Source organism: Sebastes fasciatus, chromosome 24 (assembly GCF_043250625.1).
Source record: "Sebastes fasciatus isolate fSebFas1 chromosome 24, fSebFas1.pri, whole genome shotgun sequence".
Classification (NCBI taxonomy): domain Eukaryota; kingdom Metazoa; phylum Chordata; class Actinopteri; order Perciformes; family Sebastidae; genus Sebastes; species Sebastes fasciatus.
The window spans coordinates 2058304-2267473 of NC_133818.1; the positions used below are offsets into that span (position 1 = coordinate 2058304).

The 209170-nt window shown below is 40.7% G+C and overlaps 8 protein-coding genes and 1 non-coding gene across 36 annotated transcripts; 4 read left to right on the forward strand and 5 right to left on the reverse strand.

Annotated features, from left to right (window-relative positions):
• The first annotated feature begins 4334 nt into the window (after positions 1-4334).
• LOC141762810 (zinc finger protein GLI2-like) lies at positions 4335-65185 on the forward strand. Its single transcript, XM_074626887.1, has 13 exons — positions 4335-4433; positions 32505-32610; positions 38240-38442; positions 41109-41291; positions 47829-48005; positions 48744-48982; positions 49077-49187; positions 51880-52023; positions 53115-53264; positions 56766-56930; positions 57461-57739; positions 60412-60760; positions 60892-65185. Exons 1-13 carry the CDS (start codon positions 4343-4345, stop codon positions 63021-63023), a joined length of 4329 nt encoding a protein of 1442 aa, XP_074482988.1. The 5' UTR covers positions 4335-4342; the 3' UTR covers positions 63024-65185.
• An 18464-nt stretch (positions 65186-83649) lies between these two features.
• Positions 83650-133519, reverse strand: LOC141763243 (CLIP-associating protein 1-B-like). 26 transcript variants are annotated; one of them, XM_074627780.1, is made up of 42 exons: positions 133333-133519; positions 129948-130316; positions 124956-125034; positions 124705-124808; positions 124467-124558; positions 123592-123667; positions 122715-122812; positions 121743-121813; positions 111021-111161; positions 110011-110117; positions 109838-109930; positions 109613-109758; positions 109374-109509; positions 109225-109295; positions 108381-108440; positions 107872-107949; positions 107580-107747; positions 107162-107211; positions 106849-107058; positions 105932-105958; positions 105004-105099; positions 104740-104922; positions 103468-103572; positions 102498-102554; positions 101715-101812; positions 101286-101309; positions 100727-100974; positions 99727-99790; positions 99223-99386; positions 98398-98620; positions 98167-98262; positions 96661-96813; positions 96379-96485; positions 95267-95392; positions 93275-93422; positions 92957-93176; positions 92809-92862; positions 92191-92393; positions 91968-92096; positions 91533-91739; positions 91324-91440; positions 83650-88502 (listed from the first exon to the last, which is right to left on the reverse strand). In XM_074627780.1, exons 2-42 carry the CDS (start codon positions 130128-130130, stop codon positions 88419-88421), a joined length of 4896 nt encoding a protein of 1631 aa, XP_074483881.1. In that variant the 5' UTR covers positions 130131-130316; positions 133333-133519; the 3' UTR covers positions 83650-88418. The 26 variants fall into 26 exon arrangements, with proteins under 26 accessions (XP_074483881.1, XP_074483876.1, XP_074483880.1 ...); XM_074627775.1 differs by having other exon boundaries at positions 92191-92438; XM_074627779.1 differs by having other exon boundaries at positions 92191-92438; positions 110011-110081; positions 111015-111161.
• On the forward strand, positions 126289-126417 carry LOC141763340 (U4atac minor spliceosomal RNA). The gene has a single exon (XR_012593074.1). It is a non-coding gene; the product is annotated as a U4atac minor spliceosomal RNA (small nuclear RNA).
• Positions 133520-134791: 1272 nt separating the features above from the next.
• Positions 134792-143367, forward strand: LOC141763205 (high affinity cGMP-specific 3',5'-cyclic phosphodiesterase 9A-like). The gene is made up of 14 exons (XM_074627683.1): positions 134792-134942; positions 135386-135535; positions 136447-136486; positions 136569-136671; positions 137038-137180; positions 137284-137343; positions 137431-137608; positions 138556-138678; positions 138769-138861; positions 139250-139317; positions 139402-139504; positions 140778-140882; positions 141168-141314; positions 142961-143367. The coding sequence occupies exons 1-14, from the start codon at positions 134792-134794 to the stop codon at positions 143051-143053; spliced, it is 1557 nt and encodes a 518-aa protein (XP_074483784.1). The 3' UTR covers positions 143054-143367.
• Positions 143368-144306: 939 nt separating this feature from the next.
• On the reverse strand, positions 144307-156917 carry LOC141763204 (H(+)/Cl(-) exchange transporter 4). The gene is made up of 12 exons (XM_074627682.1): positions 156651-156917; positions 154063-154217; positions 153836-153935; positions 152847-153034; positions 152645-152767; positions 152362-152568; positions 151356-151436; positions 150635-151180; positions 150354-150540; positions 149466-149864; positions 149051-149267; positions 144307-148281 (listed from the first exon to the last, which is right to left on the reverse strand). Exons 1-12 carry the CDS (start codon positions 156667-156669, stop codon positions 148191-148193), a joined length of 2313 nt encoding a protein of 770 aa, XP_074483783.1. The 5' UTR covers positions 156670-156917; the 3' UTR covers positions 144307-148190.
• Positions 156918-158034: 1117 nt separating this feature from the next.
• On the reverse strand, positions 158035-178992 carry LOC141763203 (uncharacterized). 2 transcript variants are annotated; one of them, XM_074627681.1, is made up of 18 exons: positions 178839-178992; positions 176298-176732; positions 174536-176141; positions 174006-174269; positions 172276-172707; positions 169356-169799; positions 167798-168247; positions 166117-166572; positions 164556-164999; positions 162875-163330; positions 162267-162530; positions 161925-162179; positions 161583-161828; positions 161192-161449; positions 160048-160341; positions 159685-159954; positions 159170-159253; positions 158035-159054 (listed from the first exon to the last, which is right to left on the reverse strand). In XM_074627681.1, the coding sequence occupies exons 2-18, from the start codon at positions 176683-176685 to the stop codon at positions 158988-158990; spliced, it is 6678 nt and encodes a 2225-aa protein (XP_074483782.1). In that variant the 5' UTR covers positions 176686-176732; positions 178839-178992; the 3' UTR covers positions 158035-158987. The 2 variants fall into 2 exon arrangements, with proteins under 2 accessions (XP_074483782.1, XP_074483781.1); XM_074627680.1 differs by lacking the exon at positions 164556-164999 and adding an exon at positions 170908-171354.
• Positions 178993-180037: 1045 nt separating this feature from the next.
• LOC141762811 (bifunctional epoxide hydrolase 2-like) lies at positions 180038-186834 on the forward strand. Of its 2 annotated transcripts, none has more exons than XM_074626888.1 (18): positions 180038-180254; positions 181102-181180; positions 181352-181514; positions 181715-181905; positions 182035-182157; positions 182431-182502; positions 182692-182787; positions 182878-182956; positions 183419-183453; positions 183721-183747; positions 183933-184018; positions 184161-184272; positions 184939-185013; positions 185100-185142; positions 185222-185324; positions 186213-186282; positions 186402-186482; positions 186592-186834. In XM_074626888.1, the coding sequence occupies exons 1-18, from the start codon at positions 180064-180066 to the stop codon at positions 186736-186738; spliced, it is 1773 nt and encodes a 590-aa protein (XP_074482989.1). In that variant the 5' UTR covers positions 180038-180063; the 3' UTR covers positions 186739-186834. The 2 variants fall into 2 exon arrangements, with proteins under 2 accessions (XP_074482989.1, XP_074482990.1); XM_074626889.1 differs by having other exon boundaries at positions 180039-180254; positions 186433-186482.
• A 1505-nt stretch (positions 186835-188339) lies between these two features.
• On the reverse strand, positions 188340-191560 carry LOC141763298 (uncharacterized). Its single transcript, XM_074627867.1, has 2 exons — positions 190759-191560; positions 188340-190654 (listed from the first exon to the last, which is right to left on the reverse strand). The coding sequence occupies exons 1-2, from the start codon at positions 191558-191560 to the stop codon at positions 188340-188342; spliced, it is 3117 nt and encodes a 1038-aa protein (XP_074483968.1).
• Positions 191561-196623: 5063 nt separating this feature from the next.
• LOC141762948 (uncharacterized) lies at positions 196624-200699 on the reverse strand. The gene is made up of 6 exons (XM_074627133.1): positions 200274-200699; positions 199883-200140; positions 198637-198930; positions 198274-198543; positions 197759-197842; positions 196624-197643 (listed from the first exon to the last, which is right to left on the reverse strand). Exons 1-6 carry the CDS (start codon positions 200579-200581, stop codon positions 197577-197579), a joined length of 1281 nt encoding a protein of 426 aa, XP_074483234.1. The 5' UTR covers positions 200582-200699; the 3' UTR covers positions 196624-197576.
• Positions 200700-209170: the final 8471 nt, after the last annotated feature.

The window sequence follows — 209170 nt, forward strand, 5'->3', positions numbered from 1 at the left end:
CAGTCTGAGTTAAAGAGTCTGAAGACGGAGTCGTGTTGTTCTAACAGGTGTAGATAAATGTTTTAAAGGAACAGTCTGAGTAAAGAGTCTGAAGACGGAGTCGTGTTGTTCTAACAGGTGTAGTTAAATGTTTTAAAGGAACAGTCTGAGTAAAGAGTCTGAAGACGGAGTCGTGTTGTTCTAACAGGTGTAGTTAAATGTTTTAAAGGAACAGTCTGAGTAAAGAGTCTGAAGACGGAGTCGTGTTGTTCTAACAGGTGTAGTTAAATGTTTTAAAGGAACAGTCTGAGTAAAGAGTCTGAAGACGGAGTCGTGTTGTTCTAACAGGTGTAGTTAAATGTTTTAAAGGAACAGTCTGAGTAAAGAGTCTGAAGACGGAGTCGTGTTGTTCTAACAGGTGTAGTTAAATGTTTTAAAGGAACAGTCTGAGTAAAGAGTCTGAAGACGGAGTCGTGTTGTTCTAACAGGTGTAGTTAAATGTTTTAAAGGAACAGTCTGAGTAAAGAGTCTGAAGACGGAGTCGTGTTGTTAGAACAGGTGTAGTTAAATGTTTTAAAGGAACAGTCTGAGTAAAGAGTCTGAAGACGGAGTCGTGTTGTTCTAACAGGTGTAGTTAAATGTTTTAAAGGAACAGTCTGAGTAAAGAGTCTGAAGACGGAGTCGTGTTGTTAGAACAGGTGTAGTTAAATGTTTTAAAGGAACAGTCTGAGTAAAGAGTCTGAAGACGGAGTCGTGTTGTTAGAACAGGTGTAGTTAAATGATTTAAAGGAACAGTCTGAGTAAAGAGTCTGAAGACGGAGTCGTGTTGTTAGAACAGGTGTAGTTAAATGTTTTAAAGGAACAGTCTGAGTAAAGAGTCTGAAGACGGAGTCGTGTTGTTAGAACAGGTGTAGTTAAATGATTTAAAGGAACAGTCTGAGTAAAGAGTCTGAAGACGGAGTCGTGTTGTTAGAACAGGTGTAGTTAAATGTTTTAAAGGAACAGTCTGAGTAAAGAGTCTGAAGACGGAGTCGTGTTGTTAGAACATGTGAAGTTAAATGTTTTAAAGGAACAGTCTGAGTAAAGAGTCTGAAGACGGAGTCGTGTTGTTCTAACAGGTGTAGTTAAATGTTTTAAAGGAACAGTCTGAGTAAAGAGTCTGAAGACGGAGTCGTGTTGTTCTAACAGGTGTAGTTAAATGTTTTAAAGGAACAGTCTGAGTAAAGAGTCTGAAGACGGAGTCGTGTTGTTAGAACAGGTGTAGTTAAATGTTTTAAAGGAACAGTCTGAGTAAAGAGTCTGAAGACGGAGTCGTGTTGTTAGAACATGTGTAGTTAAATGTTTTAAAGGAACAGTCTGAGTAAAGAGTCTGAAGACGGAGTCGTGTTGTTCTAACAGGTGAAGTTAAATGTTTTAAAGGAACAGTCTGAGTAAAGAGTCTGAAGACGGAGTCGTGTTGTTCTAACAGGTGTAGTTAAATGTTTTAAAGGAACAGTCTGAGTAAAGAGTCTGAAGACGGAGTCGTGTTGTTCTAACAGGTGAAGTTAAATGTTTTAAAGGAACAGTCTGAGTAAAGAGTCTGAAGACGGAGTCGTGTTGTTAGAACAGGTGTAGTTAAATGTTTTAAAGGAACAGTCTGAGTAAAGAGTCTGAAGACGGAGTCGTGTTGTTCTAACAGGTGTAGTTAAATGTTTTAAAGGAACAGTCTGAGTAAAGAGTCTGAAGACGGAGTCGTGTTGTTCTAACAGGTGAAGTTAAATGTTTTAAAGGAACAGTCTGAGTAAAGAGTCTGAAGACGGAGTCGTGTTGTTCTAACAGGTGTAGTTAAATGTTTTAAAGGAACAGTCTGAGTAAAGAGTCTGAAGACGGAGTCGTGTTGTTAGAACAGGTGTAGTTAAATGTTTTAAAGGAACAGTCTGAGTAAAGAGTCTGAAGACGGAGTCGTGTTGTTAGAACATGTGTAGTTAAATGTTTTAAAGGAACAGTCTGAGTAAAGAGTCTGAAGACGGAGTCGTGTTGTTCTAACAGGTGAAGTTAAATGTTTTAAAGGAACAGTCTGAGTAAAGAGTCTGAAGACGGAGTCGTGTTGTTCTAACAGGTGTAGTTAAATGTTTTAAAGGAACAGTCTGAGTAAAGAGTCTGAAGACGGAGTCGTGTTGTTCTAACAGGTGAAGTTAAATGTTTTAAAGGAACAGTCTGAGTAAAGAGTCTGAAGACGGAGTCGTGTTGTTAGAACAGGTGTAGTTAAATGTTTTAAAGGAACAGTCTGAGTAAAGAGTCTGAAGACGGAGTCGTGTTGTTCTAACAGGTGTAGTTAAATGTTTTAAAGGAACAGTCTGAGTAAAGAGTCTGAAGACGGAGTCGTGTTGTTCTAACAGGTGAAGTTAAATGTTTTAAAGGAACAGTCTGAGTAAAGAGTCTGAAGACGGAGTCGTGTTGTTAGAACAGGTGTAGTTAAATGTTTTAAAGGAACAGTCTGAGTAAAGAGTCTGAAGACGGAGTCGTGTTGTTCTAACAGGTGAAGTTAAATGTTTTAAAGGAACAGTCTGAGTAAAGAGTCTGAAGACGGAGTCGTGTTGTTCTAACAGGTGAAGTTAAATGTTTTAAAGGAACAGTCTGAGTAAAGAGTCTGAAGACGGAGTCGTGTTGTTAGAACAGGTGTAGTTAAATGTTTTAAAGGAACAGTCTGAGTAAAGAGTCTGAAGACGGAGTCGTGTTGTTAGAACAGGTGTAGTTAAATGTTTTAAAGGAACAGTCTGAGTAAAGAGTCTGAAGACGGAGTCGTGTTGTTCTAACAGGTGAAGTTAAATGTTTTAAAGGAACAGTCTGAGTAAAGAGTCTGAAGACGGAGTCGTGTTGTTAGAACAGGTGTAGTTAAATGTTTTAAAGGAACAGTCTGAGTAAAGAGTCTGAAGACGGAGTCGTGTTGTTCTAACAGGTGAAGTTAAATGATTTAAAGGAACAGTCTGAGTAAAGAGTCTGAAGACGGAGTCGTGTTGTTCTAACATGTGTAGTTAAATGTTTTAAAGGAACAGTCTGAGTAAAGAGTCTGAAGACGGAGTCGTGTTGTTCTAACAGGTGTAGTTAAATGTTTTAAAGGAACAGTCTGAGTAAAGAGTCTGAAGACGGAGTCGTGTTGTTCTAACAGGTGTAGTTAAATGTTTTAAAGGAACAGTCTGAGTAAAGAGTCTGAAGACGGAGTCGTGTTGTTCTAACAGGTGTAGTTAAATGTTTTAAAGGAACAGTCTGAGTAAAGAGTCTGAAGACGGAGTCGTGTTGTTCTAACAGGTGAAGTTAAATGATTTAAAGGAACAGTCTGAGTAAAGAGTCTGAAGACAGAGTCGTGTTGTTAGAACATGTGAAGTTAAATGATTTAAAGGAACAGTCTGAGTAAAGAGTCTGAAGACGGCGTTGTGTTGTTCTAAAGAGTCTTTGAACAGTTGAAGTCCGTCTGAATAGCGCTGGCTGAAAAGGTCAATAGTCAAATAAACTTTGGTGACATGCGAGCTCAGAGCCCCACCGTGACCTTTGACCCCCAGAAACCCTCCCCGTCGACCCCCACGTCCACTGATTGAGTCGTGAAGCGCTGGGTGGAGGGAGGGGGAGGGGGGGTGTGGTGAGAAAAGATCCCTGGACATGTTTGCTGGAGGATTATCTGATTGGTTGAGTAAAGAGAAACTAGTAGCAGAGTGCTGTGAGGAGAGTCGGGCGCCACGTGGAGACGCATCAGTAGTTCTGAACGGATGAACATTTATTGTGTTCATTTGTCAAGCATTCTCTTCGGACATTTTTCAGACTTTTTGGGAATTTTTTGGGAATTTTTTCAGACATTATTCAAATTTTCCGGACATTTTTTGGAAATTTTTCAGACTTTTTTTGGGACAAAAAACCTCACACATTCAAATATCTGGAGGTCAGAGGTCAAGGGACCTCTTTGAAAATGGACATGACAGTTTTTCCTCGCCAAAATGTAGTGTAACTTCGGAGCGTTATTCAACCTCCTTCCTGACCAGCTGGTATGACCTGGTTGGTACCGATGGATTCATCAGGTTCTATAGTTTCAGATGATACCAGTATCTTCAGTCTATCTTTAAAACTGAGCCGCTACAACCTAAAAATCACAAGTTGTGTTAAAGAAGTTAGTGGCGTTAAAACTGAACTTCCACAGCTTTTGTGCACACGTATTGTTTCTGATTCCTTAAACTCTGTTAGTGTTTATCTCACTGCTGTCGAGCCTTTTCATGAGCGCTCTCAGCAGGAAGTCCTCTCAGTGAGTCCCGAGTGTCCTCGTCTCATCCCGAGTGTCCTCGCAGCATTAACAGCTCCTTTTGTGTCTCCTCGTCCGTCCAGAGTTCCTTCGGCGATGGAGACGTCCACATCGAGGGCCTCGGAGAAAAAAGACAGAATGGACGGGAGCGGATTCTCCGACCTGAAGAAACCCTCAGAGACGAGAGGTAAGGCGCTGTTTAAAGGCGAGGGATGTGAGCGTGGTGTCCGACCCGCCGAGGTCTCAGCGGCGCTCAGCCAGGGGGCAGAGGAGGGGCGGGGGGGGGGGCGATGAAATATACATTTCAAAGATAAAGTGCCATCCTGGGAGCTGATAAGCAGTCAGAGGTGACTTACAGTAGATGTCTGATAGGAATCCTAATAGACTTAAAAGAGCATCATTAATGTGGAGGCCCGGCGAGCGGCGGCGAGGAGTGTGGCGCCATTTGAGGCCGTAAACACTGATGAACAGATAACATGACAGCGGTAGAGGTGGTGGTGGTGTGGGGGGGGGCAGGTGAGAACTACTGGTGGTGTTGTTGAACTAAATGGAGAGTAGCAGCGAGCCTCTCTCACCGCCACAAAGAGAGCGTACATGTTTTAAAGATGTCAGCCGGCGTGTGATGAAAGCGCCGCATAATAAGGCTCAAAGACCTCGTTCTTACCTCCAGAGGATAAAGGCTGGCTGCCGGAGACCGCGACACGGGTTGACAGAGATGCACGGTGACGGGCCGCCTTTGAAATGTAGATTAAACGCCTGATTTAGTGACATTTGGACTCGTTAATGGAGGACTTGGTGGCCCGCCATCACAAAGAGACACTCATTAACGGGTAACGAAGGAACAAAGATGGAGACGGTTTCTGTTTTAGTACAACTAGGAACCCAAAGAATTAATATTAGACAAGTGTTCTGCACATTAATTACATGTTAACAGTTAATGTTAACTCACCTTTACCTGTCTTTACCTTTATCTGTCTTAAGTATCGCCTTTTTCTAACAAAAAACACAGTTCAGAAGATATTAACTTGGTTGTCTTGGTTTTTTACTGTCACCATCTTGGTTTTTGGCCGTCAACATCTTTTTAGTCGTCGCCATATTTACCATTGCAATCTTGGTCGTCTGCATCTTGTTTTTTTTACCGTCGCCATCTTGGTTTTTACCGTCGCCATCTTGGTTTTTACCGTCTCCATCTTGGTTTTTACCGTCGCCATCTTGGTTTTTACCGTCTGCATCTTGTTTTTTTTACCATCACCATCTTGGTTTTTACCGTCTCCATCTTGGTTTTTACTGTCACCATCTTGGTTTTTACCGTCTCCATCTTGGTTTTTACCGTCGCCATCTTGGTTTTTACCGTCTCCATCTTGGTTTTTACCGTCTCCATCTTGGTTTTTACCGTCGCCATCTTGGTTTTTACCGTCGCCATCTTGGTTTTTACCGTCTCCATCTTGGTTTTTACCGTCGCCATCTTGGTTTTTACCGTCTGCATCTTGTTTTTTTTACCATCACCATCTTGGTTTTTACCGTCTCCATCTTGGTTTTTACTGTCACCATCTTGGTTTTTACCGTCTCCATCTTGGTTTTTACCGTCGCCATCTTGGTTTTTACCGTCTCCATCTTGGTTTTTACCGTCGCCATCTTGGTTTTTACCGTCGCCATCTTGGTTTTTACCGTCTCCATCTTGGTTTTTACCGTCACCATCTTGGTTTTTACCGTCTCCATCTTGGTTTTTACCATCGCCATCTTGGTTTTTAGTCGTCACCATGTTGGTTTTTTAATGTCAACATCTTTTTAGTCGTTGCCATATTTACCGTTGCAATCATGTTTTTTTTACTGTCACCATCTTGCTGTTAGAGCTCACCTCTGTTTTCTCAGATGGTCTGACTTCTCTTTCTCTTAGTGAGTTAACTGTTACTGATAGAAATGAGAAACCAGTTGTGATAAACCAGGTTACGTCTGTGAAAGACGTCGAGGTCTCTGAGGAACGAGGAGGACAGATTTGAATGGAAAGCTTCTCCTTGATGTCACAGAAGCAGATCTTTCTGTAGCGTCTCAGCTTGAATCAGAGAAAGCAGTTGAACCTGCGGAGGTACGTTGGGGGTGAAAGTCCCAGGAAGTAGAGGTGAGAGCCATGTTTTAGAGATGTCAGTGAGCGCCTGATGAAAGCCGGCTATAATGAGGTTAAAAGAGCTTGTTCGTACCTCCAGAGGATAAAAGAGATGAGTTAGTGGCGCTGACTGACGGGGATGCAGAGTGACGGGCCACTTTTGAAATGGAAATACAGCCGCTGATTTAGTGACGTTCCTTCTCTTTAATGAAGAACCCGGTGGCCTGCCATGATGAAGAACTCCAACATTAATGGTTCATAAGAGAATATCAATGTCGGGCAGTTTTACATGTTCCTTCACATGTTCTTCTTCAATATTTGAACAAAGCTGGAGCCAACTCAGAGACGTTCTACAGGGACGGGTTCTTCAGTAGAACGTAGCTCCAATGAGCTGTTAACTTCCAGGATTAACGGGTTCTTCAGTAGAACGTAGCTCCAATGAGCTGTTAACTTCCAGGATTAACGGGTTCTTCAGTAGAACGTAGCTCCAATGAGCTGTTAACTTCCAGGATTAACGGGTTCTTCAGTAGAACGTAGCTCCAATGAGCTGTTAACTTCCAGGATTAACGGGTTCTTCAGTAGAACGTAGCTCCAATGAGCTGTTAACTTCCAGGATAAACGGGTTCTCCAGTAGAACGTAGCTCCAGTGAGCTGATAACTTCCAGGATTAACGGGTTCTTCAGTAGAACGTAGTTCCAATGAGCTGTTAATTTCCAGGATTAACGGGTTTTTGGACGATTTTCAAAATAAAATTGAGTTTCAAGAATAGTTTCAAGTTTTCCTGTAATATTAGGATTTTTTCTTTAAATCAAAATGAAAACTTTATTGTCATAATGTTGAGAGTTAGTTTGGAGTTCAAGCTGCAGGAGTAAGACTCTTAATCTGAACCTCGACCATGCTGTTGTATATTTGTATATTTATATATTTGACCACTTCCTGTATCAGCTGCTGACTTTTTAATCTCGTCTCACCTAAACTAAAAGTCCCTCCATAACTCTTCCTCCCTATCAGCTCGGTGTAAGAGCCTCGTATTTTAATCTGAAATAAACAAGAAGCTCCGATTCGCAGCCGCCGTCCCGACCAATCAGATATCAGCGAAGAGCCTCAGCGCTAAAAAACCACAAGCGTCTGCCACAGCGTGGAGACAGAGCAATTACTTACGGGGCGTAATATGCATTATTATTCCTGTTGCCAGCTCCTGATAAGTGCGAGGGAGGCAGGTTGAACCTCAGCTCTTCTAATATAGTGCAGCTGCTCTCAGTGTCGCCGGGTTGTTTACTGTTGGCTGTAGAATTCCTGTCAGCTAAGTCATGCCCACCTCTGAGGCGCTGTAACACCCCCCCCCCTCTTTTATATTCCCGTCCCGCGTTATTTATTTACAACAATTTCCTCTCTATCAAAGGACACGGCTAATGCCGACTTTTAATACGTTATTTACACATAAAAAGCGTCTATTTACGGCGCTGTGTGCAGAAGGGAGGAGAATGAATGGGCCCCCGCGCCCCTCTCCGATCTGTTATATCACACTTTAACAATCTGGATTGCTAATAGAACCATTTATCACGGAGCGGTCATTTGTTTTGTGCGAGCGGCTCCGGGTCCCGGTCCCAGAGGCCTATATGGAAATGGGGGTGCGCGTATAATGAAGCTCAAGTGCGAGTCACTTTGTTTAGAAAGTGGATCCGCCGCGCGACGAGTCAATTAGGACGGACCCAGGTGCTCCTATCTGCTCCCCCTTCCTCGCCGCCCTGCTCCTCTGGCACGCTGACTTCCTGGACCCGTGCTCGCCATCATTTGGCCTCTGGCAGCGCCGATGTTTTTGGGGCCCGGGTCTCTGTTAATAGATTCAAATGAGCGTTTGTATTTCCTGTGACAGCACGCATCTGTCTGCTCGTACGCGCAGCGCCGCAGCCAGCACCTTCACGCCGGCCGTGATTTCAGAGCCATTCGTATAACTAAAGGTATTTAGAGTGGAAATATTGGTTATTGATGTGTGTGTCAATGTGTGGACCGGCGCCGTGGAGGATTAGACACGTACAGGACGTTTCTTTAAATTTAGACTTATTGCCTTTTCAGAAAAATCCATCCTTCTTCTTCAGGAAACACGTCCAGACTAAACTTGATCCTGATTGGCTCCCACGTGAACCCAGTCAGACCAGTGTGGCAGAACCAGAACTGGAAATCCTCCATTTGGATCAGAGGAAGCCAATCAGAGTCCAGTTTGGAGGAAAATACTCATATATGTGAAGAAAAAAGGTCCATTTAATAGATTTTTGTATCACATAAATAAATAAATACTCACTTTGAAGTATATTTTATTTTTACTACAGTTGATATTTTTTATTTTAAAATACATTTTATTTTATATTATTTAGTTTTTAACTGGATTTTACCAATTTATTTAATACATTTTTTATTAATTAGTTATTTTATTTTATTTTACTACAATTTTTATTTATATTTATATTTAATTTGACCATATTTATTTAAATTTAGTTTTACTTTATTTAAATATTGTTTATTCTATTTTGTCTTTTAATTTACTTTATTTCTTTACATTTTTTTAAGTTAATTTAATATTTTAGTTATATTGTTATTTAATTTTAGCATATTTATTTAAATTTATTTTACTTTATTATTTATAAATTTTTCATTTTATTTTGTCTTTTAATTTACTTTTAATTACATTTTTTTAAATGTTATATTTTATATATTTTATCTAATTTTACTTTATTATTTATATATTTTCTTTTATATTTTTTTCATTTTGTTTAAATGTTTTATTTTACATTTTAGTTATGTTTTTAATTAATTTGACTTTATATTATTATTATTATTATTATTATTATTATACAGTATAATTATTTTCTCTATTTTTTTATTGTTCATTTTATTTTGTCTTTATTTTCTTTATTTTTTACTTGTATTATTTTTGCAGGAATACAATAGATAAACAGGAATACTAGTTCTACTAGTACTACTAGTAGTACTTTCCTAGCAGTGATGGGGGGGTGACATCAGATCTGTGGCAACGTTGCCCTGAAAGTTGCTCAGTTGATGAACTTTGTGACTTTCTGGAGCTTTCAGTCGTATCCCATGCTCTTCATCAGCAGGATGGTGTTACCAGAGCTGCTGGTGAGGTTACTTTCTTTATTCGGAGGTATTTTAATAACTAAATTATGACCTTTAAATCCTTCAGGATGCAGCTTTGTGTATCGTAGAAGAAGAATGTTCTCCGCTGGTTCCTCGCTGCTCTCCGTCAGCGTCTCTAAACTAGGCCACAGGAAACGACCGGCGCCGCTAATCATTTGATTAACTGGCGTTGGAGGCTGATGACATACATCATGCTGAGAGTGAGTTTGTCATTGGAGAGGGAGATTGATGTGCCGCGCTCAGCGCCTCCCTCCCTCCCTTCCTACCTTCCTCCATCCTCCCTCCCTCCATCCTTCCTCCTCCCTCCATCCTCCCTCCCTTCCTAACTTCCTCCCTCCTCCCTCCCTCCCTTCCTCCTCCCTCCATCCTTCCTTCTATCCCTCCCAGGTCTTTCTTCTGAGTCTGTCTGGTTGTCTCCATCTTGGTTTCTTGGTTGTCTCCATCTTGGTTTCTTAACTGACTCCAGCCTCTTCAGAGTGATGATTTGCTGCTTCATATCGTTATAGATTGAATATCTTTGCTCAGACGACAGAAGAACAGGTGGAGGTTATTTGTCTGTCTGTTGAAGACGTCTGTCTCTCAGGTGTCAAGCTGGATGTGTCCATTAGAGACGCTGGGATCAGACGTCTGTATAAATACTACTTTAAGTAGAGGTGTGATTTCTTTATCTCAGTCAGTGAGTAATGGATGCTCAGGCCGCCGCCGCCGGCTAGCGAGAGCACTCAGGAGGTCAGGCCCGCTGGCAGAGAGAAATGGGGCTGAAAAGACTCAGCAGCATCCTCCTCCTCTTCCTCCTCTTCCACCTCTTCCTCCTCCTCCTCCTCTTCCTCTTCCTCTTCCTCTTCCTCCTCCTCCTCCTCCTCCTCCTCCTCTTCCTCCTCCTCCTCTTCCTCTTCCTCCTCCTCTAGTCTAAACTAATAATTTGAGCCCTCAGTAATAACAGTGATGAAGGATAACGGAGGATAACGGAGGATAACAGGATAATGGAGGATAACGAAGGATAACGGAGGATAACAGGATAATGGCGGATAACGGAGGATAACGGAGGATAACGGCGGATAACGGAGGATAACGGCGGATAATGAAAGATAACGGAGGAGGATAACGGAGGTTAACGGAGGATAACGGAGAAGGATAATGGAGGTTAATGGAGGATCACGGCGGATAACGGCGGATAACGGAGGTTAACGGAGGTTAACAGAGGCTAATGAAGGATAACGGAGGATAACGGAGGATAATAAAGGATAACGGAGGAGGATAACGGAGGTTAACGGAGGATAACGGAAGTCAACGGAGGATAACGGATGTTAACGGAGGTTAACGGAGGATAACGGAGGTTAACGGAAGATAACGGAGGATAACGGAGGATAACGGAGGTTAACGGAGGATCACGGAGGTTAACAGAGGATAATGAAGGATAACGAAGGATAATGGAGGTTAACGGAGGAAAACGGAGGATAACTGAGGATAACGGAGGTTAACGGAGGAGGAGAATGGAGGATAACGGAGGATAACAGAGGATAACAGGATAATGGCGGATAACGGAGGATAACGGAGGATAACAGCGGATAACGGAGGATAACGGCGGATAACGGAGGATAATGAAAGATAACGGAGGAGGATAACGGAGGTTAACGGAGGAGGATAATGGAGGTTAATGGAGGATCACGGCGGATAACGGAGGTTAACGGAGGTTAACAGAGGCTAATGAAGGATAACGGAGGATAACGGAGGATAACGGGGGAGGATAATGGAGGTTAACGGAGGAAAACGGAGGATAACGGCGGATAACGGAGGATAACGGCGGATAACGGCGGATAATGAAAGATAACGGAGGAGGATAACGGAGGTTAACGGAGGATAACGGAGGAGGATAATGGAGGTTAATGGAGGATCACGGTGGATAACGGAGGTTAACGGAGGTTAACAGAGGCTAATGAAGGATAACGGAGGATAACGGAGGATAATGAAGGATAACGGAGGAGGATAACGGAGGTTAACGGAGGATAACGGAAGTCAACGGAGGATAACGGATGTTAACGGAGGTTAACGGAGGATAACGGAGGTTAACGGAGGTTAACAGAGGCTAATGAAGGATAACGGAGGATAACGGAGGATAACGGAGGATAATGAAGGATAACGGAGGAGGATAACGGAGGTTAACGGAGGATAACGGAAGTCAACGGAGGATAACGGATGTTAACGGAGGTTAACGGAGGATAACGGAGGTTAACGGAAGATAACGGAGGATCACGGAGGTTAACAGAGGATAATGAAGGATAACGAAGGATAACGGAGGAGGATAATGGAGGTTAATGGAGGATCACGGCGGATAACGGAGGTTAACGGAGGTTAACAGAGGCTAATGAAGGATAACGGAGGATAACGGAGGATAATGAAGGATAACGGAGGAGGATAACGGAGGTTAACGGAGGATAACGGAAGTCAACGGAGGATAACGGATGTTAACGGAGGTTAACGGAGGATAACGGAGGTTAACGGAAGATAACGGAGGATAACGGAGGATAACGGAGGTTAACGGAGGATCACGGAGGTTAACAGAGGATAATGAAGAATAACGAAGGATAACGGGGGAGGATAATGGAGGTTAACGGAGGAAAACGGAGGATAACTGAGGTTAACGGAGGAGGAGAATGGAGGATAACTGAGGATAACGGAGGATAACAGAGGATAACAGGATAATGGCGGATAACGGAGGATAACGGAGGATAACAGCGGATAACGGCGGATAACGGAGGATAACGGCGGATAACGGCGGATAATGAAAGATAACGGAGGAGGATAACGGAGGTTAACGGAGGATAACGGAGGATAACGGAGGAGGATAATGGAGGTTAATGGAGGATCACGGCGGATAACGGAGGTTAACGGAGGTTAACAGAGGCTAATGAAGGATAACGGAGGATAACGGAGGATAACGGAGGTTAACGGAGGATAACGGAGGTTAACGGAAGATAACGGAGGATAACGGAGGTTAACGGAGGATCACGGAGGTTAACAGAGGATAATGAAGGATAACGAAGGATAACGAAGGATAACGGGGGAGGATAATGGAGGTTAACGGAGGAAAACGGAGGATAACTGAGGATAACGGAGGTTAACGGAGGAGGAGAATGGAGGATAACTGAGGATAACGGAGGATAACAGAGGATAACAGGATAATGGAGGATAACGGAGGATAACGGAGGATAACAGCGGATAACGGCGGATAACGGAGGATAATGAAAGATAACGGAGGAGGATAACGGAGGTTAACGGAGGATAACGGAGGAGGATAATGGAGGTTAATGGAGGATCACGGCGGATAACGGAGGTTAACGGAGGTTAACAGAGGCTAATGAAGGATAACGGAGGATAACGGAGGATAACGGGGGAGGATAATGGAGGTTAACGGAGGAAAACGGAGGATAACTGAGGATAACGGAGGTTAACGGAGGAGGAGAATGGAGGATAACTGAGGATAACGGAGGTCAACGGAGGATAACGGGAGTTTCTACACATTTCTGAGGCTCTTTGTGAACGTTTAGCGGGATGACTTTGATGACTTTCCGAGATGCCCTCCTCCTCGTCCTGTTTGATCTGAACTTCTTCGCTCAGCGGAGCGCCACATCACATCTTAAATGTTGTGTTCTTTATATATTTAGTGTATTTATAGAGCAGGGTCAGATTACTGGATAGAAAATACCACTGGCTCCGTATTTGTTAGTTGTTTTCAGGCTTCAGAAGAAAAACATGGCCTAGATATTCCACATGAATCCAACATGAAGCTGCAAATATACTCACACTGCACACTTTAATTACAAATCACCTCACAAGTGATAATAAATAAATGCATTTTTAGTCAATATTTGGCAGTTTTAATACTTTGTTTTTCACGTTAATTCACATTTTTACTTTTACATTTCTTTATGAGCTATATATTATTTATTTCCTTTATTCCAACACTTTCCTCCTCCAAGAGACAATATAAGCGACCTTAAAGCTTAAACTTAGAGGTCTGAAAACAAACTTTTGGGCATCTTTTGACGTGCAAACATCATTAAATCGCTGCTTCCTGAGCCGTAAAGTGAGTGTGTTTCCAGTAGTTTGACCTCTGGTCTGTGATCTGGTCTGAGAGGAGACGGACGCCCAGGAAACGGCGAGGCTCGAGTGTTAGCGTTAGTGAGCGCTGGGATCTCCTGGAACATATAGGAGCTGTGATTTTATGATTTTATTCCCTCTATTTGTCGTGACTCAGACTCTGAAACATTCAGACTAATTAAAGTCTTTAGTGGTTTTAGCAGCTCGTTATGGTTCTGACCGGTCCCACCACAGTCTGGAGGGCCACCCTCAGCACAGGGACTGTAAGTCCGGGTTTCAGATCCAGGCGTGTCCCCCTTCCTGATGGAAATCCCCCGACGTCTGGCCCTCCAACACAAACACCAAACCACAGAGAGTAAACCTCCACATCAGCTGCTGTCACGGTAACACTCACTGCTGCCATGGAAACGCATTAATGCCTTCAGTCGTACAGTAAAGAAGAGAGACGATCAGCTTTAAAAGTGAGATTAACAACTCGTAAAGAAGCGTGAAGTGACGGCACCCTGACGGTAATACTGAGAATGAGCATCACTGTAGGACGGGACTACTTTCAGCGGCGGATTAATCCACACGTGGTGCTCTAGTGAGTGTTTGGTGCAGCAGGACGAAGGCAAAATAATCAGCATATTTTATAAACTCTTCATATCTTTTGTGTGTAAAATTATCAATGTGTATATTGTGTGTACGTAATGTTACGTAACAATGTAACGTAACCAACGTAACAATGTAGCTAGTGTAAATAAATAACTGTAACAAGTGTAACAACATAACGAAACAATGTAACATAACTAGCGTAAATAAATAACAAGCGCACTTAGCAGACTTTCTTATGCAATGTAACAACCGTATCAACCGTTACAATGTAACGTAACAACATAACGTAACCACCATAATAATTTAACTAGCATAAATAAATAACAACTGCCGTTAGCGGACTTTCTTGCGTAATGTTACGTAACAAGCGTTAAGTCAATGTTGACTTGGGTCTTCTGAGTGAAAGTCCTGTTTGTTTGACCCGTCTATCCGTCTTTAGTGGACTTTGTCGCTTGTTATACTCGTTATTTTACCACATAACTTTCAATAGGATGTTTTCCTGGCGACGGGGCCGTTTGTAGACGTTGACTGATGACCTCAGTGTCTTTAAAAGCAAACATTAAATGATGCCATGTTGCTGCACGCTGAAACTATACATGTTTAGTGTATCGGTGACGGGCCTGAAGCCCACAGCTGCACCGCTCCGTACACTCTTTACAGTGAAATGAGAAGAGGCTCACTAATTGCCTTGTAAGTGTTGCAGAAAGCAGCTGGAGATTAGCAATAACAGCTAATTATCCTGCTACAGTGGAAATCAAAGAGGATAAACACACAGTCTGGTGTTTGTCTGGCGGTTATAAATCTTTATGAAGCACCAGGTTGTCACGTCGGTGGATTTTAAAGCTCCGGTCTGAGAGTGTTGGGTTTCAAACTTTCCCCCTAAACACCAAACCCACGCCTGCATCGGCGGCGGCCCGCAGCGCCCGTTAAAACGCTGTAAATGTGACGCTTCGCTCTCCGCTCGGTGCTTTACTCAGGAATATTTCCCCTCATAAACACTCTGAAGTAAGTCGGCCTCGTGCTCCTCACTCAGAGTCAATGAAACCGATTACAGCCTGAATAAAAGCCTTTAACGCACGAGACCATCAATGATCAGTGAAGAGGTGTCTACGTCATACGGCTGGAGGTTGATGCTGAGATGTTTTAAGACAAAATAAATTCATTAATAAGTCAAAGTGAAGTAAAATAAATAGATTTCTCCCCCAGAAGGCGATGAAATCACATTCAAACCATCATGTTGGAAGAGAACATTTACAGTAAAGACTATTGATCCATCCAATGAATAATAGAGTTGATTAAAAGGTATATTTAGGTGCCATGCACAAGTTGCGTCTAAAAATGCACCATTGGTTTGTGGACTACGGTTTTGAAGCCTTGGGTTCGTCATTTTGGTCGTCTCCATCTTGGTTTTTGGTTGTCTCCATCTTGGTTAATCGATAGGTGCTTGGGACATTTGCGCGTCGCGGCGGCGGCGGCGTTGCTCTCGCTTTTGAGCGCGCCTTCTTGTCTACATTGACAACAATGGATTTGTGGGTGCCAAAACGCAGCATGTTTTTGGTTGGAAGTCAATATTTCTATATTATAGTGATGTTTCTCTGCATTTTTTAAATTTTATTTGTTTAACATTTTTTTCGAGGCTGAGTTGCTCTGGCATCAAAAATCTTTATCATGTTTCTTTCATGCTAAATAATCAAGGAATTATAGAATATTTACAGAACACCTTATTTTAGATTTATGGTATATTTCTTCCTTTTCCAAAAGGACATTGGGCTGTACATTAATTGATTAAATTGACTTCACTCACCTATTTTAATGGTTAACCAAAGCTTTATTTGCTGAACGTGAACCATAATATCGTTGTGACAGTGATGTTTAAGGGTTTTTCTGCAGTTATCTAGTCGTCTGAACCCTTCAGTCTTTAAATATCAGTGATGTTTAAGGGTTTTTCTGCAGTTATCCAGTCGTCTGAACCCTTCAGTGTTTTGTCCCGGTTAATTTTTCTGAATTGAAACTCCCGGCCGCCCTTTGTTGCCGTGACGACTCCCCCCAGCCAGCCCTCGGTGAACCCACACAGGGTCACGGACGGCGTTGAATCCACTCCTCCTCCCTCACCGCCTGACTGACGATCCCCGTCTTTGTGCTTTTACAATGGGGGCGGGGGGGAAGTCACGCTCCACCTTCCTCACAGTGTTCCCATCGTCTCTTCATCAAACACAGAGGATTCTGGGAAATGACGTAAAACTTACAGAAGAACTTGCAGCTTTAGGTATCATTCTGAATTATACCGTTACTTTTCACCATGCTCTCCATACAGGAACTTAAGTCACATTAATTATATCTGATCTTAACGATGAGTTTTAAACAGTTTGGCAAAAAGCTAATTATTCATTGACACAAAAAATTAGTGCTAATTGCTAATCGACTGAGGGAGATGATTACACTTCTATCAACAGGTATCAACATCATGGAATCATCCGTTATATCAGGATAAGGTCACTCTTTTCTGGCTGTTCTCATCCTCCGCTCGTAGCAATACCGACTAAAAGTATAATGCACTGTAATTCGTAAATATCCCACAAAATCAATTATTATGTGATCCACATAATGGTGAACCAGGGAGTATAAAGTGCGACGAACGCCGCGTACGGAGGAGGTTGGGGTGGATGGATCGGTCTAAAAACCGGGAGACCGATGTTGGAGCCCCGTGTGAGGCAAGAAGTCTACGTTGATTTAGTTGTCACGTAACTTCCGTAGTTAAGGTACGACACTTCCGGGGTCGCGTAACTTAACTACGATTTTTCCTAAAGTTGTTTTCTGTGAAGACGGAAGTTTATTTTGAAAAAAACTGGAGCGGAAATTGGACCTTCGCAGGAAAACGTACAAAAAATGAGGAATAACCTTTATTTTCAGTCACTTGGATATCAGTTTGGAGTATTTCGTTCATGTTTATGTGAACATCCGATTTATAAACCGACGGAGAATACAGGACGGTAAAACGCCCCGACATGTTGAACCACTTCATGGTACTTTGGATTAATCCACTACTAGAACGGAGAGCAACCAGACAGTGATTGATGATGAAGAACGATCCAGACTAAAGTTAAATCCAGTCCCAACACTCAGGAATCAATCTGCCTCCTCCTCCAGCTCCTGCAGCGGCGGGCTGCAGGATAAAGCGTGTAAAGCGTCAGGGACGTGGGTGTAACACCAGTAACACCAGTAACACCAGTAACACCATTAACACGAGCCCTGAGAGACGGCGAGGGCCGACATGACGCCTCAGCAGGCGGCGTCCGGCCCCCGCTCGCTCGCTCGCAGCGAGGAGGCCTCCTCTCTCAACAGCCCCCTCAGCCCAGCTCTCCTTTCCTAATCAAGGGCCTCCCTGAGCTTTCTACTGCCGGGAGGACCCGTCAGTGGGATGTGATGAAGGATTAACTCCACTGAGGGAGACAACAGTAGTAGCTGAAGTACATCTACTCTGAAAACAGACAGATGGATGGATGGATGGATGGATGGATGGATGGATGGATGGATGGATGTACGTTATTGATCCAAAATGGGTAAATGATTGTGTTACAGCAGCAGTAGGAACAATAAATATACATATCAACACTAGAGATATATATCTTTAGAATATCTATAGAATACACAATATAAAGAATATATTAAAATACACTATAAATATACAAAACTACTAATGTAATGGCAATATAAACATAGGATAACAATACTATATATGCATTAGCAAAGTGTGCAAATGCATTTTATTTATTTTTTATTATTATTATTTTTATTTCATTTGATGTATTTATTTTTATAATCGTTTCATTTAATTATTTGTATTCATTATTATTTTGTTTTATTACTTATTGTTTTATTTATTTATTTTATTTTTTATATTATTGTTATTATTTAAATGTTATTGTTAATATTAAATTTTTTTTTTAATTTTGTAAATAAAATTAAATAATTAAATGAGGTAGAGTGAAATAAAGTAGTTAAGCGATACACTATAATTATACCAAACTACTAATGTAATGCAAATATAAACATTTATATATATATTATTTTATCATTTCTAATTTTATTAAAATAATTTTCTCATTTTATTTATTTATTTAAATGTATTTTAATCATTTATTTTATTACTATATTATTATTTATTGTTTTAATTATTTTGATTATTATTGTTATAATTATAATGTTATTGTTAATATTATTAAAACATTTTTTTTAATTTTTGTAAATAAAATTAAATAAGTAAATGAGGTAGAGTGAAATAAAGTAGTTATAATTATACCAAACTACTAATGTAATGCAAATATAAACATTTATAGATTTTCTTTTTAATTTGTAATTTGTAATTTATTTAATTTTTAATAATTTTTAATAATTTTAAGTAAAATTGTGACGTAGTATCTCAGCACGATTTTATAAATAAGAGATATTTATCTTCTGTGTTACTGGTCGTTTGCACATAAACAAAGTGCTAAAAATGACGTGATAGCTGCAGATGTGAAACTGTGCATCGTTTGCTGTGCAGCGTTTGCTGTGCATCGTTTGCTGTGCAGCGTTTGCTGTGCAGCGTTTGCTGTGCATCGTTTGCTGTGCATCGTTTGCTGTGCAGCGTTTGCTGTGCAGCGTTTGCTGTGCATCGTTTGCTGTGCATCGTTTGCTGTGCATCGTTTGCTGTGCAGCGTTTGCTGTGCAGCGTTTGCTGTGCAGGGCCGGTTCGGGGAGGAAGCTAACAGCTCTTTTAGACTAATTGTTGTGCTGATGTGCTTTGTCTTGTAGCCATTGGTGGCGTTTGCACGAGCTAATTATCCAGCGAACCAGGCCAAGCACGGACTGGAATAAGGTCAGGAAATATTATGCACATCTCTTTGTTAATAAGTCCACAGCCGAGTCAGAGGAAGTCGTTAGACGGGACTTTACAGATGAATCACCGTAATGATGCTTCACGGACACACGGGGGGTTCTTCTGGTCAGCGTTACGGCGTTGAAAACGCTTCATATTTAATGTTTGTTCTATTTCAAGAGGACCATTTCTCCTTTAAAAAGAAGTTCCTAAAGCATCTTCTCTTCCTGTCCTGCTCTGATTGGCCGAGACGAGACGAGTCAGCGTTTAATGGTGCTCTCATTGTGTGAGGCGGGAAGCACTTTATCATGACACACTGCGGCTTTGTGGCCCTCGCCGGCCCCTATTCACAGGCTGGGGTGTGGGGGTCAGAGGTCGCCCACTTGGGCTGAGAGGCAGGAGGACGGGCGGTTGAGGACGACTCCTCCAGGACGACTCCTCCAGGCCTTAAGAGCCATATCAATGCCAGCTACTTGTATACTTGGTTTTGTAGTATTTATTATATATTAAACAGCAGAGTAAATCACGTTCTGTCCTTAAAGCATCTTGCGTTAAGTCTGGCCAACACTAACAGATGTTACCAGATGTGTAAAATGTGAGAGAGCCCAGACGTAACGACATGTTACACGTTAAATTGAACAGTTTAGTTCCTGTAGTGTGTCGGAGAGCAACGACTAGAGCTGCACAATTAATCTGAGTTTCATTCAAATCACAATGTGGCCTCCTGAAATCTTCAAATCGCAGGGTGAGGTTCCAAAAAAGCGTTTTAAATTAAATATCGTCATGCTGCAGAGATCATCCTATTTTTTCATTTTATTTATTTATTATTATTAATATATTTTTTATGTATTATTATTTTCTGCTTTGTTCTTTTATTTTAATTTTTTCTATTTATTTATTATTAATATATTTGTATTTATTTATTATTATTTTTTGCTTTGTTCATTTATTTTCATTTAATATTATTTTGATTATTGTCATCATTATTATTATTAAAAAAATATTATTTTTTGTAAATGAAATTAAATAATTAAAAAAGTGAGAAAAAGTTAAGAGATCCATATCTCGTATTTGAGACATAGCATTTCATTAAGATTTTATAAATAAGAGAGTAGTATTAGCAGTATCTAGTAGTATTTCTAGTAGTATTAGCAGTATCTAGTAGTATTTCTAGTAGTATTAGTAGTATCTAGTAGTATTTCTAGTAGTATTAGCAGTATCTAGTAGTATTTCTAGTAGTATTAGTAGTATCTAGTAGTATTTCTAGTAGTATTAGTAGTATCTTGTAGTATTTCTAGTAGTATTTCTAGTAGTATTAGTAGTATCTAGTAGTATTTCTAGTAGTTTTAGCAGTATCTTGTAGTATTTCTAGTAGTTTTAGCAGTATCTAGTAGTATTAGCAGTATCTAGTAGTATTTCTAGTAGTATTAGCAGTATCTAGTAGTATTAGCAGTATCTAGTAGTATTTCTAGTAGTATTAGCAGTATCTAGTAGTATTAGCAGTATCTTGTAGTATTTCTAGTAGTTTTAGCAGTATCTTGTAGTATTTCTAGTAGTTTTAGCAGTATCTTGTAGTATTTCTAGTAGTATTAGCAGTATCTTGTAGTATTTCTAGTAGTTTTAGCAGTATCTTGTAGTATTTCTAGTAGTTTTAGCAGTATCTTGTAGTATTTCTAGTAGTATTAGCAGTATCTTGTAGTATTTCTAGTAGTTTTAGCAGTATCTTGTAGTATTTCTAGTAGTTTTAGCAGTATCTTGTAGTATTTCTAGTAGTATTAGCAGTATCTTGTAGTATTTCTAGTAGTTTTAGCAGTATCTAGTAGTATTTCTAGTAGTATTAGCAGTATCTTGTAGTATTTCTAGTAGTATTAGCAGTATCTTGTAGTATTTCTAGTAGTATTAGCAGTATCTTGTAGTATTTCTAGTAGTATTAGCAGTATCTAGTAGTATTTCTAGTAGTATTAGCAGTATCTTGTAGTATTAGCAGTATCTAGTAGTATTTCTAGTAGTATTAGCAGTATCTTGTAGTATTTCTAGTAGTTTTAGCAGTATCTTGTAGTATTTCTAGTAGTTTTAGCAGTATCTTGTAGTATTTCTAGTAGTATTAGTAGTATCTTGTAGTATTTCTAGTAGTATTAGCAGTATCTTGTAGTATTTCTAGTAGTTTTAGCAGTATCTTGTAGTATTTCTAGTAGTTTTAGCAGTATCTTGTAGTATTTCTAGTAGTATTAGTAGTATCTTGTAGTATTTCTAGTAGTATTAGCAGTATCTTGTAGTATTTCTAGTAGTTTTAGCAGTATCTTGTAGTATTTCTAGTAGTTTTAGCAGTATCTTGTAGTATTTCTAGTAGTATTAGTAGTATCTTGTAGTATTTCTAGTAGTATTAGCAGTATCTTGTAGTATTTCTAGTAGTATTAGCAGTATCTTGTAGTATTTCTAGTAGTTTTAGCAGTATCTAGTAGTATTTCTAGTAGTATTAGCAGTATCTTGTAGTATTTCTAGTAGTATTAGCAGTATCTTGTAGTATTTCTAGTAGTATTAGCAGTATCTTGTAGTATTTCTAGTAGTATTAGCAGTATCTTGTAGTATTTCTAGTAGTATTAGCAGTATCTTGTAGTATTTCTAGTAGTATTAGCAGTATCTAGTAGTATTTCTAGTAGTATTAGCAGTATCTTGTAGTATTAGCAGTATCTAGTAGTATTTCTAGTAGTATTAGCAGTATCTTGTAGTATTTCTAGTAGTTTTAGCAGTATCTTGTAGTATTTCTAGTAGTTTTAGCAGTATCTTGTAGTATTTCTAGTAGTATTAGTAGTATCTTGTAGTATTTCTAGTAGTATTTCTAGTAGTATTAGCAGTATCTAGTAGTATTAGCAGTATCTAGTAGTATTTCTAGTAGTATTAGCAGTATCTTGTAGTATTTCTAGTAGTATTAGCAGTATCTAGTAGTATTTCTAGTAGTATTAGCAGTATCTAGTAGTATTTCTAGTAGTATTAGCAGTATCTAGTAGTATTAGCAGTATCTAGTAGTATTTCTAGTAGTATTAGCAGTATCTTGTAGTATTTCTAGTAGTATTAGCAGTATCTTGTAGTATTTCTAGTAGTTTTAGCAGTATCTAGTAGTATTTCTAGTAGTATTAGCAGTATCTAGTAGTATATCTAGTAGTATTAGCAGTATCTTGTAGTATTTCTAGTAGTATTAGCAGTATCTTGTAGTATTTCTAGTAGTATTAGCAGTATCTTGTAGTATTTCTAGTAGTTTTAGCAGTATCTTGTAGTATTTCTAGTAGTATTAGCAGTATCTTGTAGTATTTCTAGTAGTTTTAGCAGTATCTAGTAGTATTTCTAGTAGTATTAGCAGTATCTTGTAGTATTTCTAGTAGTTTTAGCAGTATCTTGTAGTATTTCTAGTAGTATTAGCAGTATCTTGTAGTATTTCTAGTAGTATTAGCAGTATCTTGTAGTATTTCTAGTAGTATTAGCAGTATCTTGTAGTATTTCTAGTAGTATTAGCAGTATCTTGTAGTATTTCTAGTAGTATTAGCAGTATCTAGTAGTATTTCTAGTAGTATTAGCAGTATCTTGTAGTATTAGTAGTATCTAGTAGTATTTCTAGTAGTATTAGTAGTATCTTGTAGTATTTCTAGTAGTATTTCTAGTAGTATTAGTAGTATCTAGTAGTATTTCTAGTAGTTTTAGCAGTATCTTGTAGTATTTCTAGTAGTTTTAGCAGTATCTAGTAGTATTTCTAGTAGTATTAGCAGTATCTTGTAGTATTTCTAGTAGTATTAGCAGTATCTAGTAGTATTTCTAGTAGTTTTAGCAGTATCTTGTAGTATTAGCAGTATCTAGTAGTATATCTAGTAGTATTAGCAGTATCTTGTAGTATTTCTAGTAGTTTTAGCAGTATCTTGTAGTATTTCTAGTAGTTTTAGCAGTATCTTGTAGTATTTCTAGTAGTATTAGCAGTATCTTGTAGTATTTCTAGTAGTTTTAGCAGTATCTTGTAGTATTTCTAGTAGTATTAGCAGTATCTTGTAGTATTTCTAGTAGTTTTAGCAGTATCTTGTAGTATTTCTAGTAGTATTAGCAGTATCTTGTAGTATTTCTAGTAGTATTAGCAGTATCTTGTAGTATTTCTAGTAGTTTTAGCAGTATCTAGTAGTATTTCTAGTAGTATTAGCAGTATCTTGTAGTATTTCTAGTAGTATTAGCAGTATCTTGTAGTATTTCTAGTAGTTTTAGCAGTATCTTGTAGTATTTCTAGTAGTATTAGCAGTATCTTGTAGTATTTCTAGTAGTTTTAGCAGTATCTAGTAGTATTTCTAGTAGTATTAGCAGTATCTTGTAGTATTTCTAGTAGTTTTAGCAGTATCTTGTAGTATTTCTAGTAGTTTTAGCAGTATCTTGTAGTATTTCTAGTAGTATTAGCAGTATCTTGTAGTATTTCTAGTAGTATTAGCAGTATCTTGTAGTATTTCTAGTAGTTTTAGCAGTATCTTGTAGTATTTCTAGTAGTATTAGCAGTATCTTGTAGTATTTCTAGTAGTTTTAGCAGTATCTAGTAGTATTTCTAGTAGTATTAGCAGTATCTTGTAGTATTTCTAGTAGTTTTAGCAGTATCTAGTAGTATTTCTAGTAGTATTAGCAGTATCTTGTAGTATTTCTAGTAGTTTTAGCAGTATCTTGTAGTATTTCTAGTAGTTTTAGCAGTATCTTGTAGTATTTCTAGTAGTATTAGCAGTATCTTGTAGTATTTCTAGTAGTTTTAGCAGTATCTTGTAGTATTTCTAGTAGTATTAGCAGTATCTTGTAGTATTTCTAGTAGTTTTAGCAGTATCTAGTAGTATTTCTAGTAGTATTAGCAGTATCTTGTAGTATTTCTAGTAGTTTTAGCAGTATCTTGTAGTATTTCTAGTAGTATTAGCAGTATCTTGTAGTATTTCTAGTAGTTTTAGCAGTATCTAGTAGTATTTCTAGTAGTATTAGCAGTATCTTGTAGTATTTCTAGTAGTTTTAGCAGTATCTTGTAGTATTTCTAGTAGTATTAGCAGTATCTTGTAGTATTTCTAGTAGTTTTAGCAGTATCTTGTAGTATTTCTAGTAGTTTTAGCAGTATCTTGTAGTATTTCTAGTAGTATTAGCAGTATCTTGTAGTATTTCTAGTAGTTTTAGCAGTATCTTGTAGTATTTCTAGTAGTTTTAGCAGTATCTTGTAGTATTTCTAGTAGTATTAGCAGTATCTTGTAGTATTTCTAGTAGTTTTAGCAGTATCTTGTAGTATTTCTAGTAGTATTAGCAGTATCTTGTAGTATTTCTAGTAGTTTTAGCAGTATCTTGTAGTATTTCTAGTAGTTTTAGCAGTATCTTGTAGTATTTCTAGTAGTATTAGCAGTATCTTGTAGTATTTCTAGTAGTATTAGCAGTATCTTGTAGTATTTCTAGTAGTTTTAGCAGTATCTTGTAGTATTTCTAGTAGTATTAGCAGTATCTTGTAGTATTTCTAGTAGTTTTAGCAGTATCTAGTAGTATTTCTAGTAGTATTAGCAGTATCTTGTAGTATTTCTAGTAGTTTTAGCAGTATCTTGTAGTATTTCTAGTAGTTTTAGCAGTATCTTGTAGTATTTCTAGTAGTATTAGCAGTATCTTGTAGTATTTCTAGTAGTATTAGCAGTATCTTGTAGTATTTCTAGTAGTATTAGCAGTATCTTGTAGTATTTCTAGTAGTTTTAGCAGTATCTTGTAGTATTTCTAGTAGTTTTAGCAGTATCTTGTAGTATTTCTAGTAGTATTAGCAGTATCTTGTAGTATTTCTAGTAGTATTAGCAGTATCTTGTAGTATTTCTAGTAGTTTTAGCAGTATCTTGTAGTATTTCTAGTAGTATTAGCAGTATCTTGTAGTATTTCTAGTAGTTTTAGCAGTATCTTGTAGTATTTCTAGTAGTTTTAGCAGTATCTTGTAGTATTTCTAGTAGTATTAGCAGTATCTTGTAGTATTTCTAGTAGTATTAGCAGTATCTTGTAGTATTTCTAGTAGTTTTAGCAGTATCTTGTAGTATTTCTAGTAGTATTAGCAGTATCTTGTAGTATTTCTAGTAGTTTTAGCAGTATCTTGTAGTATTTCTAGTAGTATTAGCAGTATCTAGTAGTATTTCTAGTAGTTTTAGCAGTATCTTGTAGTATTTCTAGTAGTATTAGCAGTATCTTGTAGTATTTCTAGTAGTTTTAGCAGTATCTAGTAGTATTTCTAGTAGTATTAGCAGTATCTTGTAGTATTTCTAGTAGTATTAGCAGTATCTAGTAGTATTTCTAGTAGTTTTAGCAGTATCTTGTAGTATTTCTAGTAGTATTAGCAGTATCTTGTAGTATTTCTAGTAGTTTTAGCAGTATCTAGTAGTATTTCTAGTAGTTTTAGCAGTATCTTGTAGTATTTCTAGTAGTTTTAGCAGTATCTTGTAGTATTTCTAGTAGTATTAGCAGTATCTAGTAGTATTTCTAGTAGTTTTAGCAGTATCTTGTAGTATTTCTAGTAGTATTAGCAGTATCTTGTAGTATTTCTAGTAGTTTTAGCAGTATCTAGTAGTATTTCTAGTAGTATTAGCAGTATCTTGTAGTATTTCTAGTAGTTTTAGCAGTATCTTGTAGTATTTCTAGTAGTATTAGCAGTATCTTGTAGTATTTCTAGTAGTATTAGCAGTATCTTGTAGTATTTCTAGTAGTTTTAGCAGTATCTTGTAGTATTTCTAGTAGTATTAGCAGTATCTTGTAGTATTTCTAGTAGTTTTAGCAGTATCTTGTAGTATTTCTAGTAGTATTAGCAGTATCTTGTAGTATTTCTAGTAGTTTTAGCAGTATCTAGTAGTATTTCTAGTAGTATTAGCAGTATCTTGTAGTATTTCTAGTAGTTTTAGCAGTATCTTGTAGTATTTCTAGTAGTATTAGCAGTATCTTGTAGTATTTCTAGTAGTTTTAGCAGTTTTAAATCCCTAAAAACGGATTTAACGTCTAGTTACGGCGTATTTCTGTCCCAGTGTGGACACGTTGTACCAGGAGGAGTCCCGTCAGGTATCCAGCCCATCCTCCAGCCCGTCCCCCATCCCGTCCTCCGGGTGTCCTCGGCGGCGCTGCCGTCCTGGCCGGGGGGGGATTGACCAGGCAGCCTCATTCCATCACCCTGACAGCTCCATTGTTCCGCCGCCACAGGAAGAACAAAAGGCGAGCGCTCGTGAGAGTTCAACAGGCACATTTACCTGATTCGCCGGGCCGCCCCGATCCCCCCTGGGTCGTATACGCAGCGTCGGGCGCCGCCACCACCGCGGCGGCCCTCGCTTCAGGCTCCAGCCATCTATTAGTCTTTGCTTGATAACATTTGTTTTAGCGTCTGCAGCGGGCCGGCGCCACTTCTTCATAGTCAGCCCTCCGCTTATACGCCAGGAACACGACAACCAGACGCCAGGAACAAGGGTTCCTGTTTTATCTTAAAGTTTAGTATCATAGTAGGTTAGCACGGTAACAAGACGCAAGGAACACGGGTTCCTGTTTTATCTTAAAGTTTAGTATTGTAGTAGTTTAGCACGGTAACCAGACGCCAGGAACACGGGTTCCTGTTTTATCTTAACTTTTAGTATTGTAGTAGTTTAGCACGGTAACCAGACGCCAGGAACACGGGTTCCTGTTTTATCTTAAAGTTTAGTATTGTAGTAGTTTAGCACGGTAACCAGACGCCAGGAACACGGGTTCCTGTTTTATCTTAAAGTTTAGTATTGTAGTAGTTTAGCACGGTAACCAGACGCCAGGAACACAGGTTCCTGTTTTATCTTAAAGTTTAGTATTGTAGTAGTTTAGCAAGGTAACCAGACGCCAGGAACACAGGTTCCTGTTTTATCTTAAAGTTTAGTATTGTAGTAGTTTAGCACGGTAACCAGACGCCAGGAACACGGGTTCCTGTTTTATCTTAAAGTTTAGTATTGTAGTAGTTTAGCAAGGTAACCAGACGCCAGGAACACGGGTTCCTGTTTTATCTTAAAGTTTAGTATTGTAGTAGTTTAGCACGGTAACCAGACGCCAGGAACACGGGTTCCTGTTTTATCTTAAAGTTTAGTATTGTAGTAGTTTAGCAAGGTAACCAGACGCCAGGAACACGGGTTCCTGTTTTATCTTAAAGTTTAGTATTGTAGTAGTTTAGCACGGTAACCAGACGCCAGGAACACGGGTTCCTGTTTTATCTTAAAGTTTAGTATTGTAGTAGTTTAGCACGGTAACCAGACGCCAGGAACACGGGTTCCTATTTTATCTTAGTTTAGTATTGTAGTAGTTTAGCACGGTAACCAGACGCCAGGAACACAGGTTCCTGTTTTATCTTAAAGTTTAGTATTGTAGTAGTTTAGCAAGGTAACCAGACGCCAGGAACACAGGTTCCTGTTTTATCTTAAAGTTTAGTATTGTAGTAGTTTAGCACGGTAACCAGACGCCAGGAACACAGGTTCCTGTTTTATCTTAGTTTAGTATTGTAGTAGTTTAGCACGGTAACCAGACGCCAGGAACACGGGTTCCTGTTTTATCTTAGTTTAGTATTGTAGTAGTTTAGCACGGTAACCAGACGCCAGGAACACAGGTTCCTGTTTTATCTTAAAGTTTAGTATTGTAGTAGTTTAGCAAGGTAACCAGACGCCAGGAACACAGGTTCCTGTTTTATCTTAAAGTTTAGTATTGTAGTAGTTTAGCACGGTAACCAGACGCCAGGAACACGGGTTCCTGTTTTATCTTAGTTTAGTATTGTAGTAGTTTAGCACGGTAACCAGACGCCAGGAACACAGGTTCCTGTTTTATCTTAAAGTTTAGTATTGTAGTAGTTTAGCAAGGTAACCAGACGCCAGGAACACAGGTTCCCGTTTTATCTTAAAGTTTAGTATTGTAGTAGTTTAGCACGGTAACCAGACGTGGTCACAACCTTCTGCTTCTTCTAAAAGAGGTACGATGCTAACGACTCACGAGTCAAGAGTACATTTATGAGACAACCATTGATTCCTCAATCCATCCATCCATCGAGGCTAAATTGCTGTGAGTCTGTAGTGAGGTGGCCCTGGTGGCCTCAGTGGCCCTTTGGTGGCCTAAGTGGCCCTTTGGTGGCCTCAGTGGCCCTTGTGGTCTCAGTGGCCCTCGGTGGCCTCGGTGGCCTCGTTGGTTGTGGTGGCCCTGGTGGCCTTGGTGGCCTCGGTGGTTGTGGTGGCCCTGGTGGCCCTGGTGGCCCTGGTGGCCCTAGTAGACCTCAGTGGCCCTGGTGGCCCTGGTGGCCTCAGTGGTGAACCACCACGAGGGCGAGTCACTTATCAGCCTTCGACAGCTGGGCTCAGGCCACGTGCTAATAACCTCCATGCATCACCGGGCTGAAGGTGAGCGCAGCGGCGGCGGCGGTTGGCATTAACAAAACGAGGCAGGCGAGCGCCGCCGCCACCTCGCACGCCGTGACATGAGCGGCATGTTGTTAGCATGCTGTTTGTGCAATTTAGGTACTTAAAAGACTGCGAGGGTCTCAAAGACTGATTGCACCGTGGAGTAATCACCGCCCTCCGAAGCGCCGCTGATTTATCGCCCCCTCGCTTTAATAGCGCTGCTTAACACACACGTTTGTCCAGATTAAGTAATTACCTTAAAGCTAAAGTTTATTATCTTCCTGGCCGGGGCCGTGATAAAGGCTCGCTGTCGAGAGGAGAGCGATAATTAAAATACAATGAATTAAATCGGCGCTGTCAGCGTGCTCCCCGGCTAACATCCATATTACCCCGCCGGCGCCCTCGCTAGGGGGGCGCCTGGGAGTACGCCGGGCCCCCGGACTGATGGGTGAATTAAAGGGAGACCTAGTTCTGAGGGGAGAGGGGAACCTGGAGAATGAGCTCCACACATTAACGCTGATGTCTTAATGAGGTGAGCGAGGGAACACGGGGGGACTCTTTTGACTGATGCACCTCTTCCTCTCGGCGGTGATGAATGCGTCGCAGGTGTCTTTTCCCGCTTCGCTCCTCGCCAATCCCCCCCGATCGCCAGCCGAGGATACCTCCGGTTCGATTCTCCTAAAATAGATGGAGGTTGGACGCTGTGGCGTCAGCACTCGGCGGCAGCCTCCCGTGTCGATAAACGCTCCGCTGCACGCCGCTCACAATCTGCTGAAGCAGGAGGGTCTGTGTTCTCTGACCCCCTGGCTCTGCTGGCCTCACCGCTGCTTGTTTGACATGATGGAGAGCACGCCGCTCTGCCGCACGGCCGCTCGGCCGGGAAAAAACACAAAGTCTTACCACATATATTTTATTAGGGCTGTCAGAGTTAACGTGATAATAACGCTAATTCATTTAACGCCACTCATTTCTTTAACACTACTTGTGATTTTTAGTTGGTAGTGGCTCCATTTTAAAGCCAGAGGGAAGAAACTGGGATCATATGGGACTAGAAAAACCTGATGAATCCATCGGGACTTGGAACGGACTTGGGACTTGATTTGGGACTGGACTTGGGACTGGACTTGGGACTGGACTTGGGACTGGACTTGACTTGGGACTTGATTTGGAACTTGAATTGGGACTGGACTTGGGGCTGGACTTGGGACTAGACTTGGGACTGGACTTAGGACAAGTCCAGACTGACGATACTAACGACTCCCGGGTTGGCTTAATAATAATAATCCTAATAATAAATCCCTGATTTCAGAAGTGAATTTGCTTCAGAGTGATGAGAACAGAGTTTAAATGTTGTGAAGTGAAATACTACTTGAAGTATTCCACTCTAGACGAGACGTTTCTAAGCTGAAGAACTGCAGAGGGATCAGTAAAAGAGCTCACTGTCGGTATTGGGCGACAGGAAACCGACTAAACGCGGCTCAGACGGCGGCGTGACGAGACGCAGCTGAGAGAATCCAGCCCGGTCGTCCCGTCAGGCCTCGGTGGCGCTGAGCAGACCCAAAGTGAAGTCAAGAGGTCTATTTCTGTGGTTCCTTCTGGGACCGGGTCTGTCCCGTCAGCCTGTCAGGGTGCAGAGTGAGAGGAATGGACCTGGAATGCTGACTCACCCAGGTCCCGGGCTCCCCGGGGAGCGCCGGGAGGCCCCCGTTAACCCCCCCCCCCCTCCCAACGCCGGGCCCAGAGCAGATAATGATCCGTGACCCTGACCCCGACGCTCCCAAATCCCAGGTCACCCTGAGAGATTCCCGCTAGAGAGAGAGCGAGTGTGACACGGGAGGAATTTTAATGCGATCCAGAGATCAGCTGGCTCACCTCTCCCTCCTCGCCGCGTCCTTTTTTCTTCTTCTTCTGGTCCTCTCCGATCCGGCACACCAGACACACCGGGTTACAATTAACAGGAAACTGTAGCGAGGGAGGAGGAGGAGGAGGAGATGATGAGAAAGAGAGTCGGAGCTTTTCCAAAATAAAAACCTGAGAAAAATGTTAACAAGAACCATGAAGAGAAAGAGAGGCCCTGAAGGTAAAATAAAGACACGACATGGTCTGCGGTTTCCTGTTATCCCAACAGCTAATTAGTCCTCAACTTCCCAGATCAGAGAGGAATCCAGCAGGATAACAAACAGGCCTTTTAATGGAAAATCAAAAGGGCCATTAAAGGGATGACTCTTAAAACCAGACCGCTCTTAAACGTCTTCAGGTTCGTCTCACTCATTCACCCTCCGGACGAATAAATCATCTCGTGTTGCTGACAAATAAAACTAAACATGTCTTATAGTTAAATAGTTAAATGTGAGATACACAACAATGCGTAAAGTCTTCATGTCGTACAGTACGTTCCGATAAGGCTAGAACTTTAATTTAACGTCAGATAAATCCATTTTATTTGGTATCAAAACAAGATTTTCCATCCGTCAGTTTGATACTTGATGTAAAATAACATCCTGTTTGGACTCTTTTCAAAATAATTTTACTTATTCGTGGAGTCATTTTATTATAATTTAGAGAAAATTTGAACCCAAATGTTAACCTATTTGTCACGTAACTTCCATACTTACGACTCATGTGACTCACGGGACTGAGGATACTAACGACTCACGGGACTAACGATACTAACGACTCACGGGACTGACGATACTAACGACTCGCGGGACTGACGATACTAACGACTCGCGGGACTGACGATACTAACGATGCGCGGGAATGATACTAACGACTCACGTGACTAGCGACTCATGGGACTGACGATACTAACGACTCATGTGACTGACGATACTAACGACTCATGTGACTGACGACACTAACGACTCATGTGACTGACGACACTAACGACTCATGTGACTGACGATACTAACGACTCACGTGACTGACGATACTAACGATTCAAGTGACTAGCGACTCGTATGACTCGCGGGACTAATGATACTAACGACTCCCGGGACTGACGATACTAACGACTCACGGGACTGATGATACTAACGACTCACGGGACTGATGATACTAACGACTCACGGGACTGATGATACTAACGACTCACGGGACTGATGATACTAACGACTCACAGGACTGATGATACTAACGACTCACGTGACTTACAAACGTTGACTTATTTGTCACGTTACTTCTGCACTTCAGTAACGGCACTTCTGTAGTTACTTCAATCCAAACCTTCATCTTTTCCTGACTCCAAGTTGTTTCTTGTGAAGACGGAAGTTTATTTTGAAAAAACTGCATGTATGTAACGTACGGAAATTTAGACTTTGTAGGAAAACTGGAATAACTTTTCGTAAGATATCATTGGAACGGTTGTGTGAGGATACGTTGATACTGGAGGTGTGGATGTTTAACAAGCAGGAAGAGTCTATTAAAAAGCTCTTATCACGTTGCATTATGGGAAATGTAGGATCCAGTGTTTTCGGACTCTTCTGCTTCGATTTTGACCATTTTATTGGAATATTTTATGGAAGTTTCTGGCACTCCTTAGGAGCCAATTTACCGCCATGGTTTTCTCACCTGGTGGCGCCGAAGGTCACGAACGTTTCTCTCCAACCCTAGAAAACACAAAGCAACACCAGACGGTCACTTTAGGAACACTTAAATCCTGGAAACAAGCAGAAGAAGTCCCCGAACAGACGGCGGCCGTCATGTTTACAGCTGGCCCAGGAGTGTGTGTTCAGTGCTCGTGGGTTCAGGGCTTCAGAGACTCCGTTTGGTAAAGCAGAAGAAAGCTTTTTCCCAGCGCGGTCTGTCAGCTTCCCCCCCACACAGTCCATCATCCCGTCTAGTTCAAAGACCCCTCTAGCTGCAGGTCTTTGTCAAAAGCCCGGTTGGATATCTTTTATGTTCAAGATGTAGGATTTCTTAGGACGACTTTGATTATTTATTTATCCCACTTCTCTTGTGTGATAGCGCCGATATTTTACAGGAAAGTGCTCAACGTGCTGTGAAGTTCATTGAAGTCTCCTCTCACTTCCTCATCTCTTTGCTTTTCTGTTCTCGCAGCCCCCCACCACATCTTCCCCACCTTCCACACACCGATCCCCATCGACATGCGCCATCACGAAGGACGCTACCACTACGAGCCTCACGCGCTGCACGCCATGCACGGGTAAGTGGCCTTTTCTTCTTTACATGTTCTCTGAAGGGATTTCTACACGTCGGATTCTGAAGGATTTCTGATCTTCTTGATGCAGATGGTGATTTCCTATTCAGTTACTACTGCACCGCTTGTTTTTCTGTTTTAACTCCGGAGGGGTTTGAGTGTGTGTGTGTGTGTGTGTGTGTGTGTGTTAGCAGGCGCTGACGAGAGCGGAGCGCTCGCCAAGTTCAATACCAGAAGCAGATGATGCTGACTTCCAAAGTGAATAATCAACGCTGGTTCTTGTTTCCGATAGTTTGATTATGTGGGCGAGCTTTGCTGTTCTGGCTCCAAATGTCTGAGGATGAAACACTCCGATGATTTGAGGAGTCGGAAGTTTGGTTACTGGAATCCAAACTGGGAACAATCAGTGAGAAGATCTCCCGTCTTTCAAGAGCTGAGGAGCCGCTGAGCCGCTGAGCCGCTGAGCAAGGCATCAACGTCTGGCTGAGAATGTGTGAACATGAGAAAGAAATAAGAGTTGACGTATTGTAACCATAGTGTGAATAGAAGAAGTGGACGTAGTCACCGTGACGTCGCCTATTGGTTTGTGGACTGACGTTTTGAAGCCTCTTGGTTTTTGCCCGTCTCCATCGTGGTTTTTGGTCGTCACCGTGAAAACAGCGTGGTAGTGAAAGGTTGGAAACCACTGGTTTAATCTATAACAATCCATCATTAATGATTAACTGATGAGATGTTTTGTTTTTAAAATCTTATCCTGCAATGGAACTTGTAATTCCAGCTGTGAAATGAATGGTAAATAATTATAATATTTCCTCCTGAGATGTCGTAGAAGTAGAAGCATAATATACTAAATACTAAATGAAATGTACTTTGTTACGTTCCGCTTCTCTTACTGGATAATAAAAAGGTCAAAAACAGAAATAAATCTCTGCCAGTTGGCTCGTATCAATCTGCAGCTCGCTCCATTAGCGGCGATCGGCAGGGCCGGATCCATCACTGATGACATAATACAGCCAACCTGCGTCCAGCACCTCTTTATATTCATTAATGGCTTGTTGTGGAGCTAATCTGTGCGGTGCAGACCGTGTTGCCCCCGAGCTAGCGCCATAATTAAACTCCCAGAGTGTAGAGGTCACTGCATGTGCTGCAGCAGCGCTGGCGGTGAGTCCGACTGCAGGAACAGGTCCCATTTATTCAGCTCAGGGATATTCACACAGCACTGGACACAATTACACTTCACACATTCTGGACTTCTATCTGGAAGCATCTGGACGCGTTGTTGTTGTGTTTCTTGCAATGTTGAAGGCTGAGTTTATCTCAGGATGAGATGAATTCAACTTGAAGAGACTTATCTTGTTTAAAAGTGCATTCTTAATGTTGGAAACAAGTTGAGATAATGTCATCACGAGGCTCTTTGTGGCTGTGCTCAGACGATATCTTATTCTGTTTCGGTTGAAGTTGTCTTTTTGTTGGAGGATAATGCGTCTCAAAGTAAAGACTCATTAGGAAAGAGCATTGCTGTGCGTTCATGTGTCATGAGGGTTAGAACTCTTTAGATTGGTTTCACAAAACAAGGAAGTAGAGACGGTCCATTTGATTCAAAAAAGATCATTGTTGTTACGTTTGTTTTAATTACTGATTCTAGAATGTTGACTTTATGAATCAATATGGCAACAACTGGAGCGTAAACAACAACCAAAACCACGTCTTTCTGGGTCCAAACAAATACACCTAAACCAAGATGGACACGGACAAAAAGCGTCTTTCATTACATGTGTAAGTTGTGCAGCATCGAGTCCGGAGCAGCCCGTGAGTGGAGCTGAGTCGGTGGCACACTTTCAGCAGAACAACGAGGCTCCTTCTGGAGTTTAAAGTTACTTTATCACAAAAGGAAAACTGGTGCCGGGACAAAAAAAGTCAATAGAATTCTCCAAATAGTGCTCTTACATTTAGATTCACAGATTTGATGGTGATGCATACTTCGCGCCTGGCGGAAGCAGGGCTATTCATCACGCCGGCTGGGAGAGCGGAGGGCGGGGGGGGGAGGAGGGGAGGCTGTCCGCGGACTCGGCCACCTTGATTAATGTGATTTGATCTTGACAGTGGACCCCTAATTCATCAAGACCTTGATCTAGCTGTCGCTCCCCCCTGCCTGTGCCAAATTCACCTAATTACAGGAACATTGCGCAGCAAATTAAGTGCGGTGTCATTTGTCGCCTGGTGCGGCACTTTATTATCCAGTCGTGGCGGCGTGTCAGAGGTCCCCTCCTTGATTGTCTAACATGACATCCCGGCGCCGTCCCCTTTATCATTGTTTGCATATAGCGTAATGAGAGGGCTGGTTATTTTGTCAAGCCTGTCATAAGACTTTTTTTTCTTCCTCCACCGGATACAGAGGAGGCTTTTCTTCCCTCGCCAGCAAATGACAGCGAGGCGAGGAGGAGGAGGAGCGCGGACGGAGCGAGACTGGGAACCAGCAACATGTAAGAAGCTGAGATCAAACCGTCAGCCTGCAGCTCCTCACAGTGAAGTGAACAGTTCAGACACATCTTCTGTTAATGCTACAAAGCAGCCTGCCGAGTGGACGCTCAACACAGAGACACAACGTCTTCACGTTAGAGACAACTCTACGGCTGGCTGCAGGGTCCCATAAACCTGCTCCGAGGTCCCCCTTCGTCCTCTGAGACAGTTCTCAGCTGGACCGCAGAGGGCCAGCCCTACAAACGCAACAGTCTGTCACTGACGCATCTTGCTTTTTGTCCGTCTCCATCTTGGTTTTTGGCCGTCGCCATCTTGGTTTTTGGCTTTTTGGCCATCGCCATCTTGGTTTGTTCTCCGTTTGGCCGACTCCATCATGGTTTTTGGATGTCAATATCTTGGTTTTTGGCTTTTGGGCCATCGCCATCTTGTTTTTTGTTTTTTTAGCCATCACCATCTTGGGTTTTTTGGTTCTTGATTAATTGATCTTTTTTTTTTAATTTTGCAACTTCCTGCAGACGTCTTCTAACTGCTTATTTAATTTGAAGAAATAATAAAACCCCAGTTTGAGTTTGTAACTATTGAAAGCAGAGAAAAGCTGCAGATCATCACAGTGGAGAAGCTTTAAAATGATGAATGGTTCAGTAACACTTCTATCTGATGTGTGTTATAGTGTGTGTGTGTGTGTGTGTGTGTGTACGGCATTCCTCTACATGCATCTAAAGTGTGTTTGTACCTGAAGTGTTTTTTTTATCATGTGAGTGTGCGCCGGCGACACCAGAGATGAATTACAGTGTGACAGTGAGTCTCGTCTCCGGTGTCGGGCTCAGGGAGCGCTCTGATTTAGATAAATCACGCCGTCCGGCGAGCGGCTGAATAAACTCCCACTGTAGGTTTATGAGTCTGCTGCTGCTGCTGCTGCTGCGTGAAGCGGACGCCTCAAACTTAACAGGCAACAAAAACCCCCGAACGCCAAAACCCCCGAACGCCTTCCTCCTCATGCAGAGGGAGAAATGACCTACATACAAACAAACAGATCACGCTGCTGCAAATCATGGCCTCCTTAAGAAGTCATTTCATCATCTCATCCTGCACGTCGTTCCGTCCTCACAGCCGGACCGACACCTTTTTAGATGCATGTTTGACAAATGGTTATCAGAAAACTGAAATGGGTGCTTTTCTTAATGCTTTACAAAATATGTCAGCCTGGAATACAAATGCAGCGTTGATGCATGTGTTGATAATAAAGTACGAAGAGCAGAGAGAGTTGCATCTGCAGAATGACTTCAGCATGTCTATACTGTAGGTCTATAATGTTGAATCCAGCGCTACATGTCCACCAGGTGGACCAAAAACTGATATTGACGGCCAAAAGACCAAAAAACACAGATGGCGACGGACAAAAGGCCGAACTCCAGGCTTCAAGACCGTAGTCCATAAACGAATGGGTGACGTCACGGTGACTACGTCCACTTCTTAGTCTCACAAGTTTAAAGTGCCACACTTGATTATCTGCTGGTCCAGTAGATGGAGAACGTAACGGGTAACGCTCTCAGCTCGCAGTGTGAATGATTATTTTATGAAAAGTTGTGCTGCAGACTCTCGCTGGTTTCCTGACTGTATTAAATGAGTTAATGAACAAATATTTAACACTGAATTCCAGGTTAAAAGATGACTAAAAAGCTGTCACAGAAACAATTCCTATGTGTTAATCCCTCTGGTTGAGAGATTAATGTTATAAACAGTGTTTAAAGTGCCACACTTGATCATCTGCTGGTCCAGTAGACGGAGAACGTAACGCTCTCAGCTCGCAGTGTGAATGATTATTAATGTTATAAACAGTGTTTAAAGTGACGACAGCAGTCAGTCAGGATAGACTGAGTGTTTTAACGAGTCACACACCTCGTTAGAGTTATTAATATCATGTCAGCAGCTGCTCCGGTCGCTGCCATTACAAACTAAACTACACAGCAGAGAGTAAGGTAATGTCTGACGGGAGGTGTGAGAGGTGTCCACTTCCTCTACGGCAGTAAATAGGTGTTGCTGTTTCACTGAAGTGAGAATACGTTTACATATTAGCAGACCCAGACGGCCGGAGCCAGACTGAATATCACAGGACTCGCTCTGTAAAGGAGAGAAATGAGAGGATTGAGGCTGATTGTTGGAGCGGCAGTTCGTTATCACAGTAAACAAACTGGATTCAAAGACAGAGAGAGCTCACCTGCTGGCTGTTTCATGATGAGAGCATTAATATTTCACGCAGACTGTGGGGCTGATTATGTTATCAGATCTTCATCTTTCTGCACAAAGAGAAAGAAAACGCTCCGCTCGTGATGCAACGATCTGGCTGCGAGGTGATGAAGCCTTTGTTGGACGGGGGGATGATGGAGAAGAAGAAGTTGTATTTTTAATGAAGACCTGGAGATTTATGGCCTGAAACACCAGCTGACTCTGACACGATAATAAAGTTTGATTTTATGGATGTATTAGAATAGCCTGATTAAATATATACCAAAGACAGACAGAAAGAAGGTGTCAGCTCTACGCCCTTCTATCAGCCAGTGAGCTAACGCGACGGCCAGAAAAACAAGATGAAGATGGTCAAACGGCGAAAAAAACAAGATGGTGGCGGCCAAACTGCAAAAAAAACAAGATGACGATGGTCAAACGGCAAAAAAAACAAGATGGTGGCGTCCAAACAGCGAAAAAACTAAGATGGTGGCGTCCAAACGGCGAAAAAAACAAGATGGTGGCGGCCAAACTGGTGGAAAAAACAGGATGGCGACGGCGAAAAAGCCATAAACAAAGATGATAACGGCCAAAAGGTCGAAAACCAAGATGGCGACGGGCAAAAAGCCCAAAACAAAGATGGTTGCGTCCAAAAGGCCAAAAACTCAGATATTGCTCTGCAGCTATAAACAGCTCTTCGTTCTTCTATCAGCCGGTGAGCTAACGGGATAAACGACACCGACTAACGCCCCGTGGGTAGAAACAGAACCTGGAGAGGTGGGTTTCCCGCCATTCAAAGCTTCCTCAGATCAAAAGCTCGATAGAGGACTGGCGTTAGACGTGATGTCACCCTCCACGCCGTCTGTGGAGGATCAGGTTTGCCATCTTGTGTCTTAGTCACGTGTTTCCTTCCCTTCCTCTCGTCCAGCCCTGCAGGTTTGGCCGGCAGCCCCGTCATCTCCGATATCTCCCTGATCCGCCTCTCACCCGCCGCCATGGCGACCGGCGACTCTCCCTTCAGCCCGCCTCACCCGTACGTCAACCCCCACATGGAGCACTACCTGAGGTCCGTGCACGGCAGCCCCACCCTGTCCATGATCTCAGCCGCCAGAGGACTCAGCCCAGCCGACCGTAAGTCTTCTCTCTGATTGATTATTCATGCTGATCAATACTGATACAGGTCACACAGATTTCATGACGTTAGACTTGATCAAAGATCAAATTAGACTTGTAACTTGACTTGGACTTTAACAACACTGACTCGTGACTTCCCTTGGACTTTAATACTTCATACCTTCCCCCCAAGACCAAAGATTAAAAAGTAAGTTATTTTTTTACTGTGTTGTTAAAAACTGAATTACATTTGAAGAGCACATTATGACTTGTTTAGGACTCGAAACTCAAAGTTAAGGACTTGGGACTGGACTTGGGACTTTAATTGGGATTTGTCAGCCCTGAATTGGGACTTGACTTGGGACTGGACTTTGGAGTTGAATTGAGACTTGATTTGGGACTGGACTTGGGACTTGAATTAGGACTTGTCATCCATGAATTGGGACTTGAACTAGGACTTGTCAGCTTTGAATTGGGACTTTAATTAGGACTTGTCAGTCTTAAATTGGGACTTGAATTAGGACTTTTCAGTCTTGAATTGGGACTAGAATTGGGACTTGAACTAGGACTTTTCAGTCTTGAATTGGGACTAGAATTGGGACTAGAATTGGGACTTGAACTAGGACTTTTCAGTCTTGAATTGGGACTTGAATTAGGACTTGTCAGTCTTAAATTGGGACAAGAATTGGGACTTGTCAGCTTCGAATTGGGACTAGAATTGGGACTTGTCAGGTTTGAATTGGGACTAGAATTGGGACTTGTCAGCCTTGAATTGGGACAAGAATTGGGACTTGTCAGCTTCGAATTGGGACTAGAATTGGGACTTGTCAGCTTCGAATTGGGACTAGAATTGGGACTTGTCAGGTTTGAATTGGGACTAGAATTGGGACTTGTCAGCCTTGAATTGGGACAAGAATTGGGACTTGTCAGCTTCGAATTGGGACTAGAATTGGGACTTGTCAGCCTTGAATTGGGACTAGAATTGGGACTTGTCAGCTTTGAATTGGGACTTGAGTGCAAAGACTTGAGACTTATATATCTGTTTAAAATGTTACTGTATTATATACTTTTATTATATTTATTTTATTTATTATATATATTATATTATTATTATATTATATTTTATTGATTATTATTTAAATTAGAACTTATCGAGTTGATTTTTGAATCACCATTCAGCTGGAAACATATCTGATCTGATCCTCAGTTGAATCACCGTCTCCGTCATAAAATGTTTTATTTCTAATAATAATTATTGGATAAAGCTAAAGTACTATGAAAGTATTATTGGATGTGTTCAGGGAGCTGAATAAATACAAACGCTATAACATGACTAGTCGTTGCAGTGGAGGAAACCTTGACCTGAGCTCTCTGAGGTGCTTTGAGGATCCTTTAAAATGATCTGGAGGACGTGACGACGACTCTTTCCTCAGCGCTGAATTACAATAACAGATCGGAGCGCGGCGGCGGGACGGCGTATAAATCTTCTTTTACAGTCTGTCAGAGGTAATGTGGCGACGCTTTTAAAGTTAAATAAGCCGCCGCGCCGGAGATCTGGCCGTGATGAAGCCGGGCGGGAGGGAACAGAACGGAGGGGGGGGGGGGGGGGGGGGGGGTAATAACTGGGTGAAAGACGAGGACTCGGGTTTGGGAACGGAGGCTGGTATGTGGTCCTGGTGACCATGGACTTGAATTAGGACTTGAATTGGGACTGGACTTGGGACTTGACTTAGGATTGGACATGGGACTGGAATTAGGACTTGATTTGGGACTTGTCAGCATTGAATTAGGACTTGACTTGGGATTTGATTTAGGAGGGACTTGACTTGAGACTTCATTTGGGACTTGACTTGAGACTGGACTTGGGACTTGATTTGGGACTTGTCAGCCCTGACTTGGGACTGGACTTGAGACTTGAATTAGGACTTATCAGCCTTGAATTGGAACTTGATTTGGGACATATTTTTGGCCTTGAATTGGGACTTATCAGCCTTGAATTGGGTCTTGACTTGGGACTTGAATTGGAACTTGATTTGGGACGTGAATTGGAACTTGATTTGGGACTTGACTTGGAACTTGAATTGGGACTTGAATTGGGACCTGTCAGCCTTGAATTGGGACTTGACTTGGGACTTGAATTGGAACTTGATTTGGGACTTGAATTGGGACTTGTATTGGAACTTGAATCGGGACTGGAATTGGGACACGATTTGGGACCTGTCAGCCTTGAATTGGGACTTGACTTTGGACTTGATTTGGGACTGGACTTGGGACTGGAATTGGAACAGCAGAGGAAAGTTAGAACAAGAGGGGACGTTTGGTTTGCAGACCGGCGTCTTCAGGAGCAGAGGAAAGGTAGACAAGAGGGGGGCGTTTGATTTGCAGACCGGCGTCTTCACGAGCATAGGAAAGGGGGACTGATTCTGATGATTGTCCCTGACTCTTTTAAGGAAAGACGAACCTCACAGAGACTCCGTCGGCAGCGTCTCTGGTGAACAGATATTTCCTCCCTGAGGCCTCGAGGTGGGGGTGGGGTGGGAGCACCTCCACGGGCCGCTGCACATCAGTGACCCCGCCCCGCCGGCCCCTCGCTCCATTCAGGGATCTCCTCAGCGTGAGGCGGGACACGCCAGGAATTCAGCCCTCCAGTCATTAACCCCTTCCCTCCTCTGTCTCCTCCACAGTGGCCCATGAGCATCTGAAGGAGCGCGGGCTGTTCGGCCTGCCCCCCCCCCATCCCGGGGCGAGCCCCGCCGAGTACTACCACCTGATGGCGAGCCACCGGAGCCCCTACGGCGAGCTGCTCATGCAGGGGGCCGGGGCCACCGCCGGGGCCCACCTGTCCGACTACATCACCCCCATCGACGGTGAGTAACTCTGGGAACAAACTCTCAAAGATCACGGGGGCTTTTCAGCCTCTTTTAGCTCCTTGTTTTCGTTTTACAGCACACTTCCTGTCTGGTTTTCCAACACCTCCAGAAACATTCATCTCAGACTGCAACTAAAAATGACTTTAATTATTGTTTAATCAGCTGATTATTTCTCAGATTGAGCAATGAATCGTTTTGTCTATAGAAGTGTCCATTATGATTACGCACATTACAATACGACATCTTCTAATCGCTTATTTTGTCCGACCAGCCGTCTAAAACCAAAATCATATTCAGTTTCCTGTCGTAGAAAACTGAGAGAAGCAGAAAATCTGCAAATTTGAGAAGCTAAAAGAACATTTTTACAAAATGGTTGCAGAATAATTCTCTGTCAATTGACTAATCAATTACTGGACTTGGGACTGGACTTGGGACTTGAATTGGGACTTGTAAGTCTTGAATTGGGACTTTAGTGCAAAGACTTGAGACTTACTTGTGACTTGCAGAACAATGACTGGGTGCCACTGGACTTGGGACCTGACTTGGGACTGGTCATGAGACTGGACTCGGAACGTGGCTTGGGACTGGAATTGGGAAATTACTTTTAAATTGACTTGGGACTTGATATGGGACTAGACATGTGCCTTTACTTGAGACTGGGCTTGGGACTTGACTTGATATGGGACTGGACATGGGACTGGTCTTGGGCCTAGTCCTGGGACTGGACTTGAAATGGGACTTGTCAGCCTTGAATTGTGACTAGACTTGGGACAGTAATTGGGACTTGTCAGCCTTGAATTGGGACTTGAGACTGGACTTGAGACTTTACCTGGGACTGTAATTGGGACTTGTCAGCCTTGAATTGGGACTAGACTTGGGACTTGTCAGCCTTGAATTGGGACTAGACTTGGGACTTGTCAGCCTTGAATTGGAACTAGACTTGGGACTTTAATTGGGACTTGTCAGCCTTGAATTGGGACTTTAATTGGGACTTGTCAGCCTTGAATTGGGACTTTAATTGGGACTTGTCAACCTTGAATTGGGACTTTAATTGGGACTTGTCAGCCTTGAATTGGGACTTGAGTTCAAAGACTTGAGACTTACTTGTGACTTGCAGAACACTTTTTAAACAACAGTCTAATTCTAACACAGTTGATGCGTTTTAAACAGCTTCTTTCTCTTTTAGACAGTTTCATTATTTTGTGTTTGTTTACCAGATAAATCAGAGATGTCACAACATGAATAAAACGATAAAAAAATTAAATAAAACAAATATATAGAATTTTTTTTCGGACTGAAACCAAAATTATATTCAGTTTACTGTCGCAGAAAACTGAAAGAGAACATCAGCTTTTGTTTTTTTTAAAACGTGATTTGCTTTCAGTGACATTGTGCAGGTGTTGCAGGCCAGAGAAACTGCAAATACGGCTCTTTAAGTACCGTAATTCATCAAAAGACGACGTCCAAACTGTGTGTAGGCTTTCCTGCTACAACCACGGACACTTCTCTCAACACTACAGGAAACTGAAGATAACACTCGGCGTGCTTCGTTAAGCGTTTCGTTAGGAGGGAGGTTGAATGGCAGCTCGTGGCGAGGTGGCCACCGTGCTCCGTCTCTGGTTCAGCAGAATGAGATTCCTCTCAGGTGCGTCGGGGTCCAGGTGGATGATGAAACAAAGATCACAGGAGAGGCGTATGAATAAAAAAAAGCCTTGGATACATTTTTCATGTCCAACGACTTCAAACGGCCTTCAGGTAGCACCGCATTCCTCCCTGAGCCAGCACTTCTCCATAAACACCCAGGACTTATTGTGGCGCCGTGACATTTCCAGTGAACGCCGTCGACGGGCGCTTCTTTTAGTCTACTCGTTGTAATAAACGCCTGCTTTTGATCCGGCGCTCTCCGCTCTGCACCTTAAAAGGGGTCGCCATGTCTGATGATGAACGCCAGAGAGTCAACAGCTTAACGTCCTCTCTCTCTCTGCTCACTGTCACTTCCTGTTCATGGTTATATTTCTGGACGCCACGTATCGGTACCACATAGAAGGAAATGAAGGAAATGTCTGCACAAAGAAAAGATAGAAAACAAGGTCTGGACTGAAACTAAATAAAAGTTCAAACCCTGAAAGTCAGAGAGAGGAAGTCCGGCAGCGAGAGGAAGTCCTGAAGAGAGAGAGGAAGTCCGGCAGAGAGAGGAAGTCCGGCAGAGAGAGAGGAAGTCCGGCAGAGAGAGGAAGTCCGGCAGCGAGAGGAAGTCCTGAAGAGAGAGAGGAAGTCCGGCAGAGAGAGGAAGTCCGGCAGAGAGAGAGGAAGTCCGGCAGAGAGAGGAAGTCCGGCAGCGAGAGGAAGTCCTGAAGAGAGAGAGGAAGTCCGGCAGAGAGAGGAAGTCCGGCAGAGAGAGGAAGTCCGGCAGCGAGAGGAAGTCCGGCAGAGAGAGGAAGTCCGGCAGCGAGAGGAAGTCCGGCAGAGAGAGGAAGTCCGGCAGAGAGAGGAAGTCCTGCAGAGAGAGGAAGTCCGGCAGAAAGAGGAAGTCCTGCAGAGAGAGTCCGTCCGGCAGCGAGACGCCGTCCGGCAGCGACACGCCGTCCGGCAGCGACACGCCGTCCAGCAGCGTGAAGCCGTCCAGCAGCGAGACGCCGTCCAGCAGCGAGACGCCGTCCAGCAGTGACACGCCGTCCAGCCCCGGCGCACTAAAGCTGTCATAACTTTGTCTCCAGCCGTCCCCGACGCTGTGCAGACGCTGAGGCCAAAACAAACGCTTGGCTCCGTCTCTACCATGTCATCGTTCAGTTATTCACTGAGACTGTGAGAGGAAACATCGCTTCAGCTGCCAAGTGGACAAACGCTTTACTCCTCTACACCTCGAGAGGAGAGGAAGTGACCTCGAGAGGAGAGGAAGTGACCTCTAGAGGAGAGGAAGTGACCTCTGGTTTCCTTTCACTTCCTTTATGTCACTTCATCACTACAGGTTATAACAGTTTGACAGGTTATAACAGTTTGACGGGTTATAGGGCCGTAAATTGAAGTATTCAAAAACGAGAAAAAAATGATAATCATAATAATAATAATAATAATAAATAAAATAATAGATAATAAAATAAAATACAAAAACAATTAAATAAAGGTTGCAAATAAAGCTGTCATAATAATAATACAAATTAATTAAAAAAATATATAATAATAAATAAAATAATAATAAAATAAAATAATAATAATTAATAAAATAAATACAAAAACAAAGTGGATCAAATAATGCCGGCTGTAGTTCTTTTAACCCAAACCACCATCTTTTCCTAAACCTAACTAAGTAGTTTTATTTTGAAAAGACTTGAGCAGAACGCACGTATAACACGTTGTTAAAAGGGAAATTCGTGTCTATTTACACGTTGAATCTATGGCGTCGTTCTGAAGCGCTCCTGCTTCCTCCGTGTGCTGCTTTGGGAAAAGGTTTCCCAGTCGTGCACGGTATTTGTGCGTGCATGCACAGCAGATAAAAGCAGCGGTACGGCCCTTTAGGCTGCCGGTCGGAGGAGGACGGAGTACTTCTTCTTCTTCTCCTCCCAGCAGCAGCTGTGGCGTCGTTTGAACCCGCCGCCTTCTGCTCTCCAACAGTTCAGTTACGTACAGACCACAGTGGCACCGAGGGCCTCGGGGGGGGCGGGGGGGCTGCAGCACACACCAGTCCAAACCCTCTCAGCGGCGGCCGCTCATATAAATCACAACGGAGGAGGCGGCGGCGGGGAGGAGGCGAGCGAGTGGAGCCGGGCTCTTCCATTGGTCCATTTATCAGGGGAAGTGGCACATTAATAAACACATCTCCCCAGAGGTCAGAGGAAGTAACAGAGATGAATACGGCTGCTGGTCCTGAGCCGCCGCCGCCATCGCCATCGCCATCGCCATCGCCATCGCCATCGCCATCGCCGCTAACTAAAAAACACACCTGATCCGCCACACCCCCCCTCCTCCCTCCCTAACGCCACCATCACCGTCAACCGCAGCTCAACTTTAGCTGCTTAAATGTCCAAATTAGCGTCCCCTGACAGCAGCCTCCTGAACGGTAATGTCTCTGGTAATAAAGCTGGCGAGCTGAGACGTCCCAGGAGAAGCAGCGCTGATGTTCTTCCTCTTCTGTGGATTTGTTTTATCATCATTCAAATTCCATATGTCCCAGGACAGAGACGCCACCGCCGCCCGCCGAAAGTCTCTCAACAGATGACATATGTTAGAGATTTGTACCGGAGGATATACTTAGAAACAACCTTTTAGTCCCCCGTCATTAAGGACGCCAGTGAAAGCAAACAAAGCAGAATGAGTCGGTGGGGACGATCAGACGGCGAGGAAGAACTGTGACAGGAAGTTTGATCCACGCCAGATGTGCTTCGGCTCCCGAACACGTTCTTTATAACGGTTGTCATAATGTCCAGGGTGGCAGAGTTTACAGACACTCACTGGCTGTATACAGCATGTTTAGATCTTAAAGGTATACCATTGGACCGTTACCATTGGACCGTTACCGTTGGACCGTTACCGTTGGACCGTTACCGTTGGACCGTTACCATTGGACCGTTACCATTGGACCGTTACCGTTGGACCGTTACCGTTGGACCGTTACCATTGGACCGTTACCATTGGACCGTTACCGTTGGACCGTTACCGTTGGACTGTTACCATTAGACCGTTACCGTTGGACCGTTACCATTGGACCATTAGCATTGGACCGTTACCGTTGGACTGTTACCGTTGGACCGTTACCGTTGGGCCGTTACCGTTGGGCCGTTACCATTGGACCGTTGATCAACAGAGTAACTGATTAGAAAGAACTCCAGTAAACAAACAGGAAGTCGTCTCTGCTTGAATCTCATTTCATCGCTCTGATCGATCCGATCGCTCCGGTCGCTCTGCATACGTTTCCCTCGCCGTTGAGATCAATTCTCTGTAAATCGCCCTCATTTACCATCCGACTGGCTGATGTTAATCTGAACTCATTACTGAGGGGAGATTGATTAGTTATGTCTGAATGTTAATGGGGTCGCCACATGTGGGCAGATGTCAGAGCCGCACTGGTTTCCATACAGACAAGAAGGAGAGATATTTTACTGATATTTTATAGATTTTTTTCCGTATTTTAGATCATTTACAGATATTTTCTGTACTTTTAGATATTCTACAGATTTTTTTTCTGTATTTTTAGATATTTTATAGAATTTTTTTTCTGTATTTTTTTATATTTATAGATATTTTTCCATATTTTTGGATATTTTAGAGATATTTTTTTTATTTTTAAATATTTTGCAAATATTTTTTTCTGTATTTTTAAATATTTAACAGATATTTCTTTCTATAGTTTTAGATATTTAAAAGTTCATCTTTAAAAATACAAATAATTTAAGATTAAATGAAAGAAGAAATATGAGATTGCAGAAATCAGTCGTCACTCTATGTGTTTTTTGTTATTAAGCATGTGGTTAAATGTTTTTAAGAGTAATTAATAATATTTGTAGAGACACAAAAGTAACTTACAGTAAATTATTGCAGAAAGACATTTAACTAAATATGATTTTGCATAAAGTGCCATATTATTTTTCAGAGTTCTTTCTGTGAAGCAGCGCGGGATCATGGGAGTTGTTGATGTTTCTAAAGAAAGTTCGTTTTGGTGGATTTTGTGCCGCGTGGGGACTCCGTGATCTCTCCTCCGTCAGGCTCAGTCTCCGTCACCGTGAACAGATTGTTTTGTGGATCAGCTGTGAGTCGACGTGGAGCTCGTTGATACGGTTGTTCTGCGTCCGTCGGGGGTTCAGGGTGTCGCGGGGAGGCTGCGGCGGCATCCATCACGCCTCCTCCATCCTGAAATAACGGCGGCGTGTGACACGAGGAGGCGACTGTTTGGATCTCAGGAGTCGTTCTTTTAGATGGAGAGTGTTTAGAGAGTCAGAGGGGAGGAAGAGGAGCAGCATTCATCACCTCTGTCACATTAACACCAGCTCTCTGTGGACACCTTTAAAATCATACAGGAGCTTTAAAACAAATAAACTTTGATGTTTTTATGGCTTAAAAAGAGCTCATGAATATGTAGTTTAATATTTACAAACTCTGATCATTACCTGAAACAGATGGAGGAATAATTAGGGCGTTTGTGAGGGACTATTTTCAGCGGCGGATGAATCCACATGTGGTGCTGGATTTGTGGCAGCAGATATTAGATATTTTACAGATATTTCTTTCCATATTTTTAGATATTTTTTTCCTTATTTTAGATATTTTATAGATTTGTTTCCGTATTTTAGATATTTGACAGAATTTTTTCCATATTTTAGATATTTTACAGAATTTTTCTGTATTTTCAGATTTTTTACAGAATTTTTCTGTATTTTCAGATTTTTTACAGCTCATGTTTTCCATATTTGACAGATATTTTTCAGGGTTAGAGTTCGAGGGACTATTTTCAGCGGCGGATGAATCCACATGTTCTGTATTTGAGGCAGCAGGAGCAAAGCTCTCTGGGTAATGGAGTTCTCACCTTTGCATCGTCCACAGTGTCGCGGTTCTCCGGCCCCAGACTGACGCCGCGGCTCGGCAGGAAGAGGGCGCTGTCCATCTCGCCGCTGTCGGACGCCAGCATCGACCTCCAGACGATGATCCGCACGTCGCCCAACTCGCTGGTCGCCTACATCAACAACTCGCGCTCCAGCTCGGCCGCCAGCAGCTCCTACGGTCACCTGTCGGTGGGCGGGCTCAGGTGAGTCACCTGGAGAGACACACCTTGTTTCTGACCTTTAATATTTGTTTCCTCCTTCCTTTCCTTACTTCGTTCATTTGTTTTTCCTTTTCTACCTCCTTGGTTTCCTTCCTACATCCTCATTTCCTTCCCTTCCCTGTCCTTTCCTTCTCTACCTCCTTGTATTTCTCCTTACGTCCTTATTTCCCTCCCTTTCGTTTCCTTCCTTACTGCCTTGTTTTCCTCCCTACATCCTCATTTCCTTCCCTAGCCTCTCCCTTTCCTCCATACCTCCTACACCCTTGTTTCTTTCTCTCCTTTCCTTCTCTGCCTCCTTGTATTTCCTCCGTTGCTTCCTCCTCAAATAATCCCAGTTAATCCCAATCTGAAGGTCACATTAGCGTCCCGGTGTTTGTCTCCTCGCTCCCTGCAGCCCGTCCTTTCCTCTCCTTTCCTTCTCCACCTCCTTGTTTTCCTTCCTACATCCTTATTTCCTTCCCTTGCCCTTCTTTCCCTTCTCTACCTCCTTATTTCCTTCCTACATCCTTATTTCCTTCCCTCTGGTCTGATGTGAATCTGAAGGTCACGTTAGCGTCCCGGTGTTTGTGTCCTCGCTCCCTGCAGCCCGTCCTTCCCTCTACCTCATGTCCTTGCCCTCTCCTTTCCTTCTCTACCTCCTTGTTTCCCTTCCTACATCCTTATTTCCTTCCCTCCGGTCCGATGTGAATCTGAAGGTCACCTTTTGAAGGTCACCTTGGCGTTTTGTGTCCTCGCTCCCCGCAGCCCGTCCTTCCCGTTCCATCACCCCATCAACCCCGTGGCGTACCAGCAGCTGCTCTCCCATCAGCGAGGGCTCGGCGCCTTCGGCCACACGCCGCCGCTCATCCAGGCTCCGCCTTCCTTCTGCGGCCGCCAGCCGGGCCTCGGCCTCTCCTCGCTGCCCGCCGCCGCCCACAACAGCGACCTGGCGAAGGTAAAAACACACGTCATGATGTTTACTGTTCTCTAAAGGAAGTCCTCTGATTGTGTTTGATGCGGAGCGGTTCTGATTCATCTCCTCTCCTCAGAACCACGGCGGCGACTCGGCAGTCAGCAGCTCGGTCGACCCCATGATCACCAAGAGGTCAAAGGTCAAGATCGAAGTAGACGGACTGAGGCCGTTGTCTCCTTGTTCACCGGTATGAAAGACGATAATAAATGTCTTTATTGTCCTGTATGTAGTGAGGACAGACTTCAGATCCTCGTCGACTAAATGTTGATTTGAATTCTTTTGTTTCCGAAATGAAAAGACGGTCGTACGTTACAGTAATAACAACGGTCTCTGGCTGATGAAGACATTGAGACATTTGAGGACACTTTTGGCATGTGAGGACATTTTATAAAGTGAGGACATTGTTGGACGGTCAAAACATTTTGGGCAGTGTTTGGAACGTCAGGATGATTTGTAAAGTTTGGACATTATTTGGAAAGAGAGGACATCTTTTGTAAATTGTGGACATTTCTAGAAAGACATTTGAAAGCAGTTGGAAAGTGAAAACATTGTCTAAGGAAAGGACAGTTTTGATATGTGAGGACATGTCTGTAAAGTTGTGATCATGCCCTGCGGTTACTGCTGATCCACGGCGTGACTTGTGGCCCCCAGGGGCCCCACGCAGCCTCTCGTGACCCGCTTGTAAAACAGAAAAAGTCCCCCTGATAAGAGCTTAGCATCCATTCGTTGGCTGTCCCCTCTCCGTCCCCCCCGTCCACTGTAAACTGTGCCACGGCACTTCATTTTCATGAGTTATCGGCCGGGCTTTATTGTCATCTGAGGAGCTTTTTCTCTCCTCTTGACAAATCTGCGGCTCCTCTCCGGCAGCGAGCGGCGAGCAGCAAGCAGCGAGCAGCGAGCAGCGAGCAGCGAGGTGTTGATGCATGAGGACGGAGGAGCGCGGCGGCGTCTGGGGGCCGCCACAATTAATGAAGACAGCGTGCACGGGGCAGAGACAAACATGCTGCCGTCAGCACGTTGGGTGTGTAGCTGTGTGCACAGTAGGTGTGTAGGTGTGTGTAGGTGTGTGTGTAGGTGTGTGTAGGTGTGTGTGTAGGTCTGTGTGTAGGTGTGTGTAGGTGTGTGTTGGTGTGTGTAGGTGTGTGTAGGTGTGTGTAGGTGTGTGTAGGTGTGTGTGTAGGTGTGTGTAGGTGTGTGTAGGTGTGTGTGTAGGTGTGTGTGTAGGTCTGTGTGTAGGTGTGTGTAGGTGTGTGTTGGTGTGTGTAGGTGTGTGTAGGTGTGTGTAGGTGTGTGTTGGTGTGTGTAGGTGTGTGTTGGTGTGTGTAGGTGTGTGTAGGTGTGTGTTGGTGTGTGTAGGTGTGTGTAGGTGTGTGTAGGTGTGTGTTGGTGTGCGTGTAGGTGTGCAGGAAGCCGGGGACGAGCTGTGTGTCAGTTCATGTCTCACATGTGTGCTCTCATACAACTGTCTCTGTGAGGACAACTTTAGACGTTTTTAAAGTGAGGACATTTCTGTCAAAGTGAAAAGGACTTTATGGACAGTGAGGACATGCTAATAAGGGACATTTAAGGAAAGTTTGAACATTTTGGAAAGTAAGGACACTTTTGGGACGCTGAGGACATCTCGGAAAATTAGGACATTTTTGAAAACGTAGGACTTTTTTATAAAGTTAGGACATTCTTAGAAAGTGAGGACTTTTTTAGAAAATTAGGACTGACTGACAGTGAAACGTGTCCCGACCCCTGCAGACCGACTCTGAAACGTGTCCCGACCCCTGCAGACCGACTCTGAAACGTGTCCCGACCCCTGCAGACCGACTCTGAAACGTGTCCCGACCCTGCAGACCGACTCTGAAACGTGTCTCGACCCTGCAGACCGACTCTGAAACGTGTCTCGACCCTGCAGACCGACTCTGAAACGTGTCCCGACCCCTGCAGACCGACTCTGAAACGTGTCCCGACCCCTGCAGACCGACTCTGAAACGTGTCTCGACCCTGCAGACCGACTCTGAAACGTGTCTCGACCCTGCAGACCGACTCTGAAACGTGTCTCGACCCTGCAGACCGACTCTGAAACGTGTCCCGACGCTGCAGACCGACTCTGAAACGTGTCCCGACCCCTGCAGACCGACTCTGAAACGTATCCCGACCCCTGCAGACCGATTCTGAAACGTGTCCCGACCCTGCAGACCGACTCTGAAACGTGTCCCGACCCTGCAGACCGACTCTGAAACGTGTCCCGACGCTGCAGACCGACTCTGAAACGTGTCCCGACCCCTGCAGACCGACTCTGAAACGTGTCCCGACCCTGCAGACCGACTCTGAAACGTGTCCCGACGCTGCAGACCGACTCTGAAACGTGTCCCGACGCTGCAGACCGACTCTGAAACGTGTCCCGACCCCTGCAGACCGACTCTGAAACGTGTCCCGACCCTGCAGACCGACTCTGAAACGTGTCCCGACCCTGCAGACCGACTCTGAAACGTGTCCCGACCCTGCAGACCGACTCTGAAACGTGTCCCGACCCTGCAGACCGACTCTGAAACGTGTCCCGACCCTGCTGACCGACTCTGAAACGTGTCCCGACCCTGCTGACTGAAACACAGCGATGACGTGGTGGGTTTCTCTGTGTTTGGTTCTGGTTGTGTGATTACAAGGAGAGAAGCAGGAGCTGTAAACACGAGTCACATGTGTGTTCTTAGTGGTTCCAGGTTGTCAAAACAAATGTTCGGCGACCTCTTTAACTGCAGTGAAGCGGGACGGATGATGAATCTGTAATTTCATATCAGCTCAAACAGACTGTATGAATCTAACTCCTATAACGACAGTAAACGGTTCCAGATGTTCTCGGTAAACACTGACGCCGTTTGATCCGTCCACAGAACCATCATCGCGGCGGCTCGTTGGACCTGAAGGACGACGTGGACCGTGACGACTGTAAGCAGGAGCCCGAGGCCGTCTACGAGACCAACTGTCACTGGGAGGCCTGCAGCAAAGAGTACGACACGCAAGAGCAGCTGGTCCATGTAAGGCTCTGGTCGTGTTTGACCTTCATCATCATCATCATCAGTTCAGATCCTCCTCCTCCTCCTCCAGCATCAAAATATACTTAAAAGTATCAAAAGTACTCATTATGCAGAATAATCTATATTATATTATTGAATTATATTTATTAATTCATTAACTTAAACTGATAATACATCACAATGTATAATGTAATTTCTATTAATAATCTGAATACGCAAAGTAACTAGTAACTGAAGCTGTCAAATCAAATAGTGGAGTAAAAATATAAAATGTAAATATTAGGGTTGTGAATTGATTAAAATAGTTAATCGTGATTAATCACACATTTTTTTTATCTGTTCAAAATGTACCTTAAAGGAAGTATTTAATAAGGGGGCAAATATGCAGCTTTATGTAAATATATGTATATATTTATTATTGGAAATCAATTTAATAAATTAAATGTAGCCATTAATTAATTGATCAAATGTGACATTAATTGATATTTCTATTTTAAAGTGCTTCTTTATTTATTTATCTTTTTTTTCATTCCATTATTTATTTACTCCTTGGTATAATTTTCCAATGTATTTATTTTGTATTATTTTATTAATTTTGAGATTTATTTTTGCATTTATTTATTTATTTTTATTTATTTTTTATTATTTCTGCACGACTAAAAAATAATATAAATTAAAAATAAATAAATAAAATATGTTGATTATGCAATTAACTGTTTTAATCGATTGACAGCTCTAATAATAATAATAATAATATAATAATATAAGACAAGTCGCTTCAATAGCATCAAGACAAATTGACTTAACTCTGCAGATTGTTTTAAGAAAATAAAACTTTAAATGTGAGTATTTGAATTTCAGCTAATTAGTGTGAGAGCCGTCTGCAGCCTCCCTCTGAGAGTTACACTGATAAGATGGATTTCTATAGTAAAAAGCCGGCCGAGAACAACATGAGAGCCTCTTAGTGGACAACTCCCTCACTTCCTATCTGTGTGTCTGTGTGTGTGTGTGTGTGTGTGTGTGTGTGTGTGTGTGTGTGTGTGTGCGTGTGTGTGTGTGTGTGTGTGTGTGTGTGTGCGTGCGTCCCACAGCACATCAATAACGACCACATCCACGGCGAGAAGAAGGAGTTTGTGTGCCGCTGGGACGAGTGTTCGCGGGAGCAGAAGCCCTTCAAAGCTCAGTACATGCTGGTGGTTCACATGCGCCGGCACACGGGGGAGAAACCACACAAGTGCACGGTGGGTAACGGATGGCCTCGCCCCCCCGGGAGGGCGCCGGGCTCGCACGCTCTAAACACCCAACATGTTTATCTGCACACATACGTGTAGTTTTACTCACAGAAACACCCCCCCTCCCCCGCCCCCCGGGGACGGCAGGACGGAAGATGTCTTTCGTCTTCTACTCATTGCACTTAGGGATGCACCGATACTACTGTTATTCAGACCGAGTACAAGTACTTACATTTGGGTACAACAAAATAAGAAGTAATGCTGATTATTGTCAATATCGATCCATCTGCAGATTATGTTTCTGGGTTAATTGATTGATTGAAATTGTTAAAAATGTTGATCGACAGGAGACAAACCCAGAGTGTATTTAATAGAAACCTAGAGTGTATTTAATAGAAACCCAGAGTGTATTTAATAGAAACCCAGAGTGTATTTAATAGAAACCTAGAGTGTATTTAATAGAAACCTAGAGTGTATTTAATAGAAACCTAGAGTGTATTTAATAGAAACCCAGAGTGTATTTAATAGAAACCTAGAGTGTATTTAATAGAAACCCAGAGTGTATTTAATAGAAAGACAGAGTGTATTTAATAGAAACCTAGAGTGTATTTAATAGAAACCTAGAGTGTATTTAATAGAAACCTAGAGTGTATTTAATAGAAACCCAGAGTGTATTTAATAGAAACCTAGAGTGTATTTAATAGAAACCCAGAGTGTATTTAATAGAAACCTAGAGTGTATTTAATAGAAACCTAGAGTGTATTTAATAGAAACCCAGAGTGTATTTAATAGAAACCCAGAGTGTATTTAATAGAAACCTAGAGTGTATTTAATAGAAACCCAGAGTGTATTTAATAGAAACCCAGAGTGTATTTAATAGAAAGACAGAGTGTATTTAATAGAAACCCAGAGTGTATTTAATAGAAACCCAGAGTGTATTTAATAGAAACCCAGAGTGTATTTAATAGAAACCCAGAGTGTATTTAATAGAAACCTAGAGTGTATTTAATAGAAACCTAGAGTGTATTTAATAGAAACCTAGAGTGTATTTAATAGAAACCTAGAGTGTATTTAATAGAAACCCAGAGTGTATTTAATAGAAACCCAGAGTGTATTTAATAGAAACCTAGAGTGTATTTAATAGAAACCTAGAGTGTATTTAATAGAAACCCAGAGTGTATTTAATAGAAACCTAGAGTGTATTTAATAGAAACCCAGAGTGTATTTAATAGAAACCTAGAGTGTATTTAATAGAAACCTAGAGTGTATTTAATAGAAACCCAGAGTGTATTTAATAGAAACCCAGAGTGTATTTAATAGAAACCCAGAGTGTATTTAATAGAAACCTAGAGTGTATTTAATAGAAACCCAGAGTGTATTTAATAGAAACCTAGAGTGTATTTAATAGAAAGACAGAGTGTATTTAATAGAAACCTAGAGTGTATTTAATAGAAACCCAGAGTGTATTTAATAGAAAGACAGAGTGTATTTAATAGAAACCCAGAGTGTATTTAATAGAAACCCAGAGTGTATTTAATAGAAACCCAGAGTGTATTTAATAGAAAGACAGAGTGTATTTAATAGAAACCCAGAGTGTATTTAATAGAAACCCAGAGTGTATTTAATAGAAAGACAGAGTGTATTTAATAGAAACCCAGAGTGTATTTAATAGAAAGACAGAGTGTATTTAATAGAAACCCAGAGTGTATTTAATAGAAAGACAGAGTGTATTTAATAGAAACCCAGAGTGTATTTAATAGAAACCCAGAGTGTATTTAATAGAAACCCAGAGTGTATTTAATAGAAACCCAGAGTGTATTTAATAGAAACCCAGAGTGTATTTAATAGAAACCCAGAGTGTATTTAATAGAAAGACAGAGTGTATTTAATAGAAACCTAGAGTGTATTTAATAGAAACCCAGAGTGTATTTAATAGAAAGACAGAGTGTATTTAATAGAAACCCAGAGTGTATTTAATAGAAAGACAGAGTGTATTTAATAGAAACCCAGAGTGTATTTAATAGAAAGACAGAGTGTATTTAATAGAAACCTAGAGTGTATTTAATAGAAACCCAGAGTGTATTTAATAGAAAGACAGAGTGTATTTAATAGAAACCCAGAGTGTATTTAATAGAAAGACAGAGTGTATTTAATAGAAACCCAGAGTGTATTTAATAGAAAGACAGAGTGTATTTAATAGAAACCTAGAGTGTATTTAATAGAAACCCAGAGTGTATTTAATAGAAAGACAGAGTGTATTTAATAGAAACCCAGAGTGTATTTAATAGAAACCCAGAGTGTATTTAATAGAAACCTAGAGTGTATTTAATAGAAACCCAGAGTGTATTTAATAGAAACCTAGAGTGTATTTAATAGAAACCTAGAGTGTATTTAATAGAAACCCAGAGTGTATTTAATAGAAACCCAGAGTGTATTTAATAGAAAGACAGAGTGTATTTAATAGAAAGACAGAGTGTATTTAATAGAAAGACAGAGTGTATTTAATAGAAACCTAGAGTGTATTTAATAGAAACCCAGAGTGTATTTAATAGAAAGACAGAGTGTATTTAATAGAAAGACAGAGTGTATTTAATAGAAACCCAGAGTGTATTTAATAGAAAGACAGAGTGTATTTAATAGAAAGACAGAGTGTATTTAATAGAAACCCAGAGTGTATTTAATAGAAACCCAGAGTGTATTTAATAGAAACCCAGAGTGTATTTAATAGAAAGACAGAGTGTATTTAATAGAAACCCAGAGTGTATTTAATAGAAACCCAGAGTGTATTTAATAGAAAGACAGAGTGTATTTAATAGAAAGACAGAGTGTATTTAATAGAAACCCAGAGTGTATTTAATAGAAAGACAGAGTGTATTTAATAGAAACCCAGAGTGTATTTAATAGAAAGACAGAGTGTATTTAATAGAAACCTAGAGTGTATTTAATAGAAACCCAGAGTGTATTTAATAGAAAGACAGAGTGTATTTAATAGAAACCCAGAGTGTATTTAATAGAAACCCAGAGTGTATTTAATAGAAACCTAGAGTGTATTTAATAGAAACCCAGAGTGTATTTAATAGAAACCTAGAGTGTATTTAATAGAAACCTAGAGTGTATTTAATAGAAAGACAGAGTGTATTTAATAGAAACCCAGAGTGTATTTAATAGAAACCTAGAGTGTATTTAATAGAAACCTAGAGTGTATTTAATAGAAACCCAGAGTGTATTTAATAGAAACCTAGAGTGTATTTAATAGAAACCCAGAGTGTATTTAATAGAAAGACAGAGTGTATTTAATAGAAACCCAGAGTGTATTTAATAGAAAGACAGAGTGTATTTAATAGAAACCCAGAGTGTATTTAATAGAGCATAATGTAAAGTAAATGTGCTGTTTTGTCCGTCACTTTAAGGTGCGTTCTCTACATGATTTAAAAATATAATAGTAATAAAAACAAGCTTTTTGGTGGTAAAAATGATAACTGAATGCGTTTCTTTGGTGTCCGTCTGCAGTTCGAGGGCTGCTCTAAGGCCTACTCCCGTCTGGAGAACCTCAAAACACACCTGCGCTCGCACACCGGAGAGAAACCGTACGTCTGCGAGCACGAAGGATGCAACAAAGCCTTCTCCAACGCCTCGGACCGGGCCAAACACCAGAACCGGACGCACTCCAACGAGGTGCGTTTTCACCACCAACACTGTCCTCCCCTCACGCAGAGAGACGAACCGCTGCAGACAGGAAGTGACCGGAGTTCACATCCTGTCTGTGGCCTTAATATCTGTATTAAGACGCTGCCTCCGTACAGGTGTGGATGTTTGTGGTCTGTCTGCACACGTTTGTGAGTAAGTAATGAGGTGTAGACAGAATGAGCGCCACGGCCCACAATGCATTAGGGCGAATCATGCACACCCTCCCCCTCCTCCGACCACCTGCAGACGGCGCAGCTCGCTGCTTATCCATCACCGTCACTGCACCAACACACACATACACAGAAACCTGGACGCCAACGTTTACTGTGTGCAGACCAAAGAATAATAAAGAGACGACCGGCGATTAGAAATGAGGACAAAAACTGGTCATCTCCATCTTACTTTTTGACCGTCTCCATGTTGGTTTTTGGTTTTTAAATTGACACAGGAAACTCTCTGTTTGTTATTTAAGAAGCATCAACGTGAATCAATATCTGTGCATGTCTTTGTGTCTGTAGAAACCCTACGTATGTAAGATCCCCGGCTGTACCAAGCGCTACACCGACCCCAGCTCTCTCAGGAAGCACGTGAAGACGGTCCACGGCCCGGAGGCCCACGTCACCAAGAAGCAGCGCAACGACATGCCGCCGAGGCCGCCGGCGCCCAGGGAGAACGGCGAGAACGAGGCGGGTCACAGAGACCGAATCCAGAGGGAGGACAAGATGTCCGACAACAGCTCCCCCAGAGGCGTGGAGGACTACCTGCACGTCAAATCCATCAAGACGGAAACCTCTGTGGTGAGATGGCGTTACCTTTCTCCGTACTAACTTCACTATTCTGCCTTTTATTGTGACAACAGCACGCCGTTCTTCTGCTCGCTGCTTGATTGTCTTCATTTCTCTCCCTGTTCTGACTTTCCTTGTGGACAGACCTTGCTAAGGTGAGCTCACCTATAGCTTATTATCATATCTCTCACCATCTTTCGCCATTTGACTCCATCAAAGTAAACAGTTCCATTCCCAAACGACATAATGACCAGTAAAACATAAGGAAGGACTTGGTGCTACTTGGATCTGGCAGCTCCTGATACACGAGTAGACGAATACTGTCCAGAAAAAAGATGGATAGATTTACTTTCTTGTGTTCATCATAAGATAATGACCATAAGAAAATAAAGCTGACAGAAAATTAACACTGAAGCTCTCCATGGGAAACTACAGTAGCTATTTTTGTATTTTCTTACGCCATTAAATGTACCAAAAATAATATAAAAAATAAAAGTTTGCATTAATTAAAAGATCTAAAATATTTATATTTTAATTTGCTTCTTTATATATTTACCTTTGTATTATTTCCCCTATTTATTTACGGTCCTATTTCATTTTCCCTATTATGTATTTTTCATTCATTTTAAATATATAATTATTTATTTATTTAAATGTATTTACAATTTAATTTTAAATATATTCATTCGTTTTTAAATAAATGCATTTATTTTATTCAATTTTAATATTATTTTTGGTACATTTAATAGCAAATTTATTTTATTTATTTTTAATTTTTGCAGCTTCCGTCCTCATTTCATCATCAGCTGCAATTCTTTTTACAGATTAATTTAAAAAACAATACGTAATCATGTTCATCTTATTATGACTGTATTTATTTGTTGGCCTTTATTTACTTTTGTATTAATTCCTCTATTTATTTACTTTCCTATTTAGTTTTGCCTTTAATAAAAATAAATAAATAAAAGGCAAAAATAAATAGTAAAGTAAATAAATAGAGGAATTAACAAAAGATTAATTCCTCTATTTATTTACTTTCCTATTTATTTTGCCTTTTATTTATTTATTTTATTAATTTTTAAATATTTTTTTTTATTTAAAAAGTATTTATTATATTATTTAAATGTATTAATACATTTCTTTCTATATTTTTTTCCCTTTGCTGAAACAATTTTAATATTATTTTCTTGGTATATTTAATAGCAAATTCTATTTATTTTTAATTTTACCAGCTTTTATCCTCCGTATGTGTGAATGCAGCTTATTCATCATCAGCTGCAGCAGGATTGTTAAATTTGTTTTTGTACAGATTACTTTTTAAAGGGTACTTAATCATGTTTTTTTTTAATCATATTATCATTATAATTGTATTTATTTGCTGGTCTTTATTTATTTAATTTCCTATTTAATTTCCACTTTTATTTATTTATTTGTTTGTTTTTCATTAATTGAAAAAAATATTTATTAATTTAAAATATATTCAAAATTAAAATGTAAAAGTATTCATTCATGTTTAAATGTACGTATTTATTTATTTCTGTAAAAGAATACGTACTCATGTCTTCATCATCTTATCCTTATAATAGTATTTATTTGTTGGCCTTTCTTTAATAACTTCATCATGGGTTTATCTTTACATGAAGTCGTTAACCTATAATACACTCACACTGCATGTCATCTATGACACACGGGCAGTTTAAACCTCCAGTAGAGACCTATCAAACACCTGTCAGAGAGCCTGAACGGGATAAAAGACACTCCTCAATTAATATTCAAACACGGGGAATTGGTTTCGGCGCTCTGTGAAAACAGAGCCGACCATCACGCCGTGATCAAGACCGCTTTTTAGCTGTGAATATATTAGAGACGGAGAGGAAGCCGAGGCTTCAGGGAGATACATGTAACCGTTATTGTCCTAAGTTAGCGGTCAGCAACCTGCGTCTCTTCAGCTCCTCTCCAGTGGCTCCCTGGGGATTTTATTTATCATTGTTGTAGGTCTATGGTGCGACGGAGTATTAGGACCACATTGAGGAAAAAAAAATAAATCTGAGATTTAGAGAATAAAGATGTTTTGCGGCTCCGGACAGATTATTATTTATTTTATAAAATGTCTCTTTTGATAGTAAAGGTTGCTGAGCCCTGCTCTAAGGTAAGAGCTAAGGGGGATTATTCATAATGTTTACACTATTGTGAGTAAATATTAATAAAATGTCAAAATATGAGCCTGATATCTTTGAGAATATTAGTGTAATCTGACCTTTTATCTTCGTTTATGCGTAAAGTAGGTGGTTTTTACTGTAAATCTAACTGTCAACGTGGTGCCAAAGCTTCACCTAAATGCTCCTCCGTTTTTGGAAAGAAAGAAACGTGATCACATGTCGTGATGATTGGCCTAGCTCTCTGGCTCTCTGGCTCTCTGGCTCAAGCAGCCTTTCATCCTGCACATTTCTAATTCACAGACAGACTAAGATAGTCTGTAATCTGCGGTGCACCCCCCACCTCTTCACCCCATCCCCCCAAAAAACACTCATTATTTACAATTAAGCTGTTCTTCATGTTCACCACTGCTCCACTTCTGCTCTGTTAGGACAAACTGTTTTTAGGGCGATCTGCTTCTCTCATGCTCTTTTTATCTTTCCCCCACTCCCTTTCTTGTGTTTTCCATCCATCCTTCTCTTTTCTAGATGTATCAGTCCAGCCCTGGCGGTCAGTCATCATGTAGCAGCGAGCCATCACCACTTGGCAGTGCCACCAACAATGACAGTGGAGTAGAAATGGCGGCGCACAGCGGGGGAAGCCTGGGGGACCTCAGCACCCTGGACGACCTGCCCTTCGTGGAGTCCTTGGGCTGTGAGGGTTCCACCGGCGGGGTCGCGGTGGTGGGTCTCCACCTCCGAAAGCAGTTCGGCACCAGCCAGTGCCTGGAGCATCTGAAGAAGGAGAAGCTGAAGACAGTGAGGGACTCGTGTCGGTGGGCCAGCAACCCAACACCCCAGGTCCTCGGCACCAAGCTCCCACCCATACCAGCAAGCGGTGAGTGGGAAAAGCTGAACAAGCTGGTTTGGTCTCCACCAACTCCTGAGAAAAACTTTTTAGCTGCTAGATGTTCCCCTTTGTCCACCAGCTAGTTGCTAAATTTGTCTGTCTACTGTCTTCATTCACAGGGTCCCTCCTGGAGAGTCCAAGTATGGGTGGTGGTCCGGTGTCCTTCCCTGGTTCCGGCTTTGGTGATCTGTGCTCTGGTAAAACGACTCTGCTGGAAAACCTTTCAGAGCGCCGTGACAGCACCTCCAGCACCCTGAGCTCAGTTTACACCCTCAGCCGCCGCTCCTCAGGCATCTCCCCTTGCTACTCTAGTCGGCGCTCAAGCCTCGAGGCCTCGCAGTTCGGTGCCAACCGCCCCAGCAACCTTAGCTCTGCCGACTCCTATGACCCCATCTCCGCAGACATGTCCCGGCGCTCCAGTCAGGCCAGCCAGTGTGGGGGATGCAGCGGAGGAGCAGGAGGGTGCGGAGGAAGGGGTTTACCCAGCCCTCTCAGCCTGACCCCAGCCCAGCACTACCGCCTCAAGGCGAAATACGCCGCTGCCACTGGAGGTGCACCGCCTACGCCTCTTCCATACATGGACCGAATTTGTCTGAAGACCCAAACAGCACTGTACGGGTACCCCCAGGAATCCTCCACCACCAACAAAGGCCTGCCTTCCAGGCAGTACAGCAGCTATACCACGCGGAGCCTGATGCCCCATGAGGTCCCGTCCAGCATCTCCCGCCGAGCCAGCGACCCTGTGAGACGCGTGGCCATAGATTATTCTAGCCAGCCACAAATGCAGCGCTACAACAGCATGGGCACGCTGAGTGGAGGGGTGACCATGCAGCCCCATCCGCCTCTTGCAGCAGATAGCCTACATTTATCCCAGCAAGGCTGCATGCGACCGGATGGTAGTCCCCACCGCTACCCTTACAGCCTGCGACCGCCCAGCCTTTCGGAGAACGTCACCATGGGGATGATAACAGATGACATCCCTGAAGAAGACCTACCTGACGTCAGCACTGACAACAACAGAGTGTCAACAAATCAAGATTTCAAAGGAAACCCCAGTCTCCAGGAGCAGTTGTACTATCAGAGAAGGATGGCCAGTATGGGTCCAGTGCAGCATCGACAGATGTGTCCATCTTCACCGAGGGACAGTAAATCCAACTTACTTGCCCAGTGGAACAAAGTCTCTTTGGGACCCATGGATGCCAGCCAGCACTACTCCAAACTACAGGTCCGGGGGAACCTGGCTGTCCTCCAGCAAAACCAGAACTTTGGATCTTTGCACAACAATCTCAGCTCCAACCAGCAGATGATTCAGAACCTTGTTAACACAACGCAGCAGAGATGCAAACAGCTGAATACTGAACCAGGAGCAAACTGCTTCCAGCAGCTGAGATTCCAGCAGTCATCAAATCTCAATGAAGCACTTAGCTCTCAGTACAGGTTCAACAAAGGCATCAGTCCTTATGATAAGAACGGTAACACCACTTATCCACCGTGTAATAACACTACAGCACTCAACGGGAGCATGCTAAGCTTCACATGCAAACAGGAACCAGTTGACATGGAGACTGCGGACATGCACTTCGCTGATGCTGGATTTCAGCCTGTGCAAGTTAAAATTGAGGATTGTGATGGATTAATGATTTCAGAGCAGCAGAACTGTAACGTGACCTCCCAGAATCCCTTGCAAACTGGGAGCCATCTCCAGCCAATGCCACCAACAGAACCTAAATCTCTAAACCTGCACCTTTCAGGGCCAAAAGTGATGCAGCAAACAAGGCACCCAAGTAACGTTACCCCGGATGTTGCTTCCAAATTACCCAGTGGAGTTTTAACACTTCATTGCAGCGACAACTCTGATGACAATGCCTTGTACTACACAGGGCAGATTCAAGTATTTGAGCCCAATGGGAACTTGGACCATTATGTTTCTCCTGTGGTGACTGTACCTCCTCCCAGTCCAGGCAACAACCAGGCCTCCGGGACTGTAGACTGTAACGCAGCACTGGAGCAGGGGCAGATAGACTTTGATAGCATGCTGGACGATGGGGATCACTCCAGCCTCATGTCGGGAACCCTGAGTCCAGGTCTGCTCCAGAGCTTGTCCCAGAGTTCCTCTCGCCTGACAACGCCCAGGAACTCGGTGACGTTGCCCTCGGTGCCGGTGGGGACGGGGAACATGGCCGTTGGGGACATGAGCTCGTTGATGACTGCTCTGGCAGAAGAGAGCAAGTTCCTTGATTCAATGTCGTAGCGAACTATTTTCTCCGGCAGAACTTTTCAGTGCACAATAGACTTAAAATTGATGTGACTGTGTGCCAAAACAACCCGTTCTCACTCCAAACTCGTCAAATACCGCCGCTTGGTTGGTGTCCCTCGGCATCGGAGACAGATGCAAGGGGTACACAGGTTTAGGCAATCTGACTAGCGACTGCCTAAGGAATCACGTGACTAGCCACTGCCTAACGACGCACATGACTACTGACTGCCTAAGAACTCACCTTACTAGTGATTAAGAACTCACCTTACTAGTGACTGCCTAAGAACTCACGTGACTACCGACTGCCTAAGAACTCATGCGATTGGCAACTGCCTAAGAACTCACGTGACTACCGACTGCCTAAGAACTCACCTTACTAGTGACTGCTTAAGAACTCATGTGACTAGCGACTGCCTAAGAACTCACGTGACTAGCGACTGCCTAAGAACTCACGTGACTAGCGACTGCCTAAGAACTCACGTGACTACCGACTGCCTAAGAACTCATGCGATTGGCAACTGCCTAAGAACTCACGTGACTACCGACTGCCTAAGAACTCACCTTACTAGTGACTGCTTAAGAACTCATGTGACTAGCGACTGCCTAAGAACTCACGTGACTAGCGACTGCCTAAGAACTCACGTGACTAGCGACTGCCTAAGAACTCACGTGACTAGCAACTGCCTAAGGACTCACATGACTACCGACTGCCTAAAAACTCACCTTACTAGCGACTGCTTAAGAACTCATGTGACTAGCAACTGCCTAAGAACTCACGTGACTAGCGACTGCCTAAGAACTCACGTGACTAGCGACTGCCTAAGAACTCACGTGACTAGCAACTGCCTAAGGACTCACGTGACTACCGACTGCCTAAGAACTCACCTTACTAGTGACTGCTTAAGAACTCACGTGACTAGCGACTGCCTAAGAACTCACGTGACTAGCGACTGCCTAAGAACTCACGTGACTAGCGACTGCCTAAGAACTCACGTGACTAGCGACTGCCTAAGAACTCACGTGACTAGCGACTGCCTAAGAACTCACGTGACTAGCGACTGCCTAAGAACTCACGTGACTAGCAACTGCCTAAGGACTCATATGACTACCGACTGCCTAAAAACTCACCTTACTAGTGACTGCTTAAGAACTCGTGTGACTAGCGACTGCCTAAGGACTCACGTGACTAGTGACTACCTAAGAACTCACGTGACTAGCGACTACCTAAGAACTCATGTGACTACCGACTGCCTAAGAACTCACGTGACTGGCGACTGCCTAAGGACTCATGTAACTACCGACTGCCTAAGGACTCACGTGACTACGACTGCCTAAGAAGTAAAGTGACTAGCGACTGCCTAAGAAGTAAAGTGACTAGCGACTGCCTAAGGACTCACGTGACTAAAACAAGTCAACGTTACTTTTAGTTTCACACGGGCCACTAACAGCGGTCTCTTGGTTGAAAGTCCTGTTTGTTTGACCCGTCCACCGGCCCCTCCTGTCCGCCCTTATCGGACTCTCACGCTATTAATCCTACGTCAGTTGCTCTGCGTTGGGAATGAGAACGGGTTGGCTGCAGTGTGTGACGCTTGTTTCCTTGTACAGTCTCTTCATTATTTAAAATGGCAGTTTTCTATCTTTTTGAAAAGCCATATTTCTGGGGTATTTTTTTGTTTTGCCTTAGGTAGTAAATATGACGTAAACAACAGTTCAGTTGTACAAGGCAGCGGTAAGATCAGTTTACTAAGTGCCTGGCTCAGCCAAAACATATGCATCCCGTGCATATGATTACATTTAAAATGTGTAAATGCATATCTGCATATTTGGAATGTACCATCACACAACAACTTGTTTTACACTGTCAATTACTTGATCTGAACTTTGGTCATTTCTGCTCGAGGAGAGTTTATTTCCTCCATCATCATTTCAACTTTACAGTCCTCAGTGAGCCATTATTTGATTGCTGCGTTGCTGCTGAGATTAACGGTGACGTCTCAGTGTCGGCCATCAGAGACTTGATCTGTGACTGGATTATATGAACCCATGCATAAATCGGAGGAGAGGATCGACCTTTGTTTTCTTTTGTACATTGTTGTACCAGTTCGTTGTGCTGGTTGAATGTAAATATAATTTGTACATTTTTAAGAAATACAATATTGACATTGATTTTTTTAAACAAACATGGTTCGTGTTGTCCTTCATGAAGATGCTTCTGAGGTGTTTTCCAAGTGAACGATAAAATATGTTGTTTGGTTAGCTTTAGACAACTAAACTACTTGGTTAGGGTTCAGGAAAGGTCACAGTTTGGGTTACAACTCAACTACGTCGTCATCATTGTGGTTAAAAGAAGAACTCGGTTAAGCTTCGGGAACGATCCTGGTTCAATAAAGACGGCACTGGTAGGATATGAGAAACAAAACGGTCGTCTGTTGTGTCAAAATCACAGTTTATATTCAGCAAAACCTCCTTCCAAGGTTGTAAAGCACTATAACAAAGCTACATCATGCTACTTCCTCCTAGAACAAGTCAAGACTGACATGTCCCGAGTTACGACTGACAAGTCCCGAGTCAAGACTGCAGCACTATAACAAGGCTACATAATGCTAATTCCTCCCACAGTGGGACCAAGTAATTGTTTTCATGTCTTTGCAATCAAGTCCCAAGTCAAGTCCCAAGTCAAGTCAAGAGTCAAGACTGTCAAGTCTCAAGTCAAGTCCCAAGTCAAGACCGACAGTCCCGAGTCAAGTCTCAATTTAAGACTGACAAGTACTAGGGTCAAGACTGCAAATCTCAAGTCAAGTCCCAAGTCAATACTGACAGTCCCGATTCAAGTCCCAAGTCAGGACTGACAAAGTCTCAAGTCAGTATTGAAATCCCAAGTCCCAAGTCAAGATTGACAAGTCCCAGGTCACGACTGACAAGTCCCATGTCAGGAGTGACAAGTCCGAAGTCAAGACTGACAAGTTCCAAGTAAATATTGACAAGTCCCAAATTTTGTCAAGTCCCAAATAAAGACCAACAAGTCCTGAGCCAAGTCCCAAGTCAAAACTGACAAGTCCTGAGTCAAGTCCCTAGTCAAGACTAACAAGTCCCTAGTCAAGACTGACAAGTCCCAATATAAGTCTCATGTTAGAACTGACAAGTCCCAAGTCAAGGCTGACAAGTCCCAAGTCAGTATTGACAAGTCCCAAATTTTGTCAAGTTCTAAATCAAGAATGACAAGTCCTGAGCCAAGTCCCAAGTCAAAACTGACAAGTCCCGAGTCAAGTCCCAAGTCAAGACTGACAAGTCCCAAGTCAAGTCTCAAGTCAAGACTGACAAGTCCCAAGTCAAGACTGACAAGTCCCAAGTCAGTATTGACAAGTCCCAAATTTAGTCAAGTCCCAAATCAAGACTGACAAGTCCTGAGTCAAGTCCCAAGTCAAGACTGACAAGTGCCAAGTCAGTATTGACAAGTCCCAAATTTAGTCAAGTCCCAAGTCAAAACTGACAAGTCCCGAGTCAAGTTCCAAGTCAAGACTGACAAGTCCCAAGTCAAGAATGAAAAGTCCCAAAAAAGTCCCAAGTCAAGACTGATAAGTCCAAATCTAAGTCCCAAGTCAGTATCGACAAGGCCCATATTTTGTCGAGTCCCAAATCAAGACTGACAACCAAGACAGACAAGTCCCAAGTCAAGTCCCAAGTCAGTATTGACAAGTCCCAGACTGTGTCCCTATGGTCCCTCTTGAACAAACGAGTCCTGTATTGAGTCCTGTATTGAGTCCTGTATTCAGTCCTGTATTCAGTATTCAGTCCTGTATTCAGTATCCAGTCCTGTATTCAGTATTCAGTCCTGTATTCAGTCCTGTATTGAGTCCAGTATTCGGTCCAGTATTGAGTCCAGTATTCAGTCCAGTATTCGGGACCTTTATGTCAGCAGAACATCGGGCTGTGGAAACGAGCCCAGAACATGAACCTGCAGTTGTAAACTTATCCGCGGTCTCCGCCGTCATCGCTCAGTAAACATTATTCTTCATCAGTCCGTCCCTTGATTGCCTCCCGTAGAACGAGGAAGGAGGAGTGTTGATCGCTTCAATAATTCAACAACACAACTTTAGTCTTTGAAGCCACGTTCCTGCTCCCGCTGCCGACAACGCACTTTCCTTCAATCCTTTCTTGTTGAGGCGCCACACATTCTTAAAGACGACCTCTTTGAAATAACTTCCTCTGACCTCGTCCTACCTCGCCGGCGAGAGCGGGCTTGACATAATGTAAATCCTCACTCGAGGGCTGATGAAAAAGGACGCTAACAGGAGGGGAAAAGGCGAGACTGCGCCGCCGCTGCTGCCGCTGTTAGCCTGTGTGTACTTCAATATTAGCTCTGACAGAGCGGCCCAGAGGACGCAGCTGCTGAAACCACATAAAACAAAGCAGCCGAGAGGAGCGAGAGGTTCCGGGGACGCGGCGCTGGGAGGAACAAATGATTTTAGTCTGTCAGGGAATTCAGCCGAGGATACGTTTGATCTGGAGTTTGTGATTGCTTTTGCCACTGGAATTCCTTATTCTGTCAGAGATGTGAAGTGGGAGAGAAAATAGCCGCGGGCTGTGAAACCCAACCGGGCCCCGAACAAGAGGTGGAGACACGACTGGCAAAGATCAGGCATTAGCAGCACCTTCACTTATTGATGGAGATAACGCAGCGAGAAGGATGAGAGGACGGTTTTACACACAATGCATTTTAGATATTACAGTATCCCATACCGATACTGCCCCAAATACCATCGTTTATTAACCCAGAAACCAAAGACACGAAACTCGCGTGTTTTTTTGACAACAGATGCCATTTTGGAGTGAAAACTCTTATTATATTTATAATATTTTATTGTTCAACATTTCAGCAGAATATGACAATAGAATAGAAATAATTTAGTTTTACTTTTTACGGCACTTTTTTGGCGGACGCTTTACTGGCGTCCGGTAGTCGCTTTCAGTCCAAAATGGCGGTAATATTTAAAGGTTTTTAAAATATTTAATTTAGAATATATTTTTAAACGATTTTACATCCTTAATTTTTTTATTTATTTATTTTTAAAGGTTTTTAAGTTATTTAATTTAGTATATATTTTTAAAAGATTTGATGTCCTTAATTCTTTAATTTATTTATTCATTTTTAAATTCTTTAAGTTAATATAGATTTTTAAAAGATTTTATTTATTTTAAAGCTTTATTTATTTAAATATTTTAAAAGATTTTATGTCCTAAATTATTACCCTACACGGCACAATTTTGTGGATTACATACGAATTGATTTGGTATTACAGTGCATTACTATTCGTAGGCGTAGCTACGAACGGTGAATGAGAACAGCCTGAAACAAAGTCAAGTGTTCAAGGTGTCAACAACACAATTAGTGCAAAGAAGAGTCCTATTATTAAGTGTTAAAGCAGCTGGAAAGTGCCGACTGGCCTCAGGTCCTCCTCACATGTCAGAGCTTTCTCCCCGTTAACCTTCAGTAATGTCTATCACATGTTAGGAACCTCTTGGATCAACAGTTGTTTCAGCTGATGTTTAAAGAGACTCCCTGTTAAAGTTATTATTTCCTACAGTTGGACTCAGGTTTTACAGCGACGACTCACGGCTGCTCTGCTGACAGTTTAAAGGGCTGCGGAGGAATGTGTGTTACAGCGAGCGCTGCATTCTCCGCCGTCTCTCGGGCCTCCTCGGTTACAGACTCTTTATGAGCGACGAGCTTCTCCAAACACTCGGACCAACCTTCAACACTCACACTGTAAAGAATCAGCTTCATTTAATCTTTTAAAACTGAATCAAAGACGACTTGTTAAGGTGGACTTTCTTTAAGTCTGGGTCCATTTCCCACTTCAGGCCACCTTAACGCGCCTGAAGCTGATTGGTTGAGCAGCAGCAGAAAGGCAGGAAGCAGCTGAAGCTGAGAAATCCATCAATAGGAGGAGAAACATGAGGCGGTTCTCCTGCAGCACCGATCGTCCCTAAAGGCCCGTTACTAACAAGACGCCCAGAGTCCTGACCAAACATTTATTTCTGTTTCAAAGCTGCTCTCTCTCTTATCTTACTGAGCAACGTCAGGTAGAAAATAAACACTAAACTCCAAAAGTCAGAAGAAGTATTGATCTTTAAATGCTCTGTTGAAGGACACTATTGTCCCACAATGCATTGCACAAAATGAACTACTCACAGCTGTTTATAACTGCAAATAAATGTTGTAAAAGGCTCCAGAAATATGTCAGAGAACAAAACGTAAATAGAAAATCTATGATACTTTAATAACTGGAAAAAACAGTATTCACTCAAGGCCCACTTGCTTGCTTTTATTCTGAACACATCTCATGTTTTTGGTCTTGAATTTATTTAAATATACTTTTGAAATGATTATTTATTTATTTATAATAAATTATGTTATTTTTTTGTTTAAAGGATTTTTAGGTCCTCAAGTTTTTATTTATTTATTATTTTTTAAAGGTTTTTAGGTCCTTTATTTATTTATTATTTTTGTTTAAATATAATTTATTCATTTATAAATAACGTTTTTTTATGTCTTTACAGTTACATTATATTTTTAAAAGATGTTTACGTGCTTAATTTTCTATTTATTTATATATATGTTTAAAAAAGTTTTAGCGCTTCAAGTTTTTTTATTAATTTTAATCTTTTAAAGGTTTTTAGATCCTTAATTTATTTATTTATTTAAAAAAAATAGTATTTATTTATTTATAAATAAAGGTTGTTTTTTTTAGGTCTTTAATTTAGTTATATATTTTTTAACGATTTTACGTCCTGAATTTTTGTTTTATTTTTTATAATTTTTTTCTTCTGTGGTTGCTCGTTCATCAGGAGCCACCAGCGCCACCACCCGCCACCACAAGAGTCAGCGAGGCTCTGCGTTCTGTGCGGTCAGACGCCAAAGACACGATCAGCGTGACGATATGGAAAGTGACGAGCGGGCCAACATGGACGCCGCCGGCTCAATTACAGTAGTGACAACGGGACGCAGTGTGACGTGAAGGAGACTGTCAGCTCTCCGCTCTGACCTCCACCACCCTCCGATGACACCGCATCACATTACGGCGTTATTATCACACATGTGACAGTCCGACAGCCCGACAGCCCGTCCTCAGCTCGCGTGTCAGTGCAGATGATGGATAGTACTCTGCACTCATTCATTTCTATTAGACGAATATGGAAATCCCCTCCAGAGCTCGGCCTCTGCCTCCTGAAGCTGGAGATTCATTTAGGAATCAATTTCAGAAGCTTCTGGTCCGACCGGCAGTTAGAGAGTCTGTCTGTCTCCATTTGGATCTGCCTAAAGATGATCCACACAAAGTTAACTGGAAATAAACTTAAAGCATCTCCTTGAAGCCGCGAGGCTCAGGATACACAAAGAACTGAACGGATGTTGAGATGTCTGTGTTGGATGGACGTCGTCATCCTGAGGCCTCACTGCGAACAACGCAGCACATTCATCAACGGCCCGACTTCACTATGGCGCTCTACGTACCCCTCTAACGTCAGTTTTAGACGTGTCAGGGACGGCGTTACAGTTTCCTCTCGTTACATGCATAGTGTCTTTTCAAAATAAACTTCCAGCGTAGGTTTAGGGTCCTACAGTTTTTATTTATTATTTTATCACATTATATTATATACATACATGGTTTTAGGTTCTTTAATTTATTTATATATATTTTTAAAAGTTTTTATGGTATTTAATTTTGTTAAGATTTTAGAAGAAGATTTTATTTCCTTAATATAATAATAATAATTTATTAAATTACTAAAATTTATTTTAGGTATTTAATTTTGTTAAGATTTTAGAAGATTTTATTTCTTTAATATAATAATTTTAATTTATTAAATTACTAAAATTTATTTTAGGTATTTAATTTAGTTATATTACATTTTAAAAAGGTTTTAAATCCTTAATATTTTATTTATTTTTAAAGGTTTTAAGGTTCTTTGATTTATTTATATATTTTTTAAAGATTGTTTTGGGACGTGTCAGAGACGGCGTGGCAGTTTCCTCTCGCTACATGCTGAGTGTCTTTTCAAAATAAACTTACAACGTAGGTTAGGACCTCAACTAGCATCAAACCAGACCTGATCACCAGCATCACTGATGCTCTGGAGTTAAACTTGTAAAACAACATTTTCTCAGCAGGAATCAACGGTACCTCTCTCAGAATGGAGGATTTGTATGATCCGAAGCAGCTCCAGAGAAGCAGACTTTTTTTGCATGGGTGGCCCCTGAGGGACTAATGCATTATTAAGTCTCATTTCAATAGGGCCACCTCCCTGCCGAGAGCCGGCGCCGGGCCTCCGTGTCACCGGCTGCTTAATATTAACTCTGAATAATCTCCATCCTCAGAACCAGGAGGTCAGCGCTGCTCTAAAGTCTCCGGTTCGGTCCTTTAACAAGACATCTGGCGCTGAGCTTTAAATGTTTAATAGAGAGAGGGAGCCGCTCTGCAGCAGTGTGAGGTAATGTCACTGGTTTCACGCTGACCTGCACAACTAAATGATGTCTGCCAATGTTGGTCTCTACGCTCAGGTGAGGAGTTGTTTAAAGAGCAGAAACATTACAGCTCTTAGAGAGAAAATCCAGCATGAATTCATTCTGGTCACTTATGGAGCAGTTCTGCAGTTTGCAGATGAGTTTCATTTTGTCTAAAACGACGAGGTTTACAACGATTTACAACGACTTTTTCTTTGATTGTTTTTAGTCCGAACACTAACAAAGTGTTTTAGATTATTTCACCTCACCGTCAGAAAGCCCTTTCCTTCTTCCTTTCTTTTGTTACGTTGTTGTGTTACGTTGTTACAATGTTACAATGTTACAATGTTACAATGTTACGTTGTTACAATGTTACATTGTTAAGTTACACGTAGTTACGTTATGTTGTTAAGTTACATTGTAACAATGTTATGTTTTTTCAATGTTACGTTTTTTTCAATGTTACGTTGTTAAGTTACAGTTACGTTACGTTGTTACGTTACGTTGTTGCATTACATTCTTACAATGTTAGGGTTTTACAATGTTACGTTGTTACAGTTACGTTCCGTTGTTACGTTCCGTTGTTACGTTCCGTTGTTGCATTACATTCTTACAATGTTAGGGTTTTACAATGTTACGTTGTTACGTTACGTTGTTAAAATGTTCCATTTTTACAATGTTCCATTGTTAAGTTACAGCTAAGTTACGTTGTTACGGTACGTTGTTACGTTGCGTTGTTACATTGCGTTGTTACGTTACTTTTGGACAGACACTGCTCCGCTGTTGAGGTATTAATAATTTGATATAGTCCAAGTGGAACATCATGTTCTTCAGGGAATAAAGAGGCCTAAGTCAAGTAAGTGAAGCGTTTCTGTTTACGTCAATGATCTCCACAAACAACATTAAAGAAACTAGAGTGAAGCGTTTCTGTTTACGTCAACGATCTCCACAAACAACATTAAAGAAACTATGTCGACGTCCTCTGCTGCAGTTGGAGGGTTCAGTTCAGTGTTGTTGAGGAGGGAGCGCTGGCCTTCAGTGTCATGAACTAATACAGCATTAATATTCATGATATGTTCTTATGCTAAATAACATCTGGTTTCCAACAACATGCCATCTGTTGGAGGGACTTTGTGATATTAACGGTTTCAAACAACAACAACAACAACGCTCAGAGCTTTTGAAACACCGTTGTGGTGGTCATTACGGCTCATATGTCTCTAACGGCATTTACATGGAATCACACACACACACACACACATTCAGTTACATGTAATCACACACACATTCAGTTACATGTAATCACACACACACACACACACACATTCATTTACATGTAATCACACACACACACCTCAGTGAGGAGATATTCATTCATATTCCAGACGTTTTGAATCAGGATAAACGGTTTTAATCTTTATCCATACACTGTTTTCCTTCCTAGTTACATGATTATGAACATATAATATAAGTAATAATAGATTAGACTCTTCTTTTTGTCATTTTCAAAACAAACATCTTGTTGTAAACAGAAACGCTGCCTTCTAATCATAAATTAAACTCTTTATACCTGAAGATGTTTTATTATAACTTTTACTTTTGGTGCTTTAACAAAAGATTGTCATTATTTTATAATTATTATTATTATTATTATTATTATGCCTGCTGTTTTTGTTTGCTAAACTAATTCTCAGTGGTAAACTTTTGACTCGACAGGAAGTAGCAGCGGACTATCAAACTAAATGCTTGAATGAGGACCAGAAGGGGAGGAAGAGCAGCGAGGTGAAGGGGCGTCGGGGTTTCAGCTGAGGGAGGTCAGCGCCGCCACCTCGCTGCTCGCCGGGTCCTCCAGGTCTCGGCTCTCCGGAGGTTTGGAGGATGGAGGTCCTCATTAAAGCCCCTCCTCGTCACCCGGTCCTCCTTCTCTGAGGACTCACACCACTAAACGTATGCCGAGACGGTCCAGGTGTCACGCAGCAGCAGGTGTCTGCTCACGGACGGCTGGCGGGTTCTGATTACGACGCACAGAGAGACTGAAACTGGGAAACTCATCCATCACATCCATTCAAACAGACACAGGACTGTCACCCAGGAAAGCGCTGATCGTGTCCCGAGTGAAACCAGAAGTCAACGCTGACTTTACACTTTGTTACGTAATGTTACGTAAGAAAGTCGGCTAATGGTGGTTGCTGTTAATTTACACTAGTTGCGTTGTTACGATACATTGCGTGACGTTAGATTATTTCACCGCTTTACCTCACCGTCAGACAGCCCTTTCCTTCTTCCTTTCTTTTGTTACGTTGTTATGTTACATTGTTGCGTTACGTTGTTACAATGTTACGTTGTTAAGTTACACTTAGTTAAGTTAGTTACGTTACGTTGTTAATTTACGTTGTTAAGTTACGTTGTAACAATGTTATGTGTTTTCAATGTTACATTGTTGCATTACGTTCTTACAATGTTAGGGTGTTACAATGTCACGTTGTTACGTTACGTCATGACGTTACGTTGTTACAGTCTTTTCAAAATAAACATCCGTCTGACAGGAAACTACTTTAGGACAAGATGGTGGTTTGGGTTCAAATAACTACATGTGTGCTATAACTTAGGTACGGAAGTTACGTGACAAATAAAACGTTGACTTCTGTTTCACACGGGACATGAATCATGACATGAACAGCGATGTGTGCATTACTTTTCGTAGGTTTAGCTACCAACGGTGGATGAGTAAAGCCTGTTTGTAGCCAACATTTGTTCCTGGCGTCTGGGTTGAAACACTCTTTGCAGAAAGTTACACTAAACATTGTAGTTTTTTTCTGTTGCATGAATTCAAACTGATTTGATAATGTGATTAAGACGTATGACTTCTCGTATTTTCGGTGATTTCAAACAGCGAGAAGCAGTAAAAGCTCCGGTGAGAAGGTGAGATGTGGATTTTCCCCTCGTATAACCCCCCCGCTCAGGAACACCTGAACCTGAGGAGCAGCCATCTTTGATCTGGCTCAAAAGGTCGGCGGTGTAGCGGCGGCGTGCGTGCGTTTTGAACATTTTCTTTTTAAAAAACCTCTTGACAAGAAGTGGTTTTGAGGATGGTATTCCGTCGTGGTGGAGGCAGAGAAAAACACGTTCCCCTGGAGGGAGAGTTCATCTTTCAAAGCCCGAGCAGAGAACAAAGCAGCCCTGTGTAAAGGCCGGCTGCTCGCCGAGTGTTTGTGTCTCAATTTTTAACTCCCTCCTCCTTCATCACTGGCAAAGACGAGGAGCGAGCGCTATTATTTCATAGCCTGTGAAAACAGAGACTTTAACCGTGAATCATAAATACCTGATTTCTCTCCTCTCAGACTTGTCAGAAGTGTAATCAGAAGAAAGTTCAGTGCTTGAGGGCTTTGAGTACACAACGAGCAGGCATGAAACATTCAGCACCTGATGCAACGCTCATTCCTTAATGGAGGATAACGGCGCCAAAAAGCCTCAAAGCCTGATTATTCTTAACTTTATAAATCGGGATGGGGGGGGCTTTACAAGCTGCTTCAACAGGCGGGAAATGCAGCATCATTTTCCACCGCAATTAAGAGGGAGGCCCCGATGCTGAGGCGGCGCCAGTGCCAGCTCTGGGTACGACTCTGGCACCTTCCAGCTCTGTTCTGGAAAGACTTGACAGAACCTGGCTGCATGTCTTGGCTCAGAGTTGTGAGCTTGAGTCCCCCTGACGTAATCCTTTAAGATGTGGCTGCGAAGCCGCGAAGCCACGCCGCCGCCGCCGCCACTCGCTCCAGAACATAAAGGGAGCCTTGCTGTGATTATCAGCACGGTTAATAACCCCCCGACGCCGAGCCAAAGTTTACAGAGAAACATCCAACCCGCTCTGCTCTCCATCTCTCCATCTCTCCATCTCTCCAGCTCTCCAGCTCTCCATCTCTCCATCTCTCCATCTCTCCATCTCTCCAGCTCTACATCTCTCCATCTCTCCATCTCTCCATCTCTCCAGCTCTCCATCTCTCCATCTCTCCATCTCTCCAGCTCTCCAGCTCTCCATCTCTCCAGCTCCGCATTACGGAAGCTGTTATGCAGCGCGTAGCTCGGCCTGTCAGCGGCTAATCGTCCCAAGGATGATCGATGGTGTTTATTTTCTGATGATGGAACGCAACCCCCCGCCTGATGATAATTGTAATAAAAAGGACAGATCAAGCCGGCAAACTTATTAAATTATCAGACCATAATTTGCATTAATGGCTGCAGAGACGGAGGTGGTGGTGGTGGGGGGGAGGTTTGACAGGGGGCCCAGCGCCGGCTTGTTAGAGGGAGCGTCCACCTTGAAAAAGCTCCCGCTGCCCTTGGCCCCCCGCAGATACGCCAACGCCATCATGACATGCCGGAGGAGACGGACAGCTCGGGGCTTTAAGAGGGTCCATCTCTCTCCTCTCAGACGCAATAGAACACGAAGGAAATTAAAATACATTTTAGGATTCAAATTAAAAACACGTTGTTGAGATTCGTGTTTCTGTTCACGAATGGAATGAGATTAAATTTGGTGACGAGCCGCCGTGAGACTGTGTCGCAGCTGAAAGCTCTGGAACATGCTGCAGTAGTAAGTGGATCTGGAGGTGGAGTAGATGAATCAACAGACTGCATGCATATCGGTCTGGATTCAACCGATAGGAGAAGACCTGAATGGACCCTCTCAGACCTGAATGGATCCTCTCAGACCTGAAGTCCAGCCCAGATGGACCCTTGAACCATCAGAGCCTCGTGATGTTCATTAGGAGAGCTAAAGTTAAATCAGCGTTTGAAGGCGTCTCACAGGGGATGTGGGAGCTTCTGGACAGGAAGATCCAGCAGATCCATAAAGAGCGTAGAATAAAAAAAGAGGGCAGCAGCTGCAGAAGGCAAACACTGTTCAAACAGTCCTCTTAAATTCTGGTGGAGATCACAAAGAGACGGCCTGTCAGTGTACGTTATATCCATTACATCTGACGACACTAACGACTCACGTAACTAGCGACTCTCGTGACTAAAGGGAATCACGGGCCTGACGATACTAACGAGTCAAATGACTAATGACTCAAATGACTAACGACTCACTGGACTGATGATACTAACGACTCACGTACTGCTGTTCAAGAATGAAATGTCAGTAAGTGGACCTTTAATCCATATTCCAAAGCAAACTTTCCTCATGTGAAGGAAGTGTTTTGAGTAAACAGAAGAAGAAGAAGAAGAAGAACTGGGTCGTAAGAATGCCTCAACGAAGAGACGACACGTTCACCAACAACAACCAACCAGTAACCAGCCTCACTAAGACCAGTTCATCAACCAGTAAGCAGCTTTAAACCAGTGTCTCCTCCACGTGGACTTCCTGTTTAAGAGTAGTAGAAGAAGAACGCTCTGTCTCAGTGTTGCTGTCAGCAGCTCTGAAGCTCCCTCTACTGGCAACAGGTGGAACAACGACTCGAGAAAGAAGAACGACAGCAAGAAATCTGCATATATATATATATATATATATATATACACACATATATACCTCCTCCCATTATAGTCATTTTACAAGTACTACTGTATTAATGGAGTATATTTCAGAGATTCAGATTCAGGATTCAGATTTTACATTAAAAACATGATTTTTTAATTTTTTAAAATGTATTTATTAATTATTTCTTTTTTATTTTTATCTATTTTGAATTCTTTATTTACTTTGATTTAATTTTATTTTGAATTCTTTATTTACTTATTTATTTTAATTTTAAATTCTTAATTTACTTAATTTATTTTCTGTGTATGTTGTATGTGTTGTATTATTTCATGTGCGTAGTGTTTCACTAATGTTGGTGTCACCGCTGCTTTTAGTCATGTTGTAACTGTTGCCATTAGTGAGATATTGGTTATTTCCTTTTTTAATTATTATATATTATTATATACACTATTAAAATGTGACTATTTTTATATTTATTTATTTAAGATGTTGTTACTAGAATTATAATGATTATTATTTCATCCCTTTTTTGGTTTGGTTTTGTTTGTTATGTATCATGTCGTTATGTTGTTATCATTATTTTACCACCTGTAAAGTCACTGTTGTTTTGTTTTTTGCACCAATAAAAAAATATCTTTCAGGGTTCCACAATTAATTAAAATTGTACTGTAAAAAAACTATAATTTGTTAATCTCAGGAGAAGCAACATTTATTAAATATGCGTCAAAATACCATTTTAAATTGAATATCGTCGCGCTACAGACTTAAAACATCTTTGTTTGGTACAGATCCCTACAAAAATCACACCATAAACATTTTAACATGCTTTTCAATGAAAATGAGAATAAAGAAGTAGAAATTCCCTCATATATCGCAAATCATGTCGTAATTGTAATATTAGTTAAAATAATCACCAGTGGATATTTCTTTCAAAATCTTTCAGCCGATCTCTTTTGATCTGTTGAGACTTTAAACCAGATTATTTTTTTATTCTTTTCTTTTGCAGACAAAGTTCATCATATCAAACGCAGAACATAACTGAGTGTCACACGAAAAGACAAAAAAAAGAAGAAAATAATAATAAAATAAATAAAATAAAATAAGAAAAGATATATAAATATAGCTTTCTATATAAATAAAATAAAATAATAGATTTATCTTTAAAAAAAGGAAATTAAGTGAAGCGTAACGTTAAGTAAAAGTAAAATTGTAAAGACAATAGTATTTGTTGGAATTGAGCTAAGTGAGCTGGAGACGTGTTAGTGTTAATAACAGGCCAGAATTAAAGAGACTCGTCACTACGACCCTCTTTAAATACAGTATTTCATTTCATATACATTTTTTCTCTCTTTTATTATTTTATTTATATAGACTTTTTTTAATTATTATATTTAATTATTATTTTTCCTACCGTGTGACCAAGACCAACATGGGGTGGGTATTCATTTAATTAAATTTTTTTTTTTTTATCTCTTTTATTATTTCATTTCATTTTCTATATATTAACCTTCTAAAAAAAATATATTTTAATCTTATGTTCTTATTTTTTTTTTCCTTTCGTGTGACGGAGACCAACATTGGGGGAGGGGGGGGGGATCCTCTTTATATGTTTTTATGTCATATCACAGCCTCTGTTTTTTTTTAAGAAAAATCCATTATTTGATTTAATTAAAAAAATTTTATCTCTTTTATTATTTAATTTTATTTTATTTTCTATATATTTAGTTTTTAAAATTATTTTATTTTATTCTTATTTTTTATTATTATTATTTGTTTTTCCTTTTGTGTGACCAAGACCAACACCGGGTGGGTATTTGATTTCATTTAATTTTCTATGTATTAACATTAAAAACTATTTTTTTATTCTTATTAATAATTTTTTGTTCTTTTTTTTTTTTTTTTCCTTTTCGTGTGACCGAGACCAACATGGGGGGGGGGGTTCTCTTCTTTCTGTGTTTTTATTTCATGTCACGGACACTCAGTTCTACATTTCATAAGATGACCGTTGCCATGTCTGCAAAACAAAAACCCAATAATGTCTCTGTCCTCTGTCCTCTGTCCTCTGTCCTCTGTCCTCTGTCCTCTGTCCTCTGTCCTCTGTCCTCTGTCCTCTCAGGAAACGCAGAATTTAACCCTCAACTTAAACAATGTAAAATGAGTAGTTTTCTTTTCATCCAGAGCTTCAACGTTGAGGTTTAAAACACACATCTCTGCTACTGGACTAAATCTGCTTCATTCTAATAGTTGCTGCTCACGTCAGATTGAAAGTAGCAGAAGTTTCTGTGGAGCGGCGAGGGTTTAGCGGCGAGGGTTTAGCGGCGAGCAGGCCGCGGGTGAAATAATCCTGATGAATAATGAAGGTGTGAGCGGGCCCGGCTCGTCTCCCCTCCTGGGCGGACATTTAGTGTCAACCTGACAGCTCGGGGACGACGGGGGGATGAAGTCGTCTCCATATTAAGCAGGCACATTAGACCTGTTAAATGGCGAGCAGCGTGGCGAGGAGGTGCAGCAGCACGTGGACCGCCGCGGTCTGAATCTCATCAGGTGAGAGCTGCAGGGATCGGGGGGGGGGGGAGTGCATCGGCCATCGCCTCCACCGCACCTCACGTCTTCCGCAAACTGGAACTGACCCCGCGCTTCTGCCAGCCTCCCGCCGCCGCTGAAGCCCGGCCCTTCCCATCATGCACAGGGGCCGCAGCGAGCTCCCATGAGCCCCGGCTCCGCTCCCTGCCATCTGCCGTGATTTATAGAAAACGGGCCATGATTTATGGGCCAGTCATCTCACAATGAAGTTGTTCTCTTTCATTTGGGCGACCTCCCGACCTAGCCGCCACTCGCAGCCAGGTTGGGGAAATGCGCGCTAATCATGCGCTATGAGGGCCGTTAAACAGGAAGAGCTGCACGGGTGGAGGTGGCGGTGGCGGTGGCGAGGGTGGCGAGGGGGGGGGGGGGCTTTAATGAAATTAATTTCAACAGCGTGTGCATACTGATGAAACAGGCCACACGGCCACCGCTGAGAGACGAAACCTTTTCAAGGACTCATCCGACGCCGCGGCTCTGATCGACCAATGAAACGCCTCATTAGGAGCCAGCGATCCACGGGACGAGTTTAAACAGCGTTTAAAGATCTAGATGAACCAAACGGTGTGGCCACGCCTCGGTCATCACCGATAGGAGCCCGTCAGTTAACTAGTTCATAAGAAAGACTCACCTCTCAGACGGGTGCTTCGACCCATTCACACCAGTTCTACGTACGCAGGCACGACTGGGTTAAATGTTTACAGTATTTTACTGTACTTTATACGTCTTTATCACCACATTACTGAGGGAAATGTACTTTATACGTCTTTATCACCACATTACTGAGGGAAATGTACTTTATACGTCTTTATCACCACATTACTGAGGGAAATGTACTTTATACGTCTTTATCACCACATTACTGAGGGAAATGTACTTTATACGTCTTTATCACCACATTACTGAGGGAAATGTACTTTATACGTCTTTATCACCACATTACTGAGGGAAATGTACTTTATACGTCTTTATCACCACATTACTGAGGGAAATGTACTTTATACGTCTTTATCACCACATTACTGAGGGAAATGTACTTTTTACTGCGCTGCATTTATTCGACAGTACTTTATGGATTCAGATTTTCACGTTTTAATGTGATTATCTTTTTTATTTTGTATTTATTTAACATTACTAGATTTATTATGAGTATTATTTATTCTTTTTTTGTTTGTTATGTTTTTTTGTGTATTTCTCCTGTTTAGTTTTTTCATTGTTTTACCACCAAGTGTTACATTGTTGGTTTGTACACCAATAATAAAATAAAATAAAAAATAATACAAAAATAAAGTTAACTAAGTCTCATCTGACAACTAAAATATTATATATATATATATATATATATATTGTATACTATAAATTGTATATTATAAATAATAATATGCGTATATAAGAAAAGATAACTAGTCAATATGATTAAGTTAAATAAGTAAGTAATGAAATGGTATTGTGATTAAGTTATATTATAAGTAATGAATTGTTATTCTGGATTGATAACAAATTTATAGTTTGATAAGGATAATTATATCAGTAATTCATTTATATTTCTGTATGACAGAGATAAAAGGTAATAATTATAGTAAGACAAATTTGAGAAAATGTAATTAGAGTATATTTATGGCTTAATAATTATTAATGAATGACTTACGGAGAAGGGGATTAAATAAATTGTACTTCTCTCCTTTTCGAATATGTAAATCAAGGCATCAAGTGTAATAAATAATAAAGTAAATTAACTCTTATCTGACTATTAAAAATAAATAAATTTAAAATAAAAAGTAAAATAAAAAAATAAAGTAAACTAAGTCTCATCTGACTAATAATAATAAATAAATATAAATAAATATAAATGAAATAAAAAAATAACGTAAACTAAATCTCATCTGACTATAAAAAATAAGTAAATATAAATAAAACAATAACGTAAACTAAATCTCATCTGACTACTAAAAATAAGTAAATAAATATAAATAAATAAAGATAAAGTAAAACAACCTGAGTATTCTCACATTGTTGTATTGTACCTCATTTATATTAAAGATGGTAGAAATAACGGACTACATCCACAACGACAGTTGAATCAACACAAACTGAACATTATTAGCGTCATGAAGGAGAATTTATTATTATTATTATTATTATTATAGTTATAGTTAGGTGTACCTAATAAACTGACAACTGAGTGTATAAATTAAGCAAAAAATATAATGTTTATTTCTATAGATGTTCAATTAAAATAAGCAGAGATGTAGTTTTATATGTAATATTCTGATTAATTTTAACTCAGTGGATCAAATATTAATATTAATATTAGATATAGTTTGTGATAATGTGTACCTGCCAGCAGACGGTTCTGAGTCCAGGAAGTCCTCGTCCTGGGACAGAAACACACCAGACCACAGCAACAAAACAAGATGACATATTCACAACCTATAATAAAACAAATAAGGGACATATTTAGTTTAATAATTCATCAGTAATTGTGCACAGGTGAAATAAAGCAGCAGCAGCAGCAGCAGCAGAGAAAGAGCATCAACTGCACCATCTGGTGGTGGTTCCCATCCTGGTTCTGCTTCTGGTTCTCCACTTCACTCTCATTTCTCACTTTTAACACCATGAAATGCAGCTTTTGACATGCAACATATGGATTATCTAAATCACATTTGAGATAAAGACATAATGAATTACCTCCCAGCCCAGTTGAGACAGTATTTAATGATGAAGCCGAGGATTTAGTCAGTAAACCTTCACCTGGTCTAGAAGGGACTGGAGGGTTCATGATCACAGCAGATAGAGAACACCTGTGTTTGCTCCTGCAAGTACACCTGGGAAATGTAGTTCTGCATCAGAAGCTCCACAACATACAGCAGTGGAACAAGTACGTAGATCTACTACAATGCAAACTTAGTAGTTAAAGTAAAAGTACTCATTCTGCAGTAAAGTACCCCCTATTTTTAAGATTATTAGGATGCATCAATGTTAAAACAGTTAGTCAGATTTATCTGCTTTATACACAGTTTAGTGTAGTTCAGTGGTTCCCAACATAAGGGTCGGGCCCCTCCAGAGGTTCACCAGAAAACCCTGAGAGGTTTTATTTATTTTATTTTAATCATTTAAATAGAAACACTGCTTTTCTTTTTTACCACCGGTTTAATCTTTAACAATTTTATATAAATATATATTTATATATATATATATATAATATATATATAATAACCATCATTTATAAATTAATAAATAGTTAATTAAACTTAGTTAATTTAGTTATTTTATGTTGTTTTAGTTAATACTTATTTTATTAATTAAAATTAAAAATGTTTACTAATTAGTAGTAATGCTATAATTTCTGTTATTCCAAAAATAAACTGTTGCACACATTATAACATTTTATATATATATAATTATATATATGTGTATAAATAATTAATACACATCCATATTCTTAATTTATTTTTTATTTTAAATTCTTAATTTACTTAATTTATTTTTTTCTCTTTAATTTATTATATATATATATATTACATATTATATATATATTATATATATATATATATATATATGTATAAATAATTAATACACATCCATATTCTTTATTTATTTTGTATTCTTTATTTAAATTATAAATATATATATATATAGTATACAAACATTATTTGGATAGGTAGTTAATACTTTGTAAATGGTTATGTAATGTTTATAAACAAATGTTTTCTTATATGTTTACAAATATTTGGTAATTATTAACAAATACTTCATATAGTATATCAAATGTTATGTGTGCAACAATAAACTGATAATAAAGTTTATTAATGTAATCAGAATGTAATTGTTATCGTCTCTTATCAGCTATTATACAATATATAATTTATAAACTAATTATTTTATATTACACAAACTAATTAGTGATAAAAACGCATCAGAATGGAGGTAAATATTACACAAAAACATTAGTAATATGTATTAAAACTAAAATGAAAAAAGCTTTAGTCCACCATAGAAAAATATAAATTAAATTAAAGACAAAAAATGCATAAAGTTGTTTTAAAGAATGACAGAAAACAAGAGAATAGAAGTCTGATAGTTTATTTCTATCACAGGTGAAAGAGAACCAAACATGTAAATATATACAGTCATACACGGGGAAATAAAACATAAATATGGTGAAGCATGAAATCAAACCAGTCAACTAAAGAACAAACGGAGCCATGCATCGGGAGTGGTCAACGGAAAACATCGCCTATTTACAGCACCGCGTCTCGTCGATACGTCCACCGGAAGAAGCAGCGCGTGGTCGCGTTAGTGGTCGCGTTAGTGGTCCGGTTACATCCTTAAATAAAGGCACACATTCAGGAAATCAAACGTCACACTTTATAATAACCATCACGCAGAAATGATTAATTAAACTTAGTTATGTTACTGTTAACATTAATAATACTCATTATTAGTAACGTTATTTTAACTGTTTATTGTTGCACACATAACGTTTTATATACTTTATACTTAAGTATTTCTTAATGGTTATTTCTAAACTTTAAAGAAATAGTAAAACATCTATGAATATTATAGATATTTTTAACAATTTGTTAATGGTTTATTGTTAACAATCTATAAACATTATTTGGACTCTAATAAAGTTACAACTGATGATTATAACACATTATTAAATGTTTAATTGTATCATTAGTTTGTGTAATATGAAATAATTTAATTTAAATAAGTTGATTGTTGCACACATTTTAACATTTTATATACTATATTAAGTATTTGTTAGTGATTACTAAATGATGTGTAAACCTTTAACAAATTGTTATTAAAACATTATATAGATAGATGGACCAGAAACCAATTATTAACTATCTATCTAAATATGTTTATAGATGCTTTACAAAGTATTTATTAACCATTTAACAATGTGTTATAATCATCACTTACAACTTTACAATAGTCGTCCAAATAATATTTATTTTGTTAACAAAACAATAATTAACAATTAACAAATTGTTAAATCTATATAATGTTTATAGATGTTTTACAAGTAATATATTAATCAATAACAGATACTTTATATATATATATATATTAGTATATAAAATGTCATAATGTGTGCAACAATAAACTGTTAAAATAACATACTAATAATTAGTAAACATTATTAATTATTCGTCGTTTGTTAACGAGTTTAATCAACACTTTATAAGTATGGTTATTATAAAGTATGTTTTTAAATCTGGAGTTGCTTTTAGTGAAACTGACGACATTCGACAGCGACACAGATTCCTGTTTTGAACGCATGCGGTCGTAGTTTAGAAGTTGTATTTATAAATCACACTAGAAAAGAGTAAAGGGAAGTGACTCGGAGTCGCCTGAACACTCGGATCACTGGACGTGGACATGCCGTCGTAGTAGAGGACTTCAACATTCAGTCCGGTTAAAAGCTCATCGAGTCGTCATGACGACGGGCACTGGTACAGTACATTTAACAGTCCGAGTATTGAGATAAGATAAGGCCTTCAGTAACAGCATCCTTCACTTTCTGGGTTCAACACGTCGCATCAAAGACGGGAACTACGGTTAGTCGCTTCCTCGCTGATTGATGCCACTCTCGTGTCTGCGAGCCTGGTTTGTCTTTATTCTAACACTTTAACTGTCAGTACATTTTCTTTATTCAGTTTCAATAGAAAAACTTTCCCAGCAGGCAAAGTGGATTAGTTGTTCGATAGAAAACTAATTAGTAAATTTACGACTTTATAAATTTGCTAATTTGTGTTTTTTCCACATGAATTTACAATTTTAGAATTTTGCAAATTTGTGGGTTTTTTTCCATAAATTTATGACTTTATAATCTGAAAATTAGATTTTTCTAATAAATTTCCGACTTTATAATTTTGCAAATTTTAGTTTTTTCCCCATAAATGTACAACTTTATAATTGCGCAAATTCGATTGATTGGTTAAAATAACTACTGAAGTGGCGTTACGTAAGTATGGAAGCTACGAGACAAATAAGTCAACGTTTTGGTTAAAATAACTACGGAAGTGGCGTTACTTAAGTACGGAAGTTACGTGAAATATAAGTCAACGTTTGGGTTAAAATAACTACGGAAGTGGCGTTACTTAAGTACGGAAGTTACGAGACAAATAAGTCAACGTTAGGGTTAAAATAACTACGGAAGTGGAGTTACTTAAGTACGGAAGTTACGAGACAAATAAATCAACGTTTGGGTTAAAATAACTACAGAAGTGGCGTTACTTAAGTACGGAAGTTACGAGACAAATAAGTCAACGTTTTGGTTAAAATAACTACGGAAGTGGCGTTACTTAAGTACGGAAGTTACGTGAAATATAAGTCAACGTTTGGGTTAAAATAACTACGGAAGTGGCGTTACTTAAGTACGGAAGTTACGAGACAAATAAGTCAACGTTAGGGTTAAAATAACTACGGAAGTGGAGTTACTTAAGTACGGAAGTTACGAGACAAATAAATCAACGTTTGGGTTAAAATAACTACAGAAGTGGCGTTACTTAAGTACGGAAGTTACGAGACAAATAAGTCAACATTTGGGTTAAAATAACTACAGAGGTGGCGTTACTTAAGTACGGAAGTTACGTGAAATATAAGTCAACGTTTGGGTTAAAATAACTACGAAAGTGGCGTTACTTAAGTACGGAAGTTACGAGACAAATAAATCAACGTTTGGGTTAAAATAACTACAGAAGCACAAGGACGGAGGACCTGTGATGCCTCGTAATGTGCAAATTTCTAATGATGAATCAGATTCCGTATGCAGCAGCTCATCTCTACAGGCATGAGAGTGGTATTAATCTCTTCTCGTAGCGAACCCCCGAACTATTCCATTAAAACACTCGTTAATGCTCCTCTGTAGCGTTTGTTTGAACTCCCCTTGTGTGCCAGACGGGTGGAGTTTAGCTCCAGGAGAGTTCCACCAGTCAGAGGAGTGTCTCAGTGTTTGTCAGTATGGTAACTGATACAGCACACACACACACACTCTGGAGTTATTAGGCGCGTTAGTTAGTGTTATAATAAGCAGCAGTAACGTTTCATTATAGGTGCACTTTAAAAAAACAAATGACACTTCTGTACATTGACCAGCGAGAGCGTAATTTACAGTGCTTCGACGTGGAAATCCACGCTGGATTTCTCCAGAGTTTATTGCTAATGTCCAAAGATCAAACACTCCTTTCTTTATCCGTCCACGCTGGCACGTTTTACGATTCGTCGGTTAGCATCGGCGCTCGCTTTTAGTAGCATCCGATCATTCAGATTGTCAGTCTCTGTCAGATTCAGTCAAATATTTCACATTTCTAACGGTCGAAGTGACTTACATTCAATTTAGGAAGAGTTAAAACAGAAATAGGTTGTAAACACTACATTTGAGACCTTGATTTTGACCTTTAGATGACTTTTTTTAAGTGTAATATATAACATTAATTACAGTATTTTGGAATGAAACTCAACAAATCGCAGTAATGTGGACTTGATAAAATCACCAAACCAATAAAGTCCCAGTTTAAACACAACTGGACCTTTAGCTTCACAAAGAAATCCACTGTATCGTTTAAATATATATATATATATATATATATATATATAGAAGACAAAGGAGGTCCATGCGACACTTATCAGTTTCATTTCCATTTAAATCATCAAATTAATGTAAATTAAATTACTTTTTACTACATTTACAAAGATAACTTATTTAATAACTACTTTTTCTTTATATAAAAAAAGTTTCTTTATTGTTGTTTATGCTGATTAATCTGCCAATTAATCTAAACTGTTTTTTTCTCATAAATTATTAATTTATAATCTTACAAATTATTTTTTTTCTCATAAATTGAATTGTGTAAAACCTCCTACTCTACGTTAAGACTCTTAATTATGTAAGTTATAATTTAAATGATTCATCATTTAGCTGTTGGGGACATGCGTGAGATCGGAGGCGTATCGTTTATACATTATCTATATAGATCTATATCTATATAGATCTCTGAATCTATGGTCCATATAGAGTTCTAAACGGTAAATGAACTGATAAGTGTCACACTTCTATCTTCTGCTGGTCGTTGGGTCCCAAATAATACAACTTTAAATCACTGTAGTGCTTCAAATCATTGGCCAGCCAAATGATCACTCAATGGAAACTAACAGGAACTTCAGGATTTCACAGTTTTGTGAGAGCTATCACTAATAAGTTAACGAGTGCAACGGCAGCTCTCATTAAAGGTGTCAAAGGTTGGTTCTGTTTCTTCAGTTGGACCCTTGAATCCAGCCTCTTAAAGACTATAGTGCCACTTTGTTTAACACGTTCTTCGTTCAGATCGATCCACCGGGTACAACGAGGCAGTGGTTCAGGAAGGAGAAACACAGGTGAGATCCATTCAAAGCTCTTTACATTCAATATACAATAAGGTTTGATGTGTCAAAGCAAAACAGTTCAAAGAAGTGGGTTACTAAAAAAGGACTAAAAATACTGATGATTGCTCCGGCACTGAGAGGAGGGAAGGTACACCTCTTAGAAGTTTAAAGATACGTCAGGATCACCGAGGAGGAGAGGCGCTTTCTACGGTCGGCTCGGCTCCGCTGACGGAAGATACAAGTTTTAAGGCTCGTGACTCTAGCGGTAGGAAGAAGGAGATGGCGGTTCAGGTGGAGGTCCTGGTTCTGAAACGTCTTAGCTGCCAGGATCACCTTCAAGCTTTCAAGAAGATGGTGAAGAAGAATCTGGAGTTCCTCAAGACCGTCAGCAGCTGAAGGAATGAAATGGAAAGGAGAAGAAGACGCTGGCGGTCGGATCGGCCCGGTGGAATGAAAGGTGTTAGTAGGAGGAGATGTCGGAGGAGCTGCTGCTGTTGCTGGTGGAGGTCTGGGCTCTCTTGATGTACAGGTTGAGCAGCTTCATCTGTAGGAGGGAAACAGCAGCAGAGTTAGAGGACTCTCTCTGAAACACTCACCGCTACCGCTCCGTCTCCCTCCGCCGGTGATGTAACGTGTCATTTAACTGGATGCACTACCAAGAGAACATTCATGTTTTCCTATCGTACTGGAGATGATGCTCTCGCTGGGAACTTCTATTAGAGTCACAGGAAACAACCTTTACACCACATTATCGGCCGGGTCAGCTTCGACAACTCCTCGGCACTTTAACGGAGGACGGGCGGCTCATCAGACTCGTTACTGAGCTCGTTGCTCATTACTGAGCTCGTTACTGAGCTTGTTACTGAGCTCGTTGCTCGTTACTGAGCTCGTTGCTCATTACTGAGCTCGTTACTGAGCTCGTTGCTCGTTACTGAGCTCGTTACTGAGTTCGTTACGGTGCTCGTTACTGAGCTCGCTACGGAGCTCGTTACTGAGCTCGTTGCTCGTTACTGAGCTCGTTACTGAGCTCGTTGCTCATTACTGAGCTCGTTACTGAGCTCGTTGCTCGTTACTGAGCTCGTTACGGTGCTCGTTACTGAGCTCGCTACGGAGCTCGTTACTGAGCTCGTTGCTCGTTACTGAGCTCGTTGCTCGTTACTGAGCTCGTTGCTGAGCTCGTTACTGAGCTCGTTGCTCGTTACTGAGCTCGTTGCTCATTACTGAGCTCGTTACTGAGCTCGTTGCTCGTTACTGAGCTCGTTACTGAGCTCGTTACGGTGCTCGTTACTGAGCTCGCTACGGAGCTCGTTACTGAGCTCGTTGCTCGTTACTGAGCTCGTTGCTCGTTACTGAGCTCGTTACTGAGCTCGTTACGGAGCTCGTTGCTCGTTACTGAGCTCGTTGCTCGTTACTGAGCTCGTTGCTCGTTACGGAGCTCGTTGCTCGTTACTGAGCTCGTTGCTCGTTACTGAGCTCGTTATGTAGCTCGTTACGTAGCTCGTTACTGATCTTGTTACAGTATTTGTTACGGAGCTCGTTGCGGAGCTTGTTACTGAGCTTGTTACTGAGCTCGTTACTGATCTTGTTACTGAGCTCGTTACTGATCTTGTTACTGAGCTCGTTACTGAGCTCGTTGCTCGTTACTGATCTTGTTACTGAGCTCGTTACGGAGCTCGTTGCTCGTTACTGAGCTCGTTGCTCGTTACTGAGCTCGTTATGTAGCTCGTTACTGAGCTTGTTACAGTATTTGTTACGGAGCTCGTTGTGGAGCTTGCTACTGAGCTCGTTACGGAGCTCGTTGCTCGTTACTGAGCTCGTTACGGAGCTCGTTGCTCGTTACTGAGCTCGTTGCTCGTTACTGAGCTCGTTACGGAGCTCGTTGCTCGTTACTGAGCTCGTTGCTCGTTACTGAGCTCGTTATGTAGCTCGTTACGTAGCTCGTTACTGATCTTGTTACAGTATTTGTTACGGAGCTCGTTGCGGAGCTCGTTACTGATCTTGTTACTGAGCTCGTTACGGAGCTCGTTGCTCGTTACTGAGCTCGTTGCTCGTTACTGAGCTCGTTGCTCGTTACTGAGCTCGTTGCTCGTTACTGAGCTCGTTGCTCGTTACTGAGCTCGTTACTGAGCTCGTTATGTAGCTCGTTACGTAGCTCGTTACTGAGCTCGTTGCTCGTTACTGAGCTCGTTATGTAGCTCGTTACTGATCTTGTTACAGTATTTGTTACGGAGCTCGTTGCGGAGCTTGTTACTGAGCTCGTTACTGAGCTCGTTGCTCGTTACTGATCTTGTTACTGAGCTCGTTACGGAGCTCGTTGCTCGTTACTGAGCTCGTTGCTCGTTACTGAGCTCGTTACTGAGCTCGTTATGTAGCTCGTTACTGAGCTTGTTACAGTATTTGTTACGGAGCTCGTTGTGGAGCTTGCTACTGAGCTCGTTACGGAGCTCGTTGCTCGTTACTGAGCTCGTTACTGATCTTGTTACAGTATTTGTTACGGAGCTCGTTACTGATCTTGTTACTGAGCTCGTTACGGAGCTCGTTGCTCGTTACTGAGCTTGTTACTGAGCTCGTTACTGATCTTGTTACTGAGCTCGTTACGGAGCTCGTTGCTCGTTACTGAGCTTGTTACTGAGCTCGTTACTGATCTTGTTACTGAGCTCGTTACGGAGCTCGTTACAGTATTTGTTACTGAGCTCGTTACGGAGCTCGTTACTGCCTCTTGAGGCCGGAGCCATGAAAACACCCACTGAACCACTTGATAACACATTTCAGTATAGCTGAGGTTAATGCTCCATCAACGACGGCGTATTAGAGCTACTGTAGGTCAAAAATGATCATTACAGAGCCGGAGAAAAAACTCTGAGATTAAAGTCGCAAATTTATGAGAATAATCTCACAACATTTACGACTTTATAATCTTGATTATAATCTTGCAAATTTGTGAGTTTTTTTTCTCGTCTATTTGCCACTTTAATCTCAGAAATTCAGAGTTTTTTCTCGGAATATTCCCCCTCTCCCTCGGCTCCGTAACTTGACCTACAGCAGCTCTAATACGCCGTCGTATCTGGAGTGTTGTCAAACTGTATTATTTGATTGATCCACACAGGACTAATATTATTAGATATTGTTGGATGATTGTTTTATTGTTGGTCTTGATCTCAATGAGACTTCCAGAATCAATAACTGATGATAGATGTTGTGACAGAGTTTACCCGACCTACCAACGATCCTTAGATGTCACAGCTGGTGAGAAGCAGCGGCCAAACGTTGGGAATGTTTGGCCAGATGTTTGCTCTGTCTGCAGCTGGATGTCGAACCTCTGCTGATGAAATAAATGAGGGCTGAAAGACAGGAAATAGGTGTACCTTGCTGCCGGTCAGCTGAGCCAGGTAAGGCTTCAGCTCCTCTCCGATCACAGAGTAGATGGCCACCAGGCAGAAGACGCTGGCCTTCCTCACACTGCTCTCCGTGTTGTCGTAGCCCTGCGACAGCAGAACATTTCACTGAGTGAAACACTGGAGGAATCTCTGGACTCCTGAGACTTACAACACATGTCCCACCGACGGTGTCTCACCTGCAGGAGTCCAGGTATGATGTCAGACAGCAGCTGGTGCAGCGGCTCCTTGGTGATGCGTTCGATGGCCCTCGTCTGCATCTTGATGGCGGCCAGGTTGATGGGGTAGTCGGCCGTCTGCACGATGGGACAGAGGACCTTGATGCACTGCTCCGGGTGGATGGAGGCCGCCAGCGTGGAGGCCGCCTCCTCCGCCGCACGCACCACCTGCAGACGAGAGAGAGCATGATGTAGGGCAGGGTTCGGCAACCTTTACTATCAAAAGAGACAAATCTGTCTGGAGCCGCAAAACATTTACAGTGAGGTAGGGGCCACATTGAGGGGAAAAAATCTGAGATTTTAAGAATAAAGTCAGAATTTTACGAGAAAAAAGTCGTAATATTACGGGAATAAAAGAAACTACTCCTATACTGCCCTTGAAAAGCGCGTCCTCACCTCCTTGTGTGAGTCTTTATGAGCCTCCAGCGTCTTCATGATGGTGAGCTCGGCGTAGTTCTTGAAGCGGGCCGGCTGGTTCCTCAGGATCTCCTTCAGGACCCGCAGGGCCAGTGCCCGGATCGTGTGCTGAGAGAGAGAGACCAAGTCACATGTTCAAGACGACTTACAAGAGAAGCTTGCAGTTTACAGAGGAGACGGAAGACGGATTGCTGGGCCTCACGTCTTTGTCTCCCAGCGTCTCGAGCAGCAGCAGCAGCATGGTCTTGAAGTGTTCCTCCCACACCACCAGGCTGTCCTCTCGGGCCACTTTCAGCATCTCCAGCAGGGTCCCCCGCCGCTCCTCGGGGCCCCGCTCCCCAGCCTGGCCCTGGGACAGCTCCTTCAGCAGCTCCCCCACCAGCTGCAGCTGCTCGGCGGGGCTTGCTGCAGGACCAGTCGTACGGCAGATGTTAGATAAACGCTGTGTTACTTTGGGCAGAATTTAAGACCAGTTATGAAGTCAGTGTGAGATTAAAGTGGAAAGATGTATAAGGAAAAATTCACTAAGTTTGCATGATTATAAAGTCACAAAACTCGGAAATATAGGAGTGCAAAACCGTGGTAACGTCGCCCACGGCAACGTTTTTTTCTCAAAATTTGTGACTTCATAATCTCGCAAATTAGATTTTTTTTTCTAATAAATGTATGTCTGAAGTCTGAAGCTCAGATTTAAATCAACTAAAAAGATAAACAGACGTAGAAATGAAGTCGTCAGTTTGCTGTGTGGACGTTTTGGTTTTGAAACGCTCCTCAACAGAAGTTAGTTTTTCTCAGACTCAGTGATGCAACATGTCGTTACCGGGGAAGCTTTTGGGGTTCATCATCTTGTTTTCCACACATTCTTGTCTGCTGCCTGCAAACACAACATTTGTTGTTTAAAGACACAACCTGACAAACTAAACACCAACAGAAAGATGAATAACTTTGTGACCCGAAGAGGTTCTCACCGTCTCTCAGCTGCTCCACGGCGTCCTCGTACAGCGCCTCCTTCAGGGCGGCTTTGTCCAGGGTGCTGATGCCGTCCGTGTAGTTGTACGGGTTGTAGTCTCTGAAGCGAGGCCCGGCGAAGGAACGCGGCGAAGGCGTGTTCAGCAGCGACGTTTTGTTGTCCAGGGCCATGCGTCCTCCTCCCACCACGTCAGAGTCTGAGGATGCCCCAACGCCGCTCTGAAGAACGACATCATCACAACACCGAGATTACCCGACTTACCTCAGAAAGACTCACAGTATGAAACTGTTCCTAAACTGTAAACTGTCCTCCTCACCGTGCCGTCCCTCTTGCCGTCTCGCCTCAGCGGCTCCATCAGGTCTTCTTGGCTGCGGAAGCTGAAGTTCTGGATGGCCTCGGTGACGCCGCGGAGAGAGCTGTAGATCTCCTCTGTGTTCAGGTTCTCACTGTCGTACTCCAGCATGCTGCAGCGAGGGAGGAAGAAGACCATCCCGTGAGAGTTAGAGCTGCTTTCATCATCAGGGGGGAAACTCAACTCCAACATGATCCCACAACAATCGCTTCTCATTTGTGGAAGTACAGGAAACAGAAACGTACAAGGAAAAATACTGAATATTCTCTGAGATTAAAGTCACAAATTTACTGAAAAAAACTAGAATAGTAAAAGAGATTTAAATAAGGAAACTCTGGGATATTCTTGGAGATTAAAGATGTAAATTTGAAATAAAAAACCCACAAACATGACGTGATAGTACGTCACAGTAACGATTGAGGAACTTTCCTAGACATGGACCAAACTGAGTCCTTGCAGACTGTAACTGTAACTTTCTATTTGACACTTTGCAGAACAAAGCAGAAGTGGGTCTGAAACCCTTTTTGTCCATGACCAGGAAACAGACGGCACCGCAGAGTCACACTTTGAGTCCACGGTTTCTGTTTACCACAATGCATCAGTACACGTGCAGCCGTGCATGTTGACAAACTGACGCAGGCGGAGACGCACAGGTGAGTCGAGCACAGAGACGCCGACGACGACAAAGCAACGTTAAACCAAACGAACGGACGGCGACGGACAAGTTGAGCAGATGGAGACACAAACTGCTGCAGAAGTGAGGACAGATGAGACAGTTGGAGAGTTTCAGAGGTTTCACAGGACAACAGAGATGTCTCTCTCCGACTCGTTCAGCCCCTTCCGGAGCTTAACTTGAACGTTTTTAATTTATTATTCTATATTTGAAAAGAGTTGATCGGGGAGAGAGAATTTTGTGCACAAGTATATTTAAAAATATATTTTATGGATTGTTACAAGGATAAATACGACGGCGTGTTAGGGACATCGTAGGTTTAAAAATATAATAATAAAGAGAAAAAGCTTTAGAATTTCCAAGATTAAAAAAGTTAAAATACAAGAAAAAAACTCTGATATTCTCTGAGATTAAAATCACAAATTAACAAGAAAAAAACTCAAAAGATGTAGGTGAAAAAAAATATTATTCTATGAGATTTACGACAAGGAACTCAGATATTTTCTGAGACTAAAGTGGTAAATTCCAAGGAAAAACAAAAAAATGTAGGTGAAAAAAACTATATATTTAAAAAAAATATATGTATATATAAAAATGTTTTCTGAGGTTAGAGTGCTAAATTTACAAGAAACTAACTCACAAATTGACATGAAAAAAAATTGCATATTATCTGAGATATAAGTGGTAAATTTACTAGAAAAAACAAACTCCATATTTACGAGAAATAAATCAAAAAATGTACGTGAAAAAAACTATAAAAAAATAAAAAAATAAAAATGTTTTCTGAGTTTAAAGTGCTAAATTTACGAGAAAAAAACTGAAAAATGTACATGAAAAAAACATGAAATTTTTCTTAGATGAAAGTGCTAAATTTACTTGAACTGACAAATTTATGTAAAAAAAAAATCAGATATTCTCTGAGATTAAAGTGGTAAATGTACAAGAAAATAACTCACAAATTTACATGAAAACTTGGATATTCTGAGATTTAAGTGGAAAATTTACTAGAAAAAATGACAAATTTACGAGAAATAAATAAAAAAAATAAAATAATTTTCTCAGAAATGTATGATTTTATAATCTCAGAATATCCAAGTTTTTTCTCGGAAATTCCCGACTTTAATCTCGTAAATTCAGATTTCTTTCCTCTGAATATTACGGTATTTATTTATCTAATACGCTGTCGTAGATAAATGTGACAATCACTTCGGTCACTGTGAAACCCCGTAACAGGGAGGAGGAGGAGGAGGAGGAGGAGGAGGAGGAAGAGGGGGTGGGGTTACCTGGGTGAGTACGCTCGCCGCACTGCCTTGAGGGAGGAGGAGTGGGCGGCGGGTGGAGGAAGAGGGGAGGGGAAGGGTGGAGGAGGGAACTTGGAGAGCCCGTCTGCGCTCCAACCCCACAGCCGACTGCAACCAGCCGGGGAGGACGAGGAGGAGGAGGAGGAGGAGGAAGAGGAGGAGGAAGAGGAGGAGGAAGAGGAGGAGGAGGAAGAGCAGCCCAGAGAGAAGATAGGAAATCAAGAGAAGCAGTGTTCTCAGTCAGTGTTAGTGCGGCCGGCTGGAGAAGTGGCTCCAGCATCATGCTGCTAAACTCTTCATCATCATTTAACGTGTCACATGCTCGAGTCGAAATGTGTCATGAGTTTCTAAAGATAGAGAATAATAGGCTTTTATCTCTTTGTTGCTTTGGTTTGTTATTGATGGGAATGCAGACAGATTATTTCCCACTAAAAACCAAAAACGTCCTCTTAAATGGTTTAACTGGGACTGAAGATGATCCGTCATTTACCTGAATCAACGGAAATAAAAACTGAATAATAGAAAAAAACTTGGATATTCTCTGAGATTAACGTGGTATATTTACGTGAAAAAAATAGATATCCTCAGAAATTAAAATGGGAAATTTCAAGAAAAAAAATTGTATATTTTCTGAGATTTAAGAACCAAATGTTTTGAGAAAAGGCTCACGATTTTAAGTGGAAAAAACTCAGATATTTTCGGAGATTAAAGTGTTAAATTAATGAAATTAATAAGAAAAAGAAAAACAGATATTGATCAGTTCAAGAACAAGAATACAACAAATTAAACTTTCTTCTGTGCACATGTAATAATTAATTGATTAATTCATTAAAAGATATCTCTTCAAATTCTTACATTTTTTGCAAAATGAGTGAAATATTAAGTTCAATTTTATCACTTCTTTACTTTGTGACTCAGACTTCAGACTGCGATATATCTGATATATTCATATAAATATACTGTAACAGAATGACGTATAAATCAGCTGGTATCTCGGTAAAGATCTCTGATATCAATACAGAACAGGTAGAAACGATACTTCAGACTGTGATGTCTTTAGATGAACAGGTAGAGGTCAGGTGAGGGTGGCGTACCTGGGAGAGAGCCCCCCATGGGAGCAGTTGGTGGGGGAGGTCAGCGGGCTGCTGCGGCTGCTCGGTTGCCGCGGTGGCGTCCGACCTGCCGAGTTACTGGGAGACGTCTGCAAATCAACACAAAAAACATACACACACACACACACACACACACACACACACACACACACACACACACACACACACACACACACAACTGGCTTTAGACACACAGGCCGCCAAAGACATGTGGAAATGAGAGGTGTGTGTGTGTGTGTGTGTGTGTGTGTGTGTGCGCGTTACCATGGTGATGCCGCTGTTGGCGCTGGCGTTCCTCAGGTGGTTGTGCAGCAGCTTGGTGGTCCCGTCCTGGAAGGTCTTGGGCAGAGCGCCCAGCAGCATGGTGAACTCCGGCGTGTTCAGCTCAAACAGGGCGATGAGCACCACCTGGGCCGCCTGCACACACACAAACACATACACACACACACACAATGCCATTTAATTAACTCAATATGTGTGTGTGTGTGTGTGTGTGTGTGTGCTGTTGCCACGAGCTGTTTGAGGCGTCAGTCGAAGGTTTTTTAATATTTTTACTGCAGACATTTTGCCGCTTTGAGCATGACGACTGTAAACTTCTTCCTGCTTATTATTATTACTATTATTATTATTATTTTATTTGTATTATTATTATTATTATTATTACAATACAAGTTGATTTACTTCGAGTTTCTAGTGCAGCGATCTGCCCCATTCAGACAGGATTAATATATTAAACCTCTCTATGAATGCCTGCCGTGCTTTCAGAGTAAGAAAAGGACAGAGTTAAATACTCACTACATATTACTCATTCTGATAACCGTTTTTGTGTGTGAGTTGACTGAATGTTGGTATTAATGAGACAAATGGGTTTCTACTTCTTCAGCAGTCACACAGGAATAAAAAACAGCACATTTATTGCAAAGTATAATTTGATGAGGTCATCCACTGTAGGCATAGAACACGGCAAGCGTCAGAGTTTCTTCTCGTAAATTTGCAACTTTATTCTCAGAATATTCAAGTCTTTTTCTAAATTTATAATCTCAGAGAATATCAGTTTTCAGTATAGTTTTTTTTCTCGTAAATTTCCGACTTTAATCTCAGAATATTCAAGTTTATTCTCGTAAATTTGAGATTTTTTTTCTCATAAATTTGAGATTTTAATCTCGTTTTTTTCTTGTAAATTTATGACTTGATAATCTCAAGAATAAAACTCACAAATGTTATTTAAATTTTAATTAATAAATTTAAGGAGAGATGAACTCAGAATGTATACAATTAAAATCTCCTGACCTTCCACACAGAAATAAGTTCCTTTAACACGCTGACTCACATTTAGAAGAATAAATGAAACAAGAGAAAGAGAACGAGTTCAACTTGAAGGTAAATAAGAGAGTGAAAGACATGTTAAGAAGCGTATCTGTTGCAGCGAACGTGCAGCGAGTCCATTCAAATCAAAAATGAAAAGTAAGTTAAGCAAAAGCCGGGACGAGCGGTTTCCCCTCCGAGTCTCCTTCAAGGTAATTCACACGTTTCAAAGGTCACGGACGAAAGTTAAACTGCACAACTTGATGTTTGTCTCATTCACACACTGCCGGGACATTAACAGTCCACTGAAACATGTGCTGTGAGTGAGTTTACGGAACATGAAACAGAACCAGGACGCGGTTCTTTGGGAGCCGTTAGTGTTGAAGAGGCTGAACACACAGCCAGCTGCTCCCTGGCTGTTGGTTAGAGGAGTTATACTGCTCATGCTGTCGGTGGAGAGTCTACCTGCTTGCACCTCTCCTCCAGGTTGCCCTCTCCAGGCAGAGAGGCCACGGTGCTGGCTCGGCCCGAGAACTCCTCCCCTGCCCAGTTATGAAGGGTCTGGGGGCGAGGAGGGGCGATTTGGAAGAACAAAATCAAGACGTGAAAACAAAAAAAGAAAACAGTGAAGTTCAAAAGAAGTGAGAGAAGACGGAGGTGGCACCGAGACGCCGTCACGCCGCCACGCACTCTTACCTTGCGGACGTCGGAGCTCTTGGGCTCGGTGGTCCAGGTGATGATGCGCGAGACGGCGAGGCGCGTCTCGCTGGAGTTGACGAAGTCGGTCGGGTCCATCTGGCGGGCGAGCGCCTCGATGTAGCGCAGGATGGCCACCTTCACCTTCAGGTTGGGCGTCTGCGTCTGGTCCACGATGAAACGCATCAGGATGTTGAACTGCTGCTCGAACGGGAAGGAATCTCTGCAGACACAGTTCAAATATCTCACTTTAATAACAGTTCATAATAATTACACTAACTCAACCAGGAGCTCACTTTAAACACTGTTTATTAATAACAGTTCATAATAATTACACCAACTCAACCAGGAGCTCACTTTAAACACTGTTTATTAATAACAGTTCATAATAATTACACTAACTCAACCAGGAGCTCACTTTAAACACTGTTTATTAATAACAGTTCATAATAATTACACCAACTCAACCAGGAGCTCACTTTAAACACTGTTTATTAATAACAGTTCATAATAATTACACTAACTCAACCAGGAGCTCAGTTTAAACATCATTGAGAGGACGCGGAGAGAAAAAGTTCATTTTATACTTGCTGCTGTAAAACACTTTCCTCTTCTTCTAGATTAAACGGACACAAGGTGTACAGCTGACATAAATAAATCATTAAAACAAAACATTTTAGAAAAGTAGATCTACCGTAAAACTGCAGTTAATAGACAACTTTATTCTCGTTATATTATGTCTTTTTCTCGTAAAGTTATGACTTTATTCTCCTTACATTACAAGTAGCATGTAACATTACGTATTTTGATCTTTGAGATGCCCACCTGGTGACGTCCAGGGCCTTCTGGACTTTGGCCTGGACGGAGCCCAGCAGGTCGGCCCCCATCTTCTTCAGCAGCTGCGTGAGCAGGACGAAGAGCCAGTCCTGCAGGTCGTCCCTGTGCAGCGTGATGAAGTCCACCAGAGTCTCCAGGAACATGCTGAAGACCTGAGAGAGGAGGACGAAGGAGGAAGTGTTCACTGGGTTCGTCTCAGACGAGTAGACGCACACACTGACAGGACAGCGGTGAGACAGGACAGCGGTGAGTCAGGACAGCGGTGAGACAGGACAGCGGTGAGACAGGACAGCGGTGAGACAGGACAGCGGTGAGTCAGGACAGCGGTGAGTAAACACTTACTCTCTGGTGTTTGTTAGAGTCCACAGCAGCGAGGAGCATGCAACACAAAAACACACTGTGTTAGTGGGTCCTGCAGTTAGTGTCCCTCCCAGTGAAGCCTGGTGTTAACCCCCCCACCACCCACTCACTGCTGCCGTTAGAGAAACTCACCTTGCTGTGAGGGTCAGCAAACATCCTGGTGAAGATCTCACAAAGCCTCTTCAGCTCCACGCGGCTGACGGAGAAAACAAGCAGCACATTCAGCACTTAATGTCCATCTGTTTATAATCTCAGAGAATATCAGTTTTCAGTATAGTTTTTTTTCTTGTACATGTACCACTTTAATCTCAGAGAGTATTCAAGTTTTTCTTTGTGAATTTCTGAATTTTCTCTTTTAAATTTCCGACTTTAATCTCAGAGAATATTAAATTTATGTCTCGTAAATTTGAGACTTTAATCTCAAAACATTCACGTTTTTTTCTTGTAAATTTATGACTATAAACTCAGAGAATATCAGAGTTTGCTCTTGTAAAATTTTATGACTTTAATCTTAGAATATTCAAGATTTTTTCACGTAAATTTGTGATTTTATAATCTCAGATTATTTCTTGTAAATTTGTAACTTTAATCTCAGAGAATATTTAATTTGTTTCTCTTAAATTTGGGAGTTTCTCTTGTAAATTTGAGACTTTAATCTCAAAATATTCACATTTTTTTATCGTAAATTTATGACTATAAAAATATATTTTTTTTCTTGTAACTTTTATGACTTTAATTTTAGAGGATTTTTTTCTCTCGTAAATTTGCGACTATAATCCCAGAGAATCTTCAAGTTTATTCTCGTAAATTTGTGAGTTTTTTTCTCAGAAATTTGCAATTTTAATCTTGTTTTTTTCTTGTAAATTTATGACTTTATAATCAAGAAAAAAACGCAAATTTAATTTAAATTATAATTAATAAATTTAAGGAGAGAAGAACTCAGAGAATGTATAAAATCTAAATCTCCTGACCTTCCACACAGAAATAACTTGCTTTAACACGCTGACTCACATTTCTTGATTTTAAAAGACAGCTTTTATTATTAATAATAATAATAATAATAATAATAATAGTGATAATATACAGTATGAGTTAGTCATCCATGTTTTGTATGTTGTTGGTGTGTGTTCACCTGAGCATCCTCTGGCTCTTGAGCAGGTTCTGCAGTCCCAGCAGTCCCTCCTTCCTCTCGGACCAGTTGGCGCTGGCGCAGTGGTTCAGCACCTCCGCCACGTCCTCCGTCTGACGCAGGTAGTGCGGCGCCACGCCACCGTTGCGCGAGCTGTACGAGCGTTCGGAGCAGGCGCTGGAGGCGTCGCTGTTGGCGTCGTCGTCCGAGTACATTCCCGGTGACTCGAAGCGCCGCCTCACCGGCCTCCGCTGAGAGGAAGGAAGAAGAGGAGATGGCGTTGGGTTTAGAGGTCGGCGTGCTCTCTCTCTATCTATCTACTGTCGAGCATCACATCTACGTCTACTGCTACCATGCAGCTACAGACTCATGCAGGCTCTGGGGATGAGAGCTTATTTCATGCTGGGTTCACCTCTCACTTCAGAATGTTAGATAGGTTGTTGTGATTAGACAGAAACGTTCAATCAGTGGTTGGGTTCAGCTTCTGCACCTCAACCTGCTCTCGCTTCATGTTAACAAAGTCAAAGTCTTTCATGCAGTGACAGAAACTCTTTACTTGTACCTTACTCCTCGAGTCTCCTAAGAGCTGGAATTTAAAAGGTCCAAGAAGAAAGAGGACAGAGGGAGTTACTGCAGGACTGCACAGGACATCTCTCACTTCGGTTTCACATTAAAGGACAAGTCTGGAGCTTTTATTGAAACGTTAAACCACGACTGTAACCGGCTTTTACATTCTGCATTCAACAAAAACAAGCTTACTTTCATCCATTTGAGGAACTCATTGCGTTTCAACTGCAGGGACCAGGATCTAAATTATTATGAACCCCCAAAAAGGCCCTGGTCGGTGATAGTACAGGAACTTTCCCCCGGAGTTTTTCCTCATGAAAATGTCTTGAAATGATGTGAGGATTATGTCTCCTACGGCAGACGTGTAGTTCTATTTGCACCAGTGCTATAAAACCTATATTCCCCCACCGACTGCCGTTCTTACCAGAGCGTCGGCGACGGCAGCCTCGACGTCGTTGCCGATGTTGAGGATTTTCATGGCGTTGACGGAGGCCGAGATTCGAGCCTGATGGGACAGCCGGTCTGAGGAAGAAAAAGGTCATCAGCAGGTCAGGAGGAGTGTGATAGTTTGACTTCACTTTGAATAGAATTTAAATGATAATAATAATAATAATAATAATAAACAGGAACACAACTCACTCCTCACTTTCATTTCAAAATGTAATGTCAGATTAATGAAGGAAAGTCAGATTTAGGAGTGAGGAGTGTTTTGGTCCTGTGAACCAGTTTAACTTCATTGTTTAGGTTGGGTTTTGTTCCATCACTGAACATTATTAAAAATACATTTCAAATGTCTCATCAGTTTTAGGAGAAAGCAACACAACCCAAAGCAAACAGCAAAGAAAGCTGCAACAAATAACCGACGAAAATAAATTCAAAACATACCAAGAACGTACAAAGAAACGTGGAGTGAATCAGTGTCGCTTCACCAAAATGCCAAAAATATACAGAAAGGTATCACATCGCATTAAAATGAAGCTGCAAAATCAAAGTGTTCCTGCATTATTCCCCCCCTCTCTGAGCCAGGAGGAGGACGAGGGCCATGCAGGGAGAGGCTTCACGAAGCAGGAACACTCAGTCAGCCGGCTGAGCGAACACAGAATCATCCTGATTGAACTCTTTGTGGAGAATACGTTATATATACGTTGGTATATTTGAGTCTGGCTGACTGAGTAGATCTGCTTCCTGAGAAGACCTCACTGGTCACCTGAGTAGCACTCTGCAGAGGACAGGGCGCTGGTTGAGCGGGAGTGACGCCGCGTCGCTGGAGGAGGACGGAGAGTTAAGAGGAGAGAAAAGAAATGCACCTGCAGTCTTTAATTAATTATTGATTAGTTCAATAGAAGAGACATTTAAATACAGAGCATGCAAAGAATCAGGCAGGAACAACGGGGATGTAGTGAGGCAGACGTCTACGGAGGAAGAAGAGAAGCTAGTACTACTCTTTACAAGAGGTCTTCTTAAGCCCCGTTTCCACCGCAGGAACTTTCCCCCGGAACTAGGAACCTTTTGAGGAACTCATTGCGTTTCGGCCGCAAGGACCAGGGTGTAAATTAAGTTCCGGGGTCTTTTTACCCCCAAAAAGGCCTTGGTTGGAGGGTAGTACTTCCTGAAAGTACAGGAACTTTCTCCCGGAACTAGGAAGAGGAACTCACTGTGCTTCGACTGCAGGGATCAGGGTCTAAATTAAGTTCCGGGGTCTTTTTACCCCCAAAAAGGCCCTGGTTGGAGGATAGTACTTCCTGAAAGTACAGGAACTTTCCCCCGGAACTAGGAACCTTTAGAGGAACTCACTGTGCTTCGAGTGCAGGGACCAGGGTCTAAATTATGTTGAGGGGATATTTAACCCCCAAAAAAGGCCCTGGTGGTCGGGAGTAGTACTTCCTGAAAGTACAGGAACTTTCCCCCGGAACTAGGAACCTTAAGAGAAACTCATTGCTTTTCGACTGCAGGGATCAGGGTCTAAATTAAGTTCCGGGGTCTTTATACCCCCAAAAAGGCCCTGGTTGGAGGTTAGTACTTCCTGAAAGTACAGGAACTTTTAGTTCCTTGAAAAGCAGTCAAATTCCCAGGAACTTCTTGGTGGAAACGGGGCTTTAGTTATGGGTTAAGAGTCATTCTGCTCCCCTGTATGAGCTCTGGTGTGGAGGTTGTTGGGGGGGGTCTTCAGTACTCACCCAGGGGGGAGAAACCCCTGGCGGGGCTGGTGTCGCGGCTGCTCTCGCGACTGGTTTCGCGGCTGCAACCCTGACTCATGCTCGGCCGGGGGATCCGGCTCCGGGCTAGAGGAGCACGGCAGAGAGACAGACAGAGAGACGGACAGACAGAGAGACGGACAGACAGACAGAGAGCAGTGCAGAGGGAGAGTTTAGTTCGTAGCACACCCAGCCAGACACGACACACCTGAAGCTCTGCAGAGAAAGTTAGTGTAGCCGGACAGAAGGGAGGTAAGACTCCGGGAGGCTGCAGGTACAGCGTTAGTACGAGGAGGAGCGACAGGAATACCGCGGTCTTGTACGGTCGACCTCAAATCAATCCAACTTTAAACTCACTTCTGAGGTCCAAAGATTCCCTTTAACCTGCAACTCTTAGTTCACCTTCACATCAGATGTTATTCACAGCAATGCTGCTGTTCATATGCAGCTTCCATTTCAAGTCTATACAAGCCTGTAGCTCATGATTATTAAAGGGCCGGTCCATCATCTTTAGGTTTTAATATCATCCTGTATCTTATGTTTTAGCATCAAAATGATATTTTCCCTTCAAGCCCCCGAAAACCTTTTTCTCAAAATTACTGGTTTTGTGAATGGAGTCTGGCGGTTTTGAAGGCTGCGATATAACGGCTTTCCCTCGCCATCAGACAGCCTTCTCTGACGGGGAACTGACGCCGTTATATCGCTCTCTTCAAAGCCACCAGACTCCATTCACAAAAACAGTAATTTCATCTCTCTCTCAAAATCCTAACTAACCCTTTCAGGGCGTTTCCATTAGAAAAGAAATGGACCAGAACGCAGATGGACCCGCCCTTTGTGGTCAGACCAACGTATAAACTAACCGACTGACTTGATTGGCTTCTGAATCAATATTTGATTTTAAAAACCAACGGTGATTTTATACAGTAGAGTTTATGGTTTAATAACCCTGACAAAATGCTAATATTCTGGTTTTCAATAGACGTGTTTAGTGTTGAATTATGGTCTAAATGTTGTTATAGGGGCTCATCCACACAGACGAAAATGAGGGGAAATACTAAATCTGTTATATTTTGACATAAAATAGTAAAACCTGAAGATTTCAGTTTTTGTTTTAGGCACCGCCGAGTCCTTCGACTTCAACAAAGCTCCCAAAGAATCAACATTTAAAGACGTTGGTTGAAATGCTTCTACTGTAAAGTAACTTCTGTTTCCAGCATTACAGACTGTTGTTTCATTCTTAATTGTAATCCGTGCCTGATCTGGTGGGGCTGGTCTCTCGGCTGCAGCCGTGGCTGCGGTGACCTCGGGGCCGAGTCTTGTCGCTCAGGCCGCCGGAGGTGCTGTTGGCGGCAGCGGCGGCGGAGCCCATGCTCGGCCTCGGGATCCTGCCGTAGGTGGAGCTCAGCAGTCGGCCAGGAGAACCTGACCTGCTGCCGGCTGGAACACAGAAGGAAGTAGTTTAGTCCAGATTAACTTAACGTTATTATGAGGATGACATCACAATCAGAAGCAGCTCACGTTGAGACTGTGAGACGACTTTCCCTCGACTCCTTCCCCGGCTGTCCGTCACAGACGGACCGTTTCCTGGAATCGCTCTCCTGGTTCGAACTCGACCTGCCGACGCAGAACAACAGAAACAGAAACATCTTTATACTCGCATCAAAGTCGCTTTTCTACATGCAGGAACAGAGTGAAATTAAAATAGAGATCATACGGAGGGAAACGTGACATAAGATATGAAACAGGGAATAGTGAGAGATGAAAACACGTTTTCATAAAGTCTAAAGTTGCAACTGATGATTATAATACCTATAATATTACATACATCACACTGACTGTATCCAGCAGCCACACGTCTCGACTGCAGTATGAACCCAACATAAACAGATTGTGCTGTGATTTAATATCAATAAACGGATCAAAGTGATGCCGAAATAACGACATAATGATGCCGATTAGTATAAAAGTCTGAATTCATGCTTTGTCAGGTCCGTTACCATGACAACAAGCAGATAAGTTTTAAAATGCTTGTTTTCTGAATGGAGTCTGGTTTGATCAGTGTCCGGCTACATGCAGCTGCTCCATCATGACGTCATCTAGAGACGTTGCTGTTTCTGCCAGAGACAGTCTGTGGTTTCTACATCACGTTAGGTGGAAGGGAGTCCAAGTAGACTAAAGTTTTAATACAAATAAAACTTTCTATGTTGAGGAACATCATTAAAAGGGACCTCTGAAATGGGAATTGACAGCAGAGAAAAATACTTCTCCATTACTTTTCAACCGCCGTTATTACCCAGATCGTAGGAGAAAGGTTACAGTAAACCATGCGCAGACAGACAGTCCATGCACTGACAGTTCCATCACAGACGACCAGCGTTACAGGACTGATGGAGGGGGTCAAACAACACATCGTTCCCGTGGAAGCACACAGCAGCACACAGCTTACCATCTGCATTAACAGACCACGAGCCGTCTGACAGGGGGGAGCCCAGGAGAGACACAACAAGAGGTTAAGCTTTACATACGGCTGACTAAGAGGTGAGCGGGTCGGGGGAGCAGTCGGCCTGTTTTCAGAGGAAGACGTGACTGCATTATGTCCAACATGAACATGACATTATAGAAATGTCTGTGCAGCTTGGAATAAACTCCTGATACCTGAGTGCATCTAGAGCTTGTTGGAGTGTTTTAACATGAAGACATTAAAGGGCCGGTCCACTATTGTTATTATGTGACCTGACGTAGGTTTCTGCATGACGCTGCTTCATGTACAAGTATAAACACATCCTTATAGTGTATTAACGTCACATACAGTAACTTAGATGGCGGTCGGCATCAGAAAGTCACACAATGACACAAACAAACTGGATGCAGTGGTAGACCAGAAACTCCCTGTTCTGAGAGGTTAAATTACTGCTTTTGTGAATGGAGTCTGGTGGCTTTGAAGGCTGCGATATAACGACTTCAGTTCCCCGTCAGAAAGGGCTGTCAAACGGCGAGGTAAAGGGGTGTAAATATTCTAAATATAGCGTACACTTAAACTGATTTTGGTCATTTTAGGTGTCTAAAAAATCTGTTTTTCTGCTGCTCCCGTCCACAGCCGCTTCACCTCGCCGTCAGACAGCCCTTTATGACGGGGAACTGAAGCAGTTACATCGTTCTCTACAAAGCCACCAGACTCCATTCACAAAAACATTTTATCTCTCAAACATCCAAAACATGAAAAGATATTCAGGCTGCTAATTTTCTGCTTGAATTTGCAGACAACTGTTGTCATCATTTTGTTTAGAAGCTGCTTGCTTGTATTTGAATTAAGTGTTGATTGTTTCATACTTTAGTAGTCGTTGTAGACGTGGTGCGTCTTACCCAGCGAAGCGTAGGATCCGGGGGGGAGGGCCGAGGCCGAGCTGAAGGGAGAAGCCGACGACTGCACGGCAGAGGCCACGGCGGGCATCCTGTTGCGGGCGCTGGCGGTGGCGGTGGCGGCCGCGTTGACGTCCACGTCGCTGCGAGAGCGCTGGAGGGAGCCTGGAGAGGAGGCGGCAGCAGCAGGCGTCCTGCTGTGGGCAGCTTTGGCTGCAACATGACAGCAGTTTAATGTCTCAGTCAGTGAGAGTGACTCTTCTCTTCTCTTTCTACTCTCACTGCTGTGAATGAGTTAAAAAACAAAACCACTCACTTCTCGTTGATGAGCCGCTTCCAAAGGTGTTTTTTACAGACGGCGGTCGACTGTGGAGACAAAAAGTAAAAGAGATAAATATCTGTAAACCGCCTGATGGTTCAGAGCTTGAGAAATATACTAATAAGTGTCACTTGGATGTACGATATCCACCATTAAAACTAAAATAGAACAAGATACGGGAGGTAGCATGGGAATACAAATAGAACAGCTTGTAAGGAAATATTTAAAACATGGCCCAAAGATCAACGCTGAGCTCAGACAGAGGGAATATATTAGTGTCATAGTGATGATTCTAGATATCTGTGATCATTTAATGCTAAAGTTGTGATGAAAAAAGGAGGGGAGGAGTCCCATCCTCCTCGCGTTTCCCAGTGAATCGATAAAGCGGTCGATCAGAGAGGAGGAAGCGGCTCACTTGAGGCTCTCCTGGGAGGACGAGGAGGAGCGATCGGAGGCGGGCAGCGACGTCTGGCTGTCTCCGCTCTTCAGGTGAGCCTGCAGAGCCTTCTGATAGGACGACTCCAGGCCCTGGAACAGCTTATCCGCCTCCCGCCTGAAGTGACCGTGGAAACACCAGTAGCACCTGCGATGGCAAGCCGGAGGGAGGACCAAGAAAAGACATCTTAATGATCAGCTTCCTGGTTTCTTTCTCTCCAGCTGCAGCTAGAGATTGATGATAAAACGTACCGGATCAGCGGGAGACTTACTTTCTGGCCACAGAGCGAGCCTCGGCGTCGGCATCGTGGATCCCTTTCTTTATAGTCTCCATTAAAACGGTTCCGTGTCTACGGAGGAGGAGAAAAGAGGAAACTAAAACAATAATATAATGTGATGAAATGAATGATTTATTAACGTCATACTTGGTTCCTGTAAAGAAAAGCCTTTTTATTAAATATATAAGAGTATCTAACACACGCTGTGATTGATCGCTGAGAACCAGAGAGCTCCCCTGGTACTGGGGGGGGGCTGGAGGGTCAGCTCAGGTTTCTCCCTGGCGGCGGCGGCAGGAAGCAGCCAGGCAGAAACACAATGAGGCTTTTGGAGGCAGACAGTGATCGCCATGGAAACTGCTGAGATAGACCTTGACCCGGCCGGTGTCCCATTTCAAGGCAGCGTGTAGTACTTTACCCTTTTATACTTATTGTACAAATATCTGCTCATCCCACCGTTAATAACCAGCTGCTATGATCTAAACGCTCCCGTCAGCTGATCTCACCTCTCCAGAGAGCTCGTCTGCCACTCCTGCAGCAGCAGCTCCAAGAACTCAAAGCAGCGCCTGCAACACAGAAGAGCTTTCTTTAAAAAGAAATATATTAATCATAATAATAATAAACTGAAACTCAAGACTTGAATATCAACAAATTTAATAATAACAATAAATTAAATTAAATGTAAACCTTAAATAAAAATAAATATATACATTAAAATATAAATACAAATATAAATAAATACAATAGAAAATATGAAAACAGAAATAAAATACAATTGGAAAAAGACTCGAAAACCAATAAAAATATAATACAAATAAATGTAATCAAATTAAATTAAATCAAAACATGTAAACATTGAGTTAAAAGAAATATATACATTCAAATAAAAATATATAAATAAATAAAAATAAAAATGCATAAATAAATAAAATAGAAAATATGAAAAACATAAATTGCAAAAATAGAGATAAATATGAAACAAGTATAATGAAACAAAGTATAATGAAACATAATGAAATCAAAAATAATAATACGTAAAAATAAAAAATAAATGAATGCTAATAAATGAATAAAAAACAAATACATAAAAAACTGATTTAAATTCAAAGAAAAATAGAAATAAAGAAATACAATAAAATATCAAAATAAATTTAAATATATGTATGGTATAAAATTCAAAATAAAACATGATTAATAAATAAATATGAATCAAATTAAATAAAAAATATATAATAATAATCTATAACAAATATAATAAAATAAATGAAAAACAAAAATTAAATAAAGACAACAGAATAAAAATATATTTTGTCATATATATATATATATATATAAATAAATGTCTCTCACCTTCTGAGAGCCACAGATTTGGAGATACAGTTGCTGGTGATGATGGGGATGAGACGAGGGTAGTGTGTGTGCTGCGAAGCAACAAGAAACTGTTGTTAGAACCCGGTAAATCTTAATCTACTTCATATCTGAGTAAAGCTGCCACGTACTCTGAGGATGAGGCGGACGGCGGCCATGCCGGAGGTGGCTATGACTTTGGCACTGTTGGGGACCAGGTTGAGGAGGATCGGCATGATGGCCTCGGCCGCGTGGTCGAACCGACTGCCGAGCACCGTCGACAGGTGGCTGGTGACAATAAAACAATGCTTCTAATACTACCGTTGATATGATGATGCATCCTCTTAGTGTGTTGCAGCAGGTGTGAAGGGAAACCTCCAGGTAGTCTTACCCCAGCGTGAGGCAGGCCTCTCTCACCACCTGAGAGCGGAGGTCCTTGGCGGACAGCTTGAACGCCGCCTCCATGAGCCGCAGCTGCTGCGGGAACCCGTCGAACTCTGCGGCGCCGGCCAGCAGCAGCGAACGCACCTTCTTCAGCTGGAGGAGCACGAAGAGAGGCAATCAACAACAACTAAGACAGCTTCACCTAATAACTGAGAGGACAGAGAGGTCTTACAGCCGCCACCCGGAGCTCCCAGTCCCTCTTATCGTCCGACAGCACGTCTCGAATCTTCGTCATGGCCTCCTCCACCTCCCTGTTGGAGTAGATCTGGTGGAGGGCAGGAGGAGGTGGATGAGAGGAAGCACTGCATGGAGACATTATAAAGTATGTATTCAACATGTCCATACCTGCACGGTGGGGACATCTTCAAAGGCCTGGATGAAGTCCTCTATGTCCACAGCTCCAGCTCCAGCTCCAGCTCCAGCTCCAGCTCCAGCTCCAGCCCCATCCCTCCCTACAGACAACAACCATAAATCACTGTTTATTAAATTAAAGAGGCACCAAACCCCTGGAACTAGGGACTTTTTGAGTTTGTCTTCTTTTTCTGTTTTGTTTATTGACATTTTCAGTGCACATACGGATCAGCAGCTTCAATGCTCAAGACAGCTAAATGTACATAGGTAAATATATAGAGAGCAATAGTGATAATAAATATCAAGTAAAAGAGATAATAATAATAATAACATTAAAATTAAGCAATAAAAAAAATATAAATTAAATAAAAGACAGCAGTAGTGAAAAATAAAATATATATTTTAAAATAAAAAATAAATATTAAAATATTAAAACTATCTGAATTAAATCTATAAAATAAAAAAATCTAAGTTAAAATTAATTAAAAAATAAGATAATAACATAATAATAACATTTATTTTATACCATTTGTGCAAATAAATAAAACATCACTTTAGTTGAAGAATACAAAGTTTCTTCCAGTTTATATATTATTATATTTATACCCGTTTGTGTGTGTTTTTAGACTTTGATTAAAATAAATTAAATTAAATAAATAAAGAAAAAAAAGGTTCTTCTGGAAATCTATTGAAATCCCAAATGTTCTTGCATTTTATAATCTTGCGTCGTCACGTGCACGTTTGTTTTACAGAGATTTTATGTCACTAACGGAGCATGTTGTGTGTTAAAGTGTGAAAATGCTGATCAGGATGCTGATTTTATGAATATCTAAAAACAATGACAATAAAAAAACAAAAACATTATAAAAATAAAATATAAAGAAAAGAAAATCGCTTTGACGCATCAACACTCGTATTTAAATAAAAGCGTACTGTGGGAGTAAAGAAACCGTGATGTGTTTCTTTTTTATGTGACATGTCAGTCGTACGGCGTGAACTCTGACCTGCTGACTTGGTGCTGGAGGCGGAGGCGGGGCGTCGGAAGGAACCCATGCTCACCGTCTTCTTCACGGACAGCGAGGCTCCTTTGGACGAGGACGAAGAGCGGCCGCCGTCCCCCGAGTCATCGTCCTCAAAGTTTTTGTCTGGAGGAGGAAGAAAGAGCAGAGAGGTCACACGTGACTGAACAATGAGTCTCCAGTAAACGGAGCGTCCCAGCGATGCGGAGCACGCGGGGCTGACTTTAACTTTCAGCTGATCCAGAGGACATAACTCACATTCCTACATCAGCAACACAACGATGGCGAGGGAGGAGCGAAGGTCAGAGACACAACGCCTCAACAACAAACTCAACAACTAGTCCAGTGTTCCCAGTAAGAAGCTCAGAGTCACCACAGGAGAACCCAGTCTTTGTTAATAAATAAATAAAATAAAAACAAAGCAATAAAATTAATTATAAATTTAAATTAAATATAAAACAGCAGTAGTGAAAAAAATAAAATATTTTAAAATAAAAAATAAATTATTAAATAAGAATTAAATCAATTCTAAGTTAAATTTAATTAATTAAAATTAAGTTTAAAAAGTAAATAAATAAGTTTATACAGAAAAATAAAATTTACAATAAAAAAACAAAAACAGTAAAGCATACAAAGTTTCATAACTTATTTTTAAATTAATTCACAGATGATCCAGCCAGTCATCTAATCTTTATGGTGCCATGAGCAGAAAGATAAATGGGATTTAAAAGATTTTAACCCGTTTTATTTATTTTCTCATTATTTTCTATTTTTTAATTATTTAATTATTATCTAGTTTATATATTTTGATATTTATACCTGTTTTTTTGTGTGTTTTTAGTCTTTATTTGGTTATTAATTTAATTTAATTCTTCACGATTAAGGAGCTGGAATATTTATTGATAAAAAGCTCAAAATCCGTGTTTCCTCTCCAGAAAAACCCTTTTCAGGATCAGTACCCCTACATAATGTGCCGCTCGTCGTCCAGCAGATTAAGACTGGTTGAAACTGCTCGTTTCTACTGATGGATGTAATGTGGTCAAAGAGGCACGGCCCTGTGGAAATGTCTCCTGGGGGTGTACGATCGAGCGCCACGTGAGCTCAGGAATCAATCCTCTTTCATTATTCAAACACTCACACACACACACACACACACACACAGCAGCAACACATCAGTCATCAGGTGCCATCAGGCTGCAGTTTCTCCTCCGTGCACGATCAAAGCACGATGCAACACCTCTCAATGCAACACAAGGTCACCTGTCACCTGACGTTTAACACCTTAACATGAACAGCAGGAGAAAAGCAGGAGGTGAGGAGCCTTTAAACATCCACCATGAACATTTAAATATCAGATACTAACATGGGGGGGAACCACCAGAGGCCCCACGAAGCAAAGAGACGAAACTCTGCTTGTTTTTTGACAACAGCCGCCATTTTGGACTGAAAACATGTATTGCATTTATAATTAGGGATGCACCGATACCGATACCACTATCAGGTATCGGGTCCGATACTGTGCTCATGTACTCGTACTCGCAAAACGGCTCCGATACCACTTTACGGCAGCGTGACAGAGTGGTATCGGTGCATCCCTATTTTTAATATTTTATTACTCAACATTTCAGTAGAATATGACAATAGAATAGAAATAATTCGGCTCTTTGTAGGAGTATGGAGCGTCCGTTAGTCGCTTTCAGTCCAAAATTGGAAGCGTAGTTCTGCCGCTGATGTTGCAATGGAACGAACTATTAACTTTCACTTCTCGGCGAGATATACGTTCTTTGGTTGAGGATCGACGAAGTTTCAGGAGCTCGGAGAAAGCGGAAGAACTGAAGCGGCAAAGCGAGTACGGTAGCGAGAACACGACCAAAGCAACCAGAACCAGCCAAGAGGCAAATGACTCCGGCTTCCTCGCTTTCCAAAGCAATCTCTTACGACAACAAAAGTGCAAAATGCAAAGAAATCACGGCCGCTGTAAACAACTACATCACAACGCCGGTTAGCGTAGCTGAAAAGCCCGGATTCAAAAGACTCATTAAGACACTTGATCCAAAATATGAGCTGCCTGGTTACTTTACACTTATTACACTGTGTGTGCGTGTGTGTGTGTGTTTATCAAACTGTATAAAGCATGTATTGCCAGATAACTCTTTGGTTAAAGTGAGTACTGTTGGATTCTGTTTTGTTAAATTGAACTTGGGGTTTCTCTCTTTTTGCATGCAAAACATGTTTCTGTATTTTCTGACATTTGACAGACTAGAAAATAATCCATAATGAAAATAACTGTTGATAGCATCCCGAGTGAATACCAGAACTTTAACCTCGGTGGTCTTCTCACATCCCCAACAGGTCTGCACTTCTGGAAAAACAAGTTCAACCAACAACATGAAACTAATTGTCTGTCCCGTCCCTCCGGCTCTCAGAGACAAACGACCAGCAAGACACAACAATCCTGCTGCCAACAAATCATCCTGCTGTGTTTCCACCGGAGACGCCGCAGACGCATTCCTCCTGGATTTACAGCCGCCGTCACATCAGGCATTCCTCCTCCTCCTCCTCCTCCATCACCTCCACTCTTCCTCTCTCTCTGTTTAAACCCTCCCTCCCTCCATCCAGAGGAAGAGCAGCAGCTTACAGGAGCAGATCCGTCTGCACACCAGTTTCCTCAGCATGCCGGCAGACAGTCAGCTGGTCCTCCTGTCCTCTGGATGTGGTCCTCCTGTCCTCTGTGGTCCTCCTGTCCTCTGGATGTGGTCCTCACATCTTCGTCCCCCAGCTGAGGAGAGAGTGAAGAGGGGAGGAAGCTGGCCTCCCCCCTCTCCCTGTCTGGGAGCATGTGCTTCGATACGTCTTCCTCTTCCAGTTCATTTCACGCACTGTCAGGACCAGGATGGAGGAAGAGGAAGAGGAGGGGCTGCTGGGTGGAGTCAGAGATGAGTGACATCATGATGAGTCAGGAGAGAGGGAAGAGGGAGCCGTCGAGCCTCCACCCGAGTTCATCCGTCAGGGTTTTTATCTCAGCAAGGTGACTGCTGCTCCAGCTTCAAAGTGACATTCACGTCTATCTGCATCTTTTCATTTCTTCATAACTAACATTTCTGTATTTATTTTAACTGGGTTGCTCAGTTTGAAAGCTAGAGTGAAGATACTGGTATCACATGAAACTAGAAAACCTAAAGAATCCATCACTTCTTTTGACTTTTAAAAGCATCTTCATGAACCAGCAGCAGCAGCTCTGGATGCACCAGAAGAAGAAGAAGCCCGACATGCAGCCATATGCAACCGTCTCATTTTTCAGTTTTCTTACATGTTAATCTGGCAGACACAACAGCCCCCGTCAGTGTTTCACTCCCTGCTGATGTCAGCCCTCCGTCCACAAGATGGCGCTGCTACCCCACAAGTGTTTATCCTCACAGGTACAGCGTTTCCTGTTCATCATTTTCTGACATATTTACAGCCCTACTGAAGGCCATGAGCTGGATAAAGACTGGCAATGTCTGCGAGGTCGATTTAAATTATAATCCCAGAGGTTAATCTGACCCTGAACTGACTGAACGGAGGTCAACGGCTGCCACAATGACGAGAACATTACGCCTCCAGAGACCATCTGAGAAATGTCTCATTTCTCCGGTTAGATAGGATTTTAACTTTATATTTTAGGTGGAGAAAAGTCAATCTATGTATTTATCATATTAAGTATGGAGGACAAAACCTGCCAAAAATAAATGAGAAATAAATGACTCGTTACATGAATTAAATAAATATGTCATTAAATGCAGCCCCTATATTTACATGAGGCAGAAATGCATTAAAAAAAATGTAAAAAGAAAAGAATACAGAAATAAATAAGTTTGGGGAAATAAATAAGGGTTGAAAAATATAAAAAATATATAAATAAATACATTTAAAAATAAACATAAAATACATAAAAAATAAATGCAAAAATAAATAAAACAAAATAAATACCTGAATAGATAAATTGAAATACTAACAAAAATAAATAAATAAATACATAGGTAAATACATACATTTAAAAAGTAAACATAAAATAAATACAAAATAAAGGCAAAAATAAATTAATATATTTAAAAATGTAAAAAAAAAATATATATATATATACACATTTAAAAAGTAAACATAAAAATAAATGATTAAATAAAAATAAATGCAAAAATAAATTAATATATTTAAAAATAGATAAAACTAATCGATTAATGGAGAAAATAATGAAAATAATCGTTAGTTGCAGCCTTATAAGACATATCCTGACTTTTAGTCATCCTACATTTCCCACAATGCACCTGGACAGCCCGGTTAACTGGAGGACAAGTGTTTTCACAGGCTGAGCAGCACCGACCACGACTCCTGAACTGTGTTTGAAGAGTTTAACATCAAAAAGACTAATAATAATGATGATGATGATGATGATGATGATGATGAGTGCAAATCAAACTAAGTGACTAATCGGTCTGGACGCCAGCTTTTTCCTCCTGGCAGCGTCTCAAAGTCTTCTGGGAGCTCGGAGCCTGATGGAGTCTGACAGCTGATCTCCCCGATGCATATTCACAAAATGACCACGAAGGAGAACGAGAAGCGAGGCGCTTACAAGAGCAACGGAGAAACGAGGGAGCGTGGGAGAGCAGCTCACTGTCTTTCTCCAGAGACATATCTACTGTTCATAGACGCCACATTGGACGCTTCAGCCCGTTGCAGCGATACGTCAACGTGGGTGCCGTAGGGTTACAGGCCAGTCTTGCCAGGTCCAATATGGCGCCCACGTTGATGTATGATCCAGGAGTCAGTGCAGCGTCTACGTATATATATGTATATATATATGTCTGTGGTCTTTCTCTACCTGCAGCTCTAGTTTACTATCATGCAACATCTTTAATCACTTAAAAACAAAGCAACTCATTTCATTCACAATCACTAATCCTAATGCAGCTCAGAGGTCAGAGGTCAGAGGTCAGAGGTGAGCCTCCACCTGTGCACATGAGCCTTTTCATGTCTGAATGAGTGAAGAGGGAAACACCCTTTCTGCCATTCTGCTGCTCATCTCAACCAGCTGGAACAACAGAGGGAGGGACGTTCCCACACTATTATTATCAGGCTTCATTCACTCCAGTCAAAGAGTCTGATGTTACAGCGGGAGACAAGTGGACGTAACGTTCTGTCTTTAGATAAAGTACAAACCACTGCTCTTTACCATTTTTAAATAGATGTTTTAATGCCAGAATATATTTGCTTCATCTGAGTCTGTGTGGAGGTAGAAGGAAGTTACCGCTTTTATTGTGGTAGTCTGAGTAACGTGACGTCATATCCGTTCCGTATCCGTCAATCGAAACAAACCTCAGAGTATAAAACGTCGGAGGGTCAGCGTGGATACGACCTGCACCCTCACATGTTAAATCCAGCGTGGTAAACACTACACATCCAGTAAAGGATGGAAACACTTTGGGTTTCACACATGGACAGGAAAAGCAGAGCTAGACAGAGCAGAGCTAAAGCTGCATGCTAACTTCTAAATAAAAAAGACCAAAATATGTCAGAAAATAAGTCCGAACAAAAGCTGAAAAAAGTCATAAAAAAGGCCGAAATATTAAAAAAAAGGTAAGAAAAAATGCCAAAGTATGTCCGAAATATGGCCAAAACAAAAGTCCAAAAAAAGGCCGAGATATGTCTAAAAAATTCCAAAGTATGTCCGAAATATGGTCAAAAAAATGTTCAAAAAAAGGCAGAAATATGTCTGAAAAAAGGCAGAAAAAATTCCAAGTAGCAGGAAACGTTATGGTATGGCCTCGTCTCCGTGGTCAAATGGGCCGACGCTATGACTGTAGAGCACCCAGATACTGACATTTATGTTAAATGCATTCCAATTTGGAGTCAAACTGCTGCAACTAATGTCTAGTTCACACTGCACGGCTTTAGCCTTCGCACATGTGTGAGCTCCTCGCCGACACTCGCCGACATATTCCAGATATCTAGCAGGCTAAATATCCGGACCTACAGCCAATGAGAGCGTGAGACACGGTTTGAGGGTAAACCTGGGGGAGGAGGAGGGGTTGCCTGTAGCAACAGGAACTTACTGGATGTGCTGCATTTACAACACGGAGCAAAGTTGTTGTTGCACCGAGAGGAATAAATAGTAAAAAAATGTGCCAACAGAAACATCAGCAATGTGTCTCGCGTTTGGTATCACGCCATTTACCGTGTATTTCTCGCGTGTTTTTCGTGACAAAACGTAGTTTGGAGACCTCATCGGGGATTGCATGTCATAAGATATTCAGTTTAAAATGATACCCTTGTTGTGTTTTTCGGGTCAATCAGTGTCTGTTCCTGTTTGGAGTAAACCTCTTCCTGTTCTTTATCCTTCAGTCTGAGTGGAGAGCAGTTCTTCCTGTTTGTGTTTTGTATATCTGTGCAGAGAGGAGATGGAAGGAGAGGATTTTAAACTGAATGTGAGAGGTGTGTCGGAGGCCTTCAGAACCTGCACTTCATCAGGTAGGTAAGTCTTCATCACATATACACGATGAAGGCGTCGTATGAAACCAACCAGCGGTAAATCCTCTTTAAGCGTTCTGTGAGAGACTCACTGGTGCACGGTTCATTATTCAGGAGCATTTCCAACTGTGCAACCCAAGTCCTGCTGGCAGCGAGTACCTGGCCTCGTCTCTCAACACCTCCCTGCAGGACCTCCTGAGGCTGCGTGACGCACACAGCCGGGTCCGGGTTCATCAGAACCCACAGAGCTGGATTCAATCAAACACAATATCAAAAGATGACGTGGTTTCAGGCTCAAAGTTCAGTCCTGAGCTGGTGAGTATAGCACCAGATAGTGAGGCCTGTGGATTTCGTTTGTATCGCAAGTGCTGGATATTAATGTACAAGACCAGGTGTAAGGAGGACGGAAGCTATTAAATATATGTATAAGGAAAATAAATTATAAATAATAAAAAAAAAATCATAATTAAGTTTGGGGAAATAAATAGGTAGAACAAATTAAATAAAATGCAATAAATAAATACATAAATGAAAATTTTTAATTAATAAATACATTTAAAAATAAATTCTACATAAATAAAAATAAATGCAAAAATTAATAAATATATATCAAAATTAATAATAAAAAATAAAAGGGAAAATTAAATAGGAAAGTAAATAAATAGGGAGATTAATACAAAGGTAAATTAATAAATAAATTCAAACAGAAATATCAATGTCACATTTTATCAATTAATTAATGCCTATTTTTGTATCACAAATTCTGGATATTAATGTACAAGACACTGATGTATGGAGGACGGAAGCTATTAAAGTTATGCATAAAGAAAATAACAGAAATAAATAAGTTTGGGGAAATAGATAGGAGGAAACATTTAATAAACTGCAATAAATAAATACATAAATTGGATAAAAATAATAAAAGCATAAATTAAAAAATGAACAAATTTAAAGAAATTTCACATAAATAAAAAATCTAAATTAATTATAAAAAATAAAAGGGAAAATTAAATAGGAAAGTAAAAAATAGGGAGATTACTATAAAGGAAAATAAATATAGAAACAGAAATATCAATTATGTCCCATTTTATAAATTAAGTAATGCATACATTCATTTTTAATATTGTTGGTACATTTAATGGCATATTAATTAATAAATTGAGTCATTTATTTATTAAACAATAGTGTAACTTATATATAAATTAATAAATGAATTTTTTATTTTGGCAGCTTCCGTCCTCCTTTATCATGTACATGCAACTTTAAACAACTTTTAAGAGGGACATAATTTGCAACAATTTTGAAAATAGATTAATTGTTAATGTAATGAAAATAAATTAATTGTTAATAACTGAACACCTTTGGTGTTTCAACTGTCAACTTGGGCTTCAAGACACTTCCTGACATTTAATTAACCACACTCGATTAATAGAAAAAAAATCAATTAATAGATATTGAAAAGAAAAGCTAGTTGCAACCCGAGTTTGTCCAAACCTCCAGATAGAGGAAATATTGTTCAAATACCTTCAGGCATAAAAGTATTTATTAAAGAGCTGCTGGGACCTGAAAGCTTCATGAATAGCTGTTTTTGATGAATATCAAACCATCTGTTTGCTGCAGGAGAAAGTTATTTATGCACTAAATCTTAGCAGCTGGAAGGACTTTAACTAGAACTATGAGACAACAACATATCCCCCAATAATAGCGTCCCTTCACTGGCTCCAAGAATGCAGTTTAAAATCAATGCATCGCTCCGAGCTACATCTCTGTTCTGCCAGAGCTGCTTCTGTAATAAAACACACACTTTAAACTGGCTTTTTATCTCAGTTATGTGGCTTTAAACACATACTGCTGCACAACATATCACCTATCATGACAGAAAACAACACAGAACACCTGCCAACACCTCCAAACGGTACTGTTCCTCAAGTTATAACGACTACTAACGACCACCAGAATAACTCAGATCATCATTTTATACGGCGAAGCTGCAGACGAGAACAGAGCGGGATTATACGCATCACTGAGCTTCAGATACTTGTGGCATTCACTTCCCAATTATGATCCCAGTGCAATTATCAAGGCTTATGAGCACAGAGAGAGTCGGGTAATAACCAGCTTGTGCATCAATAAGAAACTCTCCATGAAACCTTACAGGTACAAACAACAGCTCTTCTTATATGTGATAAATTTACCTGCAGGAAGCGGCTGGACAGACGATACCTTCCCCTGTGGAGAAACAGAGACCCAGAGCTGATACACCGCCTCCTCCCTTCCCCTCCAACCGGGTCTTGTGACTGTAGGGACGACAGCTGACACCACTCCTACAAAATAAGAGCCCTGGGCTGCCGGAGTCGTTTTTTCCTCTTGGTTTTCTCTCTCTCCTCGGTTCTCAGTCCTTCCTTTTTCTCTCTCTCTCTCTCTAATCCAGCTCAGAGTCGATGCTTCCCACCCGCCTGCTCAAGTGACATTCTTTCCTTTTTTAACCCGAGTGCAGACACACAATCGGAGGCTGTGAAGAGCTTTAATGCACCAAATCTGATGTGATGGATTAGCTTTTTTTAGACGGCACTCTTTCCCTTCCATAGAAATTAGCAAATAGCAATCTCTGAGATTAAAGTCGTAAATTTACCAGAAAAAAACGTACAAATATACGAAAAAGACTTGGATATTTCTGAGTTTAAAGTCGTAAATTAATGAGAAAAAAAACTCACAAATATACGAGAACAAAACTTGGATATTCTCTGAGATTAAAGTGGTAAATTTACCAGAAAAAACTTCACAACTATATAAGAAATCAACCTCATCACACCACAGACGCTGCCAGTAAACGCCACACAAACGTTAGTGAGGAGGTGCATCATTAAGGAACATGATATCCTACATCTGTCCGTTGTGTTGGAGTTCCTGATGCACAGAAGCTATCAGCTCATCCAAATCAGTGTGTTCTTTCGTCTTTTAACCCGAGTGCAGACACACAATCGGAGGCTGTGAAGAGCTTAAATGCACTAAATCTGAGCTTTGTTAGACGACACTCTTGACCTTCCATAGAAATTAGCAGGCCGACCAATCCCCATCAACAATCAGGACACGTCACTTGCAAGAATTCATTTCCTGTCCACCAGTTTTAAGCTACTATTAATGCAGAATGAACCTTCCTGCAGCCGCCTCTCGTAGAAACAGTCTTGGTCACGTTTCTTTCCATCGTGATAAACACATTTTAATCAGAGCGATAAACTGTAAACAGGTAAAGCTCCTCCCTTCATGTCAGATTATCTGCAGAATAAACCTCCAGCACGGTCTCTTTTCCTGCAGCGAGGCGGCACAAAGAAACCCGGCTCAGGTTGCAGTCTGACTGAAAGACAGCGAACACGTCCCACTGAGACCGGTGGAAACCACGACCAGGACTTCCCAGCTGAAACATGCTCAACATATTCTCACAGTCCTTGTAATGTTTCGTTCTTCACATTCTTTGATTATTAGATTTACAGCCTCCGTCTCAAACCCAGGAGACCAAACCAGTTTAATATACGAGCTCAGAGGAATTATTATAAATGTCATTAAACGTCATTAAACATTTTTAACAGATAATTACGACAGTATTTTAGTGCCATTGTAGGTAAAAAAAAATCTAATTACGAAGCTTGGGGAGGGGGGTAATACTCAGAAATACCAACAATTTACAAGATTAAAGTCATACATTTCCAAATAGAAAACTAGGATATTCTCTGAGATTAAAGTCGTAAAATTACGAGAAAAAAAACTAGAATTTTATGACTTTATAATCTCAGAGAATATTCAAGTTTCTTTCTCGTAAATTTACAATTTTAATTTAGTAAATTCTGAGTTTTTCCCCGGAATATTAACCCCCTCCCCCGGCTATGTAATTTTTGTTTTCACATCATGACACATACATTTTTTTAGCAGATAACAGAATAAATATAACGGCCGTATTCGTGACGTAACATGAAATGTATCGGCCGTGTTTGCAGCATGTTTTATCTGCCACACAGGTCCTCAGTAGCACTGACTTATGAAAGAGGTACAGTTTAGGTGTTGATTGTTCGCAGGCTGATCTCAACAACAAACAAAACAAAACGATGCTGCCACGACAACCAGAACCATTATGGGCATAAAACAGAACAACACAACCAGAACCAAGCTGCTAATGCTCCGCAGGTAGAGCAGGAGACGGGATCTTACCTGACTCAAGAGACAGGACCATGTTCCCTGACCTCTGGACTTCATCAAATCTACTGAAGATGACGTTCAGCCTGGACAGAGGGGGGGGGGGGAATTAGCACCACGTTTATAGCAGAAAACAAACAGCAGCCGTGCTGCCTTCAGGACTCTGGAAAACAGAAAACTGGCTCATGTCAGCGACTCCCCAGGGAGCAGGTAAATAGGCCAAAGTCACATCTCCCTCCTAGAATAATACAGAGGCAGTGATGCCTGCTGGGTAATGTTATTAGAACAAAGACTAATAATCACCGTCTACGTCATCAGCCAACGTTGATGACTATGTGGAAGAAAACAATCTTCACTTCAGGGACTTTAAACTAAATATAAAATCATGTGTGAGACATTTCCTGATGCGACGATATTCAGCACAGCACCATAAATAAAGAATAAACAGTTCCACACGAGGGCTGAAACTATTTTGACGAGAAAAAAACTCACAAATAAAGAAAAAAACTCAGAAACTCTCTGAGATTAAAGTAGTATATTTATGTGAAAAAAAACTTGGATATTGTCCGACATTAAAATGGTACATTTACAAGAAAAAAACAGCCCCATAAAATACAATAAACAATTCTCCACGCTAGTGCTGAAACTACTTTGACAATCATTTGAGTCATTTGTGAAGCACAAATTGCATTAATTTTCTGGTTCCAGCTTCTCAAACATTGAGTGTTCTCTGCTTTACATCACGGTAAACTGAACACTGTTGGGTCCTGGACTGTTGAGGACGTGGTCCTGGAGTCTGGGAACTTGTGATGGGCAGTTTTCACTATTTTCATTGACATTTTATAGACCAAATAAATAATCAATCAGCTGTTTTATCAGCTTGATGCTTCATGAGTTTTCCCATCTGTCTGTGACTGGTGGTTTAAAGCTGTATAATAGTTAATAAAGGGTGTAAGAGAGGAGGTAATCTGAAGAGATTGAACGCACCGTGACTGAGGCAGACCCTTCTTTCCCAGGTCCATTCTCACTCGCTCTCCCACGTGGCGGTAAATCTCCACCAGGCAGTTCATGGCTCCGTCACGCACCTACAGGTCGACAATCATTTCATTATCATTAACATCACTTTGTTTTCTTAGTATACTGTTAAATAAACTAATACTTTTATTCAATTATATTAAAATGAAAACAACCGATGCCGTTTCTCTCCTAAAAATCAAATCAAAGGTAAAGTAGCTAGTTAGTATTTTGCCCTTTTTTCCTTCCTTATCTTTTTTTATTTCTCAAACGATCATTCTGCCTCATTGCCTTACTTTGTGTGCCTGCAATTTTCCTCCTTTCATTTGTATTTATGTGTATTTTTATGTTACCGATTCAGTTTTTAATGCTGCTCTCAACATAGGAGGATATTCAGCGTATACGCCGGCAGCTTCTGAACCTCTCCCGTCACATCCTTATTTCTTTGATGCTGTTTTTAGCTCCTCAAACAACCAAAAGTGCAGGTAAAACAAAATGTGTGCGTTTTCCTGCAGACGCCACTCATCATGTCGGCGATGATGGTTTCATAATGCACGAGAAGACAAGCGTGTTTGGCTTCAGGAAGGGAAGTTCACGGGCACGGCTTCCTGTCCTCGAGAGGAAGCCGTGATTCCGGTGATGATAGACACCTCACGGCTGTAAAATATATCATGAGTCTAAAGGGGGTTTTCTACCAGAATATATATCAACTCACACACGTGTGAGTGCAAAGGGAAGATTTGTAAAAGAAAACTGTAATGTTGGTGTTTGACCAGCTGGGGGCAGTCAAAGAAGCAATAATACTGTCCACATACTTCAGTCCAGGTGGGAAGCAGCAGCTCGTACGTACCTGGCTCGTGGGATCACCGAGGAGGTTACAGATGTGAGGAACAATTTTACTGAGTGTCAGACTCTGAGATCCAAACCTGGGGAAACAAAACACAACATGACATGAGCCTTTCTGCAAAATATCATTAGCATACATACAATAGCATACAATTAATATGCTCTCCTCAAAGCCACCAGACAAAACGGCCTTTTTACCATGGGATGCACCGATTCTGTGCTCATGTACTCGTACTCGCAAAACAGCTCCGATACAACGGCACCGATACCACTTTACTTTCACTCCACCTCCCCAGTGGTGCGCCCGACCCCGCTGGGCCGGGATCCCACAGGGTTTTTGCTTGCACCCTCTGACTCACGCGTGCGTAATGGTACGTGTCGACAGGTTCTGTCCTTTCCACGCTTTCCATTCATTGTCTATGTAAACAGACGTGCAGCAATGCATTCTGGTAGCGTGGCGGCGCGATTCGAGAAACAGAGCGTCACAGCGCCCGCTCCTTATTTGCATAAAGTTGAGGTCTAATCTACTTTATGCAAATCACAGGCGCCTGACGCGACTCAACGCCTCTCCAAACTCCCGAGAATCTTTGAAAATAAACGTAAATAAATTGTTAGTAAATTGAATATTTTGGGATATTTTTAATACAAAACAAACATTTAAAGATGTCAAACTGTAATCTGGGAAATCGTGAACACTTTTCAGTCTTTTCTAATATTTTAGAGGCCAAACAGAGATCACCAGATGAATCAATAATAAGAGTTATTGTTAGTGGAAGCTAAGCTTTAGGTACTTGTTATATTTTCAGTAGACTTAACTGTTGCACTTCTACTTATAATGTAAAATGATGATGATGTGTGTAATTCTGGCAGATCACTTACACACTTAGGGTTGAGATGAGACAAAGGCAGAGTCCTTCTCTGGTCCTGTTGTTTTTATGCTTGAAGCCTCCCATCATTCGCTCCCACACGTACTGAAAAGACAAAACATGCATTAATAACAGCTCACATATTTGTATTTTAGTCTGTAAAAAGTGTGTCTGTGGGCCGAGACTGCAACAACCCAGAGCACTGAAATGGCTGCGTGCATTGAGAACATTTCCTAATGATTTCTTTTCACCTGTGGGTTAGCAGCCTGGTCCATGATCATCAGCAGCAGTGCTTGGTCCTGGTCTCGGACTTGGTCCTTGGCGTCTCCTAACCGGTCTATGAGGCTGGGCAGAACTGAGCGTGACAGAAACAGACGTGATTGACAATATCTGCTCTTTTTATACATATAAACATATCTTCATGTCTGCAGCTAAATGTACACATTTTTTAATTCTATTACTGTGCTTAATCCAATCCACACCTACGCGTGAAGCAGCTCACCTGTCCCAACCTGCGTCCTGAATCTGTCCTGCAGCCTGCTGACGAGAGCTGACAGGATGTCCATCCCCAGCAGAACCACCTGACACGAGAAAACAACAAACAAGTTGATAAAATACATCTAAATACAACAAAGAGTACAAGTACAGTACTTAAGTACAGTTTTGAGGTACTTGTAACTTGAGTATTTCCATTTTCTGCTACTTTATACTTCTACTCCACTACATTTATCTGATAACATTAGTTACTCTCCAGATTCAGATTACAAAACAGAATCAGCAAATAAATACTCATATTATATCAAAAAGACTTTATTGATTAATTATAATTTAATAATAATAATGTAATTAATTTATATTAATTATTAGTAAGTAGCCGTGTAATAAGGGGGATAATGTACATGAATATATATATATATAAACGTACACACATATATAGATATATTAATTCATATATATACTACCACTGTATTAATACTGTATTTTTACATATATTAACACAGTATTATTAAAGTAGTATATACTGTATATATATATATATATATACATAAATAATTAATATAAAACATGTTAATAAATTAAAATGAGCCAGCTGCAATATTAAAGTTATACATCAATAACCACAATCCAATAATATAATATATATATATATATTATCATAAAATAGGTTATTCTACAAAATAAGTACTATATATACACACACACACATATATATATATACATACACATATATAAATATATATTAGTTAATTTACTACTACTGTATTAATACATATATAGTATATATATACATAGAGTATTAATACAGTAGTAGTATATATATTAAATTGTATAAAACATGTAAATACATTTAAATGAGCCAGCTGCAATATTAAAGTAATAAATCAATAACCACAATCCAATAATATAATATATATGATAAAATAGGTTATTCTAAAAAATGAGTATTTTTTTTTTTTTTAGGTACTTTTAAGTACATTTTGATTCTAATATTTTAGAACTTTTACTTAAGTACAAATACTCTGTTACAATGCTTGTAACAGAGTTGTAACTACTACTTTTACTTTCACTACCACTGAGAGAAACAACATGAGATCAGCTGGAGAGCACTGGATTTGAATATAGGCTGCAAAGCATCATGGGTAATGTGACAAAAACAAGAGTTTCATGGAAGAAAACAGAGAAAATAATTCAAATAAATGGGTTTTATTTAATAAAATCGAAATACGATTATGTGCTCTTTAATTCTGTGGAGTAAAACACTGAACTCAAAAATAAAACCATGAGTGAAGATGGTGGCAACATTTTATAAAAAGGTCCCGGCTGCGGATTGTGCACCTTTCCTTGTCATGGGGTGGTCTGGGAGACTCAATGAACGTGTAGTGAGAGTTTCCCCGCTGACACCATATCAACACATACGCATCACCTGAGCTACCTGCTTAGGCTATGATGCAATTTTTGGAAACTCTCTTTATTGTGAGAGAAACGGCGTGTAAGAGAAACAACTAGTCACATTTACTATGGCGCCCTCTGCTGGACATTTAGTGGTATTACAACTAGTCACATTTACTATGGCGCCCTCTGCTGGACATTTATTGGTATTACATGTAGTCACATTTACTCTGCTGCCCTCTGCTGGACATTTAGTGGTATTACATCCAGTCACATTTACTATGGCGCTCTCTGCTGGACATTTAATGGTATTACATCTAGTCACATTTACTATGTGATATATTATTATATCAAAAAGACTATTGATTAATTATAATTTAATAATAATAATAATGTAATTAATTTACATGAATTATAAGTAAGTAGCTGTGTATTAAGGGGGATAATGTACATGAATATATATATATATATACACACATATAGAGATATTAATTAATATATATACTACTACTGTATATATTTATATATATGTAAATAAATTAAAATTAGCCAGCTGTGATATTAAAGTAATACATCAATAACCACAATACAATAATATAATATATATAAGCATAAAATGTGTTATTCTAAAAAATGTGTACTATATGTACACACACGTATATATATATATATACACCTACACATAAATATTTATTAATTAATTAACTACCACTGGTATTACACCTAGTCACATTTACTATGGCGCCCTCTGCTGGTCATTTAGTGGTATTACACCTAGTCACATTTACTATGGCGCCCTCTGCTGGTCATTTAGTGGTATTACATCTAGTATCACCTGAAATTAAACCAGTGATGACTTCTGACCTTTTATCACATTTAAAAATCAGCTGCTCCACCGAAACACAAAAATTACATTAATTTTAACAACTCAATTGCCTCTAAATATTGTCCTGTAACTTCTATTGAATCTGCTTAGTATTACAGCTGAAACAATTGATTGATTTAACTGATTGAACACAATTTAGACAATGAGTACGTGATCTGAAATGTGAGGATTTGCTGCTTTGCTCTCTTTTATATGATTATAAACTGAATATCTTTGGGTTTTGGACTGTTTGTCAGACTATTACTACTATTTCTGACATTTAATAGATCAAACAATGAATCCAGAAAATGATGTGCAGATGAATCGATAGTTCAAATAAATAACGGTTAGCCCTCCCTGCAGTGTGTCACTCTAAAAGGTTAATAAACAAGGTTTAGACAGTTCAGCTGACGGTCTTTACCATTAAGCTGTCTGCATTCATCAATAGCTGATCAATACATTTAGGCCCGGCTCGTCTGCTCACTGGCCTCCGATCAATTAACAAGAGACTAACAGCACATGAAGCACTCATCTTCTTTTACCACCACATTAGAGGCAGGAAGCTGAAGTCGCTCCTCCCCTCTGCTGGCTCGCTCACAGAGGGAAGGAAACTGGGCTAATGGAGCTGGTAAATTAAGCTCGCCACCGCCACCGCCACCGCCGCTGACACATTCGCCTGGGAGCCTCGTCCCTATTACAGACCCGCAGACATTAACTGAGGTTTCCAGGGCAGCAGCCATATGATTATCTGTCAGAGTGTAGTTTTGATGAGCTCCACTCTCATCTGCTTCATTCTTTATATATATATATATATATATATATATACACACACACACACTTCTACAGTATCACATGGTCTTCCTTAGCAGGAAGGGAGTTTGCACCGTTATCAAGAAATTGTGGATGCTCAAATGTCACAACTTCCTGTCTTAAAGTTAAGACGGACCTGCTGAGGAAGCTCCAGAACAGGCACTTTGTGGTGGCAACAATTGCATATTATACTATTTATATTCATTTGCATTAGGGCTGCACAATATATTGTTTTTTTATCGTTATTGCAATGTCACGATACACAAAAGCGATATTGCTCTCAGGTATTTTTTGAGTAAGATGAAAGATTATCAGTAGAAAACTGCACTTTAAAATGTAATTATCATTCTGTTTTATTTTGTCTTCAGTTCAATTTGTTGAATAAAAGAATAATTTCCTCTCATTTTTTTAATTCAACAAGCAATTTGTTGGCTTTTAGCAGTATACCGAAAGAGGCAGAACTGAGTACACTTTAATATCAGTTTATTTATTCAATGTTATCGCATATTACATATTTTTCTCATTTATCGTGCGGCCCTAATTTACATGTAATGAGCTGCAACTAATTCAAACTGTCATATTTTATCAATCTATTGATAAATAATCAACATTAATAAGGTCCCTATGTAGTTGTATGGGACTGTATCTCTCATTTCTCTGACAGGAAGTGACAGATATTTGGTTAAAATACTATTATTAGCAAGTTTGGGGAACAATAGCTCCTCTAAGACTGGACTAAAGTCTTCTTAACGGAAAAATTATGCATATTTTGAGACAAAATGACATTTTACAAGACTCAGACCGAACTCATGAATGATGGAAACATCTGTGATGAAAACTGCCCATTTCAGAGTACTACTTCTACTGGAGTACTAGAACTATTAGCATGGGAGTAAAAAGCACATCAAGTGAGATCATCCTTTCAATGCCTGACGATACGTAGCTACTAAACGACCACTGTGATCTCCACGTATTGATTAATCAGCAGCGGCAGCCTCATATCCCGCAGAAATTACACGCAGATGTTCATGCACCGTGCATGTAAATCATGCACGGTGCATGTAAATCATGCACGGTGCATGTAAATCCTGCACCATGGTAACAAGAGTGGTAGGAAGGAACCTGCCGTAGATACAGTACTAGGTTAGCACCCTTCCCTCTCTGTGAATGAAGCGCTCCCTGAGGACAGTTTGTCTCCGACACCTGCAGGACATCAACTGGTCTGGAGCACGTCCTGCAGTCAAACCCATCATCCTAATAGCTGTTGATTTATTGCAAGTCACATCGTCTTATTCCTGATCTAGAACTACGTAGTTTGGTACTAATTACAGAGAAAATGACTTTATTCTCGTAATATTACGACTTGATTCTGTAAATCTCAGATGTGTTTTCCCTCAATGTGGCCCTAATACTCCGTAGTACATTGTCTCTTTGGCCCTCACTGCATTAGACTTATATACTTAGACTATAATCTGTGTTACCTTCATCACAATGATCACATGTTTTGCAACTCCAGACAGATTTTTTTTGATTTTTTTTGCCTAAAATGTCTCTTTAGATAGTAAAGGTTGCTGAGCCCTGGTCTAGGAGAACCACACCTTCCAGCACCCCTAGAGGCTGAAGAGGTTAATAAATGAATGAAAGGACATTGAATGCCTCATATCTATGTTTCTATGTTCTAGATTGAACCATGCACACTGCCTGACATTGGCTCTACATTAGGTTCATTTACTTATATATATATATATATATTCCATGAGCCCACACCTGCCCAGCATGTACCAAGCAGCTGTAACGCAACAGCTGAGAGCGTTTTGTTCAAGAGCATCTCTACAGTTATTTTTAAAAAGATGTTGAGAGAGATGGAGTGTGTGTTTGTTTATTTCAAACCAGCAGCCCTGCAGGGACAAGCATCTTAAATGTCCTCACCTTGAAGTTGCTGGAATTGACCCAGGAGCTGGCCACCGCGTCCACCATCCTGTCCAGCATGGTCTGGTCCTGCTCCATGTCGGGGGACTTGTCCTCGTCCAGGATGAGCTCCGTGATCTCCTGGCCCACCTGGATCCTCTTCCCCAGGTCCTTCTGCAGCACCTGCTCCAGCAGATACTCCATGGCTGAGATTCAAGGCACCAGCAGACCGTCCAGACTGGCCGTTTTCTCTCCACCGCAGTTTCCAGGACCCGTTTATACGCCTCTTATGAGCTTCAAGAGGCGGTTAGTAACGTTGGTGAATGAGCCGAAGTGAGCACCATAACATCCTGCAGTGGAGGGCTGCTGTGGTCGCTGCACTTCATCCTCCTGCAACAAGAAGTTTACAAAACTAACACACTTAAAATGAGTTATACTGATGGTATATAATTAATAGAAACTTATCTTTAAAACTCAGAATTAAAGATGCTTCTTTCAGCTAAGCTAACCCGTTAAGTGACTTATTTATTTATTTGCACGTATATAAAACTGCACAAAATCTAGTCAATGAAAAAAAACAAGAAATGTGTCAGGAGAGGTCAAGAAGCCACAAGCTTATACAAAGACCCCCCCAACCCCCAGGAGAGGTGGGGATGATCTACCTGTCTAGTAGTAATCATGTCCAGGTGAAGATGATCTACCTGTCTAGTATTAATCATGTCCAGGTGAAGATGATCTACCTGTCTAGTGTTAATCATGTCCAGGTGAAGATGATCTACCTGTCTAGTATTAATCATGTCCAGGTGAAGATGATCTACCTGTCTAGTATTAATCATGTCCAGGTGAAGATGATCTACCTGTCTAGTATTAATCATGTCCAGGTGAAGATGATCTACCTGTCTAGTAGTAATCATGTCCAGGTGAAGATGATCTACCTGTCTAGTAGTAATCATGTCCAGGTGAAGATGATCTACCTGTCTAGTGTTAATCATGTCCAGGTGAAGATGATCTACCTGTCTAGTATTAATCATGTCCAGGTGAAGATGATCTACCTGTCTAGTATTAATCATGTCCAGGTGAAGATGATCTACCTGTCTAGTGTTAATCATGTCCAGGTGAAGATGATCTACCTGTCTAGTATTAATCATGTCCAGGTGAAGATGATCTACCTGTCTAGTATTAATCATGTCCAGGTGAAGATGATCTACCTGTCTAGTAGTAATCATGTCCAGGTGAAGATGATCTACCTGTCTAGTGTTAATCATGTGAATGAATTAGATTTAAAGAAGTTGCTAAACAGTGATGGTAGAGAAGAAGGCAAGAACACATATATTTATATATATAAACACACATATCTGATGAATAGTTATGTCATAAACTGAGAGGATGATCAGTTCAGACTTAGATAACTGGGCAGGTTAAATGTCAACACTATGTTACAGCTGTTAGCTTCTCCTGCTAGCACATTAGCTCACTACTAGCTAGTTTTTACCCCCAAAACACAGGCAAGCTGCTGTTAGCTGAGCTGCTGTTAGCCAAGGCCTATGGAAGGAGGCTGTGCACAGAGTATTGCACATGCGCAGTAGAATCTGGCCTGCACTTCAGTTACACTGTGATTTCATACCAAGCAGGAAAGCAGATCTTTATTAATCATCGCACAGTATTAATATGGAGTACAGAACCTGACAAAATAAAAAAATAAAAAAATAAAAAAATTAAAAATAAATGTCATTAAATGTAGCAAGAATAATATTAAAAATAAATATAGCCGTTAGTTAATTTGTAAAATGTGACATAAATTTATGTTTTAATTTGCCTCTTTATTTATTTATCTTTGTATTAATCCCCTTATTTATTTACTCTTCAGTTCAAATTTCCCTTTTATTTATTGTTATGCTTCTTTAAATTTGCATTTACTTTTATTAATTTATTTATTATTAAGTGCATTTATTTATTTATTTTTGCATTTATTCATTTATTTCTGCATGATTAAAAAAGAATATGAAATAAAATCAAAATAAAATATTAAAAATAAATGTAGAATACATGCATAAATAAACAAAAAAAATAATGCAAAAAAAATAATTCAAAATAAATCAAAAACAAATTATGAAAATAAATACATACAAAAATAAAAGGGAAAAATTAAACCAAAGAGTAAATAAATATGGGAATAAATTATTTGATAAAATGAGACATAAATTGATATTTATGTTTTAATTTGCTCCTTTATTTATTTATCTTTGTATTAATTCCTTTATTTATTAAATTTTCTCTTTTATTTATTCTTATGCATTTTTAAACGTATTCATTTATTTTTTGCATTTTGTTTTATTTATTTATTTATTATTAAGTGCGTGTATTTATTTATGTATTTTTATATTCATTCATTTATTTCTGCACGATTGAATAATAATATGAAATAAAATAAAAATCAAATATTAAAAATAAATGTAGAATACATGCATGAATAAAAAAAACAATAAATGCAAAAACAAATGAACAAATAAAAAATAAATGCAAAATTTAAATGAATACATTTAAAAACATTATGAAAATAAATACATAAAAAAATAAAAGGGAAAAATTAAACTATTAATTAACTATTAAACTTATTTTTAACTGTATGCATTTATTTATGTATTTTTGCATTTATTCATTTATTGCTGCACGATGGAAAAATAATATCAAATAAAATCAAAATAAGATATTAAAAATAAATGTAAAAACAAATGAACAAATACAAAATAAATGCAAAATTAAATGAATACATTGAAAAACATTATGAAAATAAATACATACAAAAATAAAAGGAAAAAATTAAACCAAAGAGTAAATAAATATGGGAATTAATCTATAAAATGTGACATAAATTGATATTTATGTTTTAATTTGCTTCTTTATTTATTTATCTTTGTATTAATTCCCTTATTTATTTATTTACTCTTCAGTTCAATTTTCCCTTTTATTTATTTTTATGCATTTTTAAATTTGCATTTACTTTTATTGATTTAGTTATTATTAAGTGCATGTATTTATTTATGTATTTATGTATTTTTGGATTTATTCATTTATTTCTGCACGATTGAAAAATAATGAGATAAAATCAATAAAATATTAAAAATAAATGTAGAATACATGCATAAATAAACAAAAAAATAAATGCAAAAACAAATGAATAAATACAAAATAAATGCAAAATTAAATGAATGCATACCACCCTGCGCATGCGTAGTACCCCTCACCCACAGACCCCCAGACCCTTGTCCCATCCTCCTTCTACAGGCCTTGGCTGTTAGCTGAGCTAGCTGAGGGAAGTTAGCAGCGGCCACGGAGGCGCACCGTTAAACTCTACCGGCTGTTCGACCCGGTTGATTCATAGTAGACCGGTTCCAGAGTCACTCACCGGATGGACTGAGTCGTTCCCAGAGAAACAGTCCGTAGTGGCGCCGCTGCCTGTGGCCACAAACTACCGTTACTTCAGCTCAGACCCATGATGGCAGCAGCACACACCGGAGAGCCTGCAGAGAAGTGAGGCCGCAGAACGACGACACCTGCCGGCAGAGACGAGCAACTACACCCAAACAACAACTCCCCCTGCAGCACCAGGAGAGCATGACCTGCCAACAAATAAATTATAATAAATACATACATACATACATAAATACATTAATACATAAATACATAATTAATTAATAAATACATAAATAATAATAAATAAATAAATACCTTAATACATAAATAAATACATAAATAAAAAAATAATAAATACATAAATAAATGACTCATGTGGTATTTACTTATTTGTACTGTGGTTATTTGTCATATATTGCACCTCTTAATGCAAATATTTGTACATATTTTATATATTCTCATTTTCTTATTTTTAATTTTATTACTTGCCTATATTTCTTTACATATATTGTGTTTACATTGCAGCATTGAGTACATAATTTAAAAATAAATGATAAACAAATCAATAAATATGTCATTAAATGTAGCAAAAGTAATATTAAAAATAAATGTAGCCATTAATTAATTTATAAAATGTGACATAGATTGATATTTCTGTTTTAATTTGCTTCTTTATTTATTTATCTTTGTTTACATTCCCTTATTTATTTACTCTTCAGTTAAATTTTCCCTTTTATTTATTTATTTATTATTAAGTGCATGTATTTATTTATTTATGTATTTTTGCATTTATTAATTTATTTCTGCACGATTGAGAAATAATATTGAAAAAAATTAAAATAAATAAATAAAATATAATTTCTTTGTTATTTTATTAATCACTTATTTTATTGCATTTAATTTATAGAATTTAATTATACTTTATTGTTATTTTATTAATCCTTTTTATTTTATTCGATTTGTATAATTTTATTATATTTTATAAATAACTTATTTTATTGTATTTAATTCGTAAAATATGATTATATTTCTTTTTATTTTATTAATCACTTCTTCTATTGTATTTAATTTGTATAATTTTATTCTATTTTATTGTTATTTTATTAATCTAGTTTTTGTTTCACACTGTTTTACTACTATTACTGTTATTATAGCTTTTAATTCTATTTTATTCTGTTTTATAATTTGATTGTCTCGTATGCATTGGTCTCAAATTGAATTGTTTTTGTCTTTCTGCTGCTCTGTCTTACTTTCGGCCTGTCAGTCATCTGTGAAGCACTTTGAACTGCACTACCCTCGATGAAATGTGATGTTTGATGGATCGATTCATTCGTTGGTAACACATGTCAATGCCGATAAAGCCTCCTGAATAGAAATTGAGGATTGGATGTTGGGTGGGTGGGTGGGCTCTCTGTCAGCTGCAGGTGGCCCTTCACAGACTCAAGGTGTTCATGTCAGAGTCAAGAGGTCTCATTTTCATTTCTGGAGCAGGTCATGTCCCACCTGGCTCTGGGATGACAACAAAAATCATTCATTTCATGGTCAACGGGAGGCTGGAGCAAGCCGAGTTCGGAGCCGACTGCTCTGCTGCAGATGTCAAAGGTAAGAGAGAGGTTGGTTTGTTACCACTGAGGATTTTAATCACAATGGAAGCGGATGGGACAGTTTTATTCAAACATGCAGTTTAATCCCATGTGAAGGTGTAAGAAAAGAGTGTGTATAAGAGATGTTTCTATATGTTGCTGTGGCTTCTGTGTAAGGACCTGAGCTTCACGTTTATTTAAAGCTGATGCCATGGCAACCAGGTCTTCCTGGGGTCCATGTGGCTCTGACAGGTCCTCCAGTTAGAGGGCTTTGTCCTCTCTTGTCCTCTTGAGACAGTGATGAATAAACCAACTGGGTCCTTGACCTTTAAAGACGGCAGTGGTTAGCAGACAGAATGAATGAAGGATTTTTAATAATAGTTCTTTATAGTAGTTCACATATAGATGTGTTTTGAACTGTGTGTCTCTCTCTCTCCTCTAATTTCATCCCTCGTCTGACAGATCTGTTCCGGGCGGCGGCGGAGGCGGGGCCTCAACACATCCTGAAGATGTACAGCACAAACGGCAGCGTGGTGAACATCTCCCCCCGGCTGGAGGCCAACAGCGAGGACTCGTACTACCAACTGGAGGTGGTGGCGTCAGATCTAAAGAGTGAGCGGCCTCACATCAACCTCATCTCCCAGACTTGTTCCCAAAAGATGTCCATTTTGGTGTTTTTTTAGATGTTTTTGGAGCAAGCAGGGCCGTAGTTACAGGCCACGTCCTCAGTAGTGTTCCTGGGAATTAAAAATATTAATATTATCTATATTCAATATAGTTAAATAACAATAAAATATAATAAATTATACAAACTAAATCCAATAAAATAGGTGATTGATAAAATAACAATAAAACATAATAGAAATATACAAATTAAATGCAATAAAATTACTGATAAATAAAATAAAAATAATATATAATTAAATAATAGAAATTAAATACAATAGAATATGTGATTAATAAAATAACAATAAAATGTAATAAAATTGTACAAATTAAATACAATAAAATAACAATAACATATAATAAAATTATACAAATTAAACACAATAAAATAAGTGATTAATAAAACAAAAATAAGATTATACAAATTAAATACAATAAAAGTGATTGTAAGTGATTAATAAAATACTAATAATGGGTCGCAAGATAAATGTGATTGGTGATTAAAGAGATGGAGATTAAAAATATATCTTCGACAACATTTTTTTTAATTTTTCTCATTTTTTGGGGGGGTTTTCTTGATATTTTCACCTTTAAATGGAACAATCTGAGAAGAAAATCACTCTTTGGGTGAACTCTTTAATTTTAAAGGGCTACAAGCGCAAAGGTTTTGGGAAGCGCGTTGTAGGAATGTTTGAGTGAAAAAGATCTGCAGCAGCTCGCTCTGGCTAGTTGGACTCCTGCAAATATGTTAAATTTGCATGAAGCCCTGCAGCTTAAACAGACGTTAAACCCCGTCCTCCTGAAGGTCATCATTTAGTTTAATCATGCAAGTCTTTTGTGTGTGTGTGTTTGTGCAGGTGTGGGGATGCCAAAAGAGCTGGACACCATGGAATACAGGTGAGAGCATCCTGTACAGGTGATGTTATTGAAGCGTCTGGGTGAGAGAGGACTCACCGTGGTTTCCTGTCTCCGTCTCCAGGTTGCATCACCTGGAGAGCAAAGTCATCGAAGACGTGGGAAAGACTCCGGACATCATCTGTGATCTGAAGAGCCAAGTGGAGTCTTTTAAGAGGAAGCTGGAGGTTCGTCAAGACACGGCTTAAAATATACACCACAAAACTCTAAAACTTCCCCGTCGTCATTAAACAGGTCATGCTTTTAATGTGAAGGAGCAGCATCAGGAACAAGCACTTTAAGAACGACGACAACTAAACAAAAAAGTCCTAAAGACTCAGTTAGAATCTTTAAAATACTAAAAAAATGAAATGCACATCCACAAGTACAAATGTCCTCCAATCTGGATTTAAAACCTTCAATTTCAGCGAGTTTGCAGAATTAGGGAACAGGCTGCTTCAATCAACCTTAAATTCATCAATTAGAGGAAACAAGTATGGAGGTCATACGAAGGTCGTGCAGTGATAATGGAGTGAAATGTTGCTTTCTGTCAGAGTGTGGAGCACCTGAGCTGGATGGGTCTCTTCAGGGAGGACAGCGACCATCAGCTCTCCAAGTTCTCCCCGAAACCCAAAACCTCTCAGCTGAGCATGCAGGAGGAGCGCCAACAGGTCCGCAGGAAGTTCCTCAACATGAGGTGACTCATATTATTATTATTATTATGATGGTTTGTTGTTGTCATCGGCATGGAGGAGAACGGTGCACTGTGACTGATCTGTGTCCCTTCTGTGTTGCCGTAGCTCGCTGCAGGTGACAGAAGAAGTGAGAGAACATCTGAAAACTCCCATTTTCAACAACTGGTGAGTTCAAACACACACACACACACACACACACACACACACACACACACACCTCTCACACCCGCGTGTGTGTGTGTGTGTTAACAGGCAGTGGGAGGAGGCTGAGATGCTGGTGCTCCTCCAGGTGATGTTCACCGACCTGGACTTCCTGACGGCGTTCCACATCGAGCTGGACGTCCTGCAGAACTTCCTGTTTGAGGTCTACTGCCACTACAACAACATCCCCTTCCACAACTTCCGGCACTGCTTCTGCGTCACTCAGATGGTACGAACAGGAAGACGCCGGCAGTGAGCTCCGTCGTCACCACAGGGAACATGAAGACGACATTATTATTTAATATTTATGATCTATTTTAAACACTTTTACACGTCTGAGTTTTACAAAAAGTCACCGATTCTGTTCCAGGAAATCCAAAAATTTGAAAGGAGAGAAAATGATGACAATAATCTAAATTTTGAACTGTAAAATGTACTAAAGATTGAGCGGCCTCACATCAACCTCATCTACCAGAGTTGTTCCCAAAAGATGTCCATTTTGGAATTACAAAAATCTTTATTTTAAAGATATTGTGATGTTCTGCAGTCCCAAAAGATGGTGTTTTTTTTATATTATCTATATTCAATATAGTTAAATAACAATAAAATATAATACAATTTTACAAATTAAATCCAATAAAATTATTGATTAATAAAATAACAATAAAACATAATAAAAATATACAAATTAAATACAATACAATTAGTGATTAATAAAATAACAATTAAATATAATAAATTAAATACAATAAAATAAGTGATTAATAAAATAAAAAATAAAACATAATAAAAATATACAAATTAAATACAATAAAATTTGTGATTAATAAAATAACAATAAAATACAATAAAATTATACAAATTAAATACAATAGAATAAGTCATTAATAAAATAACAATAATGGGTCGCAAGATAAATATGATTGGTGATTAAAGAGATGGAGATTACAAATGAACACAAATAAAACTAAAATCAGAACCCATGTTTGCGGCAGCATCAACAGGTCTCCATTCTCTTCTACATCAGAGCTGGACATTTGAATTCTTATGATGAAAACCTGAGTGTAAAATAAGATAAATGATCTGAATACTTCTTCAATATATAAAAGCGTACATGGTGTTTTAAAGATGCTCATTTCGATGTATAAATGTATGAGTATGTGTGTCGTCCTGCAGATGTACGGGCTGATCTGGCTGACGGACCTCAGGAGTAAAATAGCCAGAATCGACCTGCTGATCATGTTGACCTCGGCTCTGTGCCACGACCTCGACCACCCCGGCTACAACAACGTCTACCAGGTCACCTCCCTGCCGGTGTGTTCGCCTCCTCGTCAGCGTGGCTGTTTATTATTATTAATCTGCATGTTGTTGCTTTATAATTTCACACAGATCAACGCTCAGACCGATTTAGCTCTTCGCTACAACGACATCTCACCCCTGGAAAACCACCACTGTGCCGTCGCCTTCGGCATCATGTCCACGGTACCAAAAACAGATTTAAAAACACTACAATGATTGGACATAGGCAGAATATTCTAATTATATTATAGAACAAGGGAGGAAAGCTGTAGTAAAGATTTTATTATCTTACTGCAAGCTGAATTAATATATATATATATATATATATATTAATATATATTGACTACAAATATTTCATTGCTGGGACTTAAAAATGTCCGTAGTTGCATAAACAGCCATGAATGTAATGTAAATGAGGAATAAAAGGGGATCAAGAGCGGATCCCTGTGGGACACCAACAGTACATCTACCAGTTGGTTCCCATTGGTCTCTTCGGAGTTCAGCTATTATTCTAAATATGTTAACTTGTTTTTAAATGGTCATTAAACATGTTGTAACTTTCCCTTCGCAGCCAGAGAGCAACATCCTAAAAAACCTGACCTGCGAGCAGTACAAACACATCCGAGGAGGAATGATCAAGTAAGACTTGAGCCTCCTTCACTTCCTCCACGTTGATGACGCGTCGCTTCGTTCGTTCAGTTTATAAAATAAATATATTTTCAGATGTATTCTGGCCACCGACATGGCGAGACACAACGAAATCCTCAACAAGTTCAAAACCATGCAGCCGGTGTTCGACTTCTCCAACAAGGAACACAAGGAAGTGGTAAAGAAATGTTTTCATTTTTAGCTTTCAGGTTTAAACCTTTTAGTTCTCCCACAACATTAAAACATCTTCTTTTTCCTCCTTTGGTCTACAAACAACAAACATGTTAACTGCTGCTACTCTATTCTGAGTTTCAGTCAATTTAAAATATAACGACAATATTTTTAGAGCTGCAACGATTAATCGATTAGTTGTCAATTATCTAAATAATCGGCAACTATTTGAGTAATTTAGTAAGAAAAATTCTTGCTAAATTCTCTGATTCCAGCTTCTTGAATATGAATATTTTCTGGATTCTTTGAGACATTTGAGGACGTCATCTTGGGCTTTGGGAAACTCTAATCAACATTTTACAGACCAAACAACTAATCGATTAATCGAGAAAATATTCAACAGATTAATCAACAATGAAAATGAAATAACACAATAACAATAAAATAAGATAGGTGAGACGTATTAAGTCTGTAAAAATAATAATATATATTTTTCTACTATTATATTTATTGGTATTTTATTACTCACTTATTTTATTGTATTTATTTCGCACAATTTGTTATATTTTATTCTTTTATTAATCACTTGTTATTGTATTGAATTTGTAATTCCGACAATATCACATCATTCAAATCCCTCCTGAAAACCCACCTGTTTAAACTGGCCTACTCTATATAGTACTCATCATCACCCATCATATGTGTCTGTACAAATATGTTTCTGTCATGTCCTGTTGTTTTTAGATTATTTTATCTGTCAATGTTTTAACTGATTTTTGTAAGGTGTCCTTGGGTGTCCAGAAAGGCGCCACTAAATAAAATGTATTATTATTATTATTATTATTAATTTATTATATATTCTATCGTTATTTTATTAATCACTTATTTTATTGTATTTCATTTCCATATTTTAAAATTTTTAATAATCACATATTTTATTGTATCTAATTTGTGTAATTTTATTATATTTTGTTATTTCATTAATCACTTATTTTATTTTATTTCATTTGTACAATTATATTTTATTGATTTTTTTATCAATCACTTATTTTATTTTATTTCATTTGTACAATTATATTTTATTGATTTTTTTATCAATCACTTATTTTATTGTATTGAATTTGTATTTTTTATATATTTTATCATAATTTTATTAATCACTTATTTTATTTGTATTTTTTATATATTTTATCGTCATTTTATTAATCATTAAGTGTAAAACAAACTAAGTAAAAAACAAACTGTATGACCAGTTGTTGTTGTTGTGCGTCTGATTGCAGCTGATGAAGATCATGGTGAAGGTGAGCGACATCTCCAACGAGGCGAGGCCGATGGCGGTGGCCGAGCCCTGGCTGGACTGTCTGCTGCAGGAGTTCTTCAACCAGGTTTTCACCCTCACTTTACTGATCAATACACAGGAAGTGACGCTGCTATCAGTGATGAAGAGTTAACGTCACTGTTGAATATCACGTCATTTATCAAGGAATTAAAGAGGGAAGGGAAAAGTGTATATACACATGAAATATGAGGGTTTATTTTGACATAGAAATAGAAACCTGAACTAAAGAATCTAATTGTTAGAAGAATTATTGTGTGGAACAAAAAACACAAGCCAGAGCAAGTACACTGGAATACAATGTGAAGTAAAACCTGTTGTTCTTGTTGTGCAGAGCGACACAGAGAAGCTCAAAGGGCTCCCAGTGACTCCTTTCATGGACCGAGACAAAGTGTCCAAACCGTCCTCTCAGACCAACTTCATCCGATTTGTCCTGCTGCCGCTCTTCTCCGAGCTCACCAAGCTGTTCCCCTGTCTGGAGGTAAAACAGAAAGGATCCATCTCATTCTTATTGATTTAAATCACTGGGTGATAATAAGAGCAAAAGCTCAATTGTGTCTCTGTAGTAGTTCTGATGGCCAGACCATCACGTCACTGTTTTTATTCTTTATTCTCTTATGTACCGGTGTTTTTGTATGTGTCGTATGAGCTACAGGATACCTACCTTTCCCTCGGGATCAATAAAGTAAGGAAATATTCTTTCCCGAGGAATCAAGCAAGCAAGTAAGCAGGAAAGCATATAAACAAGCAAGCAAACAAGCAAGCAAGTTAACAAGCAAACAAGTAAACAAGCAAGCAAACAAGAAAGTAAGAAAGTAAACAAGTAAGTAAACAAGCAAGCAAGTAAGAAAGTAAGTAAGCAAAACAGTAAACAAGCAAACAAGTAAGCAAGCAAACAAGTAAACAAGCTAGCTAACAAGCAAGTAAGCAAGTAAACAAGCAAGCAAGTAAACAAGCAAGTAAGCAAGCAAGCACGTAAGAAAGTAAGCAAGTAAACAAGCAAGTACGAAAGTAAGCAAGCAAGCAAATAACAAGCTAGCAAACAAGCATGTAAGCAAGCAAGCCAGCAAGAAAGTAAGCAAGCAAGAAAGCAAGTAAGAAAGTAAACAAGCAAGTAAACAAGCAAGTAAGTAAACAAGCAAGCAAGCAAGTAAGCAAGCAAGTAAACAAGCAAGCAAGCAAGAAAGCAAGTAAGAAAGTAAGAAAGTAAACAAGCAAGTAAACAAGCAAGTAAGTAAACAAGCAAGCAAGCAAGTAAGCAAGCAAGCAAGAAAGCAAGTAAGAAAGTAAGAAAGTAAACAAGCAAGTAAACAAGCAAGTAAGTAAACAAGCAAGTAAGAAAGTAAGCAAGCAAGTAAATAACAAACAAGCAAACAAGCAAGTGAGCAAGCAAGTAACCAAGAAAGAAATCAAGCACGTATAAAAGTAAGAAAACAAGCAAGCAATTAAATAAGCAAGTAAGTAATCAAGTAAGCAAGCATCTATCTATCCACTCATCCATCCATCCATGAGTTTTTTTCACTTAAACCCACCAAATGTTACCTCCTGGTGGCGCTACAGGAAAGGTCTGTTGGGTCAGTCAGCAGGATCCATCTTCTGGGGACCGTGAATATGTGAACCAAATGTCATCCAATAGTTGTGGAGATATTTCAGTGTGAACTTTGTTGTGGACCGGCCGACGGGCAACATTTAACTAGAACATGTCATGAAGTCGCTGAACTTGTCAGGCGTTTGAAGGTGTTGTCATGTTGACATGTTGTCGTGTTGACATGTTGTCGTGTTGACATGTTGTCATGTTGTCATGTTGACATGTTGTCATGTTGACATGTTGTCATGTTGACATGTTGTCATGTTGTCATGTTGACATGTTGTCATGTTGTCATGTTGTCATGTTGACATGTTGACATGTTGTCATGTTGTCATGTTGTCATGTTGACATGTTGTCATGTTGTCATGTTGTCATGTTGACATGTTGTCATGTTGTCATGTTGTCATGTTGACATGTTGTCATGTTGTCATGTTGTCATGTTGACATGTTGACATGTTGTCATGTTGTCATGTTGACATGTTGTCATGTTGTCATGTTGACATGTTGTCATGTTGTCATGTTGTCATGTTGTCGTGCAGCAACATATTCTGGAGCCGGTGCGACGGGCCCTTGAGTACTACTCTGACCTGGAGAGAGCCAGCAAGGAGGACGAGGGGACGCCCAAAGCATGAAGAGGAGGAAGAGGAGGAAGAGGAGGAAGAGGAGGTCTGTGGATGTGCTAGCTGACAGACTACAGTACTATTTATATTCAGCAGCAGTGTGTTAGAGGAAGTTATCGCATCTGAAAACGTCTCATTTGATATTTTATAATTAATCCAGTTTTCCTGAACATTTTCAGCTTTTAAAAACACAGTTTTTTTCACTTGTTTCACTATTTTTTAAAGATATATATTTTACACTTACATATTAAAAGACACCTTGAAATTGAATTTATTACTTTTACTAGTATTTCCTTTTAACATATGGAGGACGGATCAAAAATAAATGAATAAATAAATGACTCGATAAATAAATAAATGTCATTAAATGCAGCAAAAATAGTAAAAATAAATGTAGACATTAATTAATTGATACAATTTGATATAAATTGATATTTCTGTTGTAATTTGCTTCTTTATGTATTAATCTTGGTATTAATTCCCATATTTATTTACTCTTTGGTTTAATTTTTCCCTTTTATTTTTTATGTATTTATTTTCATAATCTTTTTAAATGTATTCATTTAATTTTTTATTTATTTTTTATTTATTCATTTGTTTTTGCATTTATTTTGTTTATTTATGCATGTATTTTACATTTATTTTTAATATTTTATTTATTTATTTATATTTTATTTCTTATTATTTTTTAATCGTGCAGAAATAAATGCAAAAATACATAAATAAATGTATGCAGTTAAAAATAAATACATGTGTAAAAGAAAGTAATGCAAAAATAAATAAATAAAAAATAAATGAATAAATTTGAAATTTATGCAAAAATAAATGATCAACTTAAAAATGAATGAAAATAGATAAAAAAATAAATAAATGGGAAAATTAAATCGAAGAGTAAATAAATAAAGGAATGTAAACAAAGATAAATAAAGCAAATTAAAACAGAAATATCAATTTATGTGACATTTTATAAATTAATTAATGGCTACATTTATTTTTAATATTATTTTTGTTACATTTAATGACATATTTATTTATTTATCGAATCATTTATTGATTTATTGATTTATTTTTGATCATGGCAGGTTCTGTCCTCCATATTAATACTGCGTGACGATTAATAAAGATCTGCTTTCCTGCTTGGTATTAAATCACAGTATGTTTAAGATGATGTAACCGAGTGTCTTTTAAATGGTTTTTACTAAATAAAGAGCATCAATGTGAAAAACATAATGTGCACATTAAAAAAAGAAGCAAACCAAACCGCATTTATTCACCATCTGTGGGTTTATTTTTCATTGACTTCATTTACAAATTCAAAAAAGAAAAAAAAGTGCAAATATCAGTTTTCTGTACGATTAACGCATCTGATAAATATTTAAAAATAACAAATAATAACCAGGGCTCAACATTAGTGTGTTTTAAATTAAATTAAAAAAAAATAATCACAATAAATCTTCCATATATACAACAGTTATTTTTTCAATACATTCTCTTGGCATTTAATAACAAAAAAGTTGATAATTTGCTTCAACTACAGGGAGTGTGTTTTAATGAAGTGTTAGCAGCTGGGAGCTCCGACCCATCGAGGTTATTTTTCACTACAACAAACACCACAACACAGGTAATAAAAACACTGAACGTGCAGTCGAGGAGCAGGACGCAAAAACAACATTTTTTTTGTGCAATTCTTAAGAGCTGCGTGGAAATATGAGCAACGTTTACAACACTCCTGTCCTTCCTAGTTATGTTCCTTCATTTGTGATCCTGCAGCAGCTGTAGCCGTCTCCAGGTCTCCTTAATGAACCGCAGCTTATTAGTACCATTTTCTACTTAGCTGAAAATGTTAAACAGATGTGATTTGAAACTTCTTCGATACCTTTCTAAAACCTCGCTGCCTCGTATGAAAGCTGGTGAAATAATTCGGGGCAATCCAAAGACGTAAAGTCGTGTGTTTCCATCCAGACATTTGGAGAGCAAAGACGGCCAAAACAAAATGTCAAAATGTTATTTACTTATTGTTACCAAGCACCTGCTAAAAGTTATGGATGTGCACGTGAATCCTGATGATTGCGATTGCAATTTAAAGTCAAATTTAGAACCAAATTTCCCCCATTTTGATAACGTGTGAAGAAAAACTACAAGATAGCACACTAGAGCAAAAAGAAGTGTTGATGTGGCCGATCAGCCTTTTGTTTCTGCTCTGGACTGGACTACCAGTCTGTGCACCAATCTGATACCAACATTTATTAACACAGACAAAAATCTACCTATTTATCCCGAAACCAATTCTTCTTCTCTGCTCCTAAACAGTCGCCTTCACTGTGCTGTCGCTCTGGAGGTATCACGGCTGCTACTGACTACTACTGTTTTAGAGCAGAGAAGAAGAACTGACTGCAGGGAGTTTGTCTGGTGATGATAGCAAACAACAACAGCGCGGTGCTGGTGGAGACGGTAATGGTAAAGACAAAGAGTATAAAAGCAAAGAGGCGAAACTCTGGTGTTTTTCTGACAACAGCTGCTGCCGCCATTTTGGACTGAAAACGCTTATTATATTTATAATATGTTATTGTTCAACACAGGTCATTTCAGTAGAATATGACAATAGAACAGAAATAATTTAGTTTTTTTAGGCGGACGTTTTACTGGCGTCTGGTAGTCGCTTTCAGTCCAAAATGGTGGAAGCGTAGCTCTGCTGCTGGGCGCTGACGTTTCAATGAACAACTGACTTTGACTTCTTGGCGATATACGTTCTTTGGGATGGGTTAAATGCAGAGGTTCATGTATGTACTTGATGAACATAATACAGTTTAATACAGTAATACGGAGAGCTGAATCATGAGCGGATTCGTTTTTATGTTTCTTCGGGTTTTTAATGGACGTTTTACTGCCGTCCGGTAGTCGCTTTCAGTCCAAAATGGCGGAAGCGTAGCTCTTTCACTTCTTATCAATATACGTTCTTCGAGCACAGTGAAGGCTGAAGACTGTTTTGGAGCGGTGAAGAAGAAGTGATTTCTGGTTAAGTTTTTGTTCTGGGTTAATAAATGATGGTATCGGATCGGTGCATAGACTGGCGTACTCGCCGATACCCGATCCCGAATTCTGGGCAGTAACTCTCCATCCCTTTAATGAGGTCTGTATAATGATGAATCTCACACAGTTTGACCTGTATGAACCGGTCAGTTTGAGGTTATTATCACAACCATTTCCAGTCTCTTTGAAACCTTTTGACACATTTAAATTAACACCAGAAAGCCAGATTCTGAGACTTCACTGCTACAGTTAAAATGTCACTTTCAGTTCAGGTCAAAGTTACAGAAACTAGTTACACGTAAAAGTGAACATGTCAACATTAATATAAATATGGCAGCAAAACAAAAGCGTTGGAGCATCTCCACCTTTAAATAAAGTCAGACACGATAATATCAGGTTGGTCCCATTCAGTTGTTTTGAGATGATGTTCCAGACTTCTCCTGACATTATGTTCATCATTATAAGATTACTAAAGTTTATCAGTATTAAATTCATTTGCTACAACGTGTCTGACTTCCCAGGTCTGTGCAGCCAGCAACGCTGTGATTCATCTCACATCTTTACGCCTCGTTTCCACATATGCGACTCAACAGGAAGTTCATTCACTCCTCAGGGAACCTCCGTGATCTCGATGTGTTTGCGGAACTCCTCTGCTTCCAGTACGTCGAAGAAAATGTAACTTTTGCGGCGGATAACGGACAGACCGTGTGCGCTGTGTGCCACAGGAAGTTGGCCTGTTATGCTATCGTGGAATTAGCAAATTAATAACTGATTGATTAATGGAAATCAGCTCTAACTTGTGATTTTTAGGTCGTAGCGGGCTCAGTTTTAAAGTTAGAGTGAAGATACTGGTATCATATGAAACTAAAAAACCTAATGAATCCATTTCTTCATTTGTTTTTGCATTTATTTGTTATTTTTGCATTTATTTTATATTGATTTTCTATTTATTTTCTATATATATTATCTAATATTATTTTTCAGTCGTGAAGAAATAAATAAATAAATAGAAAATAAATGCAGAAATAAATTAATAAAAAAAGAAAGAAATGCAAAAATACATAAATACATTTAAACATTTATAAAAATAATACAAAAACAAATAAATGGGAAAATTAAACCAAAGAATAAATAAATAAGGGAATTAATACAAAGATGCATAAATAAAGAAAAAGCAGAAAAATATCAATTTATGTCACATTTGATCAATTACTTAATGGCTACATTTAATTTATGCTGAATGCAGTACCTGTGAGGGTTTCTGGACAATATCTGTCATTGTTTTGTGTTGTTCATTGATTTCCAATAATAAATATATACATACATTTGCATAAAGCAGCATATTTGTATTAAATACTTGACAAATCTCCCTTTAAGGAACATTTTGAACTATCATATCTGGAGGTCAGAGGTCAAGGGACCCCTTTGAAAATGGCCATGACAGTTTTTCCTCGCCAAAATGTAGTGTAAGTTTGGAGCGTTATTTAACCTCCTTCATGACAAGCTGTATGACATGGTTGGTACCGATGGATTCATTTGTTTTTCTAGTTTCATAGCTTTAAAACTGAGCCCGCGACAACCTAACAATCACAGGTTGTGTTAAAGATATTAGGGACGTTAAAAGGCATTTTGCGTTATTATCACGTTAACTTTGACAGACCGAGTAGGAACTTCTTTCCCATATCTGCGGTGGTGTTTCTATCCATCCGTAAAGAGTGTGGAAACGAGGCGTTAGAACTTCACGTTGCAAATAGTGCCCTCAGTGTCAGCGTGGCTTTCTAAACTTGAACTAGAAGAGTTGAACGAGTGTTGAGACCGGAGAAGCAGGCACTCTGAACATCCAGCTCTCAGCGCTGTTGGCAACATGTGACAGCTCGTGTGTTTTCAGATGATGATGGTAAAGAAAAAGAAGCTCTGATGATCCTCTGAGGGTTTGAAATGTTAAAATCTCTCTGTTACATTAACAACAGGTGGGTGGAGCAGTGCTGTGGTCACTACAGCGGGGTTGGGACTTGCCTGTCAGGAGGTGGGAGGGGTCATTTCACAGGTTGCAGTTACAGTAGCGTCGCACCGGTTTCACCTATTTACACCGTCGGCCGCTGGAGTCCAGCTCGTCCTTCTAATTGAACATGATGGACTCTGGATCCTGGTTCATCATCTGAGCCATGTGTCGCAGGACGTCCTTCTTGGTGATGATGCCCAGGAGACGCCTGAACACAAGGTCAGAGGTCACTTCAGGTCTTTACACTCGTATGAGATACAGAAAATAAATGAAACAATAACTGTGATGGTGTGCGTCTTTTCTTTTGCCCTTTCTGACGGGGAACTGAAGCCGTTATCTCGCTCTCTTCAAAGCCACCAGACTCCATTCACAAAAACAGTCATTTTACCTCTCCGATCACTGGAGTAGACATTCAACTCCACTTCAAAACATCTGAACTAGGGATGTCCATAATTAACCGTTTAACCGTTAACCGACGTTAAGCATTTTAACCGATTAACGCTATCGGTTAAAACGGTTAAAAGAAATGTTAATAATTAATTAAAAAGCTGAGCGGCTCGTCACTTTAGGAGAAAGGCTTGTCCACCTTAACAGCCCACCTTAAGCGGCGCAGCCGGAGTTGCAGGATACAGGAAGTCGGCTCTGGTCTCTCCGGCTCGCTTGAGCGGAGCGGAGGAGTATTTATTCACCGACAAATAAACTGACAGTGAACGCAGCATAGTAGCTGCTAAGTTAACGCTCCCGGACGGTGAACTGGAGACAGTGAACGCAGCATCGTAGCTGCTAAGTTAAAGCTCCCGGACGGTGAACTGGAGACAGTGAACGCAGCATCGTATATCGTTTTTAAAATGTTGTTCTCACACGTTTTATTTTTGGTTTATTGAGTCATTGTATTTCATATTTTCTAAACTTCTGTTAACTGAAATGTTTGGAGAAAACAGACTTTGGATGTGCACCAGCGTGAGTCCAGGTCTTACCCGCTCCTGGTGACGAGACACTGGCGGAGGCCCAGCTTGCGGAAGATGTCCACCACCGTCTCCATGGGCGTGTGGTCGGTGACGGTGAAGGGGCTGAGGTTCAGGATGCGTCGCAGCTTCAGCGGCTGCGGGTTGCTGGCCGGCAGCTGGGGCGCGTCCTCGGTGAAGTAGACCACCGAGCTGCTCACCACGCCGTCCTGCTTCTGACGGGCGTTTTCTGTAGACAGACGGGGGAAGTCTGTTAAAACACCACCAGGCCTGGTTGGAAAATGAAAACGACCTGTTTCCTGATGACGGTTTTCTAGCAACGCTCCCAAAGCAGCACTCAAGAGCGCACGCCGTTCAGAACATGCAGTCCATCACACATTTGGCATCAGAGGTCACGATGAAAGGATATCGATAAAGAACAACTCACTGATGGCGAGGGTGAGATCCCGGCGCTGAACGAAGCCGATGAGCCTCTCCGACTCTCTGGACACGACCACCGGGAAGCCGTTATAGTCTGTGTCTTTGATCAGCGTCTCCACGTCCTCCACCGTGGTGGTGTCCTGGGTGAGGACGGCCAGAGGCGGGTCGTTCCTGCGGGGCCGCATCACGTCGGTGGCCAGGGTGCGGTGGGTGAACTCGTCCCTGACGTCCAGGTAGGGGTAGCCGTTGAGCTGGATGTGCGACTCGTAGATGCCCTCCTTCCCGAAGGCGTCCGCCACCCACTTGCTGGTGACGGCGGCGGCCATCAGGGGGACGATGTACTCCAAACCGCCGGTGAGCTCAAACATGATGACCACCAGGGAGACGGTCATCCTGGTCACTCCGCCTGAAGGGAACAGGAAACGTACAGCTAGTCCTTCAACAGTTTATTCATTTTCATTCTTTATTTAGCAGATTATCAAACTGAATATTTTTGTCTCAACGAGACGCGTGAAGACGTAAATCTGGACATTAACCGATTCAAAAAAGATCCTCAAGAGATGAATCAACGATTGTTGCAGCCCTGCAAGTATGGAGGCTGGAGTAGTTTTACTTATATCAACGAATAAATGATAACCTTTAAAATTATATAAATCTATTAATTAGATTTTCAAATGCTTCATCAAAGATCTGATATAACGATCAATAAATAAGACTACCTCCTTATTCCTCCTTTAACCCTCTGAACTCTGCAATAGAATCAGTCCCTCAGTGCCTACGTTGTTCTTATTTTTCTGATTGTGATGTCACTTCCTCCTCATTTCTCCATATTTATTTTCCATATTCAAGTCTCTGGTGATTTACAGTCAACGTCGTCAGACGTGCGTCTGCTCACCCAGACAGGCGGCGGCTCCCACCATGGCGTAGAGTCCCGGTGTGACGCAGTCTGCGCCGGGCCGGCACCAGTTCTTGAAGATGATCCAGTCGTGGTGGTGGTACGCCATCTGCTCCACGGCGATCCCCACGATCCGTCCTGCGATAGCTCCAACCGCCATGCTGGGAATGAAGAGACCCGACGGGATCTGGACAGGAAACAGAATCGCAGAGAGGACGCCACGTTACAAAAAGCACCCCTAAAGGAGAGAAACCAGTTTTACTCCTCTTCCTCGTGCTGACCTTCATGCCGAAGGTGAAGATGGTGATGACGATCTTGAAGACGAGAGCGAGGGCGAGCTGCCACAGGGCGTTGTAGACCCCGGGCCCCGCCGGTCGGTCTGGGATGTCGTCCACCGGCCGACTCATGTTGGGGTTATTGATATAATCACACAGCTGCGACGACTCCAGCGCGCCGCAGTCGTTGAAGAGCTCAGAGATGAGCTCGCTGGTGCTGCGGCGGGTATACGGGTTGGGGAACGCCAGCACGGCGGTGATACCCGTCACAGCGATGACCTCCAGGACCGGGTACTTCCCCAGCTGGGTGGTCTTCCTCCGCCGGCACCAGGCGATGTTGGCCCTGATGAAGAGGGTCCCCCACAGGCCGCCGAACACGCCCAGCAGGATGAATGGCACCAGCTCGGCCATGTACCACGGCGTGTGGTACTCCACGTAGAAGAGCACCAGGCGGCTGTTGCCAAACGGGTTGATGGAGCGCAGTGTGAAGGCGGCGACCAGGGCGGCGAAGAAGGAACGCCACAGAGTCTTCAGAGGGAAGTAGTAACTGACCTGCAGCACAGACCAAGGACGGGTTTTTAGAGGAATAATGAGACCAGCTGTGGACCCAGATGAGGGTTGGACCTGACCACATGACACATGACCACATGACCACGGTGCTGCATCACGGGTCAGCAGGTTTGGAGTGAACACACATATTCATGCAGCAGGTGAATGTTTAACGAACCTCTTCCAGGCTGAATAGAACTCCTCCGATGGGCGCTCCAAAGGCCACCGACACTCCAGCTGCTGCTGCAGCTGACAACACCTGAGAGGTCAGAGGTCAGAGGTCAGCTACAGAAACTTCAGCAAATTAAAGGCTTTTCACATTTTTCATCTGTTCAAAATGAACCTTAAAGGGAGATTAGTCAAGTATTTAATCCTCTTATCAACATGGGAGTGGACAAATATGCTGCTTTATGCAAATGTATGTATATATTTATTATTGGAAATCAATTAGCAACACAAAACAATGACAGATATTGATCCAGAAACCCTCACAGGTACTGCATTTAGCATAAATTAAATGTCGCCATTAATTAATTGATAAAATGTGACATTAATTGATATTTATTTATTTATCTATCTTTTTTTCATTCCCTTATTTAATTACTCTTCGGTTTAATTTTCCAATGTATTTATTTTAGTATTATTTTATTCATTTTGAAATTTAGTTTTGCATTTATTTTCTATTTATTTTTGAATGCATGTATTTATTTTTTTCCATTTATTTTTGAATGCATGTATTTATTTATGTATTTTTGCATTTATTTATTTATATATTTATTTATTTATTGACTGAAAAATACAAGTCCCCCAAATTGAAGTGAAAAGAGCGACATTCGCTAAAAAGCGAGTTGTTTGCATCCCTGGAAAATGAATTACAAGGTGCATCAATCTCTCCCCGTGTGAAAAACCCTTTAAACTCTCAGGTGCTTCCTGAACGTCTGGTCGTGAAACCTCTCAACATATATTTAACAGACATTTCTGGATGAATTCCACACTTCCCTAAATGTTCTGTGTGATTTATCACATTAATCGGACTCCTTAAAACCAATAAAACATGGACTTTGCATCGTTGAATGCAACATAACGTCTCTGTAACTTATCTTTGTTATACATGCTTTGAATACTATTTCAGAGTTGTGCTTCTTCTTTTGGTGTTTTATCTGTTTGCACCATCAACAGCGTACCTCTCGCCGCTTGCCCTCGTTCTTGCTGTACTTGGAGAAGAGACTGCAGAAGAGGTTTCCGCAGCAGCAGGCCACGTGGACCAGAGGGCCCTCCTTACCCAGGCTGAGCCCCGACGACACCGCCAGAACCAGGGTGACCGTCTTGATCAGCAGGGTCCATTTGCCCAGGTAGCCCCGGATGATGAAGCCGCTGAGGATCGTCTTGATCTGCACAAAACCACAAATATTGGTACCTAGTGTTGACCTGCAGGAATCTGTTGAAGTGTGTCAGCGTTTCTGTCACCTCTGGGATCCCTGAACCGCAGGCATACGGAGCGAACACTCGCACCAGCGACACCGCCAGGAAGGCAAACAGCAGAGCCCACAGAACGTACAGGAAGTAGTTCAACACGTACGCTCCCGCTCCCTGAAAGAGTCAGTGACCAAAACATGATTTACAGTAAAACTTCTGGACAAACTGATGGTGTTTTATTTTCAGGTCTGACCTCAGCGTGGCCCGTCATCAGCTCGGCCCACTTCTGCCACTGAGGACACTTGTCTCGGTCGTCGAAGGTGGTCTCGTTGGACGTCCAGCAGCACTGCTCGTGGCTGTACCAGAAGGCCGACAGACACACGCCCTCCTTCAGGTCTGTCATCCAGTCCACCGCCAGGTCGATCACTCCGGCCAGCGTACCTGCAGACGACAGGACACATCAAGACACATCGGGACACATCAGGACACATCGGGACACATCGGGACACATCAGGACACCTTCAGCCACAACAACGTTTTCCAAGGAGACATTTCAAGCTACAGATACATTTTCATCCACCTGTGATGACAGATCAGTTTGTTCTCTGAGCTGGTTGGGAGTAGTGTTGCACGGTATACCGATACTAGAAAGGTATGGCGATAACCTGCCGATCAAATGTAGAGCACCTGTTAATGTATTTTTTACACGTGCATTTTGGTGGATTGTGTGTCTGCTGAATTACAGGAGATGCTTGGACAGATTCAGTAGAGACGGTGAATATATTGTATCGGTACATTTGATCAGTAATCTGAGCCGCGCTGTTATTTCCTTGTTTTGTTAAAGGGAGTTCTGCTGATAGAGTCACCAGCTCAGAGCAGAACTGTGGTTCATCACCTGCTTTAATCTTCATTTGTTGACTCCATCCTTCTGGTCATCACTACAGTTTATTGTTTACCCGCCTGCTCCCGCGGGATCCCAGTCCTGATGGCGTCCTCTAAAGCAGACCGCTGCACACATCGACACAACTCACGGCTCGTATAAGACATTGTCATTCTTAAAGTATCGGTACTAATAAAACGGGGTGTTTTAGCGTTTTTAATGGCAGGGTATCGCCATACCTTTCTAGTATCGCTGTACCGTGCAACGCTACCGCTGACTTGAATCGACAGCTTCAACAGCAACAGAACAATAAAGACATAAGTCAGGTGTCTTTTGAGTGGGATCAGCTGCTCCTGACTGACCTGAGAGGAGTCCGATGAGCAGCATCACCACCCATCCCGACCAGGCGTCCAGCAGGCTCTTGATCAGCTCCCACATGGACTCTTTACTCTTACTGGTGATCTGGTAGACAAACAACACGGAGAGTTTGCATTGCCTAGCTGAGAAGATTTTGTAAGAATCACAGGCCAAATACAGAGACAAAAGTGAGCTTTTTAAACATAGTGAAGTTTTATTGTGCTGCCCAGACCTTGCGGTGGCGGTCCGTGTCTCTGGATTTCTCCCTCAGCCAGTCGATGGTGTGGAAGTCTTCATACGTGCCCACGTCAGGAAAAGGCTCGTCCAGGAAGTCCATCAAGTTTCCAGCTCCGTTCATCTCCTCTGTGGGCGTGGCGCTGCTGACTCCTGGTAGAGAGAGCGAACATCAGTACAACCCTGTTTACTGTAATCAAATGATGTCAGCCTCTAACTTAACTCTGAAATATAGATTTCCATTCACACTTCCACCTCTCTGAAGAGGGAAAGCATGTTGGATGTGATTTCTCCATCAGTCTAATCAGTCCACCTCTCCACCATTGAAGAAACTGGAAGATTTCACTCAGTTTGTTATTGTTGTTTTCTTATGTTTTGCAGAAATTGTCACAGGATAATTTCCAGACAGATAAAGAAGAATACATGACTAAGGACGGAGGGGCTGCAACTAAATTACTCACTTTAGTGATTCATTGATCCATACCTGATCTTCTTATTGTATATATTGTATATATTTTGGATTGCAACTGCTGCAAAGCAATTTCCCCTCAGGATAAATAAAGATTTATCTTGTCTTAATCAATATTGCTGCAACGATTAGTCAACTAATTGATTAGTCAACTAATTGATTAGTCAATCGACAGGAAAATAATCGCCAACTATTTTGATATTCGATTAATCATTAAAATAATGTTTAAATGGCGTTTCCAGCCTGTTTATATCATATTAAACTGAATATCTTTGGAGTTAAGTTACCATCCTCTCCTCTAGCTGAGTTACCATCCCTCCTCTCGCTGAGTTAGCATCTTCACCTCTAGCTGAGTTACCATCCTCTCCTCTAGCTGAGTTACCATAGTTACCATCCTCTCCTCTAGCTGAGTTACCATCCTCTCCTCTAGCTGAGTTACCATCCTCTCCTCTAGCTGAGTTAGCATCCTCTCCTCTAGCTGAGTTAACATCCTCTCCTCTAGCTGAGTTACCATCCTCTCCTCTAGCTGAGTTACCATAGTTACCATCCTCTCCTCTAGCTGAGTTACCATCCTCTCCTCTAGCTGAGTTAGCATAGTTACCGTCCTCTCCTCTAGCTGAGTTACCATAGTTACCATCCTCTCCTCTAGCTGAGTTAACATCCTCTCCTCTAGCTGAGTTAACATAGTTACCATCCTCTCCTCTAGCTGAGTTAACATCCTCTCCTCTAGCTGAGTTACCATCCTCTCCTCTAGCTGAGTTACCATAGTTACCATCCTCTCCTCTAGCTGAGTTAACATAGTTACCATCCTCTCCTCTAGCTGAGTTAACATCCTCTCCTCTAGCTGAGTTACCATAGTTACCATCCTCTCCTCTAGTTGAGTTAACATAGTTACCATCCTCTCGTCTAGCTGAGTTACCATCCTCTCCTCTAGTTGAGTTACCATAGTTACCATCCTCTCCTCTAGCTGAGTTACCATAGTTACCATCCTCTCCTCTAGCTGAGTTAACATCCTCTCCTCTAGCTGAGTTAACATCGTTACCATCCTCTCCTCTAGCTGAGTTAACATAGTTACCATCCTCTCCTCTAGCTGAGTTACCATCCTCTCCTCTAGCTGAGTTACCATCCTCTCCTCTAGCTGAGTTACCATAGTTACCATCCTCTCCTCTAGCTGAGTTAACATCCTCTCCTCTAGCTGAGTTAACATCGTTACCATCCTCTCCTCTAGCTGAGTTACCATCCTCTCCTCTAGCTGAGTTACCATAGTTACCATCCTCTCCTCTAGCTGAGTTAACATCCTCTCCTCTAGCTGAGTTAACATAGTTACCATCCTCTCCTCTAGCTGAGTTAACATAGTTACCATCCTCTCCTCTAGCTGAGTTACCATAGTTACCATCCTCTCCTCTAGCTGAGTTAACATAGTTACCATCCTCTCCTCTAGCTGAGTTAGCATAGTTACCATCCTCTCCTCTAGCTGAGTTAGCATCCTCTCCTCTAGTTGAGTTACCAGTTATCATCCTCTCCTCTAGCTGAGTTACCATAGTTACCATCCTCTCCTCTAGCTGAGTTAACATCCTCTCCTCTAGCTGAGTTAACATCGTTACCATCCTCTCCTCTAGCTGAGTTACCATCCTCTCCTCTAGCTGAGTTACCATAGTTACCATCCTCTCCTCTAGCTGAGTTAACATAGTTACCATCCTCTCCTCTAGCTGAGTTAACATCCTCTCGTCTAGCTGAGTTACCATCCTCTCCTCTAGCTGAGTTAACATCCTCTCGTCTAGCTGAGTTACCATCCTCTCCTCTAGCTGAGTTACCATAGTTACCATCCTCTCGTCTAGCTGAGTTACCATAGTTACCATCCTCTCCTCTAGCTGAGTTAACATCCTCTCGTCTAGCTGAGTTACCATCCTCTCCTCTAGCTGAGTTAACATCCTCTCGTCTAGCTGAGTTACCATCCTCTCCTCTAGCTGAGTTACCATAGTTACCATCCTCTCGTCTAGCTGAGTTACCATAGTTACCATCCTCTCCTCTAGTTGAGTTATATATATAGATATGTATATCTATATATATAGCTGAGTTCGGATTAGGGTGTTATTATAGATAAAGTGGTCTCTTACCTTCTCCAGCCTCCATCATGTTTCAGTCCGTCCTGACGGTCTCTGCTGGAGAATGTTTCTATTGAATTCAGACCTTATTGAATGTCTTCCTTGTTGATCATTGGAGCTGACATATAGATATATATCTCTCTATATGTAGATATAGAGAGATATATATAGAGAGAATAAAGTGTTGTTAGATGTCAAGAAATAAACAGACAGCGTCAGAGACTGCTTCCCACAATGCACCTTCTCCTTCTTCTTCTCCTTCTTTAAGGTTTATTGGCAAACAATGATTTGGTGCATTACCGCCACCAGCTGGTCTGGAGTGTGGATCATTCTGGCTAATAATTACTATAGCCCAAAAAATAAAGAAAAGAAAAGGAAACAAACAACCTCATATTTTCCCAATCATATTAATTTGTCTAAGATACTGAAATAATGTTCTATAACACTCATTTAGTGAGTTCTTTTGTAGAATATCCATTAAATCAAAGTGTACTTTAATCTCTTTGAGGCCTTTCTTCCTCATATCTCCCACAATGCAACACAACATGCTCCACCGTTTCCTCTTGTCCACAGTAATCACATCTACCTGAGTCATGTTTACCTGTTTTAAATAGTGTGCTGTTTAGTCCAGTGTGTCTAATCTAAGTCTTGATATGATTGTCTCATCTCTCCTGTTCCTTCCTATTAAACACCTCATTTCTCCCACTTTCCTCTGAACTCTGTCAAACCACCGTCCTTTCGACAATGCACCTGTTCACAACTCACCTGTTCACAAGTCACCTGTCCACAACTCACCTGTTCACAAGTCACCTGTCCACAACTCACCTGTTCACAAGTCACCTGTCCACAACTCTCCATTATTCCTGTTGCCCTTCAGTAATTAATTAGAAGATTGTGTTCTTTCTTAGACGTCTTTCCTAGCAGATTGTAATATTTCCATCATCTACTCCTGATATCAATTCCCTTCTTTCTTTGTCATATTTGTTGCACTCTATAACAACATGCTTGACAGTTTCTGGTTTATTACAGTGCGTGCATAGTCCAGTTGGTTGCTTGCCTATTCTCTGGAGTGTTTGGTTTAATCCTGTATGTCCTATTTTCAGACGGGTAATGACCATCTCTTCCCTTTGGGCTCCTACATGTATCTGAATACTGTACAGATGTCTCCCTGGGTCACTTAAGTCCCAGTATTCTTGCCAGGCTACAGGCGTTGGACTGATAAATATCAGATATCAATAAATATCAAGTATTTATTGAGCATATTTACAGCTGTACATTTCACAGTATTTTAGAACAGTTATTGAATTTCCAGAAAATACAAAATTGGGTCACTCAGCTGGTGAACTCATCTTGTATTCTATGCAATCACAAGTCAAGAAAACACTGATTACTGCAGTTTACAGTAAACGAGGGATTTTAATGAGGAAAAGAGAAGGAACAGACACTCATATTTACATTTCAAGATCATTCCCTTGAGATAATTCACTGTCATCTCAACGTATCAAACATGTTTTATGAACTAAACATTCATAGTTACCACAAAATACTAAAATATGAATTATCCCAACAGAACATTATCTCAGGGTGTCAATGCTAAATATGAGCAGCATGAAATAATAATCTACAGCACCTCCAGAACAAGAGAGGAGTCATGATCTCCAGATGATTATCATCAAACACTGCTGAGCTCTGTTTCAGAAAGAGAAAGAGGATTAGTAAAAACTTTGAGTTAGTTAAACCTGAGATGATGTAAACTCTGGATTTTCTCTTCCAGAAAGAGAGATAACTTAAACTGTGGGTCAGTTACCATGGTAACAGAGTCAGTCGCCACGGTAACTCGACCTGCTCCCTGTTACAGAGCCAGACACGCTGCTTTATTTCCTCCTTCATTCAGCGCGCATCGAAGCGGAGGATTAATTAATTAGCGGAGGATGGACAACAATGGACAACACTGAATTAAACTTTAATGTGTTATTGACACTTCTCCCTGCTCTGACTTTTTTAAAGCTAAATGTGCACAGTCAGCATATACATGTACTAATATCTCTACGTTGACTGGATTACAGATGAATCGTGGTATCAGAGCTCTATTGATGATGGCTTTTTATGTTCAGGTTCAACCTACTCAGAGTAGATTGATCAGACTCTGATCAGCTGTTCTGAGTTTCCCTCCTCAGGATGAGTCCACTCAGAGTTCAGGCTTTGTTAAAGCTGAGACCTGAAACGAGGCCCTGGCTGCTCTTGACCTCCATGTGAACAGACCACCTCAAACACAGTATTAGTAGTTGCACTACACTAACATTTTCATCTAATGGTCATCAGACAGAAAACACCACACTGATGACCGCTTCACCATATTTCAAACTTCTTGTCCTTCTTAAAGGACGTTGTGTCCACAATGTTGTTCCTGAAGAGTCTAGAAAAACAGCGAAGCAGAGAGAGCAGACGTCACTCAGCCAGAATAACATGTGAATCATTGAAGTGATGTCAGCCGATGAGCACAGCTGGTGCACTAATGAATGGATGCTCACCGCACGGTGTCAATGGAGGGGTTGGTGGAGACCAGCTGGAGCAACGCGCCGGTTGAAGCATCAGTGATGTTATTGTGACTCAGACTGGAACATGAACACAAACAGACACACAGAGGAACATTTATTACAGTACATGATATCAGATCAGCCGGCTGCTGCTGGAGGCCGTAGAGGTGACTCAGACTACAACAATAAAAGCTTTAACTTCCTTCTACTTCCACACAGACTTAAATGAAGAGAATAAATCAATTCTGGCTTTAAAAAAACTTAATAAATAAATAAATCATGATAATAAATGAATTCATGTAATCGTGGGAAGCCAAAATCATGATGAATATTTGATGATTAATTGTGCAGCCCAACCTCTCAGCTCATTAAACTGTGAGGAGCTGACATTACTGGCTCTTTTTGAACCTCACACAGACTCCACCTGTTGCTGTGGTATATCTATATATAGACAACACTGCATTAGATGGGTTCTAGGCACATGAAGACATTTACAGTTTGCCACTCACTCCAGGACTTGTACTTTGTGCAGATGTGAGCTGAGTGTGAGCAGCAGCTGGTCAGTGAGCTGACAGTGACTGAGGTCCAGCTCTGTCAGCTCTTCAGAGGAGTCCAGCATCCAGGCCAAAGCTCCACAGACCCTCTGATCCAGTGTGGTGTGACTGAGGTCCAGCTCTCCATCCAGGGCTCTGCAGAGGGACACTGCCCGTCTCACTGTGTCCCTCTCACTGTTCACAGGAACCAGGGACAGCAGCTGGAGGAGGACAGCTTTACTGGCTCTAAACAGAGCAGAGAGAAGACCGTTACGCTGCAGAAACATGAATGAAAACAAGCTTCTTCTCAGGTTTCAGTCATGTTGTGGTCTTTCCCACCTGAGGCGGACTCTGTCGAGGACAGGAAACAGCAGGTCCAGTCCGCCGTCCTCCACCTCACAGTCCTGCAGGATGAGATGCGTGTCCCGGCTGCTGCGTCTCAGGATGATGGAGACGGCCCTGCAGTCGTCACCAGTCAGACGGAGAGTGTCCCTCTGATCCAGATCCACACAGGAGGAGCAGGACAGATCCAGCCTGTGCTGCACAGTCCTGAGCAGGCTGACTGCTGCCCCCTGCTGGGCCTCAGAGGCAGCACAGCAGTGGACCAACCTCAGCAGCAGATTCCTGTCAACACTGGGAGGAGAATTCATCTATAGATTAAACTAATATAACCATGTGGTTTCATTGATCAGTCACCAATATGATCTGCAGATTCACATTTACTCCAAACAAAAACTATTAAATACAATAATATTAATTAAAGCCCCCTCCAGTTTATCTTGGCATTTCTATATTTCATATTTATTTGAGTCATTTCCTGACTAACTTGATTACCCACACTGTTTGCCCAATAACTTAATTTTGTGCTCAAATTAAAAAAAAAGAAGGTTGTTAAAATGTGAATATGACGTCTGACTATAGTAGAGGCTGCAGGTCAAAGGTCACTTATCACTGATAAGCATTCTGATTGGTCGAGAAACAGAAGCGGTCAGACAGGTTGGAAACAAACCTCCTACTTGTGTTAAAGAGACACTAAACAGTAGATTTATGACACAAACAGTCAGCATCACAGTTTAAAGACCAGCTTCCTGCTTCAGCTTGGTCCCACTGTACTGACTGGAGTTTCCTCTGAGGGATCATTACTGACATCTTCTTTCATCACTTTCAGTGTGACCTCCACATAAAGTGGTTTAGAGGATCTGGAAAAGCTGTTGGTTTGTTTCCAACCTGTGTGATCGCTCATGTGATTCCTGATCAGACTTGTTTTCAGCACCGTGCTCACAGATCTTGGTGAGTATGATGTGATTATTACTGATAGAATGATGGACAAAACTACGAAGAACCGATGTGTAATGAACCTGAATGATCCTGTGATGTCATGTATACATTAATACATGTTTTCCAGGGATAGGTGAAGTATATCCTGTGTGGTGGGGCGTACTGATACAGGTACAGCATTGAGACACCATCACTACTGTCTGACCTGAGTTGAGAAACTTTGTCCAGCATAAAGAGGATAGAGTCTATTTCCCCTGCTGGGATGGAGGTCCACAGGAGGTCCAGTTTAACTCTGTCACTGTGTTTGAGGGTGAAGAGCAGAGCGGCACAGTCCACCGAGTCCATCTCTCTGCAGGTCAGGCTGATCACATGATCCAATGACCTCAGTAAACTGGGTATAATGGGACCAGCTCCAGCTCTATAGATCTCTCTGATGGCGGTCAACACAAAGCTGGGACAGGGTCTGAAAGCATTAAGTGTATTCACCAGGACACTTTGTTTAGTGAAAACAAGCCTCAACAACACATGTGGAAGTGATTAAAAAAGATAAACTGCATGTCTGTATCTGGTAAAATGTAAAACAACAAATTGATCACCTTTTAAACACAATCCTGTCCAGAAAGGGAAGCAGACGTGCGATGCTCTCCTGTAAGAAGCTGTTCTTCCTCACGTTCACGGTGAAGGTCTGAGCTGATGACTGCAGCAGATAGTGAAGAAGCTCCCAGTTCAGACAGCAGGAGGTCAGGTCTCCACCTACCTTACTCAAGAAGGACCAGGTCAAGTCCTTGTCCTGGACTTCATAAAGGAGGGAGAGTAGCTGATGGAAAGTCTTCTTACTCAGTCTGCAGATAGAAATGTATGAATATATGTTAGAACAGTCAATTATTACCACATTTAGATTCATTAGTGTGTTTATGAGGCTCAGGAAACACTTGTACTTGATTGTTAGAGGGCCATCATGCAGCAGCAGTGGAATGAGACCCTGAGCAGGAACACAGAACTCAGTCAGGTCTAACCGACTGACTGTCCAGTATCTCAGCAGGGACGCCAAACTACTGACAAGCTTCAACAGTACTCTTAGTGATGGTGGGGCCGTCTGAGGAGAGAGAGAAAGCTCTTCAATAGTCACCCGACAGTTCTCTCTCTCTCTTCTTACCCATCGACACAGTAGCAAGGCCATGCCGTTAGAAAGCCTGAAAATAAAAGAGCAGCCGTGACATAACTAACTGGAGAAGATGGTGTCACAAGAACAAAAGCCAGTAATTCTATTAAGTGCGTACCTCAGACTGTGTAGTTGTGTTGTTCGTCTAAAGAGGAGGAAGACTCCTCTGACAGACATCTTTCTGGGTGTGAGGATGAGATCCACATCAGAGCCACAACATCTGAGAACTGTCCCCACAGAGCGGCAGCTTGTCCTGGGTAACTCTCCTGTTAACAGCAGGGTGAACCCCAGCAGCCGCAGCAGAGAGGACAGCTGCTCGGCCTCCTCTCTGGATCTCACAGAGATGCATGAACACACTCTCTGGAAGAACTCTGGATCACAGCTGGAACACGACAAGGTGGATCGAGTGTGAAAACAGCAAAGGTAAAGACACACTGCATTACAAACCATGTTATGTACAACGTCTTTCATCAAGGGTGGAATTTAGAGAACACACAAACAGTAGGATGAAGTTTTAGTTGTGATACACACTATATTAAAATACTGCGTATTAATAAATAATTACTGAACTGAACAATGGCATTCATCTTTATCTACATTATGTTTATGTAACTGAAATGAGTTAAATTTTGACAAAACACTGGTGATTATGAGCTGGATTTATGACGAGCTTCTTTTGAAGTACATATACAGTATAATTAAATAAACTGTATCTGTCTGATTTACCTGAGCTGTGAGATATAAGGCAGACACTGTAGGAAACTCCTCACTTCACTCTCTTCATCTGAGCAGCCTGTCAGCTTCACTGGTTTCTTCTCTGGTTGGAGTTTCAGCACTTCCAGGAGGATGGAGGTCTTTCTCTCTGAGAGGTCTATGGACCAGACTGCAGGAGCTGACTGGAGAACTGACTGGAGAACTGACTGTAATGATGGAAGGACACTCAGGCCTGTTGTAGTCTCATAGTCCTTCAGGTGGGAGTACAGATCCAGCAGGAAATTACACTGACAATCCTTGTAGTAGTCATCATCAGTGACTTTAAGAGGGAATGTTTTGTATCTGCACACTGATGATAGCAGCTCTAGTATCTTCTCTCCTGTCTGCTGTTCTCTCTCTGCTGCTGCACAGAACAGATTCACAAAGAACCTGACTCGTTTTGAACGATGTGACCACGGAGGATCAAAACTGAAATAATAAAGGAAACATTTAGTGATGATCTGATCTCAGCTGCATAAATACAACAACACACTACTGATGGACTCCATCTTGTACATGCCTGTCCTGTATAAAATCTAATTACATCTTGACTGAACATCATTTTCTGACTTGTACTGACTCACAACACAAACACTAATCCTGTGTGTGAAATCACTGCATATTAGCTTCCTAGTGGTGATGTTCCCTTTATGTCATTTTACTGTGTATGAGTTTAAAATGTTAAATATATTCACAATATATAAATATACATAGTGGAAGAAGAAAATCTAGAGTCACTATCATGTACAACAGTTACAGAAAATCCCATCATGCAATGCTTCACTTTGCTCCTGAGATCACAGACGTGTAAATTACAGTTATGCTACATTACATCTGTCAGTGATGATGAATCAGATGTCTGAATTCACAATCTGCTGCTCTCTATACAGTTGGTAGAGTTTTCATCACAGTCAGTAAAGTTCCCTCCAGTCTTCAGTTCAAAAGGCAGATCAATGCAGCATTCACTGTTGGTCATTTCTTTTATTAGTTGCTGTGAAATTAAATTGAAGGAGATGCTACTTATTTTATCAGAGGAACAATATTTGTTTTTATATTTCAACTGTATATTTTAAGCTGCTGAGATATATATATATATATATATATATATATATATATATGTATATAAGTACATAAAAGACAATACCAGTTTTAACTGCAGGTTGTTTCATTTTAGTATGATGTGCTGTTATGTCTGTCTGAGGAGGTTTAAGCAGAGCTGTGTTGTTCTTCTTATTGTTATTCACATCATCTCTTTATTCTCACACAGGCAGAAGACTGTGACATGTTTCCAAATAGTTGCAGTTCAATATTTCAAATAAGAAGCTGTGTACTCCCACACTCTTTTCTCTGCTTCACTGGGTCGGTCAGACAGTGACCTTCATTAAGACTAGTTAGCTTAACTTCCAGTTATGTTTCATATTACAAGTCAGAGGACTAAAAACAAGAGTGAGTGGTTTGGCACACAGTGCACTGGAGTAAGAGCATGAAAATACTGCTCCTTTCTACTTATTGAATCCAGAATTATTAATCAATAAAAGAAATCAACAATAATCATGACACCAAATATTGTTAAAAGCAACAGTGAGTTACTGTAGATGTAAGAACTCAACTCCACAAATGTACACTGAAGTCATGTGAAGAACAATTCATTTACCTGAGCTGTGAGATATAAGGCAGACACTGTAGGAAACTCCTCACTTCACTCTCTTCATCTGAGCAGCCTCTCAGCACCACTGGTTTCTTCTCTGGTTGGAGTTTCAGCACTTCCAGGAGGATGGAGGTCTTTCTCTTTGAGAGGTCTATGGACCAGACTGCAGGATCTGACTGGAGAACTGACTGTAATGATGGAAGGACACTCAGGCCTGTTTTAGTCTCATAGTCCTTCAGGTGGGAGGACAGATCCAGCAGGAAATCACAATGATAATCCTTGTAGTAGTCATCATCAATGACTTTAAGAGGGAATGTTTTGTATCTGCACACTGATGATAGCAGCTCCAGTATCTTCTCTCCTGTCTGCTGTTCTCTCTCTGCTGCTGCACAGAACAGATTCACAAAGAACCTGACTGGTTCTGAACGATGTGACCACGGAGGATCAAAACTGAAATAATAAAGGAAACATTTAGTGATGATCTGATCTCAGCTGCATAAATACAACAACACACTACTGATGGACTTCATCTTGTACATGCCTGTCCTGTATAAAATCTAATTACATCTTGACTGAACATCATTTTCTGACTTGTACTGACTCACAACACAAACACTAATCCTGTGTGTGAAATCACTGCATATTAGCTTCCTAGTGGTGATGTTCCCTTTATGTCATTTTACTGTGTATGAGTTTATAATGTTAAATATATTCACAATATATAAATATACATAGTGGAAGAAGAAAATCTAGAGTCACTATCATGTACAACAGTTACAGAAAATCCCATCATGCAATGCTTCACTTTGCTCCTGAGATCACAGACGTGTAAATTACAGTTATGCTACATTACATCTGTCAGTGATGATGAATCAGATGTCTGAATTCACAATCTGCTGCTCTCTATACAGTTGGTAGAGTTTTCATCACAGTCAGTAAAGTTCCCTCCAGTCTTCAGTTCAAAAGGCAGATCAATGCAGCATTCACTGTTGGTCATTTCTTCTTATGTTTCTACAGTTTATTTTTAGGCTGCTGAGACATTAAAAGTTCATTACCAGTTTTAACTGCAGTTTGTTTTTCACTTTTGTATGATGTGTTTATATGTCTGTATGAGGAGGTTTTAGCAGAGCTGTGTTGTTCTTCTTATTGTTATTCACATCATCTCTTTATTCTCACACAGGCAGAAGACTGTGACATGTTTCCAAATAGTTGCAGTTCAATATTTCAAATAAGAAGCTGTGTACTCCCACACTCTTTTCTCTGCTTCACTGGGTCGGTCAGACAGTGACCTTCATTAAGACTAGTTAGCTTAACTTCCAGTTATGTTTCATATTACAAGTCAGAGGACTAAAAACAAGAGTGAGTGGTTTGGCACACAGTGCACTGGAGTAAGAGCATGAAAATACTGCTCCTTTCTACTTATTGAATCCAGAATTATTAATCAATAAAAGAAATCAACAATAATCATGACACCAAATATTGTTAAAACCAACAGTGAGTTACTGTAGATGTAAGAACTCAACTCCACAAATGTACACTGAAGTCATGTGAAGAACAATTCATTTACCTGAGCTGTGAGATATAAGGCAGACACTGTAGGAAACTCCTCACTTCACTCTCTTCATCTGAGCAGCCTCTCAGCTCCACTGGTTTCTTCTCTGGTTGGAGTTTCAGCACTTCCAGGAGGATGGAGGTCTTTCTCTCTGAGAGGTCTATGGACCAGACTGCAGGAGCTGACTGGAGAACTGACTGTAATGATGGAAGGACACTCAGGCCTGTTTTAGTCTCACAGTCCTTCAGGTGGGAGTACAGATCCAGCAGGAAATTACACTGATATTCCTCGTTGTATTCATCATAATCCCAGTATATCTCATTTAAAGGGAATGTTTTGTATCTGCACACTGATGATAGCAGCTCCAGTATCTTCTCTCCTGTCTGCTGTTCTCTCTCTGCTGCTGCACAGAACAGATTCACAAAGAACCTGACTCGTTTTGAACGATCATCTGACCACGGAGGATCAAAACTGAAATAATAAAGGAAACATTTAGTGATGATCTGATCTCAGCTGCATAAATACAACAACACACTACTGATGGACTCCATCTTGTACATGCCTGTCCTGTATAAAATCTAATTACATCTTGACTGAACATCATTTTCTGACTTGTACTGACTCACAACACAAACACTAATCCTGTGTGTGAAATCACTGCATATTAGCTTCCTAGTGGTGATGTTCCCTTTATGTCATTTTACTGTGTATGAGTTTAAAATGTTAAATATATTCACAATATATAAATATACATAGTGGAAGAAGAAAATCTAGAGTCACTATCATGTACAACAGTTACAGAAAATCCCATCATGCAATGCTTCACTTTGCTCCTGAGATCACAGACGTGTAAATTACAGTTATGCTACATTACATCTGTCAGTGATGATGAATCAGATGTCTGAATTCACAATCTGCTGCTCTCTATACAGTTGGTAGAGTTTTCATCACAGTCAGTAAAGTTCCCTCCAGTCTTCAGTTCAAAAGGCAGATCAATGCAGCATTCACTGTTGGTCATTTCTTTTATTAGTTGCTGTGAAATTAAATTGAAGGAGATGCTACTTATTTTATCAGTGCAACAATATTTGTTTTTATATTTCAACTGTATATTTTAAGCTGCTGAGATATATATATATATATATATATATATATATATATATGTATATAAGTACATAAAAGACAATACCAGTTTTAACTGCAGGTTGTTTCATTTTAGTATGATGTGTTTATATGTCTGTATGAGGAGGTTTTAGCAGAGCTGTGTTGTTCTTCTTATTGTTATTCACATCATTTCTTTATTCTCACACAGGCAGAAGACTGTGACATGTTTCCAAATAGTTGCAGTTCAATATTTCAAATAAGAAGCTGTGTACTCCCACACTCTTTTCTCTGCTTCACTGGGTCGGTCAGACAGTGACCTTCATTAAGACTAGTTAGCTTAACTTCCAGTTATGTTTCATATTACAAGTCAGAGGACTAAAAACAAGAGTGAGTGGTTTGGCACACAGTGCACTGGAGTAAGAGCATGAAAATACTGCTCCTTTCTACTTATTGAATCCAGAATTATTAATCAATAAAAGAAATCAACAATAATCATGACACCAAATATTGTTAAAAGCAACAGTGAGTTACTGTAGATGTAAGAACTCAACTCCACAAATGTACACTGAAGTCATGTGAAGAACAATTCATTTACCTGAGCTGTGAGATATAAGGCAGAAACTGTAGGAAACTCCTCACTTCACTCTCTTCATCTGAGCAGCCTCTCAGCACCACTGGTTTCTTCTCTGGTTGGAGTTTCAGCACTTCCAGGAGGATGGAGGTCTTTCTCTCTGAGAGGTTTATGGACCAGACTGCAGGAGCTGACTGGAGAACTGACTGTAATGATGGAAGGACACTCAGGCCTGTTGTAGTCTCATAGTCCTTCAGGTGGGAGTACAGATCCAGCAGGAAATCACACTGATATTTGTGATCATCATAATCCCTGTATCTCTTATTTAAAGGGAATGTGTGATATCTGCACACTGATGATAGCAGCTCCAGTATCTTCTCTCCTGTCTGCTGTTCTCTCTCTGCTGCTGCACAGAACAGATTCACAAAGAACCTGACTCGTTCTGAATGATCATCTGACCACGGTGGATGAAAACTGAAATAATAAAGGAAACATTTAGTGATGATCTGATCTCAGCTGCATAAATACAACAACACACTACTGATGGACTCCATCTTGTACATGCCTGTCCTGTATAAAATCTAATTACATCTTGACTGAACATCATTTTCTGACTTGTACTGACTCACAACACAAACACTAATCCTGTGTGTGAAATCACTGCATATTAGCTTCCTAGTGGTGATGTTCCCTTTATGTCATTTTACTGTGTATGAGTTTAAAATGTTAAATATATTCACAATATATAAATATACATAGTGGAAGAAGAAAATCTAGAGTCACTATCATGTACAACAGTTACAGAAAATCCCATCATGCAATGCTTCACTTTGCTCCTGAGATCACAGACGTGTAAATTACAGTTATGCTACATTACATCTGTCAGTGATGATGAATCAGATGTCTGAATTCACAATCTGCTGCTCTCTATACAGTTGGTAGAGTTTTCATCACAGTCAGTAAAGTTCCCTCCAGTCTTCAGTTCAAAAGGCAGATCAATGCAGCATTCACTGTTGGTCATTTCTTCTTATGTTTCTACAGTTTATTTTTAGGCTGCTGAGACATTAAAAGTTCATTACCAGTTTTAACTGCAGTTTGTTTTTCACTTTTGTATGATGTGTTTATATGTCTGTATGAGGAGGTTTTAGCAGAGCTGTGTTGTTCTTCTTATTGTTATTCACATCATCTCTTTATTCTCACACAGGCAGAAGACTGTGACATGTTTCCAAATAGATGCAGTTCAATATTTCAAATAAGAAGCTGTGTACTCCCACACTCTTTTCTCTGCTTCACTGGGTCGGTCAGACAGTGACCTTCATTAAGACTAGTTAGCTTAACTTCCAGTTATGTTTCATATTACAAGTCAGAGGACTAAAAACAAGAGTGAGTGGTTTGGCACACAGTGCACTGGAGTAAGAGCATGAAAATACTGCTCCTTTCTACTTATTGAATCCAGAATTATTAATCAATCAACAATAATCATGACACCAAATATTGTTAAAACCAACAGTGAGTTACTGTAGATGTAAGAACTCAACTCCACAAATGTACACTGAAGTCATGTGAAGAACAATTCATTTACCTGAGCTGTGAGATATAAGGCAGACACTGTAGGAAACTCCTCACTTCACTCTCTTCATCTGAGCAGCCTCTCAGCTTCACTGGTTTCTTCTCTGGTTGGAGTTTCAGCACTTCCAGGAGGATGGAGGTCTTTCTCTCTGAGAGGTCTATGGACCAGACTGCAGGAGCTGACTGGAGAACTGACTGTAATGATGGAAGGACACTCAGGCCTGTTTTAGTCTCATAGTCCTTCAGGTGGGAGTACAGATCCAGCAGGAAATCACACTGACAATCCTTGTAGTAGTCATCATCAATGACTTTAAGAGGGAATGTTTTGTATCTGCACACTGATGATAGCAGCTCCAGTATCTTCTCTCCTGTCTGCTGTTCTCTCTCTGCTGCTGCACAGAACAGATTCACAAAGAACCTGACTGGTTCTGAACGATGTGACCACCGAGGATCAAAACTGAAATAATAAAGGAAACATTTAGTGATGATCTGATCTCAGCTGCATAAATACAACAACACACTACTGATGGACTCCATCTTGTACATGCCTGTCCTGTATAAAATCTAATTACATCTTGACTGAACATCATTTTCTGACTTGTACTGACTCACAACACAAACACTAATCCTGTGTGTGAAATCACTGCATATTAGCTTCCTAGTGGTGATGTTCCCTTTATGTCATTTTACTGTGTATGACTTTAAAATGTTAAATATATTCACAATATATAAATATACATAGTGGAAGAAGAAAATCTAGAGTCACTATCATGTACAACAGTTACAGAAAATCCCATCATGCAATGCTTCACTTTGCTCCTGAGATCACAGACGTGTAAATTACAGTTATGCTACATTACATCTGTCAGTGATGATGAATCAGATGTCTGAATTCACAATCTGCTGCTCTCTATACAGTTGGTAGAGTTTTCATCACAGTCAGTAAAGTTCCCTCCAGTCTTCAGTTCAAAAGGCAGATCAATGCAGCATTCACTGTTGGTCATTTCTTCTTATGTTTCTACAGTTTATTTTTAGGCTGCTGAGACATTAAAAGTTCATTACCAGTTTTAACTGCAGTTTGTTTTTCACTTTTGTATGATGTGTTTATATGTCTGTATGAGGAGGTTTTAGCAGAGCTGTGTTGTTCTTCTTATTGTTATTCACATCATCTCTTTATTCTCACACAGGCAGAAGACTGTGACATGTTTCCAAATAGATGCAGTTCAATATTTCAAATAAGAAGCTGTGTACTCCCACACTCTTTTCTCTGCTTCACTGGGTCGGTCAGACAGTGACCTTCATTAAGACTAGTTAGCTTAACTTCCAGTTATGTTTCATATTACAAGTCAGAGGACTAAAAACAAGAGTGAGTGGTTTGGCACACAGTGCACTGGAGTAAGAGCATGAAAATACTGCTCCTTTCTACTTATTGAATCCAGAATTATTAATCAATCAACAATAATCATGACACCAAATATTGTTAAAACCAACAGTGAGTTACTGTAGATGTAAGAACTCAACTCCACAAATGTACACTGAAGTCATGTGAAGAACAATTCATTTACCTGAGCTGTGAGATATAAGGCAGACACTGTAGGAAACTCCTCACTTCACTCTCTTCATATGACCAGCCTCTCAGCTTCACTGGTTTCTTCTCTGGTTGGAGTTTCAGCACTTCCAGGAGGATGGAGGTCTTTCTCTCTGAGAGGTCTATGAACCAGACTGCAGGAGCTGACTGGAGAACTGACTGTAATGATGGAAGGACACTCAGGCCTGTTTTAGTCTCATAGTCCTTCAGGTGGGAGTACAGATCCAGCAGGAAATCACACTGACAATCCTTGTAGTCATCATCATCAATGACTTTAAGAGGGAATGTTTTGTATCTGCACACTGATGATAGCAGCTCCAGTATCTTCTCTCCTGTCTGCTGTTCTCTCTCTGCTGCTGCACAGAACAGATTCACAAAGAACCTGACTCGTTTTGAACGATCATCTGACCACCGAGGATCAAAACTGAAATAATAAAGGAAACATTTAGTGATGATCTGATCTCAGCTGCATAAATACAACAACACACTACTGATGGACTCCATCTTGTACATGCCTGTCCTGTATAAAATCTAATTACATCTTGACTGAACATCATTTTCTGACTTGTACTGACTCACAACACAAACACTAATCCTGTGTGTGAAATCACTGCATATTAGCTTCCTAGTGGTGATGTTCCCTTTATGTCATTTTACTGTGTATGACTTTAAAATGTTAAATATATTCACAATATATAAATATACATAGTGGAAGAAGAAAATCTAGAGTCACTATCATGTACAACAGTTACAGAAAATCCCATCATGCAATGCTTCACTTTGCTCCTGAGATCACAGACGTGTAAATTACAGTTATGCTACATTACATCTGTCAGTGATGATGAATCAGATGTCTGAATTCACAATCTGCTGCTCTCTATACAGTTGGTAGAGTTTTCATCACAGTCAGTAAAGTTCACTCCAGTCTTCAGTTCAAAAGGCAGATCAATGCAGCATTCACTGTTGGTCATTTCTTCTTATGTTTCTACAGTTTATTTTTAGGCTGCTGAGACATTAAAAGTTCATTACCAGTTTTAACTGCAGTTTGTTTTTCACTTTTGTATGATGTGTTTATATGTCTGTATGAGGAGGTTTTAGCAGGGCTGCGTTGTTGTTCTTATTGTTATTCACATCATTTAATTATTCTCATACAGGTAGAGGACTGTGATACTAAATAATAACTGAACTGAGAAATTGTATTCATCTTTATCTACACTGTGTTGTTCATTTGTGAACGACAATCAACTCTTTTGGAAACACCGGCGACTGTAAGATTGACTTTTTAAACAAACCTCTTCTGAAGGAAGCCACATATTATTAAATAAACTGTATCTGTCTGACTTACCTGAGCTGTGAGATATAAGGCAGACACTGTAGGAAACTCCTCACTTCACTCTCTTCATATGAGAAGCCTCTCAGCACCACTGGTTTCTTCTCTGGTTGGAGTTTCAGCACTTCCAGGAGGATGGAGGTCTTTCTCTCTGAGAGGTTTATGGACCAGACTGCAGGAGCTGACTGGAAAAGTGGCCTCAGTTTTGGAATGACACCTGAAAACCCTCCACTCTGGACGTGTTGATAAAAATCAAGGATGTAGTTTAAGTCATTGTTAACAGAAAACAAAGAGAGGAGCCTAGTCACTACATTGTGAGAGCTTCCTCCCTCGTCAAGTGCTGCTTTCAGGCATAAATCCAGTAGCAGCTGCTTTTTGTTCCTCTCCAGTGTCTCGTGGCATTGCTTCGGGTCCTGTGATCCTGGACCTCTGTAGGACATCCTGAAGCTGCATGATAACAAACAGATGTATCAGACAGTGTATGTACTGTAAAACCTCATCAAATGAAATCTAAACACATACAATGTAAACACTGTGCTCATGTTAGATATGAAGTGCAACTGCAATATTTATTTTTCTACATCTTTAGCAGAGTTTATGAAAAGAGTGTCTTATAGAAAAAGGGGGAAATCATCTGGTTGGCAACGCAAGTTCAGAAGTTTAATAATTAACTTTATTAGTAGTTTATGATTCCAGACTAACCTGATCACTGCATAGCCATGTGAACTCTGCTAGCTCCCAACTTTAAACAGGTTTAGTAGATTTTAACTGCTGAAATCTAAAATCGGAGAAGTTTACAGAAAGGTATGAAATGGAATTTAACTCTGAGGTTGGTACTTCTTCTTTTTGTGCAGTTTTAACATGATATGTGTCAGCAGTATTCCCACAGTGTATGGAGGCTGTTAGAAGCTGTGACATCAATTGAAGGACTTTCTTTAAAACAGACTAAACAAACTGCTGGTTAACCCTATTTACATGCTGGTTGTTATACCTATTCCACTGTGTCTTTAGAGGTGCTGACCACTGAGTGTTAAAAAGTCAACCAGCTTTAATGCATTAGCCAGTGTTTCAAATTATTGGGGAGCCAAAACAAACCTGAGTTCACCCAGAAGCAACAACATTTGGACTTTGGGGTGTCTTGAAAAACTCATAAATATTAATTAGCATTTGTAATGCTGCAATAAGTGATATAAGAAATACATCAAAGTTTACTTTTCTCTGCTGATCCACATATCAGCATGCAGTTAAGACTTCAGATAAGGATTTTCATTTCAACATTGAGGGTTTTACAAAAGGATAAAAGTTTAAAGATTTTAGAATCATTTTTCGTTATTCTCATTACATCCCGATAACGATCTACCTGCGTGCACTCTGCCCGTGCACTCATTGCACATCACCTGAGTCTTCCACAGCTGCTAGCATGCCAGCTGTGAGTACTAACAACAGCCATGTTCACCATTCATGTTCATTATGATATGTTTCTGTTCATAATGATAATAGTTGGGGAGTGTCTCTGGATGGAGGCCTGAAGCGACGGACTGTCAGTATTGCTGACTTGGTGACTTTCTCTCTAGATTTAGGGACTTTTGGAGCTTGTGCTGCGAGCTACTTTCATTGGAGAAGAGTTGGCAACACTGGTCTTTTTAAAAATCCAGTGTACTCTTGCTAGCGTCTCGAGATGGCCCACCTTGCCTTTAAGTCTGTGGAAGTGGAATCAGCATCACACAAAAACAAAAGCTACATACCTGAGTGAGCTGATGTGTGGCAAAGCCTCCAAGAGAGACTCACACAGATTCTGGCAGACGGGAGTTTCCCTTTCCCAGTGGAGGCAGACGTTAACCTTTGTAGTAATCTTCTGCATGATGTTTACTGCTCTTTCAAACAGCTGTTTTTTACCCTCAACTGGGAGGTGCAACTGATTTCCATCAAGGCCACGTAAGCTCATGTGGTCCATCTGCCCTTCACTGAGGAGCAAGATCTTCGACAGCTGCTGTGGCAGAGGGTCACACCTATAATGTGAAGAATAACCAGAGATCATTTCCTCATTATAGAAGTAATAGAGTAGAAAATAGTAAAGTATCATAAAAGGTGTAAAGGCAAAGAAAAAGTACCATCCTACTTCTATTCTCTGATTCTATTTCTATTCTAATTTGTCATCCTAATTACATCTTGGATTTATTAATAGAAATTAGTGGTTACACATTAAATTCTACTTAATTAGATGTGTTGTAGCATTAGCTGTAATTTGACACTTAAAACACGTTTTCACTCATACCATTGGACGTTTTCAAGGCATCCAAATAGTCGTCTCATTCCTTGTTCTGATACCGTGACGTCCTCAAGGTCCAGGCTTATCTTCCTCTCCTTCGACTGACTGACCACATAGGCCACAGCACAGCAAGGGTATGAATGGAGACTCTCTCCACTGAGATCAAGATGGTAGTCCAGCTTGTCCAGAAGGTAGATGCATGCTTCAGGACACTGGGACTCATACATGCACTGGCATAAGAACAGTACACTGAACAGCTCACTGTTGAGAAATGTGGAAATCATTTCCCCAAAGAACCAGCTGGATATATTCTTGAGCTCCTCAGCTGGTATCAGACACTTCATCAAACTGGGGCTCTTGTCAGTCAACAATCTACACATGAAAGGGATCAGATGCTTCATGTGTTTCTTCTCCTCAGTGAGGCATTGCTGAAGAACATCCTTGATTTGATCTGGATTCTTCAAGAGCCACAGTGCTGCAAAAAACTCCTGCATTGTGTAATGGAGAAATGCATGTGTGGTTTTTGTCTCAGTAGGGGCGACTCTGATAACAAGCTGTTTCAGGAAGGAGAGGACACAGCTGTCTTCACAGGGACTTTCAGTCAAGTTCACAGTCTTTTCTTCAGTTGCATGAAAAGCAACTTCAGCCAAAGACAGTATTTCATTTCTCTTGCTGCTGATGAAGGAATTTAGATCTTTGATTTTTGTTTTGCTGTTTATTTGAAGGCAATGACGAACAATATTGATGTAGATTTCAGTTATACTGCATGGCTGTGGAGAGTCTTCTGGTGTCTCAAATGAAGAGCAGGCAGCCACCATCAGTGCATACATTGGGACATGGCAAAGAGTCAACAGCTCCACGTTGCTCAAAACCTTCTTCTGTTTGTCGCCTAGCATTGCAGATAAGTATGTTTTTATGGTCTGCTCACTAAAGCCTTTGACTTCCACTCTTTCAAAGTCGGCAGGAAGAAACTCTTCTTCGTCATCAGGTCTGCAAGTCACGATGACCTTGGCATCAGGTAGGAGGTCCTTCTCTACAAGTCTCTGCACCACTGGTGGGTGGACAGACAGATCGGTGAGTCCATCAAAAATGAGTGTAACACTGTCAGAGTTCTTTATGTCCTGTAAGACCTCTTCTTTGCCTTCATCTGGCTCACTGAACACACCGAAGAGAAGATCCTCCAAGCTCAGGGCCTTCATGATGTGGGATGTTTTTCTCATGTCAAAGTAAAACATGTAATCAAGGTCCTTGTTGTCTCTTCCTGCCCAGAGTTTCAACATTTCGTGAGTGAGTGCTGTCTTTCCAATCCCAGGCTTACCAACCAAGAGTATGTTTTTATCTGTTTTCAGCAGGTCACTGGGGGACGTTTCTGCTTTTGCCTCAGGGATGTATGTTCTTAGCTTTTTAGGACGACTCTTCTTGATTTTCTTGCTCTTCATTTTCTTTACTTTAGAGGGACAACTTTTTTTTGTGTCTAATACAAGTGACATGTACGACAGATCAGGCTTGTTGTTTTCATCAAACAGATTTTTGTTTGCCATCCAAAACTGATTTGATATTTTTTTTGCTTTTGACTTCAACTTTGCCTGATATCGGCAGCACGGGCTTGTTCCTAAAATAGAAATAACAGTGAGTAAATAAATATAACATGAATTAAGTGCTGAGACCTTTCACTAAATAATAGATCAATATTTGCACACAGACACAATAAATGCATTATATAAAATCAGCACATCAAAGGTGCTGATCACAATATCAATCAATATACCTTGTAAGTAGTTTGTATCTATTTGTGTGTCTTCCTTGAAAGGAAAGCAGCTGATCCAGTTGTGCAGGTCAAACTCCTTGGTCTCAGTAGAAGCTACAGTCTTTCTCTCAGGGAGAGATGTCCTCCCTAAGCTCTTCTTCCTCGTCATGTAAATAATCCTGAGGAACTTGTAGCAGGTATCTTCACCCATTCTTATGACAGAGTCCAGTATTTTTCTGTTTTTATCGTAGTCATCTTTCTCTGCCTCTATTTTGCTGACATCCTCATTACCCAAAACTCTTATATGATTCAAGTTCTCCAGAATCAATGAGTGATTTTTTAATCCATTCACAAGGTGACTTCTGGCCTCCTTGACGTAATTTAAGGCAGACTGTGTTGAACAAGCCATGTGTCCGTACTTCTGTATGTTCTGCACACAGACCCAACTTCAATGATCTGAGGAATCAAATAAAAGGTTAAATAAAATGTAAATTACAACAATTATTCTGCCTGTGATGTATTAACTATTACGTACATCTTTCAGAGTAACAGGAATGTTTTTGCAGAATTGTCTAAACATCATGCAGCTGATGCAACATTTAACAGTTTAACATTGATTCTAATGGTCTTTATCAATTTCAAGATGGATACCTGTGTCCTTCTGAAGAATGTGAGACCCAAAATGAGACGGTAGGGAATCCAAACAGTCATGTCTCATATATCCAGATCTATCTCCACACTACATTCATACTGTCTGCAGAACAGGAAAAAGGCCTGACTGAACCCAGACGTGTTCTCAATGCTGAGCCTTTAACTGAAACACTCTTAAAGAAATGTGTGCCAGACTGATATGTAAAATAGATCAAATATATTCAGGGCAGACAACAGGAGTGGAGGAAGAGTTGGCATCAATGTCAAATCATGCTGCATGTGTCATTTATTGAATAGCATTTCTCGACCAAGCAATAATGACCTTCCTAGACCACATCGTACACAGACACATGCAGACTGTATATCACACTTACACAGATTCCTCCAAGTCTCCACTGATGATAGACTCCATCAGCTGTTCAGTACCTTTGGTGGTGATTTACCTGATGACAGGAAAACAAAAGATATCATAAAGTCACTCTACAGAGACTCTACTGGAGGCTGGAAAAGTACTTTCACCTATTATGCATGTTCTTCAGGTGAAGAAAACAACCTAAAACGTTGTTTAAAGTTATTATTCTCTTAAAAGGACACTAGTATTGAACATCAACCAACAATAAGACAGTACAGGACAATGCTCTCTTTAATAAAGCTGCAAATATACAACATTATTTATTCCATGGGTCTCTGTCAATGCAACTAAACATTTTAGGTGTGATTAGGACATTAATACTATACATTTACACAGCATTGGATTTTTATACATCCATATTTATGGAAGGCACTATAATAAGTTTCATTTTGTCCTTATGTATGTATTTATTTATTTGGTGGAAGAACCTCTAACTTCACTGCTTACTCCTGAAAACGAACAAGCTACGTTGCTAAGATAGTTTAAGATGCTGTAACAGTTAGTCACAAGCTCCCCATAACCGTTACTAGTACAAACTAGGATCATATTTACTTTAATTACCCCTAAAAATGGAATATTTCATTGTTTTGTTCCTCAAAACGTATTTAAACCAACATCGGAGCTGGACATAAAGAAATGATATATATATCCGTGTTGTATATATCCATCTGTCGTTCATCTCCGTACATACAACACAGTTCAACATTTTATAAAGCTAAAATGCTGTGTGGACTATATTTACACTGTATCCCAAAAACATGCATCATTCTGTGACATTTGATGTTTTTGCACAAATTGATGATGTCACTATCATCTCCTCTCTCTGTAATCCTCCAGAGGTGTAACCCCCCATCCATTTCTAACACCTGAGCTCATTGGTATGCATTGCTCCCGGGTCTGACCCAGGTTGTATCTGAATTGTCCTGACCAGGGTTCAACCCGGGTTGACTGGCCTGGTTTGAATTGACAAAAGGAGGGTTGGACCAGGGTAGGTTAACCCTGGTCCAACCTTGGTCATTGGTGTGAAAAGGGTATTAGTCACATCCGACTGTTCCTTTCAAAATAAAACCCAGCCACACTTACAGGAAGTAACAAAATTAAAAGCCGTCAAACAAAATTCACCTAATGCCATTTTTTTTTTTTTTTACATATCCTTCACAAAACTAACGACATGGGTGATTTTACAGTTTTGATCGTGGATTAACGCTCTGCCATGCTGTCTGAACAGACATGAATACTTCTTTCATATAGTGAGAAGCACTTTGGGAAGAGCTGGGATGTTAGTTAACTGAAAAAGTCCTAAATCTTAAATAGGTGAGCTACTAAAGTAATGAAATAAGATACTGGAGGCCTATTTATAACCATATCATCCACAGGTATGTTTCCTTTAAAGTCTTTGTACAATGATAAGTGGAAACAAAGGGTTAGGCCTGCATGGTCTCTTCCTCTTAATCTACCTTAAAGCACTGCTTTGTTCTTCTCTTCTTCCTTGTTCTTACCTGTATGGCACAGTGACAGCTTCTTATCCTTCAGTGAAGTTTAGTGGGTTTCTCTCTGTGTTGGGAGGTCGATGTTTTTATAAATCCAACAGTCCAGCCTCATGCACAATGTCTCAGCGTTTCCTGGTCTGTCTTACTTCCCCTTTAGCTGCAGAAGCACACATCCTGTATGAAGAGGAGCTCTCACATCCAAAAGATGCCACTATTGGACCAGAAAACACAAACCGAGAGATGAAATCCAGACTCACAACAGGACTACAATCTAAAACAGAAGTTATCCTTTAGTTAATATTGTGTGTTTTAAATTACTAAATTAATTTAAAGTTCAATAAATGCTGTTTCTTATGTAAGAAATCAACCACTTCCTGTTGGTTTATTCAAGTGTGCTACTAGTATACTTCTTTAAACTTAAAATAAGAGAGTATACTTTCAGATTACTTTTTATGTATTCATCAGAGATATACTTAACAAAAGTATACTTAAGTATACTTGGCTCATGCTGACAAGAATACAGAAAAGTCTAAGTATATTTGGCTTATAGGCCTACTGGTACTTAATCTTCTGATCGAGATATACTTACAGTAAGTATAATTCAGTATTCTTGAGTCATAGACTTGAGTCCTCGTCTCTGATAAAAAGTGTGCTACAAAGTGTACTTGCAGTATAAAAACTATGAAACTAGTAGTTTACTGAGATTATACTTTACAGTGTACTTTCATAAACCTTAAAGTGGGCTACAAGTATAAAACTAGTAAACTATCAGTATACTTATAGTATAGTTGCAGTACAAAATAAAACTTAGGTGTAAACTAGTTGTGTACTCAAAGTTTACTATTCATACACTTAAAAGTACACTTAAAAGTACACTTAAAAGTATACTTTTATAAACTAAAAAGTGGCCAATTTAGTCCCAAGAAGTATTCAACAAGAAGTAATCAACATGTGAATGTCCAACAAGCCACTCTTTACTGTTATAAATGACATAAATGTTTCTTCTGTGCTTTTACTATGGAGTCAAACTTTCCCCCCCAACAGACAATACTGTGAATTAAAGTATCAGTGATCTTCTAGATTGTTTTTAGTGACATAAATTCCTATTCTAACTATTTTTGTGCATCATGAAACTTACAGATATTTGCACGTCCGCACAGAGGAGGTGTCCCTTTAGACAAGTGGGCGGTCCTGCTGTGTTAGTGTGTTCAGAGGTTAAAGCTTCCTCTCACACATGTCAGCACCAGAAGCAGAGGAAACACATTCCTGTTGGAAGACAGAGGCAGACAAATTAAAGATCCTTTCACTCAGGTCAGAGGAGATGGCTGAGAAGAAAGCCATCTTGTTCAACTTCTGGGGAGTTGCTGTCTCTTCCAGACCTCATGACGTTTTCCACAAGTTGGAGGAGTTGCATAACCTGCCAGGGTAAGGAGAGAGACGGCTGTTACGCAACATCTGTGCACTGTTAAACCAAAAAGTAGTACACTTCAAGTTTATTTATTAAGTATACTTAAGTAAACTTCAAGTATATATTTACCAAGTATACTTTATGTAATAAGTATACTAGTATACCTTTAAGTATACTACTTTAATACTTCTTGGGACTAAATTGACCCACTTTTTAATTTATAAAAGTATACTTTTATGTGTACTTTAAGTGAAAACTAAACTATAAAGTAAACTAATAGTTTACTGAGAGTATATTTTACAGTGTACTCATAAGCTAAAAAGTGGGCTACAAGTATAAAACTAGTAAACTATCATTATACTTATAGTATAGTTGCAGTACAAAGTAAAACTTAGTTGTAAACTAGTTGTGTACTCAAAGTTTACTATTCATACACTTAAAGTACACTTAAAAGTACACTTAAAAGTATACTTAAAAGTATACTTTTATAAACTAAAAAGTGGCCAATTTAGTTCCAAGAAGTATTAACTACTACATAAAGTATACCTGGGAAATATATACTTGAACTTTACTTAAGTATACTTCATAAAATAAACTTGAAGTATACTAGTTTTTCGTGAGGGCAACTATATGCAACCCATGTCCCACATTGTCCCACATTGTCCCACATTGTCCCACATTGTCCCACATTGTCCCACATTGTCCCACATTTGGTTTGTCTGGATCCGGTCAGCCTAGTGACACCCTATGAGACTAGGGTTTGTTTGTTTATGTTTAACTTCCCTTTAATGTCACCATGTAGACTCGTATTACAGACGTATTCATGTTTAAATGTCTTTAATCATGTCTCTCTGTGCTTTTCAGTGGTTTTCTGTCCGGCGTGGCGTCCCAGAAGGACGGTGCCATGAGCCGGGCAGAGAGAGGTCAGATGACCCTTTCTCAGGTGGGTCATGTCATGAGCTATAAAATAATCTACTTTTGATTTACTGCTTCACTTCACTTGTTTCTGTCACTGATGGTGACTGAATATGAAACCTTTCCTGGGCCCCTTTACTGCCTCCTTCATCCTTGAATCTGTGTTTATCTGTGTGTGTGTGTGTGTGTGTGTGTGTAGATGATCCCAGCCTTCGGGGCAGAGTGTGTGAAGGAGGCCGAGGTCAAGGGTGTGACCCTGCCATCTGATTGGTCAGTGAGAGGCCTGCTGGAGGAGCTCAGAGCGGTGATGATGGACGTCCAACCAGCCGTGCTGAAGACCGCTGCCAGCCTGCGTCACAGTGGTACACACGTGCAATCACTGAATCTGTTCCCAAAACACATAGAGCAGTGAAAGCGGCCCGTGGGCCTCTAACTAAATCTTTTAGCAGACTTACGAAAGCTGAAGTTTTCCTTTTAATTGTTTGCATCAAAACCTTTTACATGATTCTTCATAAATCTGTAGATAATGTAAATACAAGGCTTTTTCCTCCCGTCCCATCAGGGCTACTGACAGCTGTTCTGGCCAATCACTGGCTAGATGACGGCGTGGCTGGAGACGGTCCAGCCCGCCTCCTCTCTCTGCTGGGCGGCCACTTTGACCTGGTCCTCCAGTCCTGCCGCTCAGGTCACATGGTCCCAGAGCCCGCCATGTTCAGCTCCGCTCTGCATCACCTGGGAGTGACATCACAACAGGTAGACTGTATATCGTACTGTCCCCACAGTGTTGCATGATGGGAGAATACTGTTGAACTTGGATGTTGAATTAGACTAGAGGTAAACTCCAATCAGAACAGTATGTCCAGCCTGTCCGTCTCCTTTCAGGCTCTGTGGTTGGATGCAGATGAGGAAGGTGTGAAGGCAGCAGAGGGAGCGGGAATGAAGGCCATCTTGGTGGAAAATCTGGATGACGCTCTGAACAAACTGGCCAACTTTACTGGAGTTCAGGTGTGGACCAGAACAGTTTTATCTTTTACTTCTGGACGTTGGATACAAACAAAAACAAATAAAAAACATTGCATCCAAAATGATGAATAAATGCAGCCTTGAATGTAATTTATAAAATATAAAAATAAAGCTAACATTGTGGTGATGCAGGAAAAGAATATGAACTAAACATCAGCTGGTGCTGGAGGAAAGGTCATGTTGTTACCTAAATCCTCAGACAGCTGTTATACTAACATTAGCAAGGTAACATCCAAATGTAAATATGTGTTTCAGGCTGTTGGAGCAGAGAGTCCTCCAGCATCCTGCAGACCTGATGAAGTGTCTCATGGATACGTCACCATCAGGGTAATAATCTGCATCAGTGTCAACACCTGATATCTCTTTAGGAAATCATGGAAGTAACACACAGTTTAAATGTGATTTTCTTGTGACATTAGTAATAATAATTCCTCTTTGTGTGTGTGTGTGTGTGTGTGTGTGTGTGTGTGTGTGTGTGTGTGTGTGTGTGTGTGTGTGTGTGTGTGTGTGTGTCAGCCTGGTGTGAGGACTCATTATGTTGAAATGGGCTCAGGTCCACCAGTTGTGCTGTGTCACGGCTTCCCTGAGAGCTGGTACTCCTGGAGGTACCAGGTAACATCCCAACACTGCTAAAGACAAATACTACATTCATGCTCACAGTTATTTTTTGAAGATGAACGTCCTCCTCTCTGTCTCTGGAAGATCCCAGCCGTGGCAGCAGCAGGATTCAGGGTGTTGGCTCTGGACATGAAGGGATACGGAGAGTCCACAGCACCCCCAGGTGAGCTACCAAACAAAGAGCACCTTCATAATTATTTAGAAATAATCAAGAGATAAACTACATTGGGTACATACTCAAAGGAATACGGAAGAGTATTATAGGGCCAGGCATAAACGAGAGGAGGAGGATTTTATTTATTTATTTAGCATTTCGAGAGTTAAGTTGAAATGTCAAGAATAAAGTCAAAATACCATTTCAAGATTAAGTCAAAGTGTTGAGAATAAAGTCAAAATACCATTTAAGATTAAGTCAAAGTGTTGAGAATAAACTGGGATTATAATAATAATAATACTTTTACTGTAAGTAAGGTTTTGAATGCAAGACTTTCACTTGTGTGGTATCAGTACTTTTACTGAAGTAAAGGATCTGAATACTTCTTCCCCTGCTGCATTTTAACACGTGTTTTTCATGGAAGAATGAAACAGTAAATTCATACTTTAACGGTTGTGTTTCCACTCACAGACATAGAGGAATATTCTCAGGAGCAGCTTTGCAAGGTAAAAACTACTCAGATATTTAAAGAAACAGACATTAGGTGTTGAGGATGATTGTGTTCCCTACACTTTACATCCTCATCAAGGATAACAAACCATCTCCCAAAGGCATACCATCATGAAGACAGTTTGAATTATATTTAAGCTGACTTGCTACCAATGTTTCTTATTGTTACAGTCATGCAATTTAATTTGCACAGTAAGACATGTACTATTCAATTATGTTGACATAGAATAATATTAAATGCCATAAAACATGTTTTTCTCCAGGATTTAATCACATTTATGGACAAAATGGTGAGTAAATAACATACAACACACGGTAATTAATGTTAGATTAAATGATGAAACATTGGCATTATTTAATAATGTAATATATAATAATGTATGTACGTTTCTACGTAGTTCATTGCAATTTGACAACAAACTTCAGATTGCAGATGCAGATGGTTTTCTCACTTTATTTGTTGTCCATGTTGCAGTCGATGCCACAGGTCACCCTGGTGGGTCACGACTGGGGCGGCGCTCTGGTGTGGACCATGTCTCAGTACTACCCTGAGAGAGTCAGGTGAACACACACACACACACACACACACACACACACACACACACACACACACACACACACACACACACACACACACAGAGATATTCAGTGGTACTCAGATACTTTATGGTGTAGTACAACGGGTTTGTTGTTGTGTGTGAAGGGCTGTGGCGTCTCTGAACACTCCTCTGTTCCGTGCGGATCCTTCTGTAAGTCCAGCAGAGAAACTGAAGGCTGTTCCCATATTTGATTACCAGCTCTACTTCCAAAAACCTGTAAGTCTGCCTGCAGCATGCTTACACGCTAACATGCTTATACAGGTGAGCTTTCAGGTGCAGCTTCATACTCATTTACTCTCATACTCCACTACATCTCAGAGTTAAGTACTGAACTGTTTACTGCAGTACATTTTTACAGATTACAGTTTTATATACTCTTCCTGTCCAGCGAAAAACACGTATCTCCAGATGTGTTGATTTTCACTGTAGTAAGGTTCTGAATGCAGTACTTTTACTTGTAGTGGAGTATCCTCACAGTGTGGGATTAGTACTTTTACTTGAGGTTCTGGATGCAGTACTTTTACTTGTAGTGGAGTAACTTCACAGTGTGGGATTAGTACTTTTACTTGAGGTTTTGAATGCAGTACTTTTAGTGGAGTATCCTCACAGTGTGGGATTAGTACTTTTACTTGAGGTTTTGAATGCAGTACTTTTAGTGGAGTATCCTCACAGTGTGGGATTAGTACTTTTACTTGAGGTTTTGAATGCAGTACTTTTAGTGGAGTATCCTCACAGTGTGGGATTAGTACTTTTACTTGTGTGCTTTAAATAAAAACATAAGTGAACCACTCCTTCAAGTATTTCTTGTTTCTCTGTGCACGTGACAATAAAGCATAATACAAACTGTAAACGTGTGTGTGTGTGTGTGTGTGTGTGTTGCAGGGCGTAGCAGAGGCCGAGCTGGAGAAAGACTTGGAGAGGACGTTCAAGATTTTCTTTTTCAGCAGTGCTGAAGCGGTGAGGACACACACACACACACACACACATGATATCCAGCGTGTAGCGGTAGAAAACAGACTAATAAATCCATGTTTTTCTCTCAGGAGAGGCGTCCTGCTCTCAGCACTGCAGGAGTCTGTGCTCGAGGTGAATATCACGTCTTAAAAGCACTTTTGAGAGTAAAGTGACCACTGACCTGTGCTGTGCTGTCTGTGTGGTGTCACAGGTGGTCTTTTTGTGGGTCTGCCGGAGCAGATTCCCCGCAGCTGCATGCTGACGGAGGCCGACCTGCAGTACTACGTCAGCCAGTACAAAGAGCGAGGCTTCAGGTCGCACACCTAACACACTATTTCATTCACACCAAAACTCAACCCTCTCACTAACATTTTAAGCTTCCAGGTGTGAAAATGTTTAAGTTGGTCTAAAACCTTAGCTCTGAATTCATGCATTGGTTTTCTTATTGATTACCAAGATAGATTCACTGTGATGGATAACAGATACTGACTGTTTGTGCAATACTGTCATTAATACTGCCTTTAAACTGTACATTTCACAAAATATTATTATTTAATTCTTATTTTACCATTTTGGCATTTAACACTTAATAGATCCCACTTCTCAGCATTCTTTATTTACTTATTTGCACTCTGGTTATTTATGTATTTTGCAAGTTTCATGCAAATATTTGTACATATTTCTTAATATTCTCATTTTCTTATTTTTATTTTAGTACTTACTTACTTATATTTCTTTAAATATATTGTGTTTATATTTTAGCATTATATATATATATAATTTACATGCTACATACTCCTTTATTTCTATTTTCTTACAAGAGCAACTGTATTTCTGATTCTGATCAGGGGATCTATCTATTGTATAATCACCTGAAAATACCAATCGTGTGTTTTCGTTACCTTAGAATGAGCCGTTTATATTTATATAGTATACAGAGCCGATCATCTTCACGGGTGGCCAAATCCAACGTACAGCTTCTGTTAATATTATATCTAAATTATGTAACTTCTCTTTTGTCACCTTCTATTTCCACCAAAATAATAAAAAAAAGACAATAATCATTAGGTGCAGCCGGATTTTGACCGATGTAGTCAACATTTTGGGTGTTTTTGTGCAAAAAAACTACACGGAATTGTATCATTATGAGAATGAGAATTACTCTCCAGTGAGTCCATAATCATCTTTGGTTCGTTTCACAGGAGGCCGTTGAATTGGTATCGAAACGGGGATTTGAACTGGAGGTGGATGTGCTCTCGTCCCACCGGAAAGGTTCGTTACAGAGCACAAAAAGCTACATGTACACTAAAACCTGGTTTATACACATAAATGATGTAAGCTTTTAAGGTTGACTTTGTGTGTGTGTGTGTGTGTGTGTGTGTGTGTGTTAGCTGCTGATGCCTGCTCTGATGGTGACAACAGGTAAAGACCAGGTGCTGCTGCCGGCCTTCTCCAAGGGGATGGAGGACCTGGTGAGAAAAACAAAAACAGCAGCATGATTATCAATCAGTCCTTCCTGAAGACAGTAGTGATGATAGATGTACTGGAAATGAATCTGACGTCTCTGTTTATGGACTGCAGATCCCGAACCTGAGCAGAGGACACATTGAGGAGTGTGGACACTGGACTCAGATGGAAAGGCCAGCCGAGACAAACGCCATCCTGATATCGTGGCTCAAAGAAACACTGACGAAGGCCGGAGGCGTTGCCGTGGCACCCAAACTGTGAGGGCGGGAGGATGAAGTCAGAAAAAAAATTATCAATTAAAGAGCTTTTGTGTCTGATTTGAGCAAAATTAAAAACTTTTGTCAAAAACTGAAACAATGAATCAATTATTATATTAGTCAATTAATAGAGAGCTACAGGAATGAGGCATTTCCTGTTCCCACGTCTCAAAGTCGATGGGTTCATTGAATGGGTTTTTAGTTAGATGCCTGAAATAAGTTCGATAGTTACGTATGTAACTACGGTTCTATGAGTTCTGGATGACTGCCAGAGGCAGTGTTTAACACTGGATGTTATCCATCTCGCGCACGCGCAGGTCGAGTATTTAATATCAACAAAGTCACATGTGACCTGGGATGACGTAGTTTATATAAGCCCACGTCATCATCAGATATGTCCCTCCAGAATCTTCTCGCCAAGATTCCGAGTGACAGCCAACTCTGGCAGTCATCCAGAACTCATAGAACCGTAGTTACATACGTAACTATCGTTCTATTTCGTTCTTCCTGACTGCCAGAGGCAGTGTTTAACACTGGATGACTACTACCAACGTAGTCACGAGGAAAACCCACCTCACCGGGAACGGCCTGTGGATTCCTGAAAGACCACCGATGCTATTGCATGGGGAGCAGCAACATTGACCCTGTAAAAACGGGCAAAGGTGCATGGAGTAGCCCAGCTGGCCGCAGCGCAGATATCACTTAGGGGGATCCCCCGTAGCGCTGCCCAGGAAGTGGAGACACTCCTGGTGGAGTGGCCTCTGATATTAAGAGGTAAAGGCAGTCCTTTTGACCTGTATGCTTCCTCAATGGCCTGAACAATCCACCTGGAAAGCCTCTGCTTGGACAGGGTGTGCCCTTTCCTATGGCCCCCATAGCAGACAAACAGACTATCCGAGCGGCGAAAGCTCGCAGTCACCTGTATATAATGCCTTAAGGCCCTCACTGGGCAGAGCAGTTCTGCTCACTTAGCATCTACCCCCTGTAGGCATGAAGGGTCATAAGCTGCCAGCTCAATGACCTGATTAGAGTGGGTCGGAGCCAACCTCTTCGGGAAAAATGATGGGTTAGGCCAAAGTGCTACCCCTGTGCCATCTGAGTTCCAGCGAATACACGTTTCACTCACTGACAAGGCGTGAAGTTCACTCACACGTTTTGCTGATGCCATCGCCAAAAGGAAAGCCACCTTTACTGAAGACCACTCCAGCCCCGACTGCTCCAGAGGCTCGAAGGGGGGGAGACAAAGGGCTTCTAGCACCAGATGCAGTTCCCACGAGGGAACCTTGACAGCCTGCGGGGGGTTCCGCCGCTGGGCTCCTTTAAGAAATCGGGTCACCAGAGTGTGAGACCCCACGGTCTGGTTATCCACTCTGACATGCCCGGCTGAAATAGCAGCTACATAAACCTTCAAGGTAGAAGGAGAGAGTTTCTTCTCCAGCAAAGACTGCAAAAAACTCAGTATTATTGGCACAGAGGCACTCTGAGGTACCTCCTCATGCACTTTACACCACTCTGAGAATATTTTCCACCTGTTGGCATACAGTGCCCTGGTGGAGGGTGCTCTTGAGTCAGAAATGGTTTGAATTACCGCCCGGTCACATACCCTTAGGAGTGGGTCCGGCTCCTCAGGGGCCATACCCAAAGCTGTAGGCGATCCGGGTTCGGATGCCAGATGCGGCCCCCCAGTTGTGAGAGCAAGTCTTGCCTCTTGGGCAGGCACCATGGAACTCCGTCCAGAAGCCTGTGCATCCCCGGAAACCAGGGTCTCCCCGGCCAGTTTGGGGCGACCAACAGGAGTCTGTTGTTGCCGTGCTGTATTCTGTGTAGCGTTACTGCTATCAGTGGGAATGGTGGGAAGGCATAGAGGAGGCAATCTGGCCATGGGTGTGCCAGGGCATCCTGTCCCAACGGGCTTGCTGTCTCCGTCAGGGAGAACCAAAGAGGGCAGTGCGTTGAGGCTTCTGAGGCAAACAGGTCCACCTCTGCTGCGCCATATTTGCGCCATATCTCCTCTACCACCTCTGGGTGGAGCCTCCACTCGCCCGCAGGGGGTTTCTGGCGGGAGAGAAAGTCTGCCACCACATTCTGTGGCCCTGGCAGATACATGGCCCTGAGGCTGGAAAAACAAGGGAAAGCCCATACCAGAAGTCTCCGTGCCACCTGTAGCAACCGGGGTGATCTGGTGCCCCCTTGCCGGTTCACATGGTAGACAGCTGACTTGTTGTCGGACCGTACAATAACATGCCTGCCTCTCAAATGTGGTAGGAATTTGCGAAGTGCCAAATATATAGCACGGAGCTCGAGCACATTTATGTGCTCCGCCGCTTCCTGTGCTGTCCAGAGCCCCCTTATCGCTCTGTGCTGCCATACTGCCCCCCAGCCGGAGGGCGAAGCATCGGTCACCACCACCTCGCGACGTGAGGGAATCGAACCCAATGAGATGCCCCTGGCCAGATATGCCCCGGCTCTCCATGGCCGCAAAGCAAGGAGGCATCGGCAGGACACCCTGACTCTCTTGGATCTGTGGGACTTTGGATCTAATTGGAGACCATTGATCCAAATTTGGAATGGCCGTAAGTACAGGAGGCCCAGTGGCACTACTGATGTTACTGACGTCAACATACCTAACAGCCTGAGAAACAGGCTGTACCTCAACCTCCTGTTCTTCCGGAACCGGAGGAGGAGCTGGAGTATGGCGTTTACTCGTCTTGGTGTTGGGAAGGCCAGCATATGGCGGGAGTCCAGAGTTAAACCAATGAACACTACCCTTTGGCTGGGTATGAGACAACTCTTGGCATGGTTGACGGTAAGGCCCAACCTCGTCATGTGATGCAGAAGGGACGCAGTGTCCCGTTCTGCCTGTTCCCTGGTCAGAGCACAAATTAGCCAATCGTCCAGGTATGGGAGGATAAGCATCCCCCTGGCTTGCATCGGGGCGAGTGCCGCCCTCATGCACCTTGTGAAGACCCGTGGGGCAAGGGAAAGACCAAATGGGAGCACCTTGAATTGGAAGGCCTTGCCTTCGAATGCGAAGCACAGGTACTGCCTGTGAGGTAGTGCTATTGGGACGTGAAAGTATGAGTCCTTTAAATCGATGGATGTGAACCAACTGTGCCGTGTCACGTTTTGGAGCACATCTGCTGTACTCAGCATGTGGAAGGGCAACACCTTCAGAAATGTGTTCAGCCCTCGTAAGTCCAGTATAGGGCGAAACCCACCCTCTCTCTTTGGAATCAGAAAATAAACTGAGTAAAACCCACCTTGCTGTGTCTCTAGCCCCAGCTCTTCGATGGCACCCTTCCCCAGGAGGGTGGCTACTTCTTGTCTGAGTGCCTGGGACTTTGTGGGATCTCTGACCGTGGACAGTCTGATCCCACTGAAAACTGGGGGTCGGCGTCGGAATTGGAGATTGTACCCTTGGGAAAGCGTAGCCACCACCCAAGGGTCTGAAGTGCTGCTTTCCCAGCAGCTGAGTTGCTGCTGGGAGAAGCGTCCGACTGCCGGCCCCGGGGCATCAGGATCTTCCCCTCTGGCCCTTTGGGTACCTGGGGGGGCGATACCCTGACCCCCGACCCCTTCTCGCTTGAGGCACCGGCCGTGCTGGAGCCTGCGAGGTCCTCGGGTACGTATCAGGACGAGCTGGAAGCCGAGGGCGGCTGGTACCACCACCCTGTGGGGGCCGCTGTCGCCATAAAGGCGTAGGTTCCCGGAAGCTAGCAAACTGCTGCCGAGTCTGGTTCGCCTGGATTCCACGCTCCAAGGCCTGCTGTGCCAAACAGCTCCCCCGGAACCACGGGGAGAGTGCGGAGGGCCCTCCGGCCCGGCTCCGAAAGCGGAGATTGGGCCAGCCATACCTGCCGGCGAGTCAGCGTAAGGGTCGACAGTAGTCTGCCAAGCTCCCTTGTGATAAGACCGAACGCCTGCAGGGATGCATCACTGAGGCTCTGGACGGAAGCATCCACGCCAGCAGTTTGCAGGGACTGGGACAAGGATAGTATCAGGTGGGAAAGAGTGTTTCCAAGACGGCCCATGCGTGCCGCTGTTTCATAAGCCTTGACTAGAAAGTCGTCTGTGATGCGACACTGGGGCCTGGGACAGCGAGCATCAGGCCTCAAGACCTCATTGGGAGACACAATAAGGGCGGCAATAGATGGCTCCACTGCTGGCATCTTACCCAGTCCGTAAGTGTCAGCGTTCTGCATTGAAGCTAAGGCCCTGCCGTCAGTGGTGTGGTGGGAAAGCGATTTCGGGTCTGGCCAGCATTTGTGGAGCTCCTCAATGTATGGCTGGGAGGGTGGAACAGAGAAACCCGCCAGGGGCGGGGCCCACCTAAAAAATGCACTGGATGAGGTGCCCGCAGTCGGGGCCTCATCCACGCCTAAGCGTGCCAGAGCCATACGGACCACTGGCTTAACTGTCGCTGGAGCAGACTCTGAGCCTGCCCTGGACCCACTTCCTGATTGCCGGGAACAGGTGTCAGAAGCGTGGGAGGAGGCTACTAGCTCTCCCTGTCCAGGCCGGTCCTCACAGAACTGGCTACAGGAAGCCCTTGTAGACAGGGCATCCTCATCCCATCCCGGTGGGGTAGGCTGGGTTGCGTTCACCCTGCCTGGCTGAAGGTTAAGGAGCAGCGCTTTAATCTCAGCAAACTCTGATGTTAGCGTGTCGACCTTAGTTGCCAAACAGTCCACTTTCCGTGCCTTTTTTGTAGGTGGGGTCCCCTCAGGTGGGGCGCGTCTCCGCCCACTCCGTGAAGGTACACCCGACTGGCACTCGAGCTGCTCTTCTAGCTCAGCTAATCGAGCTATCTTCAGCTCCCGTGGCATAAAACTACAATTCATGCACTGACTGTCGGACAGCCCCTCCCTCAGGTGTACCACACCGAGGCATGTGGGGCATTCATCATGGCCATCAGTAGCTAGCAGTGGAGCCATGCAGGCACGGCAAACATGCTCACCTAACATGGTGCTGCTGATATTTATAATAATTCGTAGTATGAATTTTATACTCTTATATTTAATTAAATAATGTATTTATCTTACTTATATAATGCGTTTACTTTGTTATGCAACTCATTGGTTACACTGGAGTGAAAGCACTCTCTAGTAACAGAGAGAAAAATTTACATCAAGTTGCTTAACAGGAAACTGTCTCAGTAACTAGACACTAGCTTTGAACTAGGACTGTTATTATACAAAAGACAGGGAAGATAATAACTTCCCCTTTAACAGCAGCCACAAAATAAGTTAACCCACAAGCGAAATCACTTACTGGGGAGCGGTCGCTCTATCTATCAACAAAGGAGATGTCTGCTTTAACGAGCGAAATCACTCGCTGCTGAGCAACACACACTGTAAAAGGAAATGAATTAGCCGACAACAGCCCAACGGGCTCGTTGTCCGACGGAGGCTCGCCGATACTGTAGCGCAAACACTTAGCTCGGCGGCCATAAACAATAAAGGAGACCGAAAACAGACTCCTATCAACAAACGTAACTGAAACTCTAACGACGGGAGGATATACTCACCTTGTTATCCTAGCTCACCTGTCGTTAGCCTCGCTGAATTGAACCGGCGAAAACACCGGTGTTACAGCGTCTAAAGTGTTAGAGTGTAGCCGTGATTAACTAATCGCAGCCCTTGGAGGACGAAACCGTAGCTCCAACCATGCGGTTGCAGGGCTTCCAGCGAAAAGTCAACGGCTTATCTCTTTTACTCAACCTGCATTCGCGGATTACCTGCCGCGAGAAGATTTAAGGGACATATCTGATGATGACGTGGGCTTATATAAACTACGTCATCCCAGGTCACATGTGACTTTGTTGATATTAAATACTCGACCTGCGCGTGCGCGAGATGGATAACATCCAGTGTTAAACACTGCCTCTGGCAGTCAGGAAGAACGAAATAGAACTGTGGTTAACACAAGCTGAAGAGATTTAAACATTTTGTTCTACGATATAAAATACCCCACTTGTGAGTTTTGAAGCCTTTACGTGTCTTTAAAAAGGCGGTTACGAACAAGTGTCTAAATGAGACTACTAACGCCAACTCGTCCTCCTTTACAGCCTCGTTGTGTATACTCACGCTCATGTGACCGTGGTGTAGTTGGTTTATTGCCTAACGTTTGCTTTTAACTTCTGGTGACTGCATTCACACTTCAAGAATCATAAAAGTGCTGTTCATTTGTGGAGATTATCTTACTGAACAAAACGTATAAGTATCATAAACGTGTGTTGCCACAGAGCTGATTTTCTGCAATAATCCAAAATCCATTGATAAAAATCCCATTGGCTTTTTGTGGAGGGAACCAGGGAGATGCTAACCTCCTGTTGGCCTACAAAACAGCCAAAACCCAAGATGGAGACGGTCTGTTGGTCAGACAAAATAACACATTTGAAGATTTCTTTGAATTATGATGAACATTTTCACTATTTTCTAACATTTATTTTAAAGTAAACAATAATCAATAAATCAGATATCTAATTGCAGCGAAGGAGCTCGTTGTTGTTTCTGGATTTTTAACAATGTAGAATTTTTTTTCAGAAAACCCAAACAGAAGACAATGTAAGACAAAAGATTGTACGACCGCTCCCAATAACTTTATTTGTAAAGTAAAGATTGACAATAAAAAGTTGTTAAACTTCTTCTTTTTTTTATAATAATGAAATAATAAGAAAAGGAACAGTGAGATGATAAAATGATAATTAAAACTGAAATAAATGAAACCAAAAAGTTGTTTAATTATGAACTATAGCTTCTTTAGTTCAAAGTTTAGCAGGCAGCATTTATCTTTGGCTGAAAACAATTTGATTAAATATGCAGCGTACATGCAAAAATTACAGAGGAACATATAAAATAAAATCCTAAAAAGGACAAAGATGTAGATATTTAGGATTTCTACAATACAGTCTAAATATTTTGAGAAAAAAAGTCACAATATATACAGAGATTATCTTGTTAAATCATGACTTTATCCTTTTCTTGTCAAATTAATTTATGTAAAATATTACGACTTTTTCTCAGAATCATTACTTTTACATTTTTTCTCAACAGTAGCACTAATACCCAGTTGAATTATTCTGGAAATAAAGTTTAACATTAGCAACTAATCCACCCAATCCAAACATTTATTTTCATATATATACGCAAGCTTTTTCTTGAATTATTATTAAAAAAATATGTCTTTGTCTCTTAATCACGTAACCTTCTTCTTGAAATCAGGAGAACGATGTCGCCCTCCGGTGGTCGAGATGGGAACTGAACATAAAGCAGTTTTCACAGTTTTTTCTCCTCAAACAGCTTCTTCCAGGCCGGCATGATGTGTTCATAAATCCTCTCTATCTGGAACACACAGACACACATTTAAACACACGTATACACAGCGACCAAAGACTGATCGCCAGTTCTTATTTGAACAGTTTTTAGAATCCCACAGAAGTAAGAGTCTAATTTAGTTCTTTAAAAACTAAAGATTTGATCAAGTTTTTCTTCTTCTTTCCCAACTTGTTCCTGAACTGGTTCTCCACAGACACACAGACGTTTTCACAGCTCACTGAGCCTCTGAGGGTGAATTTAATCCTGTCAAATTGAACCCTCTGAGACCCACAGTAGAGCCGTTTTAGTCTTTCTTAAGGAGGTACAGGGTCTTTAGGGGGAGATAGCAGGTCAGCAGTAGATGTCACATAGTAGTGTTGTACATCATCTGAAAGCTGAGAACCTGAAGATTAATTTAAGATGCAGCTCAGCACTGTGTGTCAACTTGTTCTGGTGTATAAGGGCTAAGAGCATAATAATAGAAGTATATGATCCCCATGCTCTGTTATGTCTCATAAGTTGTTGCAGCAATTTTGGGGTTGATACCATTTGTTACACAGATTTTGTGCTAAATTTAACAATTTTTTACCACTGGAGAATTGATAAAAATGATCAATAATCCCTCCAAAATACCACATTAAGACACCTAGAACTTGAGGAACACCATAGAGGAAGACATGCTGTGATTTGGGATCAAAAACGGTTTATAAAATTATTTAAAGTCATATTTTTTACTTATAAAATGATCTTAAGTCATATATCTTTTACTAATAAAATTATATAAAGTCATATTTTACTTATAAAATTGGCTTGTAACCGGAAGTTTGGCTGACATGCAATAAGCCGTTTCCGGTTACATCCTACAAAATAAAACTTATAAAAGAAGTGATTGTTGTTTTATTTCAGTTTGAATGCTTCGCTGACAGAATTACGATAAGATTTACTCTGACTTCACTGTAGTGCAGTTAAACTTTCTTCTCCTACTAACCAAAAGTGCGAGAACATTCATTTAGGAGGAAAGTAGCTTTAGCTTCGTTAGCTTCTGCTAATAATGTAAACTAGTTGTGACGTACTACGGCGGCCCTGAAGACTCAACAGACTGAAAACACAAACGCTAATCGATAGACTCGATGGACTGAGGGAAGATGATCGTCGGGTTTAGCTGAGCCTGCTATCTTCTAATATTAGCTCTGATTATTTACTTTATGTAATATCAGTAATATTTAAATGTAAAGGTAAACTAGCTACAGCCTCAGGTAAATCTAAATAATATCATTTAGAAAAGGAGTTTTAACGCCCTCCAGTGGACACGGTCGGTAACTACAACGACATTAATATCAAGTTAGAGGAATTACATACAGGCCAGACTTCCGGTTACATCCTACAAAATAAAAGAGAAAGAGATGTACTTACGCACTTTGTCCACAGGAGGGCAGTGTGGTTATGATTTTAATTATAATGATTGTGTCTAACTACAGTTGTTTACCCGGGCCAGCCAAGGGTTATCAATAGATCTGATTATTACAGGAGATGCTTGGACAGATTCAGTAGAGACGGTGAATATATTGTATCGGTACATTTGATCAGTAATCTGAGCAGCGCTGTTATTTCCTTGTTTTGTTAAAGGGAGTTCTGCTGATAGAGTCACCAGCTCAGAGCAGAACTGTGGTTCATCACCTGCTTTAATCTTCATTTGTTGACTCCATCCTTCTGGTTATCACTACAGTTTATTGTTTACCCGCCTGCTCCCGCGGGATCCCAGTCCTGATGGCGTCCTCTAAAGCAGACCGCTGCACACATCGACACAACTCACGGCTCGTATTAAGACATTGTCATTCTTAAAGTATCGGTACTAATAAAACGGGGTGTTGTAGCGTTTTTAATGGCAGGGTATCGCCATACCTTTCTAGTATCGCTGTACCGTGCAACGCTACCGCTGACTTGAATCGACAGCTTCAACAACAACAGAACAATAAAGACATAAGTCAGGTGTCTTTTGAGTGGGATCAGCTGCTCCTGACTGACCTGAGAGGAGTCCGATGAGCAGCATCACCACCCATCCCGACCAGGCGTCCAGCAGGCTCTTGATCAGCTCCCACATGGACTCTTTACTCTTACTGGTGATCTGGTAGACAAACAACACGGAGAGTTTGCATTGCCTAGCTGAGAAGATTTTGTAAGAATCACAGGCCAAATACAGAGACAAAAGTGAGCTTTTTAAACATCTCCTCTAGCTATTCTCTGGAGGGTTTGGTTTAATCCTGTATGTCCTATTCTCAGACGGGTAATGACCATCTCTTCCCTTTGGGCTCCTACATGTTTCTGAATCCTGTACAGATGTCTCCCTGGGTCACTTAAGTCCCAGTATTCTTGCCAGGCTACAGGCGTTGGACTGATAAATATCAGATATCAATAAATATCGAGTATTTATTGAGCATATTTACAGCTGTACATTTCACAGTATTTTAGAACAGTTATTGAATTTCCAGAAAATACAAAATTGGGTCACTCAGCTGGTGAACTCATCTTGTATTCTATGCAGCCACAAGTCAAGAAAACACTGATTACTGCAGTTCACAGTAAACGAGGGATTTTAATGAGGAAAAGAGAAGGAACAGACACTCATATTTACATTTCAAGATCATTCCCTTGAGATAATTCACTGTCATCTCAACGTATCAAACATGTTTTATGAACTAAACATTCATAGTTACCACAAAATACTAAAATATGAATTATCCCAACAGAACATTATCTCAGGGTGTCAATGCTAAATATGAGCAGCATGAAATAATAATCTACAGCACCTCCAGAACAAGAGAGGAGTCATGATCTCCAGATGATTATCATCAAACACTGCTGAGCTCTGTTTCAGAAAGAGAAAGAGGATTAGTAAAAACTTTGAGTTAGTTAAACCTGAGATGATGTAAACTCTGGATTTTCTCTTCCAGAAAGAGAGATAACTTAAACTGTGGGTCAGTTACCATGGTAACAGAGTCAGTCGCCACGGTAACTCGACCTGCTCCCTGTTACAGAGCCAGACACGCTGCTTTATTTCCTCCTTCATTCAGCGCGCATCGAAGCGGAGGATTCATTAATTAGCGGAGGATGGACAACAATGGACAACACTGAATTAAACTTTAATGTGTTATTGACACTTCTCCCTGCTCTGACTTTTTTAAAGCTAAATGTGCACAGTCAGCATATACATGTACTAATATCTCTACGTTGACTGGATTACAGATGAATCGTGGTATCAGAGCTCTATTGATGATGGCTTTTTATGTTCAGGTTCAACCTACTCAGAGTAGATTGATCGGACTCTGATCAGCTGTTCTGAGTTTCCCTCCTCAGGATGAGTCCACTCAGAGTTCAGGCTTTGTTAAAGCTGAGACCTGAAACGAGGCCCTGGCTGCTCTTGACCTCCATGTGAACAGACCACCTCAAACACAGTATTAGTAGTTGCACTACACTAACATTTTCATCTAATGGTCATCAGACAGAAAACACCACACTGACGACCGCTTCACCATATTTCAAACTTCTTGTCCTTCTTAAAGGACGTTGTGTCCACAATGTTGTTCCTGAAGAGTCTAGAAAAACAGCGAAGCAGAGAGAGCAGACGTCACTCAGCCAGAATAACATGTAAATCATTGAAGTGATGTCAGCCGATGAGCACAGCTGGTGCACTAATGAATGGATGCTCACCGCACGGTGTCAATGGAGGGGTTGGTGGAGACCAGCTGGAGCAACGCGCCGGTTGAAGCATCAGTGATGTTATTGTGACTCAGACTGGAACATGAACACAAACAGAGACACAGAGGAACATTTATTACAGTACATGATATCAGATCAGCCGGCTGCTGCTGGAGGCCGTAGAGGTGACTCAGACTACAACAATAAAAGCTTTAACTTCCTTCTACTTCCACACAGACTCAAATGAAGAGAATAAATCAATTCTGGCTTTAAAAAAACTTAATAAATAAATAAATCATGATAATAAATGAATTCATGTAATCGTGGGAAGCCAAAATCATGATGAATATTTGATGATTAATTGTGCAGCCCAACCTCTCAGCTCATTAAACTGTGAGGAGCTGACATTACTGGCTCTTTTTGAACCTCACACAGACTCCACCTGTTGCTGTGGTATATCTATATATAGACAACACTGCATTAGATGGGTTCTAGGCACATGAAGACATTTACAGTTTGCCACTCACTCCAGGACTTGTACTTTGTGCAGATGTGAGCTGAGTGTGAGCAGCAGCTGGTCAGTGAGCTGACAGTGACTGAGGTCCAGCTCTGTCAGCTCTTCAGAGGAGTACAGCATCGAGGCCAAAGCTCCACAGACCCTCTGATCCAGTGTGGTGTGACTGAGGTCCAGCTCTCCATCCAGGGCTCTGCAGAGGGACACTGCCCGTCTCACTCTGTCCCTCTCACTGTTCACAGGAACCAGGGACAGCAGCTGGAGGAGGACAGCTTTACTGGCTCTAAACAGAGCAGAGAGAAGACCGTTACGCTGCAGAAACATGAATGAAAACAAGCTTCTTCTCAGGTTTCAGTCATGCTGTGGTCTTTCCCACCTGAGGCGGACTCTGTCGAGGACAGGAAACAGCAGGTCCAGTCCGCCGTCCTCCACCTCACAGTCCTGCAGGATGAGATGCGTGTCCCGGCTGCTGCGTCTCAGGATGATGGAGACGGCCCTGCAGTCGTCACCAGTCAGACGGAGAGTGTCCCTCTGATCCAGATCCACACAGGAGGAGCAGGACAGATCCAGCCTGTGCTGCACAGTCCTGAGCAGGCTGACTGCTGCCCCCTGCTGGGCCTCAGAGGCAGCACAGCAGTGGACCAACCTCAGCAGCAGATTCCTGTCAACACTGGGAGGAGAATTCATCTATAGATTAAACTAATATAACCATGTGGTTTCATTGATCAGTCACCAATATGATCTGCAGATTCACATTTACTCCAAACAAAAAATATTAAATAATATTAATTAAAGCCCCCTCCAGTTTATCTTGGCATTTCTATATTTCATATTTATTTGAGTCATTTCCTGACTAACTTGATTACCCACACTGTTTGCCCAATAACTTCATTTTGTGCTCAAAGTTAAAAAAAAGAAGGTTGTTAAAATGTGAATATGACGTCTGACTATAGTAGAGGCTGCAGGTCAAAGGTCATCCTCCAAACTGCAACTTATTATGGTAGTTGTGTCCTTCATTTCTACCAGTAATAATAGCATAGAGCCCATCACGTTAATAGCTAAGATCTGGGAACACGGTGACATCACTGATAAGCATTCTGATTGGTCGAGAAACAGAAGCGGTCAGACAGGTTGGAAACAAACCTCCTACTTGTGTTAAAGAGACACGAAACAGTAGATTTATGACACAAACAGTCAGCATCACAGTTTAAAGACCAGCTTCCTGCTTCAGCTTGGTCCCACTGTACTGACTGGAGTTTCCTCTACAATGAGGGATCATTACTGACATCTTCTTTCATCACTTTCAGTGTGACCTCCACATAAAGTGGTTTAGAGGATCTGGAAAAGCTGTTGGTTTGTTTCCAACCTGTGTGATCGCTCATGTGATTCCTGATCAGACTTGTTTTCAGCACCGTGCTCACAGATCTTGGTGAGTATGATGTGATTATTACTGATAGAATGATGGACAAAACTACTAAGAACCGATGCGTAATGAACCTGAATGATCCTGTGATGTCATGTATACATTAATACATGTTTTCCAGGGATAGGTGAAGTATATCCTGTGTGGTGGGGCGTACTGATACAGGTACAGCATTGAGACACCATCACTACTGTCTGACCTGAGTTGAGAAACTTTGTCCAGCATAAAGAGGATAGAGTCTATTTCCCCTGCTGGGATGGAGGTCCACAGGAGGTCCAGTTTAACTCTGTCACTGTGTTTGAGGGTGAAGAGCAGAGCGGCACAGTCCACCGAGTCCATCTCTCTGCAGGTCAGGCTGATCACATGATCCAATGACCTCAGTAAACTGGGTATAATGGGACCAGCTCCAGCTCTATAGATCTCTCTGATGGCGGTCAACACAAAGCTGGGACAGGGTCTGAAAGCATTAAGTGTATTCACCAGGACACTTTGTTTAGTGAAAACAAGCCTCAACAACACATGTGGAAGTGATTAAAAAAGATAAACTGCATGTCTGTATCTGGTAAAATGTAAAACAACAAATTGATCACCTTTTAAACACAATCCTGTCCAGAAAGGGAAGCAGACGTGCGATGCTCTCCTGTAAGAAGCTGTTCTTTCTCACGTTCACGGTGAAGGTCTGAGCTGATGACTGCAGCAGATAGTGAAGAAGCTCCCAGTTCAGACAGTAGGAGGTCAGGTCTCCACCTACCTTACTCAAGAAGGACCAGGTCAAGTCCTTGTCCTGGACTTCATAAAGGAGGGAGAGTAGCTGATGGAAACTCTTCTCACTCAGTCTGCAGATAGAAATGTATGAATATATGTTAGAACAGTCAATTATTACCACATTTTCATTCATTAGTATATGTGAACCCCAGCAGCTGCAGCAGAGAGGACAGCTGCTCGGCCTCCTCTCTGGATCTCACAGAGATGCATGAACACACTCTCTGGAAGAACTCTGGATCACAGCTGGAACACGACAAGGTGGATCGAGTGTGAAAACAGCAAAGGTAAAGACACACTGCATTACAAACCATGTTATGTACAACGTCTTTCATCAAGGGTGGAATTTAGAGAACACACAAAGAGTAGGATGAAGTTTTAGTTGTGATACACACTATATTAAAATACTGCGTATTAATAAATAATTACTGAACTGAACAATGGCATTCATCTTTATCTACATTATGTTTATGTAACTGGAATGAGTTAAATTTTGACAAAACACTGGTGATTATGAGATGGATTTTTGACGAACCTCTTCTGAAGTAAATATACAGTATAATTAAATAAACTGAATTTGTCTGACTTACCTGAGCTGTGAGATATAAGGCAGACACTGTAGGAAACTCCTCACTTCACTCTCTTCATATGAGCAGCCTCTCAGCTTCACTGGTTTCTTCTCTGGTTGGAGTTTCAGCACTTCCAGGAGGATGGAGGTCTTTCTCTCTGAGAGGTTTATGGACCAGACTGCAGGAGCTGACTGGAGAACTGACTGTAATGATGGAAGGACACTCAGGCCTGTTTTAGTCTCATAGTCCTTCAGGTGGGAGTACAGATCCAGCAGGAAATCACACTGACAATCCTTGTAGTCATCATTATCAATGACTTTAAGAGGGAATGTTTTGTATCTGCACACTGATGATAGCAGCTCCAGTATCTTCTCTACTGTCTGCTGTTCTCTCTCTGCTGCTGCACAGAACAGATTCACAAAGAACCTGACTGGTTCTGAACGATGTGACCACGGAGGATCAAAACTGAAATAATAAAGGAAACATTTAGTGATGATCTGATCTCAGCTGCATAAACACAACAACACACTACTGATGGACTCCATCTTGTACATGCCTGTCCTGTATAAAATCTAATGACATCTTGACTGAACATCATTTTCTGACTTGTACTGACTCACAACACAAACACTAATCCTGTGTGTGAAATCACTGCATATTAGCTTCCTAGTGGTGATGTTCCCTTTATGTCATTTTACTGTGTGTGAGTTTAAAATGTTAAATATATTCACAATATATAAATATACATAGTGGAAGAAGAAAATCTAGAGTCACTATCATGTACAACAGTTACAGAAAATCCCATCATGCAATGCTTCACTTTGCTCCTGAGATCACAGACGTGTAAATTACAGTTATGCTACATTACATCTGTCAGTGATGATGAATCAGATGTCTGAATTCACAATCTGCTGCTCTCTATACAGTTGGTAGAGTTTTCATCACAGTCAGTAAAGTTCCCTCCAGTCTTCAGTTCAAAAGGCAGATCAATGCAGCATTCACTGTTGGTCATTTCTTTTATTAATTGCTGTGAAATTAAATTGAAGGAGATGCTACTTATTTTATCAGTGGAACAATATTTGTTTTTATATTTCAACTGTATATTTTAAGCTGCTGAGATATTAAAAAAGACAATACCAGTTTTAACTGCAGGTTGTTTCATTTTAGTATGATGTGCTGTTATGTCTGTCTGAGGAGGTTTTAGCAGAGCTGTGTTGTTCTTCTTATTGTTATTCACATCATCTCTTTATTCTCACACAGGCAGAAGACTGTGACATGTTTCCAAATAGTTGCAGTTCAATATTTCAAATAAGAAGCTGTGTACTCCCACACTCTTTTCTCTGCTTCACTGGGTCGGTCAGACAGTGACCTTCATTAAGACTAGTTAGCTTAACTTCCAGTTATGTTTCATATTACAAGTCAGAGGACTAAAAACAAGAGTGAGTGGTTTGGCACACAGTGCACTGGAGTAAGAGCATGAAAATACTGCTCCTTTCTACTTATTGAATCCAGAATTATTAATAAATAAAAGAAATCAACAATAATCATGACACCAAATATTGTTAAAAGCAACAGTGAGTTACTGTAGATGTAAGAACTCAACTCCACAAATGTACACTGAAGTCATGTGAAGAACAATTCATTTACCTGAGCTGTGAGATATAAGGCAGACACTGTAGGAAACTCCTCACTTCACTCTCTTCATCTGAGCAGCCTGTCAGCTCCACTGGTTTCTTCTCTGGTTGGAGTTTCAGCACTTCCAGGAGGATGGAGGTCTTTCTCTCTGAGAGGTTTATGGACCAGACTGCAGGAGCTGACTGGAGAACTGACTGTAATGATGGAAGGACACTCAGGCCTGTTTTAGTCTCATAGTCCTTCAGGTGGGAGTACAGATCCAGCAGGAAATCACACTGATAATCCTCGTAGTCATCATCAGTGACTTTAAGAGGGAATGTTTTGTATCTGCACACTGATGATAGCAGCTCCAGTATCTTCTCTCCTGTCTGCTGTTCTCTCTCTGCTGCTGCACAGAACAGATTCACAAAGAACCTGACTCGTTCTGAATGATCATCTGACCACGGAGGATCAAAACTGAAATAATAAAGGAAACATTTAGTGATGATCTGATCTCAGCTGCATAAATACAACAACACACTACTGATGGACTCCATCTTGTACATGCCTGTCCTGTATAAAATCTAATTACATCTTGACTGAACATCATTTTCTGACTTGTACTGACTCACAACACAAACACTAATCCTGTGTGTGAAATCACTGCATATTAGCTTCCTAGTGGTGATGTTCCCTTTATGTCATTTTACTGTGTATGAGTTTATAATGTTAAATATATTCACAATATATAAATATACATAGTGGAAGAAGAAAATCTAGAGTCACTATCATGTACAACAGTTACAGAAAATCCCATCATGCAATGCTTCACTTTGCTCCTGAGATCACAGACGTGTAAATTACAGTTATGCTACATTACATCTGTCAGTGATGATGAATCAGATGTCTGAATTCACAATCTGCTGCTCTCTATACAGTTGGTAGAGTTTTCATCACAGTCAGTAAAGTTCACTCCAGTCTTCAGTTCAAAAGGCAGATCAATGCAGCATTCACTGTTGGTCATTTCTTTTATTAGTTGCTGTGAAATTAAATTGAAGGAGATGCTACTTATTTTATCAGAGGAACAATATTTGTTTTTATATTTCAACTGTATATTTTTAAGCTGCTGAGACATTAAAAAAGACAATACCAGTTTTAACTGCAGGTTGTTTCATTTTAGTATGATGTGCTGTTATGTCTGTATGAGGAGGTTTTAGCAGAGCTGTGTTGTTCTTCTTATTGTTATTCACATCATTTCTTTATTCTCACACAGGCAGAAGACTGTGACATGTTTCCAAATAGATGCAGTTCAATATTTCAAATAAGAAGCTGTGTACTCCCACACTCTTTTCTCTGCTTCACTGGGTCGGTCAGACAGTGACCTTCATTAAGACTAGTTAGCTTAACTTCCAGTTATGTTTCATATTACAAGTCAGAGGACTAAAAACAAGAGTGAGTGGTTTGGCACACAGTGCACTGGAGTAAGAGCATGAAAATACTGCTCCTTTCTACTTATTGAATCCAGAATTATTAATCAATAAAAGAAATCAACAATAATCATGACACCAAATATTGTTAAAAGCAACAGTGAGTTACTGTAGATGTAAGAACTCAACTCCACAAATGTACACTGAAGTCATGTGAAGAACAATTCATTTACCTGAGCTGTGAGATATAAGGCAGACACTGTAGGAAACTCCTCACTTCACTCTCTTCATCTGAGCAGCCTGTCAGCTCCACTGGTTTCTTCTCTGGTTGGAGTTTCAGCACTTCCAGGAGGATGGAGGTCTTTCTCTCTGAGAGGTTTATGGACCAGACTGCAGGAACTGACTGGAGAACTGACTGTAATGATGGAAGGACACTCAGGCCTGTTTTCGTCTCATAGTCCTTCAGGTGGGAGTATGTATCCAGCAGGAAATCCGACCAGTTATCTTTAATAGGTAATGTTTTGTATCTGCACACTGATGATAGCAGCTCCAGTATCTTCTCTCCTGTCTGCTGTTCTCTCTCTGCTGCTGCACAGAACAGATTCACAAAGAACCTGACTGGTTCTGAACGATGTGACCACGGAGGATGAAAACTGAAGTAATAAAGGAAACATTTAGTGATGATCTGATCTCAGCTGCATAAACACAACAACACACTACTGATGGACTCCATCTTGTACATGCCTGTCCTGTATAAAATCTAATTACATCTTGACTGAACATCATTTTCTGACTTGTACTGACTCACAACACAAACACTAATCCTGTGTGTGAAATCACTGCATATGAGCTTCCTAGTGGTGATGTTCCCTTTATGTCATTTTACTGTGTGTGAGTTTAAAATGTTAAATATATTCACAATATATAAATATACATAGTGGAAGAAGAAAATCTAGAGTCACTATCATGTACAACAGTTACAGAAAATCCCATCATGCAATGCTTCACTTTGCTCCTGAGATCACAGACGTGTAAATTACAGTTATGCTACATTACATCTGTCAGTGATGATGAATCAGATGTCTGAATTCACAATCTGCTGCTCTCTATACAGTTGGTAGAGTTTTCATCACAGTCAGTAAAGTTCACTCCAGTCTTCAGTTCAAAAGGCAGATCAATGCAGCATTCACTGTTGGTCATTTCTTTTATTAGTTGCTGTGAAATTAAATTGAAGGAGATGCTACTTATTTTATCAGAGGAACAATATTTGTTTTTATATTTCAACTGTATATTTTAAGCTGCTGAGATATTAAAAAAGATAATACCAGTTTTAACTGCAGGTTGTTTCATTTTAGTATGATGTGCTTATATGTCTGTATGAGGAGGTTTTAGCAGAGCTGTGTTGTTCTTCTTATTGTTATTCACATCATCTCTTTATTCTCACACAGGCAGAAGACTGTGACATGTTTCCAAATAGATGCAGTTCAATATTTCAAATAAGAAGCTGTGTACTCCCACACTCTTTTCTCTGCTTCACTGGGTCGGTCAGACAGTGACCTTCATTAAGACTAGTTAGCTTAACTTCCAGTTATGTTTCATATTACAAGTCAGAGGACTAAAAACAAGAGTGAGTGGTTTGGCACACAGTGCACTGGAGTAAGAGCATGAAAATACTGCTCCTTTCTACTTATTGAATCCAGAATTATTAATCAATCAACAATAATCATGACACCAAATATTGTTAAAAGCAACAGTGAGTTACTGTAGATGTAAGAACTCAACTCTACAAATGTACACTGAAGTCATGTGAAGAACAATTCATTTACCTGAGCTGTGAGATATAAGGCAGACACTGTAGGAAACTCCTCACTTCACTCTCTTCATCTGAGCAGCCTGTCAGCTCCACTGGTTTCTTCTCTGGTTGGAGTTTCAGCACTTCCAGGAGGATGGAGGTCTTTCTCTTTGAGAGGTCTATGGACCAGACTGCAGGAGCTGACTGGAAAACTGACTGTAATGATGGAAGGACACTCAGGCCTGTTTTAGTCTCATAGTCCTTCAGGTGGGAGGACAGATCCAGCAGGAAATCACACTGACAATCCTTGTAGTAGTCATCATAATCATCATCATCAACATCAATGACTTTAAGAGGGAATGTTTTGTATCTGCACACTGATGATAGCAGCTCCAGTATCTTCTCTCCTGTCTGCTGTTCTCTCTCTGCTGCTGCACAGAACAGATTCACAAAGAACCTGACTCGTTCTGAATGATCATCTGACCACGGAGGATCAAAACTGAAATAATAAAGGAAACATTTAGTGATGATCTGATCTCAGCTGCATAAATACAACAACACACTACTGATGGACTCCATCTTGTACATGCCTGTCCTGTATAAAATCTAATTACATCTTGACTGAACATCATTTTCTGACTTGTACTGACTCACAACACAAACACTAATCCTGTGTGTGAAATCACTGCATATGAGCTTCCTAGTGGTGATGTTCCCTTTATGTCATTTTACTGTGTATGAGTTTAAAATGTTAAATATATTCACAATATATAAATATACATAGTGGAAGAAGAAAATCTAGAGTCACTATCATGTACAACAGTTACAGAAAATCCCATCATGCAATGCTTCACTTTGCTCCTGAGATCACAGACGTGTAAATTACAGTTATGCTACATTACATCTGTCAGTGATGATGAATCAGATGTCTGAATTCACAATCTGCTGCTCTCTATACAGTTGGTAGAGTTTTCATCACAGTCAGTAAAGTTCCCTCCAGTCTTCAGTTCAAAAGGCAGATCAATGCAGCATTCACTGTTGGTCATTTCTTTTATTAGTTGATGTGAAATTAAATTGAAGGAGATGCTACTTATTTTATCAGTGGAACAATATTTGTTTTTATATTTCAACTGTATATTTTGAAGCTGCTGAGATATTAAAAAAGATAATACCAGTTTTAACTGCAGGTTGTTTCATTTTAGTATGATGTGTTTATATTTCTGTATGAGGAGGTTTTAGCAGAGCTGTGTTGTTCTTCTTATTGTTATTCACATCATTTCTTTATTCTCACACAGGCAGAAGACTGTGACATGTTTCCAAATAGTTGCAGTTCAATATTTCAAATAAGAAGCTGTGTACTCCCACACTCTTTTCTCTGCTTCACTGGGTCGGTCAGACAGTGACCTTCATTAAGACTAGTTAGCTTAACTTCCAGTTAGGTTTCATATTACAAGTCAGAGGACTAAAAACAAGAGTGAGTGGTTTGGCACACAGTGCACTGGAGTAAGAGCATGAAAATACTGCTCCTTTCTACTTATTGAATCCAGAATTATTAATCAATAAAAGAAATCAACAATAATCATGACACCAAATATTGTTAAAACCAACAGTGAGTTACTGTAGATGTAAGAACTCAACTCAACAAATGTACACTGAAGTCATGTGAAGAACAATTCATTTACCTGACCTGTGAGATATAAGGCAGACACTGTAGGAAACTCCTCACTTCACTCTCTTCATCTGAGCAGCCTGTCAGCTCCACTGGTTTCTTCTCTGGTTGGAGTTTCAGCACTTCCAGGAGGATGGAGGTCTTTCTCTCTGAGAGGTTTATGGACCAGACTGCAGGAACTGACTGGAGAACTGACTGTAATGATGGAAGGACACTCAGGCCTGTTTTCGTCTCATAGTCCTTCAGGTGGGAGTATGTATCCAGCAGGAAATCCGACCAGTTATCTTTAATAGGTAATGTTTTGTATCTGCACACTGATGATAGCAGCTCCAGTATCTTCTCTCCTGTCTGCTGTTCTCTCTCTGCTGCTGCACAGAACAGATTCACAAAGAACCTGACTGGTTCTGAACGATGTGACCACGGAGGATGAAAACTGAAGTAATAAAGGAAACATTTAGTGATGATCTGATCTCAGCTGCATAAACACAACAACACACTACTGATGGACTCCATCTTGTACATGCCTGTCCTGTATAAAATCTAATTACATCTTGACTGAACATCATTTTCTGACTTGTACTGACTCACAACACAAACACTAATCCTGTGTGTGAAATCACTGCATATTAGCTTCCTAGTGGTGATGTTCCCTTTATGTCATTTTACTGTGTGTGAGTTTAAAATGTTAAATATATTCACAATATATAAATATACATAGTGGAAGAAGAAAATCTAGAGTCACTATCATGTACAACAGTTACAGAAAATCCCATAATGCAATGCTTCACTTTGCTCCTGAGATCACAGACGTGTAAATTACAGTTATGCTACATTACATCTGTCAGTGATGATGAATCAGATGTCTGAATTCACAATCTGCTGCTCTCTATACAGTTGGTAGAGTTTTCATCACAGTCAGTAAAGTTCACTCCAGTCTTCAGTTCAAAAGGCAGATCAATGCAGCATTCACTGTTGGTCATTTCTTCTTATGTTTCTACAGTTTATTTTTAGGCTGCTGAGACATTAAAAGTTCATTACCAGTTTTAACTGCAGTTTGCTTTTCACTTTTGTATGATGTGTTTATATGTCTGTCTGAGGAGGTTTTAGCAGAGCTGTGTTGTTCTTCTTATTGTTATTCACATCATCTCTTTATTCTCACACAGGCAGAAGACTGTGACATGTTTCCAAATAGATGCAGTTCAATATTTCAAATAAGAAGCTGTGTACTCCCACACTCTTTTCTCTGCTTCACTGGGTCGGTCAGACAGTGACCTTCATTAAGACTAGTTAGCTTAACTTCCAGTTAGGTTTCATATTACAAGTCAGAGGACTAAAAACAAGAGTGAGTGGTTTGGCACACAGTGCACTGGAGTAAGAGCATGAAAATACTGCTCCTTTCTACTTATTGAATCCAGAATTATTAATCAATAAAAGAAATCAACAATAATCATGACACCAAATATTGTTAAAACCAACAGTGAGTTACTGTAGATGTAAGAACTCAACTCCACAAATGTACACTGAAGTCATGTGAAGAACAATTCATTTACCTGAGCTGTGAGATATAAGGCAGACACTGTAGGAAACTCCTCACTTCACTCTCTTCATCTGAGCAGCCTGTCAGCTCCACTGGTTTCTTCTCTGGTTGGAGTTT

Coding starts and splice junctions, on each gene's coding strand:
- LOC141762948 (XM_074627133.1), bottom strand. CDS start 200,581: ATGAATGAAAATGTGGTAATAATTGACTGTTCTAACATATATTCATAC. Junction 200,141..200,273: donor GACAGGATTGTGTTTAAAAG/GTGATCAATTTG, acceptor TAATGCTTTCAG/ACCCTGTCCCAGCTTTGTGT. Junction 197,843..198,273: donor CACAAAGTACAAGTCCTGGA/GTGAGTGGCAAA, acceptor TTCATGTTCCAG/TCTGAGTCACAATAACATCA.
- LOC141762810 (XM_074626887.1), top strand. CDS start 4,343: ATGGAGACGTCCACATCGAGGGCCTCGGAGAAAAAAGACAGAATGGAC. Junction 32,611..38,239: donor GCGCTGCACGCCATGCACGG/GTAAGTGGCCTT, acceptor CCTCTCGTCCAG/CCCTGCAGGTTTGGCCGGCA. Junction 53,265..56,765: donor AGAAACCACACAAGTGCACG/GTGGGTAACGGA, acceptor GTCCGTCTGCAG/TTCGAGGGCTGCTCTAAGGC.
- LOC141763203 (XM_074627680.1), bottom strand. CDS start 176,685: ATGGCTTGTTCAACACAGTCTGCCTTAAATTACGTCAAGGAGGCCAGA. Junction 166,573..167,797: donor CCTTATATCTCACAGCTCAG/GTAAATGAATTG, acceptor TTATTATTTCAG/TTTTGATCCTCCGTGGTCAG. Junction 161,450..161,582: donor GACAGGATTGTGTTTAAAAG/GTGATCAATTTG, acceptor TAATGCTTTCAG/ACCCTGTCCCAGCTTTGTGT.
- LOC141763298 (XM_074627867.1), bottom strand. CDS start 191,560: ATGCCACGGGAGCTGAAGATAGCTCGATTAGCTGAGCTAGAAGAGCAG. Junction 190,655..190,758: donor AACAGCGGCACGCATGGGCC/GTCTTGGAAACA, acceptor GCATCCCTGCAG/GCGTTCGGTCTTATCACAAG.
- LOC141763243 (XM_074627775.1), bottom strand. CDS start 130,130: ATGGAGTATCTGCTGGAGCAGGTGCTGCAGAAGGACCTGGGGAAGAGG. Junction 107,212..107,579: donor TCCTCCCAGGAGAGCCTCAA/GTGAGCCGCTTC, acceptor TTGTCTCCACAG/TCGACCGCCGTCTGTAAAAA. Junction 92,863..92,956: donor CGTGGAGCAGCTGAGAGACG/GTGAGAACCTCT, acceptor TTGTGTTTGCAG/GCAGCAGACAAGAATGTGTG.
- LOC141763204 (XM_074627682.1), bottom strand. Junction 152,768..152,846: donor TGATGACGGGCCACGCTGAG/GTCAGACCTGAA, acceptor TGACTCTTTCAG/GGAGCGGGAGCGTACGTGTT. Junction 152,569..152,644: donor GCGGTTCAGGGATCCCAGAG/GTGACAGAAACG, acceptor GGTTTTGTGCAG/ATCAAGACGATCCTCAGCGG.
- LOC141762811 (XM_074626888.1), top strand. CDS start 180,064: ATGTCAGCACCAGAAGCAGAGGAAACACATTCCTGTTGGAAGACAGAG. Junction 182,788..182,877: donor GGTACTCCTGGAGGTACCAG/GTAACATCCCAA, acceptor TGTCTCTGGAAG/ATCCCAGCCGTGGCAGCAGC. Junction 186,483..186,591: donor CCAAGGGGATGGAGGACCTG/GTGAGAAAAACA, acceptor TATGGACTGCAG/ATCCCGAACCTGAGCAGAGG.
- LOC141763205 (XM_074627683.1), top strand. CDS start 134,792: ATGTCAGAGTCAAGAGGTCTCATTTTCATTTCTGGAGCAGGTCATGTC. Junction 136,672..137,037: donor CTTTTAAGAGGAAGCTGGAG/GTTCGTCAAGAC, acceptor GCTTTCTGTCAG/AGTGTGGAGCACCTGAGCTG. Junction 138,862..139,249: donor CCTTCGGCATCATGTCCACG/GTACCAAAAACA, acceptor TTCCCTTCGCAG/CCAGAGAGCAACATCCTAAA.